At 42.8% G+C, this 288,358-nt stretch overlaps 4 protein-coding genes and 13 non-coding genes across 21 annotated transcripts in view; 2 read left to right on the top strand and 15 right to left on the bottom strand.

The window, feature by feature from the left end:
• Positions 1–4,871: 4,871 nt before the first annotated feature.
• Positions 4,872–183,684, top strand: LOC129822772 (plexin domain-containing protein 2-like). Of its 2 annotated transcripts, XM_055881169.1 has the most exons (14): positions 4,872–5,400; positions 60,528–60,784; positions 79,317–79,463; positions 81,679–81,748; positions 99,582–99,704; positions 116,022–116,140; positions 121,914–122,013; positions 134,336–134,431; positions 136,530–136,611; positions 155,087–155,147; positions 155,443–155,605; positions 170,958–170,996; positions 181,890–182,053; positions 183,546–183,684. In XM_055881169.1, exons 1-14 carry the CDS (start codon positions 5,301–5,303, stop codon positions 183,663–183,665), a joined length of 1,641 nt encoding a protein of 546 aa, XP_055737144.1. In that variant the 5' UTR covers positions 4,872–5,300; the 3' UTR covers positions 183,666–183,684. The 2 variants fall into 2 exon arrangements, with proteins under 2 accessions (XP_055737144.1, XP_055737145.1); XM_055881170.1 differs by lacking the exon at positions 170,958–170,996.
• Positions 183,685–205,834: 22,150 nt separating this feature from the next.
• LOC129822773 (GTPase IMAP family member 4-like) lies at positions 205,835–212,158 on the bottom strand. Of its 2 annotated transcripts, XM_055881173.1 has the most exons (4): positions 212,056–212,158; positions 210,491–211,252; positions 210,114–210,160; positions 205,835–206,019 (listed from the first exon to the last, which is right to left on the bottom strand). In XM_055881173.1, the coding sequence occupies exons 1-3, from the start codon at positions 212,084–212,086 to the stop codon at positions 210,147–210,149; spliced, it is 807 nt and encodes a 268-aa protein (XP_055737148.1). In that variant the 5' UTR covers positions 212,087–212,158; the 3' UTR covers positions 205,835–206,019; positions 210,114–210,146. The 2 variants fall into 2 exon arrangements, with proteins under 2 accessions (XP_055737148.1, XP_055737147.1); XM_055881172.1 differs by lacking the exon at positions 210,114–210,160.
• Positions 212,159–219,363: 7,205 nt separating this feature from the next.
• On the bottom strand, positions 219,364–219,436 carry trnar-ccg (transfer RNA arginine (anticodon CCG)). The gene has a single exon. It is a non-coding gene; the product is annotated as a tRNA-Arg (tRNA).
• Positions 219,437–222,520: 3,084 nt separating this feature from the next.
• trnar-ccg (transfer RNA arginine (anticodon CCG)) lies at positions 222,521–222,593 on the bottom strand. Its single transcript has one exon. It is a non-coding gene; the product is annotated as a tRNA-Arg (tRNA).
• A 1,730-nt stretch (positions 222,594–224,323) lies between these two features.
• trnar-ccg (transfer RNA arginine (anticodon CCG)) lies at positions 224,324–224,396 on the bottom strand. The gene has a single exon. It is a non-coding gene; the product is annotated as a tRNA-Arg (tRNA).
• Positions 224,397–226,127: 1,731 nt separating this feature from the next.
• On the bottom strand, positions 226,128–226,200 carry trnar-ccg (transfer RNA arginine (anticodon CCG)). Its single transcript has one exon. It is a non-coding gene; the product is annotated as a tRNA-Arg (tRNA).
• Positions 226,201–227,923: 1,723 nt separating this feature from the next.
• trnar-ccg (transfer RNA arginine (anticodon CCG)) lies at positions 227,924–227,996 on the bottom strand. The gene has a single exon. It is a non-coding gene; the product is annotated as a tRNA-Arg (tRNA).
• A 1,734-nt stretch (positions 227,997–229,730) lies between these two features.
• On the bottom strand, positions 229,731–229,803 carry trnar-ccg (transfer RNA arginine (anticodon CCG)). The gene has a single exon. It is a non-coding gene; the product is annotated as a tRNA-Arg (tRNA).
• A 1,734-nt stretch (positions 229,804–231,537) lies between these two features.
• On the bottom strand, positions 231,538–231,610 carry trnar-ccg (transfer RNA arginine (anticodon CCG)). The gene has a single exon. It is a non-coding gene; the product is annotated as a tRNA-Arg (tRNA).
• A 6,794-nt stretch (positions 231,611–238,404) lies between these two features.
• Positions 238,405–238,477, bottom strand: trnar-ccg (transfer RNA arginine (anticodon CCG)). The gene has a single exon. It is a non-coding gene; the product is annotated as a tRNA-Arg (tRNA).
• Positions 238,478–245,276: 6,799 nt separating this feature from the next.
• On the bottom strand, positions 245,277–245,349 carry trnar-ccg (transfer RNA arginine (anticodon CCG)). Its single transcript has one exon. It is a non-coding gene; the product is annotated as a tRNA-Arg (tRNA).
• A 3,085-nt stretch (positions 245,350–248,434) lies between these two features.
• On the bottom strand, positions 248,435–248,507 carry trnar-ccg (transfer RNA arginine (anticodon CCG)). Its single transcript has one exon. It is a non-coding gene; the product is annotated as a tRNA-Arg (tRNA).
• A 1,739-nt stretch (positions 248,508–250,246) lies between these two features.
• On the bottom strand, positions 250,247–250,319 carry trnar-ccg (transfer RNA arginine (anticodon CCG)). The gene has a single exon. It is a non-coding gene; the product is annotated as a tRNA-Arg (tRNA).
• Positions 250,320–264,203: 13,884 nt separating this feature from the next.
• On the bottom strand, positions 264,204–264,276 carry trnar-ccg (transfer RNA arginine (anticodon CCG)). The gene has a single exon. It is a non-coding gene; the product is annotated as a tRNA-Arg (tRNA).
• Positions 264,277–266,022: 1,746 nt separating this feature from the next.
• trnar-ccg (transfer RNA arginine (anticodon CCG)) lies at positions 266,023–266,095 on the bottom strand. Its single transcript has one exon. It is a non-coding gene; the product is annotated as a tRNA-Arg (tRNA).
• A 16,066-nt stretch (positions 266,096–282,161) lies between these two features.
• Positions 282,162–284,782, top strand: LOC129822775 (prolactin-releasing peptide-like). 2 transcript variants are annotated; one of them, XM_055881176.1, is made up of 3 exons: positions 282,162–282,256; positions 282,554–282,751; positions 284,335–284,782. In XM_055881176.1, coding segments are annotated over exons 1-3 (408 nt in total). In that variant the 5' UTR covers positions 282,162–282,255; the 3' UTR covers positions 284,544–284,782. The 2 variants fall into 2 exon arrangements, with proteins under 2 accessions (XP_055737151.1, XP_055737152.1); XM_055881177.1 differs by having other exon boundaries at positions 282,208–282,256; positions 282,573–282,751.
• A 255-nt stretch (positions 284,783–285,037) lies between these two features.
• Positions 285,038–288,358, bottom strand: part of LOC129822774 (rab effector MyRIP-like) — a 145,194-nt gene continuing 141,873 nt past the window's right edge. For both annotated transcript variants that reach the window (XM_055881174.1, XM_055881175.1), the window contains one exon: positions 285,038–287,554. In XM_055881174.1, the coding sequence (XP_055737149.1) occupies positions 287,514–287,554 (41 nt within the window). In that variant the 3' untranslated portion in view covers positions 285,038–287,513. The remainder of the gene's footprint in view (positions 287,555–288,358) is intronic.

Raw genomic sequence — 288,358 nt, forward strand, 5'->3', positions numbered from 1 at the left:
TTAATTTCCAATGAGCAGGCTTGCATTGTGATAAATTCATACAACTATAACACCCATGCATATTATTGAATGATATAGCTTGGTTTTATATTCACCTTATCCATTGATAACTAAATGATAGGTGATTATCACGCCTGCTCCCTCTCTCTCCCTCTGGCGCTTGAGGGCGCCAGGCTGCCCTTCATTATGCACACCTGTCACCATCATTACGCGCAGCTGTGCTATTTTGGACTCACGTGTACTCCATTACCTTGTTGATTACCCCCTCTATATCTGTGTGCTCCTCCGTTTGTTGCCTGTGTTAGCAGGCTCGAGAGGTCATGCTTCAGCCGGCCCATCAGGCTCCCACGCCTCAGTGGGATCGTCAGGTTCCCATGCCTCACCGGGCTCACCGGGCTCTAACGCCTCTGCCGGCTCGTCGGGCTTCTACGCCTCAGCCAGCTTGTCCAGCTCCCTGCCTCAGCCGTCCTGTCAGGCTCGCCCAAGTGGGACGCTGGGTGGCGCCCCTAGAGGGGGTACTGTCACGCCTGCTCCCGCTCTCTGGTGCTTGAGGGCACCAGGCTGCCCTTCATTACGCACGCCTGTCACCATCATTACGCGCAACTGCGCTATATTGGACTCACCTGGACTCCATTACCTTGTTGATTACCCCCTCTATATCTGTGTGCTCCTCCGTTTGTTCCCTGTGTCAGCATTAATGTCGTTATGTGTTCATGTCCAGACGCTGTCCTGTTCTATGTTCTCATCTCCAGCGTCGATCCTTACAGCGATAGGATGCAATACAACGTGATTAGAAGGCCTAAACTACTTCATCCTAATGAAAGCTAAATGCATTGGATACAAAATAAACACTAGCATGCCTTTCTCTCTGTGTGCAGGTGATTAGACAGATGAACTGCAGTCCCCTGATGCCTAAGCATTAACCAGAACCATGGGGAGACATCAATACTTGACATGTTTTATACATATGAACCCTTTTATTGGTTTTCCTGTATCTGTGTATGATTCCTTAAAACAAAGTCCATTGTACAAAAGAAGTCACGTTTCAAGTTGTATTAGTTGTATATACAGGATACACATGGTCCAACGAGAGGGAGGGAAACTGACCAGAAGAAAGTTAGCTAACAGGTACACAGACACTACATGCATGTATTTACTGATCATGTAAGAATACACAAATACTGTCACTTGGCTGGCTAGATTGAGCAGAACACAGCTAGGTGTATTTCCTATGTTTTTAACCAGATGTTGTTAAAATGTCTTACCTCCAAACCAGTCAGCCACGACTATTTTGTCCTGCCAAGCCAATGCCATGGAGTGAAATGAACACATCAGCTGCCATCTGTTTCCTGAAAACAAATGGGGGAAAAAACAATTTGCTACATGTACATGTACATTTCTCGTTAGCTGGTTAGTAAGTTCACCAATTCAGGATAAAAAAAACTGTCCGGGTCTTCACAACTGACACCGCTTTACGATTAGTTTGTTTAGTTTGTCATCCCTAAACAGCTGATAACCAGGGCGAGATCGCCTGCTAGCTAGCCATCGCGTCCGACAAGCTAACTTAGCACGGTTACCGGGCTGCAAAACAGCAGTGACTCAACATTTGTATTCAAAATTCATATTAAAGTATTTTGTAGAACATTTTAACATAATTTGGTGAATAAATAAACCTAATACTTACATTTTCAAAGTTATCCCTTATTCCTCTGGAACATTTTCTCCAAAGCAGGGACTTCAGTCCGCAAATAATTCAGAACTTTTTGCTTGGACAGTTTTCCCACCACCATGTGAGTTATCTTCTTTTCCCTCACAGCTTAGACTACAGGGAACACAGAAAGCACACACCTAGCATTTCACACACACCTAGCATTTCACACACACCTAGCATTTCACTTGAATTCTTTACCTTGTGTTTCTAACAGTTTAGTAGAAGGCCATCACACCACATCATAGTTGGTAAGTGCATGAGAAAACAATACATTTACTAATTAATCTGTGTCTGATTCTTTGTCTCATTTGCAGCTACATTAGTCCAGTGGTCTACTAGTTAAAGGTGAGTAGGTTGTCTTTTAATACTACAATATATAATTAGCACTAATTAGCACTCAGATGTTCGGAAGTTATACTCTGAACTCTGCCACTCTCATCTCGCTCCTCTCCTCCCCAGTTAAGACAGAGTGTGTAAACAACAGTGAGACTGACTACCACAGAAGGCGCACTGGACAGCCATGCAAGCGAAGGTAACATCATAACACAATTTCAGCCTCTCATTTCTCCTTTTAAAAACAAAGCCTAACATACACGCATACTCACAGATGTTGTTGGTGTACCAGCCATATTAAAATCAACTATCACCAAGTTTACCATTGCAGACATCCGTTTTCCTTCACACCAATACACATAAGCTGTTCATGTGATGTCACCACTACTCTCACTCCTGTTACAAATATGCTTTTACATATTTATTCAAAATCTCATGTTTTCTTTCTCCTAGGAATGATATTTTATGCAGTGCTGGTGAAATCGACAATCAAACACGTTAGCTGTTGCTTCATTGGATAATACAATTGCCATTCAATCTGATATCTTGTGCAATCCGTCCATTCTTTTGAAAGAATGTGGATTTTACGACATTAAATTCTCTGGAGGATTAGAAAGGAATCCAGCAGGTTATCCTGCAGGAAAATGGCCCTGGAAATCTTGTGGAATTACCTGTAAGAATCTTACCAACAGAACCTTGGGGACAATTTGGTGTAGGACAATTCCTGCAGGTCATCTTCAGGAAGAAATACTGCAGGATTTATTTGAGAACTATCTGCAGGATTCCTGCAGGGTTGTTTTCCTGAAGGACTACCTGCATGATTCCTACAGGGTCCTACAGGAAAGAGGCCCCGAAAATCCTGTGGGATATCCTGCAGGACTTTTTTGTAAGGGGCACTGTGGAAACTGGAAGGACAAAGGGGCATGTGCTCTGCCCAGGTAGATCCCTATCTATGCATGTGCCTCTTGGCTGAACACGGTGAGCAACATCCTAAATATGAAAATGTAAAATGTTTTTGCGCCTTCTCACCATTAAAGATAGTTAATGAAGAAAATGATGCGGGTTCACGGGGGACACGAGTGTATTACCAGGGATGCACATCAAGCCTAGACAATTGTGCAGATCTAGCGTCCATGCACTATGGGCTGCATAGACTACATACAGTGCATTCTGAAAATATTCAGACCCCTTGACTTTTACCACATTTTGTTATGTTACAGCCGTATTCTAAAATTGATTACATTTTTTCGCCCTCATCAATCTACACACAATACCCCATAAAGACAAAGTGAAAACCATTAAAAAAAATGTATTACAAATAAAAAACAGATGGATGAGTATTCAGACCCTTTGCTATGAGACTGGAAATTGAGCTCAGGTGCATCCTATTTCCATTGATCATCCTTGAGATGTTTCTACAACTTGATTGGAGTCCATCTGTGGTAAATTCAATTGATCTGAGATGATTTGGAAAGGCACACACCTGTGTATATAAGGTCCCACAGTTTACAGTGCATGTCAGAGCAAAAACCAAGCCATTAGGTCGAATTAAATGTCCATAGAGCTCAGAGACAGGATTGTGTCGAGGCACAGATCTGAGGAAGGGTAACAAAAAAATGTCTACAGCATTGAAGGTCCCCAAGAACACAGTGGCCTCCATCATTCTTAAATTGAAGAAGTTTGGAACTAGCAAAACTGTCCGACCAACCTGAACAATCACGGGAGATGGATCTTGGTCAGGGAGGTGACCAAGAAATCGATGGTCACATTGACAGAGCTCTAGAGTTCCTCTGTTGAGATTGGAGATCCTTCCAGAAGGACAACTATCTCTGCAGTACTCCACCAGTCAGCCCTTTATAGTAGAATGGCCAGACGGAAGCCACTCCTCCGTAAAAGGCACATGACAGCCTGCTTGGAGTTTGCCAAAAGCCACTATCAGACCATTCGAAACAAGATTCTCTGGTCTGATGAAATCAAGATTGAACTCTTTGGCCTGAATGCAAAGCGTCACGTCTGGAGGAAACCTGGCACCATCCCTACGGTAAAGCATGGTGGTGGTAGCATCAGTGGCAGGGACTGGGAGACTAGTCAGGATTGAAGCAAAGATGAACAGAGCAAAGTACAGAGAGATCCTTGATGGAAATCTGCTCCAGGTTCACCTTCCAACAGGACAACGACTCGAATCACACAACCAAGACAATGCAGGAGTTTTGACAAGTCTCTGAATGTCCTTGAGTGGCCCAGCCAGAGCCAGGACTTGAACCAGAAAAGACTTGAAGATAATTGTGCACCAACGCTCCCCATCCAACCTGACAGCGCTTGAGAGGATCTCCAGAGAGGAATGGGGGAAACTCCCCAAATACAGGTGTGCCAAGCTTGTAGCGTCATACCCAAGAAGACTCGAGGCTGTAGTCGCAGCCAAAGGTTCTTCAACAAAGTACTGAGTAAATGGTCTGAATACTTATGTAAATGTGATATTTAAGTTTTTTATTTTCAATACATTTGCACCCAAAAAATGTACCTGTTTTTGCTTTGTCATTATGGGGTATTGGGTGTAGATTGATGAGTGAAAAAAAACAAAAACGATTTAATACATTTTAGAACAAGGCTGTAACATAATAAAATGTGGCAAAAATCAAGGGGTCTGAATACTGTATAGGATAAGGTGTTTTCAACAAAGATGTCATGGTTGATTAAAAATAAAAATAAAACTGTCTCAGTGTAATAAATTCGGGTAGATAGCATATTCCAGTTGCATCTGACACGGTATTGTTGCAGACTGGTGGTTTGCACTGACTGTAAAAAGCTAAGTACTATTGGTGGTGTTGGATTGGTGACGAAGGAGTCCTCTCTGAGAACCCAACTCACATTGCACCGCTTCTTTCCCGGGTAAGAAAGAGTCCTATGCGTGTGGAGCTGGGATGACCCCGATATTCTGAACCGTGTTGCTTTTTTGGTGGTGGCCCGGGACCTTCTTGGACCGATGAGCGTATGCGCGCATTCACGCATATCTTCACTCATTCACGCACGCACGCACGCACACACACACACACAAACAAAACACCACACATCATATTCCGCGTCTGCAAACCAACGAACAGCGCAGACAGGTTTTGCTCTGCAAAAAGCTGTCTTGCAGACTACAGTCGAGAAGAGTTACGGAGTGTAGTCTATTTAAGTCCCCTACGATTTTGGGGGAATGAAAAAATAAAGATTCTATAAAGAGGAGCAGTGCAATCAATCGTGGATCCTGGATATGGCAGGTGTGAAGACATTCGACCTTGTTGTTGGAGTTGTTTTAGTTTTCCTGTCTCTTGGAAATGCGTTTCAAGAGCCCGGACAGGACCCGACAAACGGTAAGACCCCATACTACCTCGTATATTTGCACCATGAAGATCTCTCCACATTTAATGATCACAAACTAAAACACCATGAATGATGACTTGTACAGAGAAACGTTTACAGTGCTTTGTTTCATATTAAGTGTGGTTTGGTGTAATACGGAGCAATGCTGCAATCACTTTCATGGTGTACAATAATGAAACAAGGTTTGTTGTAGACGTATTTACCAGTATCTTTTACTGCCTTTATAACTGTCAAAGAAGAATTTGTATCGTGACTAAATACCAACTACATGCTACATGGTTTTCATTATTGCTATGATATTGTGTTTATAACGGTTTGTGCGCTCGTGGGTGAGGGTTGCTGAGGTTCGTGGTGTGTGTGTGCGTGCGTGTACTGCGCGCGTCCGCGCTTGTGAGGGGGATTTGAAGGCTGCTGGTTTTGGATGTGTGCACGCACGGCTATTGTTCTCCGCTATTTTTATTTCAGCAATCGATCCACCCTATGTCGGAGACTATATGATAGGCTATGTCAGCTCATTTATTATCCTTACTATAAACATGTGTGTAAAACAGTCTGTGTCCCAACATGTTATCACGCTTTTATTAACATAAGGGCATATTGTAAGAGGTGTTGAATGTGTTTTTTTCTCTCGTTTTTATCACATTCAATGTTTTAAATAAATTAGTTGGGATTTGGTGAATCATGAACGACTTGATGAACATGGCTGTGGGTTAGGAGTTTTGATAATCAAAGGAAAAATATAATGTTTTGCGTTTTGACTTAGCTGTTGCATCCTATAAATCAAACAGTCTGTACTCTTTGACCCACCTATGAACATTCTTTAAGAAATACGATTTTCTCCATGATAGGAAAGAACAAAGATATGGTTTTGGCAGTGGTGTGCCCCTTCAACCATCTGATTGAGTTTGTCCCTCTGTCAGTGCGTGTGCTGTCTACCAGGGCCTTGCTTTATCTGATCTGGAACCAGTCTTAAGACTGTACCTTTTATTACAGTAATTTACAGGTAACTGGCTGCCAGTAAGTTACTGTAAAAACCACAGTACTTTAAAAAAAAGTGTAGAACAACCTGTACCAGTCTGTCAGTCTCCACTTCCTCAAAGTTCAACAACCAAACACTTTCAATCAGTAACCCATCATTTTAGAAAAAATAACAATAGCTCAAGTATTGTATTCCTGAAGGAGGTGCAAGTCTTTAAAGTGAGGGAGGAACATTGATGATCCACACACTTCTGCAAGGTGTCTACAGTTGATGGCTGCATTCCAAATGACATCCTATTCCCTACACACTTTTTTTGACCAGGGCCCAAAGGTAGATGTTGAGTCCATACTGTCCAGCAGGGCTCTAGTAGTTCGATGAGTCCATACTGTCCACCAAAGGCTCTAGTAATTGTAAGAGCCCATACTGTCCACCAGGGGCTCTAGTAGGTGGATGAGTCCATACTGTCCACCAGGGGCTCTAGTAGGTGGATGAGTCCATACTGTCCACCAGGGGCTCTAGTAGGTGGATGAGTCCATACTGTCCACCAGGGGCTCTAGTAGGTGGATGAGTCCATACTGTCCACCAGGGGCTCTAGTAGATGGATGAGTCCATACTGTCCACCAGGGCTCTAGTAGTTAGATGAGTCCATACTGTCCACCAGGGGCTCTAGGAGTTGGATGAGTCCATGCTGTCCACTAGGTGCTCTAGTAGACGGATGAGTCCATACTGTCCACCAGGGGCTCTAGTAGGTGGATGAGTCCATACTGTCCACCAGGGGCTCTAATAGGTGGATGAGTCCATGCTGTCCACCAGGGGCTCTAGTAGTTGGATGAGTGCATACTGTCCACCAAAAGCTCTAGTAATTGGAAGAGCCCATACTGTCCAACAGGGTTCTAGTAGTTGGATGAGTCCATGCTATCCACCAAAGGCTCTAGTATTTGGATGAGTCCATACTGTCCACAAAATGCTCTAGAAATTGGATGAGTCCATACTGTCCACCAGGGACTCTAGTAGATGGATGAGTTCATACTGTCCACCAGGGGCTCTATTAGTTGGATGAGTCCATACTGTCCACCAGGGGCTCTAGTAGATGGATGAGTCCATACTGTCCACCAGGGCTCTAGTAGTTAGATGAGTCCATACTGTCCACCAGGGGCTCTAGGAGTTGGATGAGTCCATGCTGTCCACTAGGTGCTCTAGTAGACGGATGAGTCCATACTGTCCGCCAAGGGCTCTAGTAGATGGATGAGTCCATGCTGTCCACCAGGGGCTCTAGTAGATGGATGAGTCCATACTGTCCACCAAGGGCTCTAGTGGAGAGCTCTTCAGAATGTGTGTCAGTGTTTGAGAGAGAAAAACTACTATGAGTATGTGATTGTTTGAGATTCACGCACACGCACACACACACACACACACACACACACACACACACACACACACACACACACACACACACACACACATAGACATTGTGTTGTCTTTACTGTGCTATTCACCATATCAGGTACTTTGTCTTAGTTTATGGAGCCAATGAATCTCCTTGGCCAGCTAGTGCTGCACATGGATCATCTAAACTTAGATCATTGCTAGAATTATCAAGAGCTCACAGTCTATCTCGAAAACTCATGATCTGGGCCTTTCAGAGGTACGCTGTGGATTGAAGTGTCACACTGTTTCTGAAGAGGTTATGGAATAAAACAATTCACATTCTCAATGATTCCAACCACCACCCGTTTTTCCTCAAATGAAGCAAAGTTCTCCAACCTCAACAGTTATTTGCAAACACATGGACAGGGATCCAGCTGTCAACGTCTAAAAGGCTTGGAGAGATTTTTGCAACGTTGGAGGAGATCTTCCCAGGTGCACCTCTCTCTGCCTCTGTTCTATATAGGGTATTATTTTTAGAGTCGCTGTCCAGTGAGACGCTTCCCTTGTCACAGCATTAACTGACCATATTTATGGCGAGTAGTGCCTCTCTCCTTTCCTAGATAGTACGTTATTGATAAACAGGAAGTAAAGGAATGAAACACCCTAACGAACGTCAGCCGTGCGGTTGGTGTGTGTGAACGAAGGCTGTTCACTCTGAAGTTCACTGAGTATCTGGGACCTTGTTGTGTACAACTCATCGTGGAGGTGGAACCATTTTGATGGTTATAGCCACACACCCACACACAGTTCTGTATGACAAGAATTAAAGTTTTCTGGCAATATCAGATATGTCTATGTCCTGGGAAATTGTCTTGTTACTTACAGCCTCATGCTACGTTAGCTCAACCGTCCTGTTGACGGGACACCGATACGAAAAGAAGATAACTAACCTTATGGGGACACACAATTCTGTTCAAAATCTAATTTTCCCTAAACCTAACCCTAGCTCCTAACCCTAAACCTAATTCTAACCCGAACACTAATTCTAACCTTAACCCTAAACCCCCTGGAAATTAGCATATGACCTTATGGGAACAAAATAAATGTTCACATTTCTGTTTGTTTACTATTCTTGTGGGGACTTCTGATCCCCACACGTATAGTTAAACATGTCTGCACGCACGCACGCACACACACACACACACACACACACACACACACACACACACACACACACACACACACACACACACACACACACACACACACACACACACACACACACACACACACACACACACACACACACACACACACACACACTTCCTCTCACAGTTATAAATGAGAAGAGCAGTGGCTTATATCTGGACGACATTAGAAGGTCTCATGGGCTAAACATATTTCTTTTAAACATTCCCGCCATGTGACGTCTCTGGGTGATGCCAGTGGCACGCTCACACACGGATGAGTACAGAATATAGAGGTGTGATTTTGGGGTTAATTCTTACTCTGGTTCTCTCTCCGAGAGAGATACTGTATAGGCCACTTAGTGTGTGCTGTTGCAGTCAGTCTTGATCTGCTCACTAACGATGCGGTCTGATTAACAGCCCTCAGCGCAAGCATTTAAATGTGCTAAGATTGTGGTTGTGTATGGAATGCCATGTGAAAGTGGAGAGCTCTGTTGTATGGGATTCAGGCACGGTGCTGTGCTGTACTGTTCTACACTGTGCAGAGTTGAATGGATTCTCAGGTAGCGAGTGACTTAACCAGGCATTTATCCACGGCCCTAGCTCTGGGGACCCTGCTTCTCATCCATCATAATACCACAGGCTGCCTTTCCTCTCACACACTCAGACACACAGACACACACAAATACAAGCCACGCATGTACGCGAATAGACATAGAGTTATACAGTGGTTTCTTAGCAGTGTCACACTCAACCTTCAAAAGGCTGAGTTTGACCTTCAAGGCTAATACAGCCTATCCGCCTTGTCTGGTGAAGTGTCGGGCTGTGTGACACAAGTCTTACTGGCAAAATGGTGCACAAAAGAGCTCTGTGTGTCTGTTCTGAAAGAGGAGACAGTGTTGAGTCCGAAAGAGGAGAAGTGCAGGAAGTTTATAAGCCTTCTAGTAAGGAATTTTTCTCTCTCCCTCTCTCTCTCTCTCTCTCTGCACATTCTAACTGGTCAGAATCAAAGTCTCTTTAGTGGCTCTCTGAATTACCTCCTGAAAGAAGCTTCCTTGAATGGACGGAGGATGACAGGGGTGGTATGAGCCGGGGAGGGGGTGGTGGTTGGTGTTGGTCATTGTCTTGCTCTATATGTGGTGACAAGTCTTCTATACCACACAGGACCGGGATGGTACGGTCCCATACCACAACACGGCAACACCAGGCTCTTGCGTTAGTCACGCCTCAGACCCTGTCATCTCAGGTCCACCCCTTTGCTCTGTGAAGGACCCTTATACAGGGGGGTAGAGGGTAGGGGGCATGTGGTAGAGGGTAGAGCCAGAAAGAGAGGGGGGAGAGGGGCTCAATAGGCACTGAGACAAAGCAAAGAGGCCTATAGTTAATGAAACCCGGTGCAGTTAAGCTGCTCTTTATGTACAGCCATTGTCTTTCATGCCATTTTCAAGCTCTTTCATGTCCATCTTTGCCCTTTGTCTCACACACTCATTGGGGCTTTTAGATTTTCTTAGCCTTTTCTTAGAATTATAGTAATCACTCAGTGGGATATGTTTTGTGCTTTTGTGTTGTGTGTATTAGATTAAAGGTCCACTGCAGCCGTTTTCTCTCAATATCAAATGATTTCTGGGTAACAATTAAGTACCTTACTGAGATGGTTTTCAATTAAAATTGTCAAAAATAAACAAAAATAGCTTCTGAGCAAAGAACATTTTCTCAGGCAATAATTTTGCTAGGACTGTCTGGGAGTGGTCTAAGTTGGGAGTGGAAAACTGAAAACTAGCTGTTATTGGCAGAGAGGTTTGGAACTCTCTTTCTTATTGGTCTATTAACTGATTTCACAATGGAAAGGCCAAAGCTCCATTCCACCAAAACAGGCAGAATTTTTTCTTCAAACAGCTCTTGCACTAAAAGAACATCATCATCATTTTCACAATTTCACAGTATTAATCCAACTTCATAGTGTGGAAATATATATAAATACACAGGAAAATCACGTATTTGACTGCGCTGGGCCTTAAATATAAGCACTTTATTAGGCCCCCTATAAAAGTCTGAGAAAGCAGGAATTGGAGGATTGGTGTTGGTTATACGAACATTTTATTGAATAACATGCATCTGAATGAGCTTAACTGAGTGCTCTGTGAAGAGAACTGAATATCGAGAATTCTATTTACCATGCATGATAAACCCTTTAATAAACAGCCCAGCAGGGTAGGCTTATCATAGTCTATGGCAACTGATCTCAGACCAGCATCTGAAGCAGAGATTAATCCACAGGTAGAGCCTGATCTGTTGTCTGGCTGTCCAAGCAGCTGTACAATGCTTTCTTTTGGCTGAGCTGGATAGTCTTAACAAGAAAGGTAAATGTGTTTCTAAGATGGAGGGATTTCCACCAAGCTTCCTTCGCCTGCAGGGCAGGGGTCAGTGTGTGATGATTAAGGAGGAGAGGACATTTGGGGAGAGTGCAACCCCTTACTTCTCCCCCTATCTTCCGCTTTTTGTCATGGGCTGGCAAGAGTACTAGTGTAGAGGGGTGATGGTGTGGAGTGAGTTAGGGATGGTAGTATGCAAGACCACATGCTAATAGTATGGTCTACGCAGGGCTGTATGTTGCACCTTTATAGTCTGTTCTGTGTAAGACAGGTTCACACTAAATAATGTAAGGTTGCATGTTGTCGTTCTCAGTTATCAACACAACCATGGGAAGAAGCTGAGCTCTCAAATACCTGGTAGCTGCTGGAAATGTCAGTTCGGATAGAAACAGCACCTGAACACACCAGTCATCGCATGTTGCAAGAAATCCTTGTATCTCCAAAAATGTAACTTGCCATATATTGAACATACAATAATGAAACTTCAGGAATATTTTGAGTACATGTTCTTGGTCCTACAGTCATTACGTTTTCAGACTAAATAAAAGGGAGTTGCTGCTTTCAATGAATGTATAGATAAAAGGCTTTCTTCCGGCAGTGACACATTGTAACTTTGATACCAGCTGAAACAAGCCGGGGTTCAGGAAGAGAGGAGGGAGCAGCCAGTCACAGAGGGATTAAATAGTTAAGCCCTAAAAACATTATACACTTCAGCAAGTGTCACGAGTTTCACCGAGTTACCCAACCTAAGAGGCAGCACAGCAGACTGTTGGGTTTTACAAGAACAGAGAGAGCTGCTCGCTCCCTCAGAGGAACTGGCTGTCTGTATACAGTGCTTTCGGGAAGGTATTCAGACGCCTTGACTTTTTCCACATTTTGTTACGTTACAGCCTTATTCTAAAATTGATTAAATCATTTTTTGTTCTCATCAATCTACAGACAATACCCCATAATGACAAAGCGAAACCAGGTTTTTAGAAATATTTGCACATTTATTAAAAAGAAAAAACAGAAATACCTTATTTACATAAGTATTCAGACACTTTGCTATGAGACTCGAAATTGAGCTCAGGTGCATCCTGTTTTCATTGATCATCCTTGAGATGTTTCTACAATTAACTGGACATGATTTGGAAAGGCACACATCTGTCTATATAAGGTCACACAGTTGACAGTGCATGTCGGAGCAAAAACCAAGCCATGAGGTTGAAGGAATTGTCCTTAGGGCTCCGAGACAGGATTGTGTCGAGGCACAGATCTGTGGAAGGGTACCAAAAATTGTCTGCAGCATTGAAGGTCCCCAAGAACACAGTGGCCTCCATCATTCTTAAATGGAAGAAGATTGGAACCACCAAGACTCTTCCTAGATCTGGCCGCCCGGACAAACTGAGCAATCGGGCCTTGGTCAGGGATGTGACCAAGAACACGATGGTCACTCTGACAGAGCTTGAAATCCTATGTGGTGATGGGAGAACCTTCCAGAAGGACAACCATTTCTACAGCACTCCACCAGTGCTGTATGGTAGAGCGGCCAGATATGTGGCTTTTATGGTAGAGTGGCCAGATGGAAGCAACTCCTCAGTAAAAGTCACACGACAGCCCACTTGGAGTTTGCCAAAAGGCACCTAAAGGAGTCTAAGACCATGAGGAACAATATTCTTTGGTCTGATGTAACCAAGATTGCTCGAGAGCGCTCAGGACCTCAGACTGGGGTGAAGGTTCACCTTCCAACAGGACAACGACCCTAAGCACACAGCCAAGACAACACAGGAGTGGCTTCAGGACAAGTCTCTGAATGTCCTTGAGTGGCCCAGCCAGAACCCAGACTTGAACCTGAAAAAAGCTGTGCAGCGACGCTCCCCACTCAACCTGACAGAGCTTGAGAGGATCTGCAGAGAAGAATTTGAGAAATTCCGGTGTGCCAAGCTTGTAGCGTCATACCCAAGAAGACATCGATGCTGTAATCGCTGCCAACGGTGCTTCAACAAAGTACTGAGTAAAGGGTCTGAATACTTATGTAAATGTTTTATTTTTATATTTAGTACATTTGAAAAAAAATCTAAAAACCTGTTTTTGCTTTGTCATTATGGGATATTGTGTGTAGATTGATGAGGACAAAAAATCAATTTAAACCATTTTAGAATAAGGCTGTAACGTAACAAAAAGTCAAAGGGTCCGAGTACTTTCCAAATGCACTGGATACATCAGTCAGTTATGTGTTGTGTGGTGTACTCTGTCTACTCTGTATCAGTGGTCCCCGTTGGGTTACAGCCGTTAGCGCTCTGCCTCAACGAGGTAATGGGCTGAAACACAGATGGGACGCTGCAATGTTTGTTTGTTATGTGTGTGTGTGTGTTTGTGTGTTTCTCTCTCTCGCTTTCTCTCTGGGTTTGGTGTGTGTGTTGAGTGTTCACAGTCACCCAGTGAGTGTGGAGAGTTGAGGAACCCCCTCTGGGTGTGTCGTGAAGGAGGGCCACAGGTCTTTCAATGTGTCCGGGCATGCTGAACAGAAGACAAAGAGCCAGGGGAGGACCCTCTTACCCCGGCCTGTCAGCAGGCTTCATGTCCCCAGCCCAGCAGGAGCAGCGGCTTTCCTTTGTACCAGACCAGACTGTGTCACTCACTGGCGCTACCAATATGCTGCTAAATGCCTATGTAGCATGGTGTGTGTTTGTATGTAAGAGAGAGAGTGTTTCGCTTGGTGTGTGTTTGCTGTTGTCGTTCTCTCATATTTCCATTTCCTCTTTTTTTCTCTAGCGCTGAGAGAACGTTTTCTGTAAAGTTCAACAGGAACCTCTCTCCTTGTCCAATGCCAACCACATCCTGAATATGTCATGACATGACATGCAGCTTGCCAGCTTCTTACTTACAATTGTTCTACTGTTGATGCTGCAATGTACTCATTGATATTTGTGTCTGGTAAAGATGTTTTGAACCGTCTGCAAGTCTAAGTAGAATTATGGGACTCCCTCACTTGAGTGCAACAACACAGTCTTTGTTTCTGTGCCTGGAAAGAGGCTGTGTCGCTGTCCAAATGTCTCTCCCTCTCCCAAACAAACTCATCCTTACAACCAGCAGCCATGCCCTGCAGAAACGACAGTCAATTAAGTGTCTTGGGTTAAAAGAAAAATACTTCACACTACCACAAGTACATTTTGGGGTCAGAAATAGGGAGGACAGATCATGACTTTGAAGTTGAAATCAAATTCATGTTTTTGTGAACTACCACCTTTATCCGGAAATGGATAAATATCGACCTTTTTTATATTTATAATAAGGACGGTTCCCATGCTCCATTAGCTTTGAGATGGTGTTTGTCATATGGGTGTTCACTGTATGGTTGTTAATTGTGTTGTCGTCAGATTCTCCATTCACAGAGATGGGTGGGTGCTCCTCGTGTAAATTCTGTTGAATTGATTTTATGGAATATTAAATGCTGCAGAAATGAATTAGCTCTGATTTATTGGCGGGCTGCCTCGGGGGGAGAAACAGAGAAAGTGTCGCAGAATGTGTGTGTGCGTGGGAAAGTAAGAGGAATGGGGTTTTCGGATTCATGTATAAACACACATGTATGAGCAAATCCCATGTGAAAAATGTCCCGTGGAAATATATATATATATATATATATATATATATATATATATATATATATATATATATATATATATATATATATATATATATATATATAGTCAGGTGTGGTTTTCGGACACATTTTAGAAGTTTCACATGGATTTTTCAAATGTACATTTTTCATATATGAACAAATCATATCACAATTTAGCTGCACAAAAATGACAAAAAGTTAACTCGCGTTAACTGACTAACACTGACACCCCTAATTTAAAATCATATTTTTGTAGAAAAGTATCTATTTACAAGAATTCCAAAATCAAACACATTCACACATTTTCAAATACGTAAAAAATCATTTTAGGCCTGTGTATTAAATGTGACAAAAACCAATGGACAGCTAACAATAACAGAAGCTAAAAACAGCTAGCTAGGATGAAATGGAAGGCTAGCTATTGAATGTCCCTATGCTAGCTTGCAGTTAGCAATTAGCATGCAACTATTGAATACAAATTTCATAAAAAGTAACCTTCTAAAATACACATAACTAGTGTGGTTCATATGTACACATGTAAATACACTCAATATGAGTACTAATTTGAAAAAAATATAACCATTTAAAAGACAAAACATTTATAACGGGCAGCAGGTAGCCTAGCTGTTAGAATGTTGGGCTAGTAACCGAAAGGCTGTGACCCTACTCTCAGGGGGTGTGTGTCTCTTTGTTAACAACTAGTGCACAATCTCTAATATTAAGGAAGTCTCAAGGTTCTGCTCGCCTGATTTCTAATACCTCATGATAAGCTGTCAGGGGCACGACAACGCCTCTTCCCCTTCAGGAGGATGAAAACATTTGTCATGGGTCCTCAGATCCTCAAAAAGTTATACAGCTGCAGCATTGAGAGCATCTTGACTGGCTGCATCACTGCTTGTTATGGCAACTGTTTGGCCTCCGACTGCAAGGCGCCACAGATGGTAGTGCGTACAGTCTAGTACATCACTGGGGCCCGAGCTCCCTGCCATCCAGGACCTCTATACCAGGCGGTGTCAGAGGAAAGCCCAAAAATTGTCAAAGACTCCAGCTACCCAAGTCGTAGACTGTTTTCTCTGCTACCACACGGCAAGCGGTACCGATGCACCAAGTCTGGAACCAACAGGAACCCGAATAGCTTCTACCCCCAAGTTATAAGACTGCTAAATAGTTAGTTAAGTAGTGAACCAATAGCTACCCGGAAAATCTGCATTGACCCTTATTGCACTAATCTCTTTTGACTCATCCATACAGTATGCTGCTTACTGTTTATTATCTATACCGTTTACCTAGTCACTTTATCCCTACCTATATGAACATATCTACCTCAACTATCTGGTACCCCTGCACATCGACTCGGTACTGGTAACCCATGTATATTGCCAAGTTATCGTTACTCATTGTGTATTTATTCCTTGTGTAATTATTTTTCTATTTATTCCTCATGTTATTATTTTTCTATTTTTCTTCTATTCTCAAAATGTTCTGCATTTTGGGGAAGGGCCCGTAAGTAAGCATTTCTCTGTTAGTCTACACCTTTTGTTTACAAAGCATGTGACAAATACAATTTGATTTGATTTGATTGACTCGCATACAAACGTGAGCTAGCTAGCTACTTAGCTTGGCTACACTCATGTAAATGGGAAAATCTCACTCGTTTTTCACTTGGTCTAAACAATTCAATTAGACACAAAAATATAAACACACCATGTAGAGTGTTGGTCCTTTGTTTCATAAGCTGAGATTCCCAGAAATTGTCAATTTTCACCTTTTGTGGGGAAAAACTCATTCTGATTGGCTGGGCCTGGCTCCCCAGTAGGTGGGACTGGCTGCCAAGTGGGTGGGCCTATGCCCTCCAAGGCCCACCCATGGCTGCAGCCCTGCCCAGTCATGTGAAATTCATAGATTAGGGCCGAATGAATTTATTTAAATTGACTGATTTCCTTTATTTGATTTGTAACTCAGTAAAACCTTTGAAATTGTTGCATGTTGTGTTTATATTTTTGTTTAGTATTCATCTAAATGACCATAAAACTCATCACAGTTTAGTCAACATGTTATCTCTCCATTTTGAAAATGTACCCATGCGTACCAACCGGAAAGCAGCTGTTCTTTTCACTGGGCTTCTTCCAACGGTCATGGACCAATGTACGAAGAAGACATGATTTGTAGCCTTTTCCTGCCGTCAAATGACCAAATCCCCCTCTAGTGGTCTCATGGGTGGAATATTATTAATATTTATTAATATTTTCATAATTAACAAACATATTTTTTTTGAAGCGCTGAAAATCCAGTGTGTGTTATATTTCAGTCTTCTGTGTTGTATATAAAGTGTGATATTGGAATGAAAACTCAAAATTGAATACATTTCAACTCTACATCTGACATGGTACAGGTGTCTTCTTTTTTAAGTCCATAACCATGTGTGAGGTGTATACCTTTGTTTCAAAGTAGATTTGTGTAAGATTACCAAGAAACATTCTGTGTGACTCTGATTTAGCATTTGTACTATTATATTCAGGTTGACTAAATAACTTTTTTGTAGAATGAAATGTGAACTTGCAATTCCACATGTCCACATTTCTTATTAAACTGTAAATGTGATTTTCACATGTTAATGATTTTTCAAATTTGAACTTGCAATTCCACATTTGAAAGTGAGATTTATGCATGTGGAGTTTTCTTACGTATGAAACTGCAGATGTGATTTTCACATGTTAATGTTTTTCTAATGTGAAGTTTTCTTACATGATGTGAAACTGTAAATATCATTTTTACATGTGAGGAGAATAACAAAGGTGGTTTTAAAAGGTGAACTCTCAATTTATTACATGTGAAAATACAGTTTCACATGTGAAATTTCAGCTTAACATGTAAAAACAGCCACTTCACATGTCCTGATGTCTCCCAAACACTATTTTCACATGAAACTTCAAATTGTAAGTATTTTTTGGTTTTTTGGGGAGGGTAGCACAGCTCTGCTTGTATATCTAGTTAGTTTGCCTAGTCACAGGGTCAGGAAAAACTCCTGTCCCTATTCTAAAGCAGTGATAGTTGCACTGGTGATCTACTTAGTGGTTTCTCTTTTGGTGTAGGCCAGCAGATGCGCAGATGTTTAGGAACTCTAAGGAGCTGACTGGAAAGGCTGGACCTGTGTTCAAGGACTCTTCCCATCAGCCACCAGTGTTTGTTTGAGCAGAGGCTGGAGGCTCGCTGCCTGGCACTCCTGTCCTGATGTCTCCCAGCTGTTTGGGCCCTGCCTGTATATCTGCATCCCAAATGGCCCCCTATCCCCTATGTAGTGCATTACTTTTGTCCAGGGCCAATAGGGTGCCATTTGGGATGCACTGTCTGTGTCTGCAGCGAGCTCATCCCTTCCTCCCTCCACAATACATAGAATGTGTTTCCCCTGGATTCTCACTCCACTACCAACTCTGGGAGTTTACTGACTGGTGGAACTTGAAACTGAGATGTGGGGCAGTTTTTCTGCCCTTGTGTTCCCTGGAAGTCTTCGTTAACTTGCTGACTGTGATTATCTACCTGGGTCATATTTATTAGGGCACACCTCAGAAAAACTTTTTGCAAAGAAAATGAAAATGAGTGCTTTTCAGTTAAGATGGGAATCAACAACAGGGGTTTCTGGTAAAGGCTGAGTGCTATCAAGCGCACCCCTCTCCTTACTGGCTGCCTACTGTCTTCCTGTGAGGATTCCTGGAGCTCAACTCAGACACAGATAGCAATGGGGGGAAAAACTTTGACAATATCGCATTATTATGTTTTGTACCTGCACCAAAACTCCAGTATTTTTCCTTCATAGCTTGTTCTCCATCTTATTTTTAAATAAGGAGACCATTTTTGAAATGAACTTATATTTCCATGGCTCTCTCTTGTCCCTCTGCAGCAGACATATGGCGAGCAATATGTTTGGAACATCAAATCACAGTACAATCACAGTATTGAATTGCAATACATACTTCATAGAATTGTGATAATCGCGATATATATTGTATCTTGGTAATATTATATCGTGAGGTCCCTGGCAATTCCCAGCCCTAGTCATAGAGCCTCGTTTTCAGGCGTTGTACTGTAACGATAGCTCAAATCAAATTGTATTTGTCACATGCCTCGTAAACAACATGTGTAGACTAGCAGTGGAATGCTTACTTACGGATCCTTTAACAACAATGCAGAGTTAAATATAAAAAATATATATAAATAATGACACAAGGAATAAATACACAGTGAATAACGAATAAAAAGAATGAGTAAAAAATAACATGGCACAGGGAGTACCAGTACCGAGTCGATGTGCAGGGGTACGAGGTTATTGAGGTAGCTATGTACATACAGGTAAGGGTAAAGTGACGAGGCAACAGGACTGATAATAAACAGTAGCAGCAGCGTATGTGGTGTGTGTGTGTGTGTGTGTGTGTGTGTGTGTGTGTGTGTGTGTGTGTGTGTGTGTGTGTGTGTGTGTGTGTGTGTGTGTGTGTGTGTGTGTGTGTGTGTGTGTGTGTGTGTGTGTGTGTGTGTTTGTGTGTGTGTGTGTGTGTGTGTGTGTTGCGGTGTCAGTGTAAGTATGAGTGAGTGAGTGTGTAGCAGGGGTTTCCGTTATGAACATTTGGCGCCAGACAACGTGCCTGACAAGATTTTAATTTACTAGACATTTGAGAAATGTACCGGACGCTGCAGGCTGGGCTGGACATTCATATGCATTGGGTGCAAAACACATTACAGCGTCCACCCAGGGTGCTCAATATCACATTTAGATTATTGTAATTCACCTTAACATAATAGAAATTTGCGTTTTATTGAAAAGCAAAACATTGCCCTTTGTGTCTTCATCCCTGCTATAAATCAGAAATGAATATATATCTACATTTTTTTTTTTTTAAATGTAGCCTTGAAGAACAAGTCGCCTACACAGTAATAAAAGGCAACTTCAAAAACATCAGGGCAGGCCGGTCATTGCTAGAAGGGATGCAGCTTTTGTCACATTAACATCAGATTTGACTTTTAGTAAGAGGTTAAGGATAATATATGCAGCAGGTGTGGACAATTAGGTAGCATGTTAGGAGAATTAGGTTAAGGTTAGGAAAAGGGTTAGGCCTAGCTAAAATGCTAAACAAAATGCACTTTTGACGATCATTTGACAAAAGCTGGATCCCTTCTAGCCATGACTTGCCTAGTTAAATAAAACATGTAAAATAAATGACCCGGAGGACGGCTGCCCCACTCCCCATTCACGCTGGGATTCAGCACCACAGTAGTGGAAAGAGGACACTGTCTTGGCGGTCACAAAATGAATAAATTATAAAACTGATGTTGCGCAATCAAATTCGATATTTAAATAAACGAAATTCGTTAAGGCTGGTTCATTGAAAGAAAGCTTATTTTCACAAAGCTCCTGAGTCACCCGCCATACATTTATGGAAGCACTCAAAAGTTCAAATGAAAGTTCAAATGATATCTCACTATTTTTACAGTACTACTGGATGATGTTAATACGTATTATGTTTATTGCCATTTCAACTATCGTGGTGCTGTGACTCGTGTGATATGCCTGACTTATTGATAACAACTCTTGTTTCCTACTATAGGCAGCTGGCTGCCTTGTGATTGCAACATTGTAACGCTCTGTTGTGAATAGTTGACAGCGATGTTTCGTTTCCAAATGCTACTAAATAAGCTCAACTGAAATGCACCAATTGTGCATGATACACATCATTACTCTGCTCTAGTCTATCATTTCATTCCAAATCTTTATACTATACATGACACAGGGGCTGCATTTGTTCATCTTGCCTAGGGCGGCAGCAGAACTGCTAGGACAGGGCCTGAAAAACACAATAATTTGCCTCTAATTTACTTGCGTTTGCGGCGGACCTTCGCCTGTTCAAAGTCAACCGCTGCTGTTGCTTAGTCAAAACTGTCCAACTCCATCGCAGCTTGCGATGCGCATCAGCTTTGTTACTTTGTCCGCAAGAAGGCACGATCTTGAGGCCGTTACTCTGTTTTGGAGAAAGACTTCCCTCTGGACGGCCACACTGGAAACGGCGACAATCAACACAATCGTCGAGCAATTTTGTCCGGTCGGGGTACACTTAGCTGAAGTCCCTTATGAGGACCTCGTCATTTGCGTGAGTAAAAATAGAAACACACACCCGCCACAAATTTTCAAGCAGCTTGAGGATTTATAGACATATGAAGTATAGTTGCCTATTAAGTTGGAACACATAGACTATTCATTGGTGGAAAACCAGTCTATCTAAGTGCTTCCTCCCGGAGAATTTGGACGGCAACAATTTTATTTATCGACTTTTGATTTATTGTTTTGTTCAAAAGCCGGCATTTACTGGCTAACAGAAACTCTGGTGTGTCGGTAGAGTCCATGTGCATAGAGTCAGTGCAGGAGAGTTAGTGCAAAAACAAAAAAAAGTGTCTCTGTGTTGGGGTGTCAGGGTAAGTATGTTTGAGTGTGTGGGTAAAGTCCGGTGGGTGTCCATAGAAAGTTAACATGTGTGTGCGCGCGTGTGCATACGTGCTTGTATGTGTGTGCGTGTGTGACTGGTAGCTGGTAGCGACTGGCAGGCAGCTCCGCCCAGGTAACTGAAGACTCTCAGTGAGGCCTGTGTTAATCCGCTGGAATGCCCCGCGGCGCGTCTGAGAGTTAATTGTGTTCTCTTGATAGAACCTTCGTTCCAGTTTGCACACTATTCCCTATATAGTGCACTACTTTAGTGCTCTGGTCCAACATAGTGCACTATATAGGGGATAGGGTTTCATTTGGCACATAATCTTTGTACAGGCTAAAACAAACAAACCAACACCCCTCTAGATCGTGTGCTATAGTTTGTGGTGGAGTGCGCTCAGTGCAGACGTTTCATAATAAATTGTCTGGTCTGTGTGAGAAATGTTGGTTGTGAAAACCCTAGTTTTCCCTAGTAGCTAGTGGCTTTATTTGCCTCAGGTAATTGATGTTGTCAGTCTTGGGCGTGTACTGTTGAATATGTGACCGACACCCTCTTTTTATTCTTATGTTGCCTAATTTGAAATATATATTTTTTTTTACATTGGATAAAAGTAAGATGGTATATCATACACTGCAGTTGAGGAACCATGGGAAAGTAATTCTGCCTTGAAAGTTGCTAAACTTGTAACCCCCAGTTTTGAGAAATGGCCCTTGAATATTTTGGTACACCTACTGGAGAGCTCTTCTTTGTTTACACCCATCCAGCATTGTTCACACCCTCTTAAGCTTTAGCCCCACCCATCTCTTTAAGGATTCACATGTGAGGTCATGTGCTAAACAGAGTGAGTAAGGTAGTGTAGTTCACATGTTCATGAAATACAATAGATGGCTGTAATCATCCCCAGATACACCTGGCTAACTTGATGGGTCATGTAATCATCTGGCAAATTGGACACTTTTGTTTAGACAAGCTAGCTAAACAAGGAACCATAATCCCAACAAAAATGGATTGTCATAGCTAGTCACCATGCATGCAATGCTGTAGTATGAGTCTGCAGGTAGCTGAAGATAACCAACTAGGTTCAATGTCAGATAGATAGCTAACATTAGGCTATAACAAGCAATGAAAATTGATTTCTGAGATACTAATAACGTTACTACACAGATCATATACATTACATTAGCTAGCAAGCCAGCCAGCTAACGTAAGCTAGCTGCTAACAGTACGCTTTAACTTGCAATGAAAACGACTTTCTGACAAATTTAGAAACGTACAGTACCAGTCAAAAGTGTGGACACAACTACTCATTCCAGGATTTTATCTTTATTTATTTTTTTACTATTTTCTACATTGTAGAATAATAGAGAAGACATCAAAACTATGAAAGAACACAAATGGAATCACGTATTAAGCAAAAAAGTGTTAAACAAATCAAAATATATTTTATATTTGAGATTCTTCAAAGTAGCCACCCTTTGCCTTGATGACAGCTTTGCACACTCTTGGCATTCTCTCAACCAGCTGTTGGCCCGAAGGGTGTTTAGCATCCCCAGTGCCTCTTCAAGCACTGAGAGGGTATTCTCCGCTGCTGGCCTGCTCTCCAGGCACCATCGCATGAGCCTGAAGCCACAGACTCTGGCCAAACTCATGTTTCTAAAAATGAATTCAAAGGCACTGTAGATGGAGCCTAATAAGGCATTTCTCGTTTAATTTGTATTTAATTCTAAGTAAGTCACAGCCTACAGTTGAAGTCGGAAGTTTACATACACTAAGGTTGGAATCATTAAAACTCGTTTTTCAATCACTCCACACATTTCTGGTTAACAAACTATAGTTTTGGCAAGTCTGATAGGACATCTACTTTGTGCATGACACAAGTAATTTTTTCAACAATTGTTTACAGACAGATTATTTCACTTATAATTCACTGTATCACAATTCCAGTGGCTCAGAAGTTTACATACACTAAGTTGACTGTGCCTTTAAACAGATCGGAAAATTCCAGAAAATGATGTCATGGCTTTAGAAGCTTCTGATAGGCTAATTGACATAATGTGAGTCAATTGGAGGTGTACCTGTGGATGTATTTCAAGGCCTACCTTCAAACTCAGTGTCTCTTTGCTTGACATCATGGGAAAATCAAAAGAAATCAGCCAAGACCTCAGAAAGAAAATTGTAGACCTCCACAAGTCTGGTTCATCCTTGGCAGCAATTTCAAAACTTCTGAAGGTACCACGTTCATCTGTACAAACAATAGTATGCAAGTACAAACACCATGGAACCACACAGCCACCATATTGTTCAGGAAGGAGACGCCTTCTGTCTCCTAGAGAGGAACGTACAGTAAAAGTGCAAATCATTCCCCGAACAACAGCAAAGGACCTTGTGAAGATGCTGGAGGAAACAGGTACAAAAGTATCTATATCCACAGGAAAACGAGTCCTATATCGACATAACCTGAAAGGCCGCTCAGCAAAGAAGAAGCCACTGCTCCAAAACTGCCATAAAAAAGCCAGACTACGGTTTGCAACTGCGCATGGGGACAAAGATCGTACTTTTTGGAGGAATGTACTCTGTTCTGATGAAACAAAAATAGAACTGTTTGGGCATAATGACCATCATTATGTTTGGAGGAAAAAGGGGGAGGTTTGCAAGCCGAAGAACACCATCCCAACCGTGAAGCACGGGGGTGGCAGCATCATGTTGTGGGGGTGCTTTGCTGCAGGAGGGACTGGTGTACTTCACAAAATAGCATCATGAGGCAGGAAAATTCTGTGGATATATTGAAGCAACATCTCAAGACATCAGTCAGGAAGTTAAAGCTTGGTCGCAAATGGGTCTTCCAAATAGACAATGACCCCAAGCATACTTCCAAAGCTGTGGCAAATGGCTTAAGGACAACAAAGTCAAGGTATTGGAGTGGCCATCAGAAAGCCCTGACCTCCAATCCTATAGAAAATGTGTGGGCTGAACTGAAAAAGTGTGTGCGAGCAAGGAGGCCTACACACCTGACTCAGTTACACCAGCTCTGTCAGGAGGAATGGGACAAAATTCACCAAAGTTATTGTGGGAAGCTTGTGGAAGGCTACCCAAAACGTTTGACCCAAGTGAAACAATTATAAGGCAATGGTACTAAATACTAACTGAGTGTATTTAAACTTCTGACCCACTGGGAATGTGATGAAATAAATAAAAGCTGAAATAAATCATTCTCTCTACTATTATTCTAACATTTCACATTCTTAAAATAAAGTGGTGATCCTAGCTGACCTAAGACAGGGAATATTTACTAAGATTACATGTCAGGAATTGTGAAAAACGGAGTTTAAATGTATTTGGCTGAGGTGTATGTAAACTTCCGACTCCAACTGTATATTTGTAATTTATTGACTATAATGATTTAACCTTTACTTAAAACCCATCCCGGATCCGGGAGCATCCTCATCAAAAAAGCTGACTAGCATAGCCTAGCCTAACGGGACAGGGATATCATATAATATAATTTTCATGAAATCACAAGTCCAATACAGCAAATGAAAGATAAACATCTTGTGAATCTAGCCATCATTTCTGATTTTTAAAATGTTTTACAGCGAAAACACAATATGTATTTCTATTAGCTAACCACAATAGCCAAAGACTCAACCGCATATTTTCATCTTGTTTCTACAGCATAGGTAGCTATCACAAAACCGACCAAATAGAGATATAATTAGTCACTAACCAAGAAACAACTTCATCAGATGACAGTCTTATAACATGTTATAAAATAAATTTATGTTTTGTTTGAAAAATTTGCATATTTGAGGTATAAATCATAGTTTTACATTGCAGCTACCATCAAAAATATCACCAAAGCAGCCAGAATAATTACAGAGAGCAACGTGAAATACCTAAATACTCATCATAAAACATTTCTGAAAAATCGATGGTGTACAGCAAATTAAAGACAAACATCTTGTGAATCCAGCCAATATTTCCGATTTTTTTAAGTGTTTTACAGCGAAAACACAATATAGCATTATATTAGCTTACCACAATAGCCACACACACTACCGCATTCATTCATCAAGGCACGTTAGCGATAGCAATAGGCACGTTAGCGATAGCGAATAAACCAGCAAGATATATAATTTTTGACTAACCTTGATAAGCTTCATCAGATGACAGTCCTATAACATCAGGTTATACATACACTTATGTTTTGTTCGAAAATGTGCATATTTAGAGCTGAAATCAGTGGTTATACATTGTGCTAACGTAGCATCTTTTTCCCACAACGTCCGGATATTTTTCTGACACTTTTTCTGACACACATATTCTGACCAAATAACTATTCATAAACATAACTAAAAAATACATGTTGTATAGGAAATGATAGATACACTAGTTCTTAATGCAATCGCCGTGTTAGAATTCTAAAAATAACTTAATTACGACATCCAGCTTAGGTATAGCGAGAGAGTACCCAAAATCTGGGCGCAAACGACTAGTACAACATGTTCGACAGATATATGAAATAGCATCATGAAATGGGTCCTACTTTTGCTGATCTTCCCTCAGAATGTTGTACAAGGGGTCCTTTGTCGGGAACAATCGTTGTTTGGTTTTAGAACGGCCTTTTTCCCTCTCGATTTATCAAGCACACTTGCCAAGTGGCGCGAATCTCTCCATCGTCAACAAACTCAGAGAACGAAACACGGCAAAACTCCCCCAAAAATTTAAATAATCTGATTAAACTATATTGAAAAAACATACTTTACGATGATATTGTCACATGTATCAAATAAAATCAAAGTTGGAGATATTAGTTGTCCATAACTACAGCTTATCAGAAGGCAAATCCAGGTCCCTGCTCGCGCTCTCCAGAAAACAGGAAACTGGTGACACGTCATGCCAAGAGCTATTATTCGAGCCCAGATCAAGTTACACACTCAATTTCTTCTCTCACTGCTTGTCGACATCTAGTGGAAGACGTATGAAGTGCATCTAAACTAATAAATATCAAGGACTTTAATAGGCAGCCCCTAGAACAGTGCATCGATTTCAGATCTTCCACTTCCTGTCAGGAAGTTTGCTGCAAAATTAGTTCTGTTTTACTCACAGATATAATTCAAACAGTTTTAGAAACTTGAGAGTGTTTTCTATCCAATAGTAATAATAATATGCATATTGTATGATCTAGAATAGAGTACGAGGCAGTGTAATTTGGGCACGTTTTTTTCCAAAGTGAAAATAGCGCCCCCCTATTGACAAGAAGTTTTAACACAACAAAATGTTTTTTAATTGCTGAGCTCTTAATGCTCTTAATGTGTCACACTCGTAAATGCTTCACAATGTATTTATTTTTGGTCTATAGCCTCGAAATAATTGAAATTATATAGCCTAAATAATTCATTGGTGTTCCTTCTTAGGCTCCCTGTCTGGCTCCTGACATATTTAGAGTGTTAATATGCTGCTTTATACGACGTGGAGCCTATTTCAAATTATGAGCGCATCTTACACTCACCTTTCCCTGTTGTTTATTAAATACATTTCATTCAAATCATATGGTTTGATTTCAATACTTCAAAACCAAATGGTAGGTCCAGTTAGTCACAAAAATAGTAAAATAGGAGCTGTTGGACGTGGAGGGCCGGAGCAGTGAGCAATGAGCGGGATTTCCGACCGTTCAACTCGGCGCACATACTTTGACCCCTAAACATGGATGACCGCTTCATGGCATACTGGATCCCCTTTGACTAAATAAGACGTCCTGTGTCATTTCCGTTGTTTGTACAGCTTGCTTGTCCCTTTGTGTCAAGTCACTCCAGTTCACACTGATTGTGTGCAATGCCATACGAATCATCACATCTTTATCACTCTCTGTCACAGGTACAATCAAATGTCAGAATTTTCTCCATCTCCTTCTCGTACTCTGCTTCCACCGGGCATTCCACTGATTTCAAAACTGGGTCCTACCAAAAGGCAAAAGGCCTCCTGCGGGGACGGGGGCCTGGGTTTAACAATAAAAAATAAATACAGTATAAATATATGACAAAACACACATCAATCAAGAAAGACAACACTACATAAAGAGAGACCTAAGACAACAACATTGCAAGGCACCAACACATTGACAACACAGCATGGTAGCAACACAACATGGTACAAACATTATTGGGCACAGACAACAGCTCAAAGGGCAAGAAGGTAGAGACAACAATACATCACACAAAGCAGCCACAACCGTCCAGTTTGGGTGTTTGTTGCAGCTCGTTCCAGTAGCTAGCTGCAGCGAACTGAAAAGAGGTACCCAGGAATGTGTGTGCTTTGGGGACCTTTAACAGAATGTGACTGGCAGAACAGGTGTTGTATGTGGAGGATGAGGGCTGCAGTAGATATCTCAGATAGGGGGGAGTGAGGCCTAAGAGGGTTTTATAAATAAGCATCAACCAGTGGGTCTTGTGACGGGTATACAGAGATGACTAGTTTACACAGGAGTATAGAGTGCAGTGATGTGTCCTATAAGATTTCCTCATTGTCTGATTCATTTTCAGAGTCAGAAAGCGTAAGCATGGCACGATCGTCCTCTAGAAAGTAGTCCCTCACGACTTTTTCCCACTGACCTTTGTTGATAGCGCCTGCTAAATTAAGGGCAGTAATGTTGTTGAGAGCATTAGCAACACTTTTGCAGTTCTCCATGGCTACTATATTTGAAAAAAAAGCCACGGTATCAAGGGTTATCTACACATACTGAGCTGCTCATGTTATAGACAGAAGCATGCCACATGGCAGACCAATCCGAACTCATCTCTTGGCATGTCCAGTCCATTCATTATCTCAGCCAATCATGGCTAGCATGTCTTATTCCGTGTCTAAACGAACTAGGCTTGCAATTTTAACCATTTTATTTGTATTTACAGATGGCATTCGAGCTTGTTATTAAGGCACATGTTCCAGAAGGCAGTTCTGCCAAAGACTGCATTTTGATAAAAATATGTTCAAATGCCTCTCCTGTTAAGTAGTGACGTGCGACATATGGCTAGCTTCCTGAAACAGGTCACATATTAGGAGAGAGCTGTTCAAGTGCAGTGTGTTTTCTAAGCACTATAAACCATGGGGATGTCATAGGAGTAGCCCTGTGTGCTAGACCTTCATATGCATAGAATGTTGGTGCATTCTGTACATTCTGAGTCCATTCATTATGTCTTCATCTTGAAAAGTCCACTCGTTTTGACCCGAGCCCTATAGTGCACAATGTAAGAAATCGGGTGCCATTTGGCATACACACTTTGTGTCAGTTATGTTGTTTTAATATCTCTCTGGTCTTGTGTCTATTTCAAGTTGTTTTGAAGTGTGTTCCCTGGAGGTGGTGAGCCAACAATACTTCTAATTGACTCTCATTAACTGTCTTTTATCTACCGGACCCCAGATTGCACTAATTGTGACGCAGAGTAAATGAATCCTGGCAGATGAATTAGGAATTCATTATTCATGCCATTACACACCAGTAATTGATGCACCCTCCTCCAATGAAGGGATCACGAAAGGTTGCAGACGTGACGTCACTCAACCATCAGAACTGACTGGTCTGTGGGCGGTGAGGGGAAGGAAGCATCTAAGTGGTGGCTGGTGGGTGGAGATATCGGAGGACGGGCTCATTGTAATGGCTGAAATGGAACGGCATCAAAAACATCAGACGTGCTTTCCTTGTTTTTGATAGCATTCCATTCAATCTTCAATCCATTCCAGCCATTATTATTAGCCATCCTCCCTCCCTTATCCCCACCAGCGTCCTCTGATCTGTCCCTCTAGGTAAATCAGCCCTAAATGTCACCCATCAGATGACCTGGCTGTTTCCTGTTATTGGTCCCTATGGGGACAGAGGATGACTCGTCTCTCAAATCATCCACTTCCTGCTGAGCCTAGGGGGTATTGGGTGTCTGGGGGAGAGGATCCAGATATTGATGAAGTGTCAGCCTAACTCTCTCTCTCCCTTCTGATAGCACAGACGGGTAAAGTTGCCAAGGTGCCAAAGCAATGTGCATTATCATGGCTCTGGAGTTGTGAGCTGCCAACCAAACTCCATCTCAACTACTTTATAAATGCAATGAATAAAAGCTAGTGGGGGGATTTAATCCGAGATCTGTCAGTTTATCAATTTCTTCTGTGTTTCGTTTTTTTGGCGGCGGTCTGCTCCTTGACGTATGTTCCACATGCCTTTTTTTATTGATGTTGACTGAAAAAATTTGACAAACTGACAAGGTGAGAAGAGGACACAGAACGACAATTCATTATCTGGCATTCTTTTTTGCCTTTCCCAAGTCAGCGCAGTGTTTTGCATATAAAAGTGTATGCTTTCTAAGCAAATGAGCGATTCTATTTGATATTGACAAGAAAATACCCACTGTGGAAGCTATTTCCCCTTTTCTGAACCCCAAAAATACCTGTATGTGGAGAAGTGATTTTGCTCAATGAGTTGTTTGGGAGATGAGCCCAAACTAGAGCCTGGAGAGAAATACAGAGCCACATGCTGAGGTAAAGACTGGTTTACTGTCTGCACATTATCTCTGTTAGTAATTATGATTTGACAAACTGAATGGATGAACACACAGAGGTTGGCCGCCTTCACTCGGATGGCATTGACTGACTGTGTGTGTGTGTGGGAGTGCAAGTATGTGCATGCATTTCTGTGTGAGTGTGTACATTTGTGGCCGACTGCATCGATTCGGTCTTATGAGTGAGAAGTTTAGTAAACAACCAAAGATTTCAAGACTGATAGTTGTAAAAGTAGTAATCTACAATAATGAAAAACAGATTAAAAAAAAATACTTTATCTAGTCCTTGGCCTATATCTTAATCTGATTTTGGTGCAGGTCATGTTGCTCTTCACATTACCGTCTCTGGTAAACACACACTATATCAAATAAAATCAAAGTTTATTTGTCAAGTGCACAGGATACAGGAGGTGTATGGTTTCATAGTAGCAACATGAAAAATAGAAAGTGTCCGGTGTTTATAATTATTACATCACGCTTACCCAACACTCTTGTCTAAATTGATGGGTCGTGTGAAGGAAATTCTATAACCACCCCACACCCACATCTAGCTAACTATTGTCACTATTGTCTAGATATGTACACTTTTTCATGAAATACAATAGATGGCCATAATCACCCACAGACACACCTGGCTAACTTGATGGGTCATGTAATCATCTGGCGAAGTGGAGTTTTTTGTTTAGAAATATAGCTAGCTAGGTAGCCAGCTAGCTAAACAATGAACCGGCATAATCCCAACTCATACTACTACCAATACAAACATTGTCATAGCTGTAGAATTAATCTGCAGGTAGCTAAAGTTAACAACTATGTTCAATGTTAGCTAGCTAACATTAGACTATAACTAGGAATACAAATGGATTTCTGATTCATATAATGTTACTACACAGATCATACACGTAACATTAGCTAGCGAGCCAGCAAGCTAACGTTCACAAGCTAGCAAACAGTGCGCGTTAACTTGAAATGAAAAGGACTTTTTGACACGATTTGAAATGTATACCATCTGAAAATGTAGCTAGACTCTTACACGTATACATGGATGAATGCTTCACAGCAGACTGGAACCATTAAACTCTGTTTTGTTTGTAACTACATCTTGTTAAGTCAGCGTTGTGTCAAATCACTCCGGTTCACACCGACTGTAGCGTATGCAAAAAGTAGCCCATCACTTTTTCCAACTGACCTGTCGATAGCGCCTGCTAAATTCACGGCATCAATGTTGTCGAGAAAATGAGCATGACTTTTGTAGTTCTCGATATCTGACGTTATATCTTTCAAAAACGGTGCGGCAGAAAGGACCATCAACACATACTGAGCAGCTCATGTTATAGACAGAAGCATGCTACATGGCAGACCAATCCAAACTCATCTCCTGGCATGTCCAGCACATCCATTATCTCAGCTAATCATGGCTAGCGGGAAGGTTCCTGGCTTTTTCCATGGCTAACCCAACCAGGCTCGTAATGTATTTGCATTTTTGGATGGGATACAAGTTTGTTAATAAGTCACATGAAAGTTCACATGTTCCAGAAGGCATTTCTGAAGAAAAAATAACGGATTTGAAAAAAAAAAAATGTTTACGTTCAAATGCCTCTCCTGTGAAGTAGTGACTTGAGACATACACCTAGTTTCCTGAAACAAGTCACATTTGTGTGCATACGCGTGTCTCTGTGTGTGTGTGCGTGTGTGTGTGCATATGTGCATTTGTGTGTGTTCTTGCTTATGAGAGAGAGAGAGCGCAACAGAGAATATTGAGCAGTCACTCAACACTAAAACAACCACACCTGCTAAGGATTTGACGCTGTTTCTCCTAACAGGTAAACTGATGCGACAGATGAGTTATGTTGGGATAATTCTTTAGAGACCAATAGAGAGAGTTGGGTAAAGATGAGAGGGAGAAGACGGATGGCGAGAGAAAGAGATGAGAAAGGAGAGAGAGAGAGAAAGAGAAACAAAGTGACTCATCGAAGAAAAACCACCAGCTTCCGTTTCGTTCGTCGTGAATACGACCAGGTTCAACCATGGATATTAATCAACTTACTTCAGCCCTCACATCTTCAGTTAAGTTAAACCCAATGGGATGCCCGGCCAGCCCCAGAATCATTCCTCCACAGACTAGAGCGTACGTAGTTCCGTTCCTCGGCTCTCCACTGTCTGAATGCGATTAGTTAGCCCACGCTCTGTTTCTGCCTTAATGTTCCCGTGTCACATGTGATTAGAGGTTGGCCACTCCTGCTCTTCTCCCTGGACCACCGGACCAGTGTGTGCGTGTGTGTCTACGTGTGTGTCTCTGTGTGTGGATGGATAGATGGCTGGGGATGTGTTCTTAATGAGCTGGATGGATGTTGGAGGAGTCATCTACTGCCGATAACAGCGGACGCATCGTACGGTAGACTTGGGCCTCAGTGGAGCTGCCTTACACCCAGCCACGACTGGATTTCCTCGGATATGAACAGCATGGGGAAATACAGGAGAAATATAGGATCTAGTGCCAGATGATCAGTCACATTCCCTATTCCGGTCGATCTCTCTCGCTCTCCCCCCCCCCCCCCCCCCCCCCTCCATTCCCCTCTCTCTCCCTCTGGTTAATTCGACATCTATCTGTTTTATCTCTCTGACTCTGAATAGAATTTTCACTCTCCCCCTCTCACTATTTCGTTGTCCCGTGTGTCTGATGTTAGCTAGGCTTGTGACAGGTTAGTCTTTGCAGAGAGGGGGGGACGACGTGTGCGTGCACGTGCCTGTCACTGGCGCTCCACTCTTCCTGAACTGTTATGAGTGCAGTTGACACAACTTTACTGGCCTGTCCTTCACCTCCTGACTGACTCACAGTGGCTCCCAGCAGTGATGAAGAGCCCAGAAATCAATACCTGGCTGATAACATCAAGGTTCTGGAAGAAATAGTAAACCAATCAATAGCCACACTAAACATGAACAACATGAAGTCACCACTGCACCGCCACCAATATCACACCCACAATTATTTGGAGGCATGCAGAAATCGATACCATCACTGATGAGTTATTGGATGGAAACTTTCTCACATCATCATATCACAACGCTCTATTTCGCCTCCAGATGACCCGAAGAGTAAGAAAGGCAGGTGTGCGTCCCAAATGGCACCCAATTCCCTATGGGCCCTGGTCAAAAGTAATGCACTATAAATGGAATAGGGTGCCATTTGGGAAGCACCCCAGGCCTTGAGCTAACCAAGGACTAAATCCCCAATGTTCAGTCAGTCAGCCCTAGAGGACAATGGATCAGTATTTAGAGCATGGAGGTGTCATAATGTTTGGCTGTATCACCTAAGCTAGCTATGGGGTTTTTATGGGACATTATTCACTGTGTTGGACACAGTGCTGTGCGTGACTTTGCAAGTGTTCTGGAGGTTAGCGTGCAGCAAAACACTGCTCTCTTGCTCCCTCAGTCTCTGGCAGAAATGGACTAGCCTAGCCGTTCGGGAAAATGCCAGATGGGCTGGTCCATCTTTAGCCCAGTGGATTTGACTTCATTTAACGTTTTGTGCAAAATGATCATTATTTGGATAATAATGGAGACCTTGAGGGAATAAACGGGCCCGTGTGTTAGAAATGCCAAGGCCTATTTCTGGTACCATTCCGCCCCTGGTGTCTGTATTCTGTGTAGGACAAAAGCATTTCTCATTGGCTTTAATGTAGAGAGAGTGTGCATGTCCCCAATATGCTCTTTGACCACTCTCCCTAAGCAATAAAATACCCCAATCCAGAACCCAGACACCACAGCCCCCAGGGCACATTCATCTCCTAGCTACACGAAGAACCAACACATTACAGCGTAGACACAAGGCATAGGTCAAATACCCCATTGACCAATAGACAAACCTATTACTGCCAGCATAGACTCAAGGCATTGGTCAAATACTCCGCTGACCAGTAGACAAACACATTACTCCCTGGGGCTCCACCTTCAAACTCTTAAATGGCCGGGTCAAGTTAACCAATATAGAAATGTATTACTGATCAGCCATAGGATTTCAGACACAAACATGAATGACCAGAAGAAAATGTAGGTCATCATTGCAGGTCTAATGGAAAACAGTCTAACTATTAATAGATTTAAATGGTAATCTGGGATTCAGGTCCTTTTTGGGGTTTACAGCAAATCACTTTTTCACACATGTGGTTTTTCACTCATGGTTGTATATTTGGTGATGGACCATGTCAAGTCTGAACATGAGGTCTAGAATGTACATTATTGTTTTGCCACACAGTGTTAGTGCCTGCTGTAACCACATAGCATATGGTTTAGGGTTTAGGGTCAGTCAAACCCATAAATAGTCATCTCCATCCCAAATGGCACCTTATTTGCTATAAAGTACACTACTTTTGATCAAAACGTCCATTTTAGATGCAGCCATGGAGCATTCACTTGGCATATGTTTGCGTGTGTTTTGATGATTGAATCCCAGTGACTTGCTGCTTTCTCTGTGAGGTAGCCTGGAACACCCTCATCTTGCATTTTTACCTTCTTGCTTTTTTCAAAGAGTCATAAACTCATGTTGAATACAGCGTTCTGCATTTGAAGTGGGGCATTAAAAAGCTTTAAAAGCTTATAAGGTCAAAAAATATTATTATTGTTTTTGGCACCGGACACTTTGAGGTAATTTCAGTGCGGTTTGGATGACTGTCTCCTGCATCCCAAATGGTAGTCTATAGTGCACTACTTTTGACCAGAGCACTATGGGTTCTGGTCAAAAGTAGGGCACTATTGTAGTAATTGGGTGCCATTTGGGATCCAGCTTCTGTCTATGCAGGCGAAGAGAAACATGTGATGGCTGGAAGTGGATAGCAGGCTAGCAGGCTAAGTGTCAGCCATTTCCATCTGTTACTGCCTGTCCATTCCAATTCTGTGGTCAGATCTGGTGGTTTTAGAGTCGTGCCAAGGGTCTGTGACCCCTGTCTCTGATGTGTTTGCTATGAATAGCTGTATTTTACTGTAATGTACCACAGGGTGCAAAAACACTGGAGCCGATGGGGGGCGAGGATGAGGAAACAGGCCCAATGACACAGCCCCCCCCCCCCCCCCCACCATCTCATCATACATTTGTTTGTGCGTGTGTGTTTGTGTCCTGTGGCAGATTCACAGTGACAGGCCCCTGCCTAGACATGACAGGCGACACATGAAGCCTGATACGAGGGCACAATTCCGCTGACAGGCAGGTAATGAAGGGGGCCTTGGCTCCCTTGACACCACGGCTGCCCCGCTAGGTGCCAGCGCTAAAATGGATTGCAGGGTGATTGACGGTGGTAATATGACCCTGTCTGTCACAGACCTCTTTCTTTCTGCAGTGACACATCTACCTTGGACATTGGATTTCTGATAGCTTTTTCCTGGTCACAGGTTATTAGATAAGATTACCCATGAAGTTCATGCCATAATGATCTAAGAGTTAAGGTCTTGGGGGGGGGGGGGGGGGGGGGATCGATATATGATACGGTAAACAAGATTCATAGTTGTTTAGATTGCAATATGTATGCAAGTTATGGAAACACACTATTGACATAATATTTCAAACCAACTCCTTGAGATTGAATTGGTAGTCTCGCTGCTAGGTTTGCAAAATGCTGGTAACTTGGTTGGAGGATTCTTGATTTCCTGCTTATTCCCTCAATCCCTCAAGATTTCTGGAATCTTTCAACTGGGATTTCTGGAAAAACTGCGAATTTGGGGAAAGTTACCGGAATTTTGTAATCCTAATGGCTGCACATTGGGCACCAGTTGCCCAATGTAATTATTGGAATAGACAGGTGCAAAGTCATTTGTCAGGCAATTTTTTGAGTTCCGTTTTGTTTTGTTTACACCTGGTTGTTCCCACTTCTCAATAGTCAGGTGTATCCTGTATTACTGGAAAATCCCTGCATTCTCTATGAATGAGAGAGGGGATGGAGAGATAGAGGGATGTGGATTCCGGTCAGGACTACACAGCTGTGTTAAGGAAAACAGGTCCAGCCTTGTAAAAGAGGACAATAAACAAAAGAGAGAGGGAGGGAGGGAGGGAGGGAGGGAGGGAGGGCCATAAGGACAGGACTGGTGAGGAATAACCAGAAGGTTTGATGCAGTCGACCCTCAGGTCAAACAGCTGGACCCTACACCCCTACTCCCGCACCCCGCCTCCCCACAACACCCACATCCTTCTGACCACCCTTACCCAAGTTCAGACTCATAACCAGTCATAAAAAATAAAATAAAAAAGCCTTTCATGTACTAACACTCCCCGTCTGACCTTGCTAATAGTTACTTTATTGAGGAAGAATGTACTTACTATGACTTTGATATGTGGCTGTCCCACCTAGCTATCTTAAGATGAATGCACTAACTGTACATTTGTCTGGGTAAGAACATCTGCTAAATTATTCAAATGTAAATGTAAAATGAATCCAGCCCACTCCACCCCCTTCACTTCCCTGTGTTAGGTTCTCAGGTATAGACCCAGAAGGACACAGATGAAACCTCAAACCAGATGTATTTACCCAACTGGATGCTTCAGCTGAATAGTATGGCATGCAAGTCACACAAGCATATATTTATACCATTCGAACTAGGCAGAGTTTGTCTCCTTGTATGTCTCACCTAAACACAGTCAGTGTCTGTTGCTGGGCAGAACTAGGTCTGCTCCTCTTTGTTGTCTTTGTCGTGGCACAGCTGGAAGGTCTGAACTGTCTCGAACGGTTGACACCTCAAACGGTTCAGCTCGGACATAGGTTCCAACCTCAGAACCAGAGAGGTATCCTGTTCTGCTTCTCTTGATGTACACAACAGGAAAGCAACTTAGACAGATCACGTACTAGTACAGCTCACATGTCAATTACACTGAGTTATTAAACCCCCCAGTCACACCAACCTAAACCACAACAGAATAATCCCTAGAGTAACATTATTATAATTACGGCTAATAAGATAGTTGTAAAGGCTCAGATCACACGGTTCCCAACATCTGAAATGGTTTCAAGTACCCTCCTGCCCCCCTCCAACACACCCACACGCATAGAGAGAGAGAGAGAGAAGGTCTGAGATGGTTGACTTGATGATGGACTCAGCTGCTCTTAGGAGAGTGTATGTTAGAGAGGCTGGGGAAAAACTGAGGATAGGCCGGGGCTGACAGACAGCCTTAAAGGAGATTCTGTGTAGATTCTATGATTGTTCTCTGTAGCTTGTTAGCCTCACAGCCATTCTCCTGTTTACCATTTGTCAGCAAGATGTTCTCCCTGCGTTCTTGTTTCACGTGTTTCTTATCCTTTGTCTCTCTCTCGCTCTCAGTCCCTTGCTTGCTCTCTCTCGCTCCTGTCCTCTCTTTCTCCCTCTCTCAATTCAATTAAATTAAATTCAATGGGCTTTATTGAGCATGGGAAAAATATTTGAACATTGCCAAAGCAAGTGAAGTAGATAATATACAAAAGTGGAATAAACTATAAAAATGAACAGTAAACATTACACTCAAAAAGTTCCAAAAGAATAAAGACATTACAAATGTCGTATTATGTCTATATACAGCATTGTAACGATGTACAAATGGTTAAAGTACAAAAGGGAAAATAAATCAACATAAATATGGGTTGTATTTACAATGGTGTTTGTTCTTCACTGGTTGTCCTTTTCTTGTGGCAACAGGTCACACATTTTGCTGCTGTGATGGCACACTGTGGAATGTCACCCAGTAGATATGGGAGTTTATCAAAATCGTGTTTGTTTTCAAATTCTTTGTGGATCTGTGTCATCTGAGGGAAATATGTGTCTCTAATATGGTCATACATCTGGCAGGAGGTTAGGAAGTGCAGCTCAGTTTCCACCTCATTTTGTGGGCAGTGAGCACATAGCCTGTCTTCTCTTGAGAGCCAGGTCTGCCTATGGCGGGAAGAAATGTGTGTTTTTTGCCTATTTTAACCTCACACTTGTTGTTTGTGTACACGAATTTTATAATGTCGTATGTTTTTCCCCCATACCACTTTCCATCAATTTGTATAGCAGACCCTCATGCCAAATTGAGTCAAAGGCTTTTTTTGAAATCAACAAAGCATGAGAAGACTTTGCCTTTGTTTTGGTTCGTTTGTTTGTCAATTAGGGTGTGCAGGGTCAATATGTGGTCTGTCGTACGATAATTTGGTAAAAAGCTAATTTGACATTTGTTCCGTACATTGTTTTCACTGAGGAAATGTACGAGTCTGCTTTTAATGATAATGCAGAGGATTTTCCCAAGGTTGCTGTTGACGCATATCCCAGGGTAGTTATTGGGGTCAAATTTGTCTCCACTTTTGTGGATTGGGGTGATTATGGTTCCAAATATTAGGGAAGATGCCAGAGCTAAGGATGATGTTAAAGAGTTCGCCAATCGCAGGCCTTTTTGGGTTGGAGGGTTTTTATTTTGTCCTGTTGTTCATTCAAGGTAATTGGAGAATCAAGTGGGTTCTGGTAGTCTTTAATAGTTGATTCTAAGATTTGTATTTGATCATGTATAGGTTTTTGATGTTTGTTCTATGTTATAGAGCCAAAAAGATTGGAGAAGTGGTTTACCCATACATCTGTATTTTGGATAGATAATTCTTTGTGTTGTTGTTTGTTTAGTGTTTTCCAGAAGTGGTTTAAAGTCTATGGATTCTTCAATTACATTGAGCTGATTTCTGACGTGCTGTTCCTTTTCCCGTCATGTATTTCTGTAGTGTTTTAGGGATTCACCATAGTGAAGGCGTAGACTCAGGTTTTCTGGGTCTCTGTGTTTTTGGTTGGACAGGTTTCTCAATTAATTTCTTAGGTTTTTGCATTCTTCATCAAACCATTTGACATTGTTGTTTATTTTCTTCGGTTTTCGGTTTAAAATGTTTAGATTAGATAGGGAAGCTGAGAGGTCAAATATACTGTTAACATTTTTTACTGCCAAATTTACACCTTCATTATTACAGTGGAACGTTTTGTACAGGAAGTTGTCTAGAAGGGATTGAATTTGTTGTTGCCTAATAGTTTTTTGGTAGGTTTCCACACAACATTCCTTCCATCTATAGCATTTCTTAATATTACTCAGTTCCTTTGGCTTTGATGCCTCATGATTGAGTATTGCCCTGTTCAGGTAGACTGTGATTTTGCTGTGATCTGATAGGGGTGTCAGTGGGCTGACTGTGACTCTTTCTCTCAGTCCCTTGCTTGTGTAACTGGTGTGAAATGGCTAGCTAGTTAGCGGGGTGCTCGTTAATAGCGTTTCAATCGGCAATGTCACATGCTCTGAGAGCTTGAAATCGCTGTTTCCCTTGCTCTGCAAGCGCCTCGGCTTTTGTGGAGCGATAGGTAACGATGCGTCGAGGGTGTCAGTTGTTGATGTGTGCAAAGGGTCCCTGGTTCGAGCCCAGCTAGGGGCAAGGAGAGGGATGGAAGCAATACTGCTACACTTGCACTCTCTCTCTCTCTTTCTCTCGCGGTCACCACACACTCTCCCTTTGGTTGTCACCCACCCTAAAGTGTAGCGTTTTCCTGCAGTCAAATTAGCAAATCGCCCTCCAGTGGCCTCACGGGGGGGAACATTATTCCTATTTTTCCTGATTTTATAATGAATAAACACTTTTTTTTTAAATGCCGAAAATCTGGTGTTTCTATCTCATATGGTTTTGTTATATTTCAGACTTCTGTGATGCATATAAAGTGTAATATTGGGATGCAAACTCAAAATTGAATACATTTCAACTCTACATCTGACATGGTACAGGTGTCTTCTTTTTTGAAGTTTAGAACCATGTGTGTGAGGTGTATGCTTTGGTTTCAAAGTAGATTTATTTAAGCCTACCAAGAAACACTGTGTGACCCTGATTTAGCCCACTGCAGTAAAACGCTAAACTCAATAATTGGACTCAACTCAATAATTACACAGTGATCGGCTTTTTAATGAGACATGGATTTATGGACTGGATAACAATAAATGGACAGCATAAAATAAATAAAAAAGCTTAATTTAAGTCACTTATGAACCATTTCAAGGCACTAATGTGGGAATTGTAGCCTCTTCCTCTCCAGACTAGGTTTAGATGTGTGAGACTGCCAACGGCACATTATTAGGATGCCATGTTGCTGTGTGTCTGTTAATTACCACATAGACAGATGGTAAACAAGTGCTGCATACTTGCACCCGTGCATGTGTGCGTGTGCGTATGTGTGTGTGCCTGTATGTCTGTGTGGCATCTGTTACCCCAAGCCCACTCAGGCACCCGAGAGCGCGCGCCCACACTCACTCCCACAGAAACAAAAAGCACACACACGTGCAGATAAGCACACCGGACTCATAGTCCCTGAGAGCCACTCGTTTCTGTCATAGCCTGAATAACACAATGGATTAAATGAAGAGTGGTCCACTGTGGGAACACTGTCTGAGCTTTATAGTGCACTACTTTTGACCCTATGGTCCGTTGTCAAAAGTAGTGCACTGTATAGGGAATAGGGTGCCATTTGGGACGCAGACACTGATGCCCAAACAGCTCTATAGTTTCTTTATTTGTCAACATATCAATACCAAACTTAACATGGTTCATCTTGGTAATGTCTTTGAGTATCCTAAAACGTTTCAAGTTAATAGACCATTGTGGAGTACATTTACAAATTATATAACTACATACCAAATTTGTATTCAAAGGTTTTCGAAAAGGTCTAATGGAGGACAATCTATCTTGACTGACCTTATGGGTCCTTGAAGCACATTTGTTCAGCATGAGTAAAGACACCTACATTCAATGTTTCAAGTCTCTAGGTCAAATGGGGCGACGGATATGAGGGTTTAAGTGATATTGATTATAACAGTGCTCCTTTTAGGGCAAATCGGTGCCATTCTTTTTGACTGCGTTACTCATGGCCTGTAGTTTCTGTGTGCCAAATTAGACATAAAGTTACAAGTGTGTTTGACCTGATGAAGGTTGTCAATAAAACATTGTCAATAAAGCAGTGAATTGGGAGCTTTAACAGTGTGCGGGCCTTCTTGTTCTATACTAGACAAAAAGTGACCAATCTCTTCTTGACTTATTTGACCATGTCAAGAAAAAATTGAAAAAAATCCTTCAGACGATAACAATAGGCGTTCACAGCTTCGCTTCGCTGTGAACCCCTAAAAAAAAAAAAACTGTTCATTTTCTTCTTAAAGAAACACCAATTCCCAGAGTTTGCTGCAGGATGTGTGACATTAAATGAAACACTGTCAATTTAGTCTTTGATGCAATTAAAATGTCTGTGGATGCATCTATGCGTCTATTATTGCTGGTGAGGATGACAAGTGTTGTTTGAATACTCAGTACTGTTATGTTGGCTCTTTTTCTCAAGTGTCGGTGTATTAATGTGGTTTCGTTCTCTCACGCTGCAAAGAACTCCGGTATTTTCACCCTGCACTGCTTTCCGCATTGATTTTCCTTCATGCCGCTGGGATAAATATCAAGGCAATAACCAGCAGGAACAAATATTTTAAATAGGCTTAACTTCAAATATAAATAAATATTTGTTTGACTTCATAGAATACCTGTGTAAACTAACTCCGCTCGTTATTTCCCAACTCTTTTCCATTTGGAGTAAATCCAAGATGGATCCTCTAGTTGCATTCCTCGTCTACCTATAATGGTATCCTAATGTTATAATCGGTTGATATATCATCAAAAAGTTTTCATTTTGTCTTCATGTTTTGAAGGACATTTCCCGTTTGTGAATTTACTTTGGAATAGCTATTCATCCAGGGAAGCATGTGAATTGCAATATCAACACAGAAGAGTGGCTATCATTTAATTGGTTGCCCTTGCCCTATTGGTCTCTTGTCTGATGAGAGCCTCATATACTGTACTGTAGGACTCTATGGTTGAGTCCCAAATGGGACTCTATTCCCATAGGCTCTGGTCAAAATGAGTGCGCTACATTTAAATATATATATTTTTATTTAACCTTTATTTAACTAGGCAAGTCAGTTAAGAACAAATTCTTATTTACAATGAAGGCCTAGGAACAGTGGGTTAACTGCCTTTTTCATATTACATAGGGAATAGCGTGCCATTTGGGACAGAACCTATATGTCAGACCGCTCTCTCAGTCCTGGCTGCCTCACAGAAGATGTAGAGGGAGCAAAGTTCATATCTCTAGCTTTCCTCTGTGTTTCCTCTGTTGCTGACTTGTGTCCACGGCTGTCTCTCTGCCTCTCCTTTTGTCTTCTCCCCAGAGACAAGCAGGCTAGAGGAGAGGCTTGTAATATCCCCTGCAGCTTCAGGTCTCTCTCTCTCTCTCTCTGACAGCTATGCACATACAGCCTCGGCCCCAGCCGTATCCCCCCTGGGGATTTTCTTCCCTCATCCCTCAGTACCACTGACTGATTTCTTCCCTCTCTCGCTCTCCCCTTCATCATAACCTACCGGTGGCAGAGGCACATTGTCGGAACAATGCAGTTTGAATGCCTCAGTGCAGTGACATTTTAGACTGGATTTTGGTGTCTTATTTGTGATACACTGCAGATTTACCTGTGACCGATGATCCACAATGAGGTCAGAGGGAGGTTGAGTTGAAAGGGTACAATACTACAATACTCAATGTTTTTATGTTTTATTTATATACTGCAGTCTTCCTCTGGTGCTGTCTGTATGCATTTACCTTTCAATGTCTCCCTTCCCCATACTGTAGTTGGCAACTCCAGAGTGGAGGAGAGGAGAGGGGCTATTCCTAGTGGTACCACTACATTTCCTTCTCTTCTCCCCTGGCTGGTTAGGGCTGGCAGCCACGGATGTGTCTGAGGCCTGTGAGTTTGATCAAGGGTGCCCCCATTGATTTGATTAGATATCATGATAACATGGCATAAGTCATTACAAAATGTGTAGAATTGCAGGGAATTAACTTTAAAACTGCAATTTTTTTCTCTCCAAAATGTGGAGAATTTCTGAAAACTTTAAAACTGCAAAAGAAATTATATGCTCCATGGCAACATGTGTTGAATTGCAGGAAATTAACTTTAAAACTGACATTTTTCTCCCCACCATCAAGAGGAGGGCCACTAAAATGTTTTGCTGCTAGGTGGGGGCCCCCCAACCAAATCTAGCTTAGGGCCCCCAAAAGGCTAGAGCCGGCCTTTAATGGAGCCCAGAGTGGCAGAGCCAGGGCCAAGGAGCTGATGGCAGAGAGCCCGGCGGCATGGCACCGATGTGACACACACATTATCCCCATCAGGTCTGGGGGCCTTGAGAGGTGATTGATGGGGTGTGTGGGTGCCAAGGAACATCCATCTCTCTAGAAGTGCTAGAAGGCCCCCACCAGCACTCCCACCTCTACCTTTTCTTGAATCTCTGAAAGAAAGATAGAAGAGAAGGCGAGTGCGAGGATAGTTTTGGAGAGGAGGGAATACTGGAATATAACCCCATTTGCATTCTAGCCTCACGGATTCAAGCCTACCCGGCTGTGTTTGTTTGCCTGACTGTCTATCTCTATTAAAGATTCCATCAGCGCAGTAGGCTGTGCTCCGGCGTAAGATGGATGGTGCCATCAGTCCTGAAGTGTGCAATTGGACTTCAAAGTAAATCTCAGCTTTGTTAAAAATACACTCAAGAAAAGCTATTATACCTTATTTATCATAGTGATTCAGGAGTAAAATTAAAATGGATAATAATATGCTCCGGGAACATCAGACAACTATAGAGAAAAACCCTCACATTGCTGAAATAAGTCAATAACCAAAGTAATAGTGAAGATAGCACCCTTTTGCTAAGTGCAGAGATGTATTATTGGTAATGAGGGGACTTCTGAGAATGCTACTGACTTTGTGGCGCAGCAGAAAGATCAGAGCACCCCAAATCCAGAGATTGTGAGTTCAAATCCCAGGTGGGGTCATATTGAAAAGTCAGCACTAAGTGATCATGTCAAATGTAATCACATTGATTAAAGATGTGTACACTGTTTTAGCTGAACAGCGTACCACTTACCTTAAAACCCCCACACCATTTCATTACTTCCCTTACAAAAAAAACATATGAAATTGAATTTCTACATATATAATAGCTGTTTTCACATGTTGAGCTGAAAACTGAAATGCAACTGTCACATGTGAAACACAATCACATGTAAATGCAGTTTTACATGTGAATGTTTTTGTTGTTGTTGCTACATAGTAGTGTCATGCTACCACATGTTGAAAATGTATCTTTCTCTAAAACAAGAAATCTATTACCAGTAAGAAGTATTTGGGGTACATTGCATAAATACATTTCAGTTTTGTGACCTGCGTCTTTAAACCAATGTTAAAATCAATAATTTAGTTCTACAACATCAAGAATCAATGAAGTGCCTACGCTGTCACAAAATGTTGAGTAATCTGGCTTAATTATTACTATCATTCAGGGCTCTACACTACACAAGGAATACATGATGTGCTCCTAAGCAGAAATGTAGTGTCACACAAATAAATATAGGAGAACAATTAAAGGATTTGAGTGTTTTAATGTTAAGAAACTACTAAAAGTTTTTAGGAGTGATCCATGTGATCCATGGATTAAAAAAAAACAGTTCCCAAATGCTCTGTGTGACCACCCGCCAACATGGCTGGTGAAATTGACATTCTTACCTGCCTATGACAAAATCCACAAGCATTTACAGTGGGGCAAAAAGTATTTAGTCAGCCACCAATTGTGCAAGTTCTCCCACTTAAAAAGTTCCGCCCTGACCGGCTCCTTACGGTAAGCAGGAGGAGTTGGCTCAGGTCTGACTCCTGACTCTGCCACACTCCCCGTGTGCCCCCCCAAGAAATCTTTGGGTCTGCCTCTCGGGCCTCCAGCCGCTCTGCCGTGCTAGTGCCTCATAATAGCGCCTCTCCGCCTTCGCTGCCTCCAGCTCTTCTTTGGGGCGGCGATATTCCCCTGGCTCTGCCCAGGGTCCTTTGCCGTCTAATTCGTCCTCCCATGTCCATTCCTCCAAATAGTGCAGCCTCTCCTGCTGCTGCTGCTGCTGCAGCCTCTCCTGCTGCTTCTCCTGCCGTTTACCACGCTGCTTGGTCCTGGTATGGTGGGTAATTCTGTCACGATTGTCGTAGTGAGGAGACCAAGGCGCAGCATGAGAGAAATACATTCTTCTTTTAATAACGAAGAACACTTAACAAACAATACAAAATAACAAAACGAACGTGACCGCTATAATACTGAGTGCAAACATGCAACATCACATAGACAATTACACACAATAGCCTAATGCCTATGGCTGCCTTAAATATGGCTCCCAATCAGAGACAACAATAAACAGCTGTCTCTGATTGAGAACCAAACCAGGCAACCATAGACTTTCCTAAACACCTACACTGAACACAACCCCATGAACTCTACAAAACCCCCTATACGATACAACCACCCAAGACGAGACAAATACACACAAACATCCCCCCCTGTCACACCCTGACCTAACTAAAATAATACAGAAAACAAGGATAACTAAGGCCAGGGTGTGACACTGCTGTTGTTTTTGTCTCTCTTAGCTGTGGTAGCTAGCAGGTCCCCACCAAACGTGATCACGACAGACAGCAGGTTAAAAATACCAAAACCTATATTAATTTGGGAACAGGTCGAAACACAAATGAAACATTCATGGACGTTAAGCTAGATAGCAGTTTGTCCTGGGAGATTAATATTGGGTTGTTATTTTACCTGATCATGATCCACTTTTTTAGCAGGTTGTTTGTAGAATGTTTTTCTGCATTGTACAAAAATCATGTGTTTCTCTACTCGGACAATTAATCAAAAGATAAAAAGGGAGGGCCTCCCGGGTGGTGCAGTGGTCTAGGGCACTGCATCGCAGCGCTAGCTGTGCCACCAGAGACTTTGGGTTCGCGCCCAGGCTCTGTCGCAGCCGGCCGCGACCGGGAGGTCCGTGGGGCGATGCACAATTGGCCTAGCGTCGTGAGGGTTTGGCCTGTAGGGATATCCTTGTCTCATCGTGACTCCTGTGGCGGGCCGGGCGCAGTGCGCGCTAACCAAGGTAGCACGGTGTTCTGTTTCTTTGATTAATGCCTCCTTGTTCGTCTTACAAGCAACCACGTGTTGTTGTAGCTTCGTGAAAAGGAGATGGGAGAGGCAGAACTTTTATAGGTATTCAAGTTCTATTTTAGCATTCGGCATGGCAAACGCTCGTTCACGCGCGAGCAGTGTGGATGAAATGATTGATTAACATGTATGTGTACATTTATCTTGCAACATAATGGCGACAATCAGTCACTAAGATATAGCAAATTGTGATTCCTGGTTAGTCTTGTACTATCCTTACCAACTTAGGCAATTTTAATTTAGCTAAGGTCTACAGCGCTGCCTGTATTGAAGGGCAATTACGCCACTTTCCAACCTCCCATTCATCATCTCCAGCACCAAACCAATGCCTACTTATGTGAAAACAGAGTTTCTATGATCTGTGGTTAAAAGGATAAAAAAGAAAGGTAAAACACAGTGATTTTGTACAAATCTGATAATGTCATCGGGTAGAATTTTTTTACCGTATTTTTTTTTTTACACAACTTGAAATGAGGTTGAAAAGTGGTGGAGTTGCCCTTTAATGTTGGCATTCCAATTACAGGAAAATGTGCACACTAAGTGAAAATGGGGATTTGCATAAATCGCTGACTGAATGAGGCTGATGTCGGTTTGAAGCATGCTCAAGGGCTTGTTTCGTTCGTGACGTGAACCCGAAAATACATTTTTTTCTCTGTGTTCGGAACATTAATTAGAGACGGTGGAAACAGGAGAGCTTCCTATTTACGTTTAATTAACCTTTTACTGTGAGTGAGTCGAGGAGTCATTCGAAAATCGATGTATTATTCAAACGACAGTGCAGATATGGACAGGGCCCAGTTCTTGCTGTCTCACATTGAAGAGAAGCACGGTGATATGTTTGTCAGTATGGTTTAGTACGGTCCTGTGTGGCTCAGTCGGTAAAGCATGGCTCTTGCAACACCTGGATCATTGCTGGGAAAATGTATGACTAAGTCGCTTTTGGATAAAAACATCTGCCTAATTCATGATATCATCTCTTCCTGTGAAACAAAAGGCACTTTTACAGTTTCCTATCGGACCTGGTCTCTACTGTTTTTCTAAACTTCATTCATTGACTGGTGTCTCATTCTGTAAAGTTCCTGGGAAGACGTTGCTGCTTTGCTATTGACAATGTTCAGCTTTGTTTGGAGAGTGACTGAACTGGAATGCAATTATAGACTCCATTGTGAGTGGGATGTGGCTTTCTATCACAGTTTGTCAACAGATTCCACCAAAGGCTGGCTTTGGGTGCTTGACCTGGGAGACTTATCCATACTGCGTGTCTGTGTGCTTGTGTGCGTGCGTGTGCATTCGTTGGTTTGTTCTGGAACTCTCCACATTCTGGACACGGTGTTTGGAAAGACTTGATGCTCGTGTCTATTTTAGCTATCTTAGCTTATCCCTTCCTCTGATGAAGGTATTACGTCTCAACTTAGTTAAACATATGAGGAATTTCATGAGTAGAATCTTGACCAGGTTTCTATGTAAAAATGGAACAGGTCGTCCACTGGCACCAAGAGAGAAGAACCCATCAAAAAAGGTGTATTAGCTGTGAAAAGAGGAAGCGACAACCCCGAATAAACGCTGTGGGATTTAAGAGGCAGAAGCCTTGCTTGATCCAGGATATCCCCTTAGCTGTATGCTTGGTATAAGCTGGCTCTCTGTGTGTCTGTCTGTCACTCTGGGTTACCTACCGAGAGCTCCATGGCTTTCTGAGAGATAGAAGCTGTCTAATTAAAGGAAAATACCACTCAAAAACGAGGTGTTCACTTTTCTTCTCGTCATTCCGTTGTTGATACAGTCCCAAAAGATTTTGCATGGCAGCAGTCAAGTATAGGATTTTCTTGATGATGTGACTAGCATCATTTGATGCATTTTGCATCTTCATGATGATTTGGCAAATTACAATTTGCTTCCTGAAAGTCCAAGGGCCCGCACTGGGCCTTTACATCCCCTCAGAGAAAGAAGAACCACTGATAAAACACACAGAGACAGTCAATCAACAGAAACACACACACACACACACACACACACACACACACACACACACACACACACACACACACACACACACACACACACACACACACACACACACACACACACACACACACACACAGAGACACACAAGCACACACCCACACACGACCAAACATCAATAGACCAACAGTTTTTCATTTAATAATTAGACATGCCACTATGATAACATATCAAGCTCGACTGCTCAACAGGTTTTTTTTTTTCAAACTCTAACAATGGATGGTGATGAAAAGGTTGGGCTCATGGTCCTGTTCCAACTCCTGCGCTGTAGAGACGTGGGAACAGAGTCCATCTCTGGTTCTCAGGTAGATAGAATCTGTCCCTACCTGTTCTCTCACTCTAATGATCCTTATCGTAGTTAACGTAACTTCCATCGGTGATGGGAAAATGTGATCTTAGTTCCCACAACGCCTCACAGTGATGGGAAAAGCAGAAGAAGCAGGAGAAATATTGTGCGAGAAGCAGAAGAAATAGAGGCGTACCCAAAACACACATTAATACGCGCACCCATATACACGCACCCACGCATCCTCACACACACATGCACACAAGCACACACACAGACACACACACGCATAGGTGACAGCTTAGGGGATGAAGGAACTGGTATTGTCTGTGAAGTGGCGCGTCTGAATGGAACTCAGGGCTTATTGTACATCCTAACCCAGTCCATTCACTGGTACAGCTTTGACCACTTTCAATTTTGGGCTCTGCCGAGCAAGACCTCTGAGGGAGCAATATTTGGAGAAGAGAAGAGAAGAGTGAGGTCACTCAGATGAGAGATGTAGTCCTTTATGCGAAACGTGTGAAAAGATTCCGTAACAATGTTTGTCTTGCTTTGTCAGCAGCGAATGACAAAAACACTACGTGTGCTCATTATACTGTAGCGAATAGCGACGTGGTGTAATGTTTAACAGTTGTTGTGTAATTCTTACTTATGCGTTGCTTGCCAGGCCTGCTCTGTCTCATGGTAGAATTATTCAAGTGCCCCAAGGCCGAGGAGCAGACCTGTACATTACCTCAGCTTCTGAGTTGAAATGTGGAATGAGAACCAGCACTCTGTCGCACACAAACAAACGCACACATGCGCACGCATAAGCGCACGCACGCATGCACACACACACACACACACACACACACACACACACACACACACACACACACACACACACACACACACACACACACACACACACACACACACACACACACACACACACACACACACACACACACACACACACACACAAAACCAGTACTCTGTCCTGTACTCTATCGCTCAAAATGAGCCAGACGCAGCAGCACTTCATCTGTTTATATGCAGATGATACAGTCTTATACTCAGCTGGCCCCTCCCTGGATTTTTTGTTAAACGCTCTACAACAAAGCTTTCTAAGTGTCCAACAAGCTTTCTCTACCCTTAACCTTGTTCTGAACACCTCCAAAACAAAGGTCATGTGGTTTGGTAAGAAGAATGCCCCTCTCCCCACAGGTGTGATTACTACCTCTGAGGGTTTAGAGCTTGAGGTAGTCACCTCGTACAAGTACTTGGGAGTATGGCTAGATGGTGCACTGTCCTTCTCTCAGCACATATCAAAGCTGCAGGCTAAAGTTAAATCTAGACTTGATCTCCTATATCGTAATCGCTCCTCCTCTCACCCCAGCTGCCAAACTAACCCTGATTCAGATGACCATCCTACCCGTGCTAGATTACAGAGATGTAATTTATAGATCGGCAGGTAAGGGTGCTCTCGGCTGGCTAGATGTTCTTTACCATTTGGCCATCAGATTTGCCACCAATGCTCATTATAGGACACATCACTGCACTCTCCTCTGTAAACTGGTCATCTCTGTATACCCATCGCAAGGCCCACTGGTTGTTGCTTCTTTATAAAACCCTCTGAGATATCTACTGCAGCCCTCATCCTCCACATACAACACCTGTTCTGCAAAGTCACATTCGGTTAAAGGTCCCCAAAGCACACACATCCCTGGGTCGCTCGTCTTTTTAGTTCACTGCAGATAGCGACTGGATCGAGCTGCAACAAACACTCAAACTGGACAGTTTTATCTCAATCTCTTCATTCAAAGACTCAATCATGGAAAATTACTGACAGTTGTGGCTGCTTTGCGCGATGTATTGTTGTCTCTACCTTCTTACCCTTTGTGTTGTTGTTTGTGCCCAATAATGTTTGTACCATCTTGTGTTGCTACCATGTTGTTGTCATGTTGTGTTGCTACCATGCTGTGTTGTCATGTGTTGCTGCCTTGCTATGTTGTTGTCTAGGTCTCTCTTCATGCAGTGTTGTGTTGTCTCTCTTGTCATGATGTGTGTTTTGTCCTATATTTATATTTCATTTTTTAATCCCAGCCCCCGTCCCCGCAGGAGGCCTTTTGCCTTTTGGTAGGCTGTCATTGTAAATAAGAATTTGTTTTGAACTGACTTGCCTAGTGAAATAAAGGTGAAATAAAATAAATGGATGCCTGACCAGAATATGGAAATCCACAAGCCCTCTGTCACTCAGACTGTACAGTAATGATACCCAGGAATACACTTATTTGTTGTTCTCCACCTCGTCCTTCTCTCTTTATCTGTTTCTTCTTTCTTTCACTCTTTCTTTCTGGCTTTCTTATGCTCTCTCTCTGACTACATGGAACACTATTCCACATCAAGTAACTCACGAGAGCAGTGAAAACATTTTTTTGTACATTTAAAAACAGATTAAACTACACCTTGTGGAACTTACGGCCTTTGAAGAGACACACACAGGCACACACGCTAACACACACACTCTACACACACGTACATTGTAATGTTGTAGATTGTAGATATGTAATGGTAAAGTAGTGGTGTTAAAATGTGTAGTACGATGTACTATTATGTTCATTTTGTGATGTAACTGCCTTATTCTTGTTTGGAGCCCAGAAGAGTGCGCGCACACACACACACACACACACACACACACACACACACACACACACACACACACACACACACACACACACACACACACACACACACACACACACTGTGACAGAACCCTTCATTGGATCAGAGTTTCCCCGGACACTAGCGGACCAGAGTGTGAACACAACATTAGTCTTGATCATCTCCCAGCTCTTGCATGGAAGTAATTAACACTTTGGACGGGTGGAGATAGTATTTTATTTATGGCCCATTTTTCTCGCCTCTATCTTCCGCTTGGCATGCGACACACTAGGTATTTTTTTTACGACAGCCCCAAACATGTTACGAGACTCTTGGGAATACTTTGTTCCACTTTTAATATTTTTTATATGGACTGCATTATCAAATGTCCCTCTTGATATATCTAGTCAGGTCCATCATTATTGGCACCCTTGATGAAGTTGTATTGTATGCTCATACATTCAAATCAAATCACATCACATTTTATTTGTCACATGTGCCGAACACACCTTACAGTGAAATGCTTACTTACGAGCCCTCAACCAACGATGCAGTTTTAAGAAAATACGTTTAAAAAAGTAAGAGACAAGAATAATAAATAATTAAAGAGCAGCAGTAAATAACAATAGCTATATACAGGGGGTACCGGTACAGAGTCAGTGTCAATGTGCGGGGGCACCTGTGTCGAGGTATTTGAGATAATTATGTACATGCAGGTAGGGTTGTCAAAGTGGCTTTGCATAGATAATAACAGAGAGTAGCAGCAGCGTAGTGGGGGGGGGGTTGCAAATAGTCTGGGTAGCCATGTGATTATCTGTTCGGGAGTCTTATGGCTTGGGGGTAGAAGCTGTTTAGAAGCCTCTTGGACCTAGACTTGGCGCTGCGGTACTGCTTGCCGTGCGGTAGCAGAGAGAACAGTCTATGACTAAGGTGGCTGGAGTCTTTGATTATTTTTAGGGCCTTCCTCTGACACCGCCTGTTAAAGAGGTCCTGGATAGCAGGAAGCTTGGCCCCGGCGATACACTGGGCTGTACGCACTACCCTCTGTAGTGTCTTGCGGTCGGAGGCCGAGCAGTTGCCATACCAGGCAGTGACGCAACCTGTCAGGATGCTCTCGATTGTGCAACTGTAAAATATTTTGAGGATTTATTTATTTCTTTATTTTATTTATTTTTTATTTTACCGTTATTTTACCAGGTAAGTTGACTGAGAACACGTTCTCATTTGCAGCAACGACCTGGGGAATAGTTACAGGGGAGAGGAGGGGGATGAATGAGCCAATTGTAAACTGGGGATTATTAGGTGACCATGATGGTTTGAGGGCCAGATTGGGAATTTAGCCAGGACACCGGGGTTAACACCCCTACTCTTACGATAAGTGCCATGGGATCTTTAATGACCTCAGAGAGTCAGGACACCCGTTTAACGTCCCATCCGAAAGACGGCACCCTACACAGGGCAGTGTCCCCAATCACTGCCCTGGGGCATTGGGATATTTTTTAGACCAGAGGAAAGAGTGCCTCCTACTGGCCCTCCAACACCACTTCCAGCAGCATCTGGTCTCCCATCCAGGGCCTGACCAGGACCAACCCTGCTTAGCTTCAGAAGCAAGCCAGTAGTGGTATGCAGGGTGGTATGCTGCTGGCTGAGGACCCATGCCAAATCTTTTCAGTCTCCTGAGGGGGAATAGGTTTTGTCGTGCCCTCTTCACGACTGTCTTGGTGTGCTTGGACCATGTTAGTTTGTTGTTGATGTGGACGCCAAGGAACTCGAATCTCTCAACATGCTCATGCCCCTTCGATGAGAATGTGGGCGTGCTCGGTCCTCTTTCTCCTGTAGTCCACAATCATCTCCTTTTGATCAGTATAGCTCAGTATTTGTATTATTTCTTTTATCGTCTTTTTTGCTCATCTTTATCAAGGGTGCCAATAATTATGGACCTGACTGTGTATGCACTACTATTTTCTATTCCATGTGGGCCCTCGTCAAAAGTGGTGCACTACGGGCCTCCCGGGTGGCTCTCTCTGGGTTCGCGCCCAGGCTCTGTCGCAGCCGGCCGCGACCGGGAGGTTCGTGGGGCGACGCACAATTGGCCTAGCGTCGTCCGGGTTAGGGAGGGTTTGGCCGGTAGGGATATCCTTGTCTCATCTTGCTCCAGCGACTCCTGTGGCAGGCCGGGCGCAGTGCGCGCTAACCAAGGGGGCCAGGTGCACGGTGTTTCCTCCGACACATGGGTGCGGCTGGCTTCCGGAGTGGTGCACTACATAGAGAATAGGGTACGATTTACAGGTGCTGTTTGCCCCAGGAGGACTACTAATTTGTCTATGTCGTCTCTCCGGGGTAATTAGGACATGTTGAAACAGGTAGAGAGAACAGCACACTTTCTTCTGTATAATTACAGAGGCTGGAAGGTGGCTTTCATGTCTTTGTTATTCTTAACGTTCCTCTTTTTGTCTCCACGCCTTCTAGAAGAGACAAATCAGACGCGTCTACAGCGTAAAACAATTACTCTCTCAAAGAACATAAACTATGGCTAATCTGAACTACTGTAAGATTCATGTAGATTATAATCAAAGCCAGTAGTATAATTAAAATCAACGCGTTACCCTTTCTGCGTAATATCGGCTGTAACCGATTAAATGAACTGAGAGTTGGCTGTGAAGAGTTTTATCAGAGAGAGTACAGAGTAAGTCTGTGAAGGAGCTGTAAACAGCCCCCCCCCTACCTCATCTATCATCTCATATTTGATGTGAAATCAGGTCAGCCATTTTCACTAAAACTCTCTTTATGAACACTTAAGTCAAATCCTCTCTCTGCGTTCTACTCCCTCTGTTTAGATTGACCATGGCTGCTAAGTATTCTCCTGGAAGGTTTTTCTATCTATGAATTCATACCCAATGGCACTTTATTCCTTATAGTGCACTACTTTTGACCAGGGCCCATGGAGCTCTGCTCAAAAGTAGTGCACTACATATATAGAGATAGCTTGCTGTTTTGGACGCATTCTGTTTTCCCTCTGTTTCCCTCACTATGTGTCAGTATGTCCATATCCCTTCCCATTGCACTTGGGTAGTGCTGAGTTATTAGTATTTTTTGAAGTCGGTTTGGTTTCGGTTTGAATTATTTAAAAAATAATCACGGTTTTCGATTTTTGCGGTTGAATGCTGTAACAGCACAGAATAAAACAATTCATGAATTGTCCCACGATAGTAGTGGATGCCCGTTACTGCTTATCACTTATTAACCGTCATTTATTCAAATTACAGTACTTTAATAACATATTTCATTTGCTGTGTATATTACATTTGTTTTATTTCATGACTTTATTATTTCATCCCAAGTCATCATCTCATCTCTATAGAGCTGCTGCTACTGTTACAAAGCCACTATTTTAGTAGTTCTTCAAAGTAATAAAGGCATACTTTTATGACTGCTGAATACCAACCATTAATAACTTTGATTATGTATTTTCAGGTAGAAATGTCTCGCGAAGCAACAGCTGCTCACTATATCCCATCAAGGTATGCATTCTCGTCTCTTCGGTGGCAGGCGCAAAAGAAACACAGACCGGACAAGTAGATGCCCATGGGATTATGGTCATTGTAGTTAATTACGACGTTTTGTGCGCTAAACTATGTCAAATATTGGCCTGTTGGAAACTACAACTCCCTACAACATTGCAGTTGAGGCTCGATCTGATTTTCTCTCTGGAGAAAGTGTGCAGAAAAAAACCCATAGGAAATGGAATATCAAATAATTGAACCATTGGTCAATTAGTTGTTTAAACCCCCCAAAATATTGGTTAATCGCTCAGCACTATACTTGGATAACCCTGTATATTCTCATCAGGTGATAGGGTCTGCTCTGACTTGTGTAAGAGCATCAGGTCAAACCTTTCTGTCTGACACCCTCATCTGGACCTGTGGACATATCTGAGGAGGTACAAGGTCTCTTGACACAGAGCACAGGCCATTTTTGCGGTTTGCTGCTGTCTGAGACTGACAGAAAAGAAAAGTAGTGTACATCTTTCCTCTCCTCCCACCCCATCCCATTCTTTGGAAATAAACATCCAAGCAGTCACCCACTGCTTTTGTCTTCGATGTAATTATTTACCTTGATCTAGTATTCGTTTTCTACCAAGCAGCGGCAGTGTCTGCACTCTGTGCCACGCTGGTTTTACTGATGTGTTTTATGGATTTCTGGCCTGTAGTATAGTGTTGATCTTGTGAATCGATATCCTGGATGAGCGATGCCAGACAGACCCATGAGGAGAGTTAGACTTCAGAACCCATACTCATACAATACTTCAAACCATTCTGTCACTCTCTTCTCCCTCAGTTAGTTAGACAGAAATGCTCTGTCCATTTTTATTTTGGGGGGTATTTTCTCCCCGTCACGCTGGCCTTTCCATCTCTCTCCCTCGCTCTCCTTTCTCTCGCTCCCTGACCCAGCCATAAGGGCCAAGCTCACTGTTTGTTTTCTTCTTCGGGAGATTAATTAAGATGAATATATCAAGTAGACCTTGACTACTCAAGCATGTCATCCAGCACGATCACCCGGCTCTCCCGTTGTGCTCAGAAACATTCAAGTGGACCAATTGGGGGAAGGAACTGTGGGGGGGGAAGGTTGTTTGCAGTGTCCGTTTTGCTTTTTACATCAACTTTTCTGGCTCGTGTTTCTAACTTTGCGGCTCAAGGCTGAGGTTTTTTGCGGACATTTCCCAGGCCCCCCGCTGTGTCTGTCGATCATGACAGAACACTTCTGACATTACCACCCACTGAAGGATCACTAATGAGGGGAACCCGCCGGAACGATCATAGAAATAATTGTAATTTACTCCCATTAAATTGGAATCATGATATTTGGAACCTCGTTAATTTCTAATGTTTTTAACATTGTGTGCAACCAATTACGTGCAATTTCTCTGCCTAGATGTTCCCTTTTTGCTGTTTTCTCCGAGATAGTTTTCAGAGGAAAGCACAAACTAAACTGTGGGAGATCTCCGGGGGAGACACCCTTGGGTTTTCTGACCTCAATGATACTTCCTGATAGCCAGGTCAAGCAGACTGACCGCTGTGCTCACAAGATCAGGCTGGTTTCTTCCTGGTTAAATACAATCTAAATGAAACAGCACTGAGTTTTAGGTACATCAGTAGACCTTGTCTTATAGTGTCTTATAGGATCTCTATGGCTTCTCAGCCCCACCTCAGATAGGTGCTTATATGTCCAGGGTTTCTGTGGATACCCTAGGGCCCCAGGGTGGTGTCTCCAGGGTACTTGGCAGGGGGTCCTGCTACATTGATGAAGCGGCTTTCAGTGGGAGAAGGGTGGAAAAGACACCCCTGAAAAAGAGAGTTATACACAGCTTAGGAAACTAATGGAGCCTTTATGCCAAAAGGCTTCCCTCCAACATGCACTATTCCATCACACACACACACACACACACACACACACACACACACACACACACACACACACACACACACACACACACACACACACACACACACACACACACACACACACACACACACACACACACACAGCATTCCTCTCTCCAGTATCGGCCAGCCTTGTACGGAAGTGTCCTGTCAGTGCCATTGAGTCAGATATACACCCAGAGAAAGGGGTCAACCAGAAGGACCCAAACAGAATGAAAAGAAGGGGGGCAGACAGCGCCTTTACACCGTGCTTTTATGATCTCCTAAATGTCCTTGAAAGCTGTAGGTTAAACCGAATTACAGTTCTACTGGCATTTGCCGGTTAGTCGTTCTGACAGGCGTGCATCGGGCGAGAAGAGAGAGTCACAGCGAAGGTATGCGGGGTATTCAGTGGGAGTGAAAGAGGAACGGAGGGGAAAGATTTCCTCTCACACAAAAGCTAAAGGAACACACTCATCCAAGGTGAAGCCTCGTCCTGCTGCGAATGTATTTGTGGTGTTCCTCAGGGGTCCGTACTCTCCCCTCTGAAATGACTAACACAGAGCAAGTCTTTCCTTGACAATGAGAGTTCTCAAACCCTAGATCAGTTGGGAGAAGTATCGAGCCATTACAGAGAGAGTGATGAACAGACCACAGCGCAGGTGTTTTTTCTTCATGGTGACTCAGAGAGAGAGATTCTGTGAAAAATACAACACATTTGTTCAGGGTATCTATTGTCCAGCCATGGTGTATTCTGAAGTTGTCATGGTTCCTCCTGGCACCAGAGGGCGGCTGAGACCACCCTAGAGACTTTTATTGGACTCAGGTGTGTCTTATTATTTCATGATTGTGTCCCTGCTAAAATAGGTGTGTTTTCATTGGTCCTTTGCAGAAGCTTGAATTGTTTACAGTGTGCGTTCGTTTCCTGAGTGAGTTTTCGAGACTTAGTGTTTGTTGTTTTTTCAAGTGAACTGTGATCATGCGGCTACCATATCTCAGTAAAGCATTATGTTTATCCTTAACCACTGATTCCTTGTCTGGTCTCTTCTCTGGACCTGGGTCCAACCTTATCACGTAGCAGAAGTATTCTCTTTTGCCAACTTTCCACCATATACATTGACGTGTCTAACAAAGATCCTTTGGTGGGTAAGAAATAATGTATGTGTTCCTGGAATGTACAGTATAGGTTCCCTTTGGATCGGAATATACAGTGTTGGTTGACAGGGAATCTCGTGAGCATCCATTGTCTCGGTAGACGTAGCTAATGAACTTGAGTTGGTTGGAGGCGACAGTGAGAGACAGCTGGAGAGTGGGGGCCTGAGAGCAAGAGAGGGAGAGAGGGAGAGGTGAGTGAATGCTTGGCTACAGGAGCAGTGTTAGACACCTAAGAACAACATCATTGAGATCTGCATAACAAATAGTAGCATGCTACGTGCTCCAAACAGACATCGCTGACTAGACTCCATAATGAGAGGAGTGTTTTAGCAACATGATCAGCATCCAAATTCCTTTAATCAAAGCACTTCTGGAAAGATTTGTCTAACTTTATTGATAGTGTGACCTGTGGTTTGACATGATTACGACTACAGGGGTCAATATACGGTTTAGTTAACCAGGACATGTACAGTACCAGTCAAATGGTTGGTACTTATTCAAGGGATTGTATTTATTTTTATTTATCAAAACTAGGAAATAACACATAGGAATCATGTAGTAACCAAAAAGGTGTTAAATAAATCCAAATACATGTTTGAGATTCTTCAAAGTAGCCACCCTTTAAACGTGATGAAAGCCATCCCATCTGATTTGCGCTTGGTGGGACAATAGACAGTGACCCCACGTACCTTCAGGCTGTGTAAGGGCTATTTGACCGAGAAGGAGAGTGATGGAGTGCTGCATCAGATGACCTGGCCTCCACAATCACCCGACCTCAACCCAATTGAGATGGTTTGGGATGAGTTGGATCACAGAGTGAAGTAAAAGCAGACAACAAGTGCTCAGAATGTGGGAACTCCTTCAAGACTGCAGGAAAAGCATTCAGGTGAAGCTGGTTGAGCGAATGCCAGAGTGTGCAAAGCTGTCATCAAGGCAAAGGGAGGCTACTTTGAAGAATCTCAAATATAAAATAGATTTGGATTTGTTTATAACACACTACATGATTCCATATGTGTTATTTTATCGTTTTAATGTCTTCAATATTATTTCGACAATGTAGAAAGTTAAAAAAAAAGAGAAACCCTTGGATGAGTAGGTGTGTCCAAACTTTTGACTGGTACTGTATATTACAGTACATTTGGACTTATGCTCTGTGTAACTTTGGAATTTTTGCAGTTCTTCCTGCAAGTGTGTGCCTGTTTGTGTGTGTGTGTGTGTGTGTGCGCGCGCGTGTGAGAGAGAGTCAGTTAGTCTCCCTGTTCTTGTCTTTGCAGCAACTGGTCTCTGGGCTGTTTGCTCTGTGGATGGTCATTACAGAGTGAATCTGTCAGCATCCACTTTGCGTGCATTAGCACTAGCACTCCCACCTCCCTACTCCTGCTCTCCTGGGGTCCCACCTCCCTACTCCTGCTCTCCCGGGGTCCCACCTCCCTACTCCTACTCTCCTGGGGTCCCACCTCCCTACTCCTACTCTCCTGGGGTCCCACCTCCCTACTCCTGCTCTCCTGGGGTACCACCTCCCTACTCCTGCTCTCCTGGGGTACCACCTCCCTACTCCTGCTCTCCTGGGTCCCACCTCCCTACTCCTGCTCTCCTGGGGTCCCACCTCCCTACTCCTGCTCTCCTGGGGTACCACCTCCCTACTCCTGCTCTCCTGAGGTCCCACCTCCCTACTCCTGCTCTCCTGGGGAACACTGCTGGTCTATCTGGGGCCCAGAGAGAGAGTCGGAGGATGGAGGGTAGAGAGGAGGAGGGGAGAGAGAGGAAGAAAGAGAGAGAGAGGAGCAGAGAGAGAGAGAAGGGGAGAGAGAGAAACCCAAGCACATCTGTAGAGAGAGAGAGAGAGGGAGAGAGAGAGTGGTGGAGACAAAAACTGCGGTTTGTTGTGTGTTTATACAGCTAAACTCATTAGCATAGCTGGAATGACCTTAACGGTCAGGCAGGCTTAGAACCAACGTCAGGTCTGGGAACTTACATTTTAGTTGGGAAAGTGATTAAAAGGACAAACCTGGGCTAGGCTCTAGGACACATTGAAGTGATAATCTGCCTTATGTCGTGAGTGTGTGTGCGCGCGTGCTTATCTGTGTGCCTGTGCGTGTGTGTCCTGTCCTCACTGTGACACGTTTGAACACAGGGAACCAACTGCCATCTGCAGAGAGAAAGCAGTCAGTCAGCACAGCAGTCTGGAACTCTACTCAAGTGGCTGTGTCTAAAAACACCGCAGCTTCTCTCATATCTTCAGTTTACCACCTCAGTGCATTAGGGATGATAAGGTATGCCAATTGGCCCTGGGATTTTTCTCAACACATGACCTACCCAGCTACAACTCGGGCCCAGAGTTTTTCCTGACCAGAGTTTGTCGTGGTCCTGGTCAGGTCACATGTTCAGGAACAACTCCGGGTACTTGGTGTGACTATGGGCCTATGGTGTGTCTAAAACGGCTTCACTGCTAATATGCACCTGTTTCATCCAAAGTTGTATAATTTCTCCATAAAGCAACGAGGAATAGTCCATTGAGATAGTGAATTATGAGAGTGGCAGACAATTAATGACCAGACCAGAGTTTTGGCTCCTCCACTGGACCACTGAATTATTGACATTAAAAAATATGATTGTTCTATGTAATTATGCTGCTACGATCCACTGGTGTACAATATAGTTTCTCATTCCAGTCTGACTACTTAAAAAAAGGTCAATAGTTGAGAATATCTTGGTTTACAAATTATATTGAGGAGAGAGCAGAATGATTGCGATATTAAAGGAGTTGTATTGTAGTCACCTTTTCCATTTCAGAGCAAAGAAAAATATTGAAGATGATAACAAATGGCTCTTGGCTTTTAAATAAATGTGAATCATTTTAATATATAGTCATTTTGTACATATATTCATTCTTTATATTATCTGCTGCTTCTGCAAAAGCTAATAGGGATCCAAATAAACATACCTACAATATGTCATTGCAACAAGCCTGTTCCTCTTGTACTCATTTCCCCTCATGCTCTTTCTCTGTGCACCCCAGGGGACTCCTACTCCTACGTGCAAGGGCAGCCTCTGGCTAAGGAGGACATGGCGGTTGATGTGAAGCTGTACAGTCACCGGTGGAGGCGGTGGCTGTCCCCAGAACAGCCACGTAACATGGACAGCAACAGGGCCAGCCAGGACCAGGATCAGTTGGACCAAGAGCAGGATCAGGGTGAAGACCAACCTGATGAGGGTTTCCCAGGCCTGCTCTCAGCAGAGGACAGCCAGGACACTGACAACAGCTCCCAGATAGAGGTACACTACATAAACAGTGTTTCCCCGACCATTAATCAGGCAAAGATGCAAGGAGGGCCGGCCTCCCTACATACCTCTGTTGCCCCCTTTTCAAAAAAAGTGGTTAAATTGTTTTGTGTTCTTATATGTTTTTCCCCACACGACACAAACATGAACACCAACAGACAGAATAGACCCAAAATGGATTACTATGGATTTGAATTGAACGTTTGGTGTTTGTGGCACTGAATGTTACTTCATGGGGCCTGGTGTTCTGCCAAGGAAAAATCTATTTAGGGGAAACACTTAGGCCCACAGAGTGAACACCCCAGATAATCTGAGACAGGAAGGAAGAATGTCAGATGTTCTCTGTTAGGTCTCTATTAGAATATGAACACAGGTTAAACTGCCTCCTAAACATATTCCCTGGCAACTCCCCAAGGAGAGAAAATAGACCTCCCTAGAACAGAGTGATTAGATGATGATAAAAAATTTGACTAGGGGAGCTTTTGGCAGATGAATACTTAATATCTAATTAACGCCCGGCACATCCCCTAAGTAGATATTCATCATAAACATCTGTGTGCGGACTGAGGGTGAGTCACATTAAAGCACCTCAGAAAGAGACCAGGTAAAGTCCCAAAATAGCACCTTATACCCTACAAAGTGCACTACTTTTGACCAGAGCCCTATGGGGCCTGACCAAAACTAGTACACTATATAGGGAATTAGGGGCATTTGGGATGAAGCCCAGAACAACAGATTAATTTAGACCTCGTTGGCCTTCTCGACAGTCACAGTCACAAAATATGGAGATTAATTGCTGGCTCTTGGTCTGTGTCACTCCATCCCCATGAAACTAAATAAAAAGGCAAGAACCTGGGTCCCTTGTTATTGTTCCTACTAGCCTACTAGCTCAGGTGTTTAGTCGTGGTGGCGCATCTGGTCCAGACAGATGATTAAGTCACCCCGTGCCTTCTAATCATCTCAGGTCTACAGCCCCAGCGTCGCTTCGTGTGATAACAGACGACACGTTGATCACTCCACACACACACAAATGCACCCACCCACACGCACACATACATGTGCGTGCACACACACACACACACTCCCTCCCTGTTTTCTTCCCTCTTCCTGGGCTCATTTGTCGTTGCGTTGTGTGTTTGGGACAGCGTCGGCTTTTAGCACAAATACCCCGCCATTCCCTCTGTCATGTCACCCCCACCACCATAGTCTCACTCCCCCTTCACCCCACCTCCCCCTTCCAATATGCATCTCTGTCTTCAAGAGGAAGGCTAAAGTCTTTTATATTCATATCCTCAGATTAATAAGAGGCTGCTGACGCCTTTCTTCCTTCCGACCCAGCGCTGGTCTGACTAACAATACACACTGGGGCAAAAACTGGTTGAATCAATGTTGTTTCCATGTCATTTCAACCCCAAAAAGTGTGATGATGTTGAATCAACTGATTGGATTTGCAAAGAGTCATCCATGTAAGGGAATTTTGTCTTTTTTTCACCCAAATTTTAACATAAATCTAATGACATGGTGACCTTTTTTTGTTGATTTCACATTAAATTCACTTTAGGTGTCAACTCAACCAAATGTAAATCAAAACTAGACGTTAAACTGACACCTGTGCCCAGTGGGAAAGCGACTGTCTCATCTCATCCGAGATATGACCAGAAGAAGGAAAGGATGGTGTCTTTAGTAAAGGAGGGGAGGAATAGAGTGAGCATTCATCATAGGTGGAAATAATTCTATAATCTGTTTCTTTTACTTTGCTGAAATGCTTGGAATCTCCCAGCACGGCAATAAATCTGTTTGTCAGAATCTCTTAGAGATGACAGAGACATTTTCCTTGGAGCCTTGGATTACCGTAACCGATCAAACGACCAGATAATGTGTGTGCGTGCGTATAAAAGGTGTCCTCAGGTAAACCCAATGACATTCAGGCGTGCTACACAGCGTTGGAATGAGCTAACATTAAAACAATTTGAATTAACCTCGTAATCCAGGTTTTCTATAGGTCCTTATAAAGGTTTTCTATAGGTCCAATAAAACCTCACAATACGGTGCTGAAAATTCGATTTGACTGCTGGGGAGCAAGGAGACCCCCAGCTCCGCCAAAACCATTGACAACTATGTGCCGTTTTCAAGGGGTTGTTTAATAAATGTTATAAACTATTTGATTTTAGTATCATCACATAGTCAGAACTACACATTTCCAATCATTCCACATTTAGTTCTAGCATCAGAGTTATACAGCAAGTAACTGAACGCTTTTCATCATCATTAAATATCACTTGATCATGTGTTTTCAAATATGTGAGGGTAGCCTTTCCATCTGGTGTGTAGCTAGCTAGCTAAGCAAAAAAACATAATTTAGCTTTCTTCATCAGAGATTAGGCTTTTGGAAAGAGCTTGACATCGGCAGGTCCTCGTCCAGGTAAAGTTGTCAGTCGGACTACCGTCATCACCACTATAGATGGAAAGCAAATCAAACAATATTTGGATATAGCCATCTAGTTTACCCCCTGAAAGTTAGCTTGTTAACCAGCCATGTTAACGTGATCTGTTATTAACTAGCTAGCCAATATGTCCATCAATCAATGTAGCCTATCGTATCTGTCAGCACTGCAGCAATTGTGATTAAACACTTAAACAATGTTGAAAAGGGGATAATGTTAGCTAACTTCGCTAGGTAGGCCTATGTTGGTTGGAGAAAAAAGTACATTAGGTCTCCTTACCACTATGTTTAGTCAAACGTACAAAGTTACTACCGGTAACTTGCAAAGTAAAAATGATTGGCTGACAGTACATCGGCAAATGCGCCTTTATGCTGCTTGACAGGCAGAGTGCACAAAGGATGGGAAATGAACCTAAACCACCCATACTTCTCAGGTATATTTCACTTTTTATTTTATATCCTTCAAATCAAATTAATGGTGGCCAATGTTGAGCGATATGGTGAGGCGCCCTACGTATCTGAAATTGACATGATCAATTGATGTTTGCTGATCATGAAAAGCATGCAGGTACATGCTGTATAACTCTGATGATAGAGCTCAATGGGTACAATTGTTTTGCATGGAATAATCAGACGTTTGTAGTTCTGACTATGGTCTTCAAGAGGTGATGATATTAAAAACAAATAGTTAACATTTATTTAACAATCCCTTAAAAACGGCGCGCAGTTGTCAATGGTTTTAGCGGTGTCGCTCCTTCCGGTAACCACGAGCACAACTCTTCCTTGATTTTAACTGTCGATTTTATTCTGTAGTTTTAGTCAGAATTATCACCTTCCGTGAGAACTATAAAGTAAAATGAAAATACAGTCAAGCACACTCTTACAACCTTATCTTACGAGTGACTTATTAGCTTGATATAACTCTGAAGTGCTTACATACATAAACAGTTTAGCCGGAGCTATAACAGTATCATATTAAACACATGAATAAAGGAAAAATACATCATTGGCTGCTTATTATAGAAGGGGGGAAATCCAAAACATTTACACTACTTATTCCCGGCATGAATTCCCACTTCATCTTTAATTATTATAACGTTACCATCCTAACATACACGCTTCAACCATTACGAACTACACCCGAAGACACAAAAAACCTAGCTAACACAGTTTGGGATTGCCTTCACTCCAAAAGTGTGTTGCTACGATAATAATCCTCGTTACAATAGTTGTTAGCCACGTAGTTCCGCTTGTTTGACCATTTCCCCCGCATAGCGAACACATAAACAATTCAAACAAAAAACAACAACATAGACTGACAGGTTAATTGTCAGTTAGAAGCGGAGCTGGGGGTCTCCTTGCCCCCCAACAGACAAATCAAACGCTCTGCACCCTATTGTGACGTTTAATTGATATCGACATATTGATTGTGTGACAAATTTCTCGTTCGTTGTTACGAGTAGCAAAGCACTGAACCAGTAAGTACTTGTCGTTGGAAAGGCTTAGCAGCCACTAGTTTGTTGTAGTGGTGTTGTTTTGACTGGTGATATTGCTGTAACGATATTAATTAGGTGAATGTGGTGGTGATGATTATCACAATCCCGCCATGTTAAATTCCACATTACCTTATCAAAGACTGGAGCAGCTCGTCAGTAATAAGCAGCTGTCACACCCTGATCTGTTTCACCTGTTCCTGTGATTGTCTCCACCCCCTCCAGGTGTCACTTATTTTCCCCAGTGTATTTATCCCTGTGTTTCCTGTCTGGCTGTGCCAGTTTGTCTTGTATGTTTAGTCAAGTCAACCAGTGTGTTTTTCCCCATACTCCTTTTGCTATTCTCCTTTTTATAGTCCTCCTGGTTTTGAAAACTTGCCTGGTTCTGGACTCTGTACCCCCTGCCTGCCCTGACCACGAGGCTGTCTGCCACTCTGTACCTCCTGGACTCTGATCTGGTTTTGACCTTTTTGCTTGTCCACGACCATTCTCTTGCCTACCCCTTTGGATTATTAAACACTGTAAGACTCCAACCATCCGCCTCCTGTGTCTACATCTGGGTCCCGCCTTGTGCCTCGATAGCAGCAGCATGTCAATAAACAGACACGCGGACAAGTCTCAGTATAAATATAACACCACTCATTGGATGTTAGATTATCTCTTATTGCCACACTCCTTAGTTAGTTTATTTAAATGTATAAACCTCTTCCACTACCATACATTTTTTTTTTGGGGGGGGGGGGGGATTATTGTTTTAATGTATGTGTGGCGACGTTAATTTCCCTTCATGAAAATGACACTTCCTAGTTCTATACTGTTCCGTTCTATCTTCCTGGCACACAGTATAGTGAAGGCCAAGACCATAAAACCCAGGTCAAACTATTACAACTACACTGCCTCCTACCTGTTATGGTTCCTCCTCTGAACTGACTGTGTGTGTATGGCCAAATAAATCAAGGATGTGTTCAAGTTTTAAGTACGCCTCGGTGGTTTATTATCACATATTGCGCCATAAGTGTCAGAGTTACCAGGAGCATGCACTATGCTGTGTATGTTCTGTTTCTGTGATTACAAGAGATTGTGCACTCACTGTGTTGTTAGCGTAGCGTAGCCTCTCTCGCTGCACGGGGGGTTGCTTGATGAAGTGCTGCTTTTTGATGTCTGTCCAGCCCGGGTCATATTCGTGAATGCACATCTTTGCAAAACATTTTGTCATGGAAAACAAGCGTTTCTTTTTGGAGGAATTCATGTAGGCCCCTCCCTATTTTTGGCCCTCGTGCTGGATACAACCCTATTCTGTGCTGTCTGTCTGATTGCTCAAAATCCCAGGGGAGGTTCGCATATTACATTATCCATGTCTGTTTAGTTGGAGATAGAGGGCGAGGGAAAGAAATCCCTCCGGGAATTGACATGGCTCTTACATTTTTCATTACTTCATTTGATTTCCTTCTCATATTGAGTTGCAGAACAATGCTTTAGTATGTTGCTTTTACAGTGCCTTAACCTGTCTAGGATCAGCGTGGCGCTAGCGGCACACCCCCCCCCCCCCCCACTGAAAAACCAGTGCCGCGAAATTCAAAAAAAATATTTTTTTAAAATATTTAACTTTCACACATTAAAGTCCAATACAGCTAATGAAAGACACAGATCTTATGAATCCAGTCAACATTTCCGATTTTTAAAATGTTTTACAGGGAAGACACAATATGTAAAGATGTACATCTATTACCTAAAAACACATTAGCATATTCCACCATCTTTTATTTGTCCACCAACACCAGTAGCCATCACCAATTCGGCTAAACTAAGATATTTATAGCCCCTAACCAACAAAAAAACTCATTAGATGACAGTCTGATAACATATTTATGGTATAGGATAGGTTTTGTTAGAAAAAAGTGCATATTTCAGGTAGACTTCATAGTTTACAATTGCACCCACCATCACAAATGGACTAGAATAATTACAATGAGCAACGTGTTTACCTAACTACTAATCATCAAACATTTCGTAAAAATACACAGCATACACGAATCGAAAGACACAGATCCTGTGAATACAGACAATATTTCAGATTTTCTAAGTGTCTTACAGCGAAAACACAATAAATCGTTATATTAGCTTAGCACATAGCAATTAGCAGCCCAGCATTGATTCTAGCCAAAGTGAGCGATAAAAGTCAACATCGCCAAAAGATATTAATTTTTTCACTAACCTTCTCAGAATTCTTCCGATGACACTCCTGTAACATCACATTACAACATGCATATACAGTTTGATCGAAAATGTTTATATTTAGCCACCAAAATCATGGTTAGACAATGTGAAATGTAGACAAGCTGGTAAAGAAAACGTCCTTGCGCCACTTAGACAGTGATCTACTCTTATACATAAATACTCATAAACGTGACTAAAAAATATAGGGTGGACAGGGATTGATAGACAATTTAATTCTTAATACAATTGCGTTATTACATTTTTTAATTTATCCTTACTTTTCAATACAGTTTGCGCCAAGCGAAGCTACGTCAAAAAACATGGCGTCCTAAGCCACTAAAATGTTTCGACAGAAACACGATTTATCATAATAAAAATGTCCTACCTTGAGCTGTTCTTCCATCAGTATCTTGGGCAAAGGATCCTTTCTTGGGAGAAATCGTCTTTTGGTGGAAAGCTGTCCTCTTGCCATGTGGAAATGTCAACTACGTTCGGGATGAACTGAAAAGCGCACCCAACTTTTCACATCGTTGCAAAAATAAATGTCCCAAAATCGCACTAAACGGATATAAATTGCTATAAAACGCTTTAAATTAACTACTTTGTGATGTTTGTAACTCCTATAACGAGTGAAAAGATGACCGGAGAAATATAACAGGCTAAACTAACGCTTGGAACAGGAGAGGGTCGGTGTCTTCCACGCGCGTTACGCAGCAAGAAAAGACTTGCTAGCTAAAGGTTTTTTTCATTTGTAGGGCCTGTGAACGAGCAATCGAGCCCGTTGGAATCGTCATCACGTAAAGGCATCCAGGGGAAGACGTAAGAAGTGTCCGTATAGTCATAGCAACGACAGAGCCCTTTTAAATGACTTCAGAAAAGTGGCCAACGTTTCTCAAATCTGACTCCATGTCAGGGAAATTGCTGGAGAATGGGCTCTGTTCCACTTAGAGACAAAATTTCAACTCCTATAGAAACTATAGACTGTTTTCTATCCAATAATAATAATAATATGCATATTGTACGATCAAGGATTTTGTGGGAAGCCGTTTAAAAAATTAGCCACATTAGCATAAATAGTCTAAACAGCGCCCCCATCCCCAACAGGTTTTAATTAAAACATCTGAGAGCGATGTATTTCTAAATGAATGTTTAATATACTTCAGTATATGACAGTATCAGGAAATAGCGTAATTCATGCTGATTTGTGTCAGTACTACTAGATAGTTGACTGCAGTACTCAGCACAGTTATTGCTCTCCAAACTGAACCTGCAGGTCTGCCTTGACCTTAGCCCGCCTACCCTCTCTCACTGTCCCGCCTGTGGAGTGTGTCTCTCTGCCAGACCTTCCTCTACTGTGCTTGCTAGCGTAGCAGTGCTAACACGCCGTTTTTCTATCAGCCTCCAGCACATCTTGTGGCTAAAGCACTGGAAGTCAATATCTTGAGATGAGGGAAGTTGCCAATATCTTGTTAGTTAGGGATGGATCGACATTCACAGAATTGTTACCTGGAGGAAAATGGGGGAGGGGTCATGCTTTTTCAATTTCAGTCAAGAGGAGGGTTTAGTATTTTTTTGAAATCTTGTCCAGGGGAGGGTCATGTAATTGATGAAATTTCAATATTTCGCAGTGTTTTAGAATGAGTTGCTTATTAGGCTGTATATCGATGTGTGACCGATGCCACTCCTCATCTCTGATTCTCCACTTGGCGCTCAATATCAAGTGCGCCTATAGGCTATTTAGCGTGTTCTCAATCAAATTATCCATACCCTATAGGCTACGAAGTGCACGCTCGGAGAAGTACAGAGCAAAGTTATATTTCATAGGTAGCTGCTGGGATGGTGTAAATACAGCTAGGCTGCATTACACACGGCAATGAATATTGTAACACTGAGCTCCGGGCTGCTCTGCTCTTGCTGATCAAAGAGGGTTTGGTGTGCTGCCTAACAATTGACTGTGCTGTGTTGGCCTACAGTGGCTGTTCAGGAGGAGAGTCAAAGACTTCTTCCAAAGGTTTTATTTATTAGGCCTTTTCCAAAAGATCTTGCGCGTGGACTAGCCTACAGCTTGCTACTACTATAATTGAATATATTAAAAACAATATGTTACTTGCTCATGATGTATTTATCAGAGTTATTAACGTCGCAAATTCGAGTAGGCATAATTCATTTAAAAAAAATTGTTTTACCCCCTTTTCGTGGTATCCAATTGTTAGTAATTACTATCTTGTCTCATCGCTACAACTCCCGTACCGGCTCGGGAGAGCCATGCGTCCTCCGAAACACAACCCAACCAAGCCGCACTGCTTCTTAACACAGCATGCCTCCAACCCGGAAGCCAGCTGCACCAATGCGTCAGAGGAAACACCGTGCACCTGGCTCCCTTGGTTAGCGCGCACTGCGCCCGGCCCGCCACAGGAGTCTCTGGTGCGCATGAGACAAGGATATCCCTACCGGCCAAACCCTCCCTAACCCGGACGACGCTAGGCCAATTGTGCATCGCCCCACGGACCTCCCGGTCGCAGCCGGCTGCGACAGAGCCTGGGCGCGAACCCAGAGTCTCTGGTGGCACAGCTATCGTTGCAATGCAGTGCCCTACACCACTGCGCCACCTGGGGAGGCGGCATAATTCATTTCAACCGTCATCCATAGATTTGTCGGTTAATTCCTCCACCCACTATGCACTCTTTAAATCGGCTACTTCCATGGTCAATGAAGGAATGTTAAGTTAAAACCAAGACTCGAAGTGAGGGGGTATGAGAGGGTATGCCATAGGCAATGTTCCCTCTAATTTCTTGGGGCACTAAGCATATTTTAGATCATGAGCGGAAACTTGAACATTGTGAGAATTCTTTGCAACTTCCGGCGCGCGTTTACTGTGAACACTGAGGCTGTACCCTTACAGTTTTAGACAGTAGCCAATAGGCTATTGTGGCTATTTGAGCATAATGTACAGTAGTCCTACCAACAAAACTAACAGAGCAAATCCCATAACATTTTCACATGGAAATAGCTTTTGATTTCTATGATATAGCCTACAGTAGCCTATATGTGGTGTTAAGTCCAGGCCTACATTGCAGATTTTTAAAATTGTTTTTACATTATGAAGGGCTTGACAATAATTAAATGATTTTGTACTTGGTCTGTAACACAATGGGACAAATTGGTGACTGTAAATGGAATTGTATTGTGTTGTATGGCGCAAGACACCCCTTTACAAAATACAAATAATTATTATTAACATACAGAGAATTAGACAATGTGCATTAGCCTACCCATCTGCTTATTGGCTTATTTGCATATTCAAGTCTGTCACAAAATACAACACTGTCCCTTTAATTAAGACATAAGCTTTTTACCTGACTGGCTTTTCAAAAACAGCTTTAAATGTAGCCTATACGTTTTGTGCTCTTGTAGGAATCAGTAACTCCCCCTTGCTGACCTATACTTAGCTATAACTGGGCTAATAACTCGCTAACTATCAAAGAATATCAACACGTGAACACGCTTGGCTCTTCGCTCTGATCTAAACTGATCTGAAAAGCTCATTCAGTCTTGGGTGATTGAAAGACCGCTCCAGGGCTACCCCTGCGAATAGAATTCTACTCGGTTGCACTCTGGCTCTGCCTACAACAAAATCACAGACTTTTTTGATTTATTGATTTCACCTTTATTACACCAGGTAGGCTAGTTGAGAACAAGTTCTCATTTACAACTGCGACCTGGCCAAGATAAAGCAAAGCAGTGCGACACAAACAACAACACCACAGAGTTACACATGGAATAAACAAACATACAGTCAATAATACAATAGAAAAAAGTCTATATACAGTGTGTGCAAATGAAGTAAGATTAGGAAGGTAAGGCAATAAATAGGCCAGAGTGGCGAAATAATTACAATATAGCAATTAAACACTGGAGGGATAGATGTGCAGAAGATGAGTGTGCAAGTAGAGATACTGGGGTGCAAAGGAGCAAAATAAATACATAAATAACAGTAAGGGGATGAGGTAGTTGGATGGGCTGTTTACAGATGGGCTATGTACAGGTGCAGTGATCTGTGAGATGCTCTGACAACTGGCGCTTAAAGTTAGTGAGGGAGTTATGAGTCTCCAGCTTCAGTGATTTTTGCAGTTCGTTCCAGTCATTGGCAGCAGAGAACTGGAAGGAAAGGCGGCCAAAGGAGGAATTGACTTTGGGGATGACCAGTGAGATATACCTGCTGGATATATACCTGACTCAGTCTTGCAAAGTTAGATTTGTTTTGTTGCATTAAAAAAGGGGCTGATATAATGTTGATTCGATCAACAACAACAAAAACGTTGATCTATATAGTGCAAACTAATAGGGTTCAATCTCTTGTGTCTCTGCGCAGCATGGCATTTCTTCTGCACAGCAGTCCTGGAGGAAGTGCGCGCACGCTCTGCAGTTTAGAGGGAACATTGGCCATAGGCCTACCTTTTATTAAAGAAAATGTCAAAAGCACAGGCCTACCCCTTGTTAGTTTAAGAAGAAAAAATAAAACAGGGAGCTATAACAGCACTTTGGTCGGCAATGTTTTATGCTACAAACAAGATGTAAAATACTTAGGAAAGACGTGACTCAGAGGGGATATCATTGTTTAATTTCTTTGACATTCAGAGGCTGAGCTACAAACTTTTATATCCGAGGAGAAAGAAAAAAATTGGACTTTGCTTGGGAAGTAATCTAATTATGTCACTATCAATTGATTAAGCTATTCACTTTCTGTACAATAGAAGATGTTTAAACCCAGACAGCTTTTAGGGAAATACTTGTGATCTTCTCTTGTTGGGTTAAGCCATAGAAGAAGAGTAGCCAGCAGGTAAAGCTTAGATTAGAGTAGGCCTACTCTGTCTGGGGTGGAAAGATAGACCTAACTTTTGGAAGTACCATGCTCAGATTCCTAATGACTTCTCAGATGAAATGATTTGCAAACAGGGACAGTTTCATTGCAAAAAAGACACACCGATTTGACATTGGAGAAATATGATAAGACGAACACATAGGTCTATGTCTCTGTCCGCACTTAGCCTGTATTTTGCAGAATTTGTGTGGTATTAATAAGGATTCTGCTAATATCTAAAAACGTAGAATTACATTACATTTTTATTAAAGGCAATTTTTGGACCTGCAAATATGGACCTGCAAATACAATGATAGATTAATGCAATGCATTTACTATAAAGGAGACCAATCCACCCCTACTCTTGTCCACGGTGGTTTGTGAACCAACAAGCTTCTGGCCCGCAACCCTGTGTGCTATCAAAATTCTTGCATTGCCATGTAATGCTTACAAGATGAAGAACAGTACCTAAAACTGCATATCTAAGGCTCTGGTCTGGCCAAGAAGTGAAGCCAAACATTCTCTGCTATCCACTTTGTTTTAATTATTATTTTTGGTATTGGGGAATGGTCACGTTTTTTTTTTCAAGCGTTCAGTTAGGGTTTAAGTAAAATATATTTTGCTGAAGGAAAGGGCCATCCATTTTAATTTCAGACAGGTCAGATTTTCTCCATGTACCCCTTATTATAAATAATTCACTCCCTTAATTCCCTTTGGACCATTTCACAGTTCAGGTAGGGACAAGTCTCCTCATCTCTGTGTCCTTAAATAAACTCTAGTCGGCATTCCAAATGGCACCCTATTCCTTTTTCAGTGCACTACTTTTGACCGGGTCTCTGGTCAGAGGAAGCGCACTATATAGGGAATAGGGCGTCGTTTGGGCCGCGTCCCTGGCCTAGAAGCTGCTAAGCAAGGAGGCTCCAAACCACATGTTTATCTGCAGCACAGAGAAACCCTAAACCCTTGGAACACTAGAGCTCTTCAAGAACAACACTCTGCATGAGGGTGGGTGTAGGCCGTAGACGTAGAGGCGTTGGCCTACAGTAAGGCGTAAAAGGCCGTAGACGTAAAAGCTTGAGTTCATTTTTAAAACAAGAGTCTCAAAACACAAGGCGTGACTTTCTATCCGTGTGTTTCACGATGTAATGTTTACCGTTTGTTTTTTGTTGACTCCTGTTTTCTTTCACACCCGGATGTGTTCAAACCGGCAAGCCCTATCGATTTCATTAGCAAGCAGGTGCAGCACACCTCAGCTCCATGCAAGGCTGTTGGATTTCACCACACACTCCACTAATGCTGCTCCAATGGGGAGGGCATGAGTGATGAATAATGGATATAATGGACCATAGACGTTATCAGCCAGTGTGAGACCAAGTGGCACACATGAGTAATGTCTTCCTTTTAAAGTGTAGATGGTTACCAGGGCCCCTGATTTGTGTGTGTGTATGTGTGCGTGCGTGCGTGATATAAGGGATATAGGGACTCGTGCATACTGTAGAGTAGGGAAAGATCTTATGATTTCCCTGTACTTTTCTTATTCAGTATTGCCACACCAATGTGGTATATGCTTCATTGTGTCATGATAAAAACATGAAAACTATTTCTTTCATCTTAATTGCCTCGTTCTTTTCCCAATTAAAGCAGAAGGGTTATTCTTTCTCAGGGCTGTATCACGGTGCAAAATAGTTCAAATCAGTGCAAGAATACTGTGAAACTCATTACAATCTGACAGTGTGATTTATTTGGACACGTTTTGAAACAATGATGTGATTTTTTTTACCTTGAGTTTAGTAAATGGAGAAAAGCATTAGTAGTGACCTTTCTATAATGCACATTGCTGAAGAGAAATTACAAATGTAATCACACTGTCAGATTTAGAATCAAATCAAGCTTTATTTCTACAGTACATTAAGACATGGAATGCAACGCAATGTGCTTAACATGATTTTTGTTATTTAAAAAAAATGTTAACTGAAATATTTACTACACAACAAACAAAAGAGGATAAAAAAACTGAACGACTAAAAAAACACCCTAAGGAAAAGCAAAGCTGAAAGGGTGTGTTTTAAGATCTCATTTAAATATGTCCACAGTTTCGGCCCCCCTCAGGTTCTCTGGCAGGCTATTCCAGGCTGCCCCTCCATGCCTTTTGGTCCTAGGCTTTGAAGTAGTTAAAAGGTCAGTGCGAGAGGACCTGAGGGACCTACTGGGTACACACAGTGCCTTCGGAAAGTATTCAGACCCCTTGACTTTTTCTACATTTTGTCACGTTACAGCCGTATTGTAATTATTATTATTTTTTAAAGTAGTCAGCAATCTAAGCACAATACCCTATAATGACAAAGCGAAAACAGGTTTTTAGAAAAGTTTGCAAATTAAAAACAGAAAAAATGGAAAAACCTTATTTACATAAGCATTTAGGCCCTTTGCTATGAGACTCGAAATTGAGCTCAGGTGCATCCTGTTTCCATTGATCCTCCTTGAGATGTTTCTACGATTTGATGGGAGCCCACCTGTGGTAAAATCAATTGATTGGACATGATTTGGATTTCACACACCTGTCTATTGTCATGACTGTCCTGTGAGGATCACAATGGGTCAGATGAGCTTGGCAATGGTTGACAATAACCAGACCTTCTCTCACCCACAGAAGAGGCGAGGAGGGAACTGGACCGGTTTTGACAGTTCACACCCTGTTGTAAATTACAGGAGAAAGGGGGGCTCTTTCTCCCCCTCCAGTTAAATCCACCAGAGGAATGTCTTTGTTAACAGGCTTTTACCGCCGAAACTATAACATGGTCAAAAGTGGATACTGGAACAATAATTCTAACATAAGAATATGCGGAATGGTCAGCAGGGAGCTACAGAAAACTAATGCCATATGGTTTTCAGTTTGTCATAAAAACTTGTATTTACAAAATACTGTAACTTGGAAAGTATATCCCCTTTATCTGTCAAGTTTCCATCCAATACGTTGTGCATATGATATGAAAAATGATGAAAGTATTTTTGTTAAGATAGGACTGTGATTTTAGGAGGCATAAGAGAACTTCCAATCATATCCTTTGCACATTAAGTAGTCACACCCCGAGTGAGGTCAGAAGAGCGTGTCAGACTGACGGAACTGTCCCCTTTGACCAGAGGGAATTGGATTGCCAACAGAGATTAACATTAGCTCAGGAAAGACAGGGAGTTGCAGCCCACGTCTAAGTGGTTTAAACTTCGGGACAAGTCTCTGAATGTCCTTGAGTAGCCCAGTCTGAGCCCAGACTTGAACCCGATCAAACATCTCTGGAAATACCTGAAAATACCTGTGCAGCAACTCTCCCCATCCAGCCTGACAGAGCTTGAGAGGATCTGCAGAGAAGAATGGGAGAAACTCCCCAAATACAGGTGTGCCAAGCTTCTAGCGTAATACCCAAGAAAACTCGATTCTGTAATCACTGCCAAAGGTGCTTCAACAAAATACTGAGTGAAGGGTCTGAATACTTATGTACATTTTTTATTTCAGTTTTATATTTTTAATAAATTAGCAAAAATGTCTAAAAAACTGTTTTTGCTTTGCCATTATGGGGTATTGTGTGTAGATTGATGAGAGGGAAAAAACGATTTAATACATTTTAAAATAAGGTTGTATCTTAATAACAAAATGTGGAAAAAGTCAAGGGGTCTAACTATTTTCCAAAGGCACTTAAAGCATGTCTGACATGCGTTGGGGTGCACAATCGTGGATTGATTTAAAAACCTATAGAATAATCTTCAAATGTATTCGAAAACAATGGCTTTCTTCGGTAGACCAGACAGGAGAGCCTGACAGTCAAGCCTGCTGGTAATAACAGCATGAATGAGTCTCTCTGTATCAGCCTGAGAGAGAAACAACGATGGCAATGTTCCTCAGGTGGTAAGAAACTATTTTGGTCACATTCCTAATATGTGATTCGAAATTGAGTTCAGAATCTAAAACAACACACAGTGTCGAATGCAGCACTTAAATCCAAGAGTACAAGGACAGAGAGCTGGCTCTAAGATCATGTATCACTTTAACTAAAGATGTCTCTGCTGTGGTAGGCACAAAACCCAGATGTACATTTTTTATTTTAAAATTTAAAAAAATGGCACTTAAAAAATAATTTAGCTTCTAATGAGTTTTTTTAATGTGTATTTTGCACAGATTTGAACTATCTTGCACCATGAAAACACTGTCCCTGGTCTGAGCTAAGTGACTATACCCACAGGTAAATGTCTGGCTGAGAAATATTTCTCTAAAGTCTCAGCTTCTTATACTTTGCTGAAATGCTTGGAGCAATCTCCCAGCATGGCAATACATCTCTTTGTCAGAATCTCTTAGAGATGACAGAGACATTCTGAAATGTAAGACATTGGTATAGAGATATTCAGGCTTCGCCGTAATGCAATATTATTGAACTTGAGTAAATGGCTCAAACATTAAATTGGAAAGTGAATTAGAGATTGTTTGGTTCACTGAATGCAACTCATACAGCATATTGTATGTGGGTTTATTTGTGTGCCTCAGAAATTCTGAATTCATACAACCGCAAAACTGGATTCGATGTCAGTGGCACACCGACATTGGCTATATATATTTTCTTCTTCATGTTTCTGGGCTGTGATGGACAGAGTAGGGAATGTATTCAGGTTTGACTGGTTGGGTTTCAATCTCTCTTTCCTCTCTCTCATCATCCATCCATCTTCCAGTCACCTCAACTCAACCAGTCCTTCCAACCCACCCACCCTTCCTTCCTTCCGCTCCTCTTCAATCTGTCAGGATATATACTGTATATATTTCTCAGCCTGCGGGCATACGCAATATAACAAACAGCACATATTCTGGTTAAAATGAATAGGTCAAATGCTCCGCCATCTTTCCTATGACCTTTTGAACCTATTCCCATCCACCCCGTCTATGTACCCCCTCGTGTCTCTGCTCTCTGACCTTGGCATCCAGCGTCCCTCTTTGCCTCCCCCTGACGCCCAGCTGGAGGATGGCAGCCTTCCCAACCCTCTGATCCCTCCACCCCAGGGAAGGGGAGGGGAAACTGGGCGAGAACAGCCAGCTGGCCCCCTCTCACCTCCAAGAGTTCCTCCCTCCTTCCGTCCTCTCCTCCTCTCCAAAGATGGCCTGAAATAGCCAACACATCTTGTGCTGATTAGTAGGAACCGTAACAAGGCTCTGTTTGTGTCTAGCAGTACTCGTTTTCTTTTGTTTTACAAGCGTCCTTGTTTCCGAACCCCCAAAACAAATCTGCTGAGTAAGCCTGACTGGCTGCTAGAGGGTGCTGGTTTTCCTAACAAGCTTTGTCTGCACGGGTCGCTCGCAAATGCGATTCAACATCTTTGGTGACGTGTGTTTAAGGTCGACCAATTCATCAAAAGCAATATCCCATCTGTGATGCCCAGCTTGAATTAAGAGGTTTTAATATGTATTCATCCCACCAGGGCTACGTAAAGCCAGAGCACTCTCACTCTATTCCACACTCTAGTATTACAGCATGGGTTGTATTGAGGCCCACACATCTTTCAGATTACTCTTCTCCAAGGAAAATAATATGACGTGTTTATTTTCAATGAAAGAGTTGAGAGTTATTTGTGTTGGTTTAATTGATGTAGTGTTTCTCACAGCTCTTTGATTAGCCCACCTCACACACACACACACACACACACACACACACACACCACAATGTTGATATTATCAGTGGAAGCACAAAGCGCAGCATGTCCTACTTCTATCAGTCTGATAGAGCTCAGTTGAAAAACCTCCTCTCTCTCTCTCTCCCAGCAACACCATTGGGCAACTTCCAAAGCTGCTGAATATTATCGTTTTTCAACCCACAATAACAAAGTACAATGTAGAGATTCAGCATATTTTCTAAGATGTTGTCTTTGTTTGGCATGATGACTGCTGACTTGTCATTTGGAGAGACTGGTTACGGTGTCTTTGTAAACAACATTTCACCTGTCTATCGCCGAAAGCATCTTGTTACGTCCCAAATGGCACCCTATTCCATTTATATTACACTACTTTTGGCCAGGGGATGACAGGGAATATTTTTTGTATTTGGGGTTTACGAGAGGCCCAGAGAAGATGTCCCATTAAAGAAACGTTCTACCAGCTGTTAGAGGGTTTGTCCCAAATGACACCCTATCCCCTATATGGGCCCTGGTCAAAAGGAGTCCACTATATACATAATAGCGTGCCATTTGGGACGCAGGCAGAGATATGGGTCCAGTGCAGGGCGTTCGGCTTACTCCATACAGGAAACAGTAAAAGGAGTCGTGCAGCGTCCACGTCGCTAGTAAAAGCTTTCGTGAATGTGTCCGTTAAAAAAGGTGAACGGGCCTTTTGCACTCCATTAACCTATGGGCCAGGCTTTTAGGAGTGCAGGAAGTCATGCTTTCTGGCTTTCCTAAATTGATTAGCTGCCATTACGACCACACACACACACACACACACACACAAACACACACACACACACACACGCCTATACAATATCATTGTTCCAAGGTATCAAGGGTACCAATTCAGTTCTACAGTTTTAACTCAACTACTGTAAATGGTAGTCACACATTTAACTGTAACTGTTACCATTTCAGACTAGTCTTCCATGTTTTATGCAGATAATATTTAAAAGCCATGCAAGCCTACACAACCTTATTGTTCCGTAGACAGTACCGGTCAACAAAAATCATGTTCATTGAAAAGCTGAACTCTGGGCCTCCCGAGTGGCGCAAGCGGACTCCTCGACCTTCGCCTTTCCCGAGTCTGTAGGGGAGTTGCTTCGATGGGACAAGACTGCAATTGGGTAGGAAAAGGGGTAAACGTTTTTAAAAAATGAAATAAAGCTGATTTCTCCTAATGAGATGTAGGAATAACTTCCTATAAATGAATGCTGCATAATAATACTATTCCATGGTTGTTAGTGCTAGTCTATATGAATGTTCGATGCACCACACAATAACACTACATCCAGAGATTGTTGAGTGGAAGTCTATGTTCAATTCAAGTTCGGAAATAATTTGTCTGGGTTTGGAAATTTCCTCGGACAGAATGTGTGCGGAGCAGAGATTTGATTTAGTCTGTTAGGGTCTGAGCAGCAAAGGGAGAGAGAGAAGGAGAGAAAAGAGGAGAGGAGAGAGAGAAAGAGAGTAAGAAAGAGTTGTTCCTGTCTTGCTACAGCATGTCGCATCATTAAGCTGAGTTAATGTACATGGAGGAGCAGAGGCTCTATTTGAATAAGTCACCCTGAGCACAGGGTTACGTCCACTCTCATTCACTACTATCACTCCCTACCCAACCACGTTTTAGCACTCTTTCATTCTTAAATCCCACACTACGAGCAACGACTCTCGTCTCTTACTATCTTGCTATCGACAAATGGTAACTAATTGAATGGATGCTTTGGTTTGGTTCTAATAGAACTTCTATAGACCGTCTGTCAAGGGACACTCCAAATAAAGTGGAACCAATCAGTGCGTTTGTTTTGTGTCCAACAGGAGGACACCGATCACAACTACTACACATCAAAGACCTACGGCCCCACGGACCCCATGAGCAAGGACTTGTGGGTAAACGTTGACCAGATGGACAAGGAGAAGGTGAAGATCCATGGCATCCTGTCCAACACTCACAGGCAAGCTGCGGTAAGACAACCTTCCTCTCAGATTCTGATTAAAAGTGTGGACACCTTGAAGTTGTATGATATCATATAGACTGGCATCAATTGGACATGTTTTGGGGCATTGGTCAGACTTTACAGGGGGAGATGAACGCCTGCAGCAGTAGGGTGGAATTGCCCCTATACGCTGATCTTGGGTCAGTTTTGCATTCCCCCACTAATGGTTAAGGTTAGGATTGGGCGGAGATCCTAGATCTGTACCTAGAAAAGCTTCACTCCGGAGCACACTACCTCTGCACGGACAGGTGCACCGTGTGAGGCGCACACTGCTGAGGTCTCCCAGATGCTTTGGGCTTTGCATCACAGGGCCTTGTACGGTCAGGAGACAGAGAAAAGGGTGGCATGACAAGAGGGAGAAGGGTGGATGAAGTCACTTAGAAAAGTGTAACCAGGGAAAACAATGGAACAGTGGCCCGACCACAACAAATAAAGACACAAAATGGAGTCTCACATTGTGTCTTCTCCCCAACCACCTTCAATCACTAGATGATGGATTGAACTGTACAAACTGGGGCACAGTTTCCCTTTTAACTGAAGAGGGCAGCTTTTCCTCTTGTTCCACAGTGAAAGAAGAGCGGAAGTGGGATTGGGAAGTTTTCTCAGGGATGTGTCCCAAATGGCCTCTTCCCTACATAGTGCACTACCTTTGAACTATTGGCCCCGGTTAAAAGTAGTGCACTACATTGGGAATAGGGTTATTTGGGACATACAGTACGCTCAGACTTTGGCTGTGTCCAGAGAATCAATATGTTGATGCTGGACATAAATGCTCCCCTCTTTCCTCCCAACAGTCATTTGAAAGTGAATGGTCATTGAGGCAGGAGAGAAGAGGAGAGGGAGAGAAACAGGCTAAACTGAGCGCTACATCACATCAGGCACGGGCCATTTGGCCTGGGGATATCAGTGCCAGCCAGCCCAGCCGGCTGTACCAAACCCCATTCAGACCAAAAAGGACCTTCACTGTGCAGGGCACTACTTTTGTCCAGGTCCCATAGGTCAGACGTAGTGCACTATATAGGAAATACGGTGCCATTTGGGAGACACCCACAGAGGTCACCATGAGGGGGAAAGGGGTGGCAGAAATGTGTCTCAGTATTTGTAGTGTTGATTTCTGCCACTATGTTGTGCCAGTCCCAGCGTGTTGGAATACCCACATAGCATAATCAGCCAATAGGCTCGTAAAAAAAAACAAAAAAACCACAGAGGTCAGGTTCATCTAAATAAAGCAGAGAAGCTCGGCTGTTGAACGACCGTGTTTAGTCATAGTAATTGACTGTGGTGGGCCGCAGCCAGACTCCCCCTGGTTGAATCCTGGATCATGTAGCTGTGTTTACCATGGAGTTATGCTCTCTATTCTCTATCATACACCAGATATGCTATAGAAACAACGTGTATACGTCCCAAATGACATCCTATTCCCTACACAGTGCCCTACTTTTGACCAGAGTGGGCAGTGATCCAAAGAAGTGCACTAGGGAATAGGGTGCCATTTGGGACGTAATCCATGATAGAATACTGTAGTGACTCAAGTGATTGTAGAGTCCTGCTGCCTCGAAGCAGTGCCGTAAACATTCCCCTTGTCACTATAATCGATTCAGTTACTCTAACACAGTAATAGTCCCAAACAGTGTGGTAGACTGTAAAATCCAAATAGCATATGAATTCAGAAATCTATAAATGTTATACCTTACTAGGAATAAACTGTAGTCAGCTCATTCAGGCTTTTTACTGGTTGTTATCAACACATTTTAGTACTAATCTGGTTTTGAACAGAAAATGTTATTAAAAATGACTGACAAATACATCTGCTTTTATGTTCGAGCTCTAGGCTGAATCTGCTCTTGGGGAAAAAAAGATTTTCCATTGGGGAAACATGTTTCATCAAACTTCATGAAGGTCTATGAAACTCATAAATGCTTTCTTTTCATAACCACAATGGTGTATTTTATCCTGGGAGTTTTACATTTGCTTAAAAACAATTCACAACTTGGCATGTGGTCAAATTTAAAGTCAACTACCACAAGGACTGAAAATGGTAGAATTTAGGATTTGTCTCTCCTGAGTGCCTCTTTGTCTACACCTTCTTTCTCTGACTGAAGTTTAATCCTATTTGAGTATTTTTCTGTCTTTTCGGAGCGCTCTTTCTGACCTGCGTCATCTGTGTTTTTTTCTTCATGCAGAGAGTAAATCTTTCCTTCGATTTTCCCTTCTATGGACATTTCCTGCGTGATCTCACCGTGGCAACTGGTGGTAAGTGAACAACCTCTTCCCGAGCTACTAGTGTTGATGTGATTGAGGGAGATGGAATTGATGCTAGCAGAGGTGAAAGCATTGGAATTATACATAGCATATTATTATTATTAAACTTTAGTAAGTCATACTGAGACTAAAGTCTCTTTTGCAAATGAGCCCCGCACAATACAAAAACGAACATATCAATAGTCAGGTATAGATAAACATAAATTTACACATTAAAACACACATTAAGATACAAAACACAGTTACATTTTAAAAATAATATTCTTTGTTATAAAAATCCTCAGACAGCTGTCTGAATTGCCCTAGGGACACCTAAGCATCCAATCGAAACGTCTTTTGGAGATAATTCCGAACATAGGGTGCAAGGAAGTTAAAGGTTGATTCACCTCCTAACTCTATACACACCAAAGTAGTCTCCAGAGTCAACCAACCCTGTGAACAGCCATTCACTTATTGCTCCACGGCTGAGAAGAGTATGTAATGAGTTGAGAGAAATCATTATCGGGTGGACAGAAGCATTTATTCTGGCGACACTGTAGATAATGGTGTGTTTGCGCGCTTGTGTCTTTCGATTTTGTATTTGTGTTAACTGTTTGTGTCACTGCTGTGTGTGTGTGTGTGTGTTTCTGAGACGCTGTGTGTGTGTGTGTGTGTGTGTGTGTGTGTGTGTGTGTGTGTGTGTGTGTGTGTGTGTGTGTGTGTGTGTGTGTGTGTGTGTGTGTGTGTGTGTGTGTGTGTGTGTGTGTGTGTGTGTGTGTGTGTGTGTGTGTGTTTCTGAGATGCTGTGTGTATGTGATTGAGATCAGAATGCTGAGAAGTGCAAAGGGTCAAACAGGTTCTTTTCAAATCAAATGAAATGTAATTTGTCACATGCGCTGAATACAACCTTACAGTGAAATGCTTACTTACAAGCCCTTAACCAACAATGGAATTTTAAGAAAAATACTAAAAAATAATAAATAAATAAAAGTAACAAATAATTAAAGAACAGCAGTAAAATAAAAATAGCGAGGCTATATACAGGGTGTACCGGTACAGAGTCAATGTGCGGGGCAACGGTTAGTCGAGGTAATTTAGTTAATTATGTACATGTTGTTAAAGTTATTAAACTGATAATAACAGAGAGTAGCAGCAATGTAAAGGGGGGGGGGGGGGGGGGTGCAAATAGTCTGGGTAGCTATTTGGTTAGATGTTCAGGAGTCTTATGGCTTGGGGGTAGAAGCTGTTTAGAAGCCAATTGGACCTAGACATGGCGCTCCGGTACAGCTTGCTGTGCGGTAGCAGAGAGAACAGTCTATGACTGGGGTGGCTGGAGTCTTTGACAATTTCAACCTTCCTCTGACACCGCCTGGTATAGAGGTCCTGGAAGGCAGGAAACTTGGCCCCAGTGATGTACTGGGCCGGACACACTACCCTCTGTAGTGCCTTGCGGTCGGAGGCCGATCAGTTGCCATACCAGGCAGTAATGCAACCGTCAGGATGCTCTCGATGCTGCAGCTGTAGAACTTTTTGAGGATCTGAGGACCCATGACAAATCTTTTCTGTCTCCTGAGGGGGAATAGGTTTTGTCGTGCCCTCTTCACGACGGTCTTGGTGGGCTTGCACCATGTTAGTTTGTTGGTGATGTGTACGCCAAGGAACTTGAAGCTCTCAACCTGCTCCACTACAGCCCCGTCGATGAGAATGGGAGCGTGCTCGGTCCTCCTTTTCCTGTAGTCCACAACTCCTTTGTCTTGATCACATTGAGGGAGAGGTTGTTGTCCTTGCACCACACGATCAGGTCTCTGACTTCCTCCCTATAGGCTGTCTCGTCGTTGTCGGTGATCAGGCCTACCACTGTTGCGTCATCGGCAAACTTAATGATGGTGTTGGAGTCATGCCTGGCCGTACAGTCATGAGTGAACAGGGAGTACAGGAGGAAACTGAGCACGCACCCCTGAGGGGCCCCTGTGTTGAGAATCAGCGTGGCGGATGTGTTGTGTTGTTACCTCCCCTTACCACCGGCCATGCAAATTAACTGAATCCCCCAAAAACATTTCCACTGCATTTCAGCCCTGCCACAGAAGAACCAGCTGGCATCATGTCAGTGATTCTCTCATTAACACAGGTGTGAGTGTTGACGAGGAAAAGGCTGAAGATCACTCTGTCATGCTGATTGAGTTTGAATAACAGACTGGAGGCTTCAAAAGGATGGTGGTGCTTGGATTCATTGTTCTTCCTCTGTCAACCATGGTTACCTGCAAGGAAACACGTGCCGTCATCATTGCTTTGCACAAAAAGGGCTTCACAGCCGAGGATATTGCTGCCAGTAAGATTGCACCTAAATCAACCATTTATCAGATCATCAAGAACTTCAAGGAGGGCGGTTCAAATGTTGTGAAGAAGGCTTCAGGGCGCCCAATAAAGTCCAGGAAGCACCAGGACCGTCTCCTAAAGTTGATCAGCTGCGGGATCGGGGCACCACCAGTGCAGAGCTTGCTCAGGAATGGCAGCAGGTAAGTGTGAGTGCATCTGTTCGCACAGTGAGGCGAAGACTTTTGGAGGATGGCCTGGTGTCAAGAAGGGCAGCAAAGAAGCCACTTCTCTCCAGGAAAAACATCAGGGACAGACTGATAATCTGCAAAAGGTACAGGGATTGGACTGCTGAGGACTGGGGTAAAGTAATTTTCTCTGATGAATCCCCTTTCCGATTGTTTGGGGCATCCGGGAAAAAGCTGGTCTGGAAAAGACAAGGTGAGGGCTACCATCAGTCCTGTGTCATGCCAACAGTAAAGCATCCTGAGACCATTCATGTGTGGGGTTGCTTCTCAGCCAAGGGAGTGTGCTCACTCACAGTTTTGCTTAAGAACACAGCCATGAATAAAGAATGGTACCAACACATCCTCCGAGAGCAACTTCTCCCAGCCATCCAGGAACAGTTTGGTGACGAACAATGCCTTTTTCCACCATGATGGAGCACCTTTCCAAAAGGCAAAAGTGATAAGTGGCTCGGGGAACAAAACATTGATATTTTGGGTCCATGGCCAGGAAACTCCCCAGACCTTAATCCCATTGAGAACTTGTGGTCAATCCTCAAGAGGTGGGTGGACAAACAAAACCCCACAAATTCTGACAAATTCCAAGCATTGGTTATGCAAGAATAGGCTGCCATCAGTCAGGATATGGCCCAGAAGTTAATTGACAGCATGCCAGGGCGGATTGCAGAGGTCTTGAAAAAGAAGGGTCAACACTGCAAATATTGACTCTTTGCATCAACTTCATGTAATTGTCAATAAAAGCCTTTGACACCTATGAAATGCTTGTAATTATACTTCAGTATTCCATAGTAACATTTGACAAAATTTTCTAAAGACACTGAAGCAGCAAACTTTGTGGAAATTAATATTTGTGTCATTCTCAAAACTTTTGGCCACGACTGCATGTACGGTCACTGTGGGGACGTCGTCATCAATGCACTTATTGATGAAGCCAGTGACTGATGTGGTGCACTCCTAAATGCCATCGGAGGAATCCCGGAACATTTTCCAGTCTGTGCTAGCAAAATGAGTCCTATAGCTTAGCATCTGCTTCATCTGACCACTTTTTTATTGACCGAGTAACTTGTGCTTTCTGCTTTAATTTTAGCTTGTAAGCAGGAATCAGGAGGATAGAATTATGGTCAGATTTGCCAAATGGAGGGTGAGGGAGAGCTTTGTACGTGTTTCTGTGTGTGGAGTAAAGGTGGTCTTTTTTCCCACTCTGGTTGCACATTTAACATGCTGGTAGAAATTAGGAAAACCAGATTTAAGTTTCCCTGCATTAAAGTCCCCGGCCACTAGGAGCACCGCCTCTGGATGAGCGTTTTCCTATTTGCTTATGGCCATATACAGCTCATTGAGTGTGGTCTTAGTGCCAGCATCGGTTTGTGCTGGTAAGTAGACAGCTACGAAGAATATAGATGAAAACTCTCTAGGTAGATAGTGTGGTCTTCAGCTTATTACTCTACCTCAGGCGAGCAAAACCTCGAGACTTCCTTAGATATCGTGCAACAGCCACCTCTTTATTACCAGAGGCTGCTGTTCTGCCGTTCCTGCCGATACAGTGTATAACCCGTCAGCTGTATGTTATTCATGTCGTCGTTCAGCCACGACTCGGTGTAACATCAGATATTATGTTTTAATATCCCGTTGGGAGGATATACGTGCTTGTAGTTCGTCCACTTTGTTATCCAGCGATTGTACGTTAGCCAATAGTACCGTTGGCACAGGCAGATTAGCCACCGTCGCCGGATCCTCACAAGGCACCCCCATCTCCTTTTGCAAAACCTCAATCTCTTTCTGCTGCTAATGACGAAGATGAGGGCCTGTTCGGGTGTCTGGAGTAAATACCTCTCGTCCGACTCATTAAAGAAACATTCTTAGTCCAATTCAAGGTGAGGAATCGCTGTTCTGATGTCCAGAAGCTCTTTTCGGTCATAAGAGACGGTAGCAGCAACATTATGTACAAAATATATTACAAACAATACAAAAAAGAATAATACCACAGTTGGTAAAGAGCCCATAAAACGGCAGCCATCCCCTCCGGCGCCATCTTTATCTTGCCTCCTCAGTCTGTAGACTGGGAAGTTACCGCCAGCCCAGCCAAATGAACTGAGGGAGGATTGAAAACCCTCATCTGACACAGACCGCAGTACAAAACCACCAACAGCCCTCAGCACAAATCCTCCAGGCAGTTGGTACAAAACCACCTACAACACTCAGCATCAATGGCCAGCCTGCTAGACTTGGGGGGGAAACCACCACCACAACTAGTCCCCAACACTCAGCAATACCAACCAGTCCTGGGATGCATCCCTAATGGCACCATATTCCCTACATAGTGCACTACTTTTGACCAGGGCCCACAGGGGCGCGTTGCAGGGAAAAACCAGACCAGGGTTTGGACTTGGAAAATGACCTACACTGCCAAGTGCTGTAATAATAACCTATTGATATACATGTGTATTAGGAGTGATATGACAGTATGAACAAGCGTGTGTGTAACAGACCAGAGCGAGTCAGACACGTTCGAAAAGAGGCGAGTGTGTTAGTAAATGCTCCAACGGCACTAGGGAGGAGGGAGGATGAGGAGTATTTTCCACTGAGAAGGAGGGTGAAACCACAACGTCTGCAGTGGCAATTATCACATCAAAGAGTCATGAGTAAACCATACCCAACTATTCCAACAACGTCTGCTCACATTAGACTGTTACAATAATGGTAGAAATATAAATCAGCATCATCATCATTATGATTATTATCATCATCATCATCATCCGAATATATCATTTTCTTGATTTATTATTGACCTTTATAGGACAAATTACTATTATTGGGCAAAGTGAATGTTCTCCCTAGCTACAGTATATCCCACTACCTCAGAGCTTGTAAAGCATGGAACTGCCAGAACAGTGTTGTAGTGATGAGAGATGAATAGGGTTGCGTCCCAAATGGAACCTTATTCCCTATGTAGTGCGCAACTTTTGGGACTATAAAGGGGAAAGGGTGCCATACGGGACACATACAGTATAGAGGCAGCTAGCAGCTAGCCCAGAAAGAGATAAAGAGTCGTTCAGACAGAGACGGTGTGATGGAGGAGAGGAGGACACTTAGGTTGGAGTCATTAAAACTCGTTTTTCATCCACTCCACAAGTTTCCTGTAAACAAACTATAGTTTTGGCAATTCTACTTTTGTCAGAGTCTATCTAGAAGATAGCGAAGGAGTCAGGCGCAGGACACAGGTAAGAGTAAAAAACACTGTATTTACTCAATACAAGAGCGTAACAAAAATCCCGTATAAAAACAAGGACAAAACAGGACATCGAACTCCAACACACGAAAGACAATCACGCACAAAACAGAAAGGGAAACCAGAGGGTAAATAAGGAACATAATTATTGTTTAACTATAAACATAGTTTTGAGCCATCTCTGCCCAGGGGAGAAACACCGCCCACTCCCCCGGCCAGTCCTGGCAATAGGACCGCAGAAACCTACCCACCTCCTGGTTGACTCTTTCCACCTGCCCTTTGCTCTTGGGGTGAAAACCTGAGGTAAGGCTGACCGAGAACCCCAGGCGCTCCATACGCCCTCCAGACCTTAGACGTGAATTGGGGACCCCGATCAGAAACTATATCCTCAGGCACCCCGTAGTGCCGGAATACGTGGGTGAATAGGGCCTCCGCAGTCTGTAGGGCCGTAGGGAGACCGGGCGGAAGGAAGGAAGGAGACGGCAGGACTTAGAAAACCGACCAATCACGCACAAAACAGAAAGGGAAACCAGGGGGGTAAATAAGGAACATAATTATGCAATGGGAACCAGGTGTGTAAACAGACAAAACAAAAGGAAAAATGAAACGGATCGGTGGTAGCTAGAAAGCCGGTGACGTCGACCGCCAAACGCCGCCCGAACAAGGAGAGGGAACGACTTCGGTGAAAGTCGTGACAACTTTGTACATGACACAAGTCATTTTTCCAACAATTGTTTACAGACAGATTATTTCACTTATAATTCACTGTATCACAATTCCAGCGGGTCAAAAGTTTACATACACCAAGTTGACTGGCTTTAAACAGCTTGGAGAATTCAAGAAAATGATGTCATGGCTTGAGAAGCTTCTGGTAGGCTATTTGTCATAATTTGAGTCAATTGGAGGTGTACCTGTGGATGTATTTCAAGGCCTACCTTCAAACTCAGTGCCTCTTTGCTTGACATCATGTGATAACCAAAAGAAATCAGACAAGACTTCAGAAAAAAATTGTAGACCTACAGAAGTCTGGTTCATCCTTGGGAGCAATTTCCAAACGCCTGAAGGTACCACGTTCATCTGTACAAACAATAGAACGCAAGTATAAACACCCTAATGGGACCACGCAGCCGTCATACCGCTCAGGAAGGAGACGCCTTCTGTCTCCTAGAGATGAACGTACTTTGGTACGAAAAGTGCAAATCAATCCCAGAACAACAGCAAAGGACATTGTGAAGATGCTGGAGGAAACGGGTACAAAAGTATCTATATCCACAGTAAATCGAGTCCAATATTTACATAACCTGAAAAGCCGCTCAGCAAGGAAGAAGCCACAGCTCCAAAACCGCCATAAAAAAGCCAGACTACGGTTTGCAACTGTACATGGGGACAAAGATTGTACTTTTTGGAGAAATGTCCTCTGGTCTGATGAAACAAAAATAGAACTGTTTGGCCATAATGACCATTGTTATGTTTGGAGGAAAAAGGGGGACGCTTGCAAGCCGAAGAACACCATCCCAACCGTGAAGAACAGGAGTGGCAGCATCATGTTGTGGGGGTGCTTTGCTGCAGGAGGGGCTGGTGTACTTCACAAAAAAGATGGCATCATGAGGTGGGACAATTATGTGGATATTTTGAAGCAACATCTCAAGACATGAGTCAGGAAGTTAAAGCTTGGTCTTCCAAATGGGTCTTCTAAATCGACATCACGAAGCCCTGACATCAATCCTATAGAAAATGTGTGGGCAGAACTGAAAAAGCGTGTGTGAGCAAGGAGGCCTACAAACCTGACTCAGTTACACCAGCTCTGTCAGGAGGAATTGGCCAAAATTCAACCAACTTATTGTGGGAAGCTTGTGGAAGGCTACCTGAAACGTTTGACCCAAGTTAAACAAGTATAAGGCAATGCTACCAAATACTAATTGAGTGTATGTAAACTTCTGACCCACTGGGAATGTGATGAAAGAAATAAAATCTTAAATAAATAATTATCTCTACTATTATTCTGACATTTCACATTCTTAAAATAAAGTGGGGATCCTAACTGACCTAAGACCGGAATTCTTACTAGGAGTAAATGTCAGGAATTGTGAAAAACTGAGTTTAAATATATTTGGCTAAGGTGTATGTAAACTTCCGACATCAACTGTATGGTCCTGCCTGCAGCCAGATAGTGGAGAGGAGAGGGTCAGCACAGGAGGTTTCAGTGTAGAGCTGTGTCCAAGTAATCAAATAGACAAACACACTGAGAACAGAGTCTTTATAACGGCGCTGGAGAGGATGGCCGCTGTTCTATGGGCTCTTAACCAACCGTACCATTTTGTTTGTTTTTTCACATCGTTTGTAACTTATTTTGTACATAATGTTGCTGCTACCGTCTCTTATGACCGAAAAGAGCTTCTGGACATCAGAACAGATATTACCCACCTTGAATTGGACAAATCATTTTTCTTTAATGAGTCAGACGAGAGGGATTTACTCCAGACACCCGAACAGGCCCTCATCTCCGTCATTAGCAGCAGAAAGAGACTGAGGTTTTGCAAAAGGAGATCGGGGTGCCTTGTGAGGATCAGGCGACGAGTTGCTAATCTGCCTGTGCCATCGGTAATATTGGCCAACGTACAATCGCTGGATAATAAATTGGACAAATTAACAGCATGTATATTCTACCAACGGGACATTGAAGACTGTAATATCTAATGTTTCACCGAGTCATGGCTGAACAACGACATGAACAAAATACAGCTGGCGGGTTATACACTGTACCAGCAGGATAGAATAACAGCCTCTGGTAATAAAGGGGCGGCATTCTATGTATATTTGTGAACAACACCTGGTGCACGATATCTAAGGAAGTCTCGAGGTTTTGCTCGCCTGAGGAGCATCTCATGATAAGCTGTAGACCACACTATCTACCTAGAGAGTTTTCATCAATATTCTTCGTAGCTGTCTATTTACCATCACAAACCGATGCCGACACTAAGACCGCTCTCAATGAGCTGTATAAGGCCATAAGCAAACAGGAAAACACTCATCCAGAGGCGGCGCTCCTAGTGGCCGGGGACTTTAATGCAGGGAAACTTAAATCCGTAATTTCCTAATTTCTACCAGCATGTTAAATGTGCAACCAGAGGGGAAAAAATACTATCTTTACTCCACTCACAGAAACACGTACAAAGCTCTCCTTCGCCCTCCTTTTGGCAAATCTGACCATAATTATATCCTCCTGATTCCTGCATTCAAGCTAAAATAAAGCAGGAAGTACCAGTGACTCGGTCAATAAAAAAGTGGTCAGATGAAGCAGATGCTAAGCTACAGGACTGTTTTGCTAGTACAGACTGGAATACATTCCAGGATTCTTCCGATGGCATTAAGGAGTACACCACATCAGTCACTGGCTTCATCAATAACTGCATCGAGGACGTCGTCCCCACAGTGACCATACGTACATACCCCAACCAGAAGTCATGGATTACAGACAACATCAGCACTGAGCTAAAGGGTAGAGCTGCCATTTTCAAGGAGCGGGACTCTAACCCAAAAGCTTATAAGAAATCCCGCTGTGCCCTCCGACGAACCATCAAACAGATAAAGCGTCAACACAGGACTAAGACCGAATCGTACTACACCGGCTCTGACACTCGTCGGATGTGGCAGGGCTTGCAAACTATTACAGACTACAAAGGGAAGCACAGCCAAGAGCTGCCCAGTGACACGAGCCAACCAGAGGAGCTAAATTTCTTCTATGCTCGCTTTGAGGCTAGTAAGACTGAAACATGCATGAGAGCCTCAGCTGTTCCGGACGAGTGTGCGATCATGCTTTCTGCAGCCGATGTGAGTAAGGACTTTAAACAGGTCAACAATCACAAGGACGCAGGGCCAGACGGATTACCAGGACGTGTACTCCGAGCATGCGCTGACCAACTGGCAAGTGTCTTCACTGACATTTTCAACCTCTCCCTGTCTGAGTCTGTAATACATGTTTCAAGCAGACCACCGTAGTCCCTGTGTCCAAGAACACTAAGGTAACCTGCCTAAATGACTACCGACCCGTAGCACTCACATCTGTAGCCATGAAGTGCTTTGAAAGGCTGGTCATGGCCCAGATCGACACCATTATCCCAGAAACCCTAGACCCACTCCAATTTGCATACCTCCCCAACAGATCGACAGATGATGCCATCTCTATTGCACTCCACACTGCCCTTTCCCATCTGGACAAAAGGAACACCCATGTGAGAATGCTATTCATTGACTACAGCTCAGCGTTCAACACAACAGCGCACTCAAAGCTCATCACTAAACTAAGCCCTGGGGCTTAACACCTCCCTCTGCAACTGGATCCTGTACTTCCTGACGGGCTTCCCCCAGGTGGTAAGGGTAGGTAACAACACATCCGCCACACTGATCCTCAACACGGGGGCCCCTCAGGAGTGCGTACTCAGTCCCCTCCTGTACTCCCTGTTCACTCTTGACTGCGTCACCAGGCACGACTCCAACACCATCATCAATTTTGCAGATGACATAACAGTGGTAGGCCTGATCACCGACTACGACGAGACAGCCTATAGGGAGGAAGTCAGAGACCTGACTGTGTGGTGCAAGGACAACAACCTCTCCATCAACGTGATCAAGACAAAGGAGATGATTATGGACTATAGGAAAAGGAGGACAGAGGACGCCCCCATTTTCATCAACAGGGCTGTAGTGGAGCAGGTTGAGAGCTTCAAGTTCCTTAGCCTTCACATCACCAACAAACTAACATGGTCCAATTAGACCAAGACCGTCGTGAAGAGGGCACGACAAAACCTATTCCCCCTCAGGAGACTGAAAAGATTTGGCATGGGTCCTCAGATCATCAAAAGGTTCTACAGCTACATCATCGAGAGCATCCTGACAGGTTGCATCACTGCCTGGTATGGCAACTGATCGGCCTCCGACCGCAAAAGTCACTACAGAGGGTAGTGCGTACGGCCCACTGCATCATTGGGGCCAAGCTTCCTGCCATCCAGGACCTCTATCCCAGGTGGTGGTAGACTCCAGCCACTCTAGTCATAAACTGTTCTCTCTGCTATCGCATGGCAAGCGGTACCAGAGCGCACGTCTAGGTCCAAGAGGCTTCTAAACAGGTATTCTTCTTAAACTGCATTGTTGGTTAAGGGCTTGTAAATAAGCATTTCACTGTAAGGTTATATTCGGCCCATTTGACAAATAACATTTGATTTGACACGTTGAAATATATCACATGACAACACAAAACAAAGTGACAGAAGACGTGGTGTCGTGACATGATGTGTTGCTTCAACTCTTTGATATGAATCACCTCATAACAGAAGTAACAAAAGGTGGTAATGTTCTATAAAGTGTTGCTGGTGCTGTCAGGGCCAAGCATTGAGCAGTGTCTGGCGGTTGGAGGTTGTAGCCGTAAAGACAGGCACTGTCTGTCAGAAATGTGTTCCAAATAGCACCCTATTTCCTATACAGTGCACTACTTTTGACCAGAGCTCTATGGGCCCTGGTCAAAGGTAGCGCACTATATAGGGAATAGGGTGTCATTTGAGACACAACCAGAGTGGTGATATGCGATCTGATCCCTCTGTAACCCCAGCTGCCAGAGAGAGCCAAGGTAGAAATGCAGCTGTGTGGTGTCTTTACTAGGCCCCCTGACAAAAACAGCCCATACGGACACACACACACACACACATTTCACCGTCAGCGCCAGATTCCTCTGTACACACGTATTTGGCTTGTCGTCTCTGTTTTTCTCCAGGCACATTTTGGTTAAATACTTTGTTTCATGGGGATGCCACAGGGCTGATGTAGAAGCTCATCACAGAAGCCACAGGGGAGTGTGTGGGATGCAGTGGAACATCAAGGCAGCTAGTAAACACACGCACGCACGAACACACTTAATTAAATCCTCTTCCACTCACACTTGCACACTAACAGGCACACAGAGGAAGGAGAAAGACACAAGGTGGTCACTCAGTATGCACTCGCTGGGCACAGACATCAATTCAACGTCTATTCCACATTGGTTCAACGTAATTTCATTGAAATGATGTGAAAACAATGTTGATTCAACCAGTATGTGCCCAGTAGGGAGACAGTAGGGAGACCAGTTGTTTCTCCTCTCTTCTGTCTGGCCTTCTCTATGCGTGTCATAAGCCCCTGTCATTACGACTACACAGGAACAATGAGGACAGCCTCTATCTTAATTGAAGAGGTGGTTTTCTCTGCCGCTGTTTGGCAATAAGACAAGATAACGGCCAGATACACTGCAGATGCTTGTGACGGACGTATATGTGTGTGTGTGTGTGTGTGTGTGTGTGTGTGTGTGTGTGTGTTCCTTCTATCCTGGCTGCTCGCTGCTCCAGACAGCTGTTTTAAACTCTGAAATCACTCCAGAACTAAACATAGTATGGAGAAACAACTGGCTTGTTTGGACAGAATGTCCAATAAAGTAGAATGGCTGGTCAAGAGATTGTGGTAATGCTCCTTCCAGTATATACAGAACAGTACTCCCTGATACCCGAACATATAAACAGGGCTGGAAATGGAACAATCTCATTGTTTCACCTCTACCCCCTCTCTATTTGGCATTGTCTCTGTGTCTCTGTGTGTCTCCATCTCTCTCTTTCTCTCTTGTTCTTTCTCCTTCTCACCCTCCTATCCCGCTCTCTCCTTCTCACCCTCCTATCCCGCTCTCTCCTCCCCTCTCTCTCTCTCTGCCGTCTCCGTCTCTCACACTCCCTCTTTTTTGCTTTTTCATTCGGCTACCAATTGTCCTGGCTGAATCGTTCATCATCTACTGTCCAGTCCCCCTCCTTAAAGTGATGGCCATAACAAGTTCGCCTGCCAGGGTAGCCTAGCGGTTAGAGCGTTGGGACAGTAACCAGAAGGTTGAGTGTTCAAATTCCAGAGTTAGCACGGGGGGGGAGAACATGTTGTTCTGCCCTTGAGCAAGGCAGTTAACCTCCATAACAACTTCCCCCTGGGTACCAATGATGTCCATCAATGCAGCCCCCCTGCACCTCTCTGATTCAGAGGTGGTTGGGTTAAATGCAGGAAGACATATTTCAGTTGAATGCATTCAGCTGCACAACTGACTAGGTATCCCGCTTCCCTATTGAATGGCTCTCTCTCTGGGTGTCTGTTCTTAAGCGTATTGAGAGACTGACTGATTTCTCCCAGGCTGTCGGGTGGCTGTTTTTGTGTTCGCAGTAGATTGTTAGGAAAGTCTCTCTCATTTACCCAGAGAAGCAGGCACAGAGCCCAACGTCTCCTAACAGCTTGCATTTAACATAGGGGCGTGTGTGTGTGTCCCTGATGGTCATTGTGTGGTTATGATGCAGGCCTGCACCGTACTTCTTAGTCTGGGCCCCTCTGTGCTGTTTCGAGATAGAAAGAAAGAAAGACAGAAAAGAAAAATGAGAAAGATGGGGGAAACAAGGTGTGGCGTAGAAAAGGAAAGTTAGATAAGGTACATATTTGGGCTGCTGTTGGGTAAACACTATAGCTGATGGAATGCAATGATTGAGTCGGAGTTAAATCATTTGTGTCAAACTCCCCCAGTGTGTTGTGAGAGAGAGAGGGAGAGAAAGAGAAAGCAATCATTCAAGAGCAGTTAGATGAAAGGATAAGGCTAGGTAGGCCACTATACCCCCCCTCCCCTCTCAATCTCCTCTCTCTCCTTTCCTTGAATGTCTCTCTCTCTCTCTCACCCCACCCTCACCCATGTTTACCTAGTAGGCCCACAGGTGTGCCAAAAGGAGACAAACACTGGCCAGGTAGACTCAACTTCCCCTCCTCCTACTCCTCCTCCCCTTCTTCTCCTCCTTCAATACCCCTTATCCTCCCCTCCGCCATGGCCAGATAGACTCAACTCATCCTCCTCACCTCATCCTCCTATCATCCCCTCCTCCATGGCCAGGTAGACTCAACTCCTCCTCCTCTTCACCTCATCCTCCTATCATCCCCTCCTCCATGGCCAGATAGACTCAACTCCTCCTCACCTCATCATCCTATCATCCCCTCCTCCATGGTCAGATAGACTCAACTCCTCCTCCTTCTCACCTCATCCTCCTATCCTCCCCTCCTCCATGGCCAGATAGACTCAACTCCTCCTCTTCCTCCTCACCTCATCCTCCTATCCTCCCCTCCTCCATGGCCAGATAGACTCAACTCCTCCTCCTCCTCACCTCATCCTCCTATCCTCCCCTCCTCCATGGCCAGGTAGACTCAACTCCTCCTCCTCACCTCATCCTCTTATCATCCCCTCCTCCATGGCCAGGTAGACTCAACTCCTCCTCCTCCTCACCTCATCTTCCTATCCTCCCCTCCTCCATGGCCAGATAGACTCAACTCCTCCTCCTCACCTCATCATCCTATCATCCCCTCCTCCATGGCCAGGTAGACTCAACTCCTCCTCACCTCATCCTCCTATCATCCCCTCCTCCATGGCCAGATAGACTCAACTCCTCCTCCTCCTCTCATCCTCCTATCATCCCCTCCTCCATGGCCAGGTAGACTCAACTCCCCCTCCTGCTCCTCTCCTCCTTCTATCCTCCTGTTCTCAAATATCTCCACAGTTCCACAGTTCTGAGTTCTGCTGACTGCACTGGTGTGGGCACAGAGATATACAAACACCCACTGTGCTGAGTGGGGGCTACACTTGACTGTGAGGTCCTTAAGAAGAACAGGATTGACTCCTCACTGGGAGGGACTGTGCTCTTGGCCTTTCTCGTGATGTATTTTTTTGTATTTTTTTTTACAGCCGTTGTTGAAGACACAAGATGACACAAAATGGCGGTGAATTGACTGCAGCTACATGTGACCTTTTAAGAATGCTTTTTTACTATTTTTAGCTATTTTTCTCTGTGGTTTTTACTGTCAAAGTTTCAGTCTCAAACGTCTGTTTGGCACCCCCCCCGATGCAAGAAGGAAAGGGAAGATGAGGACATGCAGCCATTTTGATTTATTTAATGCATCTCCACAGCCGCTGACATTGCTATACCTCTCTGTCACAGAATAAAAAAATATTTTGTTTCTGGCATCATCAATGTTAATGTACCCCTCTATGTAAAGAATATTTCCTTAAGATGAATAGCCAGTACTTTTTGTTTCACAGGGGTACATTAATAACAATGGCAACTGGCCGATAAGTAGTAAATTATGCAGGTCTACTTTGTGTTGATTGAGTATGGTGTGCTCAGCAGACATACTGTATATATTTATCCTTAATGCTGTTTGTAAGGACACATAAATTGCATAATTGGCATATACATTACTCTTACTGAATTTCCACGTGGGTGAGGATATTGGAAATGTAATCAAAGCCTATTGGATGATAATGTAACGATCGTCTATGGTGGTAGAAGGATCAGACCAAAGCGCAGCGTGGTAAGTGTTCATGTCTTTAATATAAATCCAAAAACTGAACACAGGAACAAACACAATAAACGATGATCAAACGAAACAGTACCGTGTGGCGACAAACACTGAAACGGAAACAAACACCCACAAACCAAAAGTGAAACCCAGGCTACCTAAGTATGATTCTCAATCAGGGACAACGATTGACAGCTGCCTCTGATTGAGAACCATACCAGGCCGAACTCAAAACCCCAACATAGAAAAACACACATAGACTGCCCACCCCAACTCACGCGCTGACCATACTAAATAAAGACAAAACAAAGGAAATAAAGGTCAGAACGTGACAGATAACTTGTTTTTAACTAGGACAGAGGGATTTATAACTGACTTAACATAGGTACAGCAAATCTCCTTATTATATGGGAAACTTTTAAATGTGGCTTTAGAGGCCATGCAATTCATTACTCATCTCTAAAACAAAAGCAATACAAACTGTACCATAGAGGCTCATAATAAGTTAGAGGAAAAACAAAAAGAAATGGAGGACCTTATTCAAGAAAGATCAAGTGGAATATGTAATACAAATTAAGCAAACTGGAGGGTGTATGGGGAAAAATGCACCAAATTATTTTTTTATCTTCAAGATAGAAATGCTACCTTGTAGAATAATAGTGAAGACATCAACACTATGAAATAACACATATGGAATCATGTAGTAACTAAATAAGTGCTAAACAAATTTGTAACCGTTAATTACCTAAGCAAGTCAGTTAAGAACAAATTCTTATTTACAATGACGGTCTACCCCAGCTAAACCAGGACGACACTGGGCCAATTGTGCACCACCCTATGAGACTCCCAATCACAGCCAGATGTAATGGATTCGACCCAGGGATGTAGTGACACCTCTAGCACTGAGATGCTGTGCCTTAGACCGCTGCACCACTCGGGAACCCTGGTTCAAATATTTCAGATCCTTCAAAGTAGCCACTCTTTACCTTGATGACAGCTTGCACACTCTTGGCATTCTCTCAACCAGCTTCATGAGGTAGTCACCTGGAATGCATTTCAATTAACAGGTGTGCCTTGTTAAGTTAATTTGTGGAACTTCTATACTTCTTAATGCGTATGAGCCAATCAGTTGTGTTGTGACAAGGTAGGGATGGTATACAGAAGATAGCCCTATTTGGTAAAAGACGAAGTTCATATTATGGCAAGAACAGCTGAAAAAGCGAAGAGAAACGACAGTCCATCATTACTTTAAGACATGAAGGTCAGTCAATACGGAAAATGTCAAGAACTTTTAAAGTTTCTTCAAGTGCAGTTGCAAAAACCATCAAGCACTATGATGAAACTGGCTCTCATGAGGACCGCCACAGGAAAGGAAGACCGAGTCACCTCTGCTGCAGAGGATAAGTTCATTAGAATTACCAGCCTCAGAAATTGCAGCCCAAATAAATTCTTCAGAGTTCAAGTAATAGACACAACTTAACATCAACTGTTCAGAGGAGACTGCGTGAATCAGGCCTTCATGGTCGAATTACTGCAAAGTTACATCTACTGTACTAAAAGACACCAATAAGAAGAAGAGATTTACTTGGGCCAAGAAACATGAGCAATGGGCATTAGACCGGTGGAAGTCTGTCCTTTTGTCCGATGAGTACAAATTTGAGATTTTTGGTTCCAACCGCTGTGTCTTTGTGAGACGCAGAGTAGGTGAACGGATGATCTCTGCATGTGTGGTTCCAACCGTGAAGCATGGAGGAGGATGGGTGATGGTGTGGGGGTGTTTTGCTGGTGAAACTGTCTGTGATTTATTTAGAATTCAATGCACAATTAACCAGCATGGCTACCACAGCATTCTGCAGCGATACACCATCCCATCTGGTTTGCGCTTAGTGGGACTATCATTTGTTTTTCAACAGAACAATGACCCAACACACCTCCAGGCTGTTTAAGGGCTGTTTGACAAAGAAGGAAGAGTGATGAAGTGCTGCATCAGATGACCTGGCCTCCACAATCACCTGACCTCAACCCAATTTATTTAACATCTTTTATTTCACCTTTATTTAACCAGGTAGGCCCGTTGAGAACAAGTTCTCATTTGCAACTGCGACCTGGCCAGGATAAAGCAAAGCAGTGCGACACAAACAACAACACAGAGTTACACATGGAATAAACAAACGTACAGTCAATAACTCAATTTAGACGATTTGGGAGTTGGACCGCAGAGTGAAGGAACGGCAGCCAACAAGTGATATGATGATACTGTACGCTGATGATTCATGTTCTTTTAAATCCACAACTTGGACCCTATCCTATTTGTCCTATTTCACGTGTGAATTGGAAATGTGTTTTTGGCATAATCCGACTCTCCCTGAGACACCCGTGGAGAGTGGGACCACGTCCAGGGTCTGCCATTATCAACAGCAACCCTGAAGCAATTAGGGTTATATGCCTTGCTCAATTCGAAACTGGTGACCTTTTGGTCACCAACGCTCTAACCGTGAGAGTAACTGCTAGTGTTTGTACTGTATGTGCGTGTGTGTGTGTGTATGGTTTGAGTGTCAGGCAGAGAAGGAAGCTTAGCCTGGGGACATTGACATTGACATGCGGATTGTTGTGTTGTGGCGACGATTGTATTTAATGAGTAATATCTGCTGTATGTTTCCCCCTCACTCAGGGTTCATCTACACAGGGGATGTGGTCCACAGAATGCTGACGGCCACCCAGTACATCGCCCCCCTCATGGCCAACTTTGACCCTAGTGTCTCCAGGAACTCAACCGTCATCTACTTCGACAATGGTACATGGCATTCAACGTCTTTTCTCTGTCTTTCTTCATATTGTAGCAACCACAAAAACATATTCAAATCAAGAGCCCTTTGAGACTTGATCAAAAGTGGTGCACTATTTAAGGAATAGGGTGCCGTTACACTCAAACAAATGCCGCGTTAGAAACAACCCAATATGGGTAAATATTGGACAGAACACATGTTGAGTTATTTTAATCCAGCCAGTTAGGTCACTCAGTTGGGTTGTTGGGTTATTGATTCTGGGTTATTGAGCAGTGACCCACCGGGTAAGATTAGAAGACTGGAAGCGTGGCTTAGTAGGGGCATGGCTAGTTATTTTTGGCCACCTGTAAGCGCAAATGTCATTCCGGTTCTGCCGCCATGTTCTGTTGTATTATTATCGCATGTTAATGTTGAGCACTGACACTTGTGTAGCTTTTATGATGCTTACACAAGAGTACGAGTTCCCCAAAAGCCATATCCTAATGTTGCAAGAGTCACCACTTTGTTATAATGCTTAAATAATTTTATAAAATGTACATTGAAATGTGTCATGTGCAAAAATATAGAAGGACATTGGAATTTGCAGTGTGCAAACTTAACATGATGAACAACAATGACATTTACTCTCACAGGTGGCCAAAAATAACTTTCTTAAAGCCATGCCCTCAATAGGCCATGCCTCCTGAAAATAACCAGATTTTTCAAACATTGCTTAATTTAACTATCAGTTAGGTTTTTATTCACTTTCATGCTGGGTCTTTTTTTAATGTAATACATAGGTTATTATCATGAGGCATGGCCTATGGGGGGTGTGGCTTTCAGATACTTCAAGTGCTCAACCTTAAAATGTGAAAACAATACAAGGCCGTGTCTAGACTTGACAGTTCGTGCAGATTTTGTATCATGGAGATACAAATCGTGGAATTTCAAGCACATCATGCATCTACAGTTGAAGTCGGAAGTTTACATACACTTAGGTTAGAGTCATTAAAACTAGTTTTTCAACCACTCCACACATTTCTTGTTAACAAACTATAGTTTTGGCAAGTCGGTTAGGACATCTACTTTGTGCATGACACATGTAATTTTTCCAACAATTGTTTACAGGCAGATTATTTTACTTATAATTCACTGTATCACAATTCCAGTGGGTCAGAAGTTTACATATACTAAGTTGACTGTGCCTTTAAGCAGCTTGGAAAATTCCAGAAAATTATGTCATGGCTGTAGAAGCTTCTGATAGGCTAAATGACATAATCTGAGTCAATTGGAGGTGTACCTGTGGATGTATTTCAAGGCCTACCTTCAAACTCAGTGCCTCTTTGCTTGACATCATGGGAAAATCAAAAGATATCAGCCAAGACCCCAGAAAATAAATTGTAGACCTCCACAAGTCTGGTTCATCCTTGGTAGCAATTTCCAAACGCCTGAAGATACCACGTTCATCTGTACAAACAATAGTACGCAAGTATAAACACCATGGGACCACACAGCCGTCGTACTGCTCAGGAAGGAGACGCATTCTGTCTCCTAGAGATTAATGTACTTTGGTGTGAAAAGTGCAAATCAATCCCAGAACAACAGCAAAGGACCTTGTGAAGATGCTGGAGGAAACGGGTACAAAAATATCTATATCCACAGTAAAACGAGTCCAATATCGACATAACCTGAAAGGCCGCTCAGCAAGGAAGATGCCACTGCTCCAAAACCACCATAAAAAGGCCAGACTACGGTTTGCAACTGCACATGGGAACAAAGGTCATACTTTTCGGAGAAATGTCCTCGGGTCTGATGAAACAAAGATAGAACTGTTTGGCCATAATGACCATCGTTACGTTTGGAGGAAAAAGGGGGACGCTTGCAAGCCGAAGAACACCATCCCAACTGTGAAGCACGGGGGTGGCAGCATCATGTTGTGGGGGTGCTTTGCTGCAGGAGGGACTGGTGCACTTCACAAAATAGATGGCATCATGAGGCGGGAAAATTCTGTTGATATATTGAAGCAACATCTCAAGACATCAATCAGGAAGTTAAAGCTTGGTCGCAAATGGGTCTTCTAAATGGACAATGACCCCAAGCATTCTTCCAAAGTTGTGGAAAAATGGCTTAAGGACAACAAAGTCAAGGTATTGGAGTGGCCATCACAAAGCCCTGACCTCAATCCTATAGAACATTTGTGGGCAGAACTGAAAAAGCATGTGTGAGCAAGGAGGCTTACAAACCTGACTCATTTACACCAGCTCTGTCAGGAGGAATGGGCTAAAATTCAACCAACTTATTGTGGGAGGCTTGTGGAAGGCTACCTGAAACATTTGACCCAAGTTAACCAATTTAAAGGCAATGCTACCAAATACTAATTGAGTGTATGTAAACTTCTGACCCACTGGGAATGTGATGAAAGAAATAAAAGCTGAAATAAATAATTTTCTTTACTATTATTCTGACATTTCACATTCTTCAAATAAAGTGGTGATCCTAACTGACCTAAAACAGGGAATTTTTACTGGGATTGCATGTCAGGAATTGTGAAAAACTGAGTTTAACCTTTCACGAGTATCTACCCCGGGTCCGGGAGCACCCCCCACCCCCCCCCACACTGAGTAGCATAGCCTAGCATAGCGTCACAATTAAATAGTAGCATCTAAATATCATTAAATCACAAGTCCAAGACACCTAATGAAAGATACAGATCTTGTGAATAAAGCCACAATTTCAGATTTTTTTAATGTTTTACAGGGAAGACAAAATATGTAAATCTATTAGCTAACCACGTTAGCAAAAGACACCACTTTTCTAACTCCATCAGTTTCTTACTCCATCAGGTGCTATCATCAATTCGGCTAAACTAAGATATTGATAGCCACTAACCAAGAAAAAACCTCATCAGATGACAGTCTGATAACATATTTATGGTATAGGATAGGTTTTGTTAGAAAAATGTGCATATTTCAGGTAGATATCATAGTTTACAATTGCACCCACCGTCACAAATGGACTAGAATAAATACATAGAGCAACGTGTTTACCTAATTACTAATCATCAAACATTTCGTAAAAATACACAGCATACACTAATCGAAAGACACAGATCCTGTGAATACAGACAATATTTCAGATTTTCTAAGTGTCTTACAGCGAAAACACAATAAATCGTTATATTAGCATACCACATATGCAAACGTTACCAGAGCATTGATTCTAGCCAAAGAGAGCGATAACGTAAACATCGCCAAAATATATTAATTTTTTCACTAACCTTCTCAGAATTCTTCAGATGACACTCCTGTAACATCACATTACAACATACATATACAGTTTGTTCGAAAATGTGCATATTTAGCCACCAAAATCATGGTTAGACAATGACAAAAGTTGCCCAGCTGGTCAGACAATGTCGTGCGCCATATTAGACAGTGATCTAGTCGTATACATAAATACTCATAAACGTGACTAAAAAATATAGGGTGGACAGCGATTGATAGACAATTTAATTCTTAATACAATCGCTGATTTACATTTTTTAAATTATCCTTACTTTTCAATACAGTTTGCGCCAAGCGAAGCTACGTCAAACAAAATGGCGTCATAAGCGATTAACATTTTTCGACAGAAACACGATTTATCATAATAAATTGTTCCTACTTTGAGCTGTTCTTCCATCAGAATCTTGGGCAAAGAATCCTTTCTTGGGTCTAATCGTCTTTTGGTCGAAAGCTGTCCTCTTGCCATGTAGAAATGCCCATTGCGTTCGGCATGAACTGGAACCGTGCCCAGAGATTCACAGTGTCTCAGAAATAAATGTCCCAAAATCGCACTAAACGGATATAAATTGTTATAAAACGGTTTAAATTAACTACCTTATGATGTTTTTAACTCCTATAACGAGTAGAAACATGACCGGAGAAATATAACTGGCTACACTAATGCTTGGAAAAAGAGCAGGTCGGTGTCCACCGCGCGCCCGACGCATCTGGAAAAGAGTTCCTACCTACACGTGTTTTTGTTTTATAGGGGCTGTGATTGCGCAATCGATACCATTCAAATCGTCATCACGTAAAGGCATCCAGGGGAAGACGTAAGCAGTGTCCGTATCCTGATAGCGTTCACAGTGGCCTTTAAACTGACTCCAGATCAGGGGCCAAAATGTGTGAAATCTGACTCCATGTCAGGGAAATTGCTGTAGAATGAGTTCTGTTCCACTCAGAGACAAAATTCCAACGCCTATAGAAACTAGAGACTGTTTTCTATCCAATAATAGTAATAATATGCATATTGTACGATAAAGAATTTAGTAGGAAGCCGTTTAATCTGTAATGCAATTATGCTAATGAGAAAACAGCACCCCCTGTAGTCGCAAGAAGTTAAATGTATTTGGCTAAGGTGTATGTAAACTTCCGACTTCAACTGTACATGGCGGCAGGTTTCCTGGTGGGTAAGAGCCTTGGGCCAGTAACCAAAAGGTTGCTGGATCAAATCCCCGAGCTGACAAAAATCTGTTGTTCTCTCTTTGAGCAAGGCAGTTAAACCACTGTTCCCTGGGCACCAATGACGTGGCTGTTGATTAAGGCAGCCACCCACACCTCTCTGATTCAGAGGGGTTGGGTTAAATGCGGAAGATGCATTCAGATGTATAACTGACTAGGTATCCCCCTTTCCCTTAAATGTGTTCACATTGTGGCCGGGTTCCCTTTTCCCGCACTATATTCAAATGCCTGTATGCATTCTGCGAATGGCTAAATCTGGCAACACAACAACAACTTGTTGGCTGTAGTTAACTACCCAGTTAACCTCTGTAACTAGCCAGCAAGCAAGCTAGCTAGCTAAGCAGGTTGCATAATTTAGTTTTTTAAGTAAACTAGCTGGCTAGCATTTATGAAGCTAGCAAACAAGTTCCTCACACGCTAGGAATGTATTTCCTCCAATGTTTAATGTAAAAAGGTGCCTCTCGCTCCCGAAACACATGTTTTCTTGGAAACTTGTGGGCAGAGTGCTGATGACGACGCCCACTGTATGCGCTTACAAAAGCCTGATTACTTCCAAACTGAGGAGAAATCCACACACAATGCGTCACTGACCACCTCCTAAAGTGGTCAGCCAGATCTGAACACAATCCGACCACCATGCAGCTTTTGTGTGTCTAGACCTGTCTTTTCTATGCGATCTTTGTATTCTGAAAGTCACATGTAAATGTCAAGTGTAGAGACAGCCAGACAGAACAGATGAAATATAGTGACATTTACTCTCACGTGTGACCAAAAATAACTATCCCCTACTAAGCCACGCCTCCAGTCTTCAAAAAAAAAAAATGCCTGGGTCAAAATAACCCAACATGTGTTCTGTCCACTATATACCCAGCACTGGGTTGTTTTTAACCCAGCATTTTTTTTTTATAGAAGGACACAGACACAGATAGGGAATAGGGTGCCATTTAACTGGGATGAATGGCAGTAGAGGCATAATCCTGATTTTACTTACGCAGGAAAATAAAAGTTAGGCATGCGATATAATAGAAATTGTGTAATAGAATTAGTCAACTTAAATTGTCATATAATTATAAATACAGTTTTTACAGGTTTTCAGCCAATTTTCTGTATAATCTAAAATATATGTAAACAGACCATGAATGTAAAAATAATAAAAATGATTGAAAGCTGTGAATGCTATTATATGATATAAAATCAGTACTTGCCTTTTCAGCCTGTGGATTGACTGCATTGTTTAACTGGAATGTTGGCAGTTAATTTGAAACTGTCTGGCTAGCTAGCTAGCTAACAAACATGCAGTGCAGATAAATTCTTCAAATTCATTGTTTTATACAATATCTTACTACAGTACTGGCAAATCATTGACCAACTAACCCTCTGACCAAAATGGCTGACTGTAATCTCATCATAAAAAATGTCCATTCTAGTATTGTAATTCTTCATTCTATGGATTATTCACAGATGTGTGAGGGCCCTGTTACCGTGGTAACCTCTCGCCCTTAAATAGGCAGCTGAACATTTTTGTTTCACCTAAGAGGTTCATATTTGAGGTGACATTGTGCCTGATTGAGCATGGAACACTCCAAAAACCTTTTGTCAATTACTTTCATTGTGCTCCCCAAATATATTTGTCTGCTCCTAAATTGTTCAACAAAAAAATGAATGTTACTCACGGGTTCTTTGAGAAGGGTGAAGGTTCTACTGTATGTGGAGCCATCACTGGAGCTCTTCAATGGTCCTTTACAGTTCACAAAATGTAAAATATTTTTGGGGCGTGGTTTGTCTTTCACAAATCTTTGTGTCATTCCAATGTGTCTAATGTGTTGCGTTATGCCACCACATATCTTACAGTATATGACTACGGCCAGTGGAAGTGTCTTGTGAACGACTTACGTATGGCCTTGTCAACTGAGAAAGGTTGCCTAAAGCAGTCAGTAGTTCTCAATTCTCTCCTCAGGGACCCCCAGATGTTCCAGAGATAGCTCACTTGATTCAACTATTTTATTAACGCAATAATAACACCTATGGAATTTGAGCAATATAATATGGCTGACCAGAATCAAAAACCCTGTATGGTTCTTCAAAAAGATCTACAAAGAACCTTTCAGATTGAGAAAGGTTCCTTATAGAACCATCTCCATAAAGGATATATAAAGAAACATAAAATTGTTCTATATACTGTATATATCAGGATAAAAACTTAAACCCAGACCAAAGAGCCCAACTCCCACCGACCTCAGGACACCATGTTTAAATGTGTATTATATGTACTTGTTATTCTCTGAAAAGAAGCACATTTTCCTTCACTTCACAAAGATTTTTCCCGTGTTTCCGTGCCAAAAATGTTTGTCACCTTTTTGGGCCTTAACCAGTTGGCATCCCTGACCTCAGCCTCACTGCCTCATGTACATCCAATTAAAACTTGATTCGACTATGTTAAATGTAGCCCTCCATAGCGACTCACTGCCTAGTTGCGTCTGAAATGGCACCCTATTCCCTATATAGTGTGCTGCTTTTGACCTGCTTTTTGATGTTCACTACACAGGGTGCCATTTGGGACGCACGACAACTTGGAGGAGGGAAAGTCTGCCTCTCTCACTTTAATAACTATTCATCAAAAGGTGCCGGCAAGAACCTTTTGGGTTGCCACACCGGCGGAACCTTTCAAGTTCTGAAAAGGGTCTTCGAGGAACCCCTGTGTAAAGGTTCAAACCTGAAACTATTTGTGATGGGAGGGGTTAAATTTGTTACCTTTTTAATAATATATTGTGAAGGTGGCAGCCTATCAGATTAGGAGGCTAGCCTTTCAGATAGTTATTTTTCAAATCAAATTTTCAAATCAAATTGTATTTGTCACATACACATGGTTAGCAGATGTTAATGCGAGTGTAGCGAAATGCTTGTGCTTCTAATTCCGACCATCCAGTAATATCTAACAAGTAATCTAACAATTTCACAACAACTACCTTATATACACAAGTGTAAAGGAATGGATAAGAATATGTACATATAAATATATGGGTGAGCGATGGCTGAACGGTGTAGGCAAGATACAGTAGATGGTATAGAGTACATATGAGATGAGTAATGTAGGGTATGTAAACATTATATAAAGTGGCATTGTTTAAAGTGACTAGTGATACATTTATTACATCCAATTTTTAATTGTTAAAGTGGCTAGAGATTTGAGTCAGTATGTTGGCAGCAGCCACTCAATGTTATTGATGGCTGTTTAACAGTCTGATGGCCTTGAGATAGAAGTTGTTTTTCAGTCTCTCGGTCCCTGCTTTGATGCACCTGTACTGACCTCGCCTTCTGGATGATAGCGAAGTGAACAGGCAGTGGCTCGGGAGGTTGTTGTCCTTGATGATCTTTTTGGCCTTCCTGTGACATCAGGTGGTGTAGGTATCCCGGAGGGCAGGTAGTTTTCCCCAGGGTGATGCGTTGTGCCGACCTCACTACCCTCTGGAGAACCTTATGGTTGTGGGCGGAGCAGTTGCCGTACCAGGCGGTGATACAGCCCGATAGGATGTTCTCAATTGTGCATCTGTAAAAGTTTGTGAGTGTTTTAGGTGACAAGCCAAATTTTTTCAGCCTCCTGGGGTTGAAGAGGCGCTGTTGTGCCTTCTTCACCACACTGTCTGTGTGGGTGGACCATTTCAGTTTGTCCGTGATGTGTACGCCGAGGAACTTAAAACGTTCCACCTTCTCCACTACTGTCCCGTCGATGTGGATAGGGGGGTGCTCCCTCTGCTGTTTCCTGAAGTCCACGATCATCTCCTTTGTTTTGTTGACGTTGAGTGTGAGGTTATTTTCCTCACACCACACTCCACAAAACGTAACTCACACTTACACAAAATAAAAATAAATCCTATAAGGTGGTACATGTATAAGTAGACAGCATATAGTCATTACAAGCAGTGTAGTTAAGCCAAAAATAAATATTGAGTGGAGTACAGCATGTACAGCATATGAAGCGGGACTAGACCATTTATCCAGTATCGGCTGCCATATTTTGTAAAACATTGGACTTCTATTGGAGGTATCGTATCAAATTCCCTAAATCCCGTAACCACATTTCAAAGGTAGGTACAGTCTCCAATTTCCAAAATTGCAATATGAGCCTTTTGGCTAATAGAGTACAAAGAGAGACAGCTTTCCCCTCCTGGTTATTCCCATCAGCTGTGCCAAACAGAGCGATCAATGGGTCTGGGGCTATAACTTTATCAAAGGCATTAGATAAGTAATCAAAAATGAGAGCCCAGTAAGCATGTAACTTAGGACATGCCCAAAATAAGTGGGTCAACATCCCCTCATCCTGCTTGCACCTCTCACACAGTGGTGAGGTGTCCGGGAATATTTTATGCAGTTTTACTTTTGAGTAATGTAAACTGTGTATCACCTTAAACTGTACAAGTTTGTGTCTGGCATTCACTGAACGGTGGTTTATATTCCTGAGAGCTTCTACCCAGTCCTCTTCTGAGAGCTTCTACCCAGTCCTCTTCTGAGAGCTTCTACCCAGTCCTCATCTGAGATTTCTGAACCAAGTTCTTGTTCCCAAGCCCTTTTAATAGTGTCTGTGGATACCCATATGTGGGCCTGTAGCACATCATACAGTCTAGAGACCGACCATTTTGAATGGGGTTTGACAAGGATCAGGCTATCTAATGTAGGATTATTTGGCTTCATGCCATACTGTGGGATATGTGTCCTCAAGAAATTCCTGATTTGGAGGTATCTGAAAAAATGTGTTGTTGGCATGTTAAACTTACCCTGTAATTGTTGAAATGAAGCTGACTGACTATCAATGTATAAATTACCAAATGCTGTGAGCCCCTTCTCCCTCCACTGTGAAAACACCATTTCATCCAGCGCAGGGTGGAAAGCATGATTCAGGCAAATTGGGCTGTCTATGTAAACAGTGGGTATGTTAAGATAATACCTAATCTGTTTCCAGATCCTAAGAGTATGACAAATGACTGGATTAGAGTCATAAGTGGCTTTTTTCACTTATGATGGACTAGTAACAAGTGCAGGGACTGAGGAACGTTGACAGGAGGCCTGCTCAATCAAAAGCCATGACGGCATATCATTCTGTCGCATCCCAGGTAAACTTCCCCTCCAGAAAGACACAATGTTCAGATTAGCAGCCCAATAATACAGTTTAAAGTGAGGAAGGTCAAAGCCCCCCTCTATCTTGTACTTGCATAAATGCTTCTTTGAAATTCTGTCTGCCTTGTTATCCCATAATAATGGATTTACTAAAATAGCTTTGTGGTATGAAATTGGATAGACATTGGAAGAGGTAAAGAAACCTGGGTAGGACAACCATTTTAATAGCGTTTATACGACCAACCAAGGCAGTTTTCCAAAAATCGACATTTTGTTAAAGCTGTTAAATTTTTAAGTCACAATTTGCTTTCAATAGGTAATCAAGGTCTCTTGTCACTACAATGCCAAGGCTTGTGAACTTGTCCATCACTGTTCTAAATGGGGTAGATTGCAGAAATTACATATCGACATATCCACAGTACATATCAATTTGCTTTTTTGCCAGTTTACTTGTAGCCAGAGAAGGATCGGAATGTGTTCATCAAGTTAAGTAAGGGGGGAATAGAAGTTTTAGGCTTGGACAAAAACAAAAGAACATCGTCTGCATATAGGGACATTTTGTGCTGCGTGTCTTTTATTTTAACAGAAGCTATGCACATGCACGAATGTGAGTAGCAAGGGGTTCCATGGCTATAGCTAAGAGAGCAGGCGAAATAGGGCACCCCTGTCGGCAGCCCTTGAACAGGCGGAATGACTGCGACATTTCCTGATTGGTCACCACGGAGGCCAGTGGGTGTGCATAAATTATTCTTATCCAATTAATAAATTCCTTTCCAAACCCAAAATGCTCCAGAACCGACATCATATACTTCCACTCAATCTGATCAAATGCCTTTTCTGCATCAAGAGCTATTACCACTGCCTCAACTTTATGATCATGATACATAACGTTGAAAAGGCGTCTCAAATTGTAGTATATATGTCGGCCTGGGATAAAACCTATCTGGTCAGGGTGTATGATGTCAGAAATATTTTTTTTCAATCGGTTTGCCAATATCTTTGTCAACACCTTGTTTTCTACGGGGAGTAACGACACGGGGCGATACGACGACATCTCCATGGAATCTCTATCTTTTTTCAAGATCAGTGCTATTGTAGCCTTATACAGTGTTTGCGGGAGTTTGGCATTTTCTTTGGATTGTTTAAACATTCGCAACATAAGTGGAGCTAGACTGGCGCAGTACTTCTTATAGGATTCTATTACATATCCATTGGGCCCAGGGGCCTTGCAGTTTGGAAATTGTGCTATCACTCTGGTAAGTCAATAGGGGGTGCTGTTAGCACTTTTTTTTTTTGACGTTGCCAAATTAAACTGCCTAGCACTCAATTCTTGCTCGTACAATATGCATATTATTATTATTATTGGATAGAAAACACTCTCTAGTTTCTAAAACCGTTGGAATTATGTCTCTGAGTGAAACAGAACTCATTCTACAGCACTTTTCCTGCCAGGGAGTGAGATTTCAGAAATCTTGGCCTCTGTTCCCAGGTCAGTTTTTAGGTCCCTGTGAATGCTATGGGGCTACAAACACTGCCTACGCCTTCCTCTAGATGTCAGTAAGTGGTGACAATTTGAATGGAGTCGATTGCGCAATCTGGGACTTAATAAAAGACCAAAGGGCGGAAGTACCTTTCTTTTCTTCCCTGCGCTTGACGCACGATGGACGTCGGACTGGCCTCCGTCCAAGCTTTGGTTTAGCCAGTAATATATCTCCGGTCATGTTTTTACTCGTTATAGGTGTTAAAGACATCATAAGGTAGTTAATTTAAACCGCTTTATAGCAATTTATATCAGTTTAGTGCGATTTTCTGGCATTTCTTTGTGACGCACTTCCAATAGTTGGACACTTTTCCAGTACATGCCGAACGTTAGTGGCCATTTCGACAGGACAAGAGGACATCTTTCGACCAAAAGACGATTAGACCGGAGAAAGGATACATTGCCCAAGATTCTGATGGAAGTTCAGCTAATAGTAAGAACTATTTATGATGTTAAATCGTTGTTCTGTTGAAAAATGTTAAACGCATATTCCGCCATTTTCTTTGGGGTAGCTTTGCTTTGGCGCACCCTGTATTGCACAGTAAGGATAATTTAAAAAATGTAATTCAGCGATTGCATTAAGAACTAATTTGTCTTTCAATTGCTGTCCACCCTGTATTTTTTAGTCAAGTTTATGATTAGTTATTCATTAGACTAGATCACTGTCCAAGATGGCGCCCGACATTTTCTGGCCAGTTTGGCTACTATTCTCATTGTATAACCACGTTTTTTTTGTGGCTAAATATGCACATTTTCGAACAAACTCTATATGTATGTTGTAATATGATGTTACAGGAGTGTCATCGGAAGAATTCTGAGAAGGTTAGTGAAATAATTTATATATTTTGGTGGTGATAATGCTATCGCTCTTTTTGCCTTGAATCAATGCTGGGGTAATGTTTGCACATGTGGTATGCTAATATAACGATTTATTGTGTTTTCGCTGTAAGACACTTAGAAAATCTGAAATATTGTCTGGATTCACAGGATCTGTGTCTTTCAATTACTGTACGCTGTGTATTTTTAAGAAATGTTTTATGATTAGTAATTAGGTAATACAGGTTGCTCTCTGTATTTATTCTAGTCGAGTTGTGATGGTGGGTGCAATTGTAAACTATGATTTCTACCTGAAATATGCACATTTTTCTAACAAAACCTATGCTATACAATAAATATGTTATCAGACTGTCATCTGATGAGGTTTTTTCTTGGTTAGTGGCTATCAATATCTTTATTTGGTCGAATTGGTGATAGCTACTGGTGGAGAGAAAAAATGGTGGACAAAGAAAAATGGTGTCTTTTGCTAACCTGGTTAGAAAATAGATTTACATATTGTGTCTTCCCTGTAAAACATTTTAAAAATCAGAAATGATTGCTGGATTCACAAGAAGTGGATCTTTCATCTGGTGTCTTGGACTTGTGATTGAATGATATTTAGATGCTAGTATTTACTTGTGACGCTATGCTAGCTATGCTAGTCAGCTTTTTTACTGGTGGGGGTGGTGGGGGGTGCTCCCGGATCCGGGTTTCTGAGGCGGTAGAAGTTAATTTCCTCTAAAGTTATCCCAGCATCGAGTGCAGCAGCTTCCCCCCTGTCTAGTTTAGGAAGTTCACATTCAGCGAGAAAGCGTCCCATAGTTTGTGGATCAGTAGCATCGCATTTTGATTGATATAGCTCTGAGTAAAACTGAGCAAAGCATTTATTAATATCCTGCGGATCTGTTACTATTTTACCCTTCTTGTCTTTTATTTTGTGAATAGCTCTAGATGCCTGTACATGCCTTAGCTGTCTTGATAATAATTTATGTGGTTTGTCACCCAGTTCAAAATAACTTTGTTGCACTCTAGCAAGTAAAGAGCCCACTCGTTTCGAAAAGATAAAATTGTATTCATATTTCAACTTTGTATGCGTCTCAGCGTCACGGGTCGCCGACCTGTAGACATATTGTTGAGTTTCAGCACCATGGACAGAGGATAGTGGTCGGTAATTAGAATAGGGGGATAGGTAACCGCTGCTGAAATTAGTTTGGAGTCCAGCAAAAAATCTGGAATATGATTTATGAACTGATGAAAAGAAAGAATAATCCCTGTCTGTTGGGTGCGTCAGTCTCCAAATATCGACAATGTTAAGGTTTGTCATCAATGTATTTAGACAGACACTGGCATTTGATTGTTGAAGTGACCTTGATAGGTGTTTATCTAAAAGGGGATCTAACGTACAGTTAAAGTCACCTCCAACAAATACCCTTGCATCCGAGATATTTGGTATGGCCTTAAATACCCTTTGATAAAATAATGGATCATGGAAGTTGGGTCCATATAAATTGACCAAGGTTATTGGTTTCGAATTCAGTGTACCAGCCACAATAATATACAGTCCATTAGGATCTGAAATCGAGGATAAGTAAACAAAAGGAGTGTTTGTCCTTATCAGGATTGCTACTCCTCTCGCTTTTGCATCAAAGCTAGACTGGTATATCTGACCGATCCAGTCGACTCTAGCTTGGCCTGCGCGGAGCGTTTAATATGCGTTTCTTGAAGAAGCACTATGTCAGCGCCCGGTGATTTAAGAGGAGAGAAAAAAAACGTAGCTCGTTTCACGACATGCCCTAAGCCCTTACAGTTCCAGCTGACTATCTTTATTCCACCAGGTCTACTCTGTGCTCGGTAACTATGTGGCATTTCTTATTTCAGAGGAAATTGTTGCTGTCATACAAAGCCGAAAATAAAAAACGTCCCGCCTTGCAGGAGCTTGTCATGCGACCTGTATAAATAAATGTGAACATAAAACACAGACCCCATCCCCCCTCCCGTCCCTTTACTGAGTGACTTCCCCAAATGAAGCACTCCTTGACTAACACACAAACCTTAGGGTGTCTAGACATACAGCTTGAACTAACTCGTCAACTCGTCGTCTATAGATGCTCCGCATATAAACTAATATTAAATAACACTTAACGCTCACGTTAGGGGGTGAATGGCGCTAAAACATGATAGGCTAAACAATGCTATATAAGCCACAACATCTCACCCATCATTATAAGTCCCAATTTATTATCTTCTTATCGAAAAGACATAGGCATGAAATTCAAGCACATTCCTGGCCTGTATTTGGCCATTTAGCCGGCTGACACAGTCGTTCTGTATCCTCAGCCGGGGAGCTTGCTTGTCAAGAACAGATCGGCCTCTTTTGAGTTGTCAAACGTACGTGTTGATCCCTCGACTGTCACCTTAAACCGGGCTGGGAAGAGGAATCCATATCGGATGTTGGCCGCTCTGCGTTTGTTGCGTAACTCATCATACTCTTTCCGTTGGTTCCTCACCTTCAAAGTAAGATCTGGGTAGAAAGACACGCTGGCTCCGTTGTAGTTAAGGGGGAACTTTTGATTAGCCAGCTTGAGGATGAGATCCCTGGTCTGGGGATAGTGCAACCGTACAATGAATGGCCTTGGTGGCGCGCCCTTGGCCGGCTTCGTTGCCTGTGATCTGTGTGCGGGGTCGATCAGGATGGCCGTTTTGAAGTGTTCACTCCCCAGCAATGCCGGTATCAGCTCCGAGACAAATTCAGTGGGTTTCCCGAGGCTACAGTAATCTATGTTCGTTCTCAGTGTCCTCCTGGATCCCACATATTCGGATGTTCTGGCGTCTTGAATGCAACTCGAGGCATTTCCAATCAGGCTTTCAGGGTTTTATTGTCATTTTTTAACGTTGCGCACTGTTTCTCTATGTCTTGCAGCCTGGCCTCGTGATCGACTGTCGTCTGCTCAACCTCATGGACCCTTCTCTTAGTTGCCTTCACAATTTCAGTCAAAGTCCCAATGCTCTTTGAGATATCAGCCAACCTTGTGTCCACCTTCTTGCTTAGTGAGTTTATGGCCGCCATTATGTCACGTTGAGTAGGATCTGTGGGGAACTCTTGGGAGCTAGCCTCTTCAGTTAACTCCTCGTGGGTCGGCGACGTTCAAATTGGTTCGTTGTCTATCTCATTCAAATGATCTTGTTTAGCGCCCCCTTTTTTGGTGCCTTTCCCCTTGTCATATTGCCAGACAATGTTTGAAGTTATAGGTTGTGAGAGGTTGAGATAAATATTAATTTGTTTCGAAATAGAGCGGAGCTCTAGCAAAGCAAGTCTACTCCATAGCACGTTCTCTAGCCCCCCGCCATTCTCAGTTAGATAGAGAATTCAGAACAGACAGGCTGTGCCTTGGTCAAAAGTAGTGCACGATATAGGAAATAAGGTTCCATTTGGGATGGAGTTACTGTAACAATCACAGACATGTCCCTGTCCTCTCTACATCTAGCATACAGCCCCATGCCCTCGCCATGCCTTTGAGAATCCTGCAGCATCAGCCCCATGCAGAAGCCTTCTGGAGGCCAGATGTGGATTATTATGGGGTTTCCTGTAGCACTAGACTCTAGTACTCCTAGCTGTCAGCAGAGAAACTAAATCTCCACTTTACTTTTGGATGGAGAGAGGGGCTCTGAGTGTGTGAAGGAAAAATTGATTACTTGTGTTAACAAACCTTTATTGCTCTGGCTCCCGGCCAAATGACTGGCTGGTTGCACAGGAGAACGAAGACATAATTTTCACGTCCAAAGGCTCTCCGAAGTCCACACTAAATCAAAACAGCATAGAGATGAACGTCAGGCCTGCACTCCGGGGGTAGCTAGTACAGTACAGTGCCATGAGTTCCATGTGAGCTTCCACCCGATTCTTCAAAAATACTTTAAAGCAGCCTGTTATATCGTAGCGAGTTTTGCTAAACTGGAATACACTAGGACTACATGTCTCTTTATAATCAAAAAAGGTGAAACTTATCTCCCTGTAGACTCTATGGTAACAGGGAGACACATGTCGCTACTCATTTTGGCGACCCTGGGTGCCTCAATCAATGTTTGAAACTTAAGGAGCCTTCCCTGCCTTTGGTCTCCCTGACTTTTATCTAGCAGATCTCTATGTTGTTCTATGCGGTCTGGAATGGTTCTTAGTCTGGTTCTATATGGTCCTGTGTGGTTCTAAGGGGTTCTGTGTGGCACTGTTTGGCTCTATCTATGTGGTTTTATGTGGCCCTGTGTAGTTTTATGTGGTTCTGTGTGGCCCTGTGTGGTTCTATGTGGTTCAGTGGGGTTCTGTGTAGCCCTGTGTAGTTCTGTATAGCTATGACCGTGTCCCTCTTTCTCTCTGTCAGGCACTGCTCTGGTGGTCCAGTGGGATCATGTCCACCTGCAAGACAACTACAACCTGGGTAGCTTCACCTTCCAGGCCACACTGCACAGCGACGGCAGGATTGTCTTCGCCTACAAAGAGGTCAGTCTTTCTCTCTCTCTGTTCCTCTCTAGGCTTTATCTACCACTCGCTTTTTCTTTTTGCTGCTCCTCTCCCTCTCTCCCTCTCTCCCTCTCACTGCCCCTCTCTCCGTGTATCTCCCATAGGGGTGTAGGCGTGACATGGCGTCACACCTATCTCGTGAGAAGCAGGGAATTCTTCACACTCACCCTGCTCTCTCTCTTCTCTCTCTCTCTCTCCGTCTCTTTCTGTTCCTCTTTCTTGCTCTCTGTTTCTCTCTCTCTGTTTCTCTCTATCTCTGTCTCTCCTTCCTCATCCTCACTTCCTCTTGGTGACAGAGCACTTATTTAATTCTCTCCTTGATTGAATTGATAAATAAAGCGCTGTGCTCATCAACCTCTGTTTTCACTCAGGGCACGATGTGTCGCTACGGTGACTGACAATTTAATGACCGTCGCTCCCTCTGAAAGTATTATTTCATCTCCCCATTCTGCTTCCATATGTTTAATATGGTTAATAACAGTCTAACTCGTGTCGCAGGTTTTGGATCACTGCAACATCGCTGCGTGTGAGAGAGATTTACATTTACATTTAAGTCATTTAGCAGACGCTCTTATCCAGAGCGACTTACAAATTGGTGCATTCACCTTATGACATCCAGTGGAACAGCCACTTTACAATAGTGCATCTAGATCATTTTAAGGGGGGGGGGGGGGCAGAAGGATTGCTTTATCCTAGGTATTCCTTGAAGAGGTGGGGTTTCAGGTGTCTCCGGAAGGTGGTGATTGACTCCGCTGTCCTGGCGTCGTGAGGGAGTTTGTTCCACCATTGGGGTGCCAGAGCAGCGAACAGTTTTGACTGGGCTGAGCGGGAACTGTACTTCCTCAGTGGTAGGGAGGCGAGCAGGCCAGAGGTGGATGAACGCAGTGCCCTTGTTTGGGTGTAGGGCCTGATCAGAGCCTGAAGGTACTGAGGTGCCGTTCCCCTCACAGCTCCGTAGGCAAGCACCATGGTCTTGTAGCGGATGCGAGCTTCAACTGGAAGCCAGTGGAGAGAGCGGAGGAGCGGGGTGACGTGAGAGAACTTGGGAAGGTTGAACACCAGACGGGCTGCGGCGTTCTGGATGAGTTGTAGGGGTTTAATGGCACAGGCAGGGAGCCCAGCCAACAGCGAGTTGCAGTAATCCAGACGGGAGATGACAAGTGCCTGGATTAGGACCTGCGCCGCTTCCTGTGTGAGGCAGGGTCGTACTCTGCGGATGTTGTAGAGCATGAACCTACAGGAACGGGCCACCGCCTTGATGTTGGTGGAGAACGACAGGGTGTTGTCCAGGATCACGCCAAGGTTCTTAGCGCTCTGGGAGGAGGACACAATGGAGTTGTCAACCGTGATGGCGAGATCATGGAACGGACAGTCCTTCCCCGGGAGGAAGAGCAGCTCCGTCTTGCCGAGGTTCAGCTTGAGGTGGTGATCCGTCATCCACACTGATATGTCTGCCAAACATGCAGAGATGCGATTCGCCACCTGGTCATCAGAAGGGGGAAAGGAGAAGATTAATTGTGTGTCGTCTGCATAGCAATGATAGGAGAGACCATGTGAGGTTATGACAGAGCCAAGTGACTTGGTGTATAGCGAGAATAGGAGAGGGCCTAGAACAGAGCCCTGGGGGACACCAGTGGTGAGAGCGCGTGGTGAGGAGACAGATTCTCGCCACGCCACCTGGTAGGAGCGACCTGTCAGGTAGGACGCAATCCAAGCGTGGGCCGCGCCGGAGATGCCCAACTCGGAGAGGGTGGAGAGGAGGATCTGATGGTTCACAGTATCGAAGGCAGCCGATAGGTCTAGAAGGATGAGAGCAGAGGAGAGAGAGTTAGCTTTAGCAGTGCGGAGCGCCTCCGTGATACAGAGAAGAGCAGTCTCAGTTGAGTGACTAGTCTTGAAACCTGACTGATTTGGATCAAGAAGGTCATTCTGAGAGAGATAGCAGGAGAGCTGGCCAAGGACGGCACGTTCAAGAGTTTTGGAGAGAAAAGAAAGAAGGGATACTGGTCTGTAGTTGTTGAGATCGGAGGGATCGAGTGTAGGTTTTTTCAGAAGGGGTGCAACTCTCGCTCTCTTGAAGACGGAAGGGACGTAGCCAGCGGTCAGGGATGAGTTGATGAGCGAGGTGAGGTAAGGTAGAAGGTCTCCGGAAATGGTCTGGAGAAGAGAGGAGGGGATAGGGTCAAGCGGGCAGGTTGTTGGGCGGCCGGCCGTCACAAGACGCGAGATTTCATCTGGAGAGAGAGGGGAGAAAGAGGTCAAAGCACAGGGTTGGGCAGTGTGAGCAGAACCAGCGGTGTCGTTTGACTTAGCAAACGAGGATCGGATGTCGTCGACCTTCTTTTCAAAATGGTTGACGAAGTCGTCTGCAGAGAGGGAGGAGGGGGGGGGGAGGGGGAGGAGGATTCAGGAGGGAGGAGAAGGTGGCAAAGAGCTTCCTAGGGTTAGAGGCAGATGCTTGGAATTTAGAGTGGTAGAAAGTGGCTTTAGCAGCAGAGACAGAAGAGGAAAATGTAGAGAGGAGGGAGTGAAAGGATGCCAGGTCCGCAGGGAGGCGAGTTTTCCTCCATTTCCGCTCGGCTGCCCGGAGCCCTGTTCTGTGAGCTCGCAATGAGTCGTCGAGCCACGGAGCGGGAGGGGAGGACCGAGCCGGCCTGGAGGATAGGGGACATAGAGAGTCAAAGGATGCAGAAAGGGAGGAGAGGAGGGTTGAGGAGGCAGAATCAGGAGATAGGTTGGAGAAGGTTTGGGCAGAGGGAAGAGATGATAGGATGGAAGAGGAGAGAGTAGCGGGGGAGAGAGAGCGGAGGTTGGGACGGCGCGATACCATCCGAGTAGGGGCAGTGTGGGAAGTGTTGGATGAGAGCGAGAGGGAAAAGGATACAAGGTAGTGGTCGGAGACTTGGAGGGGAGTTGCAATGAGGTTAGTGGAAGAACAGCATCTAGTAAAGATGAGGTCAAGCGTATTGCCTGCCTTGTGAGTAGGGGGGGAAGGTGAGAGGGTGAGGTCAAAAGAGGAGAGGAGTGGAAAGAAGGAGGCAGAGAGGAATGAGTCAAAGGTAGACATGGGGAGGTTAAAGTCACCCAGAACTGTGAGAGGTGAGCCGTCCTCAGGAAAGGAGCTTATCAAGGCATCAAGCTCATTGATGAACTCTCCAAGGGAACCTGGAGGGCGATAAATGATAAGGATGTTAAGCTTGAAAGGGCTGGTAACTGTGACAGCATGGAATTCAAAGGAGGCGATAGACAGATGGGTAAGGGGAGAAAGAGAGAATGACCACTTGGGAGAGATGAGGATCCCGGTGCCACCACCCCGCTGACCAGACGGTCTCGGGGTGTGCGAGAACACGTGGGCAGACGAAGAGAGAGCAGTAGGAGTAGCAGTGTTATCTGTGGTGAGCCATGTTTCCGTCAGTGCCAGGAAGTCGAGGGACTGGAGGGACGCATAGGCTGAGATGAGCTCTGCCTTGTTGGCCGCAGATCGGCAGTTCCAGAGGCTACCGGAGACCTGGAACTCCACGTGGGTCGTGCGGGCTGGGACCACCAGGTTAGGGTGGGCGCGGCCACGCGGTGTGAAGCGTTTGTATGGTCTGTGCAGAGAGGAGAGAACAGGGATAGACAGACACATGGTTGACAGGCTACAGAAGAGGCTACGCTAATGCAAAGGAGATTAGAATGACAAGTGGGCTACACGTCTCGAATGTTCAGAAAGTTAAGCTTACGTTGCAAAAAAAAATAAAAATAAAATACAAGATCTTATTGACTAAAATGATATAGTACTGCTGGCTGGTGAAGTAGCCTGGCTAGCAGTGGCTACGTTGTTGAAAGTGAAGCTGGCTAGGTAACCTCGACAATTTCACTAAATTTCTCTAAACTACACAATTATCGTGGATACAAGGACAGCAAAGACAACTAGCTAACACTACGCTAATCAAGTCGTTCCGTTGTAATGTAAGTTTCTACAGTGCTGCTATTCGGTAGAAGTTGGCTAGCTAGCAGCGTTGGCTAGGTAGGAGGACGACAGCGCGGCAGGCGAAAAAATAGCTGGCTAGCTAACCGATAATTACTCAGAGCTACACAATTATCTTAGATACAAAGATAGCAGAGAAAACTATGTAGCTAGCTAACACTACACAAGTCAAGTCGTTCCGTTGTAATGTAATCGTTTCTACAGTGCTGCTAATTGGTGGCTAGCTGGCTAGCTAGCAGGGTTTACTACGTTACGTTACGTTAGGGCGAGAATACCTGGCTAGCGAACCTCAGCGAACCTTGATAACTACACAATTATCACCGATACAGAGACGGCTATGTAGCCAGCTAAGTAGCTAGCTAAGATCGAACAAATGCAAATCAAAGATAGCAAAGACAACTGTGTAGTCAGCCAACACTACACTGATCAGGTCGTTACGTTGTAATGCACTCGTTTCTACAATGCTGCTATTCGGTGGCAAGCTGGCTAGGTAGCCGTGTTGGCTACGTTGCGTTACGTTGGGGCGAAAATAGCTGGCTGGCGAACCTCAATAACTACACAATTATGTTTGATGCAAAGACGGCTATGTAGCTAGCTAAGATCAACCAAATCAAACCGTTGTACTGTAATGAAATGAAAATCAGACCGTTGTACTATAATGAAATGTAATGAAAAGTTATACGGTAGACGGTGGACGTTTGCTAGCTGCTGGGCTACGATAGGCGACGAAATACGATAAATACGCAATTATCTTTTATACACAGACGGCTAAGTAGCTAGCTAAGAAGAAATTGCTAAGGTTAGACAAATTAAACCGTTGGAATATAATGAAATGTAATACAATGTAATGAAAATTTATACTACCTGCAGAGCGAATGCAAATGCGACCGCTCGCTCCAAACCGGATGATGACTGGATGACCGGATGATGACAGGATCCAGATTATGTTTACTAGATACTGTGACGGTGCCGATTTAAAATGTCAAAATGGGAAGAGGGAGAAAAATGAACTGAATGAAAGAGAGTTGGAATCAAGAGTGACTTCTCTGTCAGATAAATGTCTAAATGTGTTAGGCCGCAATTACGGAATCCATTAAATCCAATTATTACATCTGTTATACATCTATCATAATCACAAGCCCCATAAAAGTTATGTTTCAAAATAGGTATTTTTTAAATGTTTTTTCTCTCTTCAATTTCAATCAGGGAGTACTTCTCTTTAACGCCACTCTTCCACTCCACTTCTCCACCTCCATGTAAAGACAACCCTCACTGCGGCTTTTACTTCCCTTACTTATTTATTTCCCTTACTTTCGCCACACTACAAATGTCTCTCTCCTGGGATCTCAACATTCTCAAATTTGAGCCCGCCAGACTTGTTTTGCAGACTTATTCATTTGCGCCTCCATTTTGATGGATTTCCTGGGAGATTAGTCAATTGAAACAAGCTCTTTGTTCTTGCCAGTATATTAAGTCCCATTGTTTGTAGCGTACTTCACAAATGGCAACCTACTCCCTATATAGTGCACTACTTTTGACCAGAGCCTTTAGGGTGTAGGGAATAGAGTGCCATCTGGGACACATTTCCCACAACCCTCCATCAGCATCAGGAACTGTCAGGCCTTTGTCTGGTTTAGGTCTGGTTTAGGTCTGGTTTGGGTCTGTTTGGGTCTGTTTAGGTCTGTTTGGGCCTGTTTGGGTCCTACTCCCGGCAGGCTCAGTCAGATAGACAGGTCTGGTGGCCGGTGATGAATGTCCGTCTCCCTCCTCTCTCTCTTCCAGATTCCCATGGAGGTGGCCCACATCAGTTCCGTCAATCACCCGGTGAAAGTGGGCCTCTCTGATGCCTTTGTGGTGGTCCACAGGATCCAGCAGATACCCAGTGAGTCACCATGATGCAGCGAGTGCACTCTGCACGCAGAGACGGACACACACACACACACACACACACACACACACACACACACACACACACACACACACACACACACACACACACACACACACACACACACACACACACACACACACACACACACACACACACACACACCATGACTCACTGCGTCACAACACACCAGTAGTGGTTGGTGTCACTTTGGATTGGAGGGCAGGGTCATTGTAATGACTGGAATGGAAGGAATGGTACCAAACACATTAATTCCATTCCAGCGATTTACTATGAGCCGTCCTCCCCTCACCATCCTCTCATACACCATCACAAGCAAGTTAAACTTTTGGTATTTTTCTCTTCTCAATGCTTCTCCCTTTTGGGGTTTAGTTCAAGCTTTCGCTGCGGCCTCTCCAACAAAGTTTTCACCTCACAGAAACGGTATGAGTATGGGCACAGGTCCAGATTTGACTCTTTGCATGAGGTTCCTTCCAATACAGGCCCATTAAAGTTAATACAACGTAGCATTTTCAACCACAGCTAGACACCCTCAGGAGCTTTCATTTCAAGTCTGCGAAAATAATGAGTAGTCAAAAACGATGTATTCATTAGTTTAATTGCGTGTATTAATGATATGTTCATAGGACTTGGCATTTGAAGAATCTATTTGTTCCACTTAACGTTTTATCGCTAGTTATTTATCCAATTACATTTTTTTTTTTTATCGAATTATTGGAATTATTGAGTCGTGGGTAATAATTACCTCTACTCAAAAACCTTTAAGATTCCGTTTCGGAAAAACCACATGAATTTCACATGTGATCTGATGTGAAGTTAATATGATAACACGTGAGCACGTGAAAACATGATCTCATGTGAAATAAATCTGACAACATGGGGATATAAAATGTCAACGTGACACCATGAAACTACACGTGCCAACATTTGAACGTTTTCCACATGTAAAACTGCTAATTAAATGTTCAAATGTAAACGTTTTTCACATGTGAAAAGGCAATTCCACATGTGAGAGTTCAATTTTCACATGTGAAAACATGTAACTTTAAAAAAAAATGGTATGACAGGTTTTATGGTACTGTTAGCGGTAAGCTGTTCAGCTAAAATAGTGTAAACATCTTTAATTAATAAACGTGATTATAATTGACATGATCACTTAGTGCTGACTTTTACTTTGAAGTCCAAAGTGTAGTAATACAGGTGAAATCAGTTATTGACACAGACATGGTGGCTCAGCAAGAGATCAGAATGCTGTGAACCAAGAGGTTGTGAGTTCACATTCAAGGTGAGGACATGTTGAGTAATAACTACTGTATAAATAAACATACACAATGTAATCCTTTAAGTCAAATATTTAGGTTTAAAATACTGTGACTGTGTGACAACTTTTTTGTGTTCACCTGTGAAATCCCGTGAAAAATATCCACACAACTTATTGTGAAATATCCTCATGTGAAGTGTTCCAAAACCAGACGATTTCACATCATTTCACATGTGAAATCAAATGTTACAATGTGCAAAACGTGGACATTTCTCATGGGAAATCATGTGGTTTTTCACAAGGGTCACCCCCTTCCCTATATAGTCTCCTACTTTCTACCAGAGCCATATGGGCACTACATAGGGAATAGGGTGCCATTTGGAACATAGCCTCTGTGGTCAGGAAGAAAGGGTTTAAGTGTTATAAGGGGGGAATTCAAACCTGCTGCTCAGCTGCACTGTGAGTGTTGATCTTCCGTGGTTGTTGATTTTCTCTACTTCTCTGAAGACTGTGGGAATGGGGTGCTCTTGTCACAGTAGCTACATCAGCTCTCCCATAACACTCCTGTAGACAGTATCGAGAGTTCTTAGGCCTCCGCAGGACTTATCTACCCTCTTTGATACAGCCTCGGTAACGCTCAACCCGGTGAAAACAGACACCTCGGGGTTGCATCCCAAATTGACACCCTATGACCTATATAGTGCGCTACTTTTGACCAGAGCCCTGTGCACTATGTAGGGAATAGGGTGTGATTTGGGATGCAGCCCCCCTCAGCTCTCCTACTGCAGGTAGGGAGGAAGACAAAAAGGCCTATCTGGGGCAGGGAAGGGAGGAGAGGAATGCAGGGATGAGTGTTAAACATGAAAGATGACACCCAGGGCAGTGTGTGTTCCCGAACTCCCTCAGGAAGCCCTACTGTTGTAAACTGAAAGACTGCCTGAAACAATGTAACATGCTGAGTCAGCGTTCTCACAAACCTTTACTGGGATCACTTCTTTACTTCCTTTGGTTTAAGGGGCATACTATACAGCCCAAACAGTAGTACAGTGCTCCCTCGGGAAGAAAACTATTAGTTTAAGATCACATTTTCTGTATGAGAGGCCTCTCGTTTGGAAGGGATACTAATATACTGTAATATAATAATAACATACTAGTTAATGAGAAGATGAAGGACCATGGAAATGGCATAGAAACAGATTATCGGTTGTGAAGATTGTGACTGTCCTTGTTTGACAGTATGCATGGAAAATAACATGGTTTGACACATTCGTATCATATATCTCATATACCTAGTGAATGATGGCGAATGTGATAGGTGAGGAGAGGAGAGAACAGGTTGACAGTCGGTGGGTGAGCATTTGTTATCTCTCTCTCTCTCTCTGTATCTCTCTGTATCTCTCTCTCTCTCTCGCTCTGTATCTCTCTGTATCTCTCTCTCTCTCTCTCTCTGTATCTCTCTGTATCTCTCTGTATCTCTCTGTATCTCTCTGTATCTCTCTGTATCTCCCTCTCTCTCTCTCTCTCTCTCTCTCTCTCTCTCTCTCTCTCTCTCTCTCTCTCTCTCTCTCTCTCTCTCTCTCTCTCTCTCTCTCCTCTCTCTCTCTCTCTCTCTCTCTCTCTCTCTCTCTCTCTCTCTCTCTCTCTCTCCTCTCTCTCTCTCTCTCTCTCTCTCTCTCTCTCTCTCTCTCTCTCTCTCTCTCTCTCTCTCTCTCTCTCTCTCTCTCTCTCTCTCTCTCTCTCTCTCTCTCTCTCTGTGTCTCTGTCTGGAGAGAAAGGTCAGGATTAGCATCTTGGGGCTTCTGTCGGTCAAAAGGGCCGTGGCGTGTTTACACGTGTATTTGTTTGATTTACAACTGCACAGGACCAAGAAAAAAAATCTAAACTGAAATTTAGATGTCCTACTTTAAAGCATGGCTGGACTACATTATTCAAAATACTAATTAATTTGGTTGGAGGCAATGCTTTGCATTGACTGTGTCATTTATCTCACCCGTGGTAAGCTGCAGGTGCCGACAGGGTAAAAATATCCCTTCTACCTGTTTTGAAAACAAAAAACGGAACATTCTGCTCCATTGTACTCCATTGTGAAGTGCAAGGGCGCCAATATATCTGACCGCGTCTGAAGCTACAGGTTTGTTTACACACTTTACAGTGCAGTGTTGTGAGAAGTTTCACAGCTGTACTGAATTTGACTGTCGCAACTGATAGATTATTGAAGAGATGGACGGGATCTTAAGCACCTACAAATTCGTAACGTATCATACGAATCGCAGGAGACATGACATGGGCGCAACATATCATACGAAATGGATGACGTTGTGCACAATTGTGCACCATTTTTGGATACCCGTTTGGACTCGTGAGTGCTACTTTCAAAACTACTGGCTGAAATTGCACAAAACCTTTCTAGCAACACTTTAAAAGGGAAAAACTGTTAGAATCAGAGGACTCAATGTTTAGTGAGAAAGTGGGTAAAATTGACTGTGCTGGATAGTGTAGGGGTAGACAGTGCCTGGGAAGCCTTTAAACGTAGATTCCTTGGTGAATGTGATGGCTCCCATTAGACAGGTCAGAGTAAAGCAGAGATCTAGCCCTTGGTTTAATCATTAGATTCTAGAATCTATACAAATAAGGCCTTAAAGAAATGTAAGAATTCTCAAGAGCAGCCTGATTTTCTCCTATATAAACATCACAGAAATGAAGCGCATATCAGAATGGATGAAGCTACGAGGGGTTACTTTGTTGATAAAATCATTGAGAACAAAAATAACCCTAAAAAGCTTTGGAAATCATTTAAGGAACTAGATTGTACTACCAAAAACAAACTAAACAGTATTGGACTGAACATCTTGGAGGAGATGATACTGTATATTAAAAAGCAGAGGTTGCCAATTAATTCAACTATTTTTTTACTACTGTTGCCAGCAAGCTGGTTTTTATGGAAACGACCAAGTCAAGAAGTATTATGTCCGAGTTAGGGGTTCAGCCAAACTCTTTTTCTTTTGCAAAGGTAGAAACAGCAAAAATAGCCAGTATGCTAGCAGAGTTTAAATGATCCAAAGCCACAGGCCTGGGTAATATTCCTTCAAGGTTTCTTAGAGATTCTGCTGAGAAAATTGCCCCTCGTATTACACATATCGCTCTCTTGAACAAGGCATCTTTCCCAGGGACATGAAACAAGCTAAAGTTATACCTCTGTATAAGAAGGGGATAAAGTCTGATCCTGGGAATTACAGGCCTGTGTCTATCCTCAGTGTAACATCAACGATCAAAGTTAAGAATACGTCAACAAACAAAAGTCTAATGTATGATTTTCAGTCGGGTTTTAGAAAAACCTACTCCACTGATTCATGTCTACTTCACTTGACTGACTTCATCGGGAAAGAGATTGACGAGGGAAATCTGTGTGGAACGGTACTGCTTGACCTCCCAGAAGGCCTTTGATACAGTTAACCATTGTCTCCTCATCTCCAAACTGGAGGCACTGGGGTTAAGCAGTACCCCTCTAAGCTGGGTAAAGTCCTATTAGGGAGTAAATAGTAGAGGTTAGTGGTTCACTGTCTCAGGCAAAACCAATGAGTTGTGGCATTCCGCAGAGGAGCGTGCTTGGGCCTCTACTGTTTTTACTATATATAAATGATATGAAAGATACTTGTTCTTGCCATCTTTTCCTTTATGCAGAGGACTGTACACTTCTGGTGACTAATAAAAGTAAAACTATGTTGGAGAGCATACTTAGCACAGAGCTTACTAACATAAGCAAATGGCTTGGAGATAATCTCTGCATTTAGGTAAAACTGAGGCAATTCTTTTTGGGTCCAAACCTAAATTGTGTAGGTCCTCTGAATTCAGAGTGGAGCTAGGGGGTGAGGTGCTGACTGCTAAAACCTCTGTTAGCTACCTGGGTTGCATCCTTGATGTAAGCTTGGGAGGTGTGAGCATGGCCACTAAAGTGCTAGGGAAGATTAATGCCAGGACTAAGTTTTTGGTTAGAAAATCCAAGCTGCTTAATAAGGACTCCATGAGAGTGCTAGCCACTACCCTCATTCAATGCCATTTTGACTACGCTAGTACATTTAAATATACATTATTTTTTTGCCAGAGAATAATATGCACGCACCACTTTTCCATGTATTTATTTTGAGAATTTTTTGAAACAATTTTTTTTTTTTTCACTTCACCAATTTGGACTATTTTGTGTACGTCCATTACATGAAATCCAAATGCACATCAATTTAAATTGCAGGTGGTAATGCAACAAAATAGGAAAAAACGCCAAGGCGGATGAATACTTTTGCAAGGCACTGTATAGGGGATAGGACGCCATTTTGGATGCACCCTAAATCTGCAACAGCACAGGGGGATCTGGTTCAGATGGCTACTTTGAGCTGAATTCCTACTGTGATATCCCAATCCCCACCACTGCATGGAACTCATTTGTTATTCTCTGGCAAAAAAAGGATGTCTTTTTAAATGCAGATTAACTTTAAGGACTGGTTTTTCTTTTAGACACAGTTAGTATTCAAATCTTCACTGCTGATACTTGTAGTATTAAGAAACAAAAGTGAAGTATTTAGACTAGAGTGATTGCTTGGTGGTTTTAGCCTCCAGGTCTCAGAGCGTAACATAGGTAATCCCAAATGACACCCTATTCCATTATAGAGTGCACTACTTTAAGAAGAGCCCAGGCAGCTGGAGGGCTGAGTAATCAGTGTTGAGGACTCAACTCATGCGAGTCAATAAGTGTTTCTGCTGCCAATTAACGCATACCGGCCTGAGCACACACAGCTAGTGCAGCCGGAGAGGATCCCTCTAACCCTCTCCTTAAGCCACGCTCAAGTTGTGGAATTTAATATTTTATGCTGCTAGCTAGCTATTTCCAGGCCATGGCGTTTGGGCCTGGCCTGTGCTGCACTGGCAGCAGCAGGGGGAAGATATGCTTGTACAGACAAGATATTTAGCAGGTCAGGTGCTAGGCTTTTATTTAGCCACCCCCGGGTTGGGCAGCCAGACGCACGGACAGCCAGACCCCCAGTCACCCTCATGCATTATTCTGATGAGGTTATCAAAACCAGAAGTGCCTCAGTCATTTTAATACCTGTCTGCCTGCTGACGTGCACTCTTGAGTCTTATCAGACTGTGTTTTTTTTATTGCTAATTCACTGCGGAAGATGTGGTACAACAGCAGGCCCCACAATTAGCTCACCTCATTATTATACAGTCAGAGCTCAGATAGAGGCCCTTGCGTTTTCATCATATCGATTCATTTTATGATATTGCTGAATTTCCATGTCCAGTGTCTGTATTTGTATTGTATTTTGGGGTGATGGCGTAGATTTCAGGGAAGAGATATTGGAAGTAAATTTGCTCAAAGCTAGAGATGTCGCCGTGTGGTAGTGAAGATTCTGAATTAATGAGACGGTGAAATGAAAGCTGCATGATTGTTATCGTGATGGCAGGAAATACACTGGCACGGAACTATAGCTTTTATATCGGCTGAGTGAGTAGGAAAAGAATAGGGAACTAACCTCACTGTCAGGGTCCTATGTGATATTCTGTTCCAGACAGTAATTATTATTATCACTGTGCTGTTGGAACAGTGTGTGTAATGAAAATCTACCTGCGCATCGAATATTTTCTTCCTCCCGGCAGATTTGGACTCCACTGTCCTATAGGCAAACGGGCTCTGGCAATAAAGCACTATTCTGAATTTAGATTACCTCATCCCCTCATTGGTTTTAAACTCATTGCACAAGGTCTCCATGTCACATTTCCATTGATTCTCATCCAACTTGCAAGGGTGAATGAATAAGAAATCATTTCCTGGTCTGGTATTCAGATTTTCATAATAGATCATTGTTATAAAGGAGCCTTCTTAGAAGAAAAGGTGCTATCTAGAACACAAAAGGGTTCTTCGGCTGTCCCCATAGGAAAACCCTTTTTGGTTCCAAGTAGAACCCTTTTGGTTCTAGGTAGCACCCTTTTGAGTTCCATGTAGAACCCTTTCCACAGAGGGTTCTACATGGAACCAAAAAGGGTTCTCATTTAGGGACAGCTAAAGAACCCTTTTTTCTAAGAGTGTAGGTGTGTACCAGACCAGTAGCCTATTATCCATTGTATTTTCCATCTGGTGAGATATTGACTGGGCCAGTGCATTATTCCGTCTGTGCTTTTAATTAGATTATGGCCTAATTGACCTTTGTGTGCATAATTGATGTTACACTTCTGCAAAGCTCCTTTTGTTTGATTTATCGGAGCAGGGCAGCTGAATCTTCATTACCGCTTGTTGATGCTCAGGCTGAGACAGCCTGTATTTGCTGTAAATGAAAGCTTCCTCCCTCTCAGGCTATGGGTTGAAGTTTTCCCTAGGTGCAGATCTAGGATCAGTTTTCCCTCCCCCAATCCTAATCCTTAACTGTTTGAGGGAAATCCAAGATCAGCGTCTAGGGGCAATTTAACCTACTCTTCCCATCGCCTGGAGGAAAACCGAGCCAGGCCACAGAGTCTGGACAGCCTGCCCACAGAGGAGCATTCCCTGTCAGGAATGCCCTCCCCCCTCCTCTGGCCCATCCAAGCTATCATTACTCACTTTATAATCCCACTGCCTGGGGCTAGAGGAAGGCAGCCATAGGGAAGGTAAGGATAGGGGTATTATTGGGTAAAGTCAGCTGATACAGTAGCTAGCTAGACTTACTGTACAGTACCTTGCCTTGGTCAGATGTTTTTGGTGCCGAAACAAAGCAAGAAACACACACAGGGACTGTTTTTCACACATTTTAATAGGGCATACTGTCTCTATAGTTCTGTATTCTCACCTGTATTAGAAGAATGAATACTCACGGGCTGTGTCTCAAATGGCACCTTATTCCCTATATAATGCACTGCTTTTGACCACAGCATTAAGGGTCCTGGTCAAAAGTAGCCCAGCTAGCACATAACGTTCTGAGAACGATCTTGGTGAGAGGGTGGTTGTCCTATGGTTATTTTGGCTTTGTAACATTCGCAGCACATTTCAGTAGGCAGGAGGCAGTCGCAGGTTTAGAACTACTGAATGTATTTCAAATCAAATCAAATGCTGACTTACAAGCCCTTAACCAACAATGCAGTTTTAAGAAAATACCCCCCAAAAAGTAAGCGATCAGAGTAACATAATTAAAAGAGCAGTAGTAAATAACAGTAGCGGGGCTGTATACAGGGGGTACCAGTACAGAGTCAATGTGCAGAGGCACCGGTTAGTCGAGGTAATTGAGGTAGTATGTACATGTAGTTAGAGTTATTAAAGTGACTATGCATAGATAATAACGGAGAGTAGCAGCAGCGTGGGGGGGTAAATGCAAATAGTCTGCGTAGACGTTTGATTAGATGTTCAGGAGTCTGATGGCTTGGGGGTAAAAGCTGTTTAGAAGCCTTTTAGTCTTTGACAATTTTTAGGGCCTTCCTCTGACACCGCTTGGTATAGAGGTCCTGAATGGCAGGAAGCTTGGCCCCAGTGATGTGCTGGGCCGTAGGCGCTACCCGCTGTCCAGGTGTGAAAGGACAGAGTGGAGAGCAATAGAGATTGTGTCATCTGTGGATCTGTTGGGGAGCTTTGTAAATTGTAGTGGGTCTAGAGTTTCTGGGATAATGGTGTTGATCTGAGCCATGACCAGCCTTTCAAAGCACTTCATGGCTACAGATGTGAGTGCTACGGGTCGGTAGTCATTTAGGCAGGTTACCTTAGTGTTCTTGGAGACAAGGACTATGGTGGTCTGCTTGAAACATTTTGGAATTACAGACTCAGACAGGGAGAGGTTGAAAATGTCAGTGAAGACACTTGCCAGTTGGTCAGCGCATGCTCGGAGTACACGTCCAGGTAATCCGTCTGGCCCTGCGTCCTTGTGAATGTTGACCTGTTTAAAAGTCTTACTCACATCGGCAGCGGAGAGTGTGATCACACAGTCGCCCGGAACATCTGATGCTCTCATGCAGGTTTCAGTGTTACTTGCCTCGAAGCAAGCATAGGAGTTATTTAGCTCGTCTGGTAGGCTTTTATCACTGGGCAGCTCTCGGCTGTGCTTCCCTTTGTAGTCTGTAATAGTTTGCAAGCCCTGCCACATCCAATGAGCGTCAGAGCCGGTGTCGTACGATTCGATCTTAGTCCTGTATTGACGGTTTGCCTGTTTGATGGTTCGTAGCGCGATTTCTTATGAGCTTCCAGGTTAGAGTCCCGCTCCTTGAAAGTGGCAGCTCTACCCTTTAGCTCAGTGCGAATGTTTCCTGTAATACATGGCTTCTGGTTGGGGTATGTACGTACAGTCACTGTGAGAATGACCTCATCAATGCACTTATTGATGAAGCCAGTGACTGATGTGGTGTACTCCTCATTGCCGTCGGAAGAATCCCGGAACATATTCCAGTCTGTGCTAGCAAAACAACCCTGTAGCTTAGCATCTGCTTCATCTGACCACTTTTTAATTGACCGAGTCACTGGTGCTTCCTGCTTAATATTTTGCTGGTTAGCAGGAATCAGGAGGATAGAATTATGGTCAGATTTGGTCTAGAGTTGTTTTTCCCTCTGGTTGCACATTTAACATGCTGATAGAAATTAGGTAAAACTGATTTAAGTGTCCCTGCATTAAAGTCCCCGGCCACTAGGAGTGCCGCCTCTGGATAAACGTTTTCCTGTTTGCTTATGGCGGTATACAGCTCATTGAACGTGGTTTTAGTGCCGGCATCGGTCTGTGGTGGTATGTAGACAGCTACGTAAAATACAGATGAAAACTCTCTAGGTAGATAGTGTGGTCTACAGCTTATCATGAGATACTCTACCTCAGGCGAGCAAAACCTTGAGACTTCCTTAGATATTGTGCACCAGCTGTTGTTTATAAATATGCATAGGCCCCCGTGTCTTACCAGAGGCAGCAGTTATATCCACTGTTCTATCCAGTGTATAACCCGCCAGCTGTATGTTATTAATGTCGTTGTTCAGCCACGACTCGGTGAAACATAAGATATTACAGTTTTTAATGTCTCGTTGGTAGGATATACGTGTTTTCAGTTCGTCCCATTTGTTTTCCAGCGATTGAACGTTAGCTAGCAGTATAGATGTAAAAAGCTGATTAGCCGCTCGTCGCTTTATCCACACAAGGCACCCCGATCTCTTTCTGCGAAGTTTCTTTCTCCCACGAATGACGGAGATGAGGGCCTGTTCGGGTGTTTGGAGTCTATCCTTTGTCTGACTCATTAAAGAAAAATTCTTTGTGCAATTCGAGGTGAGTAATCGCTGCTCTGATGTCCGGTAGCAGCAACATTATATACAAAATAAGTTACAAACAATGCGAAAAAAACAAACAAAATAGCACGGTTGGTTAAAATTAAACGGCAGCCATCCCCTCCGGCGCCATCTCCCTAGTAAGCACCATAGATCAAAGTGGGACAAAAATGTTGTCTTGCTCAAAATATATCTTCATAAACGAAAAGGCACAGGGCAAACCCAAAATGCTAAATGTAAAGTAGTCAGGAAATAGAGAGATTCCTCTCAGGAAAACAAGTAACATTTACAATGACCGACAAAGACAAATACAGTGATAGAGTGGGGATTGGAACCAGGTGTGTGTAATGATAACGAGGCAAGTCCGGGGTTGATGAGTGAAGGACGTTTGCCAGCAGTAGGTTCGGCAGCAGCTAGAAGGCCGGCAACTCCGAACGCCTGAGCTAGACAGGAGGGGGAGCCAAAGCGAAAGGCTGGAGTGACGAAACTTAACAAAAAAACGTGCTTTTCTTAGTATTTCATTACTTTAACAGAACGTTTCGTAAAAGTTGAAAAAAAAAATCAAAATGATTTGACATTGGGAATGTTCTCGAATTGTTCTGAGAACTTTAAGAAACAAGTATTTCAACACAACGTTTCCTACAGGTTTGTGCAGATGGATAACATCAAAAGACAGACAGAGGGGATTTAGTGGTTTTACCATTACGTTGTCAGTATCGTAATGCACGCAAAAGGATACGTGGCTTTCCTCTTAGATCAAAACTAATCCAAGCAGGCAAAATGGGTCCATTTCATATTGGTCAATGATGTAAGCGTGTATACAGTAAGAGCATGTGATGAATGGGGGTCGCTAGCAGTCAAACTCATTGCTGTATATATTCCAAAGCCACGGCGCTATGTATTGAATTGACATTTTCCAGCTCGTTGCTCATGAAAATGTGTGTATTATAGAATGTGTAATATATCGAACAATGTCATACGGCTTTATAAAATAATTATTCCTACTGATTTACTGTATAAACGTCCCATTTATACAGGAATTTCAGTCACTTAACATTGATTTAGCCACACCAGATAAATTACTAGAGTAAACTAGCAAATCTGTTACATTTATGAGATTACAATGGTAGAGCTATGCCTTTATATGAATATACTGTATAATACTTTGAGTCTTTCTCCCTATGCAGAGTGTACTGCAAAACCAAGTGGGCCATTTTACAGTGGGATTGAAAAAGCGTTTGAGTTATAGAGTCCAGGGAGGGACTGCTGCTCTTCTGCTTACCTTGCCTGGTGACTCCTTCTGCAGATGACTCTAGTCACTGGCCTGCACCCCAAATGGCACCCTATTCTCTACATAATGCACTACTTTTGACCAAAGTGGGCCATGGTCAAAAGTAGTGCACTATATAGGGAATAGTGTGCCATTTGGGAAGTTGCCTGGAGGAACTGGGGGCTTTCAACAGGGACTCTGATTGATATCAGCTCTGGTGGGACATTGCTTCCCACCGCATTGCCAAGTGGCAGGCTCTCTGTTGGACACAAACAGAGAGAGGGAAAAAATAAATAAAAAATAAATGCTGTGGTAGCTCTCTTCCCTTATGGCCTGATTCTGCCTCTCTGTTCTCTTCTTATTTTTCTCTCGCTCTCTCACTCCCTTCTTTGGGGACAATTTGTCCTAGTTTCAGCTCTCCGAGGAAGATTTGTGACAGGTGTTTTCTCTCTCTCTCTCTCTCTCGCTCTCTCTCTCCCCTTTCTTCCCTCCCTCTCTCCCTCACCACATCCAGATGTTCGTCGGAGAACGATCTATGAGTACCATCGTGTGGAACTGACCAAGACCAAAATCACCAACTCTACAGCAGTGGAGATGATGCCTCTACCGAGTAAGATGGATTCCTCTAAATAGACATGGCTCACGATGATATATGATAATGACAACACAAGTAGGCCCCCATGAACTAGTCTAGATTCTAGACCTTGTCATAGGTGAAATATAGAGGGGTCTGTTCAATGTCTAGATTTTTCTAGATTTTTCCTCAGACTGTATCCCATCATTTCAGGGACACCTGTGTGTCAAAACTCCTCTCTTTAGAATAGATTTGCATTAGCAAACTACAACTTTCTAATTATCCACATATGGATTTCTATGTTGGTTTTGACTTGTTCAGCTCTGGGCCCATATGTATCAAGCGTCTCGGAGTTGGTTTGCTAATTTAGCGTCAGCCTTTTAGATCACAATGCATAAGATAACATGGACAAGGGAGACCTGATCCTAGATCAGCACTTCTATTCTGAGATGCTTGGTAAATATGGCCCCGGTTTTGCGTTATCAAATACAACATTCTAAGTTGAATTTTCACTTGTTAAGAGCTCTGGACCAGTGTTGTGAGTCAGCAGACATTGGGTGTGTTGTAACATATGTGTGTTGTAACATACAGTGGGGCAAAAAAGTATTTAGTCAGCCACCAATTGTGCAAGTTCTCCCACTTAAAAAGATGAGAGAGGCCTGTAATTTTCATCATAGGTACACTTCAACTATGACAGACAAAATGAGAAAAAAAATTCCAGAAAATCACATTGTAGGATTTTTTATGAATTTATTTGCAAATTATGGTAGAAAATAAGTATTTGGTCACCTACAAACAAGCAAGATTTATGGCTCTCACAGACCTGTAACTTCTTCTTTAAGAGGCTCCTCTGTCCTCCACTCGTTACCTGTATTAATGGCACCTGTTTGAACTTGTTATCAGTATAAAAGACACCTGTCCACAACTTCAAACAGTCACACTCCAAACTCCACTATGGCCAAGACCAAAGAGCTGTCAAAGGACACCAGAAACAAAATTGTAGACCTGCACCAGGCTGGGAAGACTGAATCTGCAATAGGTAAGCAGCTTGGTTTGAAGAAATCAACTGTGGGAGCAATTATTAGGAAATGGAAGACATACAAGACCACTGATAATCTCCCTCGATCTGGGGCTCCACGCAAGATCTCACCCCGTGGGGTCAAAATGATCACAAGAACGGTGAGCAAAAATCCCAGAACCACACGGGGGGACCTAGTGAATGACCTGCAGAGAGCTGGGACCAAAGTAACAAAGCCTACCATCAGCAAGGGCATTGAAGATGAAACGTGGCTGGGTCTTTCAGCATGACAATGATCCCAAACACACCGCCCGGGCAACGAAGGAGTGGCTTCTTAAGAAGCATTTCAAGGTCCTGGAGTGGCTTAGACAGTCTCCAGATCTCAACCCCATAGAAAATCTTTGGAGGGAGTTGAAAGTCCGTGTTGCCCAGCAACAGCTCCAAAAACATCACTGCTCTAGAGGAGATCTGCATGGAGGAATGGGCCAAAATACCAGCAACAGTGTGTGAAAACCTTGTGAAGACTTACAGAAAACTTTTGACCTCTGTCATTGCCAAAAAAGGGTATATAACAAAGTATTGAGATAAACTTTTGTTATTGACCAAATAGTTATTTTCCACCATAATTTGCAAATAATTCATTAAAAATCCTACAATGTGATTTTCTGGATTTTTTTTTTTCTCATTTTGTCTGTCATAGTTGAAGTGTACCTATGATGAAAATTACAGGCCTCTCTCATCTTTTTAAGTGGGAGAACTTGCACAATTGGTGGCTGACTAAATACTTTTTTGCCCCACTATATGTGTGTTGTGATGTGTGTTGTGACGTGTGTGTGTTGTAACGTCAAATCAAATAAAAATGTAATTTGTCATTTGTCACGTGTGCCGAATACAACAGGTGTGTTGTAACGGAGTGGAAATGATGAAATGATGGGATACAGTCTGAGGAAAAATCTAGAAAAATGTAGACATTGAACAGACTCTATATTTCACCTATGACAAGGTCTAGAATCTAGACTAGTTCATGGGGGCCTACTTGTGTTGCCATTATCATATGTCATATCGTTACAACAGGTGTATGTTGTAACGTGTGTGTGTGTCGTTTTCCCTCCCTAGCGTGTCTCCAGTTCACAAGCTGTGACAGCTGCATCTCATCCCAGATCAACTTCAACTGCAGCTGGTGCCACCTCCTTCGCAGGTCAGACACCCCTCTATACCCCTCTTGTCTTTGTCTCCATCTCAAATGGCACCCTACTACCTATATGATGCGCTACTTTTGACCAGAGCCATTTGGGACACAGCCCATGTCTTTTTCTCTCTTCCATCCAACACTAAATCTTTCTGTTTTTATCTTCCCCTCAATCTCTGTCGCTCGCTCAGTCCTCCCTCTCCCCCCTTCCAATGTTGCCATTACCTCTCATCACTCAGTACCTCTGACATGTTAGCTAGCTACTGAGTGTGAGGTGTGTGTATCGCATCTGGCTATCATATGGAGTCTGACCCTTACCTTCCAGTGGACTATTCCCTCTGAGCTCAATTACTGCATCCGGAATGGCAACCTATTTCCTATATGGCGTGCTACTTTCGACAATAATTCCTGGTCGTAATTATAGTGCACTATAAAGGGAATTGCGTGCCAGTTGGGACGAAGTCAGTGAGTCCTGGTGATGCGCTGTCGGTTTCTCTTCCTGATGATGTGCAAAGGAAAGGCAGGTAGGATTAGCAGAGAGAGAGAAAAGCATGATATTCCACCCATTATTCTTGTTTTTGCGACCTAGACATCCGCTCTCTCACACCTACTCTGTCTTCCCCCCCTCCCTTCTCTTCCCCCTTCCTATCAACCATTTGTCTTTCTCTTTCACACCCTCGCACAAAAAGTTAAATATTGGAGACCGTGTAAAATGTTATTGCACAGATGGTGTATTTCCTGCCTTGTGTGAGATGTGAACGATGTAAGTTTGGACTACGTTGTGGGAGTGTTGTTGGGGCGTTGTTTAAGCGTTTGATCCAAGTTACAAGCCATTAGTTATCAAGTGCACTGAACAGTTTTGGGCCTCAGTTCTTGGAAAATGTCTGCGGAGTTAGCGGAAACGATTTGCTCAGTTGAACTACTATTACTCCCCTTCTCATATGTCTCTACACTTTGGTCACTTCCTAAATGGCACCCTATTCCCCACATAGTGTGCTACTTTTGTAAAAAGGGTGCCATTTGTGAAGAAGCCTTTAAGTGGCTTATGCATCCATTATTGAATGACCCCACGGTTATTTTAAACGTATAATTTATTCTGAGTGACGATGCACAATTTAGGAGATGTGCCCTACAAGGGCCTCTGGGAATTTGTGAGGTGCCAAAACGTCAGGGTTTAGCCTTTTCCTCTGTCTCCTCTCTCCGTCAAACTATACTTGTCACGCCCTGACCTTAGAGATCCTTATTATTCTCTATGTTTGGTTAGGTCAGGGTGTGACTCGGGTGGGGAATTCTATGTTTTCTGTTTCTTTGTTTTTTGGCGAGTGTGGTTCCCAATCAGAGACAGCTGTCTCCTGTTGTCTCTGATTGGAGATCATACTTAGGCAGCAATTTTTCCCCACCATTAGGTTGTGGGATCATGTTTTCTGTTTAGTTACTGTTGCCTGACCGAACTGTGCGTTCTTGTTTTCGATTTAGTTATTTTGTAGAGAACGGCTGTAATGAACTATTTCGCCGTCTCTCTGGCTTTACTCTCCTCCGTTTTCTCTGCCTTTCTGATTCTCTTTCTCTCGCTCCCCCACTCTCTGGAAAGGTGAATGCTGGGTGTTTTCTCCCCCATTTGCGTTTCAGGCTAAATCAGCTTGTTGCTGCCTCTGATCTATGCAAGCTGAGTGCTGGGCTGGGTTGGACAATTAAAAGCATGTTGGAGCTAATAAAGCATGCAAGGCATCGCTATGGACCAGCGACTGGCCGTGGTTGCCAATATTGCTGAGTGCTAATTTGGTGAGAAGAGACGGTCAGTGCGGGATTTGTTTACTTAAAATACCAAGTAGTTGTGCATCATGACTGTAATATCAAAATGACTGCCACCACGTCAAAGGTGGAAGAGACTTCAAAGATGAAAAGTGTTGCGTTTTAATAAGTTGTGGCCACTGTATTTTATTCAATCACATTGCATCGTTTGTGGGAGATAGAGTGTAATTATTGTCTCGCCATTCCTACACACTCTGGTAAGTAGCTATGTTGACCCTGTGAGCTCTAGCTTGCATAGCTCGCCCAGCTTGAGCTAGCTCGCCCAGCTTGCATAGGAATTGAAAAACTGTATGGTTGAAAGAGATGGGTCAAAAGGAGTGACTAATAAGTCTGGCTGCACATCTGGCTGGCCGACTTACTGCAAATTGAGAAATGATGTGACTAAACTCAACAAAATGAAGAAGAAACTGTATTCTGAAGCCAAGATCAATGATATAAAAAATAATGGAAAACATTTTTGGAGTACTTTAAATTAAATTATGGGCAGAAAGACAAATTCAACTCCATCTTTCATTTAATCAGATGGCTTATTCGTCACAAAACCATGTGCTGTTGACAATTATTTTAATGAATACTTCATTGGCAAACTGGGCAAACGTATGTAGGAAATGCCAACAACGAACAGTGAGCAATCGTTCTTATGCATAAAAAAAACGAATAATGAAAGAAAAGCATTGTAAGTTAGAATTTTGTATAGTTAGTGTGGGAGAGGTGAAATAAATATTGTTATCGCTACTGAGGATGGTAGCTGACTCTATAGCCACTCTTATATGTCAAAGCTTTAATCTGAACCTAGAGGAAAGTGTTAGACCTCAGTCCTGGAGGGGAGCCAAAGTCATTCCGCTAACCCAAGAATGGTAAAGTGGCCTTCACTGGTTCTAACAGCAAACGTATCACCTTGCTGCCAGCTCGTAGTAAACTGTTGGGAAAAATAGTGTTTGACCAAATACACAGCTATTTCTCCGTTAACAAATTATACTGAACAAAAATATGAACGCAACATGCAACAATTTCAAAGATTTTACTGAGTTACAGTTCATATGAGGAAATCAGTCAATTTAAATAAATAAATACATTGAGGAGATTAAATGACTTGGTGTTACCTGAGATTGTAAATTGTCATGGTCAAAACATATAGTTTCAATAGTTGTAAAGATGGGTAGAGGTCTGTCTGTGATAAAGAGATGCTCTGCGGTTTTGACACCACACTCCACAAAGCAAGTCCTGCAGCTTGATCTTATCTTGATTATTGTCCAGTCATATGGTCAAGTGCTGTGAAGAAAGACCTAGTTAAGCTGCAACTAGCCCAAAACAGAGTGACATCTTAATTTCTATTTTATTTTTGTATTTACATTCTATGTTTTTTGGGGCCCCGTCCACCACCCCACCTCTTCGGAGGATAAAAATACACTTTGTTTTTCAGCATTTTATTTCATTGGTATATATGTACATAATACACACATTTTACATAAAAGGCATTTTATTTATATCATTTTTTACAATAGTTCCATAGCAATAATAAAGTTATTTGATATTTTTGATATTACATCTAGATAGTACATATACAATACATTTTATAAACTCAGCAAACAAAGAAACGTCCGCTCACTGTCAACTGCGTTTGTTTTCAGCAAACTTAACATGTGTAAATATTTGTATGAACATAACAAGATTCTGAACAAGTTCCTCAAACATGTGACTAACAGAAATTGAATAATGTATCCCTGAACAAAGGGGGGTCAAAATCAAAAGTAACAGTTAGTATCTGGTGTGGCCACCAGCTGCATTAAGTACTGCAGTGCATCTCCTCATGGACTGCACCAGATTTGCCAGTTCTTGCTGTGAGATGTTACCCCACTCTTCCACCAAGGCACCTGCAAGTTCCCGGACATTTCTGGGGGGAAAGGCCCTAGCCCTCACCCTCCGATCCAACAGGTTCCAGACGTGCTCAATGGGATTAACCTGTCTAGGATCAGCGTGGCGCTAGCGGCACACCCCCCCCCCCCCCCCCACTGAAAAACCAGTGCCGCGAAATTCCAAAAAAATATTTTTTTAAAATATTTAACTTTCACACATTAAAGTCCAATACAGCTAATGAAAGACACAGATCTTGTGAATCCAGTCAACATTTCCGATTTTTAAAATGTTTTACAGGGAAGACACAATATGTAAAGATGTACATCTATTACCTAAAAACACATTAGCATAATCCACCATCTTTTATTTGTCCACCAACACCAGTAGCCATCACCAATTCGGCTAAACTAAGATATTTATAGCCCCTAACCAACAAAAAAACTCATTAGATGACAGTCTGATAACATATTTATGGTATGGGATAGGTTTTGTTAGAAAAAAGTGCATATTTCAGGTATATGGCATAGTTTACAATTGCACCCACCATCACAAATGGACTAGAATAATTACAATGAGCAACGTGTTTACCTAACTACTAATCATCAAACATTTCGTAAAAATACACAGCATACACGAATCGAAAGACACAGATCCTGTGAATACAGACAATATTTCAGATTTTCTAAGTGTCTTACAGCGAAAACACAATAAATCGTTATATTAGCTTAGCACATAGCAATTAGCAGCCCAGCATTGATTCTAGCCAAAGTGAGCGATAAAAGTCAACATCGCCAAAAGATATTAATTTTTTCACTAACCTTCTCAGAATTCTTCCGATGACACTCCTGTAACATCACATTACAACATGCATATACAGTTTGATCGAAAATGTTTATATTTAGCCACCAAAATCATGGTTAGACAATGTGAAATGTAGCTCAGCTGGTCAGAAAATGTCCTTGCGCCACTTAGACAGTGATCTACTCTTATACATAAATACTCATAAACGTGACTAAAAAATATAGGGTGGACAGGGATTGATAGACAATTTAATTCTTAATACAATTGCGTTATTACATTTTTTAATTTATCCTTACTTTTCAATACAGTTTGCGCCAAGCGAAGCTACGTCAAAAAACATGGCGTCCTAAGCCACTAAAATGTTTCGACAGAAACACGATTTATCATAATAAAAATGTCCTACCTTGAGCTGTTCTTCCATCAGTATCTTGGGCAAAGGATCCTTTCTTGGGAGAAATCGTCTTTTGGTGGAAAGCTGTCCTCTTGCCATGTGGAAATGTCAACTGCGTTCGGGATGAACTGAAAAGCGTGCCCAACTTTTCACATCGTTGCAAAAATAAATGTCCCAAAATCGCACTAAACGGATATAAATTGCTATAAAACGCTTTAAATTAACTACTTTATGATGTTTGTAACTCCTATAACGAGTGAAAAGATGACCGGAGAAATATAACAGGCTAAACTAACGCTTGGAACAGGAGAGGGTCGGTGTCTTCCACGCGCGTTACGCAGCAAGAAAAGACTTGCTAGCTAAAGGTTTTTTTCATTTGTAGGGCCTGTGAACGCGCAATCGACCCCGTTGGAATCGTCATCACGTAAAGGCATCCAGGGGAAGACGTAAGAAGTGTCCGTATAGTCATAGCAACGACAGTGCCCTTTTAACTGACTTCAGAAAAGTGGCCAACATTTCTCAAATCTGACTCCATGTCAGGGAAATTGCTGTAGAATGGGCTCTGTTCCACTTAGAGACAAAATTTCAACTCCTATAGAAACTATAGACTGTTTTCTATCCAATAATAATAATAATATGCATATTGTACGATCAAGGATTTTGTGGGAAGCCGTTTAAAAAATTAGCCAAATTAGCATAAATAGTCTAAACAGCGCCCCCATCCCCAACAGGTTAAGATCCGGGCTCTTCGCTGGCCATGGCAGAACACTGACATTCCTGTCTTGCAAGAATTGAGGCACAGAATGAGCAGTAGGGCTAGTGGCATTGTCATGCTGGAGGGTCATGTCAGGAAAACCTGCAGGAAGGGTACCTCATGAGGGAGGAGGATGTCTTCCCTGTAACGCACAGCGTTGAGATTGCCAGCAATGACAACAAGCTCATTCCGATGACGCTGTGACACACAACCCCAGACCATGACAGACCCTCCAAATCGATCCCGCTCGGTGTAAAGCTCATTCCTTCGACGATAAAACCGAATCCGACCATCAACCCTGGTGAAACAAAACTGTGACTCGTCAGTGAAGAGCACTTTTTGCCAGGCCTGTCTGGTCCAGTGACGGTTGGTTTGTGCCCATAGGCGACGTTGTTGCCGGTGATGTCTGGTGAGGATAACAGGCCTACAAGCCCCCAGTCCAGCCTCTCTCGGCCTATTGCGAACAGTCTGAGCACTGATGGAGGGATTGTGCGTTCCTGGTGTAACTTGGGCAGTTGTTGTTGCCATCCTGTACATGTCCCGCAGGTGTGATGTTCGGATGTATCGATCCTGTGCAGGTGTTGTTACACGTGGTCTGCCACTGTGAGGACGATCAACTGTCCGTCCTGTCTCCCTGTAGCGCTGTCTTAGGTGTCTCACAGTACAGACATTGCCATTTATTGCCCTGGCCACATCTGCAGTCCTCATGCCTCCTTGCAGCATGCCGAAGCATGTTCACGCAGATGAGCAGGGACCCTGGGCATCTTTCTTTTGGTGTTTTTCCAGAGTCAGTAGAAAGGCCCCTTTAGTGTCCTAAGTTTTCATAATTATGACCTTAATTGCCTGTAAGCTGTTAGTGTCTTAATGACCGTTCCACAGGTGCATGTTCATGAATTGTTTATGGTTCATTGAACAAGCATGAGAAACAGTGTTTAAACCCTTTACTATGAAGATCTGTGAAGTTATTTGGATTTTTATGAATTATCTTTGAAATAGAGGGTGCTGAGTTTACATTGTGTTTTCAGTCAGAGCTATTAAAGTACATGAGCTTTTTAAACCCACCTTTCAGCTACTCTCAGATCATCCACCTACAGTGCATTTGGAAAGTATTCACACCTCTTGACTTTTTCCAAAATTTGTTACGTATCAGCCTTATTCTAAAATTGATTAAATAAAAAGTTTACCTCATCAATCTACACACAGTACCCCATAATGACAAAGCAAAAACAGTTTTTTAAAAGGTTTGCTAATTTATTACAAATAAAAACAGAAATATCTTATTTACATAAGTATTCATACCCTTTGCTATGAGACTCGAAATTGAGCTCAGGTGCATCCTGTTTACTTGATCATCCTTGAGATGTTTCTACAACTTGATTGGAGTCCACCTGTGGTAAATTCAATTAATTGGACATGATTTGGAAAGGCACACACCTGTCTATATAAGGTCCCACAGTTGACGGTGCATGTCAGAGCAAAAACCAAGCCATGAGGTCAAAAGAATTGTCCATAGAGCTTCGAAACAGGATTGTGTCGAGGCACAGATCTGGGGAAGGGTACCAAAACATTTCTGCAGCAATGAAGGTCCCCAAGAACACAGTGGCCTCCATCATTCTTAAATGGAAGAAGCTTGCAACCACCAAGACTCTTCCTAGAGCTGGCCGTCCCGGCCAAACTGAGTAATTGGGGGAGAGGGGCCTTGGTCAGGGAGGTGACCAAGAACCTGATGGTCACTCTGAAAGAGTTCCTGAGTTCCTCTGTGGAGTTGGGAAAACTTTCCAGAAGGACAACCGTCTCTGCAGCACTCCACCAATCAGGCCTTTATAGTAGAGTCGCCAGACGGAAGCCACTCCTTAGTAAAAAGGCACATGACAGTTTGCCAAAAGGCACCTAAAGGAATCTGACCATGAGAAACAAGATTCTCTGGTCCGATGAAACAAAGACTGAACTCTTTGGCCTGGATGTCATGTGTCACGTCTGGAGGAAACCTGGCACCATCTCTATGGTGAAGCATGGTGGTGGCAGTATCATGCTGTGGGGATGTTTTTCAGCGGCAGGGACTGTGAGACTTGTCAGGATTGAGGAAAAGATGAACGGAGAGAGATCCTTGTGAAAACCTGATCCAGAGCGCTCAGGATCTCAGACTGGGGCAAAGGCTCACCTTCCAACAGGACAACGTCCCTAAGCACACAGCCAAGACAATGCAGGAGCGTCTCTGAATGTCCTTGAGTGGCCCAGCCAGAGCCCGGACTTGAACCCGATCGAACATCTCTGGAGAGACCTGAAAATAGCTGTGCAGTGACACTCCCCATCCAACCTGGCAGAGTTTGAGAGGATCTGCAGAGAAGAATGGGAGAAACTCCCCAAATACAGGTGTTCCAAGCATCATACCCGTGAGGACTCAAGGCTGTAATCACTGCCAAAGGTTCTTCAACAAAGTACTGAGTAAAGGGTCTGAATACTTATGTAAATGTGATATTTCAGTGTTTTATATATATATATATTTGCAAAAAAATCTAAAAACCTGTTTTTGCTTTGTCATTATGGGGTATTGTGTGTAGCACAAAAACAACCTGTTGAGTACTGCATTAGCATCGAATAGCCCCCGCGATATGCAACTTTTCAGGGAAGTTAAGAACCAATATACACAGGCAGTTACGAAAGCAAAGGCTAGCTTTTTCAAACAGAAATTTGCATCCTGTAGCACAAACTCCAAAAGGTTCTGGGACACTGTAAAGTCCATGGATAATAAGAGTACCTCCTCCCAGCTGCCCACTGCACCGAGGCTAGGAAACACTGTCACCACCGATAAATCTACGATAATTGAGAATTTCAATAAGCATTTTTCTACACCTGGCCATGCTTTCCACCTGGCTACCCCTACCCTGGTCAACAGCCCTGCGCTCCCCACAGCACCCAAATCCAGATAGCTGATGTTCTGAAAGAGCTGCAAAATCTGGACTCCTACAAATCAGCTGGGCTAGACAATCTGGACCCTCTCTTTGTTAAATTATTTGCCACAATTGTTGCAACCCCTATTACTAACCTGTTCAACCTCTCTTTCGTATCGTCTGAGATACCTAAAGATTGGAAAGCTGCCGCGTTCATCCCCCTCTTCAAAGAGGGAGACACTCGAGACCCAAACTGTTACAGACCTATATCTATCCTACCCTGCCTTTCTAAAGTCTTCGAAAGCCAAGTTAACAAACAGATCACTGACCATTTCAAATCCCACCGTACATTCTCCGCTATGCAATCTGGTTTCTGAGCTGGTCATGGGTGCACCTCAGCCACGCTCAAGGTCCTAAACGATATCATAACCGCCATCGATAAAAGACAATACTGTGCAGCCGTCTTCATCGACCTGGCCAAGGCTTTCGACTCAATCACTGCATTCTTATCGGCAGACTCAACAGCCTTGGTTTCTCAAATGACTGCCTCGCCTGGTTCACCAACTACTTCTCAGAGTTCAGTGTGCCAAATTGGAGGGCCTGTTGTCTGGACTTCTTGCAGTCTCTATGGGGGTGCCACAGGGTTCAATTCTCGGGCTGACTCTTTTCTCTGTAGACATCAATGATGTCGCTGTTGCTGCTGGATATTCTCTGATCCACCTCTACGCAGACAACACCATTCTGTATACTTCTGGCCCCTCTTTGGACACTGTGTTAACAAACCTCCAGACGAGCTTCAATGCCATACGACACTCCTTCCGTGGCCTCCAACTGCTCTTAAATGCAAGTAAAACCAAATGCATGCTTTTCAACCGATCGCTGCCCGCACCCGCTCGCCTGTCTAGCATCACTACTCTGGACGGTTCTGACTTAGAATATGTGGACAACTAAAAATACCTAGGTGGCTAGTTGGACTGTAAACTCTCCTTCCAGACTCACATTAAGCATCGCCAATCCAAAATGTAATCTAGAATCGGCTTCCTATTTCACAACAAAGCATCCTTCACTCATTCTGCCAAACATACCCTCGTAAAACTGACTATCCTACCGATCCTTGACTTCAGCGATGTCATTTACAAAATAGCATCCAACACTCTACTCAGCAAATTGGATGTAGTCTATCACAGTGCCATCCTTTTTTGTCACCAAAGCCCCATCACTGCGACCTGTATGCTCTTGTTGGCTATCCCTCGCTTCATTTTTTGTCGCCAAACCCACTGGCTCCAGGTCATCTATAAGTCTTTACTAGGCCTTATCTCAGCTCACTGGTCACCATAGTAGCACCCACCCGTAGCACGCGCTGCAGCAGGAATATTTCACTGGTCATCCCCAAAGCCAATTCCTCCTTTGGCTGCCTTTCCTTCCAGTTCTCTGCTGCCAATGACTGGAACTAATTGCAAAAGTAACTGAAGCTGGAGTCTTATACCTCCCTCTCTAACTTTAAGCATCAGCTGTCAGAACAGCTTACCAATCATTGCACCTGTACACAGCCCATCTGTAAATTGCCCACCCAACTACCTCATCAACATATTGTTATTTAGTTTTTGCTCCTTTGCACCCCAGTATCTCTACTTGCACATTCATCTTCTGTACATCTACCATTCCAGTGTTTAATTGCTAATTGTAATTATTTTGCCACTATGTCCCATTTATTGCCTTACCTCCCTAATGTTACTACATTTGCACACACTGTATATGGACTTTTCTATTGTGCTATTGACTGTACGTTTGTTTATCCCATGTGTAACTCTGTGTTTGTGTCGCACTGCTTTGCTTTATCTTGGCCAGGTCGCAGTTGTAAATTAGAACTTGTTCTCAACTGGCCTACCTGGTTAAATAAAGGTGAAATAAAAAAATATTTTTTTTTTTTTAAAGATTGAGGAAAAAACAATGTAATACATGTTAGAATAAGGCTGTAATGTAACAAAATGTGGAAAAAGTAAAGGGGTCTGAATACTTTCCGAATGCACTTTATCTCTGTAAATCGCCCTGTTATGATTTCCATGTGCCATATATTCTTCAAATGTGTTGTGATGTTTCACATACATTCTGAACCTGTCTAATTGCATAGTATCTACAGATTGTAAGTTAACCTGTCTAGGATCAGCGTGCCGCTAGCGGCACTCCCCCCCCCCCCCCCACTGAAAAACCAGTGCCGCGAAATTCAAAAAAAATATTTTTTTAAAATATTTAACTTTCACACATTAAAGTCCAATACAGCTAATGAAAGACACAGATCTTATGAATCCAGTCAACATTTCCGATTTTTAAAATGTTTTACAGGGAAGACACAATATGTAAAGATGTACATCTATTACCTAAAAACACATTAGCATATTCCACCATCTTTTATTTGTCCACCAACACCAGTAGCCATCACCAATTCGGCTAAACTAAGATATTTATAGCCCCTAACCAACAAAAAAACTCATTAGATGACAGTCTGATAACATATTTATGGTATGGGATAGGTTTTGTTAGAAAAAAGTGCATATTTCAGGTAGATGGCATAGTTTACAATTGCACCCACCATCACAAATGGACTAGAATAATTACAATGAGCAACGTGTTTACCTAACTACTAATCATCAAACATTTCGTAAAAATACACAGCATACACGAATCGAAAGACACAGATCCTGTGAATACAGACAATATTTCAGATTTTCTAAGTGTCTTACAGCGAAAACACAATAAATCGTTATATTAGCTTAGCACATAGCAATTAGCAGCCCAGCATTGATTCTAGCCAAAGTGAGCGATAAAAGTCAACATCGCCAAAAGATATTAATTTTTTCACTAACCTTCTCAGAATTCTTCCGATGACACTCCTGTAACATCACATTACAACATGCATATACAGTTTGATCGAAAATGTTTATATTTAGCCACCAAAATCATGGTTAGACAATGTGAAATGTAGACAAGCTGGTAAAGAAAACGTCCTTGCGCCACTTAGACAGTGATCTACTCTTATACATAAATACTCATAAACGTGACTAAAAAATATAGGGTGGACAGGGATTGATAGACAATTTAATTCTTAATACAATTGCGTTATTACATTTTTTAATTTATCCTTACTTTTCAATACAGTTTGCGCCAAGCGAAGCTACGTCAAAAAACATGGCGTCCTAAGCCACTAAAATGTTTCGACAGAAACACGATTTATCATAATAAAAATGTCCTACCTTGAGCTGTTCTTCCATCAGTATCTTGGGCAAAGGATCCTTTCTTGGGAGAAATCGTCTTTTGGTGGAAAGCTGTCCTCTTGCCATGTGGAAATGTCAACTACGTTCGGGATGAACTGAAAAGCGTGACCAACTTTTCACATCGTTGCAAAAATAAATGTCCCAAAATCGCACTAAACGGATATAAATTGCTATAAAACGCTTTAAATTAACTACTTTGTGATGTTTGTAACTCCTATAACGAGTGAAAAGATGACCGGAGAAATATAACAGGCTAAACTAATGCTTGGAACAGGAGAGGGTCGGTGTCTTCCACGCGCGTTACGCAGCAAGAAAAGACTTGCTAGCTAAAGGTTTTTTTCATTTGTAGGGCCTGTGAACGAGCAATCGAGCCCGTTGGAATCGTCATCACGTAAAGGCATCCAGGGGAAGACGTAAGAAGTGTCCGTATAGTCATAGCAACGACAGTGCCCGTTTAAATGACTTCAGAAAAGTGGCCAACGTTTCTCAAATCTGACTCCATGTCAGGGAAATTGCTGTAGAATGGGCTCTGTTCCACTTAGAGACAAAATTTCAACTCCTATAGAAACTATAGACTGTTTTCTATCCAATAATAATAATAATATGCATATTGTACGATCAAGGATTTTGTGGGAAGCCGTTTAAAAAATTAGCCACATTAGCATAAATAGTCTAAACAGCGCCCCCATCCCCAACAGGTTAAAGATAAATATTTTTACTAAAAGTATTATTATATATATTGTTGATTGATTGTCTACGGTTTTCAAACTCTCCCAACGGTTCAATTTGTCGGGTTAATTTTATATAAATGTTGTGATTTTTCAGCCCTTCCTGATCATGTGACCAGAAACAAGCTACATAGGGGCAATACCAAAATAAGTGAACTTGTGATTTTGTTTCTCCGTGGCAAAATCTGCAGAGCTGAGATGGTTGTATATATACGTACAATTCTGTGTGTGGCAAATATTTTGTAAAAATGTATTTATATATATATATTTTTTTAAGGTTTGAATCACGCATTGTTTATCAGTTCATAAACCATGTGCCACGGAATCAGCATATCTAAAATCTCTCCCCAACTATTTTGCAACCTGTATGGCGCCGCAGTCAAAAGTTTGGTCCTCAAGTAAAACTGATATATATTTATTTTATTTTTTTTTTGGGGGGGGGGGGGTCTTTAATAAAGGGCAGACAAACAAGTTCCAAACCTTCTGTATTTGTCTCCTCCATTTTTGCTGTAAAGCTGCAATCAGTTGGTTGTAATTAATTTTGGATAGGGCAAACAAAGTGGGGAGAACAGGTATTTGATACACTGCCGATTTTGCAGGTTTTCCTACTTACAAAGCATGTAGAGGTCTGTAATTTTTATCATAGGTACACTTCAACTGTGAGAGACGGAATCTAAAACAAAAATCCAGAAAATCACATAGTATGATTTTAAAGTAATTAATTTGCATTTTATTGCATGACATAAGTATTTGATACATCAGAAAAGCAGAACTTAATATTTGGTACAGAAACCTTTGTTTGCAATTACAGAGATCATACGTTTCCTGTAGTTCTTGACCAGGTTTGCACACACCGCAGCAGGGATTTTGGCCCACTCCTCCATACAGACCGTCTCCAGATACTTCAGGTTTCGGGGCTGTCGCTGGGCAATACGGACTTTCAGCTCCCTCCAAAGATGTTCTATTGGGTTCAGGTCTGGAGACTGGCTAGGCCACTCCAGGACCTTGAGGTGCTTCTTACGGAGCCACTCCTTAGTTGCCCTGGCTGTGTGTTTCAGGTCGTTGTCATGCTGGAAGACCCAGCCACGACCCATCTTCAATCCTCTTGCTGAGGGAAGGGAGTTGTTGGCCCAGATCTCGCGATACATGGCCCCCTCCATCCTCCCCTCAATACGGTGCAGTCGTCCTGTCCCCTTTGCAGAAAAGCATCCCCAAAGAATGATGTTTCCGCCTCCATGCTTCACGGTTGGGATGGTGTTCTTGGGGTTGTACTCATCCTTCTTCTTCCTCCAAACACGGCGAGTGGAGTTTAGACCAAAAAGCTCTATTTTTGTCTCATCAGACCACATGACCTTCTCCCATTCCTCCTCTGGCTCATCCAGATGGTCATTGGCAAACTTCAGACGGGCCTCGACATGCGCTGGCTTGAGCAGGGGGACCTTGTGTGCGCTGCAGGATTTTAATCCATGACGGCGTAGTGTGTTACTAATGGTTTTCTTTGAGACTGTGGTCCCAGCTCTCTTCAGGTCATTGACTAGGTCCTGCCGTGTAGTTCTGGGCTGATCCCTCACCTTCCTCATGATCATTGATGCCCCACGAGGTGAGATCTTGCATGGCGCCCCAGACCGAGGGTGATTGACCATCATCTTGAACTTCTTCCATTTTCTAATAATTGCGCCAACAGTTGTTGCCTTCTCACCAAGCTGCTTGCCTATTGTCCTGTAGCCCATCCCAGCCTTGTGCAGGTCTACAATTTTATCCCTGATGTCCTTACACAGCTCTCTGGTCTTGGACATTGTGGAGAGGTTGGAGTCTGTTTGATTGAGTGTGTGGACAGGTGTCTTTTATACAGGTAACGAGTTTAACCTTTCACGAGCCTCTACCCCGGGTCCGGGAGCACCCCCCCCCCCCCCCCCCGCACACACACTGATTAGCATCGCTAGCATAGCGTCACAATTAAATAGTAGCATCTAAATATCATTAAATCACAAGTCCAAGACACCTAATGAAAGATACAGATCCTGTGAATAAAGCCACCATTTCAGATTTTTTAAATGTTTTACAGGCAAGACACAATATGTAAATCTATTAGCTAAACACGTTAGCAAAAATCACCATTTTTCTTGTCCACCATTTTCTCTCAACACCAGTAGCTATCACCAATTCGGCTAAACTAAGATATTTATAGCCACTAACCAAGAAAAAACCTCATCAGATGACAGTCTGATAACATATTTATGGTATAGGATAGGTTTTGTTAGAAAAATGTGCATATTTCAGGTAGAAATCATAGTTTACAATTGCACCCACCGTCACAACTAGACTAGAATAAATACATAGAGCAATGTGTATTACCTAATTACTAATCATCAAACATTTCGTAAAAATACACAGCATACACTAATCGAAAGACACAGATCCTGTGAATACAGACAATATTTCAGATTTTCTAAGTGTCTTACAGCGAAAACACAATAAATCGTTATATTAGCATACCACATGTGCAAACATTACCAGAGCATTGATTCTAGCCAAAGAGAGCGATAACGTAATCATCGCCAAAATATATTAATTTTTTCACTAACCTTCTCAGAATTCTTCAGATGACACTCCTGTAACATCATATTACAACATACATAGAGAGTTTGTTCGAAAATGTGCATATTTAGCCACCAAAATCATGGTTAGACAATGACAAAAGTTGCCCAGCTGGTGAGAAAATGTCCTGCGCCATATTAGACAGTGATCTAGTCTTATACATAAATACTCATAAACTTGACTAAAAAATACAGGGTGGACAGCGATTGATAGACAATTTAATTCTTAATACAATCGCGGAATTACATTTTTTAAATTATCCTTACTTTTCAATACAGGTTGCGCCAAGTGAAGCTATAGCAAACAAGATGGCGGCATAAACGTTTAACATTTATCGACAGAAGCACGATTTATCATCATAAATTGTTCTTACTATGAGCTGTTCTCCCATCAGAATCTTGGACAATGAATCCTTTCTTGGGTCTAATCTTCTTTTGGTCGAAAGATGTCCACTTGTCCGTCGAAATGCCCACTAACGTACGACCGGGACCCCGAAACGACCCCGAAACACCCGGAGCTTCAAAGTCTATTACAAAGCAATGCCTCAAAATCACACTAAACGGATATAAATTGCTATAAAACGGTTTAAATTAACTACATTATGATGTTTCTAACACCTATAACAAGTAAAAAGATGACCGACGCTATATTACTGGCTAAACCAATGCTTGGAAAAAGGCCAGTCAGATATCCTTCTTGCGTTGAGCGCAGTGTCCAAAGGAAGGCTACTTCCGGTATTTTGTCATTTATAGAGCCAATGATTGCGCAATCGACTCCATTCAAATTGTCACCACTTACTGACATCTAGAGGAAGGCGTGGGCAGTGTTTGTATCTCATAGGATTAACAGAGACTTTTAAAACTGATCTGGAACCAGAGGCCAAGATGTCTAAATCTCACACACTGGGAGGAAAAGTGCTGTATAATGAGTTCTGTTTCACTCAGAGACATAATTCAAACGGCTATAGAAACTAGAGAGTGTTTTCTATCCAATAATAACAATAATATGCATATTGTACGAGCAAGAATTGAGTACTAGGCAGTTTAATCTGTAGAGACAATTATGCTAATTTGAAACAGCACCCCCTATAGTTGCAAGAAGTTAAACAGGTGCAGTTAATACAGGTAATGAGTGGAGAACAGGAGGGCTTCTTAAAGAAAAACTAACAGGTCTGTGCGAGCCGGAATTCTTACTGGTTGGTAGGTGTTCAAATACTTATGTCATGCAATAAAATGCAAATTAATTACTTACAAATCGTACAATGTGATTTTCTAGATTTTTGTTTTAGATATCGTCTCTCACAGCTGAAGTGTACCTATGATAAAAATGACAGACCTCTACATGCTTTTTAAGTAGGAAAACCTGCAAAATCGGCAGTGTATCAAATACTTGTTCTCCCCACTGTATATATTTTTTTTATGTTCCATAAAGATTACATTTTTTATCAATTATTATATTTGAATTTAAACTTATTATTTGTTGTAAAATTTGTTCTGTCTTTTCTGGAGGATGAAATTGGAATTGCAACCACCTTTTGTATGGCTTGTTTAAGAAAGGGTGACATTTTGAAAAAGGTTCCATTTTCAATTAACTGAAAATCCAATTTGAAATATTGGTTTGGTAATAATCAGAAACATTTGGCATTGAATCGTATACACTGAGTGTACAAAACATTAGGAACACCTGCTCTTTCAATGAATGACTGACCAGGTGAATCCAGGTGAAATCTATGATCCCTTATTGATGTCAGTTGTTAAATCCACTTCAATCAGTGTAGATTAAGGGGAGGAGACTGGTTAAAGAAGGATTTTTAGGGTCAGTTTTTAGTGTTCAAGAGATACCAATGAGTCTTTTAAAACCAATAAAGAAATGCATCCTCTATACCGTGAAAGAGGGGGGAGAAAACGAAGACCAAACGAAAATCTTTCCCAGATGTACACATTTCTATTCAAATGAGGCAGCTCAACCCATTTATAATTAGCAGTGTGGTGTCTGAGTGGATGTTGGAAGGAAGGTCTGGAATGCATTCCAAATGGCACCCTATATAGTGCCCTACTTTTGATCAGGACCCATAGGGGAATGGGTTGCCATTTGGGACGCAGTTGGTCTCAGAGGCTGGATGGCATTGAGGTTCAACCTAAACGGGAAAGGATCCGGAGGGACTGGCCGGACCTGTTTTGTGATATCCTGTCTCCCACTCTCTCCCGCTCTCCTTTCGCTTCTCCCAGGGAAACATAGGAAAAACGAGGTGCATTTACCGGAGGAATCTGTCTCGACTGATTGGACAGATGATTTTACCGGCCAAAATTGTGAAATCCGGGGAGCGTGGGCTGATTAGAGAGCAGGGAGAGATGGGAATGGACTCCTCTTCCTCCTCCACACCGAGAGCTTTGCCATAATAATATCCACCATGCAGCGCTAATGGGAGTTATAGGATCTGATGAGAATAAGGATGGAGGATAACTTGGCCTGTCTGCTTGCTTGGCAGTGGTAGCTTGTGGGTGGAGATTTGTAATAAAGGAAACGGTATCAAACACATGGAAACTTAAGTACCTTCCCATCTATTCCATTCCAGCCATTATGAGCCCATCGTCTGATATCTCCGCCAACCAGCCGCCACTGCTCCATGTCGATTAGATTTGGTGGGTTTATGCTATTGTGTTTGTAGTCCTGCAGGTTTTTGTGAGGTGTATAAAATTGGTTTACCACCTCCGCCATTGGTGATATGAGTGAGCAGACTTCTTTCTCTGACTTCAGAGATTCAGGCAGACGGACAAAACATACCGCAACAAAAGAGAGAGAGAGAGAGAGCGAGCAGACAAACTTTCCCTCTGTGTCAAGGCAGGAAATATGCCCCTCAAAATCTAAATAATGTCAGAGGGCTTACTGAAGAGAGAGGAGAAGAAAAGAGAGTGATATTAGTCATCATGATCTGTGAACAAGAGGAAGAATGAGAGCCCACAGAGTTTATTCGTCACCTCGGGTTGGGAGGCATGACACAGGCATTACCTATTCCCCCTCATCCCCCTTTCCCCCTTCCCATTTCCTTTCACCCCCTCCACCAAACCCTGTACTCTGAGCAGTTTGACCCAGTGAACTTCCTCTTCACAAATCCCCCCCATATTCTAATAATCATGGGCTGTTCCCCCTTTGGACTTACTGTATTTTGGACTCCCAGAAAGGTGGGGGGGTCTGATTTGGATTATTTTGGTTTCATGTAACATCTGCAGGTCGACAGAGCTGGATGTATCTGTTAGTATAATTGATGTTTTAGAGATCTATCCAAATCCATCTTTGATTGCGGTTGATCCTTTTTAGTGATGCATGTCTAGTGTTCCTGTTCCTAAGCCCTTTCTGAATATCCTCTCATCTGGTTTCAGGTGTTCCAGTGGGTTTGACCGCCATCGGCAGGACTGGGTTGATAACAGCTGTCCTGATGAGGTGAATAGCATCCTGGCTGATGGAAACGACTAGCTTTCTAATATGAATCGCGAGTGAGTGGGGGTATGGTAGGATGTGTGCGTGCGTGCGTGTGTATCGGCTGTAATGTTTTTCTGTGTGGCTGCCAGGTTGATGGATGTTCTGGTCTGCTACATGCAGGGATGCCTCAGTTACTCCTCTCACTATCTAACTATATCTTACTAACTATCTATATATCTCTCACTCTCTCTTATTTGAAAAGTACCCGTATGTCTACGTTGCATGAGAAAGAGGACTCTTGTATGCTGTCTTGCAGACCAAAGACAAAAGCTGTGATATCATCAACACCACACAACTCTATCCGTTCACCACCGCGCTAGTTGCCAAGACAACAGGCCAGAGCAGAAGCAGAGGAGAGACCACCACAGCCGGAGCCTCCTCGTCCACATCCCACCCCCCAACCAGCGTCCCCACTGAAGGTAAGACAACTAACATATGCCCCAAAGCAGACAACTCCAACCAGTGTCTTGAGTACTGGTCAGGTCACATGGTCAGGAAAAACAGTGTCTTGCTCAGGTTGGCACAAAACAAATTATTTTTCGTTTTTGTTATTTTTTATTGAATCTTTATTTAACTAGGCAAGTCAGTTAAGAACAAATTCTTATTTACAATGGCAAAAGGCCTCCTGCGGGGACGGGGGCTGGGATTTAAAATAAAAAATAAAATACAAATATAGGACAAAACCCACATCACGACAAGAGAGACAACACAACACTAAATAAAGAGAGACCTAAGACAACAACACAGCATGGCAGCAACACAACATGACAACAACATGGTAGCAACACAACATGGCAGCAGCACAACATGGTAGCAGCACAAAATATGGTACAAACTTTATTGGGCACAGACAACAGCACAAAGGGCAAGAAGGTAGAGACAACAATACATCACACAAAGCAGCCACAACTGTCAGTAAGAGTGTCCACGATTGAGTCTTTGAATGAAGAGATAGATATAAAACTGTCCAGTTTGAGTGTTTTTTAAAGCTAGTTCCAGTCACTAGCGGCAGCGAACTGAAAAGAGGAGCAACCCAGGGATGTGTGTGCTTTGGGGACCTTTAACAGAATGTGACTAGCAGAACAGGTGTTGTATGTGGAGGATGAGGGCTGCAGTAGGTATCTCAGATAAGGGGGAGGGAAGCCTAAGAGGGTTATATAAAAATTAAGCAATAATACATGAGACTAGTGACTCTACGTTCTATTATGGTATTTCAATGTTTGGTATGTTAAATGTGATACGCAACTCTGGCGCGTGTAATGTCAGTTTTTGTAGTTTACTCCATTTGCTACTTGAGTCGTCTTTCTCCCTCTCCTCTCCTCCTGCCACTAACTACACCAAGCCCTAGCCTATGTCACTCAAGGAAAGAGCAGTTGCTCGACGGCACCTTCTTGCCGTTCACTCTGCATGCTCCGATGGATGCAACAAGATGTTGGTGACATGCTGATTTCCACAGGCGTTCTATAATTACACTATTAGTTTGTGTATCCTACTGTCTGCAAACTACGGTCTGCTAGTTTGTCTTTGCGTAGCAAGTTGATGCTAAAATAAATTGTGTTAGTCGCTAATGCTAATCAATCGCTAGATAGCTGGCTAGCTAGCTTGCTAAGTGTACTAAGAGTCAGAGCAAACATAGCTAGCTGGCTAGTACAGCCTGGTACCTGTGCTGGTGTAGGCCTAGATAAGCATGTTGTTTGTGCAACAGTATCTTCTAAATCAGAGAGGAATAGGCGAAGCTACATGAGGTAAGAAAACATGTAATGTACAATCTAATTAGGGTCACCTGGAAATACTGACCAACACTTTGGTTCTGACCCTGCCAATAATTCCTCCCTGGCTTATTCATTGTCATATCAAACAACAATGAATTCAAGGGGCTGTCCACGATATTCCAACTAAAGAATTAGAATAATCATTCTATTGCCATTATTGGATTGAAACAGTATAAAACAATCAGAATGGAAAAAGCCTCATTGAAATCGCTTATAATTTATATGTTGCCCCCCTAGGGTCATGAACTAGTCATAAAGCAAATTTAGAACTTGTATTATTCAAAAACATAAAATACTGTCAAAAATGTCAAAAGTATTGTGATATGATATTTTGGCCATATTGCTCTACATGAGGCAATGTGTTATGACATTTTTATCATGGCTGTGACGTGGTTAGAACACCACAGCCATTATAAAAATGTCATAACACATGGACTCAAGTGTATTATTGCTTTAATACAACAGGTTACCAGCACTGGTTGTCAAGTGCACTGGATGTCAAGTGCAATTTTAGGTGTTCTCTGGTCGTTAGTTTTATTCGTATTGACTGCCATGTAAAGTAAAACTACCCAAGCACTGGTTGATAGTTACAGAACTTTGCAGGTTGCTATGGTAAACAATGGTTGCTATGGAGGCTCTTCCACTCTTGCTAGCTAGCCAAATAAACAGCAAACACAATCACTTCAGACTGAAGCTGGAAAGACGGCAAACTAGATGCATTTCGTTTTGTTTTACCTATTTTTCTATTGACATTTCTTTGTACACTGAACAAAAATATAAACGCACAATCAAATCAAATCACATCAAATCCCGTCCGCCAATTACAACAGGTGTAGACCTTACAGTGAAATGCTTACTTAAAAAGCCCTTAACCAACAGTGCATTTTTAAGAAAAAAATAAGTATTAAGTAAAAAAATTGCTAAGTAAATAATGTAAAATAACAGTTACAAATAATTAAAGAGCAGCAGTAAAACAATAGCGAGGCTATATACAGGGTGTACGGAGTTCAGAGTCAATGTGCGGGGCACTGGTTAGTCAAGGTAATTGAGGTAATATGTACATGTAGGTAGAGTTAAAGTGACTATGCATAGATAATAAACAGAGACTAGCAGCAGTGTAAAAGGGGGGGGGGAATGCAATTAGTCTGGGTAGCCATTTGATCAACTGTTTAGGAGTTTTATGGCTTGGGGGTAGAAGCTGTTATGAAGGCTTTTGCACCTAGACTTGGCGCTCCGGTACTGCTTTCCGTGCGTTAGCAGATAGAACAGTCTATGGCTCGGGTGGCTGGAGTCTTCGACAATTTTTAGGGCCTTCCTCTGACACTGCCTGGTATAGAGGTCCTGGATGGCAGGAAGCTTAGCCCAGTCCTGTAGCTTAGCATCTGCTTCATCTGACCACTTTTTTTAATGATCGAGTAACTGATGCTTCCTGCTTTAGTTTTTGCTTGTAAGCAGGAATCAGGAGGATAGAATTATGGTCAGATTTGTCAAACGGAGAGCGAGGGAGACCTTTGTACGCATCTCTTTGTGTGGAGTAAAGGTGGACTAGAGTTTCTTTTCCCTCTTGTTCCACATTTAACATGCTGGTAGAAATTAGGTAAAACGTAATTTAAGTTTCCCTGCATTAAAGTCCCTGGCCACTAGGAGCGCCGCCTCTGGATGAGCATCTTCCTGTTTGCTTATGGCCTTATACAGCTCATTGAGTGCGGTCTTAGTGCCAGCATCGGTTTGTGGTGGTAAATAGACAGTTGGTTACGATTCCAGCTACGAAGAATATAGATGAAAACTCTCTTGATAAATTGTGTGTTCTACAGCTTATCATGAGATACTCTACCTCAGGCGAGCAAAACCTTGAGACTTCCTTAGATTTCGTGCACCAGCTGTTGTTTACAAAAATACGTAGACCGCCACCCCTTGTCTTATCAGAGGCAGCTGTTCTATCCTGCCGAAAAAGTGTAAAACCCGCCAGCTGTATGTTATTCATGTCATCATTCAGCCATGACTCGGTGAAACATAAGAATGTCCCGTTGGTAGGATGTACGTGCTCGTAGTTCGTCTATTTTATTATCCAGATTGTACATTGGCTAATAGGGTCGATGGTAAAGGCAGATTACCCACTCGCCGCCGGATCCTCACAAGGCACCCAGATCTACGTCCCCGATATCTAAGTCTCTTTCTCCTGTGAATGACGTGGACGAGGGCCTTGTCAGGTGTCTGGAGTAAATCCTTCGCATCCGACTTGTTAAAGAAAAAAATATATATTCTTCCAGTATGGGGTGAGTAATCGCTGTCCTGATATCTAGCAGAAGCATTATGTACAAAATAAGTTACAAATAACGAAAAAAAACACACAATTGGTTAGGGGACCGTAAACGGCAGCCATCTTCTCCGGCGCCATTATACAACATGCAACAATTTCAAAGATTGTACTGAGTTACAATCTGGCCTGTGGAATGTTGTCCCACATCTCTTCAATGGCTGTGTGAAGTTGCTGGATATTGTCTGGAACTGGAACATGCTGTCGTACACGTCAATCCAGAGCATCCCAAACATGCTCAATGAGTGACATGTCTGGTGAGAATACAGGCCATGGAAGAACTGGGACATGTTCAGCTTCCAGGAATTGTGTACAGATCCTTGCGACATGGGGGTGTGCATTACCATGCTGAAACATGAGTCGATGGCGGCGGATGAATGGCATGATAATGGGCCTCAGGATCTCGTCACGGAATCTCTGTGCATTCAAATTGCCATCGATAAAATGGAATTGTGTTCGTTGTTCGTAGCTTATGCCTGCCCATACCATAACCCCACTGCCACTGCCACCATGTTCACAACTTTGACATCAGCAAACCGATCGCTCACACAAAGCCATGTAAACTGGAATTCATCCTTGAAGAGCACACTTCTCCAGCGTACAAGTGGCCATCGAAGGTGAGCATTTGCCCACTGAAGTTGGTTACGATTCCAAACTGCATTCAGTTTGGCATGGCAAGCGGTACCGGAGTGCCAAGTCTAGGACAAAAAGGCTTCTCAACAGTTTTTATCCCCAAGCCATGAGATTCCTGAACAGGTAATGAAATGGCTACCCGGACAATTTGCATTGTGAGTCTTTTTGTTCAGTATATACGTACACTACATGACCAGAAGTATCTTGACACTTGCTGATCGAACATCTCATTACAAAATCATGGGAATTAATATGGAGTTAGTCCCCCCTTTGCTGCCATAACAGCCTCCAATCTTTTGGGAAAGCTTTCCACTAGATGTTGGAACATTGCTGCTGGGACTAGTTTCCATTCAACCACAAGAGCATTAGTGAGGTCAGGCACTGATGTTGGGTCATTAGGCCTGGCTGCGAAGTCGGCGTTCCAATTAATCCTAAAGGTGTTCGATGGGGTTGAGATCAGGGCTCTGTGCAGGACAGTCAAGTTCTTCCACATCAATCTCAACAAACCATATCTGTATGGACCTTGCTTTGTGCACAGGGGGAATTTTCATGCTGAAACAGGAAAGGGTCTTCCCCAAACTATTGCCACAAAGTTGGAAGCACAGGATCGTCCAAAATGTCAGTGTATGCTATAGCGTTAAGATTCCTCTTTACTGAAACTAAGGGGCCTAGCCTGGAAGAAAAGGGGCCTAGCCATGAAAAAGGGACCTAGGGGGCCTAGTCATGAAAAACAGGCCCAGACCCTTATTCCTCCTCCACCAAACTTTACATTTGGCACTATGCATTTGGGCAGGTAGCGTTCCCCTGGCACCAGCCAAATCCAGATTCGTTCGTCAGACTGCCTGAGCTTGTGTGGCTGAGCCGTTGTTGCTCCTAGACGTTTCCACTTCACAATAACAGCACTTACAGCTGACTGGGGTAGCTATAGCAGGGCAGAAATTTGACGAACTGACTTGTTGGAAAGGTGGTATCCTATGATGGTGCCATGTTGAAAGTCACTGAGCTCTTCAGTAAGGCCATTCTACTGACAATATTTGTCTATGGTGATTGCATGGCTGTGCGCTCAATTTTATACACTCGTCAGCAACGGGTGTGGCTGAAATAGCCGAATCCACTAATTTGAAAGGGTGTCCACATACCTTTGTATATATAGTGTATATCCATAAAAAATTAGGCTGATTCATGATTTCAACTGGTGGAGAAAAGCTGCCTGTCTGTCTCATCCCGACCTGTTCATTACTATGGGACACAGCGGCAATCGGATTTCAATATTGCGACAATGTTGCAAATGTCTAGATCTGTTTTACGATGGAGATCAAGTTTATGAGTTGCATGGCTGGGCCAATGAGACAGTAGTAGTGGTGGTTATGGTGGTGGTGGTGGTACTGCATTGCTAGGTAACAACATAAACAATGGCACTTCTTATGAATGTGCTGGCCATGTGTATGTTGTCTAGTATATCCCGGGCAGGATAGACTCTGACAATGGGAATTCCAAACCAGCCGTTGTATAAAACGAACATAAATGGAGTCACACTATCTGAAATTGTCCAATGAGAAAAGCTTGTTTTCCGATGCAAATGTTTTGCTACAGTGAGTCTCAATGCACACAACCCTGAGACTACCTTCGAACAGAAGGGTAGGCTAAGAATATGTGATGGATGTGCTGTTGGGACGTTAAGCAAAACAAAGTACCCAGTACATTTCCTCAGCCACTCCTCAGTAAAAGGCACATGACAGCCTGCTTGGGGTTTGTCAAAAGGCACCTAAAGGACTCTCAGACCATGAGAAACAAGATTCTCTGGCCTGATGAAACCAAGATTGAACTCTTTGGCCTGAATGCCAAGCGTCACGTCTGGAGGAAACCTGGCACCATCCTTACGGTAAAGCATGGTGGATGCAGCGTCATACTGTGGGGATGTTTTTCAGCGGTAAGGACTGGGAGACTAGTCAGGATCGTGGGAAAGATGAACGGAGCAAAGTACAGAGATATTCTTGATGAAAACCTGCTCCAGAGCTCTCAGGACCTCAGACTGGGGCGAAGGTTCACCATCCAACAGGACAATGACCCTAAGCACACAGCCAAGACAATGCAGGAGTGGCTTCGGGACAAGTCTCTGAATATCCTTGAGTAGCCCAGCCTGAGCCAAGCTTGAAGCATCATACCCAATATGACTCAAGACTGTAATCGCTGCCAAAGGTGCTAAAACAAAGTACTGAGTAAAGGATCTGATTTCTTATGTAATATTTCCATTTTGATACATTTTCAAACATTTCTAAAAACCTATTTTTGCTTTGTCATTAGGAGCCTAGTTAGTTAAGCCACAGAAAAAGACAGGAACCTTTTTCAGACGAGTGCTCCGATTTCAGAGCACTCGTCTGAGTGTGCCAGAGCGCAGAATAACTGACAGAATTTACAGAATAACTGACGGAACACCCGTTGAATATGGCCGGTGTCAGAAAACGTTGGCAAAAAAGCGTACTTAAAACCTGTTAAGGCTAGGGGGCGCTGTTGTCACTATTTATGGAAATCGTGTAATTTTTGAAACGGCTTCCTACAAACTTCTTGATCGTACAATATGCATATTATTATTATTATTGGATAGAAAACAGTCTATAGTTTTTATAGCCGTTGAAATTTTGTCTCTAAGTGGAACAGAACTCATTCTACAGCAATTTCCCTGACATGGAGTCAGATTTCACACATTTTGGCCCCTGTTCTGGAGTCAGTTTTAAGGCCACTGTTATTCCTATGAGTATATGGACACTGATTATGTCTTCCCCTGGATGCCTTTACGTGATGACGCTTTGAATGGTATCGATTGCCCAATCACAGCCACTATAAATGAAAAAATCCTGTAGGTAGGAACTCTTTTCTAGGTGCGTCATGCGCGCGGAGGATACCGACCTACTGTTTTTCCAAGCATTAGTGTAGCCAGTTATATTTCTCCGGTCATATTTTTACTCGTTATAGGAGTTAAAAACATCATAAGGTAGTTAATTTAAAGCGTTTTATAGCAATTTATATCCGTTTAGTGCGATTTTGGGACATTTATTTCTGAGCCACTGTGAATCTCTGGGCACCGTTCCAGTTCATGCCGAACGCAATGTGCATTTCTGCATGGCAAGAGGACAGCTTTCGACCAAAAGACGATTAGACCCAAGAAAGGATACTTTGACCAAGATTCTGATGGAAGAACAGCTCAAAGTAGGAACAATTTATTATGATAAATCGTGTTTCTGTCGAAAAATGTTAGTGGCTTAGGACGCCATCTTTTTTGACGTAGCTTCGCTTGGCGCAAACTGTATTGAAAAGTAAGGATAATTTAAAAAATGTAATTCCGCGATTGTATTAAGAATTAAATTGTCTATCAATCGCTGTCCACCCTATATTTTTTAGTCACGTTTATGAGTATTTATGTATACGACTAGATCACTGTCTAATATGGCGCACGACATTTTCTGACCAGCTGGGCTACTTTTCTCATTGTCTAACCATGATTTTGGTGGCTAAATATGCACATTTTCGAACAAACTGTATATGTATGTTGTAATGTGATGTTACAGGAGTGTCATCTGAAGAATTCTGAGAAGGTTAGTGAAAAAATTAATATATTTTGGCGATGTTTACGTTATCGCTCTCTTTGGCTAGAATCAATGCTGGGGTAATGTTTGCACATGTGCTATGCTAATATAACGATTTATTGTGTTTTCGATGTAAGACACTTAGAAAATCTGAAATATTGTCTGTATTCACAGGATCTGTGTCTTTCGATTAGTGTATGCTGTGTATTTTTACGAAATGTTTGATGATTAGTAGTTAGGTAAACACGTTGCTCATTGTAATTATTCTAGTCCATTTGTGACGGTGGGTGCAATTGTAAACTATGACATCTACCTGAAATATGCACATTTTTCTAACAAAACCTATCCTATTACATAAATATGTTATCAGACTGTCATCTGAGGAGGTTTTTTCTTGGTTAGTGGCTATCAATTTCTTAGTTTAGCCGAATTGGTGATAGCTACTGGTGTTGGTGGACAAAGAAAAGATGGTGGATTATGCTAATGTGTTTAGCTAATAGATTTACATCTTTACATATTGTGTCTTCCCTGTAAAACATTTTAAAAATCGGACATGTTGGCTGGATTCACAAGATCTGTGTCTTTCATTAGCTGTATTGGACTTTAATGTGTGAAAGTTAAATATTTAAAAAATATATATTTTTTGAATTTCGCGGCTCTGCCTTTTCAGTGGGGGTGGGGGGGGGTGCCGCTCGCGGCACCCCGGGGCTAGACAGGTTAAATTGTTGCCAACAACACAGTTGCAGTCACCAATGCTCTGGATAACAGAAAAACAGCCTAACCAGCTCTGCTCGGGCCAGTAAAATGGTCAGAGTGAGTTGTTCTCTCATTTGTGTCTGGAAGTAGCTAGCAAGCTAGCCAACGTTAGCCAGTTAGCTTGGGTGCTTGACTGCATGTAAAATGGTCAGAGTGAGTTGTTCTCTCATTTGTGTCTGGAAGTAGCTAGCAAGCTAGCCAACATTAGCCAGTTAGCTTGGGTGCTTGACTGCATGTAAAATGGTCAGAGTGAGTTGTTCTCTCATTTGTGTCTGGAAGTAGCTAGCAAGCTAGCCAACATTAGCCAGTTAGCTTGGGTGCTTGACTGCATGTAAAATGGTCAGAGTGAGTTGTCTCTCATGTGTCTGAAAGTAGCTAGCAAGCTAGCCAACGTTAGCCAGTTAGCTTGGGTGCTTGACTGCATGTAAAATGGTCAGAGTGAGTTGTTCCCTCATTTGAGTCTGGAAGTAGCTAGCAAGCTAGCCAACATTAGCCAGTTAGCTTGGGTGCTTGACTGCTGTTAGGTCGGATCAACCCGACTCCTCGCCCAGAGCGTCCAGTGTGCGCTCTGAACGCTCCGAGGGCGAAACGCTCAGATTTTACGAATAGACAATCTGACAACGCTCTGAATGCACACTATGGCACTCCAGATTGAATTGACGAACACCCCCGTAGTATAAACCAGCCTTTAGTCTTGAAATCTTTGGTTGTTTAGTACATGGCCTCACATGTGAATCCTTAAAGAGCTGGGTGGGACTAAAGCTTAAGAGGGTGTGAACGATGCTGAATGGGTGTAGACAAAGAAGAGCTCTTCAGTAGGTGCACCAAAACATTCAAGGGCCATTTTCTCAAAAGTGAGGTTTATCAATGTTCAAAGCGGAATTACTTACACTACAGTTGAGGAACAATGGGTATGATACTACTTGTATCCAATGTAAAAAACACAATCTCAAATTTTGATACATAAGACCGAATCAAGCCGGTCGGTAACATGTGGAAAAAGTCAAGGGGTCTGAATCCTTCCCGAATGCTCTGTAAAACGTCTCTGCCTCTTTCACTGTTTCTTCAGTAATAGAACTGTCCGGATTGTTTTCCTTGAGCACCAAATGCACACTGGATGGCAACAAATGATGCAGGGCATGCAAGCTGTGTTTTACCCAGCTAAACAATGCAGATTGAATTTGGACAGCATCTCTAAAATCTTAAAGACATGCATCCACACAGAGAAATAATTGTGATCATTCCTTTCTTTCCTGCTGATGTCAGGAGAAACGGTGAAGTTCTCCTTCGAAGTGGCGCAGCGGTCTAAGGCACTGCGTCTCAGTGCTCGAAGCGTCACTACAGACACCTTGGTTCGATTCCAGGCTGTATCACAACCGGCTGTGATTGGGAGTCCCATAGGGCGGCGCACAATTGGCCCAGCATCGTCCAGGTTTGGCCGGTGTAGGCCGTCATTGTAAATTAGCATTTGTTCTTAACTGACTTGCCTAGTTAAATAAAGGTTCAAGTTGAACACGCATTCCAAATGGCACCCTATTCCCTCCCTATGTTGTGCACTACTATTGACCAAGGCCCATCGGGAATAGGGTGCTATTTGAGGCGCACCCTGAAATGATTACAGCTATTTACACTTCATTGCCCTGATGTTAAGGGAAATTAAAACGTCAAGCCACGTATGTATTGAAACAAATAGCTAATTCATCTTCATCAGCTTAACATATTACCCACACACGGTACTGACTTGAATATTCGATGTCTGTAATTCACTTCAACGGTACCATTCATCTTCCCCGTAAAAAGTAATATGTTCAATTTAATGTCCCTGTCACTATCTGCACAATCACATTATGCACTTTAATCATGACTAAAAGCCTATGCAGGGTGTACTTTCTGGCCGGTAACTGGTACATCCTGAAGTTAATTGACTAATGTGTTAATGGGTTGGGATGACTGGGAGATACACAAAGCCTACACTGTGCTAATGGACAACTTATGATCTCAGGGACCCACTCTTGCTAACGCCCAAGAGAAAGAGGTGTAGACAGCTGATTATGTCAAATTCATTATAATATGTAACAGCTTGCATTGTCTACGGGTGCGGATGACTGATGGTGTATTATAGGAATGCGCCAATTGTCACGGCTGTTAGCTTCTTGGGGCTGCAATCCCGTTAACGGGATGATATGACAACAGCCAGTGACAGTGCAGGGCGCCAAATTCAAAACAACAGAAATCTCATAATTAAAATTCCTCAGACATACATGTGTCTTATACCATTTTAAAGGTAATCTTGTTGTTAATCCCGCCAAAGTGTCCGATTTCAAATATGCTCTTCAGTGAAAGCACCACAAACGATTGTTAGGTCACCACCAAACCACAATAAGCACAGCCATTTTTCTTCGTCAGATGACACTCATAGGACTTCATGTTACACAATACATGTATGTTTTGTTTGATAAAGTTCATATTTATATACAAAAATCTGAGTTTACATTGGCGCGTTACATTCACCAGTTCCAAAAACATCCAGTGATTTTGCATAGCCACATCGTTTCAACAGAAATACTCATCATAAATGTAGATCATAATACAAGTTATACACATGGAATTATAGATATACCTCTCCTTAATGCAATCGCTGTGTCAGATTTCAAAAAAACTTTACGGAAAAAGCAAAGCATGCAATAATCTGAGATGGCGCTCAGAACAATAGTCAAATTAGCTGCCATGTTGGAGTCAACAGAAACCAGAAATTACATGATAAATGTTCCCTTTGATGATCTTCACCAGAATGCACTCCCAGGAATCCAAGGTCCACAATAAATGTTTGTTTTGTTCGATAATGTCTGTTATTTATGTCCAAATACCTCCTTTTGTTAGGCGTTTGATATACATATCCAAACGCTCGTTCTGGTCGAGCGTTACTTCGGACAAAAACTTCAAAAAGTTATAGTACAGGTCGAAGAAACATTTCAAACTAAGTACAGAATCAATCATTAGGATGTTTTTATCAAACATCTTCAATGAAGTTCCAACCGGAGAATTCCTTTGTGTCTTAAGGAGGAACGGAACGCAAGTGGAGATCATGTGGAATGCGAGTGACCAGAAAATGGCTGACTGCCAGTTCATTCTGTTCTTATTCAGTCCCACAACACAGTAGAAGCCTCATTCAAATTTCTATAGACGGTTGACATCTAGTGGAAGCCCTAGGAAGTGCAACTTCATTCATATCTCAAGGGGATTTCAATGGGAACTGTTGAAAACCTACCAACCTCAGATTTCTCACTTCCTGTTTGGAGTTCTCCTCAGGTTTTTGCCTGCCATATGAGTTCTGTTATACTCACAGACATCATTCAACCGTTTTAGAAACTTCAGAGTGTTTTAATAATAATATGCATATATTAGTAACTGGGACTGAGGAGCAGGCCGTTTACTCTGGGCACCTTTCATCCAAGCTACTCAATACTGCCCCTGCAGCCATAAGAAGTTAACAGAATAGGACCAAGGTGCAGCGTGGTGAGCGTACATTTTCTTCTTTATTCGAAATGACGCCGACAAAACAATAAACAATACAAAACCAAACCGTGAAGCTTAAGGCTATGTGCCATAACAAAAGTCAACTTCCCACAAAGACAGGTGGGAAAAAAGGCTACCTAAGTATGGTTCCCAATCAGAGACAACAATAGACAGCTGTCCCTGATTGAGAACCATACCCGGCCAAAACATAGAAATAGAAAATGATAGAAACACAAAACATAGAATGCCCACCCCAACTCACGCCCTGACCAAACCAAAATAGAGACATAAAAAGGAACTCTAAGGTCAGGGCGTGACACCATTGTAGGACTATGCAACCACAATGAGGAAGGTTAGATTGAGGGATGTAGACTGTGTCCCAAATGACATACATATGGCACTCTATACATACATATATACACTCTTACAAAAAAGGTGCTATCTAGAACCTTAAAGGATTCGTCGACTGTCCCCATAGGAGAACCCTTTGAAGAACTGTTTTTGGTTGCAGGTAGAACCGTTTTGGGTTCCATGTAGAACCCTTTCTACAGAGGATTCTACATGGAACTCAAAAGGCTTGAACCAAAAAGGGTTCTCCTATGGGGACAGCCAAATAACCCTTTTGGAACCCTTTTTATAAGAGTGTAGTAGTTTAATGCAGAGTGGTAAAGCAGAAGAATTCAGTGTGCTCTCTGACATTCATAATAGTTCATATGGTAAGGTTCTCTTTGGTTTCCCAGACTTGTGGAATTGATGAAAAGATGAAGGCTAAACCTGTAGCCTGCAGTAACCTGTGGGTTCTGGGTTAGATGGTTCTAGATCCGGCTCCAGTCGGCGATGATCTCTAAAGCAGATGCCCTAGGTTTTGGCTCTCAGTACCCCACACTACACAAACTCTGACTTCCAGCTATACTTTTCACTGTTCTAAAGTAATAATTTTAGGATTATGTCCTAGGATTCCGTATGGCTTTCCACTGCGAGGGCAGGTTTTCATTTCATGGATGTGAGGGCAGGTTTTCATTTCATGGATGTGAGGGCAGGTTTTCATTTCATGGATGTGAGGGCAGGTTTTCATTTCATGGATGTGAGGGCAGGTTTTCATTTCATGGATGTGAGGGCAGGGTTTCATTTCATGGATGTGAGGGCAGGGTTTCATTTCATGGACGTGAGGGCAGGTTTTAATTTCATGGACGTGAGGGCAGGTTTTAATTTCATGGACGTGAGGGCAGGTTTTCATTTCATGGACGTGAGGGCAGGTTTTCATTTCATGGACGTGAGGGCAGGTTTTCATTTCATGGACGTGAGGGCAGGTTTTCATTTCATGGATGTGAGGGCAAGTTTTCATTTCATGGGTGTGAGGGCAGGGTTTCATTTCATTCTCCTAATCTCTGTTTTATATTTAGTGTTTCAGTCCTTGACCTTTTCCCTCTTATGCTCTCCTTGGTAGGTATAACTTCTCTCAGCCAATGTTAGAGGCAATCTGGGATTTGAAAAACAACAAAGCTCATGAGGCATCTATAAATTATATTCTTCAAAAATCAATCGCTATATATCATTAATTTAAAAAATCCCAAAATGGAGGTACTAATCCCAGTTTGCCCCTTTTTAAAGACGTTCCCTCAGTGAGGTGGAGGTGGTGATGTGAGCACAGATGCCTTGAATGCGGGAAAGAGGTGGAGAGAAGTGTGAGAGAGGTCCAGCTGAGAGACGAAAACAAACCCCAACGATTCTGGAGGTCAAACACGCTGAGGAGCAGGGGTGTGAGCTGCGAACAGATGTGGTGTGTGTGTGTGTGCGTGCGTGCGTGCGTGGCTATGTGTGTGAGACTGTGTGTGTGTGTGTGTTAGCATAAAAAAAACAGGAGGTCTGTCTGTCTGTGGTATGTGCCGTGAAGCTGACACACAGAAAGAGCCTCACACTTCTTGACAAGCACGGAGGATCAGTTTTCTGATCCGCCCCAGTCTCCTCAGCTGTAGAGGTCCAAGGTCAAGTCAGACTGGATACTGGGAGGCAATGGTGAGGTGTGGGCAGCTCTCTGTTCCCTCCCACTTCCTAACACTGTTCATTCTTTAATACTGTAATACTGTATCCTGTATGTGTTCAGATACTGTGTGATGCGGCTTTGAGGAATCTTCACTGTCACAGTTTAATGTCATCCTCTGATAAATGTTCATATTCATGACACTGGCACAGGATTGGTAATCGAGTTTGATTTCCTGCCTCGCTGTCATACACCTTATCTCATAGACCGTGGCATTTCTTAGACTAGGAAATTATTCTAGGGAATGGTTGCATGCATTAAATTATCTTTGATTATCTTTGATCATTGAGATGGTGCAATGGCACCCATAGCATTTCACCGGCTCATGTAGAGTATGTGGCAAATTGACATAATGTGGATCCTATATAAATTCATATCACACCTCTCACAGTGAATTTAAATGTTTCATAGTTGCTTAACCCCAGGCTGCTTCTTACTCTTGCATTATGCAAGAAAAATTCAGACATTGAGTAAATTCACTTTTCAAATGAAGATGATCTAGTAATGAAATATAAACTGGAAAGTAAAAGTTACATTTGTCTATAAACCTGTGTAATAATCGCTAATGATTATTTTGGAATATCTGATTCACATTCTTTACCAGTATTGAGGTTAATAGTGGTTGTTGTTGTCAGGCAGCTCTGAGCTGTGGGCATAGAGATCCGATAATTCATATAACAGACATAGGGATTCTGTATGTAATACTCTGGCTGTGGGGATATTCACAAACCACAGACAAAACAGAGGTCATAATGAGGTCATCTCTCTCTCTCTCTCTCTCTCTCTCTCTGTCTCTGTCTCTGTCTCTGTCTCTGTCTCTGTCTCTGTCTCTGTCTCTGTCTCTGTCTCTGTCTCTGTCTCTGTCTCTGTCTCTGTCTCTGTCTCTGTCTCTGTCTCTGTCTCTGTCTCTCTCTCTGTCTCTCTCTCTCTGTCTCTCTCTCTCTCTCTCTCTCTCTCTCTCTCTCTCTCTCTCTCTCTCTCTCTCTCTCTCTCTCTCTCTCTCTCTCTCTCTCTCTCTCTCTCTCTCTTCTCTCTCTCTCTCTCCTCTCTCTCTCTCTCTCTCTCTCTCTCTCTCTCTCTCTCTCTCTCTCTCTCTCTCTCTCTCTCTCTCTCTCTCTCTCTCTCTCTCTCTCTCTCTCTCTCTCTCTCCAGATGACACCAAGATTGCTCTGCATCTTAAAGACAATGGAGGTAAGCCTCTGTTTTCCCATCCTATATATCCCCTTCCCTGTTCCTTTGACTATTCAGTTGTTGTGTTTTTCCTGTGTAGATGCATGTTGCGTTTATATCCGGGGCTCTGTTTACATCCAAGGCTGCTGTCTGTGTATTTACTGCTGACAGATTGCTCTGCTTTCTGGGGAGGACAGGCCAAGGGAAGGAGCAGCTCATTGAGGCAGTGGTGAAGCACCTCATCCAGAGGCTGATTTGAAATGGCTAACTATACCAAGTTTTGGGATTGGACTGATCAATCATGGTGTCTGTGTGTGTGTCCCCCGAAATGGCAGCCTAATCCCTTTATAGTGCACTACTTTTGACCAGGGCCCATAGTGGTCCACTACATAGGGAATAGGGTGCCATTTGGGATGCAGCCTTTGTGGGTGTTAGAGAGGGAGAGTGGGTCATAGTTGCCTTTGGAACACGAGAGATTCATAGTTGAAGGAACGCCATCAACATACACGCAGACTGAAGCTCAATGTGAATGTCAGCAAGTTCTTGGAACCACTGCTCTCAGAACTGGTGCGATTAACCCAAATTAAAACATCCTTAATTTGCCCTCGTTGCCTCCGAATTAAATAAATAGAACTATGAAAAACCACAATTTGGAGTGCGGACCCTTGACAAATGAACTCAATGTCATCAGGAATTTAAGGGGGATTCCAGTATGAGGGGTATTTCAGAAGAGGCGGGTGTGGTCAACAATCTCACACACATTTCCATTTCAACAGGATGTAGGTACTACTGGTATATGGTCGACTCTGCTACGCACACACCTCTCCACAGCAGGTTATCTATTTAACAAAATTAAATGTTTAAATAACATTTTCTGCTGATTAGCTACACCCACACTGTGTGTGTGTGTGTGTGTGAGAGAGAGAGAGAGAGAGAGAGAGAGAGTGTTAGACTGACATTTGAATTCCAAAATTAGTCTCAACTCCATCACTTCGTGAGTAAACCACACAAATATTTCATTTCCTCCCAGAGAGGAATTGGAAATCTGTGTCTCTTATCGTCCTTACCCAAACATTGCCTATCTCACTCGCTGGCTCGTGGCACAGCCTCTTCCCAGATGTCGGACAAGACGAAATCTCTGCGTGCCCATTTTCATTTGGGAGAAACCAGACCTGTTTCACAGGATGCGTCCCAAATGGCACCCTTTGCTCTGTAGCGCGCACTACTTTAGACCAGGGCTCATAGGCTCTGGTCAAATGTAGTGCACTATGCAGGGAATATGGTGCCGTTCGGGACCTAATCACTGTGTGGGAAGCGTGCTGGGAAAGGATTTGGGCCTACGGTGAAAGCCAAAGGGGATGGAGGGAATGAGCCAGTGTGATCATACTGAAACCACAGAGCCGAAGGCTGCTGCAGCCCAAACCACACCATGTCTTTAGGTGCACACTGCATGTGACCGATTACAACCACAAACCAGCCATGTGACTATATGGAGAGGCTGTCTAAAGTAATGGTGGCTATTGGCTTGGCTGGTGTAGCGCTAATGCCGCAGACTCCAGCACACGTCTAGGTTGAACAGCATAAGTTGGCAACAGGTCTACGGCCTCTAGCTTTTCCCACTGTCATCCACTCTCACCATCTGTTCAATAGCATTTGAAAACACTACACGACATATGTACGCAGTACTTCGAGTGACGTTAGCTGTGGATTTAGAATTGGACATCTCGTGCATCTCATCCGCTCCACTCTGTACCCGTCGTCTCTCTGCAGCGCCGCCTAGCTTTGCGCTTGGACACACGTTCATATTTTAGCGGGATCTCTAGCAGATCCAGCAGTGTGCGTGTCCTTCCACCTTGGGAAACACGGGAGCACGGCAGAAAACGCTAAGGCGATTAGCCCCGGCTAAGTGATAAGATGAGGGAAAATCAGGACGCGCCCTACGGTCTCACTGCAGAGGCCACTCGAAGGAAGACAGGACACTCCTTATCCTCCAAGCAAGATGAGAAGAAGTATCTCTCCCTTGGTCCACTGTATCATGCACTATTGGCCCTGGCCAAAAGTAGGGCTATATAGTGAATACAATGCCATTTGGGAGACTATGTGTTGATTAGCTTCGCTAGGCACGTTAGCCAGGTGAGAGGATGGCTGTGGCCCTGTGACACCGTGCTGTCAGTAATGTGGCGGTAAAAGCGTAGCGTGGTCTGTGTCCACGCGGTCATTCAGTTCATCTTCTCTGCCCAACCTCTGTGTTTTGCTGTCTGAAGGCTAAGTAAGTACAGCAGGTTTTATGTGCTGAGAACGTTTATGAGGAGAATGCTGATTGGTTGACCATAGGGAGATGGTTCGAACTCCAGCCATGACCCCCCACAGTCCCAGTCCCATTCATGTAGCTGTGTCCTGATGTGACTTTGCTTCATTATACTGCAGAAACCGATGTAACCTTGATTTCAATGGCTGCTTTGCAAATAGCACCCATATATAGTGCACTACTTTTGAACAGAGCCCTATATAGAATAAATAAGGTGCCACTTGGAACACGACCCATACCTTTCAAAGCCATGCATGCAGTGTTAAAGGCATAGTCATCCACTTTCATGATCGAGACACTGACTATGTTTTTCAGGCTATTGTTTTTGCCAGCTGAAAGCTGTGTGACCCGATGTGGATTCATTCACACCCCTGTCTCTGCCGCCAAATGGCTTAGATGTGCCTCTTGCTTACCCACACCCAAGGAAATCTCCTTCCACCCCTCCAAGAGATGAGACCAGATTAAACTGTCAGTCAGATGAAACTTGGGTCTGTGTCCCAAAGGGCACCCTACTCCCTATAGAGTGCACTACTTTTGACCAGAGCCCTGTGAAATGCCCCTAATGGGCCCTGGTCAAGCGTAGTGCACTATATAGGGTGCCATTTGGGACACTTTCCACAGCAGTAGACTGGTCTGTGAGGTTGTTATGGGGTTGTTGGTTAGCCACGCTGGGCTGTTGATTTCTCTTCCCTTCTCACTCTGAGCACTGGGCAGGAGACCCTTGCAAACACTTCAGACCAACAGCCTAGCCGCTACTGCGGAGCAGCTGCCTCCAACTGTGTGAGGCTTGGCAGTTGGACTCTGTACTTTTCTCCCAAACACAGACAAATTGCCTTCCAGGGAAAAAAGTGAGAAAATAAAGGAGGGTTCCAGCTCTAGTTTCACTGCTGGTGGTGTATTTTGGGCGTCAGTTAATATTTCTAGACAGTTTAGGTTTTATGACGTAGTTGAAAGGGGATTTTTGCTTGAACCAAATGGGTCATACACCTCCTGCTAATGAGAAGGGGATGAATGCGAAATGAGTCAATGAGGGACTGATGAAGGGTTTGCCCGATTCATTCTAACACAGTGGCTAAGACATTTTGTAAGGAGAGATTTTGAGTAGTGCTGTGGTGGGGGTGAAATCGTTATGCTCTGAGACTAAGGGCTCACACAAACACTGTGTCTCAAGCGCTCTCTCATGCATGCACGCGCACACTCACACGCACACAAACACACTTATCCATCCACACACGATAAAAGTCCCAATCCTAGGAACATATACATTACACATAGACATTGAGTACAGTTTCTGTTAATGTACAGTAGGCTACCTGCTTATGTTTTGGTGTTCTATAAGGCTAGCATAGTCCTAAATAAATAGTGGGTTTGGATGGTCGGGGCAGCGGTGTTAACAGCACCATAAAATCCCTGTACAAGACCCATTTAACTCTACACTCTTAGAAAAAAGGGTTCCAAAAGTGTTCTACGGCTGTCCCCATAGGAGAACCCTTTTTGGTTCCAGGTAGAACCCTTTTGAGATCCAACTAGAACCCTCTGTGTAAAGGGTTCTACATGGATCTCAAAAGGGTTCTACCTGGAACCAAAAATGGTTCTTCAAAGGGTTCTCCTATGGAGATACGTAGCTGAATAACCCTTTCAGATTTTAGATAGCACCTTTTTTCTAAGAGTGTAGAAAGGCGGAGTGAGCAATTTTGACCCATCATGAATTTAACATTGAAATATCTCTTCCATTTTTAGTCAGTGACTTTTCCTAAGGAAGTCTATTTAACATGTTAGTGTGTTGATATCACAAGTTGATATCACAAGCAGAATTTGTGTTACAAGCCGTTTTAAGAGGACATGGAAAATACAGGTCACATACAGGTAAGACGTTTTGACTTCCATTTATACTGAACAAAAAATATATATATATACACTGAACAAAAAAAAAATATATATACACTGAACAAAAAATATATATATATACACTGAACAAAAAATATATATACACTGAACAAACAACAAAATATATATACACTGAACAAAAAATATATATACACTGAACAAAAGAAATATAAACGCACATAAACGCAGCACCTTCTAAAGTGTTGGTCCCATGTTTCATGAGCTGAAATAAAAGATCCCAGAAATGTTCCATACGCACAACAAGCTTATTCCTCTCAAATGTTGTACATTCATTTGTTTACATCCCTGTTAGTGAGCATTTCTCCTTTGCCAAGATAATCCATCCACCTGACAGGTGTTGTGAGGGTAGACGGTGGTGACGAGAAGCAAGTACAGGGAGTGAACATTTAATGAAACACGGACATGAACAGAATACGGACAGCGTCTGGACAGGGGAAAACAAAACGACATTACTGCTAACACCGGGATGAAACAGAGGAAACAGACCGATATAGGGAAGGCAATCAAAACGTGAAGGAGTCCAAGTGAGTCCAATGAGCGCAGATGCGCATAATGATGGTGACAGGTGTGCGTAATGAAGGGCAGCTTGGCGCCTTCGAGTGCCAGAGAAGAGAAGTGGGAGCAGGCGTGACAGTACCCCCCTCTAGCACCTGGGAGAGCCTAATGGGCTGGCCAAGGCGCGGAAGCCCGACGAGCCGGCTGAGGCGTGGGAGCCTGAGGAGCTAGCTGAGGCACCCCCTGGTTCCTACGGCAGCGGCACCTGAGGCATGACGCGGGATGGGTGCCTGCCGAGCCAACCGAGGCAAGGAAACCTCTCGAAGCCAGCAAAGGCGTGGAAGCCCGACGAGCCAGCTGAGGCACCCCCTGGTTCCTACGGCAGCGGCACCTGGACCCGACGTCACCAACAAAACAAAAAACAAAAACTTCCCTGAAGCTTCGAATATGGGTATCAGCATTCTGAGAGTACAGACGCTGGAGACGAGAAGCAAGTACAGGGAGTGAACATTTAATGAAACACGGACATGAACAGAATACAGACAGCGTCTGGACAGGGGAAACAAAACGACATTACTGCTAACACGGGGATGAAACAGAAGAAACGGATATAGGGAAGGAAATCAAAACGTGAAGTCCAGGTGATGCCAATGAGCACCGATGCACATAATGATGGTGACAGGTGTGCGTAATGAAGTGAGCCTGGCACACTCGAGCACCAGAGAGTGGATTTTTATTTATTTATTTAACCTTCTATTTAACTAGGCAAGTCGGTTAAGAACTAATTCTTATTTACAATGACGGCCTACCCTGGCCAAACCGGGACGACGCTGGGCCAATTGTGCACCGCTCTATGGGACTCCAAATCACGGCCGGATGTGATGCAGCATGGAAGCGGGAGCAGGCGTGACAGGTGTGACATATCAAGAAGCTAATTAAACAGTATGATCAATCCATAGGTCCACCTTGTGCTGGGGACAATAAAAGGCCACTCCAAAATGTTCCGTTTTGTCGCACAACACAATGCCACAGATGTCTCAAGTTTTGAGGGAGCGTGCAATTGGAATGCTGACTGCAGATCTGTTGCCAGATAATTTGATGTTAATTTCTCTACCATAAGCCGCCTCCGTCGTTTTCGAGAACCGGCCTCACAACCGCAGACCACATGTGTCCACGGGAGGACATCCATATCCGACTTCTTCACCTGCGGGATCGTCTGAGACCAGCCACCCTGACGAAACTGTGGGTTTGCATAACTGAAGAACTTCTACACAAACTGTCAGAAACTGTCTCAGGGAAGCTCCTCACCAGGATCTTGACCTGACTGCAGTTCGGTGTCGTATCTGACTTCAGTGGGCAAATGCTCACCTTCGATGGCCACTGGCACACTGGAGAAGTGTGCTCTTCATAGATGAATCCCGTAAAAGGCGCAATGTGGGCGAGCGGTTTGATGTCACACCAGATACAGACTGGTTTTCTGATCCACGCCCCTACCTTTTTTTGAAGGTATCTGTGACAAACATATTCATATCTTTATTCCCAGTCATGTGAAATCCATAGATTAGGCCCTAATACATTTATTTCAATCGACTGATTTCCTAATACATCAACTTGTATATTTGTGTTTAGTGTAGTATCAGAAAGAGCATATTCTGAAGATTGCCAAATAAGAGATTAGCTCTATTTCAAAATGTAACTTTTTCCAAGACTTAATCCCACTCCATATCCCTTAATGTAAATTATGTTATTTGCTGGCACTACCAGCTGCTTTGACTACATGAAAAAACACACAAATACAGCAACACTGTGGACGATGTACTATCACATCATTCAGAATGCAAATAAGATTTTTTGGTCTGTATGACTAAGAGATACTCTTTGCAATGACGTTATCTTGATACCTGTAGTACTTTGTTTTCCTTTTAGCTCTCAGCCCTAAACCTGGCACTTTATGGTCCTTGCATGGTTGAATGTGATTACAAGTTACAGATCTTTTTTTGTTTACTCAGCTTTTCGGTCAAAGTGTTACCTGAACTTTTTTGTCGGACCAAACATTGCTCTAACACGAGAAAACGTAGGCAAAAATGATGTGTCAACTAGAAATGATTATTTTGGCATCTTACCTAAAATTTAAAAAAGGCTGTGGAACTGGTTACACGCACACACACGTTTTCTCATGTTGGAGCTAAGTTTGGGACAACTTAAAATGTTCAATTCGGGTAACACTTTGACCGAAAAGCTGAGTAAACCAAAAAAAAACAGTGTAACCAGCTACTTAATAATAATTGGTCGAAACAACTAGATTTGTGGGCTATTTTTTTATTTATTTATTTTTTTACAGTGTATGTTAATTAATCATCAGTGATTGGCCACGCTTTAGCAAACAGGTTTGATTAGCACTCCGGACCTCCCTGTTTTCCTGTGCGATTATGGAGATCAATAAAGCAGAGAGCCATGAGAGAAGGAAGCTGGCTGGGGCACTGATGAGTGGCTAGTCACTAATTAAACCAAAGAAAGAGAACAGAAAAGAAAATAAGAAAAATACTGTAAATATATAAATATATGATCTCAATAAATAAAAAGATCCAGGAAGGAACGTTGCCATAAATCTGTGGGAGATGAGAGATCAAAGCTGTGGCCATTTGTTTTGTAATCACTTCATTAGCTCACTCCTGCTATGATCGATGGGACAGCTGCTGCGACTCTTTCTCTCTCACACACACTGGAATCAGACATAAGAATGTAGAACAGAGTGTTCCAATGTACTTGTTCCATGTGATGCTGTGACTGAGTGAACTGCTTGCCAATGCTATCTTATTATCAGGTTAGTTGTAGTAGTTGTTGTAGTAGTAGTAGTTGTAGTTTTAGTAGTTCTAGTTGTAGTTGTTGTAGTTGTAGTAGTAGTTAATTAAGTGATGATGCCGTCGAAGCCGGTGTTTGCAGGATATATTAGCATGTGTGTTCTTAGGCCCGAGACTAAGTCAAACCATGTCCATATATCCTCCAAACACCGGCTTCGAGGGCATTACCACTTTTATACAATGGGTTACCAGCATATTCAAATAAAAACTGAATTTGTATTAATTTATTCAAATGATTTCAACCTTCCACGAGATATAGTCCCAACACAAATCTAGGGTTGCTACCTAAGCTGGCTTGTCAGTCGTTCGTTCTATCGGTTCGATGGCCAGAGACACAACACATTCGTTAAAGTGTTTTTGTTCCAAATCGATGAGCGCGACCCAGTCGTTCGTTCTAAATGTTCCGTTGCCATGATGGCTGGCAACATTCTCATCCCTTGCTTGCTAGCTAGCCAACTTTGGCGAACACAGTCACGTCAAACAGCGCAGTCAAAATAACAGCAAAGGAGCTGCATTTGCGTTTGTTTAAGCTGTTTTCTAGTGATTCATTGTGGACACATCCATAAAAATGAGCTAATGATGCGCGATTTCACCAGGCATAGAACATTTGCTCTCACCCTGGGTAGGGCTTGAACAGTTTTGTAAAGAAGAATGGTGAAATATTGCCATATCTAGGTGTGCAAAGTTGGTAGAGACCTATCATAACAGACTCATTGCTGTAATTGCTGCCAAAGGTGCTTCCACCAAGTATTAACTCAGGGGGTTGGAGACTTATCCAATTATGACATTTCAGTTTTGTATTTTTAATATATTTTTTCACAATAAAAATGAATTATAAGTGGAGTATGGTGTGTAGATAAGTGGAAAATCCTTTAAATGGATAAAACTCAGGCACTGACACAACAAAATGCGAAAAAAGTTCAAGGTTGTGTAAACTTTGTATAGGCACTGTATATCAGTTCTTAGCTATATTCTGGGAATGTTCCAAAAAATATATATAATTTGTACACATTAACATCATTAAGCTCAAAATTCTGTTCTCAGAACATGAAGAAAACTTTCCATAAAAACCACAAGAAAACTAAACATTCAGATAATGTTCTAAGAATGTGATTTATAAGCATATACAGTCAGTTCTCAGCATCAACAAAACTCTCACTTTCCTCTATCTTGTTAAGTGTGTTCAGGTGTGTTGACCGCACTGAGTAATTGGCCACAAATGTTTTTAATGAACGTTTGCTTCTTTTGAAAATGGGGTCTGTTTGAATAGACTAAAATGAACAGCTTTGTATGCATAAAAAACATGGCATGTTAGCTCCATCCTGGTGTCGCAGTGGACTAATTCCATGGATAGAGAACCGAAGATCCGAGGTTGGAATTGATTGATCATAAGTCATTGATGCCGTGTCTCAATAAACAAGACATGTGTTTGCATGATTCATGCCTGAGGAAATCTAATTCCATGTGTCCCATCTGTGCTTAGAGTTATAAAAAAAGCATTTATTATTGAAAAATTATGTGAACGTTTTAAGGAAGTTATTTGAAAACTTCCAAATAATTTATCATTTCCATTCTCAGAGCATGAATAAAACCTCCCGGGAAAACTTAAGGAACCAGAGTAAAACGTTTTTCAGAACCTCACTGCATCCAAATAAGAAGCGTTCACTTCTGTTATCAGCACGGTCGCACAACCAATGTGAAACCATAATACAGTGCATTCTCACAACTTCCAAGGAACCAAATGTGCTAACTGTTGACACTGCAGGCCTTAATGCTAAAATCAGTTTTGTTTCTCAAATACGTTTTGGAATACTGACTGTCCAAACAGCGAGTTACAAGTGACCAAATCAGATTTGTGTGCGATAAGACAGCAGTCATTTGCTGACATGGTAATGACAGGTGTGTGCGCAGCGGTCTAGGCTAATTGGTGGCGCGCGTGCTTCCTATCACTCAGAAGTGATGTGGCGAGTTACGGTGACAACAATGCCTGCCATGGACGTTTTCTCGTTACTTTGAATGTTCAAAAAACATAGAGCGAGAAAACCTTTAAAGCCTCAAAGGATAAGATAAAAAAACGAGTCATTTTTGGCTAGCCACAGCAGTGACCTAGCTAGCTAGTTGGCAGTTTAGATTTCAAGCACAGTCATTCACTAATCTGTTTGTAAACAATTAACAAGCAACTTAGCTACCACAAGTTCTTGTCAAACTGTCAACAGAGTAGCTAGCAAGCAACAAGATATGCCAAATAACAGTCTAAAAACCACTTGAGGATCAAATAAACTCGATTTGACCATTCAGAAACAAGTTGCATGGCCAGGAATCAGATTTGTATCCGACTTCAAACCACCTAATAAGGTGGTTTGAAATGTGGCTTGAAATATCCGATTCCATGTGCTTTTTGTCAGTTCAGTCTGCAGGAAAAAGAACAGATTCGAATCGCATATGCAAAAAGTTGGGATTTGAGTCACTTCAAACTGCCAATGTGAACAAGGCTTTAGTGATTCAGAACACATGAATTCACTGGTAGCCAATTAGGCCTTCAAGATGACAGTGCACATTCCTTAAGGCTCTCAGTAGGACAGCCAATCATTATGGAGTCTCCTCTCCATACACCCATCTTATCAAACTGGACTGTCATTACTGAAGAGTGCCTGATAACTTTCGATATCTCCATCCATAGATGCATCTCTCCTCCTATCCAAAAACACCATGAGCTAACCTTGGCTTGGGATTATCTCTTGTGCCTCAGCTGTAGCACATTACTCATGAATAGCTAAACAGGTTACGCCACAACGTTGCTAATCTCCTCCTTCCAGACACTCACACACACACACGCACGTGCGCACACACACACAGGCATTCAAGCGCAGTGTCGGCTAACGGCTGAGCCGGATCCGGAATGTTCCATCGTTTTCAGAAAGAAAGAAAATCTCATGTTAGTTGACGGTAAGGATTAACGGATAATATTCTAGGTTAGTTTTGTTTTTGGAACAATAGGAAAACACAATTAACTTTTCTGGGGTGGGGGGGGGGGGTTGAACTTGAACCTGGCACTTTTCGTTTCTTGCATGGTTCAATGGTTGAGCGGTAATTGCCACCAGAGTAAGTATGATTAGACTGAGGCTGAACAAGGCCGTGCATGATAACATTTGGTCAACTTCATTGTTGATCACAAGCGTCAGGCGTGTTTATTAAGACAGAAGCCCTAGTGACAACAGGAGAAACAGAGACCAGCAGCACCCACGAATGACGAGTGTCCCCTACTGTTCAATAGTAGAAATGCAGTGAAGGGCTGTGTTCAAGAGAGAGATTCTAAAGCGGGTTTTCCTGTGTTACTTCTAGCGATGCCAAAGGAGAGTGCTGCAGAGAGGAAGGACACACACCCACCGCACACTAGCCTGATCCTGGGCATTCTCGTGGTCTTGCTCATCATGGCAGCCGCAGCCCTGGTCACTGTCTACATCTACCACCACCCTACATCAGCCGCAAGCCTCTTCTTCATCGAGGTGAGTCTATAATACCACTATGTGGCTATCTCAACATTCAAACGGTGTGCTGTTCAATCCCTGTGTGCTCCCTTCTCCCTGAATCTCCTCTTCACCTGTCTCTAATGGTGTCTCATATGTCTGTAAAGAAAGCATACAAAATGACTCTCCCCCCAAAAAATGTCAATCAAGCTTATATACAAAGACATGTATTGCTTTGACTTGTCAACAGTCCATAAGTAACCACTGGATTTAGAAGTCCCTTCATTCTGGACTGTCTTTACCGGTTGGTCAGTTATGTCCCCTGAAGTGCCTTAGAACAGCAGGCTGAGACCCATGCTAGCCTAAGGGTAGTAGAGTATTACAACTGCTTGTGAGGGAGTCTCTCTCTCTCTCTGTCTCTCTCTCTGCCTCTCTCTCTGCCTGTCAGGTTTGATTATGATGTGTGCTTTCCTAACCTACCCCAGCAGATGCTTCCTTCCAAGGTCAGGCAATATGTCTGCCAACCACTAGACGCCCGTACGTCAGGGTGGAATAACAAACTACTCCCACTGTGTTTCTCTGTGTGCATACCTAATTACACCCTATTCCCTATTTAGTGCACTACTTTGTCGACAGGGCTCTGGTCAAAAATAGGGCACTATATAGGGAATAGGGTGCCATTTGGGACCAACGCTCTATCAGGCCCTCCACAAAAAAAAAAAAGTAGAGTCATAATCTGGTCAGCGTTCATTACACTTTATCCCTGTTTCTCCAACTCATAAATATGCATGATTACTTTCACAGGGCGCAGGCAGTGAAACATGGCTCCACATGGTTCTTTGATGATAAATGCCTACGAAAGCTTTGGCAATGAATTGGTTTTGGTTTCAGTTGTACCGTTTGGACGTCGTAATGAGACTGATTGATGTTTAAACCTCGAGAAAAATAAATGACAAATGCGTAATCTTCAAGGTCATTATCGCACAACGAGCCAATCCCTCATCAAGGAACAATTTTCTCTGAGAGAATTCAAATGCTTCTCCCTCGGAGCTCTCATCACTCACTGAGTGGTTTAGTACATGGCACATATCAAACGGCGCGAGCGTGTCAATTAATGTCATAACATTTACTCCCAATACATCTGTTTCAATCACGCATACCTAAGAGGTTATTAACTCTGGAAACGCCATATATTATATTCCGCTGTCTGTAATACAATGTGCTCGCTTGTTTCTACCGCTATACATCCATATGTAGCTCCGGGGGGAAGTTCTCCCTAGGTACAGATCTAGGATCAGCTTCCTCCCCCCCTAATCCTAACCTTAACCATTAGTGGGGAAAATGCTAAACTAACCCAGGATCAGCGTTTAGGGGAAACAAGAAGAACGTGACAGCTACAGAGAGAGCTCAGCTGAAATAGGGTGTAGCACAGTGACCTAAACCTGGACACAGGTCAGTAGCATTGCAGACCTTTGGCCTTTGACCCTAGTCTGTCACCTCAATGACCTCTAATCCCTCTCCCCTTTTCCAGAGACGTCCCAGCAGGTGGCCGGCCATGAAGTTCCGGCGAGGGTCCGGTCACCCGGCCTACGCGGAGGTGGAGCCCGTGGGCCAGGAGAAGGAGGGCTTCATTGAGTCTGAGCAGTGCTAAGGGGCATGCGCCGCTCCCCCCCCCCCCCCCCCCCACCCCCCTCCCAATGCGACTGATTGACGCTGGTCTCTTGTTTTGTCGATTCAAACGCTCCCTGTCAATATTGTGAAATGAGATGAGAAAATCGTGGCGGTGTCACTTTGAAATCCCATGCTTTTTTATCTGGTGGTCTGAGAGTAGGCCTTGTGTTTGGTGGACTACCACGGTGAACCTTCAAACCTGGCTTGTTCAACAGAGAGCTGATCTGAGAGCTGCTGAGGGAGGGTCACTGCCAGAGGGACTGTGCTGTGGGGAAACCTTAAACGGATCTCAAGTCAGTTCTTCGTCCAAGCCCAAAGTCTTCGAACACTTCACACTCACGGGGGTGAATGTGACTGACTTCTCGGGGACAGAGGGAAAGTTACGGTGTCATTGAGTGGGTTGTACAGTGTGACTGCCCTACACTGGTGGTGTGTGATGTGAGGGGGGAGTAGTAGGAAGAATTATACAGTATATTTTTCAGAAAGAATACAGAGTATGTGAACAGAGATCTTGGCTTTAAATATTGGTGAGGCTGTATAGGCCTTTATATATCCTTTGGGGTTTTTGCTAATTTACTGTTCATGTTTTATCTGTTGCTTTTTTTTAACTGGGGTTTTATTATTCCTAATCAGTGAGGGGATTTTGTCTTGCTTTCCACTACCATAATAAGGCTTCTTTACCGTAGCTTTTACTCCATAGCGTGGTTCAATAGTGTGATATGCTCCTGCTACTGCCACTCATCCCACCAAGGAGTAGCAGACTTTTGTTGGTATCTCCTTTTTACATAAAGTTTGTTCGATTTTTTAAATTTTTTATGTTGTTTTTTTTACATTGATTTCAGTACTGCCGTGCCATTCTGTCCCTGACTGGAGATTGCTCAACATTCTTTGCACAAAGTTTTTCATGCACTTACATCTTTATTTCATTTGGTACAATTGCAAAATTGCGAGACAGGCGCTTTGTGAGTGTGTGTGGCTGTGTGTATGCATGGTCTAGATGTGAGTGAGCGCGTGTGTGTGTGTCTGTGTGTGTGTATGCATGGTCTAGATGTGAGTGGGCGCGTGTGTGTGTGTCTCTGTGTGCGTGTATGTTTGTGCGCGCATGTTTGTGTGGTTTTTGTGTGATGGGATATCAGCCTGCTTGTAGGTGGGTCAGTTTGAGCTGGTTCTATGTAATTGATACTGAGTGGTTGACCGGAGGTATTTTACATCATTTATTATAAGTTTGGGACATACCTGGTTTGAGTATACCTAGGTTTTGATTTTATGTACACAATGTGGTTTTCAAGTAGTTTGACCCAGGGGCGTCAATTGGGTATGGCAGTCCCCATACCCTAGCTCAATACTAACCATTTAAAATAGGCTACTAAAATCATTCCAATCCCGATTTAAAAGACAAATGCAGTTTAGCAGTATTAGCGGGGTGGCTTTAGGACCAAACATCCCTCGGAGCGGGATGGTGAACAGCACAACATTTATTTTAAAACAGTGTAGAGGTAGAAGATTGCTGTAGATGGCTAGGATGCTAGGTAACTGCCGTTTTACTTGGAATGAAATTAAACTAGAGTTTTTAATCCCAGTTCTGAGCTAGGGCGTCGCAGCTAATTGCTGTATGACGTGTTTGAGGTGAATGAAGCTACAGCAGCTGAGGTGATGATGGCTGGAGTCAATTTCGTTTTTGCTGTTCTCCAAATAGCATTTCTTACTTTTTAAATTGTGTAGAAATGCATTAAATATGTTCGATCCCGGGCTATATCACAACCATCCATGATAGGGAGTCCCATAGGGTGGCGAACAATTGGCCCAGCGCCGTCCGGGTTAGGGGAGGGTTTGCCTGGGGTAGGCCATCATTGTAAATAAGAATTTGTTCTTAACGGACTTGCCTAGTTAAATAACATTTTAAAAAGCTGAAATGATGCCCCTGGTTTGACCTGCTGCTGAATCTGATCTTGTACAGGACTGGAGAATATGCGTTACTGTTCTATGGAGTTAGAAATCTGCCAAAACGTTAAACGAATGTAACATTAGAATCGTAAATAACTTTGTGGAGATTTTTGGCAGATATCTAACCCCATACTGTTCCAGCTCTTGTTCTATATTAATGGATGGCTAGTCCATGTCATTTAACCCTAGCATAGCATAGTGCCTTCACAAAGCATTCACACGCCTTGACTTTTTCCACATTTTGTTGTTACAGCCTAAATTTTAAATGGATTAAATTGAGATTTTGTGTCACTGGCCTACACACAATCCCCCATAATGTCAAAGTGGAAATATGTTTTCAGAAATGTAATTACAAATGAATTAAAAATGAAAAGCTGAAATGTCTTGAGTCAATAAGTATTCAACCCCTTTGTTATGGCAAGCCTAAATAAGTTCAGGAGTAAAGAAAACGCTCAGGGATTTCACCAAGAGGCCAGTGGTGACTTCAACACAGTTAGAGTGATAGGAGAAACCTGAGGATGGATCAACAACATTGTAGATTCTCCACAATACTAACCTAAATGACAGAGTGAAAAGAAGGAAGCCTGTACACAATACAAATATTCCAAAATATGCATCCTGTTGGAAATAAAGCACTAAAGTAAAACTGCAAAAAATGTGGCAAATAAATAAACTTCATGTCTGTCCTGACTACAAAGCATTATGTTTGGGACAAATCCAACACGTCACTGAGTACCACTCTTCATATTTTCAAGCATGGTGGTGGCTGCATCATGTTATGGGTATGCTTGTCATCGACAAGGACTAGGGAGTTTTTGTAGGATAAAAATAAATGAAATAGAGCTAAGCACAGGCAGAATCCTAGAGGAAAAACTGGTTCTGTCTGCTTTCAAACAGACACTGGGAGACAAATTCACCTTTCAGCAGGACAATAACCTAAAACACAAGGCCAAATATACTCTGGAGTTGCTTACCAAGACGTAATTGAATGATCCTGAGTGGCCTAGTTATAGTTTTGTCTTAAATCGACTTGAAAATGACTGTCTAGCATTGATAAACAGCAAACTTGACAAAGCTTAAAGAGTAATGCACAAAAATTGTACAATCCAGCTGTAATCACTGCCAAAGGTGATTCTAACATGTATTGACTCAGGGGTGTGAAGTATATACAGTACCAGTCAAAAGTTTGGACACACCTATTCATTCAAGGGTTTTTATTATATTTTTACTATTTTCTACATAGTAGAATACTAGTGAATACCTCAAAACTATGAAATAACACATATGGAATCATGTAGTAACCAAAAAAGTGTTTAACAAATAAAAATATATTTTTTATTTGAGATTCTTCAAATTAGCCACTATTTGCCTTGATGAAAGCTTTGCACACTATTAGCATTCTCTCAACCAGCTTCATGAGGTAGTCACATGGAATGCTTTTCAACAGTCTCACATGCTGAGCACTTGTTGGCTGCGTTTCCTTCACTCTGCAGACCAACATACGCACTATACACACACATGCTCATAGATTTAGTACTGTAGACATGTGCTAGTAGTGGAGTAGGGGCCTGAGGGCACACAGTGTGTTGTGAAATCTGTGAATGTATTGTAATGTTTTTAAAATTGTATAAACTGCCTTCATTTTGCTGGACCCCAGGAAGAGTAGCTGCTGCCTTGGCATTGCAGACCAACTCATCCTAAACCATCTCAATTGGGTTGAGTTTGGGTGATTGTGGAGGCCAGGTCATCTGAAGCAGCACTCCACCACTCTCCTTCTTGGTCAAATAGCCCTTACACAGCCTGGAGGTGTGTTTTGGGTCATTGTCCTGTTGAAAAACAAATGATAGTCCCACTAACACAAACCAGATGGGATGGCGTATCACTGCAGAATGCTGTGGTAGCCATGCTGGTTAAGTTTGCCTTGAATTCTAAATATATCACTGACAGTGTCACCAGCAAAGCACCCCCACACCATAACACAAACTCCTCCATGCTACACGGTGGGAACCACACATGTGGAGATCATCCGTTCACCTACTCTGCGTCTCACAAAGACACGCTGGTTGGAACCAAAAATCTCATATTTGAACTCATCAGACCACAGGACAGATTTCCACCGGTCTAATGTCAATTGCTCATGTTTCTTGGCCCAAGCAAGTCTCTTCTTATTATTGGTGTCCTTTAGTGATGGTTTCTTTGCAGCAATTCGACCATGAAGGCCTGATTCGCACAGTCTCCTCTAAACAGTTGATGTTGAGTTGTGTATGTTACTTGAACTCTGTGAAGCATTTATTTCGGCTGCAATCTGAGGTGTAGTTAATTGCGGATTTCTGATGCTGGTAACTCTAATGAACTTATCCTCTGCAGCAGAGGTAACTCTGGGTCTTCCTTTCCTGTGGCAGTCCTCATGAGAGCCAGTTTTATCATAGCGCTTGATGGTTTTTGCGACTGCACTTTCAAAGTTCTTGAAACTTTCCAGATTGACTGACCTTCATGTCTTAAAGTAATGATGGACTGCTGTTTATCTTTGCTTATTCGAGCTGTTCTTGCCATAATATGGACTTGGTCTTTTACCAAATAGAGAATGCCAAGAGTGTGCAAAGCTGTCATCAAGGCAAAAGGTGGCTACTTTGAAGAATCTCAAATAAAAAATATATTTTGAATTGTTTAACACTTTTTTTGGTTACTACATGATTCCATATGTGTTACTTCATAGTGTTGATGTCTTCACTACTATTCTACAATGTAGAGAATAGTAAGAATAAATAAAAACCCTGAAATGAGTAGGTGTGTCCAAACTTTTGACTGGTACTGTGTATGTGATATTTCTGTAATTAATTTTCAATAAATTTTCTAACATTTCTAAAACATGTTTTTACATTGTCATTATGGGGTACGTGTGTAGCTGCGTGAGAGAATTTTTCTTGCTGTAATTTAGGCTGTAACAACAAAATGTGGAATAAGTCAAGGGGTCTGAATACTTTCTGAAGGCTCTGTATAAACAGGGGCTTAAACCTTTGTAGATTGCCTCAAAACATGTACAGATTTCAGGTTATGAATGAAAAATCTTACATATTACATGTTAGATTATTACTATTTTGTCTTTCTTTTTGAGTGGCCTCTCTTTTTTATTCAAATGTGAAATAATGAATCAATCATTGCATATCTGCTGTTGCTGATCGATATACAGGACAAGGCTTTCATGCATTGATCAAATCAAACCAAAAACTGTTTTTGTTGCATGATTTACAGGCGTTTTCATTATTTTTTTTACTATTTTCTACATTGTGGGAAAATAGTGAAAACATCAAAACTATGAAATAACACATACTGTATGGAATCATGTAGTAACCAAAAGAGTTTCAAACAAATCAAAATACAGTTGAAGTCGGAAGTTTACACACAGTTAGGTTTGAGTCATTAAAACCTCTTAAGGATTAGCCCCTTTTTTCAATTTTCGCCTAAAATGACAAATCTAACTGCCTGTTGCTCAGAACCTGAAGCATGGATATGCATATTCTTGGTACCATTTGAAAGGAAACACTTTGAAGTTTATGGAAATGTGAAAGGAATGTAGTAGAATATAACACAATAGATCTTTAAAATAAAAAATAAAATGTAACCTTTATTTAACCAGGTAGGCAAGTTGAGAACAAGTTCTCATTTACAATTGCGACCTGGCCAACCTAAAGCAATAAAAAAAAAAAGACAATACAAAGAAAAAACTAACCGTTCTTTTGTATTTTTTTGGTACCATCATCTTTGAAATGCAAGAGAAAGGCCATGATGTATTATTCCAGCCCAGGTGCAATTTAGATTTTGGCCAATAGATGGCATCAGTGTATGTAAAAAGTGTTCGACTGATCCAATGAACCTGTTCAAAACGTTGTATCAAATCTGCCCAAATGTGCCTAATTTGTTTATTAATAACTTTTCATGTTCAAAATTGTGCACTCTCCTCAAACAGAAGGGTATTTGTTTCACTGTAATATCTACTGTAAATTTGACAGTGCAGTTAGATGAACAAGAATTTAAGCTTTCTGCCAATATCAGATATGTCTATGTCCTGGGTAATTTTCTTGTTACTTACAACCTCATGCTAATCGCATTAGCCTACGTTAGCTCAACCGTCCCATGGAAGGAACACCGATCCCGAGGAAGTTTAATTAAAACAAATTTTTCAACCACTCCACAAATTTCTTGTTAACAAACTATGGTTTTGGCAAGTCGGTTAGGACATCTACTTTGTGCATGACAAGTCATTTTTCCAACAATTGTTTACAGACAGATTATTTCACTTATAATTCACGGTATCACAATTCCAGTGGGTCAGAAGTTTACAAACACTAAGTTGACTGTGCCTTTAAACAGCTTGGACAATTCTAGCAAATGATGTCTTGGCTTTAGAAGCTTCTGATAGGCTAATTGACATCATTTGAGTCAATTGGAGGTGTACCTGTGGATGTATTTCAAGGCCTACCTTCAAACTTAGTGCCTCTTTGCTTGACATCATGGGAAAATCTTTTTAAAAATCAGCCAAGACCTCAGAAAAAAAAATGTAGACCTCCACAAGTCTGGTTCATCCTTGGCAGCAATGCTACCAAATACTAATTGAGTGTATGTAAACTTCTGACCCACTGGGAATGTGATGAAAGAAATAAAAGCTGAAATAAATAATCCTCTCTACTATTATTCTGTAATTTCACATTCATTAAATAAAGTAGTGATCCTAACTGACCTAAGACAGGGAATTTTTACTAGGATTACATGTCAGGAATTGTGAAAAACTGAGTTTTAATGTATTTGGCTAAGGTGTATGTAAACTTCCAACTTCAACTGTATACTTTATATTTTAGATTCTTCAAAGTAGCCACCCTTTGCCTTCATGAAAGCTTTGCACACTCTTGGTATTCTCTCAACCAGCTTCATGAGGAATGCTTTTCCATCAGTCTTGAAGGAGTTCCCACATATGCTGAGCACTTGTTGGCTGCTTTTCCTCCACTGCAGTCCAACTCATCCCAAACCATCTCAACTGGGTTGAGGTTGGGTGAATGTGTCGGCCAGGTCATCTGATGCAGCACTCCATCACTCTCCTTGGTCAAATAGCACTTACATAGCCCGGAGGTGTGTTTCTGGTCATTGTCCTGTTGAAAAACAAATGATAGTCCCACTAAGTGCAAACCAGGTGGGATGGTGTATCGCTGCAGAATGCTGTGGTAGCCATGCTGGTTAAGTGTGCCTTGAATTCTAAATAAATCACTGACAGTGTCACCAGCAAAACACCATCTCCTCCATGCTACACGGTGGGAAACATACATGCAGAGATCATCTGTTCACCTACTCTGCGTCTCACTAAGACACGGCGGTTGTAACCAAAAATCGCAAATTTGGACTCATCAGACCAAAGGACAGAATTCCACCGGTCTAATGTCCATTGCTCATGTTTCTTGGCCCAAGCAAGTCTCTTCTTCTTATCGGTGTCCTTTAGTAGTGTTTTTTTTGCAGCAGATCGACCATGAAGGCCTGATTCACTCAGTCTCCTCTGAATAATTGATGTTGAGTTGTGTCTGCTACTTGAACTCTGTGAAGCATTTATTTGGGCTGAAATCTGAGGCTGGTAACTCTAATGAACGTATCCTTTGCAGCAGAGGTAACTCTGGGTCTTCCTTTCCTGTGGCGGTCCTCATGAGAGCCTGTTTCATCATAGCGCTTGATGGTTTTTGCGACTGCACTTGAAGAAACTTTCAAAGTTCTTGAAATGTTTTAGATTGACTGACCATGTCTTAAAGTAATGATTGACTGTCGTTTCTTTTTTTTTCTTTCTTTTTTAACAAATAGGACTATCTTCTGTATGCCACCCCTACCTTGTCACAACACAACTGATTGGCACAAATGCATTAAGAAGGAAATAAATTCCACAAATTAACTTTTAACAAGGCACACCTGTTAATTGAAATGCATTCCAGGTGACTACCTCATGAAGCTGGTTGAGAGAATGCCAAGAGTGTGCAAAGCTGTCATCAAGGCAAAGTGTGGCTACTTTGAAGAATCTCAAATATAAAATATATGTTGATTTGTTTAACACTTTTTTGGTTACTACATGATTCCATATGTGTTATTTCATAGTTTTGATGTCTTCAATATTATTCTACAATGTATAAAATAAGAAAAATAAAGAAAAATCCTGGAATGAGTACATGTGTCCAAACCTTTGACATACGTGTGTCCCAACCGAACAAACAAAATGAAATGTATTTCAACATAAGTTGTAGATTGATCTGAGAAATATGCCTTGGTTTACAATAGTAAACACTGTACTATTTACAATTACAAAGAAGTGGATTCTACAGAAAATTATCTCAATGTGCAATTTAACATTCATCTAGTTTCATTATGCATTTCTAATTTTCAAAGGTTTAGTGATATCATAGATGGAATTATTTAGAGTTACATCATATATTTTAAATTAATCCCCCATTGCACTGAGACCAAAGACCCATCACAATGTTTATTTTGCCAGCATACTAAAATGTTCTCTACCCTGTACCGTGAGAGCTTCCCTAGGTCCCAATGTTCCCAATCTCTCACTCCATTCCCCACCGGCCAAATGATATCTCACCACTTAACGTTGTATCAAACCCCTGCATCTCCTACGGCAGTCACCCCTTTGAACACACCACCTCAGACCTATATTCACTCAGACAAACACATAGAGACACACGTAGACACACGCAGAGAAACACGCACACACACACACACACACACTCCAGAACTCAACCCTGCTTTATTCATTACTAGTCCATCTACAGAGGTTGAGTGACTGAGCACAGCAACCCACTACTCCACTCTACTGAACATTACTGTAGGACCCAAGGACTTTCAAGCCCCCTGCACGAGAGCAGCCCTTTCACGACGCCCTATAATATCAAATTATTTTCCAAAACAGTGTTAAAGAGCAGATGGGACGGAGGGGGGTGGACGTGACTACCCCAAATGGCTTTTACATGCCTACAGACATTTTATCTAAGTCCCACATGTTACCCTATTCTCTACATAGTACACTATAAAGGGAATAGGGTGCCATTTGTGACTGAGACAGATTGGCTGAGTTTTGCCCTGTGGAGAAATGCTGTGTAGTTTGGGCATTCTGGGACATTTGCTTGTTCCACTCTGCCACCGGGAACGGCTAATGTTTTTATAGCCACTCAAAGTCTGTGTCCCAAATGGCACTCTAATTCTTATTTAGTGCGCTAGTTAGACCAGGAGCCATAGGGCTCTGGTCAAAAGCAGTGTTCTACATAGGGAAAAGGTTGTCATTCAGTAGGGACGGAGCGTTCAGTCTATGTTACACAGAGTGATTGCAACACTTTCAAACGAGCTGGTCTGTGATAAGAAAGCTATTTGTGTTTCTCCAGTAATCACTTGCGTCACTAATCTCACACTGATTGCTTTCATCCAACTTGCTAACATGGCTTTTTTTTAGATTGAGAAGAGCAACATTGTGCTGTTGTTGAGATAGGGTGCACCCTACTGCAGAGTGCGGCTACTCTTGTTTCCAGACAAATGAGGTGAAACGAACGATGTAACTCAACAGTGATTGCCTGACTTTAAAATGGAGGACAGAGGATTCAAATTTCTTCTAAACTGTGACCCTTTGTTTTGTTCCCGATCTCATTGGAGAATTCTTTAGGAAACGATGACTCGACATTAGAGCCGGGAAAAAAATCACACAATACCCTAGCAGCCGGTCATTTCTGTAACTACTGTCATTTTGATTGCATTTTAAACAATAAAGAAAGTTGTTAAAATCACATTTCCACTATGTTGTCCACATCTAACCTTAGTTACTGTTGTGACATTGGGGAATGGTACAGTACGAAGATAATGAATCATTTAAACTTAAGCGGCAACACAAAAGAGACTGCCCTGGTGATCATGCCATGCTGCCCCTCTCGGTCTGTCTCTTATTCTCCTCCCCCTGATGTGTTTTCATTCCCTCTAGCAGAGTCCCTCTTCTTCTTCTTCTTCCCCCTTTGAACTCTGTTGGTTCTTCCCGCCGTGTGAGTGCTGACAGCTCTCCGTCTCTCAGCGGGGAACAGTATTTTACTGGGCCGTTCCCCATCGATCGTGATGATTCTAGTAAACAAACAAAACCACTCAGTGGAGTGTTAGGGTAGCCAGTATTTCATCAGCTGTTCATTCTGTTCCTTCTTGCAGCATTGATGTAAAATACGTTTTTAAAAAAAAGGGAAATATGAAATTACTATGGCTGGGTAATGTAGTGTAGTCTGCTGGATTTAGCCTCTACATCAATGCGTTTCGCATTGCAATTCAGCCAAAGCAGTGACTGCAATCTCCCCGGAAATTGAGTTTTTGACAAGCGCTAAGAGGAAATATTCTGGTGGTGGTCTATACTATCATTCAAACACAAAGCTTGGTCCGAATTATTCACTGGCAAACACCCTCCTAGCATCAGCAAAAACTGTCCCATCCAACCCAAATTCACTGATGACTATTCTATTTCCCTGCTTTTGTGGATTAATAAATGAATGGCGCACACACACACACACACACACACACACACACACACACACACACACACACACACACACACACACACACACACACACACACACACACACACACACACACACACACACACACACACACACACACAGAGAAACAGATTGAGGAGGCTTGTAGTAAACATTAGTATTCTGTACCCCCAAGCCACTAGACCCCATAACAGAGATGGTTAATTGAAATATCACACCACAAACTCTAACAACTCAAAACCCCATGGACCCTCTCCAATTCGCATACCGCCCTAACAGATCCACAGATGACGCAATCCCTACTGCACTCCACACCACCCTCTCCCACCTCGACAAGAGGAACACAAGCAAGAATGCTGTTCATTGACAGATCAGTGTTCAACACCATAGTGCCCTCCAAGCACATCATTAAGCTAAGGACCCTGGGACTGAACACCACCTTCTGCAACTGGATCCTGGACTTCCTGACATGCTACCGCCAGGTGGTGAGGGTAGGCAACATCACATCCGCCATGCTGACCCTCAACACGGGGGCCCCTCAGGGGTGCATGCTTGGGACCCCTCAGGGGTGTGTGCTTAGTCCCCTCCTGTACTCTCTGTTCACCCACGACAGCGTGGCCGAGCACTACTCAAACACCTTCATTACGTTTGCTGACGACATGACGGTTGTAAGCCTGATCACTGATGACGATGAGACAGCCTATAGGGAGGTCAGACACCTGGCAGTGTAGTGCCAGGACAACAACCTTTCCATCAACGCCAGCAAAACTAAGGAGTTGATCTTAGACTACAGGAATCGGAGGGCTGAGCATGCCCCCAGTACATCACTGGGTCCGAGCTCCCTGCCATCCAAGATGTCTCTACACCAGGCGGTGTCAGAGGAAGGGGCCCTAAAAATTGCAAAGACTCCAGCCTCCCAAGAAATAGATTTTTCTCTTTGCTACCACACAGCAAGCATTACCGATGCAACAAGTTTGGAACCAACAGTACCCTGAAAAGCTTGTACCCCCAAGCCATAAGGCTGCTAAATATTTAAATAGTTTACCAAATAGCCAAGTGTCATATCTGGAGGAAACCTGGCACCATTCCTACGGTGAAGCATGGTGGTAGCATCATGCTGTGGGGATGTTTTTCAACGGCAGGAACTGGGAGACTAGTCATGATTGAGGGAAAGATGAACGGAGCAAAGTGTAGAGAGATCCTTGATGAAAACCTTCTATAGAGCGCTCAGGACCTCAGACTGGGGCAAAGGTTCACCTTCCAACAGGACAACGACCCTAAGCACACAGCCAAGACAATGCAGGAGGGGCTTCGGGACAAGTCTCTGAATGTCTTTGAGTGGCCCAGCCAGAGCTCGGACTTGAACACTTTCAAACATCTCTGGAGAGACCTGAAAATAGCTGTGCAGCAATGTTCCCCATCCAACCTGACAGAGCTTGAGAGGATCTGCAGAGAAGAATGGGAGAAACTCCCGAAATACAGGTGTGTCAAGCTTGTCAAGTCATACCCAAGAAGACTCTAGGCTGTAATCCCTGCCAAAGGTGCTTCAACAAAGTACTGAGTAAAGGGTCTAAATACTTGTGTAAATGTGATATTTCTTGGGGGCGGGTTATATAAAATTGGAGTAATTATGGGGTATTGTGTGTAGATTGATGAAAAAAAAGAAGATATTATACATTTTTAGAATAAGACTAACGTAACAAGATGTGGAAAAAGTCAAGCAATCTGAATACTTTCCAGATGCACTGTATCTACTTCAATTACCTGGTACACCTGCACATCGACTCGGTACTGGTACCCGTGTATATAGCTATTATTTCCTCTCTCTCTCTCTCTGCATTGTTGGAAAGGGCCCATAAGAAAGCATTTTACTGTTGGTTTACAAAGCATGTGACAAATAACATTCGATTTCAAAGATTTCAAATGAGCTCGGCAGCCCAGGGTCTGACAGCAAGGCTACACACGGCGCGGCTGCATGTGTGTGTCTACCTGGATGCTTCTCACTGAAGCGGTGATTGACTACGTAAACAGGAGTTTGATTTGCTGTTCCTTCTCTGAACGTGACAGATCTTTGGTGTAAATTGAAGGCAGGTTTCGCTGAGCAAATGTTGGGAGATGAGAGGGGCCGTTTGACTCTCTGTCAGCCTGGCAGGCTGACTGGGGAATTCGCTGCTGCTCCACTTGTTCAAGGAATACAAGTGTGTGTTTTTAGGATTAGCACCTATAGCGATAGACCGGTGGAGTGTGTTAGCCAGGGCCAGGGGGGGAGTGGACCACACAGAGAGTGGACCACACACACGCATGCACAAACATGCACACACACAATTGTTATCCCATTCTTCCCGATAAACCACGTGGTCCAATAAATAACAGCAAGAGCGTACTTGTTGTATAAGCATTTTTGTAACCGTCCTCAGGGAAAACAGTAAGAATAGCCAAAAGAAAGAAAACTTCACCGAGCCAGAAAGAAGCCTGTCACCAGAGCGTGATTTAAAACCAACACGAGTCTACCCCGAGAGGAATACACTAGACAGGGGTAACACACCATGAAGGCGTAGAGAGACATGGGGAAGAAAGCACCAGACTCTGAAACAATACCATTGTGTTCCTTTCTCCATATCCCACCTCAGGTGGGCCACTGGAGGAGAGCACTGGGGTTTAGGTAACAGTGGAAATGGAGATGTGCACTGCCAAGAGGATTTCTCTATACTGTCAGTGGTTTTGTACCAGTGTCAGTGGCCAGTCCAACGGTGTCGTGTACTATAATATTATACATATAGTATAGTAGTATTATAGTATAACATGCCCGTAAGCATAATAATCTGGTAAAACCAGCCTGGCAACCACCCCTCTATAATGAGCAGAACAGTAGGTATGGATGGTCCACTGAGTGTTATCAGCAAGTGCACATATGATGTCTTATTGCCATCTAGTGGTAGTGAGTGGTACTCATGGAACAGTGTATTTGGAATAGTCTCGAGACATCTGCCTCGCCTCACAAGATTTTCAAACGCTAAGGTTGCCTAGGGTCTGGTTTGAGACTACATTTGGAATAGGATGCCATTTGAATTCATATGATAGTCTAGATAGATCTACCCAAATGGAGGCCATTTTAGTAGCTTTTCAGTAGCTTTTTTATCAGTAGCATTTCAGCTTAAAAGCATCTTCTCCAAATATACAATTATTTGTCATGCCAAGTTTTGAATTACTTTGTCACAGTAATTTTGCGGGGAACTTCACAGGATGACTCTTCAACAAATCTCTCTCCAGGTTTAGTGTTGGAATCAACTTCACAGTGGGTTTGGGAGACAAATAGCTCAGAAACACATACACTAACCCCCCCAAATTTGTTGCTGACAGGTGTATAAAATCGAGCACATAGACATGCAATCTCCATAGACAAACATTGGCAGTAGAATGGCCTTACCGAAGAGCTCACTGACCTTCAACGTGGCACCGTCGTAAGATAAGTCAGTTCGTCACATTTCTGCCCTGCTCAAGCCGCTACGGTCTAAATGCTGCTATTGTGAAGTGGAAACGTCTAGGAGCAACAACGGCTCAGCCACGAAGTGGTAGGCCACACAAGCTCACAAAACGGGACCGACAAGTGCTGAAGCGTGTAGCGTATAAAAATCGTCTGTCCTCGGTTACAACACTCACCGGAGTTCCAAACAGCCTCTGGAAGCAAGGTCAGCACAGTTTTTTACACGACTGGTACCCGCTGTTAATTATCTATGCATAGTCACTTTATCCGTACCTGTATGTACAATTACCTCAAGCACATTGACTCGGTACCCATACCTCCTGTACATTGTTATTTTATTGTAACTTTTTTTCTTTCGTTTATTTAGGAAATATTTTTTCTTAAAACTGCATTGTTGGTTAAGGGTTTGTAAGTAAGCATTTCATAGCAACTCCATATTACTGCCCGTGATTTTGGCATGAGGTGTTCGACGAGCAGGTGTCCACATACTTTTGGTCAAGTAGTGTATCATGGTTTCCATAACAACTCAACTTCTCATTAGTCAGCCTGCCTGTCAATTTTAGAGGTATCGCTAATCAGTCATTATTGACTTCAATCACTCGGACAGACACACTCCACATTGACCGATACTCCAAGGGCTCCACTTAACCTCAACGTCTAAGCTGTTGGGGGAGGGGTGTCTGACCTACATCTAGAAGATACAGTGCATTCGGAAAGTACTCAGAACCCTTGACTTTTTCCACATTTTGTTACGTTACAGCCTTATTCTAAAATGGATTAAAGTGGTTTTCATATGCCATAATGACAAAGCAAAAAGAGGTTTAGAAATGTTTCAAATATATAACATTTTTAAAAAACGAAATATTACCTTTATATAAGTATTCAGACCATTTACTCAGTACTTTGTTGAAGAACCTTTGACAGATATTACAGCCTCGAGTCTTCTTGGGTATGACGCTACAACCTTGGGACACCTGTATTTGGAGAGTTTCTCCCATTCTTCTCTGCAGATCCTCTCAAGCTCTGTCAGATTGGATGGGGAGCGTCACTGCATAGTTATTTTCAGGTCTCTCCAGAGATGCTAGATTGGGTTCAAGTCCGGGCTCTGACCTGGCCACTCAAAGACATTGAGACTTGTCCCGAAGCCACTCCTGCGTTGTCTTGGTTGTGTGCTTAGTGTCTTTGTCCTGTTGGAAGGTGAACCTTCGCCTCAGTCTGAGGTCCTGAAAAGGTTTTCATCAAGGATCTCGCAGTACTTTGCTACATTTATCTTTCCCTCGATCCTGACTAGTCGCCGAGTCCCTGCCGCTGAAAAACATCCTCACAGCATGATGCTGCCACCACCATGCTTCACCGTAAGGATGGTGCCAGGTTTCCTCCAGACATGACGCTTGGCATTCAGACTAAAGAGTTCAATCTTGATTTCATCAGACCTGAAAATCTTGTTTCTCATGGTCTGAGAGTCCTTCAGGTGCCTTTTGGCAAACTCCAAATGGCTGTCATGTGCCTTTTACTGAGGAGTGGCTTCCGTCTGGCCACTCTACCATAAAGGCCTGATTGGTGGAGTGCTGCAGAGATGGTTGTCCTTCTGGAAGCTTCTCACATCTCCACAGAGGAACTCTGGAGCTCTGTCAGAGTGACCATTGTGTTCTTGGTCATCTCCCAGACCAAGGCCCTTCTCCCCGGATTGCTCAGTTTGGCCAGGTGGCCAGCCCTAGCACGAGTCTTGGTGGTTCAAAACTTCTTCAATTTAAGAATGACGGAGGCCATTGTGTTCTTGTGGACCTTCAATTCTAGACATTTTTTTGGTACCCTTCCCCAGATCTGTGCCTCGACACAACCCTGTCTCGGAGCTCTGCGGGCAATTCCTTCGGCCTCATGGCTTGGTTTTTGCTCTGACATGCACTGTCAACTGCGGGACCTTATATAGACAGATGTGTGCCTTTCCAAATCATGCCCAATCAGTTGAATTTATCATAGGTGGACTCCAAGCAAGTTGTAGAAACATCTCAAGGATGATCAATGGAAACAGGATGCACCTGAGCTCAATTTCATGTCTCATAGCAAAGAGTCTGAATACTTACGTAAATAAGGTATCTGTTGTTTTACTCATAATACATTTGATACCATTTCTAAAAACATGTTTTCGCTACGTCATTATAGGGTATAAAAAGTATCAAGTTTAGAATAAGGCCAAACTGTTCGGACCCTACAGACGATTTCTTAAGATGGAATTTCGGGATGCCTGACGGTCTCACAAACACCGCTGTAGCTCGGCCACCTCTCACCACAGATGCGGAAGGCTGACATAAGCCATGCGGTGGATTGACACGCTGGCCATGTAAAAAAAAAACATCTATAATTTAAAGCTGCAATGTGTAAAAAAAGCAAGTCTAAGAAGCGGTAGATCTGTTCTATGTGTGTGTTTTCTATGCTTCCCGTTCTTATGTCTTTTACTTTCGGTTTTGTACACCAGCTTGAAACAGTTGAAAATACAATATTTTTGGATATGGCAAAGATATTTCAGAGCGGTTTAGATGGTACAATGATTCTCTACACTATACTTGCTTGTTTCGTCACAAACTGAAATTAGGCGAACTATTCACATTTTTGCAACCAGGAAATGGGGGAGCGATTCATACATAGTGCATCTGTAAAGCTGCAATATGAAACTTTTTGGGTAACCCAACCAAATGCACATAGACATGCGAGTTATACATCTGTCATTCTCATTGAAAGCACATCTAAGGAGCGGAAGATCTGTTCTGTGCGCTATTTCTATGCTTCCTATTCTTAAGTGTCGTTTTTGGAACTCACTTCCAGTTTTGTATACCAGCCTCAAACAGCTGAAAATACAATATTTTTGGTTATGGAAAAAATATTTCACAGCGGTTCAGATGGTACAATGACTCTCTACACTATACGTTCGTGTTCTGTCACAAACTGAAATTAGACTAACTATTAGACATTTTTTCAAAAAGCGATTTTGGAGACCAAAATCATGGAGAGATTTTGTTTGGGATGTTTTTTATTATGTTACTTAGATTGACGCATGGGTTAGTCAATAGACTAAAGGAAAAGGGATAACCTATACTTGGATAATTGTACTGAGGAAAATGTTGAATCACGAGCAGGCCCTAAATTTGTAGTCCACACACTGACCAGGAGATGTCAGTCTTGAAACACGCAATCTGCCATCCTCAGTATGTGCCTCTGTCTCAATTAGTTATCGGTGATTCCTCGAATCCTATCTCCTTGCCTCCTTAACTGTATTGGAAGAGAAGATATATGGTCTCTTCACCTATGACCTTTTCAAATGGGTTTCAGGAGGAGAGAGCACGCAAGGAATTGAGAAAAGATTAATTGAGAAAGAGCCTGTGGCTGTTTTTCATGACCAATGCTGGTACATTTTTGCTTCAGATAGTAACAATAATAAAAATACTGCAGGTCAAAAGTCATCTTCCATTTCATCAAAATATGAACTTTATTTAGATACATTAAAAAAATGGACTTGTCTACTACGGCAAGACAAAATATAACATCAGTGTGTTCACACAAACAAACAAAACGACATTAATTATATATGGAAACAAAAGACAACTTTAGTTGCACTGACTAGAGAAGACACCTTCTACCACATATCTATTTCATTGACTCAGAACCCTTACAGCACATGTGCTTTCATGAAAGTGTAACTCACAGAATACTATGTGACAGCAATACAAATCACCAATATGAATATGTTTGTAAAATAGTTTGTATACAATATCAACATAGAAAACAGTCAGTGTTATACCCATCATTTGATGTTAGTTAGTGAATGTAGCTACTACTACTAGTATTGATTCTCAGTATAGAAAGCAATTATAAGAGTAAAGGTATATCGTAATAATATAATGAGGACAATAAAGGACATAATAATAGACATCTTTGCCACCTTTATTCACAGTACTAAAGGGCAACTGCACTTCTTGATTTGGCTTCAATTTAGATTTGGTTCATTTAAGAAATGCTTAGCAGCCATGACTGAATTGAAACCCGAGTTGGTTTTGGGGTGTGAATTGATGTGTGTGTCTTGTGTGTTTGCAGGTGGGAAGAGTTAGACAAATTATTTCACCAATTACTGTAGCTTCAGCCGGTTGGTGTGCGACAGTGGCAAAAATTGGTTTGACTTTGGATAGCCTACCTCTGGGGATAGTTAGGGATCGTCAATAAATTACAATGTAAAATGGGACAATATTTTCATGTTGCACATCTTTTAGTTGTCTGAAATGCATTCAATATTTGTATCTGCATTTCTACAATTTATATTTGGTTTGAGGTTAAGTGATTGAAGTTTAAAGTCATTAACTTAAAAAAAAAAAATGTCCCATGTACATTGTGTAATTTACTGATGATCCCTAACTAGCCCCATAAGAATATCAAATGTGAAACCAAATTGAGGATTGGCATTATGATGGGGTCGCATGCAGGTGTGCTCCAAATTGATGATTATTTGGGTGCTGCCAGCTGTAGGCATGTGGATTAAAATAAACCCAACTCACAGAAATAGGCAATTTTCGAAACAAGATACCTACGCAATACTATCATCATGGACCATGTTGCAATACTGCAACAGATTAGTTAGGAATTAAACATAAAATGACTCATCTGAATAATTAAGAGACTCAGAGGGTTATGGAAGCAGCGTATAGCTGCCACAAAATGATAATATTAAATTTATCATTATCCAATTTGCATTTCAAACACAGTTTCAGCAGCTATTCCCTTGCAAAGAAGGTAGGGTTTGATGCATACAAATACATGAGCCTGGTAAATAAAAATGCACATTTATCATTTCACACCCATGTACAAAACCCAGACAAAGATATGTATATTCTCTACTAGTAAGAGTAAAACAGTACCTGCACCTCAAGTGCTTGATAAAACACTATACACTTTTTTGGTCACAATTGGGGTAGCTTTTAACAAACTATTTCCTGAACAACATGAACAATTATTAAAAATGTAAAAAACAGTGCAATCTAGCATGTGCTGTACACATTTGGTTAAGGGACTTCCTTGTCTCTGTCCCAGCCTCAGAGACTTGTCATGTACAGTAGTTTTCCCATGATCCTCACTTCATGAAGAAAAGGGTAGATATACAGGGCCTATATTGGTACACATTTGACCTCTAAAGTCATTTTTTTTCTTCAATCCTGTATAAATGTACAGTACCAGTCAAAAGTTTGGACACACCTACTCATTCCAGGGTTTTTCTTTATTTTTACTACGTTCTACATCGTAGAATAATAGTGAAGACATCAAAACTTTGAAAGAACACATATGGAATCATGTAGTAACCAAAAAAAGTATTAAACAAATCAAAAATATACTTTATATTTTAGATTCTTCAAAGTAGCCACCTTTTGCCTTGATGACAGCTTTGCAAACTCTTGCATTCTTTCAACCTCTCCTTCTTGGTCAAATATCCCTTAACTTCTTTGGGCTAGGGGGCAGTATTTTGATGTCCGGATGAAAAACGTGCCCAAAGTAAACTACTCAGGATATGCATATAATTGGTAGATTTGGATAGAAAACATTCTAAAGTTTCTAAAACAGTTAAAATTATGTGTGTGAACATAACATAACTATTTTGGCAGGCGAAACCCAGAGGACAAACCATCCAGGATTTTGTTTTTTGAGGTGACAGTGTTTCAATGGGTTTTCTATGTGTATCTAGATTTATAAGGCACTTGCATGCAGTTCCTATCGCTTCCACTGGATGTCAACAGTCTTTAGAAATTGGTTGATGTTTTTCTTTAGAGAAATTAAGAAGTACGGCAGTTCAGAATGAGGGTCCAGCCTAGTGCACTCTAATGTTTTGATGCGCGCTCCAGGTCACACGCTTCACGTTGTTTTTATCCAGTATTGAACACCGTTTATCACGTCTTAAATTTTATCGATTATTTACGCTAAAAAATACCTGAAGTTGTATTAGGAAAGTTGTTACAAATGTTTGAACAGCGTTTACAGGTAACTTATTAGATATTTTGTAGACCTGCTGGGCGAGTTGGAACCGGTGTTTTTCTGAATCAAATGTGCCAAATAAATGGACATTTCGGAGATATAACGACGGAATTAATCAAACAAAGCCCTTTTGAAATCTGACACGGTGGCTAGATTAACGAGAAGTTAAGCTTTAATTTGGTGTGTTGCACTTGTAAATGTATGAAAGTTAAATATTTTTTATAATTCTTTTTGAATTTGGCGCTCTGCCATTTCACCGGATGTTGTCAAATCGATCCCGTTAACGGGAGTTGAGCCCAAAGAAGTTAAACAGCCTGGAGATGTGTTTTGGGCCATTGTCCTGTTGAAAAACAAATGATAGTCCCACTAAACCGTCCGTGGGGCGACGCACAATTGGCATAGCGTCGTCCGGGTTAGGGAGGGTTTGGCCAGTAGGGATATCCTTGTCTCAGTATGTAAAATGTAATGAAATGTAAAAATGTAATAAAAATGTATGCACTCTACTGTAAGTCGCTCTGGATAAGAGCGTCTGCTAAATGACTAAAATGTAAATGTGTAAACACGAACCAGATGGGATGGCGTATCGCAGCATGGAATCCATGCTGGTTAAGTGTGCCTTGAATTCTAAATAAATCACTGGCAGTGTCACCAGCAAGCATCCCCACACCATCACACCCCCATGCTTCACGGTGGGAACCTTATCCTATCTTAATGAACTTATCCTCTGCAGCAGAGGTAACTCTGGTTCTTCCTTTCCTGTGGCGGTCCTCATGAGAGCCAGTTTCATCATAGCGCTTTTTTTTCGGTTTTTGCGACTGCACTTGAAGAAACTTTTCAAAGTTCTTGAAATGTTCTAGATTGACTGACCTTCATGTCTTAAAGTAATGATGGACTGTTGTTTCTCTTTGCTTATTTGAGCTGTTCTTGCCATAATATGGACTTAGTCTTTTACCAAATAGGGCTATCTGCTGTATACCACCCCTACCTTGTCACAACACAACTGATTGGCTCAAACACATTGAGAAAAGAAATTCCACAAATTAACTTTAAACAAGGAACACCTGTTAATTGAAATCCATTTCAGGTGACTAGCTCATGAAGCTGGTTGAGAGAATGCCAAGAGTGTGCAAAGCTGTCATCACAGCAAAGGGTGGCTACTTTGAAGAATATCAAATATATTTTTGTTTGTTTAACACTTTTTTGGTGACTACATGATTCCATATGTGTTATTTCATAGTTTAGTTTTGATGTCTTCACTATTATTCTACAATGTAGAAGATAGTAAAAATAAAGGAAAATCCTAGAATGAGTTGGTGTGTCCAAACTTTTGACTGGTACTGTATGTGATTTGCTTCTTACTTCATGTGCAAATCGGATACAATAAAATCCCCAAATATATACATTGCATCAGAACTGTCATAGGTACGAGGTAGGCCTAACAGTCTCGAAAAGCAAGAACAGCATCATCAGGGATCTCGTTAGAGTTCAGAAATCTACATTTTCAAAACGCAGACCATCACAAAATCAATGTTTTAAACCACTTTATATTAAAAGTAAAGTGAGTTTTTTTGTCGCTTCAATAGAGTGATCAGGGACGTGCAACTAGTTTTCCTTCACAGAAAATACATTAGTGCAACACATTAATCAGAAAATAGCTTCATTTTCATCAGATGACAACAGAAGTGAAACACTATTTGGTGAGCAGCCACATCATTTTCTTAAAGTTAATCTTACATTTTACCAGAGAAAAGTAGGCTACACCAATAAATGTACTGAAGAAAAGTAGCTACACATCAGTCAGAGCGCGGTCTTCTGATAGAATGCCCGTTCGTGAATTCTCATTGGAGTGTAGAATTGCAACTGAGGCAAAAAAGAAGCCTGATGCCGAGCAGCAATTACAAGAAGCATTTTAGATCTGCGTTTACAAAATGCAGCAAGATATTTATGGGTTTTATCTTTTTTTCCCGTGTGAAAAACGCAGAATTCTGCATTAACATGACCCCTGATCACTTTAGCCTACATCCAGTTACAGATAACTATTATGTATATTAATGGGAGAGAGATTAAGTCTTAAAGGTTTAAAAGAATCTGGGCCTGTATTCATAAAGCATCTCAGAGTAGGAGTACTGATCTAGGATCAAGACCCCCCCCCCCCCCCCCCCCCCCCATCTCATTCATTATGATCTCAAAGGGGAACTGATCGTAGATCAACATTCCGACTGAGACGCTTAAAGAATACAGGCCCTGAGGTTGGGGTAACGTATGGACATAGAGCTCTCATATCAGAACTGCGGTGGCTCACCAGCTCTCCTTCAGTCAGTCAGTCAGTCCATCCACTGAATCTGAAAATGGACACATAATAACAGACAAGGATTACTTCAGATGTACAGTACCAGTCAAAAGTTTGGACACACACACATTCAAGGGTTTTTCTTCATTTTTACTATTATATTCATTTTTTCCTCCTTAATGCGTTTGAGCCAATAAGATGTGTTGTGACAAGGTAGGAGTGGTATACAGAAGATAGCCCTATTTGGTAAAAGACCAAGTCCATAATATGGCAAGAACAGCTCAAATAAGCAAAGAGAAACGACAGTCTATCATTACTTTAAGACATGACGGTCAGTCAAAATTTCAAGAACTTTGAAAGTTTCTTCAAGCGCAGTCACAAAAACCATCAAGCGCTGTGATGAAACTGGCTCTCATGAGGACCGTCACAGGAAAGGAAGAACCAGAGTTACCTCTGCTTAAGGAGGATAAGTTCATTAGAGTTACCACCCTCAGAAATTGCAGCCCAAAATTGCAGCCCAGCAAAAGTGTGCAAAGCTGTCAATGCAAAGGATGGCTACTTTGAAGAATCTAAAATATAAAGTCTATTTTGAGTTGCTTAACACTTTTTTTGGTTACTACATGATTCCATATCTGTTATTTCAGTTTTGATGTCTTCACTATTATTCTACAATGTAGAAAATAGTCAAAATAAAGAAAACCCCTGGAATGAGTAGGTGTGTCCAAACTTCAGACTGGTACTGTATATGTAATATCTAGTGATGCACCGATATCACATTTTTGGCGGATACCGATATTTTCCTTGCCAAAAAAACCCGATAGCGATATTTGACATTTTAGCGGCCTTTTAAGCATTCTAGTACAGCGCACAATTGACCCAGCGTCGTCCGGGCCGTCATTCTAAATAAGAATATGTTCTTAATTAACTTGCCTAGTTAAATAAATGTTACACACACCACACTGACCAAAAAGTTATTTTGTAGGCATTTACATATGTCCCCATTACCAGCAAAACATAATCAAAACCTATTTCTTTCACTTACTTGCTGTTTCGCTGTTCATTTGTTCAGTCGTTTCATTCTCAACCAGGATTTCTATGGAACGTTGTTTAGGTCTTTGCGTGTCAAAAAAGATACATGTCAAATAACACCACTTGACGTGTCAAATAAGCAAGCAAGCTAACTATATACAGTGGGGCAAAAAAAGTATTTAGTCAGCCACCAATTGTGCAAGTTCTCCCACTTAAAAAGATGAGAGAGGCCTGTAATTTTCATCATAGGTACACTTCGACTATGACAGACAAAATGAGAAAAAAAATCCAGAAAATCACATTGTAGAATTTTTTATGAATTTATTTGCAAATTATGGTGGAAAATAAGTATTTGGTCACCTACAAACAAGCAAGATTTCTGGCTCTCACAGACCTGTAACTTCTTCTTTAAGAGGCTCCTCTGTCCTCCACTCGTTACCTGTATTAATGGCACCTGTTTGAACTTGTTATCAGTATAAAAGACACCTGTCCACAACCTCAAACAGTCACACTCCAAACTCCACTATAGCCAAGACCAAAGAGCTGTCAAAGGACACCAGAAACAAAATTGTAGACCTGCACCAGGCTGGGAAGACTGAATCTGCAATAGGTAAGCAGCTTGGTTTGAAGAAATCAACTGTGAGAGCAATTATTAGGAAATGGAAGACATACAAGACCACTGATAATCTCCCTCGATCTGGGGCTCCACGCAAGATCTCACCCTGTGGGGTCAAAATGATCACAAGAACGGTGAGCAAAAATCCCAGAACCACACGGGGAGACCTAGTGAATGACCTGCAGAGAGCTGGGACCAAAGTAACAAAGCCTACCATCAGTAACACACTACGCCGCCAGGTACTCAAATCCTGCAGTGCCAGACGTGTCCCCCAGCTTAAGCCAGTACATGTCCAGGCCCGTCTGAAGTTTGCTAGAGAGCATTTGGATGATCCAGAAGAAAATTGGGAGAATGTCATATGGTCAGATGAAACCAAAATATAACTTTTTGGTAAAAACTCAACTCGTCGTGTTTGGAGGACAAAGAATGCTGAGTTGCATCCAAAGAACACCATACCTACTGTGAAGCATGGGGGTGGAAACATCATGCTTTGGGGCTGTTTTTCTGCTAAGGGACCAGGACGACTGATCCGTGTAAAGGAAAGAATGAATGGGGCCATGCATCGTGAGATTTTGAGTGAAAACCTCCTTCCATCAGCAAGGGCATTGAAGATGAAACGTGGCTGGGTCTTTCAGCATGACAATGATCCCAAACACACCACCCGGGCAACGAAGGAGTGGCTTCGTAAGAAGCATTTCAAGGTCCGGGAGTGGCCTAGCCAGTCTCCAGATCTCAACCCCATAGAAAATCTTTGGAGGGAGTAGAAAGTCCGTGTTGCCCAGCAACAGCCCCAAAACATCACTGCTCTAGAGGAGATCTGCATGGAGCAATGGGCCAAAATACCAGCAACAGTGTGTGAAAACCTTGTGAAGACTTACAGAAAACGTTTGACCTCTATCATTGCCAACAAAGGGTATATAACAAAGTATTGAGATAAACTTTTGTTATTGACCAAATACTTATTTTCCACCATAATTTGCAAAAAAATCATAAGAAATCCTACAATGTGATTATCTGGATTTTTTTTTCTCATTTTGTCTGTCATAGATGAAGTGTACCTATGATGAAAATTACAGGCCTCTCATCTTTTTAAGTGGGAGAACTTGCACAATTGGTGGCTGACTAAATACTTTTTTGCCCCACTGTAGCTAGGTCTCATCATCTAAAATAACCGTAATTTATAAGACAGTTCTTATTTGATTAATGGTGGTCGGACCCATCTATGTGAAGCTAGCCACAATAAGGATTAGCCACAATAGTGGACTTTGCGGTTAGCATTCAAAATAAAAGTATGGCATAATTATACTATTTGTATTCATTTGCATCACTGTCAATGACAGTTTTATTTTGAAGGCAAATGGCAAATTCCACTATTGTGGCTAGCTTCACAACACATAACCCTGTCCAGTAGAGCCTCACTAGCCAGATGAAGCTAGCTGGCTGCTTATAACGTTAGCTTTGGGCAATAGGGTTAAGTAGCTGGCTAGCTATTTATTTTCATGAACTGAAGTTCAATTTCAATAGGCGAACAAAAAAAGTGGCAACCTAGCTAATACTTACTCACAAGGGTTCCTAAACCATTGCTAAGAATAATGAAAATGACTGCAGTTTCTACTCATTATTGTTTTCAGGCTGGTTGTATTGGTGCTAGCTAGGTACCAAGCTACAGCTAGCTACCCCAGAAGTTGCGGTCGAACAAATGATGCTTTATTACCAATGCGGTATTATAAACACATCGTTCGTGGCCGGTGTTTGCAGACTTTTGTACAGCTTTGACAGTGCTACTGTATCTTTTTTGACATGCAAAAATCCAAACGGCGTTCCATAGTATGCATGTCGTGAAGCTAACAGCAGGGACGCTATTACTGTGCAACTCCGGTAGGGCAACATCTGAAAAATAGCGCACTTGGTAGTGTGTACCGGTGCTCGACCAGTCGGCGAAAGCCAACATCACCCATGACAGAGAACGGAGAATTTTCAATTTTCATTTCATTATCTTGGCTTTAATGGATTTCGCCTTTGAGTTGTCTCGCTGAAATTTTCTTACTCTTCCAAATGACTGCTCGACTTGTTGACTGCTCAATCCACAGAGCAGACATTGTGTGGGCTAGGTTAGGAATGCTGTGTTGCACGTGTAGTGCAAAATTTGACGTGGCGTTATTACTATTATTAAATTATCAAAATTAAGTGTGTGAGGGAAATAAAAGTAGTGATGGAAATTTCACAATTCTTTACCTAGGCAGTTTTACATATTTTAAGAGGCCATTCTACACAATGGAGATTAAAAGTTGGGTTCACAGAAATTGAACGTTATATAGGTATGCACGGTAAATTTGACATCGGTTTTTAACATCGGCGTTAAACTTGATATCAGCCGATTCCGATATGTTCACCGATATATCGTGCATCCCTAGTAATATCATTGGTATAACTATCCTTGTCTTCACGTCTATGTGAAACTATCGTGTTAAAAGACTTGTTCAATAAAAAGTGTTTATTACTCTAGAGGAATATTGCCTTGTCCTCGACAATCATCATGGATTCTTCTCTATTCCCACGCAGCAGACATGAGAAAAGAGTAGAGATAGTTAGCAAAGAAAAAGGGAAGGAAATGAAGGAAGAAATGTAAGGAGGGGTCGAGGGGAGAGGATGAGTCCCAAGTCATGGGACTAATTCCACACTACTTGGTACAATGTACATAACTACCACATGAGTAATTCAAATACAGTTACCCTAAGTGGAATAATACAACAGTAATGCAAGTACTAGTTTTGCAGAGAAGAGCAAGGATTATACATTTCACCCCGTGTGAGGTTCAGCCTATGATACTGCTGTTACAAGACGATATCTGAGTTGTGTCAGTAAAGCTGTCACTCACTGTGGGGCGGGTCCATGTCCATTTTGGCCAATCCTACGGCAGAATTCACTTTGGGCCTTGCCCCAAGCTCCCGGTTCTGGGTTTGGTTCTGATTCTGGCCCAGAGGTTTCTTCTCCTCCACCTCCTCTGGGCTATAGATGCCCTCCTCCGCCACCACCTTCTCTATCTTCTCCATAAGCTGCCGCAGCTGGGGGTGCTCCCCAAATATGTAGTTGCTGATGACAAAGTACCGCATCTTGCACTTTTCCAGCACCCACTGCAGATCCTTCCCCTCTCGCTTGATGTGCCTCTCGATGGACATGTTCCTCAGCACATCTGCCCAGGTGAACACCACGATGGTATGCCTCCACACGCGCTCCCCGAACAGAGCCAGGTGCTCCTCGATGCGGGCCCGGTCCACCTCGGTAAACATGCCCACAGGGATAACCAGCAAGAAAGCGTGGGGGCCCAGGGGCCCGCACATGGAGGCGCCCCGCACCATCTCCTGCTGGTAGACTGGTGGCGTGGACTGGTTCGAGAACCAGCCCGGCGTGTCTATTACCGTCACCTGGCGCCCCTCCATCTCAGTCTGACGCTTGACGCAGAATTCAGCCGCCCGCTCCAGGCGGAACTCCTCATGGCCCAGTATGGTGTTGCCTGTCAGGCTCTTCCCAGGCCACCTCCAGCCCAACAGCACCAGCCTCAACTCAGTTAGATGGTTGGCTTCCCGGGCTGCTGCCGCCAGCCTCTTCTCTTCCTCCTCTGGGTCAGGGGCATCTTCTCCTGGGAGTACAAACATCACAACTCATTAGCAAGGACTTTTTAGTTAATACTGTTTTAGTCCCCGTTTCTGCAATTACGTGGTGAAAAATGAAGCTTGAAGCAACAATCCATACCTCCACTTTAGTATGTTTATCAGTAATTACATATCAAAGCTCTTCCTCTGTATAGACAATATTGGCAACTATGTTCGTTGCTACCTAAATAGATAGACTAGTTACACTGACATGCCAATTAAGGTCACTTTACAACTACACCGTAAGTGAACCACGCAGTTTAGCTACAGAATATTTAGTTGGTGGTGCATAATAATTTTTAATCAAGTTCAAATCCCTTGTAGAATTTTTAAAAAATAAAGCCAGCGTATAAACGAGTCATAGCCTGCCTTTCTGCATCGAGATCAATGAGTTGTTAGTTACTGATCAATGAGTTGTTAGTTACACTTCGTTCGTGTCAACATTCAAATTTAGCCAGCTCATCTCCTGTGTGGCTATGGTTGAAACCGGATCTTGCTCTGTATCAGCCGAGTTATTCTAACATTTGACTCATAGTGACCCGGTCTGAAGCAGTAAACTAGCTAGTTAAGTGAAACTGGCAAGTGAAACGTGTCACGTTCGGCTCAGAGTTAGCTAAACTGCATAGCTAACCAAACTAGATAGGTACTGTAGCTAACGTTATTTAGCTTACGTTAGCGATGTTGTTACTGTTAACCTTCAGTGAACTATCGATAACCTTATCTTAATACGTTTTGTTCGATGAGTTGTATCGATTTACTTGAGACACCGTTTGTCTTTTAGAAGACCCACCTGTTGATTGCACTTCTTTCTCCGATTCCATGTTGCTGTTTAGTTATTCCAAAGTTTAATCACAGCTAGATGAGACAGATATTTCACCGGATGTATAAATGTGAGACATCCGGTTGGCGTTGCCTCTCACTATCAAATATGGTAGTGAGAGAATGCCCGTTTGCCGGCAGTGGGAGAAGATTGAGCTAGATGGAATTTGGCTGACATTCTGCAAATGTTCTCATCAATGACACATTTGATCTCCATGCAGTTTTCTGTTTCCAAAACTGGAATCTATAACAAACATAATGCACTAAGTTTGGTAGACTTGACTTACCTAATTGTTTATAGAGATGACTTTGTTTAGGACGAGTGCACTAGATAGTGAGCGTTTTCCTAATGAACATCATATAGTAAGGCACAAATGGTCTCTTCTTCTTGGCGGTAGCTAGCGTGTCCCAAGTAGATATCAAGCTGGCTAGCTAATTCACCAAAAAAAACGTACTTGGCTTAAATAGCTAGAAATCGATTTCTTTGCAAGTTTTCCTCAATACTAGTACTCCTGTGAATCAACTTTTTTTCACGATAAGAAACACATGTCGTCAATAGATACCATGTTCACTGTAAAATGGAAGGGAGGAAAATCCAATTCCCAACAGACGCTGAAAGGTATGTCATAAATAATAAAGATGCATTTGGAGTAATTCGTGAGGCACACGTTATTGGTTGTGTAATCAGTAGAGTGCTGTATCCATGACTACCCATCGAATCAATCACCGAAGCAATGTTTACTGTTAGCTAAAACATGCTAGCTACCAGTAATGAAACAAATCTATAGCTGGGTTAAACACAAATAGTACGAGGCAGCATGGCTAGCTAACATTAGTTTACCAATGTGCCCTGCCATATTACATCCAAGGCCATCCCAGGGTATGCTGCACAATCAATAGAAGCCATTTGTGACACTGGGTCATTGCAAAGTAATTTATCGAGTTGTAGAACACCTTTAAGTACCTCTTAAACGATGGTAGATGCCTGTAAAACATTGTATAGGCAACTACTTATGGTCTGTTGCCCTATGATCAGATTAAGTAAGAATACCACAAAATATAGTCTTCTATAATTATATGCATCTTCAGAAAATAGACAAAACTCAAAAGGTTGTACATTTATTAAATGCCTGTTAACATGGTGAAAAATATAGAACATATCAAAACTATGAAAGTAGAGCATTTGATCACATTGTGCATGCATCCCGTCAATAGGATAATGGTCCAAAAAAGACATCTATCAGGTTCACGAGGGCAGCCACTGAAAATGTTTCATAGGATAAATGTTTCTCTCTCCACTGGGATTCTCTGCCTCTAACCCTATTACAAGGGCTGAGTCACTGGCTTACTGGTGCTATTCCATGCCGTCCCTAGGAGGGGTGTGTCACTTGAGTGGGTTGAGTCACTGACGTGATCTTCCTGTCTGGATTGGCGCCCCCCCTTGGGTTGTGCCGTGGCGGAGATCTTTGTGGGCTATACTCGGCCTTGTCTCAGGATGGTAAGTTGGTGGTTGAAAATATCTCTCTAGTGGTGTGGGGGCTGTGCTTTGGCAATGTGGGTGGGGTTATATCCTGCCTGTTTGTCCCTGTCCGGGGGTATCATCGGATGGGGCCACAGTATCTCCTGACCCCCTCCTGTCTCAGCCTCCAGTATTTATGCTGCAGTAGTTTATGTGTCGGGGGCTAGGGTCAGTCTGTTATATCTGGAGTACTTCTCCTGTCTTATCCGGTGTCCTGTGTGAATTTAAGTATTGCTCTCTCTAATTCTCTCTCTCGGAGGACCTGAGCTCTAGGACCATGCCTCAGGACTACCTGGCATGATGACTCCTTGCTGTCCCCAGTCCACCTGGTCGTGCTGCTGCTCCAGATTCAACTGTTCTGCCTGCGGCTATGGAACCCTGACCTGTTCACCCGACGTGCTACCTGTCCCAGACCTGCTGTTTTCAAATCTCTAGAGAGAGCAGGAGTGGTAGAGATACTCTTAATGATCGGCTATGAAAAGCCAACTGACATTTACTCCTGAGGTGCTGACTTGTTGCACCCTCGACAACTACTGTGATTATTATTATTTGACCATGCTGGTCATTTATGAACATTTGAACATCTTGGCCATGTGTAACAGTTTAACTTTAGTCCGTCCCCACGCCCCGACCCTCTGCACTCATCAACAACTGACACCCACGAAGCATCGTTTCCCATCGCTCCACAAAGGCCGAGCAAGGGGAATCACTACTTCAAGGTCTCGGAGCAAGTGATGTCACCGATTGAAGGCTATTAGCGCGCACCACCGCTAACTAGCTAGCCATTTCACATCCGTTACACTCACCCCCCTTCGACCTCCTCCTTTTCCGCAGCAACCAGTGATCCGGGTCACGGCACCAATGTAACAGTTTAACTTTAGTCCGACCCTCGCCCCGACCCGGGCGCGAACCAGGGACCTTCTGCACACATCAACAACTGACACCCACGAAGCATCGTTACCCATCGCTCCACAAAGGCCGCGGCCCTTGCAGAGAAAGGGGAATCACTACTTCAAGGTCTCAGAGTAAGTGACGTCACCGATTGAAAGGCTATTAGCGCGCACCACCGCTAACTAGCTAGCCATTTCACATCCGTTACACATGTTCTGTTATAATCTCCACCCAGCACAGCCAGAAGGCTGGCCACCCCTCATAGCCCGGTTCCTCTCTAGGTTTCTTCCTAGGTTTTGGCCTTTCTAGGGAGTTTTTCCTAGCCACCGTGCTTCTACATCTGCATTGCTTGCTGTTTGGGGTTTTAGGCTGGGTTTCTGTACAGCACTTTGAGATATCAGCTGATGTAAGAAGGGCTATATAAATACATTTGATTTGATTTCATAGGATAAAGTGTGGGTTTTTATTCTAATGTTCCATAGGGCAGGATAAAGTGTGGGTCTTTATGTGTAATGTTCCATAGGACAGGATAAAGTGTGGGTCTTTTTTCTATAGAATGTTCTCCGTTATTGGGGGTGTTGCTAATCAGGCAATGGTTGTTAAGGTGGTGTCTCACAGAGAGGAGTGTCAGTTTTGTTTGAAGAGGAGGAGTGTGACGTAGACCTTACACACTTTTGTAATTACTCAGGATGAAGATGTGGCTGAGAAACATCAGGCGTAGGGACATCAGTCTGCAGAAGTCCTTTGAGGACCTGAAGAAAGGGGGTTGCGCTGTGTGCAAGGAGCACTTTAAAGAGTGTTTTATTCTGATTATTGACCATCTTTGTCAATAAAAATACATTTCAGTCATGATACTTTTCTGGAAGACACTGTCCTCCGAGGCAGTACCTACCAGATTAAATTGCATGAATCCACCCCCTCAATCTGCAACAGATGCACGGCGTAGTAGAAAAATAAGTAAGCCAACCACAAAGTTCGTAGCAATTAAAGATGCATCGTTATTGTTTTATATCAACAGGTTTAAAGTCTTGAATTGTCTATTTTTTAAGGCGAGGACAGGGAAGCAGATGTAGGAGTTTTAGGTGAGAAAGACAGAGAGAACAAGAGAGGGAAGGAGAGCGTAGACCCAGCTCCAGCAGAGGAAGCAGCAGATGCTGAATTTAGTTCAGGTGGTCTGCAGGAGGTGGGTCTGTCGGGTGACAGAGGTGGCCCGATGCTTGCTCACAAGCATACAGGAGGAGGCTCGGGTGACAGAAGGAGTCATCCTCAAGAGCATACAGGAAGCTCAGGTGTCAACGGAAGCAGCATGTAGCACAGGTGTCATGCAGGAGGAGACCATCATGCTGTATAATAATAATAATACACCCACAGTGATTCATTGCACACACATTGAAACAAAAATATCACAAAGTTAATCTCATACAGATGTTACTTTAATAAGAGAATACAGCTCCTGGAAAATAAGCTGTCAAAATCATAAAAAATGCAAAGTAGGCATGCCGCAAGACTAAAAGCCTCCAAAACCAAGTACGTCGTCATCTTATAGAAATGGAGGACATCATTGACCAAAACCGTAGCAGTCTCTGGGCAAATACTGGCATTGTGTAAGGACTAAGAGTCCTCTTACTTAGATCTAGTGCCTTTGATTGCATCCTGGAAGGCCATGTCGAGCATGCCTAACCCCCCCTAGAAAAAAATATAAAGAAATGCACCATGTATTGAATGCGAGCACAGTTTAGAAAAATAAATGGACGAAGTTAACAAACCAAAAACCATAGCACAGCTAAAACTGAAGTGTTTCACCGGATAGTACTTTTCTTTTGATGCCTGGACTCCCCCCGCCCCCCGCCCCCCGTCTCACTATCCTGGTGAAGAGAACAAAAACATACAGAGAAAAGGGGAGTCATCCATTCATTTATCCCAGGGATCATCAACTAGATTCAGCCGCGTGCCAATCTTTTCTTGAGGGGATGGTTCGGGGGGCCGGAATGTAATTGCAAATAATTTGTAGACTGCAGAACAAATATGTTGGAATAAAATAATAATTTGAATGATTACATTTGTGTACGATCAGGTGTCTATTATGTATGGTAATACATTAATAGATTCTTAAATAAAAATCACTTGGAGCTGATTTCCTGGTGTTTTTCCAGTCTTTTATCTGCAACAATAAAAAATAATATTTAAAATTGCCTAAAAAAAACTTTGGGGGCCAAATAAAACCACCCATGTGCCAAATTCGGCCCGCGAGTTGGGGGAACATTGCTTTGTCCTCAATGTCACTCAGAAACTAATTCCAATGTCCGCTTGGTAATGGTTCTTTTCAAAACGATTGTAAAATAATTTTGGTTCCAACACCTGGTTCTAACTCTTTTGAGGTGTAACAATATAGTACTGTTGAGTACATTGATTCATACAAACGCTGTTCGTCCGTGCTCATCCATGTTCTAGCGATTTCTAGCTGTTCAAGTAAACAAATATCTTATGTCCTGTTCTCTCAGATGTGCGGTTCTGAATGATTAGCTAGCTAAACTAGCTAGTTACTCGGATATTTTTCTGACATGTGCAGAATCGGATTTATTGCGCTACAGTTAACGTTAGCTGAGAAATACACTGCTCAAAAAAATAAAGGGAACACTTAAACAACACAATGTAACTCCAAGTCAATCACACTTCTGTGAAATCAAACTGTCCACTTAGGAAGCAACACTGATTGACAATAAATTTCACACGCTGTTGTGCAAATGGAATAGACAAAAGGTGGAAATTATAGGCAATTAGCAAGACACCCCCCAAAACAGGAGTGATTCTGCAGGTGGTGACCACAGACCACTTCTCAGTTCCTATGCTTCCTGGCTGATGTTTTGGTCACTTTTGAATGCTGGCGGTGCTCTCACTCTAGTGGTAGCATGAGACGGAGTCTACAACCCACACAAGTGGCTCAGGTAGTGCAGTTCATCCAGGATGGCACATTAATGCGAACTGTGGCAAAAAGGTTTGCTGTGTCTGTCAGCGTAGTGTCCAGAGCATGGAGGCGCTACCAGGAGACAGGCCAGTACATCAGGAGACGTGGAGGAGGCCGTAGGAGGGCAACAACCCAGCAGCAGGACCGGTACCTCCGCCTTAGTGCAAGGAGGTGCACTGCCAGCGCCCTGCAAAATGACCTCCAGTAGGCCACAAATGTGCATGTGTCAGCATATGGTCTCACAAGGGGTCTGAGGATCTCATCTCGGTACCTAATGGCAGTCAGGCTACCTCTGGCGAGCACATGGTGGGCTGTGCGGCCCCACAAAGAAATGCCACCCCACACCATGACTGACCCATCGCCAAACCGGTCATGCTGGAGGATGTTGCAGGCAGCAGAACGTTCTCCACGGCGTCTCCAGACTCTGTCACATGTGCTCAGTGTGAACCTGCTTTCATCTGTGAAGAGCACAGGGCGCCAGTGGCGAATTTGCCAATCTTGGTGTTCTCTGGCAAATGCCAAACGTCCTGCACGGTGTTGGGCTGTAAGCACAACCCCCAACTGTGGACGTCGGGCCCTCATTCCACCCTCGTGGAGTCTGTTTCTGACCGTTTGAGCAGACACATGCACATTTGTAGCCTGCTGGAGGTCATTTTGCAGGGCGCTGGCAGTGCACCTCCTTGCACAAAGGCGGAGGTAGCGGTCCTGCTGCTGGGTTGTTGCCCCTTAAAGAATCAGTGTCTTTTTGGGGGTTTTGCATTTGGGGTTGTGATATATAATGTAATGACCCAACAAGATAATGCCTCATGCTGTTTTTCCTTTTGCTGTTAACAACAGCAGCTACTATTACTGTATGCCATTCTAAACTGAGGCTTTCCAGACAATTGTGTTAAATATACATTATATACAGTATAAAGCAGGGGTGCAACTTTGTTATTCGAAGTGGGGGGGACATAGCTATCATTATTTTTTTCCCCTCAGTTGGTTAAACACTCCAAACAGCCTACCCGACCGCTTGGAGGCGTCCACATGGTCCTAAAGCACAGCGTAGCCTCGTTTTGCATCAATTTCCAATGATAAATCTAGGGCGGACAAAATTTTAATTTCAGAATGAGGGGGGAGACATGAACTCCCCTAGTTTAAAGAATCAGGGTCTTTTGGGGGGGGTTTGATTTTTATTATATTTTAAATATAAGTCTACATCTTATTAATTTGTTTTCCAGACAGAGAGGACCTATTTCAATGTCTTCCTTCCCAAAGAGGGCAAAGACTCCAGCCTGCCCATGTTCTTCTGTTCCAAGTGGAGTGTTGGAAAACTAGTGGACTACGCTGCCTCACTGGCCAGCCTCAAGAACAACAACAATGTACTAACAGCTAAAAGAAAACAGCCACTAGCAGCAGGCTCCAAGTAGACAAACCTGTTCTACTGTTATCATCATACAAATATGAATCAACATTCAAATCAACATTTATTATAACGTGTAGTTTCACAATCATGTTTGTCACAGTACATTTGACAGAAAAAGGAGTCCTGACTCGCACACAGCACTGATTCTCTAGATCTATTGGAGTCATTGGAATATTATGAAAATGTTTTTATTTATTTATGACTAATTAAGCTTTGATTTACAACAGTTTGACGTGGTCTAAATTTGCTTAGACAATAAATAGAAGAGTGTTTTTGTGAAGTACAGGGCTGCAGTCTAGTCATGATCTGGAAGAGGGGTAACAATTGTCACTTTTTTTTTCTCCTACTATTGACTAATGCCTCATTCATTTGGAATTCACTCTTTGCATCAGGGAATTGGGAATTTAGTAATTAAAGCTAACAAATTCATGCAAGAAGATCTTAGAAAGTACTAACTCCCATCTGTTCTTTGATCTAATGCACAGCTGCTTTCAATAGACCCAGGTGGGACTTGAACCCACAATCCCCAGCTCCGGAGGCTGATGCCATATCCATTAGGCCACTGGATCACGTATTTACCTGTGAAAATTACATCGTGGTGGGGTAAAAACTTTTACAAAGTTTTGATGCATGCCAACAAAGCAATTACACAACACAATACAACATTGTGAGTACCGTTTGTCACCGTTAAAAGGCAATGAATGTATTCTTTAAACAGTTAGGCACTACATAAAGCTTTCCCAACAGCAGAGCTTTCTTTTCAGTCTGACTGCAAGAATGTCCACCAGAGCTGTGGTCAGAGAATTGAATGTTCCTTTCTCTACCATAAGCCACCTCCAATGTCGTTTTAGAGAATTCGGCAGTACTTCCAACCGGCCTCACATATGCAGACTACCTGTAACCACGCCATCCCAGGACATCCACATCCAGCTTCTTCACCTGCAGGATCGTGTGAGACACACCAACCGGGCAGCTGATGAAACTGAGGAGTATTTCTGTCTGTAATAAAGACCTTTTGTAGGGAAAAACTAATTCTGATTGGCTGGACCTTGACCAGTGTTGAAAATACATTATATACAGTTGTGGCCAAAAGTTTTGAGAATGACACAAATATAAATTTTCACAAAGTCTGCTGCCTCAGTTTGTATGATGGCAATTTGCATATACTACAGAATGTTATGAAGAGTGATCACATGAATTGCAATTAATTGCAAAGTCCCTCTTTGCCATGCAAATTAACTGAATTCCCCAAAAAACATTTCCACTGCATTTCAGCCCTACCACAGAAGGAACAGCTGACATCATGTCAGTGATTCTCTCATTAACACAGGTGTGTCTGTTGATGAGGACAAGGCTGGAGATCACTCTGTCATGCTGATTGAGTTCGAATAACAGACTGGAAGCTTCAAAAGGAGGGTTGCGCTTGGAATCATTGTTCATCCTCTGTCAACTATGGTTGCCTGCAAGGAAACACGTGCCGTCATCATTGCTTTGCACAAAAAGGGCTTCACAGGCAAGGATATTGCTACCAGTAAGATTGCACCTAAATCAACCATTTATTGGATCATCAAGAACTTCAAGGAGAGCGATTCAATTGTTGTGAAGAAGGCTTCAGGGCGCCCAAGAAAGTCCAGCAAGTGCCAGGACGTCTCCTAAAGTTGATTCAGCTCCGGGATCGGGGCAGCACCAATACAGAGCTTGCTCAGGAATGGCAGCAGGCAGGTGTGAGTGCATCTGCACGCACAGTGAGGCAAAGACTTTGGAGGATGGCCTGGTGTCAAGAAGGGCAGCAAAGAAGCCACTTCTATCCAGGAAAAACATCAGGGACAGACTGATATTCTGCAAAAGGTACAGGGACTGGACTGCTGAGGACTGGGGTAAAGTCATTTTCTCTGATGAATCCCCTTTCCGATTGTTTGGGGCATCCGGCAAAAAGCTTGTCCGGAGAAGACAAGGTGAGCGCTACCATCAGTCCTGTGTCATGCCAACAGTAGAGCATCCTGAGACCATTCATGTGTGGGGTTGGTTCTCAGCCAAGGGAGTGGGCTCACTCACAATTTTGCCAAAGAACACAGCCATGAATAAAGAATGGTACCAACACATGCTCCGAGAGCAACTTCTCCCAACCATCCAGGAACAGTTTGGTGACGAACAATGCCTTTTCCAGCATGATGGAGCACCTTGTCATAGGGCAAAAGTGATGAGTAAGTGGCTCGGAGAACAAAACATTGATGGTCCATGGCCAGGAAACTCCCCAGACCTTAATCTCATTGAGAACTTGTGGTCAATCCTCAAGGGGCGGGTGGACAAACAAAACCCCACAAATTCTGACAATCTCCAAGCATTGATTATGCAAGAATGGGCTGCCATCATTCAGGATGTGGCCCAGAAGTTAATTGACAGCATGTCAGGGCGGATTGCAGAGGTCTTGTAAAAGAAGGGTCAACACTGCAAATATTGACTCTTTGCATCAACTTCATGTAATTGTCAATAAAAGCCTTTGACACTTATGAAATGCTTGTATTTATACTTCAGTATTCCATAGTAACATCTGACAAAAATATCTAAAGACACTAAAGCAGCAAACTTTGTGAAAATTTATATTTGTGTCATTCTCAAAACGTTTGGCCATGACTGTACAGTATAAAGCAGGGGTGCAACTTTGTTTTTCGAAGTGGGGGGGACAAAACTATTATTTTTCCATTTTTTCCCCAGTTGGATAAACACTCCAAACAGCCTACCCGACCTCTTGGAGGCATCCGCATGGTCCTAAAGCACACCGTAGCCTCGTTTTGTATCACATTCATTCCAATAATAAAACTAGGGGGGACAAAAATGTAATTTCAGAATGAAGGGGGGAGACATGAACTCCCCTGGTTTAAATAATCAGTGTCTTTTTGGGGGGTTTGCATTTGATTATATTTGATATACAAGTCTACATCTTATTAATTTTGTTTTCCAGACAGAGAGGACCTATTTCAATGTCTTCCTTCCCAAAGAGGGCAAAGACTCCAGCCTGCCCATGTTCTTCTGTTCCAAGTGGAGTGTTGGAAAACTAGTGGACTACGCTGCCTCACTGGCCAGCCTCAAGAACAACAACAATGTACTAACAGCTAAAAGAAAACAGCCACTAGCAGCAGGCTCCAAGTAGACAAACCTGTTCTACTGTTATCATCATACAAATATGAATCAACATTCAAATCAACATTTATTATAACGTGTAGTTTCACAATCATGTTTGTCACAGTACATTTGACAGAAAAAGGAGTCCTGACTCGCACACAGCACTGATTCTCTAGATCTATTGGAGTCATTGGAATATTATGAAGATGTTTTTATTTATTTATGACTAATAAAGCTTTGATTTACAACAGTTTGACGTGCTCTAAATTTGCTTAGACAATAAATAGAAGACTGTTTTTGTGAAGTACAGGGCTGCAGTCTAGTCATGATCTGGAAGAGGGGTAACAATTGTCACATATCTTGTCACTTTTTTTTCTCCTACTATTGACTAATGCCTCATTCATTTGGAATTCACTCTTTGCATCAGGGAATTGGGAATTTAGTAATTAAAGCTAACAAATTCATAAAAGCAGATCTTAGAAAGAACCAATTACCATCTGTTCTTTGATCTAATGCACAGCTGCTTTCAATAACCCAGGTGGGACTTGAACCCACAATCCCCAGCTCCGGAGGCTGATGCCTTATCCATTAGGCCACTGGATCACGCATTTACCAGGGAAATTTACATCGTGGTGGGGTAAAACCTTTTACAAAGTTTTGATGCATGGCAACAAAGCCATTACACAACACAATACAACATTGTGAGTACCGTTTGTCACCGTTATAAGGCAATGAATGTATTCTTTAAACAGTTAGGCACTACATAAAGCTTTCCCAACAGCAGAGCTTTCTTTTCAGTCTGACTGCAAGAATGTCCACCAGAGCTGTGGTCAGAGAATTGAATGTTCCTTTGTCTACCATAAGCCACCTCCAATGTCGTTTTAGAGAATTTGTCAGTACTTCCAACCGGACTCACATACGCAAACTACGTGTAACCACGCCATTCCAGAACCTCCACGTCCAGCTTCTTCACCTGCGGGATCGTGTGAGACCCACCAACCAGGAAGCTGATGAAACTGAGGAGTATTTCTGTCTGTAATAAAGACCTTTTGTAGAGAAAAACTCATTCTGATTAGCTGGACCTTGACCAGTGCAAAAAGGTCTCTGTTCAAAAGTTGTGAACTATATAGTAATAGGGTGCCATTTGGGGAACATCAAGTATGTTTGAGGGTGTAGACATGAACTGTGATGGAGTTGTTCATAAATTGGTGTTGTGAAATAAAATGTAATGACCCAACAAGATAATGCCTCATGCTGTTTTTTCCTTTGCTGTTAACAACAGCAGCTACTATTACTGTATGCCATTCTACACTGAGGCTTTCCAGACAATTGTGTTAAATATACATTATATACAGTATAAAGCAGGGGTGCAACTTTGTTATTCGAAGTGGGGGGGACATAGCTATCATTATTTTTTTCCCCTCAGTTGGTTAAACACTCCAAACAGCCTACCCGACCGCTTGGAGGCGTCCACATGGTCCTAAAGCACAGCGTAGCCTCGTTTTGCATCAATTTCCAATGATAAAACTAGGGGGGACAAAAAATTTATTTCAGAATGAGGGGGGGAGACATGAACTCCCCTAGTTTAAATAATCAGGGTCTTTTGGGGGGTTTTGATTTTTATTATATTTTAAATATAAGTCTACATCTTATTAATTTGTTTTCCAGACAGAGAGGACCTATTTCAATGTCTTCCTTCCCAAAGAGGGCAAAGACTCCAGCCTGCCCATGTTCTTCTGTTCCAAGTGGAGTGTTGGAAAACTAGTGGACTACGCTGCCTCACTGGCCAGCCTCAAGAACAACAACAATGTACTAACAGCTAAAAGAAAACAGCCACTAGCAGCAGGCTCCAAGTAGACAAACCTGTTCTACTGTTATCATCATACAAATATGAATCAACATTCAAATCAACATTTATTATAACGTGTAGTTTCACAATCATGTTTGTCACAGTACATTTGACAGAAAAAGGAGTCCTGACTCGCACACAGCACTGATTCTCTAGATCTATTGGAGTCATTGGAATATTATGATGTTTTTATTTATTTATGACTAATAAAGCTTTGATTTACAACAATTTGACGTGCTCTAAATTTGCTTAGACAATAAATAGAAGACTGTTTTTGTGAAGTACAGGGCTGCAGTCTAGTCATGATCTGGAAGAGGGGTAACAATTGTCACTTTTTTTTCTCCTACTATTGACTAATGCCTCATTCATTTGGAATTCACTCTTTGCATCTGGGAATTTAGTAATTAAATCTAACAAAGCAAGCTGATCTTAGAAAGAACCAATTACCATCTTTTCTTTGATCTAATGCACAGCTGCTTTCAATAGACCCAGGTGGGACTTGAACCCACAATCCCCAGCTCCGGAGGCTGATGCCTTATCCATTAGGCCACTGGATCACATTTTTACCGGGGAAAATTACATGGTGGTGGGGTAAAAACTTTTACAAAGTTTTGATGCATGCCAACAAAGCCATTACACAACACAATACAACATTGTGAGTACCGTTTGTCACCGTTATAAGGCAATGAATGTATTCTTTAAACAGTTAGGCACTACACAAAGCTTTCCCAACAGCAGAGCTTTCTTTTCAGTCTGACTGCAAGAATGTCCACCAGAGCTGTGGTCAGAGAATTGAATGTTCCTTTCTCTACCATAAGCCACCTCCAATGTCGTTTTAGAGAATTTGGCAGTACTTCCAACCGGCCTCACATACGCAGACTACGTGTAACCACGCCATCCCAGGACATCCACGTCCAGCTTCTTCCCCTTTCGGGATCGTGTGAGACACACCAACCGGGCAGCTGATGAAACTGAGAAGTATTTCTGTCTGTAATAAAGACCTTTTGTTGGGAAAAACTCATTCTGATTGGCTGGACCTTGACCAGTGCAAAAAGGTTTTTGTTCAAAAGTTGTGAACAATATAGTAATAGGGTGCCATATGGGGAAGATCAAGTATGTCTGAGGGTGTAGACATGAACTGTGATGGAGTTGTTCATAAATTGGGGTTGTGATATAAAATGTAATGACCCAACAAGATAATGCCTCATGCTGTTTTTTCTTTTGCTGTTAACAACAGCAGCTACTATTACTGTATGCCATTCTACACTGAGGCTTTCCAGATAATTGTGTTAAATATACATTATATACGGTATAAAGCAGGGGTGCAACTTTGTTATTCGAAGTGGGGGGGACATAGCTATCATTATTGTTTTTTCCTCAGTTGGTTAAACACTCCAAACAGCCTACCCGACCGCTTGGAGGCGTTCACATGGTCCTAAAGCACAGCGTAGCCTCGTTTTGCATCAATTTCCAATGATAAAACTAGGGGGGACAAAAATTTTATTTCAGAATGAGGGGGGGAGACATGAACTCCCCTAGTTTAAATAATCAGGGTCTTTTGGGGGGTTTTGATTTTTATTATATTTTAAATATAAGTCTACATCTTATTAATTTGTTTTCCAGACAGAGAGGACCTATTTCAATGTCTTCCTTCCCAAAGAGGGCAAAGACTCCAGCCTGCCCATGTTCTTCTGTTCCAAGTGGAGTGTTGGAAAACTAGTGGACTACGCTGCCTCACTGGCCAGCCTCAAGAACAACAACAATGTACTAACAGCTAAAAGAAAACAGCCACTAGCAGCAGGCTCCAAGTAGACAAACCTGTTCTACTGTTATCATCATACAAATATGAATCAACATTCAAATCAACATTTATTATAACGTGTAGTTTCACAATCATGTTTGTCTCAGTACATTTGACAGAAAAAGGAGTCCTGACTCGCACACAGCACTGATTCTCTAGATCTATTGGAGTCATTGGAATATTATGATGTTTTTATTTATTTATGACTAATAAAGCTTTGATTTACAACAGTTTGACGTGCTCTAAATTTGCTTAGACAATAAATAGAAGACTGTTTTTGTGAAGTACAGGGCTGCAGTCTAGTCATGATCTGGAAGAGGGGTAACAATTGTCACTTTTTTTTCTCCTACTATTGACTAATGCCTCATTCATTTGGAATTCACTCTTTGCATCAGGGAATTTAGTAATTAAATCTAACAAAGCAAGCTGATCTTAGAAAGAACCAATTACCATCTTTTCTTTGATCTAATGCACAGCTGCTTTCAATAGACCCAGGTGGGACTTGAACCCACAATCCCCAGCTCCGGAGGCTGATGCCTTATCCATTAGGCCACTGGATCACATTTTTACCGGGGAAAATTACATGGTGGTGGGGTAAAAACTTTTACAAAGTTTTGATGCATGCCAACAAAGCCATTACACAACACAATACAACATTGTGAGTACCGTTTGTCACCGTTATAAGGCAATGAATGTATTCTTTAAACAGTTAGGCACTACACAAAGCTTTCCCAACAGCAGAGCTTTCTTTACAGTCTGACTGCAAGAATGTCCACCAGAGCTGTGGTCAGAGAATTGAATGTTCCTTTCTCTACCATAAGCCAACTCCAATGTCGTTTTAGAGAATTTGGCAGTACTTCCAACCGGCCTCACATACGCAGACTACGTGTAACCACGCCATCCCAGGACATCCACGTCCAGCTTCTTCCCCTTTCGGGATCGTGTGAGACACACCAACCGGGCAGCTGATGAAACTGAGAAGTATTTCTGTCTGTAATAAAGACCTTTTGTTGGGAAAAACTCATTCTGATTGGCTGGACCTTGACCAGTGCAAAAAGGTTTTTGTTCAAAAGTTGTGAACAATATAGTAATAGGGTGCCATATGGGGAAGATCAAGTATGTCTGAGGGTGTAGACATGAACTGTGATGGAGTTGTTCATAAATTGGGGTTGTGATATAAAATGTAATGACCCAACAAGATAATGCCTCATGCTGTTTTTTCTTTTGCTGTTAACAACAGCAGCTACTATTACTGTATGCCATTCTACACTGAGGCTTTCCAGATAATTGTGTTAAATATACATTATATACAGTATAAAGCAGGGGTGCAACTTTGTTATTCGAAGTGGGGGGGACATAGCTATCATTATTGTTTTTTCCTCAGTTGGTTAAACACTCCAAACAGCCTACCCGACCGCTTGGAGGCGTCCACATGGTCCTAAAGCACAGCGTAGCCTCGTTTTGCATCAATTTCCAATGATAAAACTAGGGGGGACAAAAAATGTAATTTCAGAATGAGGGGGGGAGACATGAACTCCCCTAGTTTAAAGAATCAGGGTCTTTTGGGGGGGTTTGATTTTTATTATATTTTAAATATAAGTCTACATCTTATTAATTTGTTTTCCAGACAGAGAGGACCTATTTCAATGTCTTCCTTCCCAAAGAGGGCAAAGACTCCAGCCTGCCCATGTTCTTCTGTTCCAAGTGGAGTGTTGGAAAACTAGTGGACTACGCTGCCTCACTGGCCAGCCTCAAGAACAACAACAATGTACTAACAGCTAAAAGAAAACAGCCACTAGCAGCAGGCTCCAAGTAGACAAACCTGTTCTACTGTTATCATCATACAAATATGAATCAACATTTATTATAATGTGTAGTTTCACAATCATGTTTGTCACAGTACATTTGACAGAAAAAGGAGTACTGACTCGCACACAGCACTGATTCTCTAGATCTATTGGAGTCATTGGAATATTATGAAGATGTTTTTATTTATTTATGACTAATAAAGCTTTGATTTACAACAGTTTGACGTGCTCTAAATTTGCTTAGACAATAAATAGAAGACTGTTTTTGTGAAGTACAGGGCTGCAGTCTAGTCATGATCTGGAAGAGGGGTAACAATTGTCACTTTTTTTTCTCCTACTATTGACTAATGCCTCATTCATTTGGAATTCACTCTTTGCATCTGGGAATTTAGTAATTAAATCTAACAAAGCAAGCTGATCTTAGAAAGAACCAATTACCATCTTTTCTTTGATCTAATGCACAGCTGCTTTCAATAGACCCAGGTGGGACTTGAACCCACAATCCCCAGCTCCGGAGGCTGATGCCTTATCCATTAGGCCACTGGATCACATTTTTACCGGGGAAAATTACATGGTGGTGGGGTAAAAACTTTTACAAAGTTTTGATGCATGCCAACAAAGCCATTACACAACACAATACAACATTGTGAGTACCGTTTGTCACCGTTATAAGGCAATGAATGTATTCTTTAAACAGTTAGGCACTACACAAAGCTTTCCCAACAGCAGAGCTTTCTTTTCAGTCTGACTGCAAGAATGTCCACCAGAGCTGTGGTCAGAGAATTGAATGTTCCTTTCTCTACCATAAGCCACCTCCAATGTCGTTTTAGAGAATTTGGCAGTACTTCCAACCGGCCTCACATACGCAGACTACGTGTAACCACGCCATCCCAGGACATCCACGTCCAGCTTCTTCCCCTTTCGGGATCGTGTGAGACACACCAACCGGGCAGCTGATGAAACTGAGAAGTATTTCTGTCTGTAATAAAGACCTTTTGTTGGGAAAAACTCATTCTGATTGGCTGGACCTTGACCAGTGCAAAAAGGTTTTTGTTCAAAAGTTGTGAACAATATAGTAATAGGGTGCCATATGGGGAAGATCAAGTATGTCTGAGGGTGTAGACATGAACTGTGATGGAGTTGTTCATAAATTGGGGTTGTGATATAAAATGTAATGACCCAACAAGATAATGCCTCATGCTGTTTTTTCTTTTGCTGTTAACAACAGCAGCTACTATTACTGTATGCCATTCTACACTGAGGCTTTCCAGATAATTGTGTTAAATATACATTATATACAGTATAAAGCAGGGGTGCAACTTTGTTATTCGAAGTGGGGGGGACATAGCTATCATTATTGTTTTTTCCTCAGTTGGTTAAACACTCCAAACAGCCTACCCGACCGCTTGGAGGCGTTCACATGGTCCTAAAGCACAGCGTAGCCTCGTTTTGCATCAATTTCCAATGATAAAACTAGGGGGGACAAAAAATTTATTTCAGAATGAGGGGGGGAGACATGAACTCCCCTAGTTTAAATAATCAGGGTCTTTTGGGGGGTTTTGATTTTTATTATATTTTAAATATAAGTCTACATCTTATTAATTTGTTTTCCAGACAGAGAGGACCTATTTCAATGTCTTCCTTCCCAAAGAGGGCAAAGACTCCAGCCTGCCCATGTTCTTCTGTTCCAAGTGGAGTGTTGGAAAACTAGTGGACTACGCTGCCTCACTGGCCAGCCTCAAGAACAACAACAATGTACTAACAGCTAAAAGAAAACAGCCACTAGCAGCAGGCTCCAAGTAGACAAACCTGTTCTACTGTTATCATCATACAAATATGAATCAACATTCAAATCAACATTTATTATAACGTGTAGTTTCACAATCATGTTTGTCACAGTACATTTGACAGAAAAAGGAGTCCTGACTCGCACACAGCACTGATTCTCTAGATCTATTGGAGTCATTGGAATATTATGAAGATGTTTTTATTTATTTATGACTAATAAAGCTTTGATTTACAACAGTTTGACGTGCTCTAAATTTGCTTAGACAATAAATAGAAGACTGTTTTTGTGAAGTACAGGGCTGCAGTCTAGTCATGATCTGGAAGAGGGGTAACAATTGTCACTTTTTTTTCTCCTACTATTGACTAATGCCTCATTCATTTGGAATTCACTCTTTGCATCAGGGAATTTAGTAATTAAATCTAACAAAGCAAGCTGATCTTAGAAAGAACCAATTACCATCTTTTCTTTGATCTAATGCACAGCTGCTTTCAATAGACCCAGGTGGGACTTGAACCCACAATCCCCAGCTCCGGAGGCTGATGCCTTATCCATTAGGCCACTGGATCACATTTTTACCGGGGAAAATTACATGGTGGTGGGGTAAAAACTTTTACAAAGTTTTGATGCATGCCAACAAAGCCATTACACAACACAATACAACATTGTGAGTACCGTTTGTCACCGTTATAAGGCAATGAATGTATTCTTTAAACAGTTAGGCACTACACAAAGCTTTCCCAACAGCAGAGCTTTCTTTACAGTCTGACTGCAAGAATGTCCACCAGAGCTGTGGTCAGAGAATTGAATGTTCCTTTCTCTACCATAAGCCAACTCCAATGTCGTTTTAGAGAATTTGGCAGTACTTCCAACCGGCCTCACATACGCAGACTACGTGTAACCACGCCATCCCAGGACATCCACGTCCAGCTTCTTCCCCTTTCGGGATCGTGTGAGACACACCAACCGGGCAGCTGATGAAACTGAGAAGTATTTCTGTCTGTAATAAAGACCTTTTGTTGGGAAAAACTCATTCTGATTGGCTGGACCTTGACCAGTGCAAAAAGGTTTTTGTTCAAAAGTTGTGAACAATATAGTAATAGGGTGCCATATGGGGAAGATCAAGTATGTCTGAGGGTGTAGACATGAACTGTGATGGAGTTGTTCATAAATTGGGGTTGTGATATAAAATGTAATGACCCAACAAGATAATGCCTCATGCTGTTTTTTCTTTTGCTGTTAACAACAGCAGCTACTATTACTGTATGCCATTCTACACTGAGGCTTTCCAGATAATTGTGTTAAATATACATTATATACAGTATAAAGCAGGGGTGCAACTTTGTTATTCGAAGTGGGGGGGACATAGCTATCATTATTGTTTTTTCCTCAGTTGGTTAAACACTCCAAACAGCCTACCCGACCGCTTGGAGGCGTCCACATGGTCCTAAAGCACAGCGTAGCCTCGTTTTGCATCAATTTCCAATGATAAAACTAGGGGGGACAAAAAATTTATTTCAGAATGAGGGGGGGAGACATGAACTCCCCTAGTTTAAATAATCAGGGTCTTTTGGGGGGTTTTGATTTTTATTATATTTTAAATATAAGTCTACATCTTATTAATTTGTTTTCCAGACAGAGAGGACCTATTTCAATGTCTTCCTTCCCAAAGAGGGCAAAGACTCCAGCCTGCCCATGTTCTTCTGTTCCAAGTGGAGTGTTGGAAAACTAGTGGACTACGCTGCCTCACTGGCCAGCCTCAAGAACAACAACAATGTACTAACAGCTAAAAGAAAACAGCCACTAGCAGCAGGCTCCAAGTAGACAAACCTGTTCTACTGTTATCATCATACAAATATGAATCAACATTCAAATCAACATTTATTATAACGTGTAGTTTCACAATCATGTTTGTCACAGTACATTTGACAGAAAAAGGAGTCCTGACTCGCACACAGCACTGATTCTCTAGATCTATTGGAGTCATTGGAATATTATGAAGATGTTTTTATTTATTTATGACTAATAAAGCTTTGATTTACAACAGTTTGACGTGCTCTAAATTTGCTTAGACAATAAATAGAAGACTGTTTTTGTGAAGTACAGGGCTGCAGTCTAGTCATGATCTGGAAGAGGGGTAACAATTGTCACTTTTTTTTCTCCTACTATTGACTAATGCCTCATTCATTTGGAATTCACTCTTTGCATCAGGGAATTTAGTAATTAAATCTAACAAAGCAAGCTGATCTTAGAAAGAACCAATTACCATCTGTTCTTTGATCTAATGCACAACTGCTTTCAATAGACCCAGGTGGGACTTGAACCCACAATCCCCAGCTCCGGAAGCTGATGCCTTATCCATTAGGCCACTGGATCACATTTTTAACGTGGAAAATTACATTGTGGTGGGGTAAAAACTTTTACAAAGTTTTGATGCATGCCAACAAAGCCATTACACAACACAATACAACATTGTGAGTACCGTTTGTCACCGTTATAAGGCAATGAATGTATTCTTTAAACAGTTAGGCACTACATAAAGCTGTCCCAACAGCAGAGCTTTCTTTTCAGTCTGACTGCAAGAATGTCCACCAGAGCTGTGGTCAGAGAATTGAATGTTCCTTTCTCTACCATAAGCCACCTCCAATGTCGTTTTAGAGAATTTGGCAGTACTTCCAACCGGCCTCACATACGCAGACTACGTGTAACCACGCCATCCCAGGACATCCACGTCCAGCTTCTTCCCCTTTCGGGATCGTGTGAGACACACCAACCGGGCAGCTGATGAAACTGAGGAGTATTTCTGTCTGTAACAAAGACCTTTTCTAGGGAAAAACTCATTCTGATTGGCTGGACCTTGACCAGAGCAAAAAGGTCTCTGTTCAAAAGTTGTGAACTATATAGTAATAGGGTGCCATATGCGGAACATCAAGTATGTCTGAGGGTGTAGACATGAACTGTGATGGAGTTGTTCATAAATTGGGGTTGTGAAATAAAATGTAATGACCCAACAAGATAATGCCTCATGCTATTTTTTCCTTTGCTGTTAACAACAGCAGCTACTATTACTGTATGCCATTCTACACTGAGGCTTTCCAGACAATTGTGTTAAATATACATTATATACAGTATAAAGCAGGGGTGCAACTTTGTTATTCGAAGTGGGGGGGACATAGCTATCATTATTTTTTTTTCCTCAGTTGGATAAACACTCCAAACAGCCTACCCGACCGCTTGGAGGCGTCCACATGGTCCTAAAGCACAGCGTAGCCTCGTTTTGCATCAATTTACAATGATAAAACTAGGGGGGACAAAAATTTATTTTCAGAATTTTTTTGTTATTTTTTTATTTCACCTTTATTTAACCAGGTAGGCTAGTTGAGAACAAGTTCTCATTTGCAACTGCGACCTGGCCAAGATAAAGCATAGCAGTGTGAACAGACAACAACACAGAGTTACACATGGAGTAAACAATAAACAAGTCAATAACATGGTAGGAAAAAGAGAATCTATATACAATGTGTGCAAAAGGCATGAGGTAGGCAATAAATCGAATAATTACAATTTAGCAGATTAACACTGGAGTGATAAATCATCAGATGATCATGTGCAAGAAGAGATACTGGTGTGCAAAAGAGCAGAAAAGTAAATAAATAAAAGCAGTATGGGGGTGAGGTAGGTAAATTGGGTGGGTAGTTTACAGATGGACTATGTACAGCTGCAGCGATCGGTTAGCTGCTCGGATAGCAGATTTTTAAAGTTGTTGAGGGAGATAAAAGTCTCCAACTTCAGAGATTTTTGCAATTCGTTCCAGTCGCAGGCAGCAGAGAACTGGAAGGAAAGGCGTCCAAATGAGGTTTTGGCTTTAGGGATGATCAGTGAGATACACCTGCTGGAGCGCGTGCTACGGGTGGGTGTAGCCATCGTGACCAGTGAACTGAGATAAGGCGGCACTTTACCTAGCATAGCCTTGTAGATGACCTGGAGCCAGTGGGTCTGACGACGAACATGTAGCGAGGGCCAGCCGACTAGGGCATACAGGTTGCAGTGGTGGGTCGTATAAGGTGCTTTAGTAACAAAACGGATGGCACTGTGATAAACTGCATCCAGTTTGCTAAGTAGAGTATTGGAAGCTATTTTGTAGATGACATCGCCGAAGTCGAGGATCGGTAGGATAGTCAGTTTTACTAGGGTAAGTTTGGCGGCGTGAGTGAATGAGGCTTTGTTCCGGAATAGAAAGCCGACTCTAGATTTGATTTTGGATTGGAGATGTTTGATATGAGTCTGGAAGGAGAGTTTGCAGTCTAGCCAGACACCTAGGTACTTATAGATGTCCACATATTCTAGGTCGGAACCGTCCAGGGTGGTGATGCTAGTCGGGCGTGCGGGTGCAGGCAGCGAACGGTTGAAAAGCATGCATTTGGTTTTACTAGCATTTAAGAGCAGTTGGAGGCCACGGAAGGAGTGTTGTATGGCATTGAAGCTCATTTGGAGGTTAGATAGCACAATGTCCAGGGAAGGGCCGGAAGTATACAGAATGGTGTCGTCTGCGTAGAGGTGGATCAGGGAATCGCCCGCAGCAAGAGCAACATCATTGATGTATACAGAGAAAAGAGTCGGCCCGAGAATTGAACCCTGTGGTACCCCCATAGAGACTGCCAGAGGACCGGACAACATGCCCTCCGATTTGACACACTGAACTCTGTCTGCAAAGTAGTTGGTGAACCAGGCAAGGCAGTCATTAGAAAAACCGAGGCTATTGAGTCTGCCGATAAGAATATGGTGATTGACAGAGTCGAAAGCCTTGGCCAGGTCGATGAAGACGGCTGCACAGTAATGTCTTTTATCGATGGCGGTTATGATATCGTTTAGTACCTTGAGCGTGGTTGAGGTGCCCCGTGACCGGCTCGGAAACCGGATTGCACAGCGGAGAAGGTACGGTGGGATTCGAGATGGTCAGTGATCTGTTTGTTGACTTGGCTTTCGAAGACCTTAGCTAGGCAGGGCAGGATGGATATAGGTCTGTAACAGTTTGGGTCCAGGGTGTCTCCCCCTTTGAAGAGGGGAATGACAGCGGCAGCTTTCCAATCCTTGGGGATCTCAGATGATACGAAGGAGAGGTTGAACAGGCTAGTAATAGGGGGTGCGACAATGGCGGCGGACAGTTTCAGAAATAGGGGGTCCAGATTGTCAAGCCCAGCTGATTTGTATGGGTCCAGGTTTTCCAGCTCTTTCAGAACATCTGCTATCTGGATATGGGTAAAGGAGAAGCTGGGGACGCTTGGGCGAGTAGCAGCGGGCCGGGCGGGGCTGCTGGCCAAGGTTGGAGTCGCCAGGAGGAAGGCATGGCCAGCCATTGAGAAATGTTTGTTGAAGTTTTCGATTATCACGGACTTATCAGTGGTGACCGTGTTATCTAGCCTCAGTGCAGTGGGCAGCTGGGAGGAGGTGCTCTTGTTTTCCATGGACTTTACAGTATCCCAGAACTTTTTGGAGTTAGAGCTACAGGATGCAAATTTCTGCTTGAAAAAGCTGGCCTTTGCTTTCCTGACTGACTGCGTGTATTGGTTCCTGACTTCCCTGAACAGTTGCATATCACGGGGGCTCTTCGATGCTATCGCAGTTCGCCACAGGATGTTTTTGTGCTGGTCGAGGGCAGTCAGGTCTGGAGTGAACCAAGGGCTATATCTGTTCTTGGTTCTGCATTTTTTGAACGGAGCATGCTTGTCTAATATGGTGAGGAAGTAACTTTTAAAGAATGACCAGGCATCCTCAACTGACGGGATGAGGTCAATATCCTTCCAGGGTACCCGGGCCAGGTCGATTAGAAAGGCCTGCTCGCAGAAGTGTTTCAGGGAGCGTTTGACAGTGATGAGGGGTGGTCGTTTGACCGTGGACCCGTGGCGGATACAGGCAATGAGGCAGTGATCGCTGAGATCTTGATTGAAGACAGCAGAGGTGTATTTGGAGGGCAAGTTGGTCAGGATAATGTCTATTAGGGTGCCCATGTTTACGGATTTGGGGTTGTACCTGGTGGGTTCCTTGATGATTTGTGTGAGATTGAGGGCATCAAGCTTAGATTGTAGGACTGCCGGGGTGTTAAGCATATCCCAGTTTAGGTCACCTAACAGAACAAACTCTGAAGCTAGATGGGGAGCGATCAATTCACAGATGGTGTCCAGGGCACAGCTGGGAGCTGAGGGGGGTCGGTAGCAGGCGGCAACAGTGAGAGACTTATTTCTGGAGAGATTAATTTTTAAAATTAGAAGTTCAAACTGTTTGGGCATAGACTTGGAAAGTATGACAGAACTTTGCAGGCTATCTCTGCAGTAGATTGCAACTCCTCCCCCTTTGGCAGTTCTATCTTGACGGAAAGTGTTATAGTTGGGTATGGAAATCTCAGAGTTTTTGGTGGCCTTCCTAAGCCAGGATTCAGACACGGCAAGGACATCAGGGTTGGCAGAGTGTGCTAAAGCGGTGAGTAAGGCAAACTTAGGCAGGAGGCTTCTGATGTTGACATGCATGAGGCCAAGGCTTTTTCGATCACAGAAGTCAACAAATGAGGGTGACTGGGGACATGCAGGGCCTGGGTTTACCTCCACATCACCCGAGGAACAGAGGAGCAGTAGGATGAGGGTGCGGCTAAAGGCTATCAAAACTGGTCGCCTAGAGCGTTGGGGACAAGGAATAAAAGGAGCAGATTTATGGGCGTGGTAGAATAGATTCTGGGCATAATGTGCAGACCAGGATATGATGGGGCACGGGTACAGCGGAGGCAAGCCCAGGCACTGGGTGATGATAAGAGAGGTTGTATCTCTGGACATGCTGGTCTCAATGGGTGAGGTCACCGCATGTGTGGGGGTGGGACAAAGGAGGTATCAGAGGTACGGAGAGTGGAACTACGGGGTCCATTGCAAACCAAAACAATGATAACTAGCCTGAACAACAGTATGCAAGGCATATTGATATTTGAGAGAGACATACAATAAGGCATAAAGTGATTGCAGGTCATGATTGGGAGAGCTAGCTAAAACAGCAGGTCAGATAACAGCAGCTAGTCGGCTAACACAGCAACAGAAGGTAAAAATGGCGACGACTGGGCAGAGAGGGTCGGATTAACTACACACAGATCCTGAGTTAAGGCACAGAGCCGACAGATAAAACACAAATAAACAGAATGGAGTACCGTGAATTAATGGACAGTCAAGCAGGCATAAGCTATGTAGCCAAGTGATCATAGTGTCCAGGGGCCAGCCGTAGATGAAGTAGTGAGGCCTCCACTAAGCTAGCCCGCGGCGTTTAAAGTTAGTAGCCCGGGGGGGTGGTCTGCTCAGACGGAGGGGGTCTGCTCAGACGGAGGCCGGTTGAGGGCACAGCGGATGGGGTATTTGTCTGCAGACCAGACGTGGTCGTGTCGACAGAGAATCCAAGCCGGATGGCGGTGGTGAAAGAGAGGTTGTGAGTTGTAGAATTGTGTTTGCTAACTGGTGCTAGCTTCGTGACTCAGACAGCTAGTCATGGGTCGCAAGCTAGCAGAAGATGGAGGTCTGTTTTTAGCCACGCCGTGCAATTCCGTCGGTAGATTAGTGGGGTTCCGTGTGGTAGAGGGGACCAATCCAGTTGTCAAAATAGTTATAGTGGCCTAAGAAGATTGTTCGATAGACCTGTTCAGATAGCAGCCGATATGCTCAAGACAGCTAACGATTAGCGGGCCGCAGTTAGTATATGGACGTTCAGGTTACGTCGCGATGGAGGGGCCGGTTGAAATACTCCCTCGGGCAGATAACGTCGGTATCCCAGTCGTGAAGGCCCGGTGGGGCTCCGCATCGGCAGTAAAACGGGTCCGGATAGGTGATTGTAGCCCAGGAGTGGCTGATGGCACTCTTCAGCTGGCTAGCTCCGGGATAATTGGTGTTTGCTCCGGAATTGATGTTAGCCGGTAGTCACTCGGATAGCAGCTAGTTAGCTGCAAGATCCAGGTGTAAATGTCCAGGGGATATGGAGAGAAAAAAGGTCTGGTATGCTCTGGTCTGAGTCGCGTTGTACAAAACTGGCAATAGTTTTCCGAGCTAAAGGATAGCTGATGAGCGCTAGCTGTGGTTAGCTGAACTATTAACGTTAGCTACTAACGTTAGCTTGTGAGCTGGCTAACTTCTGGTTAGCTTGTTAGCTTCTGTTGTAGATTTCGGATACGAGGTGAATAATACTTTTGAGGAAGAAAAAAACAGATCCGCACCACATTTGGTGAGGTGGGTTGCAGGAGAGTGTTTTGAAGTTGAGTTTTTAAGAAGAAAATAATGTATATATAAAAAAGATATGCGAAGAAAAATATATATACACGGGACAAGACGAGGACAATGGACATCTGACTGCTACGCCATCTTGGATGAGGGGGGGGGGGGCATGAACTCCCCTAGTTTAAAGAATCAGGGTCTTTTGGGGGGGTTTGATTTGTATTATATTTTAAATATAAGTCTACATCTTATTAATTTTGTTTTCCAGACAGAGAGGACCTATTTCAATGTCTTTCTTCCCAAAGAGGGCAAAGACTCCAGCCTGCCCATGTTCTTCTGTTCCAAGTGGAGTGTTGGAAAACTAGTGGACTACGCTGCCTCACTGGCCAGCCTCAAGAACAACAACAATGTACTAACAGCTAAAAGAAAACAGCCACTAGCAGCAGGCTCCAAGTAGACAAACCTGTTCTACTGTTATCATCATACAAATATGAATCAACATTCAAATCAACATTTATTATAACGTGTAGTTTCACAATCATGTTTGTCACAGTACATTTGACAGAAAAAGGAGTCCTGACCCGCACACAGCACTGATTCTCTAGATCTATTGGAGTCATTGGAATATTATGAAGATGTTTTTATTTATTTATGACTAATAAAGCTTTGATTTACAACAGTTTGACGTGCTCTAAATTTGCTTAGACAATAAATAGAAGACTGTTTTTGTGAAGTACAGGGCTGCAGTCTAGTCATGATCTGGAAGAGGGGTAACAATTGTCACTTTTTTTTCTCCTACTATTGACTAATGCCTCATTCATTTGGAATTCACTCTTTGCATCAGGGAATTTAGTAATTAAATCTAACAAAGCAAGCTGATCTTAGAAAGAACCAATTACCATCTGTTCTTTGATCTAATGCACAGCTGCTTTCAATAGACCCAGGTGGGACTTGAACCCACAATCCCCAGCTCCGGAAGCTGATGCCTTATCCATTAGGCCACTGGATCACATTTTTAACGGGGAAAATTACATTGTGGTGGGGTAAAAACTTTTACAAAGTTTTGATGCATGCCAACAAAGCCATTACACAACACAATACAACATTGTGAGTACCGTTTGTCACCGTTATAAGGCAATGAATGTATTCTTTAAACAGTTAGGCACTACATAAAGCTGTCCCAACAGCAGAGCTTTCTTTTCAGTCTGACTGCAAGAATGTCCACCAGAGCTGTGGTCAGAGAATTGAATGTTCCTTTCTCTACCATAAGCCACCTCCAATGTCGTTTTAGAGAATTTGGCAGTACTTCCAACCGGCCTCACATACGCAGACTACGTGTAACCACGCCATCCCAGGACATCCACGTCCAGCTTCTTCCCCTTTCGGGATCGTGTGAGACACACCAACCGGGCAGCTGATGAAACTGAGGAGTATTTCTGTCTGTAACAAAGACCTTTTCTAGGGAAAAACTCATTCTGATTGGCTGGACCTTGACCAGAGCAAAAAGGTCTCTGTTCAAAAGTTGTGAACTATATAGTAATAGGGTGCCATATGCGGAACATCAAGTATGTCTGAGGGTGTAGACATGAACTGTGATGGAGTTGTTCATAAATTGGGGTTGTGAAATAAAATGTAATGACCCAACAAGATAATGCCTCATGCTATTTTTTCCTTTGCTGTTAACAACAGCAGCTACTATTACTGTATGCCATTCTACACTGAGGCTTTCCAGACAATTGTGTTAAATATACATTATATACAGTATAAAGCAGGGGTGCAACTTTGTTATTCGAAGTGGGGGGGACATAGCTATCATTATTTTTTTTTCCTCAGTTGGATAAACACTCCAAACAGCCTACCCGACCGCTTGGAGGCGTCCACATGGTCCTAAAGCACAGCGTAGCCTCGTTTTGCATCAATTTACAATGATAAAACTAGGGGGGACAAAAATTTATTTTCAGAATTTTTTTGTTATTTTTTTATTTCACCTTTATTTAACCAGGTAGGCTAGTTGAGAACAAGTTCTCATTTGCAACTGCGACCTGGCCAAGATAAAGCATAGCAGTGTGAACAGACAACAACACAGAGTTACACATGGAGTAAACAATAAACAAGTCAATAACATGGTAGGAAAAAGAGAATCTATATACAATGTGTGCAAAAGGCATGAGGTAGGCAATAAATCGAATAATTACAATTTAGCAGATTAACACTGGAGTGATAAATCATCAGATGATCATGTGCAAGAAGAGATACTGGTGTGCAAAAGAGCAGAAAAGTAAATAAATAAAAGCAGTATGGGGGTGAGGTAGGTAAATTGGGTGGGTAGTTTACAGATGGACTATGTACAGCTGCAGCGATCGGTTAGCTGCTCGGATAGCAGATTTTTAAAGTTGTTGAGGGAGATAAAAGTCTCCAACTTCAGAGATTTTTGCAATTCGTTCCAGTCGCAGGCAGCAGAGAACTGGAAGGAAAGGCGTCCAAATGAGGTTTTGGCTTTAGGGATGATCAGTGAGATACACCTGCTGGAGCGCGTGCTACGGGTGGGTGTAGCCATCGTGACCAGTGAACTGAGATAAGGCGGCACTTTACCTAGCATAGCCTTGTAGATGACCTGGAGCCAGTGGGTCTGACGACGAACATGTAGCGAGGGCCAGCCGACTAGGGCATACAGGTTGCAGTGGTGGGTCGTATAAGGTGCTTTAGTAACAAAACGGATGGCACTGTGATAAACTGCATCCAGTTTGCTAAGTAGAGTATTGGAAGCTATTTTGTAGATGACATCGCCGAAGTCGAGGATCGGTAGGATAGTCAGTTTTACTAGGGTAAGTTTGGCGGCGTGAGTGAATGAGGCTTTGTTCCGGAATAGAAAGCCGACTCTAGATTTGATTTTGGATTGGAGATGTTTGATATGAGTCTGGAAGGAGAGTTTGCAGTCTAGCCAGACACCTAGGTACTTATAGATGTCCACATATTCTAGGTCGGAACCGTCCAGGGTGGTGATGCTAGTCGGGCGTGCGGGTGCAGGCAGCGAACGGTTGAAAAGCATGCATTTGGTTTTACTAGCATTTAAGAGCAGTTGGAGGCCACGGAAGGAGTGTTGTATGGCATTGAAGCTCATTTGGAGGTTAGATAGCACAATGTCCAGGGAAGGGCCGGAAGTATACAGAATGGTGTCGTCTGCGTAGAGGTGGATCAGGGAATCGCCCGCAGCAAGAGCAACATCATTGATGTATACAGAGAAAAGAGTCGGCCCGAGAATTGAACCCTGTGGTACCCCCATAGAGACTGCCAGAGGACCGGACAACATGCCCTCCGATTTGACACACTGAACTCTGTCTGCAAAGTAGTTGGTGAACCAGGCAAGGCAGTCATTAGAAAAACCGAGGCTATTGAGTCTGCCGATAAGAATATGGTGATTGACAGAGTCGAAAGCCTTGGCCAGGTCGATGAAGACGGCTGCACAGTAATGTCTTTTATCGATGGCGGTTATGATATCGTTTAGTACCTTGAGCGTGGTTGAGGTGCCCCGTGACCGGCTCGGAAACCGGATTGCACAGCGGAGAAGGTACGGTGGGATTCGAGATGGTCAGTGATCTGTTTGTTGACTTGGCTTTCGAAGACCTTAGCTAGGCAGGGCAGGATGGATATAGGTCTGTAACAGTTTGGGTCCAGGGTGTCTCCCCCTTTGAAGAGGGGAATGACAGCGGCAGCTTTCCAATCCTTGGGGATCTCAGATGATACGAAGGAGAGGTTGAACAGGCTAGTAATAGGGGGTGCGACAATGGCGGCGGACAGTTTCAGAAATAGGGGGTCCAGATTGTCAAGCCCAGCTGATTTGTATGGGTCCAGGTTTTCCAGCTCTTTCAGAACATCTGCTATCTGGATATGGGTAAAGGAGAAGCTGGGGACGCTTGGGCGAGTAGCAGCGGGCCGGGCGGGGCTGCTGGCCAAGGTTGGAGTCGCCAGGAGGAAGGCATGGCCAGCCATTGAGAAATGTTTGTTGAAGTTTTCGATTATCACGGACTTATCAGTGGTGACCGTGTTATCTAGCCTCAGTGCAGTGGGCAGCTGGGAGGAGGTGCTCTTGTTTTCCATGGACTTTACAGTATCCCAGAACTTTTTGGAGTTAGAGTTACAGGATGCAAATTTCTGCTTGAAAAAGCTGGCCTTTGCTTTCCTGACTGACTGCGTGTATTGGTTCCTGACTTCCCTGAACAGTTGCATATCACGGGGGCTCTTCGATGCTATCGCAGTTCGCCACAGGATGTTTTTGTGCTGGTCGAGGGCAGTCAGGTCTGGAGTGAACCAAGGGCTATATCTGTTCTTGGTTCTGCATTTTTTGAACGGAGCATGCTTGTCTAATATGGTGAGGAAGTAACTTTTAAAGAATGACCAGGCATCCTCAACTGACGGGATGAGGTCAATATCCTTCCAGGGTACCCGGGCCAGGTCGATTAGAAAGGCCTGCTCGCAGAAGTGTTTCAGGGAGCGTTTGACAGTGATGAGGGGTGGTCGTTTGACCGTGGACCCGTGGCGGATACAGGCAATGAGGCAGTGATCGCTGAGATCTTGATTGAAGACAGCAGAGGTGTATTTGGAGGGCAAGTTGGTCAGGATAATGTCTATTAGGGTGCCCATGTTTACGGATTTGGGGTTGTACCTGGTGGGTTCCTTGATGATTTGTGTGAGATTGAGGGCATCAAGCTTAGATTGTAGGACTGCCGGGGTGTTAAGCATATCCCAGTTTAGGTCACCTAACAGAACAAACTCTGAAGCTAGATGGGGAGCGATCAATTCACAGATGGTGTCCAGGGCACAGCTGGGAGCTGAGGGGGGTCGGTAGCAGGCGGCAACAGTGAGAGACTTATTTCTGGAGAGATTAATTTTTAAAATTAGAAGTTCAAACTGTTTGGGCATAGACTTGGAAAGTATGACAGAACTTTGCAGGCTATCTCTGCAGTAGATTGCAACTCCTCCCCCTTTGGCAGTTCTATCTTGACGGAAAGTGTTATAGTTGGGTATGGAAATCTCAGAGTTTTTGGTGGCCTTCCTAAGCCAGGATTCAGACACGGCAAGGACATCAGGGTTGGCAGAGTGTGCTAAAGCGGTGAGTAAGGCAAACTTAGGCAGGAGGCTTCTGATGTTGACATGCATGAGGCCAAGGCTTTTTCGATCACAGAAGTCAACAAATGAGGGTGACTGGGGACATGCAGGGCCTGGGTTTACCTCCACATCACCCGAGGAACAGAGGAGCAGTAGGATGAGGGTGCGGCTAAAGGCTATCAAAACTGGTCGCCTAGAGCGTTGGGGACAAGGAATAAAAGGAGCAGATTTATGGGCGTGGTAGAATAGATTCTGGGCATAATGTGCAGACCAGGATATGATGGGGCACGGGTACAGCGGAGGCAAGCCCAGGCACTGGGTGATGATAAGAGAGGTTGTATCTCTGGACATGCTGGTCTCAATGGGTGAGGTCACCGCATGTGTGGGGGTGGGACAAAGGAGGTATCAGAGGTACGGAGAGTGGAACTACGGGGTCCATTGCAAACCAAAACAATGATAACTAGCCTGAACAACAGTATGCAAGGCATATTGATATTTGAGAGAGACATACAATAAGGCATAAAGTGATTGCAGGTCATGATTGGGAGAGCTAGCTAAAACAGCAGGTCAGATAACAGCAGCTAGTCGGCTAACACAGCAACAGAAGGTAAAAATGGCGACGACTGGGCAGAGAGGGTCGGATTAACTACACACAGATCCTGAGTTAAGGCACAGAGCCGACAGATAAAACACAAATAAACAGAATGGAGTACCGTGAATTAATGGACAGTCAAGCAGGCATAAGCTATGTAGCCAAGTGATCATAGTGTCCAGGGGCCAGCCGTAGATGAAGTAGTGAGGCCTCCACTAAGCTAGCCCGCGGTGTTTAAAGTTAGTAGCCCGGGGGGGTGGTCTGCTCAGACGGAGGGGGTCTGCTCAGACGGAGGCCGGTTGAGGGCACAGCGGATGGGGTATTTGTCTGCAGACCAGACGTGGTCGTGTCGACAGAGAATCCAAGCCGGATGGCGGTGGTGAAAGAGAGGTTGTGAGTTGTAGAATTGTGTTTGCTAACTGGTGCTAGCTTCGTGACTCAGACAGCTAGTCATGGGTCGCAAGCTAGCAGAAGATGGAGGTCTGTTTTTAGCCACGCCGTGCAATTCCGTCGGTAGATTAGTGGGGTTCCGTGTGGTAGAGGGGACCAATCCAGTTGTCAAAATAGTTATAGTGGCCTAAGAAGATTGTTCGATAGACCTGTTCAGATAGCAGCCGATATGCTCAAGACAGCTAACGATTAGCGGGCCGCAGTTAGTATATGGACGTTCAGGTTACGTCGCGATGGAGGGGCCGGTTGAAATACTCCCTCGGGCAGATAACGTCGGTATCCCAGTCGTGAAGGCCCGGTGGGGCTCCGCATCGGCAGTAAAACGGGTCCGGATAGGTGATTGTAGCCCAGGAGTGGCTGATGGCACTCTTCAGCTGGCTAGCTCCGGGATAATTGGTGTTTGCTCCGGAATTGATGTTAGCCGGTAGTCACTCGGATAGCAGCTAGTTAGCTGCAAGATCCAGGTGTAAATGTCCAGGGGATATGGAGAGAAAAAAGGTCTGGTATGCTCTGGTCTGAGTCGCGTTGTACAAAACTGGCAATAGTTTTCCGAGCTAAAGGATAGCTGATGAGCGCTAGCTGTGGTTAGCTGAACTATTAACGTTAGCTACTAACGTTAGCTTGTGAGCTGGCTAACTTCTGGTTAGCTTGTTAGCTTCTGTTGTAGATTTCGGATACGAGGTGAATAATACTTTTGAGGAAGAAAAAAACAGATCCGCACCACATTTGGTGAGGTGGGTTGCAGGAGAGTGTTTTGAAGTTGAGTTTTTAAGAAGAAAATAATGTATATATAAAAAAGATATGCGAAGAAAAATATATATACACGGGACAAGACGAGGACAATGGACATCTGACTGCTACGCCATCTTGGATGAGGGGGGGGGGGGCATGAACTCCCCTAGTTTAAAGAATCAGGGTCTTTTGGGGGGGTTTGATTTGTATTATATTTTAAATATAAGTCTACATCTTATTAATTTTGTTTTCCAGACAGAGAGGACCTATTTCAATGTCTTTCTTCCCAAAGAGGGCAAAGACTCCAGCCTGCCCATGTTCTTCTGTTCCAAGTGGAGTGTTGGAAAACTAGTGGACTACGCTGCCTCACTGGCCAGCCTCAAGAACAACAACAATGTACTAACAGCTAAAAGAAAACAGCCACTAGCAGCAGGCTCCAAGTAGACAAACCTGTTCTACTGTTATCATCATACAAATATCAATCAACATTTATTATAACGTGTAGTGTTACAACCATGTTTGTCACAATACATTTGACAGAAAAAGGAGTCCTGACTCGCACACAGCACTGATTCTCTAGATCTATTGGAGTCATTGGAATATTATGAAGATGTTTTTATTTATTTATGACTAATAAAGCTTTGATTTACAACAGTTTGACGTGCTCTAAATTTGCTTAGACAATAAATAGAAGACTGTTTTTGTGAAGTACAGGGCTGCAGTCTAGTCATGATCTGGAAGAGGGTTAACAATTGTCACATATCTTGTCACTTCTTTTTCTCCTACTATTGACTAATGCCTCATTCATTTGGAATTCACTCTTTGCATAAGGGAATTTGGAAATTAAAGCTAACAAATTCATGCAAGCAGATCTTAGAAAGTACCAAATCCCATCTGTTCTTTGATCTAATGCACAGCTGCTTTCAATAGACCCAGGTGGGACTTGAACCCACAATCCCCAGCTCCGGAGGCTGATGCCTTATCCATTAGGCCACTGGATCACATATTTATTTGTGAAAATTACATCGTGGTGGGGTAAAAACTTTTACAAAGTTTTGATGCATGCCAACAAAGCAATTACACAACACAATACAACATTGTGAGTACCGTTTGTCACCGTTATAAGGCAATGAATGTATTCTTTAAACAGTTAGGCACTACATAAAGCTTTCCCAACAGCAGAGCTTTCTTTTCAGTCTGACTGCAAGAATGTCCACCAGAGCTGTGGTCAGAGAATTGAATGTTCCTTTCTCTACCATAAGCCACCTCCAATGTCGTTTTAGAGAATTTGGCAGTACTTCCAACCGGCCTCACATAGGCAGACTACGTGTAACCATGCCATCCCAGGACATCCACGTCCAGCTTCTTCACCTGCGGGATCGTGTGAGACACACCAACCGGGCAGCTGATGAAACTGAGGAGTATTTCTGTCTGTAATAAAGACCTTTTGTAGGGAAAAACTAATTCTGATTGGCTGGACCTTGACCAGTGTTGAAAATACATTATATACAGTTGTGGCCAAAAGTTTTGAGAATGACACAAATATAAATTTTCACAAAGTCTGCTGCCTCAGTTTGTATGATGGCAATTTGCATATACTACAGAATGTTATGAAGAGTGATCACATGAATTGCAATTAATTGCAAAGTCCCTCTTTGCCATGCAAATGAACTGAATCCCCCAAAAAACATTTCCACTGCATTTCAGCCCTACCACAGAAGGAACAGCTGACATCATGTCAGTGATTCTCTCATTAACACAGGTGTGAGTGTTGATGAGGACAAGGCTGGAGATCACTCTGTCATGCTGATTGAGTTCGAATAACAGACTGGAAGCTTCAAAAGGAGGGTGGTGCTTGGAATCATTGTTCATCCTCTGTCAACTATGGTTGCCTGCAAGGAAACACGTGCCGTCATCATTGCTTTGCACAAAAAGGGCTTCACAGGCAAGGATATTGCTGCCAGTAAGATTGCACCTAAATCAACCATTTATTGGATCATCAAGAACTTCAAGGAGAGCGATTCAATTGTTGTGAAGAAGGCTTCAGGGCGCCCAAGAAAGTCCAGCAAGTGCCAGGACGTCTCCTAAAGTTGATTCAGCTCCGGGATCGGGGCAGCACCAGTACAGAGCTTGCTTAGGAATGGCAGCAGGCAGGTGTGAGTGCATCTGCACGCACAGTGAGGCAAAGACTTTGGAGGATGGCCTGGTGTCAAGAAGGGCAGCAAAGAAGCCACTTCTATCCAGGAAAAACATCAGGGACAGACTGATATTCTGCAAAAGGTACAGGGACTGGACTGCTGAGGACTGGGGTAAAGTCATTTTCTCTGATGAATCCCCTTTCCGATTGTTTGGGGCATCCGGCAAAAAGCTTGTCCGGAGAAGACAAGGTGAGCGCTACCATCAGTCCTGTGTCATGCCAACAGTAGAGCATCCTGAGACCATTCATGTGTGGGATTGGTTCTCAGCCAAGGGAGTGGGCTCACTCACAATTTTGCCTAAGAACACAGCCATGAATAAAGAATGGTACCAACACATGCTCCGAGAGCAACTTCTCCCAACCATACAGGAACAGTTTGGTGACGAACAATGCCTTTTCCAGCATGATGGAGCACCTTGTCATAAGGCAAAAGTGATAAGTAAGTGGCTCGGAGAACAAAACATCGATGGTCCATGGCCAGGAAACTCCCCAGACCTTAATCTCATTGAGAACTTGTGGTCAATCCTCAAGGGGCGGGTGGACAAACAAAACCCCACAAATTCTGACAATCTCCAAGCATTGATTATGCAAGAATGGGCTGCCATCAGTCAGGATGTGGCCCAGAAGTTAATTGACAGCATGTCAGGGCGGATTGCAGAGGTCTTGAAAAAGAAGTGTCAACACTGCAAATATTGACTCTTTGCATCAACTTCATGTAATTGTCAATAAAAGCCTTTGACACTTATGAAATGCTTGTATTTATACTTCAGTATTCCATAGTAACATCTGACAAAAATATCTAAAGACACTAAAGCAGCAAACTTTGTGAAAATTTATATTTGTGTCATTCTCAAAACGTTTGGCCATGACTGTACAGTATAAAGCAGGGGTGCAACTTTGTTTTTCGAAGTGGGGGGGACAAAACTATTATTTTTCCATTTTTTCCCCAGTTGGATAAACACTCCAAACAGCCTACCCGACCTCTTGGAGGCATCCGCATGGTCCTAAAGCACACCGTAGCCTCGTTTTGTATCACATTCATTCCAATAATAAAACTAGGGGGGACAAAAATGTAATTTCAGAATGAAGGGGGGAGACATGAACTCCCCTGGTTTAAATAATCAGTGTCTTTTTGGGGGTTTTGCATTTGATTATATTTGATATACAAGTCTACATCTTATTAATTTTGTTTTCCAGACAGAGAGGACCTATTTCAATGTCTTCCTTCCCAAAGAGGGCAAAGACTCCAGCCTGCCCATGTTCTTCTGTTCCAAGTGGAGTGTTGGAAAACTAGTGGACTACGCTGCCTCACTGGCCAGCCTCAAGAACAACAACAATGTACTAACAGCTAAAAGAAAACAGCCACTAGCAGCAGGCTCCAAGTAGACTAACCTGTTCTACTGTTATCATCATACAAATATGAATCAACATTCAAATCAACATTTATTATAACGTGTAGTTTTACAACCATGTTTGTCACAGTACATTTGACAGAAAAAGGAGTCCTGACTCGCACACAGCACTGATTCTCTAGATCTATTGGAGTCATTGGAATATTATGAAGATGTTTTTATTTATTTATGACTAATAAAGCTTTGATTTACAACAGTTTGACGTGCTCTAAATTTGCTTAGACAATAAATAGAAGACTGTTTTTGTGAAGTACAGGGCTGCAGTCTAGTCATGATCTGGAAGAGGGGTAACAATTGTCACATATCTTGTCGCTTCTTTTTCTCCTACTATTGACTAATGCCTCATTCATTTGGAATTCACTCTTTGCATCAGGGAATTGGGAATTTAGTAATTAAAGCTAACAAATTCATGCAAGCAGATCTTAGAAAGAACCAATTACCATATGTTCTTTGATCTAATGCACAGCTGCTTTCAATAGACCCAGGTGGGACTTGAACCCACAATCCCCAGCTCCGGAGGCTGATGCCTTATCCATTAGGCCACTGGATCACGTATTTACCAGGGAAAATTACATGGTGGTGGGGTAAAAACTTTTACAAAGTTTTGATGCATGCCAACAAAGCCATTACACAACACAATACAACATTGTGAGTACTGTTTGTCACCGTTATAAGGCAATGAATGTATTCTTTAAACAGTTAGGCACTACATAAAGCTTTCCCAACAGCAGAGCTTTCTTTTCAGTCTGACTGCAAGAATGTCCACCAGAGCTGTGGTCAGATAATTGAATGTTCCTTTCTCTACCATAAGCCACCTCCAATGTCGTTTTAGAGAATTTGGCAGTACTTCCAACCGGCCTCACATAGGCAGACTACGTGTAACCACGCCATTCCAGGACATCCACGTCCAGCTTCTTCACCTGCGGGATCGTGTGAGACACACCAACCGGGCAGCTGATGAAACTGAGGAGTATTTCTGTCTGTAATAAAGACCTTTTGTAGGGAAAAACTCATTCTGATTGGCTGGAACTTGACCAGTGACAAAAGGTCTCTGTTCAAAAGTTGTGAACTATATAGTAATAGGGTGCCATATGGGGAACATCAAGTATGTCTGAGGGTGTAGACATGAACTGTCATGGAGTTGTTCATAAATTGGGGTTGTGATATAAAATGTAATGACCCAACAAGATAATGCCTCATGCTGTTTTTTCTTTTGCTGTTAACAACAGCAGCTACTATTACTGTATGCCATTCTAAACTGAGGCTTTCCAGACAATTGTGTTAAATATACATTATATACAGTATAAAGCAGGGGTGCAACTTTGTTATTCGAAGTGGGGGTGACATAGCTATCATTATTTTTTTCCCCTCAGTTGGATAAACACTCCAAACAGCCTACCCGACCGCTTGGAGCAGTCCACATGGTCCTAAAGCACAGCGTAGCCTCGTTTTGCATCAATTTCCAATGATAAAACTAGGGGGGGACAAAAATTTAATTTCAGAATGAGGGGGGGGGGACATGAACTCCCCTAGTTTAAAGAATCAGGGTCTTTTGGGGGGGTTTGATTTTTATTATATTTTAAATATAAGTCTAAATCTTATTAATTTTGTTTTCCAGACAGAGAGGACCTATTTCAATGTCTTCCTTCCCAAAGAGGGCAAAGACTCCAGCCTGCCCATGTTCTTCTGTTCCAAGTGGAGTGTTGGAAAACTAGTGGACTACGCTGCCTCACTGGCCAGCCTCAAGAACAACAACAATGTACTAACAGCTAAAAGAAAACAGCCACTAGCAGCAGGCTCCAAGTAGACAAACCTGTTCTACTGTTATCATCATACAAATATCAATCAACATTCAAATCAACATTTATTATAATGTGTAGTTTTACAACCATGTTTGTCACAGTACATTTGACAGAAAAAGGAGTCCTGACTCGCACACAGCACTGATTCTCTAGATCTATTGGAGTCATTGGAATATTATGAAGATGTTTTTATTTATTTATGACTAATAAAGCTTTGATTTACAACAGTTTGACGTGCTCTAAATTTGCTTAGACAATAAATAGAAGACTGTTTTTGTGAAGTACAGGGCTGCAGTCTAATCATGATCTGAAAGAGGGGTAACGATTGTCACTTTTTTTTCTCCTACTATTAACTAATGCCTCATTCATTTGGAATTCACTCTTTGCATCAGGGAATTTAGTAATTAAAGCTAACAAATTCATGCAAGCAGATCTTAGAATTACCAATTCCCATCTGTTCTTTGATCTAATGCACACCTGCTTTAATTAACCCAGGTGGGACTTGAACCCACAATCCCCAGCTCCGGAGGCTGATGCCTTATCCATTAGGCCACTGGATCACGTATTTACCAGGGAAAATTACATGGTGGTGGGGTAAAAACTTTTACAAAGTTTTGATGCATGCCAACAAAGCCATTACATAACACAATACAACATTGTGTGTACCGTTTGTCACCGTTATAAGGCAATAAATGTATTCTTTAAACAGTTAGGCACTACATAAAGCTTTCCCAACAGCAGAGCTTTCTTTTCAGTCTGACTGCAAGAATGTCCACCAGAGCTGTGGTCAGAGAATTGAATGTTCCTTTCTCTACCATAAGCCACCTCCAATGTCGTTTTAGAGAATTTGGCAGTACTTCCAACCGGCCTCACATACGCAGACTACGTGTAACCACGCCATCCCAGGACATACACGTCCAGCTTCTTCCCCTTTCGGGATCGTGTGAGACACACCAACCGGGCAGCTGATGAAACTGAGGAGTATTTCTGTCTGTAATAAAGACCTTTTGTAGGGAAAAACTCATTCTGATTGGCTGGACCTTGGCCAGTGCAAAAAAGGTCTCTGTTCAAAAGTTGTGAACTATATAGTAATAGGGTGCCATATGGGGAACATCAAGTATGTCTGAGGGTGTAGACATGAACTTTGATGGAGTTGTTCATAAATTGGGGTTGTGAAATAAAATGTAATGACCCAACAAGATAATGCCTCATGCTGTTTTTTCCTTTGCTGTTAACAACAGCAGCTACTATTACTGTATGCCATTCTACACTGAGGCTTTCCAGACAATTGTGTTAAATATACATTATATACAGTATAAAGCAGGGGTGCAACTTTGTTATTCGAAGTGGGGGGGACATAGCTATCATTCTTTTTTTTTCCTCAGTTGGTTAAACACTCCAAACAGCCTACCCGACCGCTTGGAGGCGTCCACATGGTCCTAAAGCACAGCGTAGCCTCGTTTTGCATGAATTTCCAATGATAAAACTAGGGGGGACAAAAATGTAATTTCAGAATGAGGGGGGGGGAGACATGAACTCCCCTAGTTTAAAGAATCAGGGTCTTTTGGGGGGTTTTGATTTTTATTATTTTTTATTATTTTTTATTTTATTTCACCTTTATTTAACCAGGTAGGCTAGTTGAGAACAAGTTCTCATTTGCAACTGCGACCTGGCCAAGATAAAGCATAGCAGTGTGAACAGACAACAACACAGAGTTACACATGGAGTAAACAATAAACAAGTCAATAACATGGTAGAAAAAAGAGAATCTATATACAATGTGTGCAAAAGGCATGAGGTAGGCAATAAATCGAGTAATTTCAATTTAGCAGATTAACACTGGAGTGATAAATCATCAGATGATCATGTGCAAGAAGAGATACTGGTGTGCAAAAGAGCAGAAAAGTAAATAAATAAAAGCAGTATGGGGGGTGAGGTAGGTAAATTGGGTGGGTAGTTTACAAATGGACTATGTACAGCTGCAGCGATCGGTTAGCTGCTCGGATAGCAGATTTTTAAAGTTGTTGAGGGAGATAAAAGTCTCCAACTTCAGAGATTTTTGCAATTCGTTCCAGTCGCAGGCAGCAGAGAACTGGAAGGAAAGGCGTCCAAATGAGGTTTTGGCTTTAGGGATGATCAGTGAGATACACCTGCTGGAGCGCGTGCTACGGGTGGGTGTAGCCATCGTGACCAGTGAACTGAGATAAGGCGACACTTTACCTAGCATAGCCTTGTAGATGACCTGGAGCCAGTGGGTCTGACGACGAACATGTAGCGAGGGCCAGCCGACTAGGGCATACAGGTCGCAGTGGTGGGTCGTATAAGGTGCTTTAGTAACAAAACGGATGGCACTGTGATAGACTGCATCCAGTTTGCTGAGTAGAGTATTGGAAGCTATTTTGTAGATGACATCGCCGAAGTCGAGGATCGGTAGGATAGTCAGTTTTACTAGGGTAAGTTTGGCGGCGTGAGTGAAGGAGGCTTTGTTGCGGAATAGAAAGCCGACTCTAGATTTGATTTTGGATTGGAGATGTTTGATATGAGTCTGGAAGGAGAGTTTGCAGTCTAGCCAGACACCTAGGTACTTATAGATGTCCACATATTCTAGGTCGGAACCGTCCAGGGTGGTGATGCTAGTCGGGCGTGAGGGTGCAGGCAGCGAACGGTTGAAAAGCATGCATTTGGTTTTACTAGCGTTTAAGAGCAGTTGGAGGCCACGGAAGGAGTGTTGTATGGCATTGAAGCTCGTTTGGAGGTTAGATAGCACAGTGTCCAAGGAAGGGCCGGAAGTGTACAGAATGGTGTCGTCTGCATAGAGGTGGATCAGGGAATCGCCCGCAGCAAGAGCAACATCATTGATGTATACAGAGAAAAGAGTCGGCCCGAGAATTGAACCCTGTGGTACCCCCATAGAGACTGCCAGAGGACCGGACAACATGCCCTCCGATTTGACACACTGAACTCTGTCTGCAAAGTAGTTGGTGAACCAGGCAAGGCAGTCATTAGAAAAACCGAGGCTACTGAGTCTGCCGATAAGAATATGGTGATTGACAGAGTCGAAAGCCTTGGCCAGGTCGATGAAGACGGCTGCACAGTAATGTCTTTTATCGATGGCGGTTATGACATCGTTTAGTACCTTGAGCGTGGCTGAGGTGCACCCGTGACCGGCTCGGAAACCGGATTGCACAGCGGAGAAGGTACGGTGGGATTCGAGATGGTCAGTGATCTGTTTGTTGACTTGGCTTTCGAAGACCTTAGAAAGGCAGGGCAGGATGGATATAGGTCTGTAACAGTTTGGGTCCAGGGTGTCTCCCCCTTTGAAGAGGGGGATGACCGCGGCAGCTTTCCAATCCTTGGGGATCTCAGATGATACGAAGGAGAGGTTGAACAGGCTGGTAATAGGGGGTGCGACAATGGCGGCGGACAGTTTCAGAAATAGAGGGTCCAGATTGTCAAGCCCAGCTGATTTGTATGGGTCCAGGTTTTCCAGCTCTTTCAGAACATCTGCTATCTGGATATGGGTAAAGGAGAAGCTGGGGAGGCTTGGGCGAGTAGCAGCGGGGGGGTAGGGGCTGTTGGCCAAGGTTGGAGTCGCCAGGAGGAAGGCATGGCCAGCCATTGAGAAATGTTTGTTGAAGTTTTCGATTATCATGGACTTATCAGTGGTGACCGTGTTACCTAGCCTCAGTGAAGTGGGCAGCTGGGAGGAGGTGCTCTTGTTTTCCATGGACTTTACAGTATCCCAGAACTTTTTGGAGTTAGAGCTACAGGATGCAAATTTCTGCTTGAAAAAGCTGGCCTTTGCTTTCCTGACTGACTGCGTGTATTGGTTCCTGACTTCCCTGAACAGTTGCATATCGCGGGGGCTCTTCGATGCTATTGCAGTTCGTCACAGGATGTTTTTGTGCTGGTCGAGGGCAGTCAGGTCTGGAGTGAACCAAGGGCTATATCTGTTCTTGGTTCTGCATTTTTTGAACGGAGCATGCTTGTCTAATATGGTGAGGAAGTAACTTTTAAAGAATGACCAGGCATCCTCAACTGACGGGATGAGGTCAATATCCTTCCAGGGTACCCGGGCCAGGTCGATTAGAAAGGCCTGCTCGCAGAAGTGTTTTAGGGAGCGTTTGACAGTGATGAGGGGTGGTCGTTTGGCCGCGGACCCGTGGCGGATACAGGCAATGAGGCAGTGATCGCTGAGATCTTGATTGAAGACAGCAGAGGTGTATTTGGAGGGCAAGTTGGTCAGGATAATGTCTATTAGGGTGCCCATGTTTACGGATTTAGGGTTGTACCTGGTGGGTTCCTTGATGATTTGTGTGAGATTGAGGGCATCAAGCTTAGATTGTAGGACTGCCGGGGTGTTAAGCATATCCCAGTTTAGGTCACCTAACAGAACAAACTCTGAAGCTAGATGGGGAGCGATCAATTAACAGATGGTGTCCAGGGCACAGCTGGGAGCAGAGGGGGGTCGGTAGCAGGCGGCAACAGTGAGAGACTTATTTCTGGAGAGATTAATTTTTAAAATTAGAAGTTCGAACTGTTTGGGCATAGACCTGGAAAGTATGACAGAACTTTGCAGGCTATCTCTGCAGTAGATTGCAACTCCTCCCCCTTTGGCAGTTCTATCTCGACGGAAAGTGTTATAGTTGGGTATGCAAATCTCAGAATTTTTGGTGGCCTTCCTAAGCCAGGATTCGGACACGGCGAGGACATCAGGGTTGGCAGAGTGTGCTAAAGCGGTGAGTAAGGCAAACTTAGGGAGGAGGCTTCTGATGTTGACATGCATGAGGCCAAGGCTTTTTCGATCACAGAAGTCAACAAATGAGGGTGACTGGGGACATGCAGGGCCTGGGTTTACCTCCACATCACCCGAGGAACAGAGGAGTAGCAGGATGAGGGTGCGGCTAAAGGCTATCAAAACTGGTCGCCTAGAGCGTTGGGGACAAGGAATAAAAGGAGCAGATTTATGGGCGTGGTAGAATAGATTCTGGGCATAATGTGCAGACCAGGGTATGGTGGGCACGGGTACAGCGGAGGCAAGCCCAGGCACTGGGTGATGATAAGAGAGGTTGTATCTCTGGACATGCTGGTCTCAATGGGTGAGGTCACCGCATGTGTGGGGGGTGGGACAAAGGAGGTATCAGAGGTACGGAGAGTGGAACTACGGGGTCCATTGCAAACCAAAACAATGATAACTAGCCTGAACAACAGTATGCAAGGCATATTGATATTTGAGGGAGACATGCAGTAAGGCGTAAAGTGATTGCAGGTCTTGATTGGGAGAGCTAGCTAAAACAACAGGTGATATAACAGCAGCTAGTCAGCTAACACAGCAACAGTAGGTAAAAATGGCGACGGCTGGGCAGAGAGGGTCGGATTAACTACACACAGATCCTGAGTTAAAGCACAGAGCCGACAGATAAAACACAAATAAACGGAATGGAGTACCGTGAATTAATGGACAGTCAAGCAGGCATCAGCTATGTAGCCAAGTGATCATAGTGTCCAGGGGGCAGCCGTAGATGGGACAGTGAGGCCTCCACTAAACTAGCCCGCGGCGTTTAAAGTTAGTAGCCCGGGGGGAGGTCTGCTCAGACGGAGGGGGTCTGCTCAGACGGAGGCCGGTTGAGGGCACAGCGGATGGGCTATTCGTCTGCAGACCAGACGTGGTCGTGTCGACAGAGAATCCAAGCCGGATGGCGGTGGTGAAAGAGAGGTTGTCTGTTCAGATAGCAGCCGATATGCTCAAGACAGCTAACGATTAGCGTGCCGCAGTTAGCATATGGGCGTTTAGGTTACGTCGCGATGGAGGGGCCAGTTGAATAACTCCCTCGGGCAGATAACGTCGGTATCCCAGTCGTGAAGGCCCGGTGGGGCTCCGCATCGGCAGTAAACGGGTCCGGATAGGTGATTGTAGCCCAGGAGTGGCTGATGGAACTCTTCAGCTGGCTAGCTCCGGGATAATTGGTGTTTGCTCCGGAATTGATGTTAGCCAATAGTCACTCGGATAGCAGCTGGTTAGCTGCAAGATCCAGGTGTAAATGTCCAGAGCTTAACCTGTTGGGGATGGGGGCGCTGTTTAGACTATTTATGCTAATGTGGCTAATTTTTTAAACGGCTTCCCACAAAATCCTTGATCGTACAATATGCATATTATTATTATTATTGGATAGAAAACAGTCTATAGTTTCTATAGGAGTTGAAATTTTGTCTCTAAGTGGAACAGAGCCCATTCTACAGCAATTTCCCTGACATGGAGTCAGATTTGAGAAATGTTGGGCACTTTTCTGAAGTCAGTTAAAAGGGCACTGTCGTTGCTATGACTATACGGACACTTCTTACGTCTTCCCCTGGATGCCTTTACGTGATGACGATTCCAACGGGCTCGATTGCGCGTTCACAGGCCCTACAAATGAAAAAACTCTGAAGCTAGTCATTCTTTTGGAGCTGCGTAACGCGCGTGGAAGACACCGACCCTCTCCTGTTCCAAGCGTTAGTTTAGCCTGTTATATTTCTCCGGTCATCTTTTCACTCGTTATAGGAGTTACAAACATCATAAAGTAGTTAATTTAAAGCGTTTTATAGCAATTTATATCCGTTTAGTGCGATTTTGGGACATTTATTTTTGCAACGATGTGAAAAGTTGGGCACGCTTTTCAGTTCATCCCGAACGTAGTTGACATTTCCACATGGCAAGAGGACAGCTTTCCACCAAAAGACGATTTCTCCCAAGAAAGGATCCTTTGCCCAAGATACTGATGGAAGAACAGCTCAAGGTAGGACATTTTTATTATGATAAATCGTGTTTCTGTCGAAACATTTTAGTGGCTTAGGACGCCATGTTTTTTGACGTAGCTTCGCTTGGCGCAAACTGTATTGAAAAGTAAGGATAAATTAAAAAATGTAATAACGCAATTGTATTAAGAATTAAATTGTCTATCAATCCCTGTCCACCCTATATTTTTTAGTCACGTTTATGAGTATTTATGTATAAGAGTAGATCACTGTCTAAGTGGCGCAAGGACGTTTTCTTTACCAGCTTGTCTACATTTCACATTGTCTAACCATGATTTTGGTGGCTAAATATAAACATTTTCGATCAAACTGTATATGCATGTTGTAATGTGATGTTACAGGAGTGTCATCGGAAGAATTCTGAGAAGGTTAGTGAAAAAATTAATATCTTTTGGCGATGTTGACTTTTATCGCTCACTTTGGCTAGAATCAATGCTGGGCTGCTAATTGCTATGTGCTAAGCTAATATAACGATTTATTGTGTTTTCGCTGTAAGACACTTAGAAAATCTGAAATATTGTCTGTATTCACAGGATCTGTGTCTTTCGATTCGTGTATGCTGTGTATTTTTACGAAATGTTTGATGATTAGTAGTTAGGTAAACACGTTGCTCATTGTAATTATTCTAGTCCATTTGTGATGGTGGGTGCAATTGTAAACTATGCCATCTACCTGAAATATGCACTTTTTTCTAACAAAACCTATCCCATACCATAAATATGTTATCAGACTGTCATCTAATGAGTTTTTTTGTTGGTTAGGGGCTATAAATATCTTAGTTTAGCCGAATTGGTGATGGCTACTGGTGTTGGTGGACAAATAAAAGATGGTGGATTATGCTAATGTGTTTTTAGGTAATATATGTACATCTTTACATATTGTGTCTTCCCTGTAAAACATTTTAAAAATCGGAAATGTTGACTGGATTCACAAGATCTGTGTCTTTCATTAGCTGTATTGGACTTTAATGTGTGAAAGTTAAATATTTTAAAAAAATATTTTTTTTGAATTTCGCGGCACTGGTTTTTCAGTGGGGGGGGGGGGGGTGTGCCGCTAGCGCCACGCTGATCCTAGACAGGTTAACGTAAAAATCCGGGGATATGGAGAGAAAAAAGGTCTGGTATGCTCTGGTCTGAGTCGCGTTGTACAAAACTGGCAATAGTTTTCCGAGCTAAAGGATAGCTGATGAGCGCTAGCTGTGGTTAGCTGAACTACTAACGTTAGCTTGTGAGCTTGCTAACTTCTGGCTAGCTTCTGTTGTTGATTTCGGATACGAGGTGAATAATACCTTTGAGGAAAAAAAACAGATCCGCACCACATTTGGTGAGGTGGGTTGCAGGAGAGTGTTTTGAAGTTGAGTTTTTAAGAAGAAAAAATATATATAAAAAGAAATGCGAAGAAAAATATATAAAATATATACACACGGGACAGGTCGAGGACAAGGGACATCTGACTGCTACGCCATCTTGGATTCAATTATATTTTAAATATAAGTCTACATCTTATTAATTTGTTTTCCAGACAGAGAGGACCTATTTCAATGTCTTCCTTCCCAAAGAGGGCAAAGACTCCAGCCTGTCCATGTTCTTCTGTTCCAAGTGGAGTGTTGGAAAACTAGTGGACTACGCTGCCTCACTGGCCAGCCTCAAGAACAACAACAATGTACTAACAGCTAAAAGAAAACAGCCACTAGCAGCAGGCTCCAAGTAGACAAACCTATTCTACTGTTATCATCATACAAATATGAATCAACATTCAAATCAACATTTATTATAATGTGTAGTTTCACAATCATGTTTGTCACAGTACATTTTACAGAAAAATGAGTCCTGACTCGTACACAGCAATGATTCTCTAGATCTATTGGAGTCATTGGAATATTATGAAGATGTTTTTATTTATTTATGACTAATAAAGCTTTGATTTACAACAGTTTGACGTGCTCTAAATTTGCTTAGACAATAAATAGTAGATTGCTTTGTGAAGTACAGGGGTGCAGTCTAGTCATGAACTGGAAGAGGGGTTACAATTGTCACTTTTCTTGTCACTTCTTTTTCTCCTACTATTGACTAATGCCTCATTCATTTGGAATTCACTCATTGCATCAGGGAATTGAGAATTTAGTAATTAAAGCTAACAAATTCATGCAAGCAGATCTTAGAAAGAACCAATTACCATCTGTTCTTTAATCTAATGCACAGCTGCTTTCAATAGACCCAGGTGGGACTTGAACCCACAATCCCCAGCACCAGAGGCTGATGCCTTATCCATTAGGCCACTAGATCATATTTTTACCTGGGAAAATTACATCGTGATGGGGTAAAACTTTTACAAAGTTTTGATGCATGCCAACAAAGCCATTACACAACACAATACAACATTGTGAGTAACGTTTGTCACCGTTATAAGGCAATGATTGTATTCTTTAAACAGTTAGGCACTACATAAAGCTTTCCCAACAGCAGAGCTTTCTTTTCAGTCTGACTGCAAGAATGTCCACCAGAGCTGTGGTCAGAGAATTGAATGTTCCTTTCTCTACCATAAGCCACCTCCAATGTCGTTTTAGAGACTTTGGCAGTACTTCCAACCGGCCTCACATACGCAAACTACGTGTAACCACGCCATCCCAGGACATCCACGTCCAGCTTCTTCCCCTTTCGGTATCGTGTGAGACACACCAACCGGGCAGCTGATGAAACTGAGGAGTATTTCTGTCTGTAATAAAGACCTTTTGTAGGGAAAAACTCATTCTGATTGGCTGGACCTTGACCAGTGCAAAAAAGGTCTCTGTTCAAAAGTTGTGAACTATATAGTAATAGGGTGCCATATGGGGAACATCAAGTATGTCTGAGGGTGTAGACATGAACTGTGATGGAGTTGTTCATAAATTGGGGTTGTGATATATAATGTAATGACCCAACAAGATAATGCCTCATGCTGTTTTTTCTTTTGCTGTTAACAACAGCAGCTACTAGTACTGTATGCCATTCTAAACTGAGGCTTTCCAGACAATTGTGTTAAATATACATTATATACAGTATAAAGCAGGGGTGCAACTTTGTTATTCGAAGTGGGGGGGACATAGCTATCATTATTTTTTTTTCCTCAGTTGGTTAAACACTCCAAACAGCCTACCCGACCGCTTGGAGGCGTCCACATGGTCCTAAAGCACAGCGTAGCCTCGTTTTGCATCAATTTCCAATGATAAAACTAGGGGGGACAAAAATGTAATTTCAGAATGAGGGGGGGAGACATGAACTCCCCTAGTTTAAAGAATCAGGGTCTTTTGGGGGGGTTTGATTTTTATTATATTTTAAATATAAGTCTACATCTTATTAATTTGTTTTCCAGACAGAGAGGACCTATTTCAATGTCTTCCTTCCCAAAGAGGGCAAAGACTCCAGCCTGCCCATGTTCTTCTGTTCCAAGTGGAGTGTTGGAAAACTAGTGGACTACGCTGCCTCACTGGCCAGCCTCAAGAACAACAACAATGTACTAACAGCTAAAAGAAAACAGCCACTAGCAGCAGGCTCCAAGTAGACAAACCTGTTCTACTGTTATCATCATACAAATATGAATCAACATTCAAATCAACATTTATTATAATGTGTAGTTTCACAATCATGTTTGTCACAGTACATTTGACAGAAAAAGGAGTCCTGACTCGCACACAGCACTGATTCTCTAGATCTATTGGAGTCATTGGAATATTATGAAGATGTTTTTATTTATTTCTGACTAATAAAGCTTTGATTTACAACAGTTTGAGGTGCTCTAAATTTGCTTAGACAATAAATAGAAAACTGTTTTTGTGAAGTACAGGGGTGCAGTCTAGTCATGATCTGGAAGAGGGGTAACAATTGTCACTTTTTTTTCTCCTACTATTGACTAATGCCTCATTCATTTGGAATTCACTCATTGCATCAGGGAATTGGGAATTTAGTAATTAAAGCTAACAAATTCATGCAAGCAGATCTTAGAAAGAACCAATTACCATCTGTTCTTTAATCTAATGCACAGCTGCTTTCAATAGACCCAGGTGGGACTTGAACCCACAATCCCCAGCACCAGAGGCTGATGCCTTATCCATTAGGCCACTAGATCATATTTTTACCTGGGAAAATTACATCGTGATGGGGTAAAACTTTTACAAAGTTTTGATGCATGCCAACAAAGCCATTACACAACACAATACAACATTGTGAGTAACGTTTGTCACCGTTATAAGGCAATGATTGTATTCTTTAAACAGTTAGGCACTACATAAAGCTTTCCCAACAGCAGAGCTTTCTTTTCAGTCTGACTGCAAGAATGTCCACCAGAGCTGTGGTCAGAGAATTGAATGTTCCTTTCTCTACCATAAGCCACCTCCAATGTCGTTTTAGAGACTTTGGCAGTACTTCCAACCGGCCTCACATACGCAAACTACGTGTAACCACGCCATCTCAGGACATCCACGTCCAGCTTCTTCCCCTTTCGGTATCGTGTGAGACACACCAACCGGGCAGCTGATGAAACTGAGGAGTATTTCTGTCTGTAATAAAGACCTTTTGTAGGGAAAAACTCATTCTGATTGGCTGGACCTTGACCAGTGCAAAAAAGGTCTCTGTTCAAAAGTTGTGAACTATATAGTAATAGGGTGCCATATGGGGAACATCAAGTATGTCTGAGGGTGTAGACATGAACTGTGATGGAGTTGTTCATAAATTGGGGTTGTGATATATAATGTAATGACCCAACAAGATAATGCCTCATGCTGTTTTTTCTTTTGCTGTTAACAACAGCAGCTACTAGTACTGTATGCCATTCTAAACTGAGGCTTTCCAGACAATTGTGTTAAATATACATTATATACAGTATAAAGCAGGGGTGCAACTTTGTTATTCGAAGTGGGGGGGACATAGCTATCATTATTTTTTTTCCCTCAGTTGGTTAAACACTCCAAACAGCCTACCCGACCGCTTGGAGGCGTCCACATGGTCCTAAAGCACAGCGTAGCCTCATTTTGCATCAATTTCCAATGATAAAACTAGGGGGGACAAAAATGTAATTTCAGAATGAGGGGGGGAGACATGAACTCCCCTAGTTTAAAGAATCAGGGTCTTTTGGGGGGGTTTGATTTTTATTATATTTTAAATATAAGTCTACATCTTATTAATTTGTTTTCCAGACAGAGAGGACCTATTTCAATGTCTTCCTTCCCAAAGAGGGCAAAGACTCCAGCCTGCCCATGTTCTTCTGTTCCAAGTGGAGTGTTGGAAAACTAGTGGACTACGCTGCCTCACTGGCCAGCCTCAAGAACAACAACAATGTACTAACAGCTAAAAGAAAACAGCCACTAGCAGCAGGCTCCAAGTAGACAAACCTGTTCTACTGTTATCATCATACAAATATGAATCAACATTCAAATCAACATTTATTATAATGTGTAGTTTCACAATCATGTTTGTCACAGTACATTTGACAGAAAAAGGAGTCCTGACTCGCACACAGCACTGATTCTCTAGATCTATTGGAGTCATTGGAATATTATGAAGATGTTTTTATTTATTTCTGACTAATAAAGCTTTGATTTACAACAGTTTGAGGTGCTCTAAATTTGCTTAGACAATAAATAGAAAACTGTTTTTGTGAAGTACAGGGGTGCAGTCTAGTCATGATCTGGAAGAGGGGTAACAATTGTCACTTTTTTTTCTCCTACTATTGACTAATGCCTCATTCATTTGGAATTCACTCATTGCATCAGGGAATTGGGAATTTAGTAATTAAAGCTAACAAATTCATGCAAGCAGATCTTAGAAAGAACCAATTACCATCTGTTCTTTAATCTAATGCACAGCTGCTTTCAATAGACCCAGGTGGGACTTGAACCCACAATCCCCAGCACCAGAGGCTGATGCCTTATCCATTAGGCCACTAGATCATATTTTTACCTGGGAAAATTACATCGTGATGGGGTAAAACTTTTACAAAGTTTTGATGCATGCCAACAAAGCCATTACACAACACAATACAACATTGTGAGTAACGTTTGTCACCGTTATAAGGCAATGATTGTATTCTTTAAACAGTTAGGCACTACATAAAGCTTTCCCAACAGCAGAGCTTTCTTTTCAGTCTGACTGCAAGAATGTCCACCAGAGCTGTGGTCAGAGAATTGAATGTTCCTTTCTCTACCATAAGCCACCTCCAATGTCGTTTTAGAGACTTTGGCAGTACTTCCAACCGGCCTCACATACGCAAACTACGTGTAACCACGCCATCTCAGGACATCCACGTCCAGCTTCTTCCCCTTTCGGTATCGTGTGAGACACACCAACCGGGCAGCTGATGAAACTGAGGAGTATTTCTGTCTGTAATAAAGACCTTTTGTAGGGAAAAACTCATTCTGATTGGCTGGACCTTGACCAGTGCAAAAAAGGTCTCTGTTCAAAAGTTGTGAACTATATAGTAATAGGGTGCCATATGGGGAACATCAAGTATGTCTGAGGGTGTAGACATGAACTGTGATGGAGTTGTTCATAAATTGGGGTTGTGATATATAATGTAATGACCCAACAAGATAATGCCTCATGCTGTTTTTTCTTTTGCTGTTAACAACAGCAGCTACTAGTACTGTATGCCATTCTAAACTGAGGCTTTCCAGACAATTGTGTTAAATATACATTATATACAGTATAAAGCAGGGGTGCAACTTTGTTATTCGAAGTGGGGGGGACATAGCTATCATTATTTTTTTTCCCTCAGTTGGTTAAACACTCCAAACAGCCTACCCGACCGCTTGGAGGCGTCCACATGGTCCTAAAGCACAGCGTAGCCTCATTTTGCATCAATTTCCAATGATAAAACTAGGGGGGACAAAAATGTAATTTCAGAATGAGGGGGGGAGACATGAACTCCCCTAGTTTAAAGAATCAGGGTCTTTTGGGGGGGTTTGATTTTTATTATATTTTAAATATAAGTCTACATCTTATTAATTTGTTTTCCAGACAGAGAGGACCTATTTCAATGTCTTCCTTCCCAAAGAGGGCAAAGACTCCAGCCTGCCCATGTTCTTCTGTTCCAAGTGGAGTGTTGGAAAACTAGTGGACTACGCTGCCTCACTGGCCAGCCTCAAGAACAACAACAATGTACTAACAGCTAAAAGAAAACAGCCACTAGCAGCAGGCTCCAAGTAGACAAACCTGTTCTACTGTTATCATCATACAAATATGAATCAACATTTATTATAATGTGTAGTTTCACAATCATGTTTGTCACAGTACATTTGACAGAAAAAGGAGTACTGACTCGCACACAGCACTGATTCTCTAGATCTATTGGAGTCATTGGAATATTATGAAGATGTTTTTATTTATTTATGACTAATAAAGCTTTGATTTACAACAGTTTGAGGTGCTCTAAATTTGCTTAGACAAAAAATAGAAAACTGTTTTTGTGAAGTACAGGGGTGCAGTCTAGTCATGATCTGGAAGAGGGGTAACAATTGTCACTTTTTTTTCTCCTACTATTGACTAATGCCTCATTCATTTGGAATTCACTCTTTGCATCAGGGAATTTGGAATTTAAGCTAACAAAATCATGCAAGCTGATCTTAGAAAGAACCAATTACCATCTGTTCTTTGATCTAATGCACAGGTGTTTTCAATAGACCCAGGTGGGACTTGAACCCACAATCCCCAGCTCCGGAGGCTGATGCCTTATCCATTAGGCCACTGGATCACGTATTTACCAGGGAAAATTACATTGTGGTGGGGTAAAAACTTTTACAAAGTTTTGATGCATGCCAACAACGCCATTACACAACACAATACAACATTGTGAATACCGTTTGTCACCGTTATAAGGCAATGAATGTATTCTTTAAACAGTTAGGCACTACATAAAGCTTTCCCAACAGCAGAGCTTTCTTTTCAGTCTGACTGCAAGAATGTCCACCAGAGTTGTGGTCAGATAATTGAATGTTCCTTTCTCTACCATAAGCCACCTCCAATGTCGTTTTAGAGAATTTGGCAGTACTTCCAACCGGCCTCACATACGCAAACTATGTGTAACCACGCCATCTCAGGACATCCACGTCCAGCTTCTACACCTGCCCGATCGTGTGAGACACACCAACCGGGCAGCTGATGAAACTGAGGAGTATTTCGGTCTGTAATAAAGACCTTTTGTAGGGAAAAAACGAATTCTGATTGGCTGGACCTTGACCAGTGCAAAAAGGTCTCTGTTCAAAAGTTGTGAACTATATAGTAATAGGGTGCCATATGGGGAACATCAAGTATGTCTGAGGGTGTAGACATGAACTGTGATGGAGTTGTTCATAAATTGGGGTTGTGATATAAAATGTAATGACCAAACAAGATAATGCCTCATGCTGTTTTTTCTTTTGCTGTTAACAACAGCAGCTACTATTACTGTATGCCATTCTAAACTGAGGCTTTCCAGACAATTGTGTTAAATATACATTATATACAGTATAAAGCAGGGGTGCAACTTTGTTATTCGAAGTGGGGGGGACATAGCTATCATTATTTTTTTTTCCTCAGTTGGTTAAACACTCCAAACAGCCTACCCGACCGCTTGGAGGCGTCCACATGGTCCTAAAGCACAGCGTAGCCTCGTTTTGCATCAATTTCCAATGATAAAACTAGGGGGGACAAAAATGTAATTTCAGAATGAGGGGGGGAGACATGAACTCCCCTAGTTTAAAGAATCAGGGTCTTTTGGGGGATTTTTATTTTTATTATATTTTAAATATAAGTCTACATCTTATTAATTTGTTTTCCAGACAGAGAGGACCTATTTCAATGTCTTCCTTCCCAAAGAGGGCAAAGACTCCAGCCTGCCCATGTTCTTCTGTTCCAAGTGGAGTGTTGGAAAACTAGTGGACTACGCTGCCTCACTGGCCAGCCTCAAGAACAACAACAATGTACTAACAGCTAAAAGAAAACAGCCACTAGCAGCAGGCTCCAAGTAGACAAACCTGTTCTACTGTTATCATCATACAAATATGAATCAACATTCAAATCAACATTTATTATAATGTGTAGTTTCACAATCATGTTTGTCACAGTACATTTGACAGAAAAAGGAGTCCTGACTCGCACACAGCACTGATTCTCTAGATCTATTGGAGTCATTGGAATATTATGAAGATGTTTTTATTTATTTATGACTAATAAAGCTTCGATTTACAACAGTTTGACGTGCTCTAAATTTGCTTAGACAATAAATAGAAAACTGTTTTTGTGAAGTACAGGGCTGCAATCTAGTCATGATCTGGAAGAGGGGTAACAATTGTCACTTTTTTTTCTCCTACTATTGACTAATGCCTCATTCATTTGGAATTCACTCTTTGCATCAGGGAATTTGGAATTTAGTAATTAAAGCTAACAAATTCATGCAAGCTGATCTTAGAAAGAACCAATTACCATCTGTTCTTTGATCTAATGCACAGGTGTTTTCAATAGACCCAGGTGGGACTTGAACCCACAATCCCCAGCTCCGGAGGCTGATGCCTTATCCATTAGGCCACTGGATCACGTATTTACCAGGGAAAATTACATTGTGGTGGGGTAAAAACTTTTACAAAGTTTTGATGCATGCCAACAAAGCCATTACACAACACAATACAACATTGTGAATACCGTTTGTCACCGTTATAAGGCAATGAATGTATTCTTTAAACAGTTAGGCACTACATAAAGCTTTCCCAACAGCAGAGCTTTCCTTTCAGTCTGACTGCAAGAATGTCCACCAGAGTTGTGGTCAGATAATTGAATGTTCCTTTCTCTACCATAAGCCACCTCCAATGTCGTTTTAGAGAATTTGGCAGTACTTCCAACCGGCCTCACATACGCAAACTATGTGTAACCACGCCATCTCAGGACATCCACGTCCAGCTTCTACACCTACCCGATCGTGTGAGACACACCAACCGGGCAGCTGATGAAACTGAGGAGTATTTCGGTCTGTAATAAAGACCTTTTGTAGGGAAAAAACGAATTCTGATTGGCTGGACCTTGACCAGTGCAAAAAGGTCTCTGTTCAAAAGTTGTGAACTATATAGTAATAGGGTGCCATATGGGGAACATCAAGTATGTCTGAGGGTGTAGACATGAACTGTGATGGAGTTGTTCATAAATTGGGGTTGTGATATAAAATGTAATGACCAAACAAGATAATGCCTCATGCTGTTTTTTCTTTTGCTGTTAACAACAGCAGCTACTATTACTGTATGCCATTCTAAACTGAGGCTTTCCAGACAATTGTGTTAAATATACATTATATACAGTATAAAGCAGGGGTGCAACTTTGTTATTCGAAGTGGGGGGGACATAGCTATCATTATTTTTTTTTCCTCAGTTGGTTAAACACTCCAAACAGCCTACCCGACCGCTTGGAGGCGTCCACATGGTCCTAAAGCACAGCGTAGCCTCGTTTTGCATCAATTTCCAATGATAAAACTAGGGGGGACAAAAATGTAATTTCAGAATGAGGGGGGGAGACATGAACTCCCCTAGTTTAAAGAATCAGGGTCTTTTGGGGGATTTTTATTTTTATTATATTTTAAATATAAGTCTACATCTTATTAATTTGTTTTCCAGACAGAGAGGACCTATTTCAATGTCTTCCTTCCCAAAGAGGGCAAAGACTCCAGCCTGCCCATGTTCTTCTGTTCCAAGTGGAGTGTTGGAAAACTAGTGGACTACGCTGCCTCACTGGCCAGCCTCAAGAACAACAACAATGTACTAACAGCTAAAAGAAAACAGCCACTAGCAGCAGGCTCCAAGTAGACAAACCTGTTCTACTGTTATCATCATACAAATATGAATCAACATTCAAATCAACATTTATTATAATGTGTAGTTTCACAATCATGTTTGTCACAGTACATTTGACAGAAAAAGGAGTCCTGACTCGCACACAGCACTGATTCTCTAGATCTATTGGAGTCATTGGAATATTATGAAGATGTTTTTATTTATTTATGACTAATAAAGCTTTGATTTACAACAGTTTGACGTGCTCTAAATTTGCTTAGACAATAAATAGAAAACTGTTTTTGTGATGTACAGGGCTGCAATCTAGTCATGATCTGGAAGAGGGGTAACGATTGTCACATATCTTGTCACTTTTTATCTCCTACTATTAACTAATGCCTCATTAATTTGGAATTCACTCTTTGCATCAGGGAATTGGGAATTTAGTAATTAAAGCTAACAAATTCATGCAAGCAGATCTTAGAAAGAACCAATTATCATCTGTTCTTTGATCTAATGCACAGCTGCTTTCAATAGACCCAGGTGGGACTTGAACCCACAATCCCCAGCTCCAGAGGCTGATGCCTTATCCATTAGGCCAATGGATCACATTTTTACCGGGAAAATTTACATTGTGGTGGGGTAAAAACTTTTACAAAGTTTTGATGCATGCCAACAAAGCAATTACACAACACAATACAACATTGTGAGTACCGTTTGTCACCGTTATAAGGCAATGAATGTATTCTTTAAACAGTTAGGCACTACATAAAGCTTTCCCAACAGCAGAGCTTTCTTTTCAGTCTGACTGCAAGAATGTCCACCAGAGCTGTGGTCAGATAATTGAATGTTCCTTTCTCTACCATAAGCCACCTCCAATGTCGTTTTAGAGAATTTGGCAGTACTTCCAACCGGCCTCACATACGCAAACTACGTGTAACCACGCCATCCCAGGACATCCACGTCCAGCTTCTTCACCTGCGGGATCGTGTGAGACACACCAACCGGGCAGCTGATGAAACTGAGGAGTATTTCTGTCTGTAATAAAGACCTTTTGTAGGGAAAAACTCATTCTGATTGGCTGGACCTTGACCAGTGCAAAAAGGTCTCTGTTCAAAAGTTGTGAACTATATAGTAATAGGGTGCCATATGGGGAACATCAAGTATGTCTGAGGGTGTAGACATGAACTGTGATGGAGTTGTTCATAAATTGGGGTTGTGAAATAAAATGTAATGACCCAACAAGATAATGCCTCATGCTGTTTTTTCTTTTGCTGTTAACAACAGCAGCTACTATTACTGTATGCCATTCTAAACTGAGGCTTTCCAGACAATTGTGTTAAATATACATTATATACAGTATAAAGCAGGGGTGCAACTTTGTTATTCGAAGTGGGGGGGACATAGCTATCATTATTTTTTTTTCCTCAGTTGGATAAACACTCCAAACAGCCTACCCGACCGCTTGGAGGCGTCCACATGGTCCTAAAGCACAGCGTAGCCTCGTTTTGCATCAATTTCCAATGATAAAACTAGGGGGGACAAAAATTTAATTTCAGAATGAGGGGGGAGACATGAACTCCCCTAGTTTAAAGAATCAGGGTCTTTTGGGGGGTTTTGATTTTTATTATATTTTAAATATAAGTCTACATCTTATTAATTTGTTTTCCAGACAGAGAGGACCTATTTCAATGTCTTCCTTCCCAAAGAGGGCAAAGACTCCAGCCTGCCCATGTTCTTCTGTTCCAAGTGGAGTGTTGGAAAACTAGTGGACTACGCTGCCTCACTGGCCAGCCTCAAGAACAACAACAATGTACTAACAGCTAAAAGAAAACAGCCACTAGCAGCAGGCTCCAAGTAGACAAACCTGTTCTACTGTTATCATCATACAAATATGAATTAACATTCAAATCAACATTTATTATAACGTGTAGTTTCACAATCATGTTTGTCACAATACATTTAACAAAAAAGGAGTCCTGACTCGCACACAGCACTAATTCTCTAGATCTATTGGAGTCATTGGAGTACTATGAAGATGTTTTTATTTATTTATGACTTATAAACTTCTTGTCAATATGGGGGCGCTGTTTCCACTTTGGAAAAAATCGTGCCCAAATTAAACTGCCTCGTACTCTATTCTAGATCGTACAATATGCATATTATTATTACTATTGGATAGAAAACACTCTCGAGTTTCTAAAACTGTTTGAATTATATCTGTGAGTAAAACAGAACTCATTTTGCAGCAAACTTCCAGACAACAAGTGAAAAATCTGAAAACGATGCTCTGTTCCAGGGCCTGCCTATTGAATTGCCTTATATTTATGGATATGCATGATCTAGCTTGATCTGAGGTTGAACAAGAGCTCTTGGAATGACGTGTCCAGAATTTATTTTCTCTACCTCGGCGCGGGAAGCACCTCCCTATTGTCTTATGATAAGCGTTCGGTATACACGGCTAATATCTCCGGCTTTGTTTTTATTTGATACATATTAGAAGAACATCATAAAATAGTTTTTTTCAACCGAGTTTCATCAGTTTATTCAACGTTTAATGGGACTTTTGGAGTTTTCCGTTCTCTGCGTCGAGAGAAATTGGGAACGTCATCAACATTGGCTAGCCTTGTGGAGCGAATTCGACAGGAGAGAAGGACATTCTAAAACCAAACAACGATTTATTCTGGACAAAGGACTTCTTGTACAAGATTCTGATGGAAGCTCAGCAAAAGTAAGAACAATTTATGATGTTATTTCGTATTTCTGTGGAAAATGTTGAGTCCTATTATCCTCGTTTTGGCAGGCGCTGTCTCGCTATAACGTAAGCTGTTTGTTATGGTAAAGTTATTTTTAAAAATCTAACACGGCGGTTGCATTAAGAACTAGTGTATCTTTCATTTGCTGTCCAACATGTATTTTTTAGTAAAGTTTATGATGAGTTCTTTGGTCAGATTAGGTGAGTGTCCAAAATAGCTCCGGACAATTTGGTGAATCGATGCTACATATTCACCATGTATAACCACGGTTTGCAGCTCTAAATATGCACATTTTCGAACAAAACATAAGTGTATTGTATAACCTGATGTTATAAGACTGTCATCTGATGAAGTTGGTCAAGGTTAGTGATTAATTTTATATATTTTGCTGGTTTTTGCGATCGCTACCTTTTGCTGCTAATAAATGCATTTGTGTGTTTGGCTATTGTGGTAAGCTAATATAATGCTATATTGTGTTTTCGCTGTAAAACACTTAAAAAATCGGAAATATTGGCTGGATTCACAAGATGTTTATCTTTCATTTGCTGTACACCATGTATTTTTCATAAATGTTTTATGATGAGTATTTAGGTATTTCACGTTGCTCTCTGTAATTATTCTGGCTGCTTTGGTGATATTTTTGATGGTAGCTGCAATGTAAAACTATGATTTATACCATGAAATATGCACATTTTTGAACAAAACATACATTTATTGTATAACATGTTATAAGACTGTCATCTGATGAAGTTGTTTCTTGGTTAGTGACTAATTATATCTCTATTTGGTCGGTTTTGTGATAGCTACCTATGCGGTAGAAAAATTGTGAAAAAATGCGGTTGAGTATTTTGCTATTGTGGTTCGCTAATAGAAATACTTATTGTGTTTTCGCTGTAAAACATTTTAAAAATCGGAAATGATGGCTGGATTCACAAGATGTTTATCTTTCATTTGCTGTATTGGACTTGTGATTTCATGAAAATTATATTATATGATATCCCTGTCGCGTTAGGCTAGGCTATGCTAGTCAGCTTTTTTGATGAGGAGGATCCCGGATCCAGGAGAGAGAAATGGTAGAGGTTATGAAGCTTTGATTTAAAACAGTTTGACGTGCTCTTAATTTGCTTAGACAATAAATAGAAGTTTGTTTTGTGAAGTACAGGGCTTCAGTCTAGTCATGATCTGGAAGAGGGGTTCCAATTGTCACTATTCTTGTCACTTTTTTTTCTCCTACTATTAAATAATGCCTCATTCATTTGGAATTCACTCTTTGCATCAGGGAATTGGGAATTTAAAAATGATAGTAATTAAAGCAAACAAATTCATGCAAGCAGATCTTAGAATGAACCAATTTCCATCTGTTCTTTTATCGAATGCACAGCTGCATTCAATAGACCCAGGTGGAACTTGAATCCACAATCCCCAGCTCTGGAGGCTGATGCCTTATCCATTAGGCCACTGGATCACTTATTTACCAGAGAAAAATACATCGTGGTGGGGTAAAAACTTTTACAAAGTTTTGATGCATGCCAACAAAGCCATTACACAACACAATACAACATTGTGAGTACCGTTTGTCACCGTTATAATGCAATGAATGTATTCTTTAAGCAGTTAGGCACTACATAAAGCTTTCCCAACAGCAGAGCTTTCTTTTCAGTCTGACTGCAAGAATGGCCACCAGAGCTGTGGCCAGAGAATTGAATGTTCTTTTCTCTACCATAAGCCACCTCCAATGTCGTTTTAGAGAATTTGGCAGTACTTCCAACCGGCCTCACATACGCAGACTACGTGTAACCACGCCATCCCAGGACATCCACGTCCAGCTTCTTCACCTGCGGGATCGTGTGAGATCCACCAACCGGGCAGCTGCTGAAACTGAGGAGTATTTCTGTCTGTAATAAATACCTTTTGTAGGGAAAAACTCATTCTGATTGGCTGGACCTTGACCAGTGTTGAAAATACATTATATACAGTCGTGGCCAAAAGTTTTGAGAATGACACAAATATTCATTTTCACAAAGTCTGCTGCCTCAGTTTGTATGATGGCAATTTGCATATACTACAGAATATTATGAAGAGTGATCAGATGAATTGAGTCACTGGAGTACTATGAAGATGTTTTTATTTATTTAGGACTAATAAAGCTTTGATTTAAAACTGTTTGACGTGCTCTTAATTTGCTCAGACAATAAATAGAACAGTATTTTCATCCGTCAAACAAACTAATTACACTACCCACTGTTTTGTCATTTAAAAAAAATATTCCTCCATTTATCTTTTTTTGAGCTGTTCTAGATTAGTTGGCCCCTACATTTATTACATTGTGCCCATGAAACATTAGGTTCCTGGAACAACTTGGTCAAATCCAGAAGGATAATAATACCAACACCAGCTCTAGGGGGGGTGCAGGGTTGCCCACCCCAAAATAGCATGTTGCCCTAAAAATGCATTATATCTGAGTCATGTTAAATCGTTAAAATCGCAGTAAGCAAGTTTTGAAACATATCAACCTAGAACAAGTCGCGATTATTAATACTAGTTTCTAACGTAGTGTTCGCACATCCAATAACTTGCAGGTACTGGGTACAAAGAATAAACTCGTGAAACAAAGATCGATACCTGCACACTGACGCTGCAGTTTATCGATGCTGGTATCTATATTTATTTCTTAAGGATATCAATAATACTACATGGTGCTGCCGTGTTTTATCCGTCTTTATATTTGTAATAGTTTTAATATGTCAACAAACTGTATGTTTGCCATCTTCCTGACTTAACCTAGAGATAAGACACACAAATGTGCACTCCTGTAATCTCTCAGCTATTTTTGTGTTTTTAGGCCGGGATTCAAACCGATTCGCGCTTTGTCGAAAACCCACCATTGAAAGGTACTTTCTGAGTGAGCTGACATATAAAGAATTTACCGGGAATGTGAACTCCGCGAACACGGGAGCATTGTACCTCTTAATTCCCACCCTGCATGTCCTATCCCACCATCCTCCTGGGCCACCATCCCAGGAGGACCTAGGCCAGGATTCGATTCAAACCTCCCCTTTTAGGTTATTAACATTTTAAATGCGATTTTCCTGCATTTCGTAGACCGATTTAACTGTGACTGCTGCAAATGTCAGCAAAAAAATCGAATGACCTTTAAATGTCAAGTGCACTGTTACGCAGATCTATCGCTGATCGGATTGAATCCCGGCCTTAGCAACATTACTTTCAATCACACCAGACCATACACTCTAGTAGTGTTTCCATAGCTTTTAATATCCTGTTCAATATGACCCACCAGCACCCCCACTAAACAAACAACACCTACTTCAGTTAGCAGCAGATAATTGGTAAATGAACTGACTGGAGGAAAGCTGCCATTCTAGACTGGGGAAACCAGAGAAGATCAATGGTGGACCCCTGCCCACTCTCTGTGTAGGCCACGATTTATGACCAGTCTCATTAACAAAAACACCATGGCACAAACGGTCAACACTGTTAATCATCCTGCAAGCGAGACTTCCTCAGTCAACTAAGAAATGTACGGCGTCCATATTAGGACAGCCTGCCTCACACCATAATAGTGCAATTCAACAACGGCTTCAGATTCCTCCGATGATTTCTTGGGAGTGGACGTTCTGATCTCTGATCTTGAAAATGACAGGATGAGTGTTAACGTGGATTTGTATGTCTCTCCTCCTCTGTCTCGCCGCACATACAGAAATGTAGATGGAGGGAGCCAGTAGCATGTTTATGTTCATCTCATACTTGTTGACATGACACTAATGGGTCCCTAAGGGGTCTGGTCAACGGTAGTGCACTATAAAGGGAATAGGTTTCCATTTTCACTATCCGTCCACAGCTGTAGCCTCTCCTATAGCGTTGTCAGACACACAGCATAGGTTAATGAGACTGCTGTGTGACTGTAACGGTCCTGACCTGTTTTATGTTGTTTTTGTATGTGTTTAGGTCAGGGCATGTGTTTTGGGTGGGCAGTCTATGTTATCTGTTTCTATGTTGGTTTTGGTTGCCTGGTATGGCTCTTAATTAGAGGCAGGTGTTTTGCGTTCTCCTCTAATTAAGAGTCATATTTAGGTAGGGTGTTCTCACTGTTTGTTTGTGGGTGATTGTCTCCTGTCTGTGTCGATGTTACACCATACGGGATTGTTTCGGTTTGTTCGTGCGTTTTTGTAGTAAGTACTAGTTCGTTCGTTCTGCGTGTGTTATGTCAGTTCGTCGTACTAAGTCTGTCTATTTTTCGTTTTGTTATTTTGTTAGTTTATTCAAGTATTGGTTGTTTCGTTTTGTCTTATAAATAAAATTCATCATGTATTCACAACCCGCTGCGCCTTGGCTCGATCACTACTCCTTCTCTTCTTATGAAGAGAGAGAGGAACGCCGTTACAGAATCACCCACCCTACCAGAGCCAAGCAGCGGAGTAAACGGAGTAAGGGACAGGAAAAGAAGGAGCAATGGACATGGGACGATATATTGGACGGAAAGGGTTGCTACACATGGGAGGAGATCCTGGCTGGTAGGGATCGCCTCCCATGGGAACAGCTGGAGGCACTGAAGAGAGCAGAGGCTACCGGAGAGAGGAACCGGAGCTATGAGGGAACGAGTCTGGCACGGAAGCCCAAAAAGCCCGTAAGTAACACCCAAAAATTTCTTGGGGGGGGCTAAGAGGTTGTGGGCCAAGGGCAGGTAGGAGACCTGCGCCCACTTCCCAGGCTTACCGTGGAGAGCGGGAGTACGGGCAGGCGCCGTGTTACGCAGTAGAGCGCACGGTGTCTCCTGTACGAGTGCATAGCCCAGTGCGGGTTATTCCACCTCCCCGCACTGGTAGGGCTAGATTGGGTATTGAGCCAGGTGTCATGAGGCCGGCTCAACGCGTCTGGTCTCCAGTGCGTCTCCTCGGGCCGGCATACATGGCACCGGCCTTACGCATGGTTTCCCCGGTTCACCTACATAGGCCGGTGCGGGTTATTCCACCTCCCCGCACTGGTCGGGCGACCGGGAGCATTCAACCAGGTAAGGTTGGGCAGGCTCAATGCTCAAGAGTGCCAGTACGCCTCCACGGTCCGGTATTTCCGGCGCCACCTCCCCGCCCCAGCCTAGTACCTACAGTGCCTACACTACGCACTAGGCTACCAGTGCGTCTCCTGAGCCCAGTTCCTCCTCCACGCACTCTCTCTGTAGTGCGTGTATCCAGTTCGGTGCCTCCAGTTCCGGCACCACGCACAAAGCCTCCTGTGCGTCTTCAGAGCCCTGAACACACTGTATCTTCTCCCCCTACTAATCCTGATGTGCTTGTCCTCAGCCCGGTGTCACCAGTGCCGGTACCTCGCATCAGGTATAGAGTGGGCTTTGAGAATACAGTGTGCCCTGTTCCTGCTCCCCGCACTAGTAGGAAGGTGCTTATCCTTAGCCCGGTGCCTCCAGTTCCGGCACCACGCACCAGGTCTACAGTGCGCCGTATCCGGCCAGAGCCATCCGTCTCCCCAGCGCCATCTGAGCCATCCGTCTCCCCAGCGCCGTCTGAGCCATCCGTCTCCCCAGCGCCGTCTGAGCCATCCGTCTGCCATGAGCCTGCAAAGCCGCCCGTCTGCCATGAGCCTGCAAAGCCGCCCGTCTGCCATGAGCCTACAGAGCCGTCCGCCAGACAGGAGCCGCTAGAGCCGTCCGCCAGACAGGAGCCGCTAGAGCCGTCCGCCAGACAGGAGCCGCTAGAGCCGCCCGCCAGACAGGAGCCGCTAGAGCCGCCCGCCAGACAGGAGCCGCTAGAGCCGCCCGCCAGACAGGATCTGCCAGAGCCGCCAACCAGACAGGATCTGCCAGAGCCGCCAACCAGACAGGATCTGCCAGAGCCGCCAACCAGACAGGATCTGCCAGAGCCGCCAACCAGACAGGATCTGCCAGAGCCGCCAACCAGACAGGATCTGCCAGAGCCGCCAACCAGACAGGATTTGCCAGAGCCGCCAACCAGACATGAGCAGCCAGAGCCGTCAGAGAGCCATGAGCGTCGAGAGCCGTCAGCCCGCCATGAGCGTCGAGAGCCGCCAGCCCGCCATGAGCGTCGAGAGCCGTCAGCCCGCCATGAGCGTCGAGAGCCGTCAGCCCGCCATGAGCGTCGAGAGCCGTCAGCCCGCCATGAGCGTCGAGAGCCGTCAGCCCGCCATGAGCGTCGAGAGCCGTCAGCCCGCCATGAGCGTCGAGAGCCGTCAGCCTGCCATGAGCGTCGAGAGCCGTCAGCCTGCCATGAGCGTCGAGAGCCGTCAGCCTGCCATGAGCGTCGAGAGCCGTCAGCCTGCCATGAGCGTCGAGAGCCGTCAGCCTGCCATGAGCGTCGAGAGCCGTCAGCCTGCATAGACCTGCCAGAGTCCCTCAGCCAGGATCTGCCAGAGTATATCAGCCGGGACCTGCCCCTTGTCCCGGTGCTGCCCCTTGTCCCGGTGCTGCCCCTTGTCCCGGTGCTGCCCCTTATCCCGGTGCTGCCCCTTGTCCCGGTGCTGCCCCTTATCCCGGTGCTGGTCTTTATCCTGGTGCTGCCCCTTATCCCGGTGCTGCCCCTTGTCCCGGTGCTGCCCCTTGTCCCGGTGCTGCCCCTTGTCCCGGTGCTGCCCCTTGTCCCGGTGCTGCCCCTTGTCCCGGTGCTGCCCCATGTCCCGGTGCTGCCCCTTGTCCCGGTGCTGCCCCTTCTCCTGTTGCTGGCCGTTTATTTAGGGGATGTGAGTTTTAGGGTGGTCATTGGGAGGGGAAGACAGAAACGGGGAGTGACTATGGTGGTGTGGGGACAGCGTCCAGAGCCGGAGCCACCACCGTGGTCAACTGCCCACCCAGACCCTCCCCTGGACTTTGTGCTGGTGCGCCCGGCGTTCGCACCTTGAGGGGGGGGTTCTGTAACGGTCCTGACCTGTTTTATGTTGTTTTTGTATGTGTTTAGGTCAGGGCATGTGTTTTGGGTGGGCAGTCTATGTTATCTGTTTCTATGTTGGTTTTGGTTGCCTGGTATGGCTCTTAATTAGAGGCAGGTGTTTTGCGTTCTCCTCTAATTAAGAGTCATATTTAGGTAGGGTGTTCTCACTGTTTGTTTGTGGGTGATTGTCTCCTGTCTGTGTCGATGTTACACCATACGGGATTGTTTCGGTTTGTTCGTGCGTTTTTGTAGTAAGTACTAGTTCGTTCGTTCTGCGTGTGTTATGTCAGTTCGTCGTACTAAGTCTGTCTATTTTTCATTTTGTTATTTTGTTAGTTTATTCAAGTATAGGTTGTTTCGTTTTGTCTTATAAATAAAATTCATCATGTATTCACAACCCGCTGCGCCTTGGCTCGATCACTACTCCTTCTCTTCTTATGAAGAGAGAGAGGAACGCCGTTACAGTGACGTTCTGACTTAATTAGTGTGAAATTAGTGGGTGGTAAAACTTGCCGAGGCAAGATTATGAGGATTTCACCAAACGTTGAGAAAGACCTACGACGTCTTTAGCCCAGATTGGGAGAGGAGAAGTCCAGTGGTTCTGGACGATCAGGGATCAGACTCAATATCCATCTGATCTAATGTTTTTACGCTAAAGGGGCACAACATAATCATTGGGGCACAAGAGGTGTTCTCATTATATATGCATATGTTCTTTTTAGCTATTTGTGTGGTTGATGTTTTTGGATATACCGTATGAAAACATATTCAGCTGCTCTTCGTATCTGTTAAGTTAAGTTAAGTCTAATAGTTAAGTCTTATTATTTTTGTAAAATGGTGGCCTCATATTTTGGGAGGCAAAAAAAAAAGAATTATTAACAGCAGTTAAAATACATTTTGGACATGACTGCACAGTTGCTCAAACCTCGGGCAAAATCTGATAGTGGTTGAGCATCTGGTGGATGATTATATTTGTTCTGTTGCAAATGAGAGCTCCTCGTCAGAAATAAATAATACGCAATGTGCATCTTCAAGCGTTGAGCCACACCTGAGCCATGATTACACATCCTCCGGTAGTAATTTGGTCATTATCACAGCAATCCTCTCTTGTTGGGTGAACTCTTACTTACAGCATAGCATCTGATCAACTTCAACAGGGCAATAATGGCTGTCCTAATCTATGGAGGAGAACCAAACTGCCTTCCCCCAAAGTGAATAGTGCATCACCCATACTAAACAGGCCAATGAAGTACTACAATATCCAACAAGAGCTTTGAATTAAGAGCTTAGAATTTTAAATAATGCCACTGTCTCAATTATGTGCTTATGAATTCTGACATTTAAAAAAAACATTTTTTTTGTGGGGACAGATTTTTCTTACAAACCACACCAATAATATTAAATCAAGGGGTGACCAGGTGTGTCTCTTTTGTATCTAATCTTTATTTAGACATATCCTCTCACTGGACCTACTGTAGTCATGGGCCTGAGGCCAAAACTACCATCACATTTTTGACATTTCAGTTTTACTCTGAACATCTCCTCCTCAACCGGACTGCCACCTGTGACTCATCTCTCTCACCTAGCTGTGCTTTTGTCACCACATTATGTCATCATGTTAGAACACTATGTTTGGACCTTTGCAAACTCATTGACACCACACTCAATAGAGAGGTGAAGATGGCGCCGGAGGGTAAGGCTGCCGTCTTATCGGCTCTTAACCAACCATGCTATTTTGTTTGTTTTTTCGCGTTGTTCGTAACTTGTTTGGTACATAATGTTGCTGCAACCGTCTTTTATGATCTCAAATTGGACGAGGAGTTCTTCTTCAATGAGTCGGACGCGAGGGATATACTACGGACGCCCGACAAGGCCCAGATCCCCGTGATTTACTGGAAAATAAATGTGACGAACTGAAAGCACGTATGTCCTACCAACGGGACATTAAAAACTGTAATATCTTATGTTTCACAGAGTCGTGGCTGAACGACGACATTAATAACATACAGCTGGTGGGTTATACACTGGATAGAACAGTGGATAGAACAGCAGCCTCTGGTAAGACACGGGGGCCTATGCATATTTATAAACAACAGCTGGTGCACAATATCTAAGGAAGTCTCAAGGTTTTGCTCGCCTGAGGTAGAGTATCTCATGATAAGCTCTAGACCACACTCTTTACCTGAGAGAGTTTTCATCTGTATTTTCGTAGCTGTCTAGATACAACCACAGACCGAGGCTGGCACTAAAACCGCACTCAATCAGCTGTATTCCGCCATAAACAAACAGAAAAACGTTCATCCAGAGGCGGTGCTCCTAGTGGCCGGGGACTTTAATGCAGGGAAACTTAAATCAGTTTTACCTAATATCTATAAGCATGTTAAATGTGCAACCAGGGGGAAAAAAATTCTAGACCACCTTTACTCCACACACAGAGACGAGTACAAAGCTCTCCCTCGCCTTCCATTTGGCAAATCTGACCATAACTCTTTCCTCCTGATTCCTGCTTACAAGCAAAAATTAAAGCAGGAAGCACCAGTGACTTGGTCTATAAAAAAGTGGTCAGATGAAGCAGATGCTAAACTACAGGACAGTTTTGCTATCACAGACTGGAATATGTTCCAGGATTCTTCCGATGGCATTGAGGAGTACACCACATCAGTGACAAGCTTTATCAATAAGTGCATCGAGGACGTCGTCCCCACAGTGACCGTACATATATACCCAAACCAGAAGCCATGGATTGCAGTCAACATTCGCACATACAAACTAAACTACTTCTATGCTCACTTCGAGGCAAGTAACACTGAAACATGCATGAGCGGATCAGCTGTTCTGGACGACTGTGTGATCACGCTCTCCGCAGCCGAGTAAGACCTTTAAACAGGTCAACATTCACAAGGCCGCTGGGCCAGATGGATTACCAGGACGTGTACTCAGAGCATGCGCTGACCAACTGCCAAATGTCTTCACTGACATGTTCAACCTCTCCCTGTCTGAATCTGTAATACCAACATGTTTTAAGCAGACCACCATTGTCCGTGTGCCTAAGAACACTAAATGACTACCGACCCGTAGCACTCCCATCTGTAACCATGAAATGCCTTGAAAGGCTGGTCATGGCTCACGTCAACACCATTATCCCAGAAATCCTAGACCCACTCCAATTTGCATACCGCACCAACAGATCCACAGATGATGCAATCTCTATTGTACTCTACACTGCCCTTTCCCACCTGGACAAAAGGAACACCTATGTGAGAATGCTATTCATTGACGGCAGCTCAGCATTCAACACCATCGTGCCCTCAAAGCTCAGCACTAAGCTAAGGACCTTGGGACTAAACACCTCCCTCCGCAACTGGATCCTGGACTTCCTGACGGGCCGCCCCCAGGTGGTAAGGGTAGGTAACAACACATCCGCCACGCGGATCCTCAACACTGGGCCCCCTCAGGGGTGCGTGCTCAGTCCCCTCCTGTACTCCCTGTTCACTCATGACTGCACGGCCTGGTACGACTCCAACACCATCATTAAGTTTGCTGATGACACAATAGTAGTAAGCCTGATCACCGACTGATCACTGAGACAGCATATAGGGAGTAGATCAGAGACCTGACCGTGTGGTGCAAGGACAACAACCTCTCCCTCAACGTGATCAAGACAAAGGAGATGATTGTGGACTACAGGAAAAGGAGGACCAGGCACGCCCCCATTCTCATCAACGGGGCTGTAGTGGAGCAGGTTGAGAGATTCAAGTTCCTTGGCAGCCACATCACCAACAAACTAACATGGTCCAAGCACACCAAGACAGTCGTGAAGAGGGACAAGACCAAACCTATTCCCCCCAAGAGACTGAAAAGATTTGGCATGGGTCCTCAGATCCTCAAAAGGTTTTACAGCTGCACCATCGAGAGCATCCTGATGGGTTGCATCACTGCCTGGTATGGAAACTGTTCGGCCTCCAACCGCAAGGCACTACAGAGGGTAGTGTGAATGGCCCAGTACATCACCAGGGCCAAGCTTCCTGCCATCCAGGACCTCTATACCAGGCGGTGTCAGAGGAAGGCCCTAAAAATTGTCAAAGACTCCAGCCACCCTAGTCATAGACTGTTCTTTCTGCTACCGCACGGCAAAGCGGTACCGGAGCGCCAAGTCTAGGTCCAAGAGGCTTCTAAACAGCTTCTACCCCCAAGCCATAAGACTCCCGAACAGATAATCACATGGTTACCCGGACTATTTGCACCCCCCCTCCCCCCATACGCTGCTGCTACTCTCTGTTATTACTATGCACAGCCATTTTAATAACTCTACTTACATGTACATAATTACCTCAATTACCTCTACACCGGTGCCCCCTGCACATTGGTACATTGACTCTGTACCGGTACCTCCTGTATACAGCCCAGCTATTGTTATTTACTGCTGCTCTTATTTATTCTTATCTCTTACTTTTGGGGGGATTTTCTTAAAACTGCATTGTTGGTTAAGGGCTTGTAAGTAAGCATTTCACTGTAAGGTAGTGCAAAACGTGAGTGTTCCATAAAGTGATATTCAAATCAAATGTTCTTTGTCACATGCGCGAATACAACTCACGTTTTGCATTGATCAATGTGTTAATGTACATGTGTGAATCATGCACATCACCATAGAATGTAGGCCTATGATAGGATATAACCATTTACCATGTTACATTGAAGCAACTGTCCAGTGCTCCAGAATTCAGTTACCTATAATGAATTACAATATGAGTGAATTTTATTAGACATACACAAGTTTATTTATTGAAAATGATACTCATTGATCAGTTTACCACTATCTGGTTGGTGCTATGACAACGAAAGGACTTGTCGATACTAATCAAGATGATTGACGCATACCCGCCTCCACAACTCTGGGCCACTGTCTTGTACTTGAAGTGAAGGTCCCCAAAGCGGGCCGTCTACTAAGTTAATGTTGTCCACATGTCATTGACTACTTGATGGAGTGCACCGCGGCGTGCCATGACCGAGGAAAACTCCAACCCAAAAGCCCCATTAAATTACTTTTTTATTCTTAAAGGAAAGAAGAGGCAAGAAGGAGTGGACGAGGAGGAAGTGGTGGGGTGACTTTATCCACCGGAGTATCATATGTGACGTTCTTGATTCATCATCTAATATGGGCAGTGCGGGAATATATAAACTCCCGCTCACACCCTTCCCGCCAATGAAGAACCTCACACGAGGAAACCCTCCACCGACAAAAACCTCTACAAAGCTACACAAGTTTACAGTAAGTTTAAGCTAGTTGTGTGTCGTCCACAAACCGCTAGACTTTTATATATAAAAGGTGAACACGTATTTATGATGATAATTTATTTATTCAGTTATTAGGTAACCTTGTGTCAGAGTAGATAATTAATTGGTAGACATATCTGTATTTTCTAAGATTACGCAATCGTGCGCAATTACGCGTGAAACCGGCTATTTGAAAAGTTAGGACGAGATGACATTGATACAAGTCTAAAGTCGAGTTCAACCATTTATCTTTACCTTTATGTCGTTTTATAACAAAATGGTCCACGTGCAGTGCCTTGCTGTCCATCTAGAATGATTCCTGAGACTAGAGTGGCGTGCCCGGTGACGGTGAGAGAGTGCGTCCTGGGGACCCGCTGGCTGACGGCTGCGCTCACGGTGCTGCTGCTGCTGCTCTCCACGACGGTCACCTGTGTACACAGTACCACAGTGGAGCACGACTTTCATATCGTCCACAATGTCGACAATAGAAGTAAGTTGACACTCGTTTTATTTTCGAATAAAAATAAATGATCTGTCTCCTATAAGCTTTTAATCTTGAAAGGTGACATTGGTGACTATATGGATATTACACATGGATTGCACATTTTATTTAATAAAATGATGTTTTTGTATGTTCATTAATATAAATCAGATTTCAGATTTCTAACCTATTACAAATGGTTTATAAAGGGTGTGGTAAAATGTGTTAATAAACAAATACAATCATAATAAACAAATTTTGAATGGGTAACACATATCACACTGATAACGTGATATGATCTACAATGATTCTAAAAAAATACATTTTGTTATATCATAATATTATCTAAGGTTTTTATCATTATTGATATGGGGTTTATAAATTAAATAACCGCAGTGTAACTGTCTTATAAACCCTAAAATCCAGTAAATGGACCTCCACTGCATGATGAAAAGGTGACATCTACTTTCAGGTTACTATTCATAGCCTAAATGGTATTGTTCATACCAGGTTATTGTTTGTAGCCAAAATAGTATTGTTCATACCAGGTTATTGATCATACCACCTTATTGTTCATATCACGTTATTGTTCATACCACTTTATTGTTCATATCACGTTATTGTTCAAATCATGTTATTGTTCATACCACATTATTGTTCATACCACATTATTGTTCATACCACATTATTGTTCATATCACGTTATTGTTCATATCACATTATTGTTCATACCACGTTATTGTTCATATCACATTATTGTTCATACCACATTATTGTTCATATCATGTTATTGTTCATACCGGGTTATTGTTCATATCACATTATTGTTCATATCATGTTATTGTTCATATCACATTATTGTTCATACCCAGGTTATTGTTCATACCACGTTATTGTTCATATCACGTTATTGTTCATATCACGTTATTGTTCATACCCGGGTTATTGTCATACCACGTTATTGTTCATACCGCATTATTGTTCATATCACGTTAATGTTCATACCATGTTATTGTTCATACCATGTTATTGTTCATACGGGTTATTGTTCCTATCACATTATTGTTCATACCGCGTTATTGTTCATACCGCATTATTGTTCATACCGCGTTATTGTTCATACCGGGTTATTGTTCATACCGCATTATTGTTCATACCGCGTTATTGTTCATACCGGGTTATTGTTCATACCGGGTTATTGTTCATACCGTGTTATTGTTCATATCACGTTATTGTTCATACCACATTAGTGCTCATACCAATACCAAAACATTGTGTCCTTTACAACAATACTACTAGTTATGGAACAGCAATATGACGAGTTATTAGGTCTGACTATCAAATGTGACATACTGTTTAGGCATAACGGTACAACTATGTAGGCTACTTTGTGGACAGGCATTTGTGTGTGCTTGTCAGAGAGTTTGAGTGTGTGTGTTTCTGTCTGTCTGTGATTGCGAGGACATGCTTGTATATACTGTGTGTGTATATATACTGTATATATGTGCGGGATGAGTGTAAGCATCAAGTTAAGGTTTGAATATATATATATATATATTGCTTCCACTCATCCCGCGTCTTTTCTTTGTCAGGTCCAGAGATAGATCCATTGTGGTACGTGGGGCGTGGGGTGAGGCCCATCGGGCGCTTTGGGAAGAGGCAGAGCAGAGGAGGGGACAGCGGTGGCCTCAGACACCCTGAATATGTGATAAACACCCTGGAGCTTCTCCTCAACACCATCAGGAACCAGGAGAGCCTCGGGAAGACACTGGGAGGGGAGGACGCCGACTGGTTACCGTGACAACATGCTCGCCACCCACCGTCTGTGTCTTTTCTGTATTTAATCAAGGATTGGCCCCCTTTCTCGGTCTCTTTCTCATTTTCTTTCTTCCTTCCTGTCTTTCTTCTTCTCAAGGTTCTCTCTCAAGCCTATGTTTTACTCGAAGGGACCTCTAAACTGGCTGAACCAAAAAATAAGTTGTATTCTGTACATACTGAGAAATGCAATCTATATTGATTAATAAATGAAGATGTCTCTAACTATGTTTTTGGTAGATTGGTGCTGTTACCGATTATTGTTTCATGAAAAGCAGGACGTAAATCAAGAGAAATGTAAAGATGCTCAAATTCCGATATGAATCTTTCTGCGAATTAGCGAGTTCGTATTTTTTGTTTTGTTACCATGAGGTAAATAGGTATGAATATTGCTGATAAAGGGATTTTCTTTGTAACATAAGATAAGTAACACGTTATTAATTCCCAAAGGTTAGAAATGACATGAAACTCCAGAGATCATTCAGGTATGCAAACTTTTATTCATTTAAGTATTACACTTTTTCTCATTCAGAGCAATTTGGCACATAGAGAATACATTTTTTGCTTCTTAATATTTCCCCCCAACACATGATATGGATTGCAACAAACGATTGCATGAGTGAATAGTCCATCAAAGCTGTGCATAGTGAACTTCACTGCAGTCATTCAGTCATGATGGCAGCGAGATCTCCCACAGACAACACAGAAGGATCAAGTTTATGATTGGGCAATTATACCTTATATGTCATATCCATTTTTTTTTTTTTACATATATATATAAACAAAATCTGAGGTGAGATCACTTTATTTTTTTACAATATAAAAATACAGGACATTGATAATGAAGACCCCCATGGCTGTGCTTCTCATGATAATTTTGTACACCTATTTAACATGCGTTTATACACAACACACCTCCAGGAACAACGACAACATACAGGAACGATCTGCAAAAACTGCAAAATGCGATCATAGGATGAATAGATGGACTCACCAGTGGACAGTGTTCAAATAGAACCTAATAGAATCAAATACCATCTAAAAAAAAAACAACAGAAGTCCCAGCAGTCCAGAGGTATGGGAATAACCTGTTATCAAAGGACAACTAGATGACACTTTATACTAGTTCTGGTCCATGGTGTTATGTGTGGCCTGAAAAAAGCTGCACATAACACCATGGACCATAGCAAACATCATACTATTTTACCTGTCAAAACCGAGCAGTAGACACCAACAGAACCCTACGCAACCTGGTATTTCATATCCTCTATATTAATACTTTCTGACTTTCTCAATATAAAGAGCCAGGCCTGTATTTGTAGATCACAATGAATACAGTTACATGGACAGGGAAGATCTGATCCTAGATCAGTACTCCTACAATGAGACGCTTGATAACAAAAACAGGCCGAGCACTCAGGACTCTTTAGGGCGATGTCACGCACCGCATCAACTACTATTTACAGCATCTCCCGTTTTAATCATGAAAATCACACGTTTTTTTTTAGACAATTAATGCAGCCATACATGTCAAGCACTTTGAAAACGGGAACATGACACGCTTTCAGACATAACTGATGATTAAAGCTTTCAGAGGGGGGAGAAAGCGTACACCATTTCCCGCTCACTTTGTTTTAGTGAGAATAAGAATCTTGAAAAGTTAAAAAAAATTCAATTGCTTGTAATAAAATCGTGGTTTTCATGGCACACGGCCCATTAGACTTCATTGTGTATAAATCTTTACAAGATACTTAACGCAATGTACAATTCATTACTGGAGCCATACAGCACAGGTGACAAATCAGGATCTATGTCAAATAAAGGCCACAAGGCTGAAATAATTGAAATATAACAATAACAACAACTAATGGCTTAGAATGGTGACAATTTCATAGACAGGTGTTTTTATTTGGTAAGAAACACGTGTTAATTTAATCAATTCACGGCTTCTTTGGGTTCATAAATGACTTACAGATAGGTAGCTTATGTGTGATAAATGCTTCATTATTTGTAAATGCAATTAAACGGAAATGTTTCATTACATTACTAGCAATACAGCTAAACCTTATCCAAATATGGTAACTAAGCACAATAGTAATTAGGTCATCACAAAATCACCTCCTTCAAACGGTTGCGGTGTGTTCACTTGTTACCTTAATGACAATTCTTAATTAAGGAACAGGAGAGGACACCAGATCTTTTTTCTAGCAGTCTTCTTTTCTAAAATTTGAAAAACATCAGACCATATCTTAGTGAATGAGGGTTGTTATTTGCTAGTTTCAGGGAAATTATTACTTTTGAGTCTTTACACAGAAATAATAATTAAATGCCAACATTGAACAGGTCCCGCATCTGCTCTACAATTCATCATGACATTTCATCGGTGAGAGAAAGTAAAACAGTAGTATAAAACATGGTTTACCCTCTATAGGGACACGTACCACAGAACTATTTCACGTGTTTGTTTCACATCTTCTTTGTACATTAGTTCAAACACCGACGACACTCTTGCAAACAGTTAGAAAAAAAAGACCGACAGAGATTTTCTATTTTCTGTACTACAATGACTCTGAAGTGACAGTAAGACAGTGAGTTGTGAGGAGTGTTCATATGCTGATATTAAGGCAGAGACACGCCGTCTATCAACCCACCACATTGTGGGTGTCGTGGTGTGGTGGTTACAGTGAGTGAGGCCCGGGGGGGGGGGGGGCGGATGAAGTAGGATGGGACAGGAGTTGGGTCAATCCTGGCCTGGGGAGGCAGGGCATGGGGTCGTTTTTAGGGGGTGACAGGATGGGGAAGTGCCTGGCTGAGGAGAGCGCTGGGTGGGGTGCACAGGGCAGGTGTTAGTCCCTGCGTAGCCCGAAGCGGACGCTGGATCAAGGCACTGGATTGGAGAGGCCCCGCGGGGGTCCACGGGTGCCCTCGAGGGACTTCTTGTGCTGTCTGCATGTCACTACGGCTGAAGTGCTCTCACCTGTTGCTCAGACTCCCTATCTGGAAGAAGACCAGGAAATACATATAGACATATACTTGAGCATTTCAGTTAAGGAAAGTATTCAACATTCAAAATGACAAATGAAGCTATTACATAGTAAAACGTAAATGTAGTTTACATTGCATATACACTGAGTGCACCAAACATTAAGAACACTGTGCTAATATTGCACCCCCCCCCCCCCCCCCCCTTTTGCCCTCAGAACAGCCTTAATTCGTCGGGGCATGGACTCTACAAGGTGTCGAAAGCATTCCACACAGATGCTGGCCCATGTTGACTCCAATGCTTCCCACAGTGGTGTCAAGTTGGCTGGATGTGCTTTGGGTGGTGGACCATTCTTGATACACCTGGGAAACTGTTGAGTGTGAAAAACCCAGCAGCATTGCAGTTCTTGACACAAACCAGTGCGCCTGGCATCTACTACCATACCCTGTTCAAAGACACCTAAATATTTTGCCTTGCCCAGTCACCCTCTGAATGGCACACATACACAATCCATGTCTCAATTGTCTCAAGATAATTGTCTCCTTCTTAAACTAACTTGTGTCCTCCCCTTCATCTACACTGATTGAAGTGGATTTAGCAAGTGACATCAATAAGGGATCGTAGCTTTTCACCTGATCAGTCTATGGAAAGGAAAGAGCCGGTGTCCTTTAAGTTTTTGTTACACTATTTGGTCATATTTAAATCAGAATTGGGCATGAAATTCAGAAGTTCCCCCAGACAGAGAGAGAAACAGTAAAACATGCATCCCTTCCTGAGAGAATACTTCCATCAGCTCTAATCTAACGACGGTCTCTTTA

The sequence above is a fragment of the Salvelinus fontinalis genome, chromosome 25 (assembly GCF_029448725.1).
Source record: "Salvelinus fontinalis isolate EN_2023a chromosome 25, ASM2944872v1, whole genome shotgun sequence".
Classification (NCBI taxonomy): Eukaryota; Metazoa; Chordata; class Actinopteri; order Salmoniformes; family Salmonidae; genus Salvelinus; species Salvelinus fontinalis.

What these genes read in the sequence shown, in the direction of transcription:
- LOC129822772 (XM_055881169.1), top strand. Translation starts at nt 5,301, where the DNA reads ATGGCAGGTGTGAAGACATTCGACCTTGTTGTTGGAGTTGTTTTAGTT. An exon ending in ATAACAGCTGTCCTGATGAG is followed by an intron (nt 155,148 to 155,442) that starts GTGAATAGCATC and finishes GCTGTCTTGCAG; the next exon opens with ACCAAAGACAAAAGCTGTGA. An exon ending in AACCAGCGTCCCCACTGAAG is followed by an intron (nt 155,606 to 170,957) that starts GTAAGACAACTA and finishes CTCTCTCTCCAG; the next exon opens with ATGACACCAAGATTGCTCTG.
- LOC129822773 (XM_055881172.1), bottom strand. Translation starts at nt 212,086, where the DNA reads ATGGAATCGGAGAAAGAAGTGCAATCAACAG. An exon ending in GAAAGAAGTGCAATCAACAG is followed by an intron (nt 211,253 to 212,055) that starts GTGGGTCTTCTA and finishes TTGTACTCCCAG; the next exon opens with GAGAAGATGCCCCTGACCCA. An exon ending in GGACATGGACCCGCCCCACA is followed by an intron (nt 206,020 to 210,490) that starts GTGAGTGACAGC and finishes GTCCATTTTCAG; the next exon opens with ATTCAGTGGATGGACTGACT.
- LOC129822775 (XM_055881176.1), top strand. An exon ending in CCACAATGTCGACAATAGAA is followed by an intron (nt 282,752 to 284,334) that starts GTAAGTTGACAC and finishes TTTCTTTGTCAG; the next exon opens with GTCCAGAGATAGATCCATTG.